This window comes from Panthera tigris, chromosome B4, assembly GCF_018350195.1.
Source record: "Panthera tigris isolate Pti1 chromosome B4, P.tigris_Pti1_mat1.1, whole genome shotgun sequence".
Taxonomy (NCBI): Eukaryota; Metazoa; Chordata; class Mammalia; order Carnivora; family Felidae; genus Panthera; species Panthera tigris.
Window position 1 is genome coordinate 89,136,332 of NC_056666.1, and position 288,358 is coordinate 89,424,689.

General features: G+C 41.6%; 2 protein-coding genes and 1 long non-coding RNA gene across 4 annotated transcripts; 1 reads left to right on the forward strand and 2 right to left on the reverse strand.

Annotated features, from left to right (window-relative positions):
• Positions 1 to 11,455: 11,455 nt before the first annotated feature.
• GNS (glucosamine (N-acetyl)-6-sulfatase) lies at positions 11,456 to 66,655 on the reverse strand. The gene is made up of 14 exons (XM_007082215.3): positions 66,274 to 66,655; positions 60,787 to 60,846; positions 58,056 to 58,262; positions 54,604 to 54,669; positions 54,042 to 54,140; positions 52,222 to 52,389; positions 50,289 to 50,371; positions 48,926 to 49,044; positions 46,941 to 47,044; positions 40,480 to 40,581; positions 19,897 to 20,004; positions 18,858 to 18,968; positions 16,913 to 17,073; positions 11,456 to 14,166 (listed from the first exon to the last, which is right to left on the reverse strand). Exons 1-14 carry the CDS (start codon positions 66,472 to 66,474, stop codon positions 14,088 to 14,090), a joined length of 1,668 nt encoding a protein of 555 aa, XP_007082277.1. The 5' UTR covers positions 66,475 to 66,655; the 3' UTR covers positions 11,456 to 14,087.
• Positions 66,656 to 80,067: 13,412 nt separating this feature from the next.
• Positions 80,068 to 164,722, forward strand: TBC1D30 (TBC1 domain family member 30). 2 transcript variants are annotated; one of them, XM_042992681.1, is made up of 14 exons: positions 80,068 to 80,154; positions 84,598 to 84,762; positions 127,173 to 127,234; positions 127,761 to 127,826; positions 130,113 to 130,238; positions 132,662 to 132,847; positions 138,253 to 138,421; positions 140,330 to 140,498; positions 144,576 to 144,681; positions 153,375 to 153,487; positions 154,972 to 155,111; positions 157,451 to 157,657; positions 157,822 to 157,881; positions 160,831 to 164,722. In XM_042992681.1, exons 1-14 carry the CDS (start codon positions 80,133 to 80,135, stop codon positions 161,601 to 161,603), a joined length of 2,364 nt encoding a protein of 787 aa, XP_042848615.1. In that variant the 5' UTR covers positions 80,068 to 80,132; the 3' UTR covers positions 161,604 to 164,722. The 2 variants fall into 2 exon arrangements, with proteins under 2 accessions (XP_042848615.1, XP_042848616.1); XM_042992682.1 differs by lacking the exons at positions 80,068 to 80,154; positions 84,598 to 84,762; positions 157,822 to 157,881 and adding an exon at positions 123,275 to 123,437.
• A 58,041-nt stretch (positions 164,723 to 222,763) lies between these two features.
• LOC122240111 lies at positions 222,764 to 236,711 on the reverse strand. The gene is made up of 4 exons (XR_006219448.1): positions 236,478 to 236,711; positions 231,744 to 231,829; positions 226,413 to 226,703; positions 222,764 to 222,975 (listed from the first exon to the last, which is right to left on the reverse strand). It is a non-coding gene; the product is annotated as an uncharacterized LOC122240111 (long non-coding RNA).
• Positions 236,712 to 288,358: the final 51,647 nt, after the last annotated feature.

Consider the following 288,358-nt stretch of genomic DNA (forward strand, 5'->3'; position numbering starts at 1 on the left):
GGGTGACTGAGTTGGTTAAGTGTGTGACTCTTGATTTCGGCTCCCGTCAGGATCTCATGATTTGTGAGTTCGAGCCTGGCATCAGAGCCTGCTTGGGACTCTCTCTCTCCGTCTCTCTCTGCCTCTTCTTGACTCATGTGCATGCGTTCTCGCTCTCTCACAAAAAAGACAACAAAACACAAACGCATATAAAGCATGTGAACAAAGAATTGACATAAGGTGGGCAGCCTGTGGCCACGACCAAATGGGAGGGCTATCATCAGTTCCTTAGAAATCCTCTCCCTTTACCCTCAATTCCTGCCTTTAGGTCTCCTGTCCTTGAAACAGACCACTGTTAACATTAAAGGTATTTGTGTTTTTTGGCCAGCATGACTGTCTTACACGGTATGGTGGGATGGTGAGTGGTTGGTGGTCAGCAATGGTGACCGGGTAATATGCTCTGTGTGCAGACCTCCATGCCCGCCGAGGCAAGTGTTTTTTTTCCTGCTACACTGCCCCCTAGAGGCGTTGGTGAAATAGCGAGGCTGCACCCATTGGTGAGGGGGAAACATTCCAAGTACCATAGCTTTTTTATAAGTGAAAATACTATAGTAGAAAATGATGGTGTGGGGCGCCTGTGGGTGGCTCAGTCAGTTGAGGGTCAGACTTGATTTCGGCTCAGGTCATGAACCCAGTGTTGTGGGCTTGAGGCCCGCGTGGGGCTCTGTGCTGAGCCTGCTTAAGATTCTTTCTCCCTCTGCCCCTCTCCCCTGCTCACGTTCTCTCTAAAATAAAAACAAAATGATGGCTTCAGATAAAGGTGTGTTTTGATGAACCATCCAAAGGAATTTAGGAGTTCAGCCTGGGTTACTACCCAAGGTGCAGGGGGAATTTTTTGGAACTTTTATCACTTAAAGGGAGTTAGCTGCCTGCCGTAGGCGCTTTTTTTTTTCTTCCCCTTTTCAGAATTAGTTACCAATTGATAACTTGTTTAAATTTTCTTATTTTGAAAAATCCCCAAGAACGGTGAATACTGCATTTTGTGTTTGAAAGAAGGGAGAGGGGTGCCTGGGTAGCTCAGTCGGTTAAGCATCTACCTCTTGGTTTCAGCTCAGGTCATGATCTCATGGTTTGTGAGTTTGAGCCCCTGCATCAGGCTCTGTGCTGACGGTGCAGAGCCTGCTTGGGATTCTCCATTTCTCTTCTGCCCCTCCCCTGTTGCACTCGCACGTGCGCGCTCGCTCTCTCTCTCTCTCAAAAATAAACATTAAAAAAACTAAAAAAAAAAAAGAAGAGGGAAAGTCTCTATACTATAATAGCAAATTCAGACAAAGTGTTGACGATGTGCCAGGCATTATCCCAAAACCTTAATACGTATTAACTCATTTTCTCCTCCGTGAGGTAGGTGCCATCAACACCCCCATTTTACAGATGAGGAAATGCGCTGAGGTCCCGCAACTTCCCCATGGTCTCTCCGAGGGTGGCAGAGCTGGCTCCCTGCAGCCGAGCTGCCCGGCCTCTCTGGTCTTCCTGTAAGTTCCATGCGGTCTTCCAGTTCAACTGCCAATGAAAACCCTCTTATGTTGCTTGTAACGGGCAGTTCGTCTGCTACCAGGCGTCTGGGTATAGCTGGGATTTGTGGGAAACGAAAGGACGGCCTTGATGTCAGAGTGCTTTATCCTCCTTTGTTGTTGTTGGGCATTTAGCAATTCCATTGAAGTGATTACAAGTTACCTAGAGTGAACCGTCTGCCTGTGTTTTCATTTGCAGGTTCTGTTGTGCTGGAGACTGACAGGGCAGGTAGCCAGGCCTGCGTTCTCACTGCAATTAGCACGGCAATTCCCTGGAACCACTGGAAGAATAGCGTCAGGGAGAATTCACTGTTCCCCTTGGAGAAGGCTGGAGCTTTACTCCCCCATCAAGGATGGATGAGTCTCTCCACAGGAACCCAGGGCACTAAGTATTATTCAAAGTCCTTAGAGCACACACTTGTGTGGTGTGAATCACCACATGTTCAAGTGTGCAGAGGAACAGCTCTGTACAGGGGTGAGGGGAGGAAATGGGGGAGGGGGAGGGGAGCGGGCAGCATTAAATAACAGCCTTCAGGTGAAATGTCACCTGCAGGGTTGTTTTTTGTTTTGTTTGGGGTTTTTGGGTGGCGCTTTTTGGTTTCATTTTGCTTTTTGGCAGACCTTTCCCTATAATTCTACAAGGTGAGAGAGAATGGCAGGGTAGAGGACAGGCCCTTTTGATCTTAAATAACGGTTTGCAAAGACACTTAGGACTCCTGTTTGGCTGAGGTCGCACTTGGCAGCAGCTGAACCCCACAAGCTCCTCTCCAAACAGAACCGTGAAGGTTGGAATTTTTAAACGTTTGCACACAAACAGCAGAACACCAGGGCTCTTTGTAACTTCAAAAGAAGTTGGGGTTTCGGCTTCGTTTTTGGACAGGAGTTATTTTAACCAGAGTAGTTCTTTTCAATCTTTCTAAATGAGTCTTACCTTGAATGCGGCTATAGTGGCACAGATTGGGGGTGTTTGCAGCCTCCCCTTGTTTTTGGCACCTTTACTGGCAAGAGAGATTAATGAAATCCTGTTGTGTGTTTCCTCTTCTCTGAAGTGGAGTTCAAGGGGCTTTGCTCTCCAGAGCTTTCTGATTTTCAAGTGCAGTTAAGATTTGCTTAAATTCTAGGAATTCTGGAGCATCAAACCATACATATAGTACAGTCCTTGAATTATTACTGTGGCAGCTGGAAGGCAACAGCTTAAACTCAGATGTTTGATTCTGAGCTACACATAAATGGGGTCTTCAGATTCTTTTCAAAATGGCAAACCTTTCAAATATTTTTTTCTTGCATGTGTAATCTCTCAAGAAAAATGTTCAGAGTCCATGATTTTTAGGTAAAATCAGGCATATCATCTAATGCCATATAAATAAAGGATGCAAGGGCAGCCACAGTGATTGGGGAACTCAGGTGTTGGCCTTCAGAAAAGTCCAAGCTCCACGGCCTTTCTTCCAGATAAATGTTCTGTGGGTTTGTGTTTTTTGATTTTGTTTTTTTTTTAATTTAAATGATTATTTAGAGAGAGGGAGAGAGAGAGAAAATCCCAAGCTGGGTTTGAACTCAAGATCATGACCTGAGCCAAAATCAAGAGTTGGACGCTTAACCCACTGAACCACCCAGGCGCCCCCACCAAAAAAACAACACTTAGTGTAGTTGACACAATGTTACGTTAGTTTCAGGTGTACAACATAGTGACTCAACAAGTCTATAGTTGTGCTATGCTCACCACAAATGTAGCACCATACAATACTATTGTAATACCAGGAACTATATTCCTTATGTTGTCTCTTCTCCCCAGACATACTCATTTCATACCTAGAAGCCTGTGTCTCCTGCCTCCCTTCACTCACTTTGCTCAATCCTCTGTCCACCTCCACTCTTGGCAGCCTTCAGTCCGTTGTATTTATGAGTCTGTTTCTGCTTTTTTGTTCATTTATTTTGTGTTTTAGATTCCACACAGACATGAAATCACATGGCATGTGTTTAAACAAACTGATTTTAAATTGAGAGTAATGGCTAGCCTGCGAGGAGGCTCCCTGACCTGGCCTTCCCTAGCCCTGGAAAGGACAGTTTTACATACAGTATGACCCTGGGATCCTGACTGTGGCTAGTTGGATCTTAGACCTCTGATACGGGCTGTTGATCAATTAAACTTTCTCAAAATCTTAAAGTAAACACAGGGATTCTAGTTAGTCAGTAGTGGGTACTCGGACCTCATGGACCTTGTGTCAGCAGGGGAGAGAGACTGCAGAGAAAGCAGGAGAACAGAGCAGAGGGAAGCAGAGGAGAGGCTCTGTGGTCTCTGTGAGATGGAGAGTAAATCCAGAAGCTACCCGGGATTTTTCAGCTATCCCTCTGCCTCCAGTAAAGAACCATGTTTGTTTATGTGAGCTCTGTACTAATGTGCCCATTTCTACAATGGGATCAAGAGTGGAAACAGCGAAATTTTTAGCACTAAATTCCTCCTAGAAAAGATGAAAGGGCTCAAATAGACCTCAGCTTCCACCCTAAGAACTAGAAGAAGGAAAGTAAACCCAAAGTAAGCAGGAAAAAGGAAGTACTAAAGAGTCGTAATTAGTGGAATAGAAAACAGAAAACCAATGAAACCAAAAGCCAGTTCTTTGAGAACATCAGCAGAGTTAATATCCCCTAACCAGACTGGTCAGGAAAAGAAAGATGCAAGTTACCAATATCAGGAATAAGAGGCGAATGTCACATCACTACAGATTGTACAGATCTACTTGAGATGTTCATGTTTTAGGTTCTTGTGTTGAAATGTTTCCTTAAAAATTGCTGTTTTTGTGGGGCACCTGGCTAGCTTGGTTGGTTGTGTCCACCTCTTGACTTCAGCTCAGGTCATGATCTCACAGTTTGTGAGTTTGAGCCCTGGACTGGGTTCTGCCCTGATGGTGTGTATCTTGCTTGGGATTCTCTTTATCTCCCCCTCTCTCTGTCCCTCTCCAACTCACGCTGTTTGTCTCTCAAAATAACTAAACATAAAAAAAATTGTGTGCAAAAAAAAGAGCTCTACATATTTTGCCTACAATTTTGCCTAGTTTCTGAAATGCTTGCCAAATGACAAGTGCAGATGATACTACTGCTACCAACATATTGGTTCCTTGGGAATTATCTGCAGTATGTAACTTTTATGCATGTGACCAATAATTTTTTTTCCTTTATTTATTTTGAGAGTGAGAGTAGAGGGGGGGAGGAGCAGAGACAGAGGGAGAGAGAATTCCAAGCAGGCTCTGCACTGTCAGGGTAGGGCCTGATGTGAGGCTCGAACTCATGAACTGTGAGATCATGACCTGAACCAAGATCGAGTTGGGCACTTAACTGAGCCGCCCAAGTTCCCCAGTAATTTTCTACTTTAACATTTAAACTTACTTTCATATTATTGGAAGTAATAGGGTTTATGCTTATTAAAATGAGAATTATGATTATGGTTGCTTCCTTCTCTCCATTCCTTCTACCCGCCCCCCTTCCCCATCCTTCCTCTCTTCCATTCTTCCTTCTTCCTCCTCTTCCTCCCTCCTTTTTTTCCTTTCTCAGTCAACAGCTTGGAATTAATTGTAATTATATTTGAAGTGAGTTAATCTGGTGCACCTGGCTGGCTCAGTCAGTGGAGTATGCGACTCTTGATCTTGGGGTTGTGAGTTCAAGCCCCACACTGGGTGTAGAGGTTACTTAAAAAAATAAAACAAGTTACAAAAAGAAAAATGACTTATTTATTTTTTAAAATCTGATTTACTGTTGGGTTCTGTGATATCTGTATTCTTATAATTACCTGTTGTTTTTTTTAACGCTTTATATATTCTGTTCTTTGCAGAAAAAGAAACTTGAATAGAACATGAAGTGTTTCAATTTCTTCTTCTTTTTTTTTTAAAGTTTCATTTATTTATTTTGGGAGAGAGAGCATGTGTGCATCCAAGTGGAGAAGGTACAGAGAGAGGGAGAGAGAATCCCAAGCAGGCTCCGTGCTATCAGCACAGAGCCCGATGTGGGGGATCGAACCCATGAACAGTGAGATCATGACCTGAGCTGAAATCGAGAGACGGATGCTTAACTGACTGACCCACCCAAGTGCCCCTGTTTTAATTTCTTTCATTCAACGTACCTGTATGGATCACCCTGAAGATGTTAGGTACTGGGTGGATTATGATGAGAAATAACCTCATGGCCCCTCCATGGAAACCGGAGTCCATGTGTAATACAGACTGGTAAGTGTTATGATGGTAAAGTACAGACTGTTATGAGTGTTTACACGGCTGGAGAAGGCCTCCTTGTGAGAGTGAGTTAGAGCTGAGATCTTAAGGATGAGGAGGGGTTGCCTCATAGATTCCGTAACTTACATGAATGTCTTCTACACGGTGGGGGCTGGTTTCTAAAGTCCTTTCGGCAGCATGTTCTGTCAGCATCAGTCTTGCTGTTTTTCCTTTATTCTGAGACAGGAACTTTAGGATTAAATAATTCTATTTGGCAAGGCCAGAGTTAAAATTTACAGTGGCAGTTGCTTTGGATCACACCTTTTTTCTTTTTCTATTTTTTTTTCCCTATGAAGTAGAGCATCACTTGTTTGCTCCTTGCCCCCTCACCCCCATGGCTGATGTGAAGACCAAATACAATGGTAACTGTGAAGGTAGTCTCTAGGCCATAAAGCCTAATGCCCTATAAGGTGGTATTATTTTTCCAAGTTCTTGGTCCTGCAGTGGTGTTAATAGCTGCTTTACCACTAGGCTAAGATGCTTACCTATGGCATTGACACTAAAATTCACCTAGAAGCGTCACCTAGGATGCTGTTTCCAAAAGGGACATTTTCCCAAGCAGAAACATTTGTTTTGTTTTGTTTTGTTTTTGAAACCCCTGCTTCGGAAAGATAACAGTTAAAGCAAAACTAAGCAAACCACCCAAGATTCTATGGCAATTGGTAGACCATGAAATCAACATTCATTGACTTCCCCTTGCGCTCCCCGTAGATACAGTGGCAGAATGTTGTCTTTCTTCCCTGACAAGTTAGAGCAACAATGCTCAGAGCAGCTAAGACGAGGGATACCTGTCACCATCATCGTGGGGCGAGTGATGCTGAGACACCCTGACCAGAGAGCCACATGCAGGTGCACTCTGGGGCCTCTCCTTCTTCCTGGTCAGCGTGGTCAAACATGTGAATGCTCTTCTACCCGCCCCTTCCATACAACTCTCCTTGGGGGCTGGACCATATCTTCAGCTTACTTTTTGTAGCTCTCTCAGCTGCAGGGCACAACATTTGGAAGACTCAACATTTCACAGTCTTGTCTGGAAACAGCCACTTGGGCAGCTTTGAGACAGGCAGGTGTTCGTATGCAGGCAGAACTGCAGTGTTCACCCTTGGCTGAACTTAGCTAGGGCCTCCGGCAGCACTACAGGAACAACAGGGCGGGATGACTGGGGCCCCCAGATTTTGTTCTCCTGTGCTGCATAGGGGACCAGACTTGACACCCCAGGCTTCATTTTCCCTGGGAGCATCCATAAAGGCATAGCCAAAGGCTGAAGGCTACCCGGCTAGGTGACAAAGTTTTTTAAAGGAATCCAGGCTGTCATGTTGATCTCAGGCCCAGTGAAGTTACGGCTCACCTAATCTGGGAGGTGCTAGGAGATGGGGGGACAGGGGAAGAAAAATACGCGAAGGAGCCGCTCTCTCAGAGACTTTAGCAGGAACAGAATGCATTTTGCTTCTGAGCTACTTTGCTAGCATTGGGATGAGCAAGGCAGTGGTGAGTGACGATCTGGTTTTGACAACAGGCGCTTCCCGCATCAAGTCGGAATGTGGGCTTGCTGCTGTAGCTGAGAGAGCCGCTCTGCCCCCCTGCAGGGCTCTCTCCCACGCCAGCTTCTGGAGGTTCCGGACACCTGCTGGAGAGAGGATTGGATTTGTGACTGGAGCCCGCCAGCCAAGAGCATCCATTAAAGTCTTTGACAACATGAGAGAACATTTAAGCGACCATTCCAACAGAGAAACTTCTACTTGGTTTTGGAATGATAGCTGGGAGCCAGTGTTGGTTTATGTTCTTCACGTATGTAACACACGTAAGACTTTTTCCCGCTGTGGAGACAAGGTGAACCTCTACCACTAGACAGCTTTCCCCGGGCCTGGGCTGAATAGATTTTGAATAGGTTTTGGCAAAAGGCTTGCCTCAGTTTCTGTCTTGATAACCAGCTTTTTTGGTCCTTATATTAGTCATACATTGCTGCACAACAGATTACTTCAAAATCAGCTTAAAACAACATTCAACACTTATTATGTTACCTGGTTTCTGTGCGTCAGGAGTTTGGGAGCAGCTTAGCTGGATGGTTCTTGCTTGGGCGTCTCTTCAGATCACACTTCGGATGACTGCCGCCAAGGTCAGTGGTGGGTCTTGACTGGGGCTGGAGGACAGGCTTCTGAGATGGCTCCCTCACATGGCTGGCTGGCAAGCTGGGGCTGGGCATTTGCAGGAGGCTTTAGATCCTCTCCACACAGACCTAACCATAGGACTGCTTGGGTGCCTTCATGATGTGGCAGCAGGCTTCCTCCAGAACCACTGGAGGGCAAGGGGAAGTGGTCACGTCTTTTATGATCCAGGTCCTGAAGTCACACAGTGTCACATACATCCCATCTCCCATCCTGCTGGTCACGTGGGCCAACCCCAATGCGTCGTGGAAAGATACTACACAAGGTCGTTAGGAACCATCTTGGCTGCTGGCTTACCACAGCCATTCTGCAATAGCTACGTGAGGTGTGAAGAGAGGAGCTCCGTTTTGACTTCTTTTCCAAAAGCCATGCTGTGGGATGGGATTAAGAAACCACCTGCACAGTAGCGACACCTCCTTGTCTTAGTCTGAAACTCGTTTCCCTGTAAATACAGGTATCAGGGACAAGTTTCCTCTTTTTTGCAGTCTGTTATTTGCTTTATGTATTTAGATGCTTCTATGTTGGGTGCATAAATGTAGAAATGTTTAGAAACACATCCTCTTGTTGGCTTGACCCTTTTATCATTATGTAATGCCCTATTTTGTTTATTAGACAAAATAGACTTGGAAACAAAGTATGCATATAGCTGCCCCTGCTTTTGTAGAGTTTGGGTAGGGGAGTTGGGGGGAGAAAGAGAGAGAGGGAGGGAGGGAGAGGGAGAGAGAATCCCAAGCAGGCGCCATGCTCAGCAAGGAGCCCAAAACCAGGCACTTTTGGTTGTGTTTGTATAGAGCATCTTTTTTCATCCATTCACTTTCAGTCTGTCTGTATCCTTACAGCTGAAGTGAGTCCCTTGTAGGCAGCATGTAGATGGGTCTTGTGTTTTATTTTTAATTGTTTAAATGTTTATATTTGAGAGAGCACAAGTGGAAGAGGGTTGGACAGGGAGACACAGAATCTGAAGGAGGCTCCAGGCTCTGGCAGCCCAGAGCCTGAAACGGGGCTCAAACCCACGATCTGTGAGGTCATGACCTGAGCCAAAGTCATGTTAACTGAGCCACCCAGGCATCCGTTTTGTTCTTTAAATCCACTTAGCTGTTGTGTGTCTTGTGAATGGAGAATTTAGTTCATATTTAAAGTAGTTATTGGTAGGTATGTACTTACTGCTATTAAAATCTTTTTTATCTTTATTATCATTTGTTAATTATTTTCTGGCTGTTTTATAGCTGTTTCTTTTTGCTTTCTTCCTTGGTTGTTTGATGACTTTCTGTAGTGGGATGTGTACATACTTTTGGTTTTTGCCTTGTGGTTACCATGAGGCTTATAAAGAACTTATACCAGTCTATTTTAAATTGATAGGTTGAACACATTTTTGCCCCCCCCCCAACTTTTTAATGTTTTTGAGGTCACATTTTATTTTGGTGCATCCCTTAATTGTACTTTTTTTTTTTTTTTTTACTACCTTTGCCTTTTAACCTTACACTAGCTTTATGAAATTAATCTACATTTACTATATATTTACTTTTGCCAATCTATATACTGTCCTAGAATAGACAGGACATAGAATATTCAGGAATAGAATAATTCCACTTCATAACCAAGCTCACTACCAGGCAGCGAGTAGGCACTCAGATGTAAAATGGAGGAGGGAAAAATCCTTCTTAGATCAGAGACAGCCAAGTTGGCTTTGAAGCCAGAACTTCTTTGAAATCCTGATTCTTTAATTAGCTATGTGACCTTGGATAAATTCAGCTGAAGGAAAAAAACTTACTCTGCAGATGTGCTTTATTATGATAAGTACTAATTATAAGCATCCTTTGTATCTATCCTGTCAGCATCAGTCAGACTTGCAGGTTATGGGAATATTTGTGGACCTCGGTTCTCCTGGGCAGAAGGTGGTCATGGAAGTTTCCTCTGAAAGATGAAGTGTTAGAATGCTTGTGCTCTATGCTAGTCTAGAAGCAGGCACCCATGTCCCACATCTAAAGCTCTTCTGTGGGAATTCCTAGCCCTTCTGTAGGGGCCTTAGCTTGGGGCCTTTGGGTTCTCTGAGTCTGCTGTTCCCACAGCAGACTTAAAGGTACACCCGTGACCAGCCTTTCAAGCCCATTGCTAATGGAGGAAGAAAATGAAACAAAGATGAATTCTGTAGGGAGTTTGGTTCTACAGGGCAGGGTAGTCTCCTTGGGAGGTGAGCTAAGGTAGAAAAATGATCTGGTATAGTCTGTACTTAGCCTTACTTTGTACCAATAAATGTTTTCTTTTTTGTTGGCCTCACCTTTTGATACAAATTACATTTTTATAATTTAGCCAAGCATTAGGAAAGCATATAGAAATACACTTTTATTTGGACATTTTTTTTTTTTTTTTAAGATTTTTAGTAATTGCTACATCCAACATGGGGCTCATACAACCCTGAGATCAAGAGTTGCATACTCCGTCAACGGAACCAGCCAGGCGCCCTTCAAACTACTTTCTGTATAGTGATCTGGCAAGTTTACGGATGTCCTCTAACATCTTTTCTACTTGGTTTTCATAATTTTTAAAAAATGTTTGAAAGCACATGCACAAATGGGGGAGGGGCAGAGAGAGAACACCAAATAGGCTCTGTGCTGTCAGCACAGAGCTCAACACGGGGCTTGATGTCACGAACCGTGAGATCATGACCTGAGCTTAAATCAAGTCAGAGGCTCCACCAACTGAGCCACCCAGGTGCCCCAGGTTTTTATGATTTGTAAGATAGGAGGCAACCTACTAGGTCTGGGGTTGGCAAATCCTGGCCAGTTTTGGGAAGTAAAATTTTCTCAGAACAGAGTCACTCATACATTTAAGTATTGAGTAGTTACTTTTTTGTGTTACAGCACTGGTTAAGTAGTTATGACAGAGACCTCCCTTTAAGTGAATGTTTGTCAACACCTGTATAAAGTCCTTAATGGGGCGCCTGGGTGGCACAATTAAGCATCTGACTTGGCTCAGGTCATGAGCTCACGGTTTGTGAGTTCGAGACCCTCGTGGGGCTCTGTGCTGATAGCTCAGAGGCTGGAGCCTGCAGCTTGCTTTGGAATCTGTGTCTCCCTCTCTCTGTCCCTCCCCGACGAGTGCTCTGTCTCTGTCAAAAATGAATGTAAAAAAAAAAAAAGTCCTTCTTTGTTTAGGGCAGTGGATCACATGACTGGACATCAAGGGAAAGTACCCTGGAAATTAAGCTTAGTTTTATCTAATTTAAAGCCTGCCAAGATTTTTTTTTCCTGCAAAGCCGTAAATGCACAAAGACTTTTTTCATTTAGGGGTGCTCGTTCAGGGGTACTGGTCAGCAGATCACATGTAAAAACAGCTTTCGAGGTAGAGACTACAGCACCTAGAGAGGAAACGGCTCATTCTCCAGTCCTAGGTGAGTGATGACAACATTAACCAGCATGACAAAGAAAAAAACTCTTGTCAAAATTACTTGTGGACTAAAACAAAGGACACATTTCCCACTAGAACAGAAATAAATTTTAATTCATTGAAAAGTGCAGCAGTGAACAGGGTCTTTGGAAGGGCACTTTCTAAGTCAGGTGACTCGAGATGACACAAAGCCACGGCAGAATAACTTCTGGGAACAGAAGATGCAAACGCAGGAATTCACAACACTCAGTGTGGGACCCAAGTGGTGGTGTAAGTAGAAAACCCAAATATTCCCACCTAGGTCACTGGTGGATCAGAAGTACCCTTTGCTTCCTCTTAATAAGGACCCTGGAGAAATCCTTCTTTAGTGCTTTAAAGTACTAATATTTAATTTAGATGGTAAAAATAAATTTAAGAATGTTTCTCACAGATGAGGCTATGACTTCCATGGCTACTGTTACGATTTTGTACAAAAACAGTATCGTGAATTAAAAACGTACTTTGTAACAGTACCATTGGTCAAATTCAGAGATACTCAAAAAGGGGTTCCCCACTTTGTATTTAAGGGAGACCTCTGTAATAGGAAATTTTGTAAGGCAGAATCTCGATTCATTCCTATGGCCTTGGATCCCTCCTAAGGGTTAGTTTTCTACTCTGAAGGGTACCAACCAGTCCAGACCTGGCCTTCTTTAAAAGAGAAAATAATCAAAATTCAAATTCATACAATTAAGAGAGAAACAAGCCAAACCTCTTGCAGTGGGTTCCTTGTACATATACATTCTGAAAAGTTCAGTGCATTTTGTTGTCTGCTAGGCTATATAAACTGAGGCCTCTTCACAAAAGATGATTTTAGCACAGATCCAGAATGAAGCCAGTCTAAGAGAAAGTGAAATTATAGGCCACTCCAAGGTTAGTGGGAAGTGTACCACATATAGGAGAGGTACACAGGGAGGGCACCTGATCCCCCCACCCAAACAGAAATCGCTGAATGTAAGAACAGTGTGGCAGGGACACTATGGGCAGCTGACTTGTGTTGCTCTTACAACTTTACCTGCTCTCAGGAACCAGCAACCTAAAATTGAATAACAGGACATCACAATATAAGACCTGGTAAGTATTGGTGTCTTTTTATTCGGGAATAACTATGGTCAACTTTCATTAAGGTAGAAGTTGACTGATTAATGTTAAGAATCAAAGTGTAGAATAAAGCTAATACCCATATTTAACAGTGTAGTTTGCTTTTAGTTACAAAATATTTAGAATTTCTTTCCCTAAAACATTCACAGCAGAGGTGTTCTTTCACTTGCCTCTTTCACCTCTAAATACCACCACAGTTACTGGGATTGCATGAGGTAAAGGAATAAACCCAATGGCTATTAACCCAACATGGCTCTCTAGAGTTGATAGAGAAGTTGTTTACAGCCATGTCTTACAAAGTGCTTAAAGCTCAACCTAAGACCTTACATAAAGCTAAAATCACTAATGCCTGAGTTGAACAGGTTATAAACCACAGCTCTTCCTCTTCCCCCTGCTGTCCCACCACAGATAACTTTCTTGTGAAGAAAACAGTAGAAACGGGATTGGTCTTTGAGCCCAGAAACATACAAATGTAGGTGTTCTATACAGGAAACCTCAACAAGGTCTGGCTTTGCCAGGGGGAACAGTGAATGCGGCTCAAATTATGCAAGACTCCAAACCCTCCAGAAGAACTTCTCTAAAAGGGAACAAGGTAGGGTAAAGCAATTGGAACTTTGTAAAAACTGTAACAAATGAACACAATGTCCACAAAATGCAGAGAGTCAAAATTGAAACCCAGGCTCCCTGCTAGACAGGCACTTACTAAATCCCAACAATAGCCCTTCAACCTGTCCACCCAAGAGCCCCGTCTATAGAAGGTAGAAGGCCCTCAGAAAATGCAACCTTCACCAACCCTTGGAAGTTCTTTTCCTCTACTGAGAAATATTAGGATAGGATACCTAAGCCATTTTGTTTTTGGGATCTCAGAGGAGTAATTATCAGGAGAAGAAACATTCCCTTGATACCTCTGTTGACTGGTACTCCATGTGGTTAGCAGCCACCAGGAAGTCCACGGCTTTCACTTTTAGAACTACCTCGAATTATTAGCCTGTACCAAAAACTGTTCTATTTAAGTGTAGCATCAGCCAGAATGCATAAAAAGTAACAACAACAAAAAAACCAAAACAACACGAACGTGCTTGGCTGACAGGTTTTGAACTTGTGACCTTATCACATTGTGATGGGTATTATACACACTGTATTTCTACTAATCTGAAAATGGCGGTACTTGTTCTTGCTCTGATGATTCAGCTCTGAGGGTTATTCTTCAAGCCATGTGATGTTGGTATTTTTGATAGTGAAGTGGTTAAGCTGTAAACCACCCCTCTGCCCCCAAGCAAGTAATTCAGACTATGACCACATGGGGAATAATCAAGAACTGTGACCCCAGGACAGAAAGGGTGTGGGTGAGGACAAAGACCTCAGGAGCATTGGTTATTAGGTGAATGAAGGGACAGCCATTCCTGACGTGTGGGCGGAGTTCACAGTTTAACACATTGCACAAGGAAGTCAGCTGATTGGGTTGCTTTTTCAAACAGGACTTAGAGCCAGTCCAGAAACTCTTCAAGGCGTGGTCTTGAGGACTAGCTACAGAAACCTACTACAATCACTTCATCAGACAGAGGTGTGCTGGGACCCAACTGCAGAGGTCGCTACAGAGGATGTTTTGAAAACCTTCGAGTCCTGACACTGCCATGATTGTTGAACATGAGACGAGGGTCAAACCTGTATCTGAGGAGGAAAAAAAGAAAAAGGATGTTACATCAACTCCAGTTAGCCGCCATGTTCCTCATTCAGAATGTTCGGTGGAAAGGATGGCAGGAAGGAAGATAAAAGGAACAATTAAGTCCCCAGAAAGGAATCTCGTGGCAAAGTATGTAGTACAAAACAGAAGAACTTACTAATTAAGAGCATTCCCATCACAAGCAAGCAAGCACAAAATGATGTAAAATAATCTTGAGAGGCATTAGGAGGAGACAAGATTTGAGCTGGTTTTTGAGGGGGAGGAGGACTCCCTAAGGTGTAAAGTAACTAATGGCAGAGGCTAGCCCCTGTCGGAGCCTGACCAGCAGCTTCAGAGCCCTTCCTTCTCTCACAGTTCACACAGACCAGCAGGCAAGAGCACAGGTGTGCACCTCAGACAGACGTTTCCGTCTGGCTCATTATGAACTCAGGTAAGTCGTTAACCTCTCTAGCTACCAATAAAATCGTAAGGGAATTCAATTCACGTAATATGTCTGGCACATAATATCAGTCGGCCCAGTGTCACGTTACCAGTCAGCATTTACTTTCCCCTGGGTGGTAAAACTAAAGAGGGTAGTTTGCAAAGACATTTTACACAGGCAGGCTAGAAATAATGTTATATTTTCCTTTTACCTGCAATCTTTAGGGATAAACTCATTCTTACTTAGCATTATTTTAGAACAAGGGCAGGCCATACAGTCCCTGTCCTAACTATGTCTCAACTCTGTTGCTGTATGTAAATGAATGTGGCTATTTGCAAAGGGTGGTGGCTGGATTGGGCCTGAGGACCTAGTCTGCTGACCTCCATTTTCAGAGAGTGTATAAGCCTAAATGTTTGGTGGGAAGGAATATGCTATTGATAAGGAATTTAAAAAGTTTAAATAGCTGGGGCTGACATTAGTAAAGCCAGCATCTAGAGTCTTGGTTATAAGCTTCTTAGAATGTGAACAAGACAATTAAATTACAGTTACAAAACAAAGCCTGCCTGGGAGTCAGATCTTGCCTATCAGTCCTAACAGGGTGACCCTTGGGCACATTTACCTCTGGGCTCTAAAGACTATATGGAAATTCTATGGTTAAGTCCTAACACTTACGGGCTGATGCTCAGAAGACCGAAGGAATCTGCCGTATTGGCCAACCAGCTGCCAGCACAGCAGGTCCACGCTCCAGAAGCAGCACGGTCAGGGACTGTTTGGCCAAACACCGTACTTCAAGAGGTGTTAAGTCCTGACTCTCCATTCAAGATTTAAATAGAGGATGGGACACCTGGGTGGTTCAGTCGGTTAAGCATCCGAGTTCGGCTCGGGTCATGATCTCATGGTTCGTGGGTTGGAGCCTGCTTCAGATGCTGTGTTTCCCTCTCTCTTTGCCCACCTCCCACTTGTGCTCGCTCTCAAAAATAAACATTAAAAGATAAAAGATTAAATCCATCATCTAAGTTCATAAGTCATCCAGAGACTGCTATAAACATCTGAAGTTATTTTTTACCAAGATTTTACTTTTTTTTTTTTTTCCAGTTATCTCTATACCCAACATGGGGCTTGAACTCATGACCCCAATATGAAGAGTTACATGCTCTACCTCCTAAGCCAGCCAGGTGCCCCTAGACATCTAATTTGATTTGATAAAACATTCTGAGCACAGTTGTTGGAAACTGCAAAATCAGCATGTGTCAACTAAAAGTTTTGTGCCTTTTACTTTAGAGACTGAACTTCCTTCCTGCTTCAAGGAACTGGTTGTAAGTGAGGATGCATTTCACTATCTTGCAGAAGAGCTCCTGACCGACATGGATTTAGAATTTACAAGTGTGTATACCGTATTTACAAGCAAAAGTATTACATTTCTTTCATCAGAAGTCTATTATCCAGTATCTCTACTCATTCACATATATTACTCTCTAATGTGTACTGAAAATATTTCACAGAAGGCTGGCTAAATAATTAAGTTACTACTCAAATTACTCCTTTCCATCAGCTTAGGACATCAATCTCCCATTTCTCCTACAATCAATGTAAGAACTAAAATAATCCTTTCCTGGTGAAAATTCAACTTTAAATTTCATAATCTTAAACCCAAAATGACAGGTTTCTTGCTACATGCAGCTGAAATGCATGGTGTGCTGAGACCCCACGTCACTGGTGAAGGGTAACTGTTCCAGAGGAATGAGTGGGAGGGACAGAGCCCGCTTAGTAGGTGATAACCTTTTCTGCCTTCATATTATATATTTAAACATTTGAAGTCTGTACCTTCTAATTTATTTTGTGTGTTCAGCCTACTAAGTTTACTGGCAAGCATTCAAGTTCCTCTAATCAGGGTTTCTGAGAAATGAAATGAAGGCATAACCTCTTGGAGGCGCTAGGGAGACAGGTAGCAGGTGGTCAGCTCACTTTAAAGAAACTCCATCTGTCACCAGTGCAATCAAGTGGGTACCATGAAAAGAGTCACAGGAGGAAGGGGAGGAAGAAGAGCCCCATGTGGCAGGGAGTAGGGCTAGGCCTCCAGCTAAAGCAGCTACTGGCACCACAGAGCAGAAGTTTCAAAGGGCTCATTTCCCCAGCACAACAGGCAAATGCACTAACACACAGTACTCCTACTACAAAGCAGAAGAACAAGAAACACAGCTTAGCTCAAAGCCAAAAGGACCCCTCAGGCTTCCTCTGCCTTCAAGCACACACGACTGCCACCGACAGCTTGACAAAGCCTGACAAAGCCATCGAAGAAAATGGGAACTTACCCCGGGTCAAAAACACCTGGAGTGCGACAGGTTGGTCCAGAACAGGACTGTAACATCATTAGCCGGTAGTTCATTTTCCCCAAAAGCTCTGGGTCTATACTTTTAGCAATGTTTGTGATTTGGTCTGGGTCTGCAGTCAGGTTGTAGACTTCCACAAACACCTACAAGAATGACGATGGAGGAAAGAGAAGAGCAAGCATTATATTTGAAATATTCCTCATGTGAGTTTTTTAAAAAATGTTTACTTTTCAGAGAGAGAGCGAGCGTGAGCGGGGGAGGGGCAGAGACAGAGGAACATACAGAATCCGAAGCAGGCTCCAGGCTCTGAGCTGTGAGCGCAGAGCCCGATGAGGGGGCCTGAACTCACTGAAAAGTGAGCTCTCAAACAGTGAGATCATGACCTGAGCTGAAGTTGGACGCTTAACTGACCGACCCACCCAGGTGCCCCTCGTGTGAATTATTTCTAAGTGGGAAGGGAAGAGCAGCGCCCAGGAGAACATTTTCTGGTCTCAAGATCCTAAAAGAGCCCATGGGTATACATGAGACTATGTTAAAATGCTTCAGGTCTGTGGCCCATGCTGGAGAGGAGCCTCTGGCACACCCTGGGGCTTCAAGCAGAGGCAGGAGGGGACATTTATGACCTTATGTAATAAAAGCAGAACAGAAGGGAGGACCCTCAAAGAGCGAGTCTCAGAAACTAGACTTAACAGTAATATTGTCATAGAAGTGAGAGTTGACATTTGAAGGTTTCTGCCTTAGAACTGTTAAGATTCAAATGAGAACAGATCTGAAAGTACAGTCACTCGTGCTGTACAGATGCTAAAGTTTCCTGTTTTAAAAGCAGTGTTGGATGTCTTCCCAAGTGGGGAAGGATCTAACCCTATTGTTTCTAACATTAGCTCTATTTAATATCACCATCCCCCCCACTCTGTACTGTGTTCTCCTAAGTGGAGTTAAGTGATAGGCTAGGAAGATGACAGATAAACATCATGGGGGAAGGAGAAACAAGAATGGGCTTTGGACAATAGGCAACAGAGCTTATTTCAAAGTGCTCGGGAGCTACAAATGGTGAGCAAGTCCATTTCTGAGAAACACAATGAGCCTCGGCTCCCCGTGGCAAGATGTGGGATGCCAGATGAGGCAGGTGAGCACAGGCAGATAGAGTGTGAAAGCACAAGGGACTGCAGTGCAGGAGATCCTCAGACAACCCACACTGATCTGTGCTGGCTAAAAACCACCTTGCCTTTTTTTTTTTAAATGTTTTTATTTTGAAAGAGAGACAGAGTGCAAGCAGGGGAGAGGCAGAGTGAGAGGGAGACACAGAATCTGAGGCAGGTCCCGGCTCTCAGCACAGAGCCTGAGTCAGGCGGGGCTCAAATCCACAAACTGCGAGGTCGTGACCGGACCAAAGTCAGACACTTAACTGACTGAGCTACCCAGGTGCCCCTAAAAGCCACCTTCTTATGAGGATGGAAACTCCTGGTCCTGCCCCCCACTGCTCATCTATTTAAATGAGCAGCTCTGGACTGTGCTGTTGTGGGGACAGAAGTTTCTGAACAAGCTGGCTGCCAGTAAGCCTTCTAGGAAATGTCCCAAACTCCTTACAGCTCCACAGAAGTCGAGGTGTCTTACTCTGACCCCAAACTATCAGAGAAACAAACAGACCAGGCATGCAACAATCTGAAAAAGTGGACTGTGCATTTAAAGGGTGTTTGGGTGGTGGTAGGCGTGGAGAGAATCCCATCCGGAAAGATCACAGTTACAGAGGCGCAGTATGGCCTCGTGGATTCCATGTTCTTCACTGAAGGAAGCCTGAATGGAAGTACAGATAAGAAACCTATCTTCCCCGGGGAACATCCTTGGACTTGCTCTTCTGCTACCAGGTCCAGCCAACAAAGCACTGGCACGAGACACAAGGGGGTGGGGGAAGTGGGGACCTTCTTACCTCCTGGTCGTCAAACTCACAATACTGTAAATTCCACTGTGTTGACATGGTCCTCACACAGGCATAGGTGTTATTGTAAGCATCTTCACAGACACAGTCTGGGAAGCATTGCTGTAGGGAGATTTAAAGAGTTAAACGAAAACAGTTCTTCTAATACGTAACACCAGCCTACAGGGGCAACCAAGTTGGCTCAAGCCAGACCTACAACTAGACCGAAATCAGGCAACCTTCCATGGAGAAGCAAATCAATAGATATGGGGCTTTGTTTCTTTTGGCCAACCTAAGGAACATGTGTTGGTGGTAGTTCTGTTCGTACTCTTGCCATCCCTGTCTGCTAATCTCCTGCCGAGAATTCGTGGTAGTGAGCGACTGGAAAATGGGTGGGACAGATGGTAAGGAGACAGAATCAATCTCCTGTGAGTCGTGTCTATGGTATATTAAAGAACGCTCGCCCTAAACACTTGGATAAAAAGGCTAAATGAGCTTTGTGGAACCAGTTGCAGGTAAGTTATTTTTTCATGTTTTCCTTACCAACTTCTGGTCGGTTCTTCACTACATCCTTACACGTTGGTATTAGGCTTCTATCTAGAGTTGACTCTCCTATTTCCCACTCTCCAAAGTGAAGCCAACGTGCTCTTACCACCTCCGTCACCAGCCTGACCGCCACCAATGCAAGACACTTATGATGGCAGTTACACAGAACTGTGGCAACCCCACTTCTCTACTGAGTGCCACTGATAGATAGCTTCCCTAATAAAAAAAATGGTACTGCTATTGGGAAGAGGTATAGATAAGAATATGGGCAGATACATGCACTTGTTATAAAAACGGCAAGAATTCAAGGAGCACATTCTGCCAATAGATCAGAAGCATCATTTTCAGGACTACTGAATTTACTTTTCATCTACTAATCTCCACAGCCAAGTGACAAAGTCCAGTGAAAGAGGAGCAAGACTCAGATTTGGGGTTTTAGTACCTGACATGTCTGAACCAATGCCTTGCTATGCTATTGGTAAGAAAACCATCTAAGCCAACTCACAGATACTCCGGGACTCAGGGAAGGACATGTTGGGTCGGTGACATTACGGCCTTCTCCTTGATACTCCACCAAGACATCAGACCGCCACGTCAGATTACTGGCACCTCTCTGGAAGGAAGAACAAAAATGGTTTCTGTGAGGCATACAGAATGTGATAAGGATCACAAAGTTTTATTCTATTACTTCAGGGGACACGGGAGTCAAAGCTGGTTGGACTGTGCGTTCGGCACCTAAAGAGAATGACAAAAACTAATGCAGATGAAGGCTTCTGAGTATCATGTTTGGTATTTACAGAGCCCTTCCAAGTGATGGTCAAATACTTTGAGCATTTAGTAGTTACTTCCCAAGACTACTTCTGAGAAGCAGGTCAGGAATGGAAACTATAAACGATATCTAAGAATTCTTAACTCATCTGAAGAAATTTACAGGCTAATACACACAAGGACAAAAATTAAACACAGCTTATGCGTTGAGGACTATAACAGGTTCAAAATTCTTCTTGGTTAGAATGTTGATACCATACGTAAATGAACTCATTTAGTCTTCACTGCACATCCGTGGAGTGAAAGGAAAGAAGCACCAGCATTTGAAGTAGGAGTGCTGAAGACAGGCTCACACATGGTGAAAGGAGGAAGGCGACAGAAGTAAAAAGTTCTGGATCAAAAGGATAACAGGAGTACTGGAAGGAAGAACATGGGGTAGTAAGGTTTCCCCAAATCCAGCTTTCAGACAAGGGTGGCAACCACATAGAAAACGGCATGGACAGAAAGCTGCCCACTTGTTCTGTAAACAGCAGCAGGTGGTGGGAAGCAGCGGGAGGCTCTTAAGCAGGGAAGTAACACAATCAAGGCTGTCCTTTAGAAAAGCCATCCCAGTAGCAGAGTCTAGAGATGGGGTGGAGAGATGGAGCTAGGGAGATCAGGTTAGAATGTGCTCTTAAGATGGTCTTCAGCCTTACTAATCAAAGTCTGCTTTGCGGTATTAAAGAGGAGACAGCAGGCCCAGAATGGAGTCACTTGTGCTAAACCCTACATCAACAAACCTAGACTTAATACTTACCCAAACCAGTTGAGTGTCAACCCTCCAGGAATGTAACCTTTATTTAACCAGTCAACTTGAAATTACTTGGTTAGTACTAGGAGGTAATCTGCCCGATGGGTCTTTCTGTTCTCCTCAGGAGGGTGACCACGCATGAAACGATGCATTCTTTGTTAATAATTTCCTTCAGCTGCCTTTCTGCCTTAAAAAAACCCTTTCCTTTTCTACACCTCTCCAGAGTGCCCTTCTATTGTAGAGAACTTGCTACGTGATTCATGAATCACTGAATAAATTTTTAACAGACTGGGTAGTAGGTGCCAGGAGCTGAAGCAAACTTCTGACAGCATTTAGGGACCATGAAAGCCACAGGCGTGATAATCACAAATCCATTTTTGAGTTCATGATCTTTTCGCCATTTCTGAGGGCTGAGGGTCTGACTTAAGCTCCTGGTCTAACTGGCTCTCTAGTCCAGGGCTCAGCTGGTCACCTTGAGACAGCAGAATGTTCCATTCAGAACCTAACTCCCCAGCCCTTGGTTCAATCTGCAGTTCCCCAGTTATCTGCAATCTCTTTCCAGTCCATAATCCCCATTTACTGGAGTTTACTGGTTGAGTCCATGCTGGGAATCGCTGGTGGTACATACGGCCTTCTCTTGGCCAGTCTGCAGTAAACATTTCGTGGTTCCTGCTGTTATGTTAAGGTGTGTGTTTGTCGTCTTTTGTGTAGATAAAAACTATTGCTAATGAGGATCTTTGAAGCCAAATAGCCTGAAAAATTGGTGGACACGAGTATTTTAGAGCGCTTGCCACCTCAAGAAGACTCCTGTGATAGGATAAACCGGTCATGGTATGGGTTGGATGGACAGGTGGTCACCCACCAACTTCTATCCAATGAGCTACATTGTAAAACACCAACCCCCAACCCAGTGGTACATCCCGTGTAGGTATTTAGACTGGCTCAGAGAAATCCAAAGCCTTAGCTAAGGGGCATCTTAAACTCTAAGTCAAGTGTACCACCTTCTGGCACATGTGCTTATTTTATATCTAACAACTATGGTACCTGAGGTAATATCTACAACAATAGCAAAATCTTCCTAAAAACAACCCAGAGCCCAGGCTTAAAATGGCCCTTATGTGGACAAGTAGAGAAGATCACTCATTTAAGAAACATACCTGACTCTGCCACACCTGGCTGGCAGCCTCAGCCAGCACCAGAACCTTTCCCCAGTGACCTCTTGCCACGCCACACCCAGTGGGCTGCCTTGTCTGGCACTCGAGCTCCCCATGAGCGCCCCTGCCCTAGTGCCCGCAACAGCTACAGCTGGACTTTGTAGACAGCAGCACCCGAAGGCTGCCCTGCCCACAGCCAGCTGCACCAGAGAACTGCCTTGCACACCAGTGAGTTAACATAAACTGCAGGCCAGTCATAACAGGAGGGTGCATGCAGCCCATGCAGGGGACATCCCCAGGGCACATGGCCTGGGTGACCAGGGGAGTTGGCACTACTGGGCCCCAGAGGATACCTCTGGCATAAAGCCACTTCTTCAAGACTGGGAGATATAACTGATCTACTTAATAGAACAAATACGTGGAAACAGAAAGGCAAAGTGAGACAAAGGAGTATGTTCCAAAGAAAAGAACAAGACAAAATCTTAGAAAAAGAAATAAAGAAGATGGAGGTAAACAATCTACCAGAGAAAGAGCTGATGGTCATAAAGATGCTCACCAAAGTAGGGAGAAGAATGGATGAACAATGAGAACTTCAGAACTTCAGACAGAAAATATAATCAAGAACCAATCAGAGCTGAAGAATACACTAAATGAAATGAAAAAAAAAATATATATATATACACTAGAGAAGATTAGATCAGGAACAAGACTATGATGCCTCCTGCCACTTTTATTCAACATAGGGTTGGAAGTCCTAGCCACATCAGATAAGCAAAAGGAAAGACATCCAAATTAGAAGAGAAGTAAAACTGTCTCTATTTACAGGCAACAGGATATAGAAAACTCTAAAGACTCCACCAAGAAAGTATTATAATAAATGAATTCATTCAAGTTGCTGGATACAAAATTAATACACGTTAATCTGTTCATTAATAATGAACTGTAAGAAAGAAAAATTAAGAAAATACCATTTACAATTGCATCAAAAAGAATTAAACACCTAGGAATAAATTTAACCAAGGAGGTGAAAGATCTATACTCTGAAAACTAAGACAATGATGAAAGAAATCGAAGATGACCCAAATAAATGCATTCCCAGAGGAATCCATAGATTCAGTGCAGTCCCTACCAAAATACCAACAGCATTTTACAAGAATAAATAGTCCTAAAATTGTATGGAACCACAAAAGACCCCAAATGGCCAAAGCAATGTTGAGAAAGAACAAAGCTAGAGGTATTACACTCCCTGATTTCCAACTATATTACAAAGCTACAGTAATCAATACAGCATTGTACTGGCACAAAAACAGACACATAGATCAATGGCACAGGACAGTCCAGAAATAAACCCATGCTTGTACAGTCAATATTTGACAAAGGAGGCAAGAATATACAATAAGAAAAAGATGGTCTCTTTAATATATGGTCTGGGAAACCTGGACACTACATGCCAAAGAATAAACTGGAGCACTTTCTTACACCATATATACAAAAATATACTCAAAATTGATCAAAGACTTAAATGTTAGACCAGAAGTCATAAAACAGCTACCAAAAAACATAGGAATATTTTTTTTGGATTGGTCTCCTTAGGTAAGGGCAAGAAGGCAAAAATAAAATTAAAAATTGGGCAGGGGAGCCTCGGTAGCTTAGTTAGTTTTAAATGTCCAACCCTTGGTTTCAGCTCGAGTCATGTCTGACAGTTCGTCAGAGCCCCTCTGCGCTGACAGCATGCAGCCTGCTTGGGATTCTCTTTCCCTCTGACTCTGCTCCTCCCTTGCTTGTGCTCGTGCTCTTTCAAAATAAATAAACTGAAAGAAATGGGCAGAGGGCTTGAACAGACACTTCTGCAAAGACAACAAACAGATGGCCAACAGATGCATGAAAGATGCTCACATCACTCATCATTGGAAAATTCAAGTGAAAACCACAATGAGATACCACACACTCATCAGAATGGCTAATATTCAAAAGATAAGAAGTAACAAGTATTGGTGAGGATGTGTAGAAAAGGGAACCTTCATGCACTGTCAGTGGAAATGTAAAATGGCACAGCTACTATGGAAAACAGAACTACTCTAGGACCCAGTAATCCCACTTCAGGGTATTTAGGTGAAGAAAATGAAAAGACCAATTTGAAAAGATATATGCACCCCTATGTTCACTGCAGTATTTGCAACAGCCAAGATATGAAAGCAACCTAACTGTTCATGGACAGATGAAGCTTATATACGTATATACATACATACATACATATATTTATATAAAATAAACTACGACTCAGCCACAAAAAAAGAATGAAATCTTGCCATTTAAGACAACACGGGAAGACCTAGAGGGTATTATGCCAAGTGAAATAAGTCAGAGAAAGACAAATACCATATAATTTCACTGATATGTAGAATCTAAAACAAAACAAAAACAAAACAAAAAAACCCAAATGAGCAAAACAGAAATGGACCCAAAGATACAGAGAACAGTTTGGTGGTTGTAAGAGGCGAGGAGATTAAAAGGTACCAACTACAGGCTATTAAATAAGACACAGAGTGCTCGCTTTGGCAGCACATGTACAAGACCCAGAAATGCAATGTACGGCATAGGAAATATAACTTAATAACTTTGGTGACAGAAGACAGCTAGATGAATTGTGGTGATCACTTTGTATTATATATAAATGTCGAACACCTAAAACTAATATAATATTGTACCTCAACTATACTTCAATTAAAAAAAAAAAAAAAGAGATGTACTTGAAAGGGTTCCTGAATTAAATGAAAATGGGATACCTATTTTAATTGATATGTAGGTTTCCAAAAGGCTTCAAAATTCCAAAACAGCCTCACTGAAAGATTCATTTCAAAAGGTCAAGGAAAAATTAAAGACAAAGGTACCTAAAATAAAAGACGTCACAAATGACCTGACTCCCACACTATCCTTCTTTACAATAGTACTCTTGTTTTACTAATTCTGTCAAAACTGCCTTTCCACTCTGAAGAGATTTAAAAGTTACCTTTTAAAATAAACCTACCTGCGGTTGCAAGTGATCCTTCTCAGATCTATTTCATTCCTTGGTCAAAGACCAGACTAAGTGCCATAGCTAAAGAATTTCCTAAAGCCAGGGAAGAGCCCAAAGTTTTTTTTTTGAAGAGTTTAGAATCCTTACCAGGGCCTATGACCCCAGGCTGCTATATTTATCAGCTTCCACGTATGTTGGCAGGACCTTGTGAAGGCCAAAAATGGATGCAGGAAGTAGAATGGCATAATCCCAAGGACGATGATATTCAGGGTCCTAGGTCACCAGCATAGCTCTCTTAAGGACCATAAAGAGCTGGAAATATACCAACTGATATTTTTTTAAATGCTTATTTATTTTGAGAGACAGAGTGCACATGCATGAGCAGGGGAGGGGCAGAGAGAGAGAGGGAGAGAGAGAATCCCAAGTAGGTCCCACACTGTCACCGCAGAGCCTGACTTGGGGTTCATTCTCACGAACTGTGAGATCATGACCTGAGCCGAAATCAATAGTCAGCTGCTAAACGGTCTGAACAACCCAGGTGCCCTCACCAACTGATATTTTAAAAGCCATTCCTAGAGTCTTCCCTGCCTGCACTAGTTGGTCTATTCATCAACTATGAAAATAAAAGATGAATCCATAGCAGAGTCGGAAGTCTGTTTGGAAATGTTCTTCTATGGCACTTCTGACTCCGTACAATCTGCTCAAGCTGCCCTATTTGTAAATGGATTATTTCCTGAGATTCGTGGGTTAATAAAAAGACAGGATGAGAGGCCACTGGCCTGACTGAACTTGTGACCATAGCCAAACACTTTGAGAGGACTTTGGACCAAAATCATAAACAGAAGTCTGCCAAACCAATGGCCTTTACTGGGTCTTCCATATCATACCCTCCTAGAAGTGCATCATCAAATGGCTGGTCCGGGGGCCATTATCTCACTTGTAATTAACTACGAAACTTTAGAGAAACTGTCCTGAAAGCTCCTACACAAATTCCTCAATGCTCCCAAGGGAGAGCTCCCATGTGGGGCCCTTCCCAAAACCGACAGGGAAACTCCTACCAGTAATACCCTTGAACATCCAAGGGGAAACTAAAATTAATGAAGTATACTTTGCTAAATTCTATAGCTACCGAGGCTATGCTATTTTTTAATTTTTAAAAAAAAATTTTAAATTTATTTTTTTTAATGTTTATTATTTTTTGAGAGACAGAGACAGAGGGTGAGTGGGGGAGGGGCAGAGAGAGAGGGAAACACAGAATCCCAAGCAGGCTCCAGGCTCTGAGCTGTCAGCACAAAGCCTGACACGGGCTCGAACCCACAAACCTCGAGATTATGACCTGAGCCAGTCAGATGCTCAACTGACTGAGCCACCCAGGTGCCCCTACACTTTCTACTTTAAACCCCACTCTCATAGGACATCAAATTCCTCAGAGTGAAAAGAAAGTTTATATACTAGGGGTATCTAATCAAGTTTAGACAGAATTTCTACCTCAAACCAGGACAAACGACTTTGCGACCTTTTACTAAAAAGCCTTCTTTTTGGCTCTGTGATATAGCCACAATGTATTAGGTAGAGACCTCCTTTCTAAATTTAAAGGGCCAATAAGTTTTGCTTCTAATAAGACCTCACCCTACAATTTCCTGACCAACCTGAACCTGATCTTCCATTGATATAAATGAGGAAGACTTCCAACAAAAATCCCCTATTTTAACTGAGATGCCTGAAAATCTGTGGGCCACTTCTAATTCTGACATTGGGAGGATAACAAGTGCAGAGCCTACAGAAATTCACAGATAGGACTAAACCTATTCTTATGTTGCCCCAATATCCATTAAAGCATTAGGCTATCCAAGGCCTCACACCTTGCCCAGGGGTTAATCATTCCCTGTTCCAGCCCCTGCAACAGGCAGATTTTGCCAGTCTGGAAACCCAACGGGAGAGGATGGTGACTTGTCCAGGACTTGAGAGCTATTAACAAGTTTTCCCCATTTCCCAGTTGTCCCAAATTCAAATACCTAAGTTTTACCAGACTCAAATGGTTTGCTGTTATACACCTGTTCAGCCTTTTCCAGCATCTCTGTGAACTCCAGCAGCCAATATCCATTTGCTTTTACTTGGAACAATCAATAATACACCTGGATAGTCAGGCCTCAAGGATTCATTGAGGTCCCTTATTTCCCCCATGTATTCCACCAAGATTTCATCCTCCACCAGTTCCTGGGAAATCGATCCTTTTACAATATGCAGACCATCTCTTTCTATGCTTGTTTACCAAAGAGGTCTCCATAAAGAGTTCCACGGACTTGCTGTAGCAGTTAGGTGAAAAGGGACATAAAGTCTCTGAGGAAAAAATCTCATTTCTAGACGTTGTTGATTACCCTAGGTCATAATCTAAGCACGAAAGGAATCCAGTTATCTCCAGAAAGGATTAAGCTAAGCATAGCTTTGTGGATTTCTAACCTAGCTGGCTACTACACATTACGGGTTCCTAATTTTTCTCTGTTGGCTTCCCCACTCTATGAATTTACCGAGACATCAGTCCCTGAACCCCTTGAATGGGAAGATAAACATGAACGGGCCTTTTTAAGACTAAAATAAGCACTAGAAGAACCGCCCACCCTAGAGATACCAAACCAACCAAACCAAAACCCTTACGTCTTATTTGTGTGTGAAAGAGATCATCAAGCACAAGAAATGCTGATGCAAGAAGAAGGCAATAAATACAGGCCTGTTACAGCATACAGCTCGACTCCCCTGCTAGAGCCTGTGCAGCCACCGTAAGGCTCCAGATCCAGCAGCAGTTAGAAGCCTTGGTGAATTTAACCTTAGGAAATGACATTTCTTTACACACCCCAAACACAGCTTAAAGCCTTTGTAATTCCAAAAGGATTCACACTTCCAACACTTTTCTGCAAGCAGACTAACTTCCTAGGAACTCTTTCGACTCCTACCCCCTCATCTGCATCGTAACTGTCAGGACATTCTTAATCCTGCTCCATTTACTGCCCCTGCCTGAGCAAGGGAGCCCGGGACTGTGGGGTAGTAATGTCCCATTCTGTGACACTGCGTCCTGATTTACAAGACATCCATCCCCCTTTTGACTAATCCTGAGTAGTTTTATTTATTGATGGGTCACACTATAAATACGAGAAAGGGAACTTCCAAGCAGGTTATGCTGTTAATCTCCCACAAGCTCACTCGGCCCAATAAGCAGAGCTCTATTCTATGCCCCCACCTCAGCATGCAAATTCCTGAAAGGTAGAATTGTTACACTGAGAGCCAGTAGGCCCATGATTTGGGGATGTTCTGGAGACATAGGGGTTTTCTTATGTCCACTGGGACCCCAATCAAAAATGGGCAAGTAAACTCCTTACTGCCATTCTTTTACCCTCTGAAACTGCTGTCATCAAAACTGAGGCTCTCACTAAAAAGATTGAACCTGAGTATCAGGGAAATACCCTAGCTGGCTTTCATGCAAAGGTAGCAGCAACAGAACTTGTACAGGTTGTGGCACATGTGGATCAAGTCTATTCTGCTTCTACAAAAAATGACATCTTGTTGCCAGAAGTTTGCCATGTGGGGCAAAGGGTGAGGTCTCATCCTTGCAACGTGGCAACATTCTGTTCCCGAGACAGAGAAATTAAGATTGGAAGACAATGGTTGTAAACTTAATAAACGACTGGGGTTACCGGAAAATCAAGACCTTTCTTCCTCGCTCCCTGGCAAATCCCATTTTGTGGCTTTTGCATTCCTTCACCAACCATGGTGCATTTAAGATGACGCAAATTATAAAAAACATCGGTGGTGAAACTTCTTTAAAGAACTATAAATGTCTGACCTATCAGGACCATAATCCTGAAAAAACTATTTTTGTTCTCAGAGAACTCAAACCTCCTCTTTCCAGACCCTCTGCAGAAATGCAACTGAATTTCATTCATTTTTCACCTAGCATGGGTTATATTTTCTTGTATGTATGTCTTCCAGATAGGTTGAAGCCTTGCCCTGCTGCAAAGCTGATGCCCTTATAGCAGCAGAAAGACTGTTAGAAAACTTGTTTTCCACTTCGAGTATACCTTCTGTAATCACCAGTGATTGAGTCACCCACTTCAATGGGCAAATCATACAAGCATTAATGAAAGCTTTGCAAACCTCTTGAAATGATCACTGTCCCAATCACCCTCGATTATATCAGGCAAGACTGAGAGAACGAATGGGATCCTCAAACTTACAAATCTCTAAACTTGCTGAAAAACTGGACTCCTTTGACCTAAGGCATCGCTTCTGGCCTTGACGACTATTCATAGCACCCACTTTGGGAAACGAACTCATTCTACTACATGAGACAGTTACTGGTAGACCAATGTCTATTGGTATACAACTTTCTGTTGATGCCTTGTTTCAAGCTAGCCTGACATGATATTGTAAGTCTTTAACATCTTTTGCTAAAGCCTATTATCAATAGGTTAATGAAGCTTTCCTGGATCCCAATTCAAGGATCCTGTCGGTCACAGTCTTAGAGCCTGGTGAATAAATGTCCTGGAAACATCATAAGAAAACAGCCTTCAAGCCCCACTGGAAAGGTCCTCCCCAAGTGGTTACTGATCACTAACACTGCTGCAAAACTAGAAGGCACTGAGCCTTGGGTATACACCTCACAGCTTAAGAAGGCTCCACCTGACATCTGGTCATATACAGACACTGGAAACCTCCAAATCAAACTGATGAGGAAGACAAGCAAATGACATCAAAGTAGACTGCTTCCCCCTGGACCAAGACTTCATACTTTTAACCGAACATGAAATTTTTTTACCTTCCCCTCTTTTCCTTTACTCTTGTCTTGGCCCATAAAAATAACATGCTTGATCCGTTATTTCTCAGGGAAGTGCTAAGGAAGGTAACCTTTCAGACTGCTGGATTTGTCATCAAAGATTCTGATCTACCCATGATGCTAGAGATCCTCTGGTGTCCCCTGTGACCAATTTCTCTTCTATTCCCAATGTTACTACAAACCATGATCGAGCCCCCCACCCCACCCCTTCAAGAAGCCTTTTACCAAGTTCGACTCTTAGAGCTAGAACATCCTCTGCCTTGTTTCACATTTCTCCATTTACGACTGTTATGTGCCGGATTCAGACCCAAGTATTTATGTAAATTTTAGTACACTTGCTCCCTCACGTTCTCATGATTATGTAGGTCAGACCTGTCCCTTTTCACGGAAATATCTCACCAGCAGCACCCACCTCTGCAAGGCATTTAGAATGACTATTTCAGGCTGGGAGATTTTCTTTCCCTATGTGCTAAAAACCTAACTGTCCCCTGTTTGAACAGGTACACACAGCAAATCCTGTGAATGATCCATTAACACTACCACTTAAACAGAGATGATCTGTGCCCTGATCCAGTCTGTCTTTGTGGTGGTTTTCACTCTCCTTGGGCCTATGAATGCTGAGAGAGCTGGCACACAGCCGGGCAATGTCTTAGATTATCTAACTGTGCCCTTGACTTTCCACAGTGAACTAAGACACCTCACTGGTTGACTCTCTTGGATTTATACATCAAGTTAGAAAGAAATTACCAGGAGACATTCATGACTCAGAAATCACCTCCTTTGGGGCGCCTGGGTGGCTCAGTCGGTTAAGCGTCTGACTTCAGTTCAGGTCACGATCTCATGGTCCGTGAGTTCGAGCCCTGCATCGGGCTCTGTGCTGACCGCTCAGAGCCTGGAGCCTGCTTCGGATTCTGTGTCTCCCCCTCTCTCTGCCCCTCCCCTGCTTGTGTTTGGTCTCTCTCTCTCTCAAAAAATAAACGTTTAAAAAAAAAAAAAGATTATGAACCTGAAGTTGTGGCTTGTGAATATCACAGAGATTAAGCAAAAGATGTCATGACCTATGAATACCACACAAAGGATGGACAAAAGCTGCGAGAACTATAGAGCAGTATCTGAGAACAACACTAATGCCTTAAATTCTTATCACTCTCAGTTAAGCTGACAGTCTGATCAAAAAGGGGTAACTGTTAAGAAGAAAAAAAAAAAAGAGAGACAACAGGACGCTTGGGTGGCTCAGTCGGTTAAGCGTCCAACTTTGGCTCAGGTCATGATCTCTCGGCTTGTGAGTTCGAGCCCCGCGTCAGGCTCTATGCTGACAGCTCAGAGCCTGGTGCCTGCTTCGGATTCTGTCTCCTTCTCTCTCTGTTCCTCCCCCGCTCACACTCTCTGTCTCAAAAATAAAGATTAAAATATATATACATATACATATATACACATATTTAAAAAGAGACAACAGTTCTCTCAAAAATAAAGATTAAAAAATTTTTAAAAAATTAAAAAAAAGAGACAACAGGCCCAAAATGGAGTCACTTGTGCTAAACTCCACGTCAGCAAACCAAGACTTAATACCTAATCACAGCCCCCCCTCCCCCCTACCTTGTACTTGTAACCAGTCAACCTGGAATTATCTGGTCAGTACTAGTGAGGTAATCTGCCCACTGGGCCCTTCCATTCCCCTTAGGAGGGCTACCATGCCTGAAATGATGCATTCTTCGCTAACGACTTTTTTCTGCCCTCTTTCTGCCTTTAAAAACCTTTGCTTTTTTATAGCTTGGTGGAGCTCCTTTCTATTACCAGATGAGCCACTGCCCAAGTAATAAATCACTGAATGAAGCCAATTTGATCTTTACCTTTACTCAGCTGAATTTTTAACAGCAGTCTATCAGTAACACCTGGGAGCTTGTTAGAAATGCACAATCTTGGGCCCTACTCTACCCTTAATGAGCCATGGTCTGTATTTCAGTAAGATCCACTGGTGATTCATATGCACAGTAAAACTTGAGAAGCACACTCTGAAACAGTGGTTCTCAGGGTGTGTTCCCCAGCAGCATTAGCATCAGGTGGGGACTTACTGCAAATGCAAGTTCTTCATTCCTAGTTGGGGCGGGAAACCATTCCCGATGAATGCAAGTGTGAAAACTGCTGCTCTAAGGACTTCAGCGCACCCACTTAACCTGCTGACCACAGTGGGAAGGACTGGTAGCCTGTTCAAGGCCTCGGAACGCCACAGCTGCCTGGAAAGGGGGATGCACAGACAGGAACGCGTCTACTAACCCACTATCCTATAATGAAGCCTGAACAATCCCACACAGGTTAAGGTCTCAGAAATCGTTAAGTCACAGGATTTCAGAAGCCATCAACTCCTCTGCAGGTACCCACTCTACCAACTCTCAGCTGTGGAAGCTGGGAGTCAGGGGAATACCTTATCTGTCAAACTCGAGTGGACTTTAAAACCCCACACTTGTGCATCATTAATATGCAGACGAGAAAAGAGTATCTGAGAAGTCTACATCAGTTGTCTCAAAATTTTGCTGAATATTAAAATCACAAGGAGAGCTTTAAAAATCCCAACAGCCAGGTTATATCACAGGTCAATCAACCATAATCTTGGGGATGGGACCCAAGCAAAAGTAAGTAGTGCCCCCCTCATCTGTGGAGGGTACATTCTAAGATCCTCCCCCATCATGGATGCCAGAAACTGTGGATAGTACCGGACCTTATAGATACTGTTTACTCCTATTACATACATACCTATGATAAAATATAATTTATAAAAAAGGCACAGTGAGACTAACAATAACAACAGAACAAATACAATATACTGTAATATGAGTTATGTGAATGTGGTGTCTCTCTCTTGAAATATCTATTGTACTGTACTTATCCTTCTTGGAATAAAATACCCACGTGATGAGATGAACTGAGGGGGATGACACAGGCATTGTGACATAACATTAGGCTACTACTGATCTTCTAATAACACATCAGGAGGAAGATCATTTGCTTCCAGACTGTGGCTGACCATGGGTAACTGAAACCGTGGAAGGTGAAACCACAGATAAGGGGTGACTACTGTATTTTAGTCTCCAGGTGATACTAATGGTCTGGAAGCGTCATTAAACATTTCTGTCAAAGGCCAGATACTATTTAGGGTCTGTGGTTATATAGTTTCTGCTGCAGCTACTTGATTTTGCTGTTGTACAGGAAAGCAGGCCTAGAAAATACATACATGGATGAACGTGGCTGTATTCTAATATAACACTATCTATGGAAGATGGGGGTGGGCTAAATTTGGCTCACAGGGGTGTGCCAACCTCCCATCTCTAGCAGCACCATCCAGAATTTTCTGACTGAAATGTACTGTATCTGTGCTGTTCAACAGTCTGGCTAGTGACACATAGGAACTGAATCCTCGCTTTATTCCTGTGACCTTAAATAGCCGCATGCAGCCAGCAGCTCCTGAATCGGGGCAGGCTAGGGCTGCGAGCTGCTCTGCGACCTTCATACACCAGCGGTCTCACCCGAGTAACTTCCAAAACAAAACAGGAACAAGGAGAAGGGTGGAATCCTAAGCAGTGCTTCCACAAGAATGCAGAGAAATTAACGACAGCGGACACTCCAACAACACAGGGGTTAAGGGCACTGACACCCTGCACAGTTGAAGATCTGCGTGTAACTGTTGGCTCTTTAAAAACTCAACTACTGATGGCCTACTATTGGCCGGAAGCCTTACTAACAACAAAGTCAATTAACATGCTTTATATACCTATTATATGATGTGTTCTTACAGTAAAGCTAGAGAAAAGAAAATATTAAAATCGCGAGGAAGAGAATATATACATTTATGGTACTGTATTTCTCGCATCGTAAGCTTGTCATCTGTTTACGAGATGATCTGTCAGCACCTTAAGGGATATAACACACTGTACACGTAACACATATTGGTAACACTAGACATGAAAAAAGAAAAAACGAGGGTCGCCTCCGTGCCTCAGTTGGTTAAGCGTCTGACTCGATATCAGCTTGGGTCATGATCTCCTGGTTCATGAGATGGAGCCCTGCATCAGGCTCTGCGCTGGCAGCACGGAGTCTGCTTGGGATTCTCTCTCTTCCTCTCTCCCTGCCCCTCCCCAGCTCGCTCTCTCTCAAAATAAACTTAGAAGTTTTAACAACAATGAAAAAATGTGAAAAAAAAAACCCTCCTATTTACGGGTATAACGATTCATGCATTGGCAACATGTAATGTGGCTGCTTTATGGTGACCTAGTATAGCTGACACGAACGCTTCACAGTAGCCTAGCTTAATGGAAGATTATATAACTTTTATGCCCAAAATTTATGGTACACAGTATTACAGGCATATTCATAACACAGCATTGAAAACATGGTTACATTAAAAAACTCTTACAGTGGTGACAGGCTGACACCCAGTTTCTCCAATTTTGAGAGAGGCACACGGCATGGTAACGTTATTCTTTGAAAGCACAAATGGCAAGAAAACACATTAATTTTACTTTAAATATCACTCACCTTATGCCTATGTAAGGATAGGCCATCCATGTCTGTAGAAGCCTTGTACACAACATTCCACACAGTAAATACTTAAGTGATGCTGTTGATACATTTCTTACTTACAGTTACTAGATTTTTACACAAAGACAAAAACCTACACAAGTTTAACATCTGGCATGATGACTATTTTAAGGACAGAGGATCATCATAAATGTCTTCATCCCAGCATCTTGTTGAGTAGGCTGAGGAGGAGGAAGGGAGAGGCCAGTCTTGCTGTCTCCACACTGGAGGAGGTAGAAGGGGAGGCAGGTGCACTCAGTATAACTTTATGAAATACAGTGTAATTTTTGTCTTTTTTGCCATTTCTCTAAAACCGTTTCCATATGGTACCAATCCTTCTTCCACTGTTTACGTTAGCTTCAGTGCCTATATCATGGAAGGGTCCATGGCACTGAAGACGTTAAAAGCAGTCTTGAATAATGGAAACCCTTCTGCCAGACTGTCCACTGTCAATCCTCCAAGATCCGTATCTTGAAACCCTTGACCCGCCCCCCCGCCCCTCCTTTTTGCCGTATAGACAATCTCTTTCACAATTTCCTCTACTGTAAATTTTGTGAAGTTAGGCACATGTGGACACAGTTTTCTCCAGTAGGAATTTATTGTTTTGGCCTTGGTGGCTTTTATAGCTTTTTCTACGACGATGACATCTTTGATGGTGTAATCCTTCCAGACTTTCATGATATTCTGGCAGGGTTCTCTTCCATAGTGTTGACAATCCTTTCCACAGAGTAATGTGTGTAATGAGCCCTGAAGATCAAGGTCCTATGACCCCCTGATCTAAAAGCTGAATTAGAGACACTGTGTTTGGGGGCAAGGAGACCATTTCGATGCCTTCAGTGTTGAGCTCATGGGGTTCTGGGTGGTCATCCTCATTGTCCAATATCAAAAGAACTTTAAAAGGCAGTCCCCTACTGGCAAGGTACTTTCTCCTGACTTCAGGAACAAACCATTGATGGAACCAATCCAGGAAAAGGTTCTCACTGTCCAGGCCTTCTTGTTGTACAACCAAAAAACTGGCAGCTGGTGTTTATCTTTTCCCTTCAAGGCTCAGGAGTCCTGATTATAAACCCAACTGCATTTGTACAAAACAGCAGGAGTTAGCCTGTCCCTTTCTGCCTTAAATCTTGGTGTTTCCTTCTCTTCCTTACTAATACATGTCCTTCATGGCATTTTTCTCCAGAATTGGGAACCTCTGTCTGCATTAAAATCCTGTGTAGGCAGATACTCTCAAGGATGTTCTTAATGGCATCGGGAGCTTGTCTGCTGCCTCTTGGTTGACAGAAGCAGCTTCTTCTGTTTCTGTTACATTGGCATTTTTAAGCCACATATCTTTCTAAAATTTTCAAACCACCCTTGGCTGACATTAAATTCTCCAGCTTTAGATCCTTCAACTTCCTTTTGCTTTAAGTTGTCACATAATAACTTTGCTTTCTCTTGAATCACTTTAAGAGTCTATAGGTATGTCTTCCGTATAGCAATCCTGTACCCACATAAAAGCTATTATTTTCAATACCAGATAAAAAGGTATTTTGCAGGGGCACCTGGGTGGCTCAGTCGGTTGAGCGGCCGACTTCGGCTCAGGTCACGGTCTCGCACTCTGTGAGTTCGAGCCCCGCGTCAGGCTCTGTGCTGACAGCTCGGAGCCTGGAGCCTGTTTCAGATTCTGTGTCTCCCTCTCTCTCTGGCCCTCCCCCGTTCATGCTCTGTCTCTCCCTGTCTCAAAAATAAATAAACGTTAAAAAAAAAAAAAAATTAAAAAAAAAAAAAAAAGGTATTTTGCAAAAGGTGTCAAGTTTTCATGCCTCCTGGCATGGCTGCAGTAATGGCCTCACGAATTTCCTTTTTTATTTTTTTTCCACAGTGGTGTTTACGCTAGATTAATTTATCTTGAAATGGTGAGCAACTATAGCGGCAGACCTGATCTACAGTACATATCCAGCAATTCGACTTTTTCTTATAATGTCATGACTTTTCTCAGCTTCTTGGGAGCATTTCTAGCATCCCAGGTGGCACTTTGTAAGAGTCCCATGGTGTTATTCAAGGCTTATGGTATTATATTAAAGGCAATGAAAAATACACGAGAACCAAAATCATTTACCACCATACCCAGTTTACTAGAGAGACAAACTGTTCATGCAGAGATGATTAGCACCACGTGGCATTTTAAGCAGATACTCATGACACTTGAGTTCACTGTAACAACAACTGGAGGTGGCTAGGAAATTATACAAAAATACAGTATGTACTGCAGTTAATTTTATGCACTTATGGTTTAATCCTGCCTTGTTAAATTTTTTTACACTTCTCTCAAATGGTGTCATGTATGTTCTGTGGAAGTTTTTTTTTTAATGTTTAATTTTGAGAGGCAGGGGGAGGGGGAGGGGGAGGGGGAGGGGGAGGGAGAATGCAAGCAGGGGAGGGGCAGAGAGAGGGAGACGCAGAATCTGAAGCAGGCTCCGGGCTCTGAGCTGTCAGCATAGAGCCCGAGGTGGGGCTCGAACTCATGAGCTGTGAGATCATGACCTGAGCTGAAGTTGGACGCCCAACTGACTGAGCCACCCAGGCGCCCCTGTGTAAGTTTTGATAAGTGTTAACTTTTTATGATAGATTTGTGTATATTTTATGGTAGTAAGAAATAAAATAGTATCTACATATAAATTATACATGTGTGACATATTTAACCTTTTCTTATTTTTTCAATACTTTTAGGCTACGTAGTTCATTTGCTAGTTTTTAAAAACTGTCACAAATCTCCAAAATATTTTCCAGTGTTTACTGGATAAAACCTGCATGTAAGTGGACCCACACAATTCATACTCATTCAAGGGTCAACTGCATAGTAATTTCATCCCCATAGTGAAATGGTTTTTTTCCTAACTAGAAAGGAGACAGATAGTATAAAGTTTGTATGGAGAACATTAAAAGATGTAAATTTTCCTTTTACTGATCTATAGATTCAGCATATCAACCAAAAATCCAATATGAATTTTTTCAGTTAATCTGAAAAGTGGTCTTTAAAGTTTGTATGAGAGGTGGCTAAGATCCTCACAAGGACAATGACAGAGGTGTGCCTTTACAGATTTAATTACACAGCTTTATAACAAGACAAAAATGATACTGGTACAAGGAAAGATACATGTGTGGAACAGAAAAAACAACGGAGTATTTATAGAGAAAAAAATGAAACTGAATTCCTCATACCATGCCAGAAAAACCAATTCTAGATACACCAAAGACTTCCGTGTAAGAGGGAGAAGTATGAAACTATTCTAAGAAAACCTAGGAAAATTGTTTTTGATCTCAAGGTTCAGAAGCCTTTTTATAAACAAGATACAAAGAACACCAACGATAAAAGAGAGGATTTATACATTTAACTCCTGTGTTCTCATATCTTAATGTAGAGCAAGGACAAGTCACAAACAGGGAGGACATCACGGGCAAAAAGATGCACTTCACAAGGGAAGCAACATAAAAAGCATAAATGAAAAAGGATTCACTGATCAAAAACTCAATTAAAAAATGGGCAAAAGATCTGAACAGACGTTTCTCCAAAGAAGACACAGATGTCCAATAAACACATGCCAAGATGGTCAACATCATCAGTCGTTAGGGAAGTGCACATCAAAACCACAAGGAGATACCATTTCACACCCGCTACGAAGTAATAAAAAGATAACAGCAAGTGTTGGCAAGGATATAGCAAATTTTGAAACCTTATACACCATTGGTGCAGTTGCTTAAGAAATAGTCTGGCAGTTCCTCAATAAGTTAAACATAAGTCACCATACGAAAGAGCAATTCTACTCCCAGGGGTATACTGGGAATACTGCGCTATTCACAGTAGCCAATAAGGGAAAACAACCTATCAATTGAGGAATGGATTAACAAATGTGACATATCCATACAATGGAATATTATTTGGTAATAAAAAGGAATGAAATACCGATACATGCTACGACATGATTTCTGAAAACATTATACTCAGGAAAAGAAACGAGTCACAGGGGCCACATATGATTCTATTTATGCAAAATGGCCACAACTGACAAATCTATAGCAATAGAAAGTAGATCAGTGCTTGCCTGGTGCTGGGAGAGGGAGCGAAGGTGGGGGGAGACTGCTAATATATCTGGGGTTTCTTTTTGGGAAGGTGAGAATGTTCTAAATTTAGATTATGGTACAGCTGTACAACTCTGAATATACCAAAAATTACTGAACTGTCAACTTCAGTAAACTGTACAAATTAAGTCAAGTAAGCTGTTAAAATGATTCATCTCATTAATAAAGAAAGAAATGCACACACAGTAGTAGGACCAAATAAAGTTTTGGTCTTTTTAAACCACTAGATTGGCAAGAATTAAGCTGTCTGACAGTTTCATATAGAACAAAGGGAAATCGCATACGTTGCTGCTGGGAAGGTAAATTGATGACCTCTTTATAAAAATAACTTGGTAATATCTGTAGAAGAGAACAATGTGCAGTTCCCATACCTTGGTATATACACACATGTTCACTGGAAGAAATATATAAAAATGCTCTAACAGCACTGTTCCTAAAACAAAACTAGCATAACAGAAAGGTTTATCCACTGACAAAACAGGTAATTAAGTTGTGATGCATTCATACAATGGAAATTAGGCATCTGTGAACAACATGTATCAGTTTGGAAACAATGCTGAGTTGAAAAAAGTCCCAGACTACATTCAGTAGGGTATAATTTTTAGAGTGCAAAACAATATCAAAACTAAGGTATTTCGTTTAGGAATATGTACATCATTACTAAAAAATTAAAATCCAGAGAATGGTAACCATGAAATTCAGGAAAAGGATCACTCCCACGGGGCATACAAAGGTAGGTAGGCAGGATGGGGAGAGGCATACGGGGGGGATGCACCAGCACTGGGAATACCTGCCTTCTTAAACAAGGTGATGAGTTCACGGGGATTTCTTCTATCTCGTAACTTATGTGAGTGACAGGAGTCCTCTCGTATGAAGCATATACTACCTAATAATATGTCGTAACAGGTTCAGACCAGTAAGAGTCACTTATAATGAGTCACCGTAAACCGCAGCACATTTTAATACTGATCCTCCCAACTTAATATTGATCCTTCCACAGATCCTTAGCTCTGTGCAGTGCCAGACAAACAGGAGGTGCCCAAATATTCTTGAGTTAAGTGTGTTTCCTTTAGAATAAATTCCCAGATGGAATTGCTTAATGTATTTCTTTTCCTTAAGATTTTATTTTCAAGTAATCTCTGTACACAATGTGGGGCTCGAACTCACAACCCCAAGATCAAGAGTCGCACACTCCACTGACTGAGCCAGCCAGGAGCCTCTTAATGTGTATATTCTGAAGTGAAAGGTCTTGTTAAAGACCTTTAGCCTCCTGACAGCTCATACTGATCACACTTCTGTGAACACAGTGTGAGTAGTTTTTATTTTCTCAGACTTCTGAAAATACTGGGTATAAATCTTTGTAATCTTTGCCAGTACTGTAGGCAATAAAGGCCTCCTTCGGTTAAGCATTTCTTGGATGAGCACTGGAGCAATGTTTTTGCATTTACTGTGGCCATTTCTCATTTCTCCATGAGTTGTTAAGTTACTTCTTTTGCCCACTTTTCTACTGGGATATTAATCTCTGCTTTCTAAGAACTCATCTATTAGGACCAAGTACCCTTTTTCATGTATGTTGCAACTATTTTCTCAGTTTGTCACCTGTCTTCACTTTGTTTATGATGGTTTCTTTTTGGGGCAGTGGGGAGGGAAGGGAGGATACAGAACTCTTTATATGTGGTCCAGTCTTTTAGAAAACTCTTTCCCACCATAGAGAAGAGAAAAATTCTATTTTGTTCCCCAAATTTAATAGTTTAAGATTTAAATTTTTAAGTCTAAATTTATACACCCTGGAATTTATTTCAGAGTCTTGGCTCAGGCCTGATTGAAGGCTTTATACTCACCAAAATGGGCAATAAAGACATCCCATCCATCTGTGTCTTATTTGGGTTATATCCAGCAATGTCCAAAATAGTAGGACCCAAATCAATGTTGGCAACGAGCATCTATGAGAATGAGGAAAAAAGAAGCAATCTAGAACACAGTTTGTCTGATTTTTCTTTTTTACCTGTAATATAGCTGTTCCCCACCCCATCCAGAAGACAAACAGCATTTACTATTATTATTTTTGTATAGCCTAGACTTACTGAGGTCTACTGACTCATTGATTCAAACATAACTACAATAATTAAAAAACAACAACAACACATAAAGGTTTAATAAGACTTGTAATATAAGCCCCTGGGAAGTTATGTATTTATTCAACCTATACTGTTATTGATCAAAACATTTTTCAAAACTTCTTTGGGACTGCCCGAAGTCTGATGAATTATGAGGAAAATGTTGGGCTAATTAATTTATAGAAAGTGTTTACAACTTGATTATTTCTATAGTTCACTAAATTTGATTTCAAATGAACTCCTGACATTTTTAAAAGTCTCAAATGTTAAATGCTTTTTAAATTTATTTTTTTATTTTTAGAAAAACAGAGCACGCAAGAGTGGGGAAGAGGGGCGGAAGGGGAGGGGGAGGAGGAGAGGGAGCAGGAATGGGGGTCCTGAGCCTGACATGGGACTCAATCTCACGACCCTGGAATCATGACCTGAACCGAAATCAAGAGTTGGGACACTCAACCGACTGGGCCAACCAGGTGTCCCAAAAGTTAAATACTTTTTACCAAGGAGGATATTAGCCCTTTTCATAGTTTCTCAAAGTGATTAACACATACTAAAAAATGTTTGCAATAGGCTGGAGACCACAGAAAACTTATTCCAACAGTGCACTGATAAAAGGTTCCTTAAAGAGCACAGAACTTAAATGTGCTACATAAACATTCTAGACATTAAAGTTATTGTCCTGCATTTATACCTTGCCTTATTCCTTTAGTTTATTAGACTATTTTCTTTCTGTACACAAATCCTCATTAGGACCTAAACCAGAAGAGTCTAATACAATGGGACCACATATGCAATTTAAAATTGTCTAGTGACCACATTAAAGTGAAAAAAAAAAGGGGGAAATTCATTGTATATATTTTATTTAACTTGACATTAACAGGTACGTGTGGCTGGTGGCTACTGTAGGGGACAGTGTAGGCCTATACAGGACCTAAGCATACACCTGAAGTCACTTCAGTCACAGGCTAGGAAAACCTTTGAGAATGGTGAAGACAATCCACCATGGAAATTAGGGGCACTAATGTTTACCGAGCACCTATTCTGTGCCAGTATTTACCGTTTATCCTCAATTAATCCTCACCACAACTGTAGGATGCAGTATATTTCCATTTTACAGATGAGAAAATGAAAGGGAAGTAACTGAAACAAAGCCAACAGCTCGTAACTGGAAAAGCTACCATTTACTCAAAGGAAATTAAGTCTTCAACATTGTTGAGAAAACTTAGAGCGTCTTAGGAAAGGCCAAACAGGGATCCCTACCAAGTCAGGAACTTTTAATTTAAAAACAAAACCAAAAGTACAGACATGAAGGGCAAGAAAGCATCTTCAGGGCAACATCCAGGGGCCAGCTCTCCTGTGGCTACGATGGCTCTTGTAGGGCAGACCAAAATGCTTATCTTGGCTGTGAATCATTTAGTGTAATGCTGCAGCTGTCAGAAATTACCATTCAGTGGCAAGCCACTCACGGGAAAGGCAATCCGTATGTTACTGGGGAAAAAACCCACAAAAATGACGTCTCTAGAGATTATACAAGACCCAGTGTAAGAAATATCTTGCCTAATTCCAAGACTCCCAGACAGACTGAACCGCTCTGAACACAGTCAAGAAGACTGGGTATGAATACAGAAAAGATCGTGGCAGGAAAGAGCAGCACATATGTTACCTTCGGAATCAGATCAAGGCAACAAGACCCTGACACGTGACTAAAAGATCTTCAGTCATGTCTAAAACATAAATGACGTAAAGCCAATTCCACAGGTATTAGTAATAGGACCAAGGCAGTTTCATAAGAAAACAAAAAAAAAGTAAACACCAAAATAATAAAGCCTGTAGAGATATAAAATAGTGACTGCCTGGGGGTGCCTGGGTGGCTTAGTCGGTTGGGAGTCCGACTTCGGCTGAGGTCATCATCTTGCAGTCTGTTGAGTTCCAGCCCCACGTCAGGCTCTGTGCTGACAGCTCAGAGCCTGGAGCCTGCTTCAGATTCTGTATCTCCCTCTGCCTGTGCCCCTCCCCACTCGTGCTCTGTCTCTAAGAAATAAACAAACATTAAACAAAATTTTTTTTTTAAATGGTGACTGCCTGTTTCACCAGCAATTGCCTCAAGAACCATCAGCTGTATGAACCGGGGGTGGGGGGCCTCTGTCGAGTGAGTCTGCTCTATGGGGAGACAGGTCTTTTAGGTTTCAGTACAAATCAAGAGTCCCTAAGATTCGGCCCAAGTGCCATAAACACCATCCCAGGACTCTCCGTTCCTAGCTATCTACAATAATCACATTTTTCATAAAAATAATGGACAAATTCTATTACCTTCTAGACTTTTATTTGACTAAGAGGTGAAGAGTCTCAAAATTAGCATACTATGTCAGGAGATGGTAGACTTTTAGTGGAAATGGGAGGAGTAAAGAATTCAACAGAATTACACCTAGCTCTGGTTTTTACAAATAAAAATTAGAATGGACACTATGGACCCATGATCATAATGACTTCTAGAAACATTAGCATTCAAGTTCCTAAAATGGTACTGCTTTTATAAGTATAAAGATTCATTTATGGATTGAAACCAAAAAAGCACTGACAAGACCAAAAATAAATTATTTCATAAATCACAGCCTCACTGTTTGGTAATGTTCTTAGGTTTGAAGTATACAGACATTCTGATCAAGTAAAAGCTCTGAGAAAATTCTGGGGCATGAAATCAAGGGATATCATGCCTTGCAGCTGCTTATTTTTTTTTAGCTCTAAAAAAATGACAGTGCTACAGAATTACTGAAAAAAATAAAATAAAATAAGAGGGTTCTCAGGAGGATACATCAGATTTCCAAACAGACATTTAAGCCCTGAGAATCAAGAATTCATGTAGAGTTATCAAGGGAAGACTCAAAGCATGCCAGAGAACACCCCAAATCCATGTGGAGGAAAGCAGTGGAACCATGTAAGAGAGCAGAGAACTCTCCCCATCTTGGGCTGCTTCATCTGGGTTGACGCCTCAACCCCAGCTTCCCTACAAGTATGAAGCTAGGGTGTCACTAAGTTACACCTGAGAATCTTTCACTTACCATCTTCCCGACTTCACGTAGGGAAACAAGGCTTATTCTGTCCAGTCTTAAAGCCATTATGTCGTCTTCTTGACTCCCAGTTCAGTTCTATTTCCCCTGGATCATGCTGGTCATTTTTTTCCTGCTAACCTTTTTCTTGCTTAAAACCCTTTTGAAGAATTTCTACCACCAAATCTAAAGCTAGATTAACTTCCATCCAGGGGAGAAAACCTCAATAAGCCAGTCTTTGGCATTCACACATACCACCTGCTTCTGATCTCCCAACAGCTAAGCCCCACTGGTCAAACGTGCCCTGTTTTGGCCATCAGCTTCTGGAGGCTCAGTTTATTATGCCCAACTCAAAACCCTGTGCCACTCACACGGGACAACTGGCACTGAGACAACTATGTTGTCAACACATGATGAACTACCCACCATCTCTGACATTCTTTGTGCACGGTGGAAGCTGAGCATTTCACACGTCTCCAACTACATCTGTCAGCACAGCAGTGCAAGACACACACACACACACACACGGATTTTAACCACACACTTAATTTTCAGTCCTGGTTCTGCCACTTACTATGTGACCTTGGTAATTAATTAACCATTCAAGCAACAAGGATGTCCCCCAGTGTGTGTAAGGGCTGGGTAGTCTAAGCTTAGACAGTGCTTCTCTTCTAGGAACTCCCCAGATAAAAGACAAACTCAGTAGGGTGTGGTAAGTGTGAGGCCAGCTAAGAACATGGGAAGAACACCTACCCCAAGTGGGGGCAGGGGTCTGTAGAGACTTTCCAGACAGGAGTCCAAAACCGAAGCTCTAAAGGACAATTAGTGAGGTGGAAGGGGCTCAAGAGGGGCATTCCAAACAGAAGGAGCAATCAGCCATACAAAGGTGAGGAGGGCAGAGAGATGGTTCACTTAGGAAGTGAAAATAATTCAGTACAACTGCCACATTCTGTCCCCTGAACAAGCCAAGCTCATTCTCATATCTGTGCCTTCGCACTTATTGTTCTGCTCAGAATGACCTCCCACAAATCTCTGCAGGACTATATCCTTCTCAACATTCAGGTCTCTGCTCAAATGCGTCAGAGGCTCTCACTAACAAGTGTAGCTAAAGTATCTGGTTCTCCTGCACACAGGGACTTAAGAACTGATCTTCCCTGACTGCTCAGTACTGTGTATCCAAGGCTGCTGGCACAAGAAGATACTTAAATATTTTCTGAGCTATACTGTAAAGGTTAAGCACAGACTCTGGAGCCAGACTGCGATACTTTTTAGCTACATTTTCTTGGGCAAACCATTTAACTTTGTACCTCAATTTCCTTATCTGTAAAAGGGGGATAGCTATCTATTTCTCATAAGGCCGTGATAGTTAAATGAGTCGGTACAGCTAATACACTTAGAATAAGAGCTGTCACATATGAAGCATTTAACAAATCATACTTATTATTGAAATGGTTTTCTAAGAACCAAGTTTCATTTAGACTGCTTAGAGAAGGTGAACTTTTCTCATTGCCACTGTTAACTTGAAGACAAAAGGAATGGTTTGTTCAATGGGCAGCTGGCTGTTACATTTCACTTTGTTCTCATTCAGCCTCCTTCCGCACACTGGTTAGAAGTGGCCCCAGTAGCCCTGCTCCTTACAAATGTACACAGCTGCAGACACGTCCCTGAATCAACTCCCAACATCGAGATCAATAAAATGCTTTTTAAGATTTAATGGTCCTCCAAACTCGCCTATCTCCTTTGAAAAAAGGCCCATGTATAGGGAACTGAATTTGTACTGGGAAGTAACTGGGTTTAGGATTACAGGTCTTAGGAGAAAAAGAAAACTCCCAAGGAAATTATGAAGGCCATTTTACCTTTCTGAAAGAATTTCAACAGAATTCCATCTGAGCATTACAAAAGGAAATAAGTGAATTACAGACATTTAAACAAAATAAACATTAAACCTCCAAATTAAACTAAAGTATCTAGTATACCCAGAAAGTCTGGCCCACTTTCCAAATTTAGCTTAAACGATGTATTTGCTCATTTCCTTTTGCCTCACAGAGCTGTTATCAGGAAACAAAAGACATAACTGGTAGAGCTTATCAATTCTTATCTCCCAAGCGTTAGACCAAAGTGTTTTGAATCAGGGTGCCTACAAAGTGTTTTGGATCTAGGAACAAAGTGCCTCAGTATGAGGTACCAAGTTTGGAAAAAGACAATGAAACCAAATGGAAATGGCAACGAAAGAAAGTGGTACATTATGACAGTTCTAGGAGAATCAGTAAAGCAGAAACACATTAGCAAGGAAAAGTCCCACAGAGAGAGGAACAAAATCCTCACAAGACAGGCTTTCTAGAATGTTCTACTCAAAGTGAGGACAGATCAGCAGCAGACATCGGCTGGGAAGTCTGAAATGCAGAGTCAGAACCTGCATTTTAACAAGGTCCCCAGGGGAAATCTGCCTGAGGAGTTCTGATCTACAGGGTAGTAGGTCTCAAACCGGGCTGCCTCTCGGAATCATCTGTGAACTGAAGAAAAAAAAACAGAGGCTGGGTCTCTATTCCATCCAAGTGAGTCCATTAGAACCATTGTGGATGTTGAACCTTTCACAATTTCAGAGAGTGATTTTGAGGAGCACTGCACGGGAGAGTCACTGTTCTAGGACAAGGTAGAGATTTACAGTCTTGCAGGGGTGCCTGGGTGGCTCAGTCGGTTAAACATGTGACTTCAGCTCAGGTCATGATTTCACGGTTCATGAGTTTGAGCCCTGCATCAGGCTCTGTGCTGACAGCTTGGAGCCTGGAGCCTGCTTTGGATTCTGTGTCTCTCTCTCTCTGCCCCTCCCCTGCTCTCTCTCTCTCAAAAATAAACATTAAAAAAAAAGATTTACGTCTTGAAGGACAAATAAAAGTTATTTATCCTGATATGATATGATATGATATGGGGGTGGGGGGAATACAGTTAATGGAAGGTGGCCAGAAAATAAAAAAAGAAATCACTATTTCCAAGGCTTATAAATACACTTAAAAGATCTTAAGCCAATCAGACATCCTCCTCATAGCGGGAGAAATCTAATTAGGCTCTTCTCCAGAGAAATAACCTTCTTTTCTTAGGCAAGTGCTACCTGTAAACACCACCATTTTTTCAGGCACCTACCTTGCTTGTCTGATTTGGTTTGATCCCAGGTCCTCGAACCAACAGTGGAACTTTGATGTCAAACTCATACAGCTGTCTTTTGTCTATTGGCAAAGAAAACTGTCCTGAAAACAAAATACATGGGGTAAAGATGGAGCCAGGATAGATGTGTCACTGATTCATTTAATTGATAGTAAGAATGAAAACAACTTTGTCCTACTATTTATGGCACTTTAATGGAAAGTTTACAATCGCTCAGGTCTCTTATTACTACAAGGCAGGAAATGAGTTCATCTTTAAACAAATGTCTCAGGGGACTCGTTGGTCTAACATAGGACATATTCAGCAAAAAGAATGCCTGGAAAGTACTGTAACAAATATAATTTATGTATGTTACTCAACCTGACCACAGCTGAACGAGGTTACTCTAAAAACTGTAAATAAAGGAACGAAAACGTTTATTCGGCCTTTCCTGAATCAATCAATTTCAAGATACCAAACAGCTGATGTGAGGAAGTTCTTCCCTAAGGAATTCCAAGTAATAAATGCAAAAAGGACAGAGTTAGGAAGTCAACACTTTGCAATTTTTGAGAGAATGGATTAAAGCAACAATCATCGATGGAAGCTTCGATCACAAAAGGTTCATAAGAGAGGCTCAGGCTGATACCACATGAGCCATCAATTAGGAGCCTTGCTAAAGTGGGCCAAGCAGACACCCTCATGAAGTGATGCAACAGGAAGTACGTGTCAGTATCACCAAAGAAAGCATTCTCACTGGAAACGTGAATTTCTATTAAGATCGTAGATCTAACTACCCATCTATGGAAAACGCTGACTAAAGATAAACAAGCATCACAAGACCGCAATCAGCCAAATCTAGAATGCGAGATGTTAAAGAACAAAAAACACTTTTCCCCAATGAATTTAGTGGCAATGACAACCTTAGGGCACACAAAAAATACAGGTAGCATGTGGACTTTGTCTAGATCCCAATACATAACAGACCAGTCAGATACACAATCAATTATTGATGTACGGAATCACAATGTCTGAAGTTTTTCCAAAGCCTTCCAAGCTAAAAAAAGAAAAACAAGGGGAAGTTAAGAAGAATTTAAAAAACTGGTCACATGTAGCTAAAAATTGAAGCTGGATAATGAGGGTTATTTTACTACTCTCTACTTTGAGTGCTTCAAAATATTCACTACAAAACATTAAATGCCTAGGGGCACCTGGGGGGCTCGGTCAATTAAGCATTCAACTCAGCTCAGGTCATGATCTCACGGTTAGTGGAATCAAGCCCAAGTAAGGGCTCTGTGCTGACAGCGAGGAGCATTCTCAGAATTCTCTCCACCCCCCGCACTTCTCCTGCTTTCTCTTCTCTCTCTCTCAAAATAAATAAACTTAAAAAAAAAAAATTAAATGCCTAATCAATCTGCTACTATGCAAGCAAGTCTCAGGTTAGCAGTTTGAAGTTTGTGAAATTTATATGTAGGGAAAGAAGCCATTGGTTTCTAAGAACATCCAAGTGGAGAAAAGGAAAGTCACAGATCTAGGGCTGACTCATATACACTTTTGAAAAGACAAGACAAAACAAAACCACACACACACAAAATCAGTAAAACTTCTTTCACAATTTCACAAGACAACCTTATCTTGGTCTTTCCTCGTAAAATTTCTTACCCCTGTATTCTCTAAGGTCTACTTGCCCTTTAAATCTAGTTCTGTTTCCTACCTCTTTCATAAAGCCTGCCTCTAACCCAGCAAGCTCACTCTCCTTTCCCAACTCCTAGAACATCAAGTAATTTAGCATATGAAATAGCAAATAATGAAACCTGGTCTTTCCATGCTAATGAGAAGAGCCTCTAAGCAGAGGAGTCCTGAGGACAACACCCTCCAGGCTTGGGCACCCCTATAACAGACCAGAGCTGCCTGCCAGTGCTGCTGACTGGGTGAAAGAGGAAAGGCACCTCATCAAGGTCACAGGAATACCCCAGCCTGCCCCTTACCTGTGTGATAGCCATTGTCTGAGGTATAAAAGATGTATGTGTTGTTAAGTTCCCCATTGAACTCCAATCTCTTGACTAGTTTCTCCACAAGGTCATCAACTGACAATAAAGTCTGCCACCTGGATGTAAACAGAAGGTGACAATGGGACTTCAGAAACAATGACTGAGGGAATATTATTTTGCCAAAAGAGCGGGAGCAAAGTCCAAAACAAAACAATACAAAGCCCCCAAACCACACCCCTAAAAAGCTCAAATCCCAAACTTCCTTTCCTCAAACCCCTCACTGGAAAAAACCAGAGATAATTTTCTAATTTCTAATTAGGAAATTCCAGAAGGGAAAAAAAAAATTCCAGAATGTAATTAGTTCATTACAAATTTAATGATTTCTAGAGAAATAAGTGGAGCTTTTAATAACCAGTTAGCTTTATCATCACTGGTTATGACAGCAGAAGCAACTGGAAGAGAAAACTGTCAATTCAGCACTGATGAATACAGATTAATTCAGACAGACCTATGCTACAATAAAGTTCAAGGGTCTAAACTAGGGGTTGGCAAACCATGGTGATGGGCCACAGTTTGCCCACTGTTTTTGTTTGCTTTTAAATTGTGGTAAAAAATACACGACATAAAATTTACCATCTTAACAAATTTTAAGGATACAATTAGTAGTATTAAGTATATTCACCCAGTGAAACAGATCTTCAGAACCTTTTCATCTTCTAAATCTGAAACTCTGTATCCATTAAACAACAAATTGTTTTTATATAAAGTTTTATTAGAACACAGTCATGCTCATTAATTCACATATTGCCTAGCTGGGCTCCAACAGCAAAGCTGGGCAACTGTGATAAAAACTGTATGGCCTGCCAGGCTACAATATTCACTATCTGGCTCTTCATAGAAAAAGTCTGTTATTCCCTGGTATAATCCAAATACATCTTAAGAGAGTATAATTGATTTTTAAGAATTGACTTAATGCAATTCCTTGAAATTCCAAATAGCAAAGAAAATACTTTGCTCTAGTCTAAGCCTTTGGGTCTTATACCAATATTGGGCCTGATTCTCACAAAGTGACCTTTTCTTCAAATGGATTTTTTTTTTTTTTTTTTTTAACCAAATGGCTCCAGTTTGCAATTATGTTAGTCCTGGGGTCCAAAGACCATCTCCTATACACCTGAATGTAAAGGAATCTCAGTCCGCTTCTGGGGCAGCGGACCCCCAACCAAAGTTTCTCCCATCAACCAGATAAAGTCTACCTTCTGACTTTATCTCAAAGATAACCATGTTGTGCAGTCCCCTGTTCATGGGCTGGTTTGGAAAGGTCCTCAAAGACCATCCAGACTGATAAAGTAGCAGCTCTTACCTTTTCCTAAAGGCACTATCTAAAAACTGTATTGAAGAATTAGTCATTGGGGTCTTGGCTTGCCTAATTAACCAGTGCTTGTTCTAAAATTTAAAAGAAAAAAAAAAAAAAACGTTAATACCAAGTTACTACAATCAAATAAACTACCAGAGTTGATAATGAAAAGGACCGTTTTATACTTCAGCAAAGAGGAACACTTAAGCAACTTCAGACTTCCTCTCCCCTGCCCCATGTGTTTGTAAAAACATGTCCTATAGATTATCACTTGTTCTTTAGCTTCTTCCTACTACCTCCCTAATGAGAGAAGGCCTGGACTCCTTGTTAGCAGCATTAAAATAGATTTGGTAAAAAAATACTGAGAAACTACTGGCTAAAAGGAGACTGAATTTGTAACTTTAAGTCTATGCTCTGGGTCTACTGCCCAAACTCCAAAAGGGTAAATATTAACTTTACCTTCCATTAAGTTTTGTCCTCATAAGCCATCATTCTATCACCCTCTATTTTCCTACCCAAGATGACCATCCTAGAGCCTTGGGAAAAATCTCATCATTGCAATTTCCTAAAACTTCAAACTCAAATCTAGAGGGTTCTTCTCATTTAAACAAAACACTCACAGTTCTAAAAAACAAAAACATTCCCATACATCATTAATTCTCTCCTCCCTCTTCATAAAGTCCCAAGCCACCATCTCCCAAACTACCATCCTCAAAAGGTTCTTAGTTAACGTGTTTGAGAAATGCTATACAGCGTATCGTCCTGCTGGGAATTCATGTTAGAACAGGAATATCTCTGAGAAATCCTATAAGAGTGACCTATTTAAAATTCCTCAACTTACTTGCTCATGGGAACTTCTATTAACTGCTTTTGAAAGTCTGAGAATGACTCTCTAGTTCAAAACTCTGTTCTCTCAGCTTTAAAAATCATACTTAAGCATTTGCCTACAATGTGCCAGACAACATGCTACTCATTTCTAGGTTCTTTAATCCATATAGCAGCTGCATGAGGAATGAGCATCTCCCACTTTAGACAGAAAAGCAGAAGTGAAGCATCTTGCTCATGTTCAGGTCACTTAGCTAGAAAACGGTAATGCTGAGTCTACTCTAAGACTCATTCTGTCTACTGGTTCACAAACAATGAAGATTTCTGGGTAACACACAGGAGGCAGTTGAGCACTTCTGTCTCTGAATCAGTGAACTGCCTATCCCCTGTGCCAAGGAAAGTATAAGTATCCTGCATGGAAGGCAAATATTTAGGTTGTGGTCCTTAATTATATTCCCTGCTCTGGCTCATTTCTCCATTTAACTTCCCCTTCCAATCATTCTGCACTAAGTCACCCCCTCCTTCCCATGCCTCAGGCCTAGTGAGGGCCACCCATAGGAGGCTGCTGCAGGCCTAGCTCAGCCCCAAGAGATGTGCCTCAGACACTGAGGAGAACCAGCACAGAAATCATCAGGAGAGTGGGTGCCCAGGTGGCTCGGTCGGTTAAGTGTCTGACTTCGGCTCAGGTCATGATCTCACAGTTGGGGAGTTCGAGCCCCACATCGGGCTCTGTACTGACAGCCCGGAGACTGGAGCCTGCTTCATATTCTGTGTCTCCCTCCCTCTCTCTGCTCCCCCACTGCTCATGTTCTAGCTCTGTCTCTCAAAAATAAATATTAAAAAAAAAAAAAATTAAAAAAAAATTATCAAGAGAGCCTGTAGTCAGGGAAGATGGCATTTCTTTAATATTCCCTGTGCACGCTCCAGCTGCTAACTACATATGCGGCAGGAAGCTTATCCGTACTTCAGAAGTAAGTTTACACTATCCATTGTACTTGAGACAGGTACAATTACCTTTAAAAGACCTGGAAGGAAAACTGACTACTGGCTCAATGGCTCCCTGACAAGTTACTTATATCGAGTATGGTTTAATTCAAGGATTGGGGGAAGCTACCGTTCCATGGATGTTGAAGTTCTTATTTCTTGGTGCAAAGACGTTCTGGAAGGTCTTCTGGTACTGAGGTGCGGCTGTCCAAGGCGAGTGTGGTGCTGGTGTGGAGATCATCATGAAGAATGGTTCAGAGTTGGATTTGTAGTCCAGGAAGCCCAAAGAGATATTAGCCTGAGATACATAAAATCCATCATCATCGACCCTATCCAACAGTTGAGGACCTGAGAGATGCTTGTTCTCAGGTAAACAGGAGGTATACGGTCATATTCACTTTTAAGCAATCTTAAGAATTTTAACAATCTTAATCGAAACATAACCTATGTCACAGTTACTTACAAGTGTGTTGTTAGAACAAATATTTGGGTTTCAGGCAATACTTATTCAAAAAATATAAAGATACACCATCCTAAGAAAGGAATGAAGATCCTAATGATTTTACATGATCTAAAGATTGTTATGCCTCCCATAAGAAAAGAAATAGTACTTTGGCCATTCAAGTATTAGCTTATATTAAAACAGCTTAGAGTGTTTCTTTGATACCTTGAAGAATGTAAAAAGAGTCAACCTAATTCACAACAGTGGGACGGGTGGATCAAGTTACCTTAATCTTATAAAAAATACACAGAGCGTAGACACGGTAAGTTATGCCAGTGAAAGCAGCTAAGCTGTATGAATAACATTAAATCCAAATACAAACACCAGGTTTTTAATTTATGTTGACTTATATTTTTCATTTGCTTATCTGGAGATACATCACGAAACTGAAAACATCTCACATACATGTTATGATTTTAATTGTTCTAGCTGAGGGGTGCCTGGCTTAGTCGGTTAGGCATCCAACTCTGGACTTCAGCTCAGGTCACGATCTCACGGTTCGTGAGTTTGAGCCCTGCATTGAGCTCTGCACTGACAGCACAGACCTTGCTTGCGATTCTCTCTCTCCTTCTCACTCTGCTCCTCCCCTGCTCACTCGCTCTCTCAAAATAAGTAAATAAACTTAAAAAAAAAATTGTTCTAGTTGTTATATTTTCATTTATCCCCATCACTAAAGTCAAAGGATACTTGACTGCATCGATTTCCTTTTACCATCCCACCCATCTGCTTGAGCCCTGTCAGAAGCCTGTGGTTTCTCCAACATGCCAAGCATACTCCTGCCTCAGGGCCCTCACACTTGTTGTTCCCTCTGTCTGCGGCAACCTCTCTCCTGATCTGCACAGCTCAATCTCACCTCTGTCAGTGTTATCTAAGTAACCCCCATACCCTGCCTTATTTCTCTAACCGATCACCAAGAGGGACTCTGCTTCATCTACTGAACACATGTTATGCTGGGGTCTCAAATATTTGCTGAATGAATACTCTATGGAGGGGTGTCATTAGAAACACCTTAGATAGGAAAGGAAAGTCCTAAATTCACCCAGTTTCAGTAATTTTGATATATAAATACACAATGCCTTAAGAACTCCCAATCCCTATCTCCCCACCCTCATGGTGAAGCTGCCATCTCACAGCTGGTGAATGAAACGGGGGTCAAGAGTAAAAACCTCTAAAATAAAACCTCTTCAAAGTAATCTCTATAGTCTTAGAGATTAGCCTTTGGAAAAGGGATTTGTTGCTGGAATTTCAAGAACATTAGCTTTGAGCCTGGCTTATATGCAAAGAAAAATACCCTCAGGAGTTTTTAATCAGTTGGAAATATTCCTTGGCAGTTAAAAGAAGTTATTATTCATTCACATACTCAATATGACCAAACCCAAAGGTTTCCTAGGCAGAGCCTTCACTCATTTGTAAAACAAACCTGCAAGGACAGAGCTTCAGTAACTCACCAGAACATCTGTCAGGTAGTCCACACTGTAGTTTTCACCATGCTTTCGTGCCTTCCCATTGATAGAGAGGGTATAATTATAGTATTTAGAATTCTTTTCCTATTAAGACAGGAAAGTAGAAGTTGTTATGAGGTCAGCACCCCAAACAAAAGTCAAAATCGTGCTGGGCTAACCTATACTGTTTAATTAGTGATAGGACCTCAAAAAAAAAAAAAAAAGGCAATTAAGTCAATACTGAATCGGATTTTACATTATCTCAATACTGAATCGGATTCTTTGAAGTTTTATGAACTACTAACATAGTTTCAATAACATGTCCTAGTTTAAAATGCCACAAGTAGGTCAGGTAGAACAGCAAAACGTAGTTAAACTCTGTGTGATGCAGGAAAAATATCCTGCAGGGAGTGACTTGTAAATCAACAGACTTTGTTTTAAGGAGATAAAATAGCTACTCATAAACACAAAGCAATTTATGTGAAAAATCAGAACTAAATTAGAGAGTAAATATATTTCATATCTGTAGGGCCGCATGTAATTGCCAATGACTTCAGTAATCACTCACCAAGGCGTACCAGTAACTCCAGCCCAGAGGAACATGCTCTAGTCCACCTGCATCTGGGGCTCCATACTGAAAAGCAAGACAAGTGGGGCATCAGAAATCCTTAGACATGACCAGATCAGAAAGAAAGGAAACTTTTAGAATCTTTTTACTCTATTTTAATTTTTTTAAAGATGGGCACATTTAATTTTATTAATTTTTTTTTTACATTTATTTATTTACTAGAGACAGAGCAAGCAAGCATGCACCAGTGGGAGAGGGACACAGAGAAAGAGGAAGACACAGAATCCAAAACAGGCTCCAGGCTCCGTGCTGTCAGTGCAGAGCCTGATACGGGGCTTGAATTCACGAACTGTGAGGTCATGACATGAGCCAAAGTCAGCCGCTTAACTGAGCCACCCAGGCGCCCCTAGAAATCTTTTTAGATCAGTGCCTGAAACATGATAGATGTGGGGTGCCTGGGTGGCTCAGTCAGTTAAGCATCCAACTTCAGCTCAGGTCATGATCTCACGGTTTGGGAGTTCGAGCCCCACATCAGGCTCAGGCTCTGTGCTCAGAGCCCGGAGCCTGTTTCAGATTCCATGTCTCCCTCTCTCTGCTGCTCCCCTGCCCGACTGTATCTCTCAAAAATGAATAAATATAAAAACTGAAACATGGTAGATGCTCAATTTTCCCAAACACATAAACCAGTCAAAAAGTAAAGAATATAATCCTAGGAATTTCTGAAGAAGGAGTTTGCAAACTAATGGCCACTAGGTCAAATCTAACCTGCCAACTGTTTTATATGATCAGCAAGCTGGGAGTTTTTTTCCAACCATTAAAAAATGCAAAAACAGGGGCACCTGAGTGGCTCAGCACGTTAAGTGTCCGACTTTGGCTTGGGTCACGATCTCATCGTTCATGAGTTCAAGCCCCATGCCAGGCTCCATGCTGACAGCTTGGAGCCTGATTTGGATTCTGTCTTCCTCTCTCTCTGCTCTGTCTCAAATATAAATAAACATTTAGGAAGAAAAAAAAAAAAACCTTTAAAATACAAAAACAGGGGCGCCTGCGTGGCTCAGTCGATTGAACGTCCGACTTCGGCTCAGGTCATGGTCTCGCGGTCTGTGAGTTCGAGCCCCACGTCGGGCTCTGTGCTGACAGCTCAGAGCCTGGAGCCTGTTTCAGATTCTGTCTCCCTCTCTCTCTGCCCCTCCCCCACTCATACTCTGTCAAAAATAAACAAACATTAAAAAAATACAAAAACAATAGAGGAGTATTTTGTGACATGTGACAGTTACATGAAATTGAAATGTCAGTGATAATGAACTTTTATTGGAACACAGCTGCACTCACTGTTGATTTTTATAATGTGTATGGTTGCTTTCATGCTACAACAGCAGAGTCAAATACAGAAGTCCCCCCTTACACTATGTCACAATGCCTACGTCATTCACCTCATTTCATCTCATCACGTAGTATTTCATCATCTCACATCATCCCAGAAGAGTAAGTACAGTGCAATAAGATATTTTGAGAGAGACCATATTCACATAACTTTTATTGCATTATATTGCTATAACTGTTCTTTTATTAGCCGTTATTAATCTGTTACTGTGCCTAATTTATAAACTACACTTTATCACAGGTACATATGTACAGGTAAAAACATAGTATATATAAGGTTCAGTACTATCCATAGTTTCAGGCATCCATCGGGGGTCTGGGAAAATATCCCCCATAGGTAAGGGGATGGGGAGTGGGGGCAGAGAATTCTGTCATCACAAAAAAGACATGGCCTGCAGAGCCTAAAATATTTACTTCTGGCCCTTTCCAGAAAAAGTCCACGTGGCTTACACCACAGGGTTCATTTCCTGAGGTATTGATGGCATAGACTGAATACTCCAACTAACCTTGTGGCTCACAAGGCCAAAATAATATTATGAGCTCTCAGCCTACAACTTGTTGTGCTGATGATGAAATCTACTTTCGGAGCTCAACTTATTTGAGGAGATGAATAAATAACCATAGAATCATCCCTTTTTTCCTTGACAAGGTTTACTACTGCCTTACATTTAAGGAAGAATCCTTGAGAAATCTTCATATTTTTTTTAAAAATGTTTATTTATTTATTTTGAGAGAGAGAGAATATCCCAAGCAGGCTCTGCACTGGGGACTCAATCCCACGACCTGTGAGATCATGACCTGAGCCAAAACCAAGAGTCAGACGCTTCACTGACTGAGCCACCCAGGCGCCCTAAGAGATCTTCATATTTTGATGAATTTCTCCTAATTTTATATACATTATATGATCTTTGATATGCAAAGTAGTACATGTTCTGTTTATGTTCCACATCCTTATCTCGATAACCTAGTATCTGTACTTATTTATCATGATTCTTTTTAAATAGACTCTTCTTCTTTCAAACTCACAAGGTTGCAGGTTCTCTAAATTAGTGTAGGGAGGGAAAGAATGAACAGAAAATTCAGATAAGATATTAGGATCTCCAGCAACCATGGATAAAGTGTATAAGAAAATACACATCTTTTCTTTGTGCTGCATCCCCTCTTCTAGTTTTACTAGAAGAGACAACCCAAACACTCAAATAAACTATATTTCCTTTAAATTTGAACTCTAAAAGCGAAGGCCAATGTGGTAAATGTGGGGGCCATGAAATCTGGCCTTGGCAGGCTATAAGGGGTATTTCTCCATCCAGGCACACGAGAGGCCAGCATATCAACCACATAGACATATGCTTTAACGGCCTGAATATCCCAGGCTCTGAGTGCTTTCCCTTCATTACTGATCTCTCCACATATTGTTCCCATTTTTTTCAGGTTAGGACATGGGTTGTCTTAAGTTGTTACGATGCAGAAAAGATGGTAGAAGGAAAAAATTCTTCACTTTGATCTTGATAAAGGGGGAAATGTAAACAAAAATGACAAACAGCCACATGACAACCAAAATTCTTAAAGAAAAAGGGGCAGATGCATCAGACAGCAGCAGTCATAGGACCATTTTTAAATAAATGCTATCAGGCTACTTAAAGGAAGAATTACTGGGGCACCTGGGTGACTCAGTTGGTTAAGCCTCCAACTCTTGATTTCATCTCAGGTCATGATCTCATGTTCATGGGTTCAAGCCCTGCATTGGGCTCTGCCCTGCCAGTGCAGATTCTCTCTCTCTCCCTTAGGATTCTCTCTCTCTCCCTCTCTCTGCCCCTCCCCTGCTCTCTCTCTGAAAATAAACTTAAAAAAAAAAAAAAAAGGAAGAATAACTATAGTACCCAAATCATGCAAATATGTTCATGTAAGTAAATTCTTGTTCAATGGGAAGATTAGGAGAAAACATCTACCAAAAACATTTTAACATGACTCAAATGGATACTAATTGAAAAACAACATGCATTACGTTAATTCACATTTGTAAGGCTTTTTTTTTTTTTTTTAAGGAATAACTAGATCATTTAACATACCTCATTTAAGTACTTCCCTGCGAAAAAGGTCTGATAACCACACACTGATCTGAGAATTGCTGGGAAAGTATTTGGTTCTTGGATCTTCTGCCAAGACTTACTACTGCAGTTTCCCTCTAAAGTGTTGTTAACAACGTGATGATTATGTGGATACTTCCCCGTCAAGATACTGGCTCTGCTTGGGCAGCAAAGAGCACTTGGCACATACTACAAAGGGAACAGAAGCAAAAAACCCAGTTACACAAGAAAGATGGATTTCTTATCATTTCTAAACAGAATAAAGAAAGCTGTTCAATACTCTAACTTTGAATTTCTAGTTTCCCATGGAATAGAGGTTTTTTGGTTTTTGTTTTTTTAAACACATGACACACTTCAGAGCTGCGCTAAGTCACATAATGGAGACAATAAATCAGACAAAACAAACCAAGAGAACAGATTTCTTTTGCAGTTGGATTCTTGCTTCAGAATAACAGTGATTCTAATCTCATCTGCCAAAGAAATATTTACATGGTAGGAACCGGGTCTTGAACCTAATGTAGCTGAGAGGCACAGGTTCAGTTTTCAGGATAATCTGTAGTTTTATACATTTCCCGTGTCACTTAAGACACTGGACATAGTTTTTCTGTTCTAATTGTATTTCTATTAGCACCTATCATCAATAAATTTAGCCCATTCTACCCGATATTTGTATAGGTCTTAGGACACACATCACCAAGCCACTTTACAGAGCGTAATACTAGCCTATACTCGCACCAGCAGGGAAGGAATGCTCATTCAAGCACACCCTTGCCAAAATTACATATTATCTCTTTTAAATACTCAGCATTTCTTTGGCGTTTCAAATTGGATTTGGCATTTTTAAGTACTGGTGAGGATGAACATTCTCCACATGCATACTGACCAATTATGTTTACGTGAATGATTTGTTCACGAGCTTTGCACATTTTTTTCCTCCTGGGGCATGAGCTTCTTGTTACATAAAATTTGAGGTGAGGAAGGATTCAGTCACATTACAAATACATACTTGCCATTTTTTACTTTTGCCTTTTAATTTTGTTAGATATTTGACTTCTGTAATCTTTACTTTGGCAACCCTTGGATTCCTTTCCCATTTTTGTTTGCTGACCTATTTTTTGGCCAATGTCACACTGTTTACTGTATCTTCATATTTCATTTTATTATCTGGAAGAGCAATTTCTTCCTTTAAGAAATTACCTTGATTGTTCTAACCTACTTATACTTCCAGATAAATCTGAAATCCCTTTATTCAGCCTAAAAAAAATCTTGTTGGGATTCTGATCAGAATAAATTAATCTTGCGTCTCCCCACAGAAAATGATGGGTGTATCTACATATTAAAGATTTTTATTATACCACTCATGAAGTTCTGTACCTTTATTTATATAGGTCTTAACTATTACAGGCCACCAACAGCTATTCCTAGAGTCTGCTATATGAATGGGATCTTTTCTCTCTCCTCCCCAGTACTTCTCTAACTGGTTATACAGAAGAAAGTTATTTTTGTTTTTTCATTTCTGTTTTACTAAACTCAATTAACTTAAAAAGTTTTCCAACAGTTCCATGTTTTCTAGGTAAAAAATCCAAAGAAGTGGAAATAATAATTTTGTCTCTTCCAGTCTTCCAATTAATTCCACAAGATACCAATGACCAGACAGTTCAGAAAAGCATTCAGTGACAAGTATTGTGCCCTTGTCTCGTTCCTAACAGCAATGCTCTGAGTCTTTCACCTCAGCTATAAGGCGTGGTATGCTATTTGTTTGAAATACTCATCACAGTAAGGATGCACTTTTATCAGCGTAATAAACTACCAGGAAAGGATGCTAAATTTCGGAGGACTCTCAAGCATCTATTAACATGAACATCACATTTTTCATTTTTCAACTACTGATCTTGTTGGTGGACAGTATAATAACGACCATTATGTAGTACTATGAGTCAAGTGCTTGTGTTACATGTACCAATTAATTTACCATCACAAAGACCTTGAGATAGGATTTAGTACTCCCACTTACAAGTGGGGAGACCAAGGGCCAGAAACCTGCCCAAGGCCACACAGGTAGAAAAGAGGTAGAGATGGCATTCAAACTAGGTGATCCAGCTCCAGACTCTGTGCTCTTAAGCACAACACTGTGCTGGTGTTTAATGGATTTCCTGCTAAGCTAGACTACTACTTACTCGGTTATGTGCATGGTTCCTGAATTTTGTTAGTATTTGATTACGGATTTTTACATCCGTCTTTATACACACGTATATATTCGTACCTCACGTACACACATACGTGAATATACATACACACACAGATGTCAGTTTTGTTTGGTTGCTATTATCTTTCTCAGGTTTGACTATCAGGGTTAACTGGAGTTTTGTAACATGGCCTGCAAGCATTTACCACAAGGCAATTTACATAGCATGAATGTTACATGACTCCTAACATCCATTTTCAAACCTCCAACAATGACGTTTTGAAACAAAATTCTCTAGTTCTGAGCTATAGAGCAAACTGGCTTAGACAATATCTACAATTAACGTTCAATTAGTAAAAAGTAATGCTTCAATTAAAAGAATTTAAATCACATTAAATAAGGTTCTTCCTTTAAATCAGGCATCTAACTAGGAAAAAAACCACATAGATTACACTAGATTACCCGAAAGAGAGGGTTTCTTCCTAGAACATGAACAGGAAGTCTCACAAAATTAAATTCAAAACTTACAGCACTGGAGAAGGTCATCCCCATTTCTCCAATGAGAGCCTTGGTTTTTTTTAGTGGTGTCTGCAAAGTAAATAATTATCTGTTAAACCGTTTCCTCCAATAAACGAAAACACACAGACCAAAACTCATGGTTTTTGCATCTTACTCGCAATTATCAGCTCCATCAGACACTAAGAAACCACCAAGAGTCCTGTGTGATTCTTGAGATGAACCAAACAGGTTTGGTTACAGTCAGTTATGTCCCGTGCAAAAGTTCAGAGGGGTCATAATGCTTGCAGGAAGGGAACGTTCACAGCTGACAGCATTGTTCCAGCAATGCTGATTTAAATGTGATGAAATTTTGGTGCTCTCATTCGTCACCAGCCCCCTTACAAGATAGATAGGGCAGATCGCCATTAATTCATCTTCAGAAGCAGGCTGTGGGATAGGATATGAAAGGAGCCTTCCACCCTTTAAAACAGAAATAACACTTAGATTCTAAAGGCCAGATAAAGCCCTGAGGCCCAGAAGAGGACTCAAATATCACACATTCAGTAGTGCAGCCTAAATCATGCTTTTCAGATATAAGCTCAAAACCCTGTGCACTAGACCAATCACCACCTCAGGTAAGGACTTGAACTAGGTGGCAAATAGTAGAACAATTAATCTCAAATCCTAGAGTGAGGATAAAAGTATGAAGGTCATTTAAATACAAATAAAAGGAACACTAACAATATTCAGATTCCAGACAAAAAGAGGCTCAGTTTAGTTGTATTATATGAATCAGTTCACAATGTTATTGAAGTACTTTTTAAATATGAGACCATATTCTGTGCAGTTCAAGCATATCTTATTGTGTAATAATTCCTTAAAAGTAATCTAAATATATGTTAACAAGGGTCTTGTTTACAATACTATATAAATCACTCTCTCCCACTGATTTCTATAGATAGTAAAAGATATAAGGGACCCATAAACTCGAAAGGATGAGAAGTCTAACTTATTCAAGAAGACCTTTCATAATTTCATGAGTAGATCCATAATAGGTTCCCAGGAAATGCTACAAATATACAAGGTCTTCACTAACCTTCAGAGGCAATGTCACTGGCTATGATCTCCCACAAAACATCACTGGGTGGTTATCTTTAGGTAAAGAATACTGGGCTGACTGAAACCCTGGTGTGATGAAAAATCTGAGTTATGACGACACAGGGAGGGGAAATGAGAATACACAGTGTAAGTGGGGAAAAGGACTACGTGAGTTGATTATATGGGACTTAATCCTCAAACTGTCTGGTCAACACACAAAGCTCCTGAAGAGTATCTGATTTATAGTAAGACTATACTGTGTGATTTTTTTTGTTTTTGAGAGAGTGTGTGTGGTGGAGAGGCAGAGATAGAGAGAGAATCCCAAGCAGGCTCCATGCCCAGCACAGAGCCCGACACGGGGCTCAACCTCACATTCCTAAGATCATAACCTGAGCTGAAATCGAACCAGATGCTTAACCAACTGAGCCACCCACATGCCCCTACACTGTGTGATTATAGCCAACACTTAATAATTCATCAGTGTGTCAGGCACTGATCTAGGCAATGATGGATCAAAGACAGAAAGTCCTTGCCCTCATGACCTTTGTATTCTTGGAGACTTAAACTAACAAGTAAATAATCATTTCAGGCAGTGAAAAGCGCTACGAGCAGAGTAAACCAGGATGATGTGCTTACAGCTGGTGGGAGGAAAGGGGGAAACTACTTTAGATGGGTGGTCAGGAGAAGCCTCTCTCAGCAGGTAACTTTGGTGCTTAGCATCACATAACAAGGAGGTCAGCCAGGCAAAAATCCAGGAGAAGGTGTTTTCAGGCTGAGTGAATAGGAAGTACGAGGGCTGCCAGAAAAGGAAAGAGGCACATGTGAGGAATAGAAAGAAGGCGAATATGGCAGAAGTAGCACAGCAAGTAAAGGAGACTGTGGTGTTAGACAAGGTCAAAGCATCAGGCAGGAGCCAGCAGATGATGCAAGGCTGCACAGGAACACAGATTCTATTGGAAGTAAGACATTTACATTAAGGACCATAATTTTTATACTGTTAACACCAGTGTGGTGATAACCATCATCTATGCTTCATCAAACAAATCCTTTTTTTTTTTTAAAGTTCACTTATTTATTTTTGAAAGAGACAGTGTGAGCAGGGGAGGAGCAGAGAGACTGAGAGAGAATCCCAAGCAGGCTCTGCACGGTCACCACAGAGCCCCATGCCGGGCTCAAACTCACAAACTGTGAGATCATGACCTGAGCTGAAATCAAGAGTTGGACGCTTAACCGACTAAGCCACCCAGATGCCCCAAATAAATCCTAGACAAGAAACCACACTGTATTGAAGATGCGTGTCCATGCTAATCTGAATACTAAAATGGAGCCTTAAGATGTAAGAAAAGACAGCTGCAAGGCTAGTCAGGTAAAGGATGTACAATACTGTTTAAGCAGCAGCCAATCTTATACCTGAATATAGGTAGATGTGTTATACTTTAACTCATCCAAAGCAAACCCCTTCCATAAAAATCCTAAGGAGTCATTTACTTTCTTGGTTCCTGTGTATAACTGCTCTGAAATCAAGTTTTAACAATTCTAAAAAAAATCTATGGCTAATTTTTCTTTTAACAACCACTTTTAAAGACCTCTTTGGTTTAAATAAAGCAGACACGTGATGCCGTCTTCTCCTACATTTCATCATGACTCCTTCCCTCGTTTTCTTGAAATTCCGACCAAGTGTCACTTTTTCCAGAGTGAATGATTTTACAAAAGAGCAACCTGTGCCTCTGTGAAGCACACTGGGTCCATCACACCATAACAACGTTCAAGCAAAATCAAGAAACAGGAACTGTTCCCAAAGCAAAACCCCCAAAGTCCCACAGATGACACCTGTAAACAAATACAGTGAAATGTTAAAGATGATGCAGAAAAGGCTATTTCAAAGACGACCAAAAGATTCTACATGAAACAACAATCACACAAATGCTATAATCCTTTGACCTGAGCTAGTCTGGTGGACTAGCTGTTTATTTTGCCAACTGTGGCCGCAATTCACAATCTTTTTTGAGTCAGAGACTTCACTATCTCCATAAAAGATAATACACAGACTTTTACGTGTAAATTAAGGATTTCCGTGACCCCACCGGTGCCCCTCAGTATCATCTAAAGAATCTCTGATCTGTGGTAGAAGTGTCTATGCTGATGTGGACATGTGGAATGGCATCTAGTAAGTCACTATTACCACACTGTTCTAGAATAGGAGAAAAATGGGGCTCTGAGATCGTAAGACACCAAATTTTGCCCCTTATTAGCTACGTGAACTTTGGCCAAGTTACTTAACCCCCTCTCAGTATTAGTTTCCTCTTATTTAAGGAAAGGATAATACCTACAGCAGAGGACTCCTGTAATGACTGAAGCACAAGTTTAATACTTCACACTCTTAACTGGCTCCAGTAGGTTTTCCAACAGTTATTGTCTTAGTGCTTTCCCTTCAAGTCCTCTTTAACAACTAGTGGTAGAATATTCTGAAAGAGGCTAAAAGAGAAGCCAGAATACTCCAGAGAGTTGGAAGCATTAAATTTGACTTGTGCCCTCCACTCCATTTTGGCTCGTCTCTCTAGTACAAACGCCTATAAAAAAGAATCTGCTACTGGTTTAGAGAAGCAAACACAACACGCTAGGGGAAAAAGAACTCAAATATATACAGACCACATCTGTGGTCCCTAAGAACTAAGACAATTCTGAACTCGTTACATTTTAGTGATAAAGTTTTGTTTTCACCAGAGATGTGAAAGCTTGACCTTTTAATTGTTTTAGTCACTATGCTATTACTAATTTTTTTATAGAGATGGCTTGCTTTTTCTAGACAAAACGTTAAAAAATTTTTTTAAATGTTTACTTACTTTGAGAGAGAAAATGCGTGCGCTCAAGAGTGAGCACAAGAAGGGCAGAGAGAGAGGGAGAAAGAGAATCCAAAGCAGGCTCGGCAATGATAGTGCAGAGCCCAATGTTGGGGCTGGATCTCAGGAAATGTGACATCATGACCTGACCCCAAATCAAGACTTGGACACTTAACCAACGGAGCCACCCAGGCGCCCCCTAGACAAAATACCTCAAGGGAATTTTGTGAGAAGACTAAGAGCAGTGGTTGAAATGGAAAGAACAAAGTAAATTCCAGGAGAGCATTTAAGTCAAGACTCTTCAATGTCAATGTGGCTGAGTGGAAACTAAAAAGGCAACGAGGCACATGTGGCAGGAAGAAGCATGGAGTCAAAATGCAAGCATCTTAAACATCAACTAGAAAAGAGTCTCATAGCTGTGGACACAGCCCCTGAGTAAGAAATAACATTTTAATCCATAACCCTTTAATATACATATAGATTGTATACTTTGCCCCATGTGCCACACCAACATTTTCTATTCTACTTTATTCCACAGGAAAGTAAAAAATGCTGGTAGCTACTCACTAAACTGATTTCACAACTCACTCATGGGTTGCAGTCAGCTGAAGGACAGTGAGGTAGGGAATTCCCACACAGTGCAAATTAGGAACCTCTTGCCTGAAGTGTTTTCATAGTCTCAACATTAAGCTGAAAGCAACAAGAGAACTGAAAGGAAGAAAAAAATAAAGCAGACCTTTAAAAAAAAAAAAAAAAAAAAAAGCCATACCCAGGATCAGAGCACTGAAGGTTTCAACTACTTAAGCGCCTTGGGAAAGCCACTCTCTGGGGCCTCCATGACTAGGGGGCTGGCTGAGTGCTCCTGAAGGTCGTAAATTCCAGATCTCTAAGATACAGAAGCAAAATGAACTCCGGGCAAGAACGAAGTCTCATGACAAAACATTTAAAATGGAACACGGACAGCAGTAGCCAATGCAGCAGCCAGGTGTTCAATCAGGCTAATTGAATTTTCTTGATTGTTGCGAGGCAAAAGGCTCCCTGAGTAGTTGACAACCTACCTACCGGATTAGTTCATCTCGGCATTGATTTTACAAATAAATATCAGGCACAGACATTGTACACAGGGACAAATTCAGAGGTGGCCTAGGTCCTTCACAGAGGAAGGACCTAGGGCTGGACTTGACCTCTGATCCTTCAAACCAAAAGAAGAGCAATAAAAGTTTGCGTGCTTTTAGCCAGCACCGGCTCCTCGGTGGCTCAGCCCATCCCTAACTGGCGTCCACATGTTCATCTTGAGCTGTAAACGCGAGCTCCGCAGCACTAAGGTCCAGACTAGAAGCTCCGTGCGGTGCGTGCAGGTGTCTACTCAAACAGACGCGAGACAGAGACGCGGGAGAAAGAGGAAATAGAGTCCTGCAAACCCTGAACTTCCGTAAGGGGTCCGGCGTGGCCAAAGCGAACCTCTCCCGGCGGGGAAAGCTGCCAGCTGAGGGAATTGGGGTGGGGACGGCGAAAGAGGGCAAGGAAACTGGGGGTCAGCCCGGGAGATGGAGGGGCGGGGCAGAAATAGAAGAGTTACCATGCCGCCGAGCACTTCGTCCTGGTCGTCGGTGAGGAGCAGCACCACATTGGGCCTCCGAGAACCCGCCGCCACCCCAGAGACCCCCAGGCAGCTGCCCAGCAGCAGCAGCAGCAGCAGCAGCAGCGCTGGGCTGCAGGAAGGCAGGTGACGGGGGTTGTCCCGCCGGGGCCCAGTTGGGGCCAGAGGCAGGAGCCACATGGCGGACACAGCGCCGGGGCAGCCCCGGGACCGAGTGGAGGGAGGCGCAGGTGTCTGAAAGGCTAGAGGAGAAGGACCTGCAGGAAGAAAGGGATTGCACGGGAAAGGCCCCGGGGCTGGGGTCAGGCGTTTTCTCCCCTAGCACGATCACGTGAGCCGGGGACTGGAGGCGGAGCACACCGAGCAATCACGTGAAGAGCGCTAGGGTGGGACTGCGGGCGGAAGGGGAGGGAGGACGGACCACCCGGCCGGAAACCGGAAGTGGGCGAAAAAAAGGTCCGAGAGCTGGACCTGGACTTGTTTCATTCTCAGGCTGGGGTTGGGTTCTCGGGGGACGTGAAGCTTAATGGTTGGTGTAAGGTTTAAAATGGAGAGAAGATAAGATGGAATGGAGGAGAGAATCAGCTCACAGTAAGCGATTAAGAGAAGGGAGAAATGTACCTACCGCATAGTAAGATCAGCTGGTGGGCGAAGTCGGCTCTGTCATATTTAATCTCCGAGTCCACACTCACTGATGGCCTTATAGTTAATCATTTCTAATTTTCTCTACCACCCACCTACTAAATTTGGAGCTGGATACCAGATTAGCATTCTTAATTTCAAGCCTCGGCTGATAACATGATTTCAAACAAGCAAACGATTTAGAGATATCCTGACAGCCTAATGTTCCTTGGTGAATTTTTTAATATTTACCCTAATAGTCTTCGGTGAATTTTTGAAAGCCGTCTTAGAGGTTGTTGGAGGATATGCATATTGAACAAAAACAAAACCCCTGAAACAGTCACCCAACCACATTAAGTAATGTTTGGGGGAACAAATTCCATGAAACTAGGACTATAAATATTTCTGTGGTAGCTCTAGAACAGTTTTATCTCAACTCTCTGTTGAAGTCTATAAAAACAGAATTATCCCTGGCAGGGTGAAGGGTCAAGGCTTATTTCCAATTCAGAACAACAACTAGTACCTCCTGGCTCCTAACAAAGTGTATTTTCTCTAAGTACTATCCTATTGTGAGGTAAAAATAATTGTGGAAATACATCGAAATGTCACATGTACAACTATAAGATTTATGCAAAAGGAAGTGTTGCCTTTTTTTGTTTTTTTTTTTTAAATAGATTTACAGAAGGCAAGAGAATCTTTACAAAGTGAAGTAAAGTTCCACTGCAAGAAAAATTATGCTGGGCATCTGGTCAGAGTAGTTCCCAGATGGCCATGGTACTGGGTAACAGCCTCAAGCTGGGCTCATTTTGCAAGCTGGTGGAATAACTCCTAGGAAATCAAAGACTTCCAGGAAGACTTCTGGCACAAAAAAAGAACCTGCTTCCATGCCCCAAATTGTAAGATTATATCACTGTTCTTATTTCAAGGCTAGATTATAAAGTATGATGGTAGACACTTTACAATTAGGTGCCAACTTTATTCCAAATGCTAGGCATCTGGAACTTGCAATCTAGTTGCAGAGAGATATACAATCTAATAATCACAGAAGTGTATTATTACAAATAAGGAGACGTTTTGTGAAGGAAAAGTAAAAAGTGCAATGAGCATTTAAGGAGGTAGGGGGCTGACCGAATTTATGATAGGCTAAGGAAGTAAACTTCCAGTGTCCATGTGAAGTTTAAATAGGAGATGACTTGTTAATGGAATGGTTCGGTGGTAGAATGTCTCCTAGGCACAGTACAGTATGTGCAAAGGTCCTGAGGTGGTGCATTCAAAGAACTAAAAGATGCCAGTGTAGTTGGAGCAGAGGGAGAGAAGGAGAGGGAGAGGTAGACAGGACCCAGATCCTATGTGAAGGATTTTGGTATTCATCTAAAGCTAATGGGAAATCACTGGAAGAATAGGGGAGAAAAAATATATATGAATTTTATAAGATCCTTTATGCTGTGGCATGGTGTACAGATTAGAAGAGGGCAAGAATGGATAAAGGTCAATTAGGTGGAGAGATGATGATAACAGGAACAAATCAGATTTTGTGGGGCATGAAGCTTATATGTATACAAGTTGGCAAGGGTGGCTTCTTAAAAAGAATAATAGTTACAAATACAAAATTAGGTACAAAGTGAATATTTTTTTAGGCTAAGAAAGAAATACCAGTATTATCAATTTTTAAAAGTTGAAAAATATTGCAAATTACAAATGCAAAATTTTAAAACAGTATTTTTTATTAAAATTTTTTGATGTTTCTTTATTTTTGAGAGAGAGAGACACGGACACTCAGAATCTGAAGCAGGCTCCAGGCTCTGAGCTGTCAGCACAGAGCCCGATGCAGGGCTCACACTCACAATAAAAAATATTTTTATTAGTGAACTGCCAGATACATCTCTCCATGTTTTTTTCCCCTACATTTTATGGCTATGTACACTTCAATCATCTTTTATATGACGGTGGCTTTGTAATACTCTATAGAGAGAATAGGAAGATAATTTAGTCTTTTCTCTGGTATAGTTGATCAGTATTTGATTTTTATTACTGATAGTTCAGAAGAATTTTTTTTTCATCCTCGCAGTTCATTGTTGGTTATACACACACATACACGATCACACACACTTACTATAATCATGTATTATGAGTTTATGTTGTCTTCATTTATGTCAACTTGAGGTCAAATCAGAAATTTAAATATTTTTAATGAGCTTATATGATTTTCTTCACAAATTGATTATCAAAAAAATTCACGGGCCTGTTTATTACTTTCATTTGCAATTTATCTCTTCATTTTAGACAATTACTGTCTTTGTTATCTGAAAAAAATTAGTACTATTTACTTCTCAATGTCAAGATAATTTCTTTTGATTTTCTCACTCATCTTTACCACTTTAATTTCATATTTATTAATTTTTTACCCTCAATTTTATATCAGTACTTTAGTAAAATAAATTTACGAATGACCTGAGAAGGTGCCCACTATGTACATCCACATCAGGAGTTTGTAATTTATTACATCTTTAATTGAAATGTTCCAAAGTGTCTTTCTAAATTGTAGTTAAAAATGTTATATTTGGGTTTTGTCAACTGTTGAATAAGTTCTTACATCTCATTTGTGTTTTGGTTTGTCTTTTGAGTCATTGAAAATATATTTTAGAGTCCTTAAATTTTCTTTGAGCCTGTGTTGCAAGGCTTGAACACTTTTATAATGGGCAGACCATTTCATTATAGTTAGATGCTTTAAGGAAAAATCCAACTTGGCATATATGTTTAAAAGATCAAGAAAAAAAGACTCCATATAGTAGTCGAACCTGAAAGTAAGATACACAACAGTCTCAGATTCTTGAAGTAGTTAACCTCAGATGCTTTGAGGCAGCCTTGCCTCTAACAAAATCAAGGTAGTGATTTGTGCATGGCTCATGTGCTGCAGTGGTTTTTAAAGAACACGCAGCCCTTTGTTCTAATCATCATAATAGCTGTGCTGACATGTGACTGTAAATGCCCAACTGCAGGTTGAAATGGCTCAAATCTTTTTTCACCTTGTTGAATAAAGTCAGACAAATGTTTTCAGTTGGGTGAAAAAGTTAAAAATTGCTAATAGGAGTTCCTATTAGAGGAGTAATCCACAATAATTGACAACTGATCAGTTTGTCACATCCAGAATAGAATGTATAATGTTATTATTTGGTGTCTGGTTATATATTTGACTTACCACTCTTTAAAACATTTCCCCATCATTTAAATTAATTTGTCATAAATTGTCTTGGTAAAATAAGTCACTTTTTATTTATTTTTTAATGTTTATTTTTGAAAGAGAGAGAGAGAGATGCACAGAATGTGAGCGGGGGAGGAACAGAGAGAGAGGAGACACAGAATCCGAAGCAGGCTTCAGGCTCTGAGCTGTCAGCACGGAGCCCGATGCGGAGCTTGAACTCACAGACCGTGAGATCATGACCTGAGCTGAAGTCAGACGCTTAACCGACGGAGCCACCAAGGTGCCCCAATAGGTCACTTTTTAAAATGTTATCATTTTTTCCTAGACCTTAAGCAAAAATGGATTACACCCAGCTATTATTTGAAAAGTTCCCATGAAACTTCCATTATGACAACACTACTTTTTATCATGACCTTTGAAGTAAAAATATCTTTCACTTACATATTTGACAACCTTAAGATCTCCATCTCAGACCATGATGGAGTAATAGGGCTGGACTAACGTTCTTGCTGTAAACCACCAGAAAACAGGACCAAGTGTATATTTTTGCACAACGGACAACAGGCAGTGCAGGACTCTGATCCCTGTGTGAAAAGGAATCAATTAACTGCTTTCAACTTGGAGGCACATTCTGAACCCGGGAGCCAGAGAGAGTGTTCCGTGTAGAAAGAAGATGAGTTGAGGGGACAGAGATGAAGTTTGGGGGAGGATGAGGTACTTGGAAGTTGCGGGGCAGAGTTCCAAAGAGAAGGAAAAGCTCCATCAATCTGCACAGATTTCCTTTTGAGGTTTTGTTGAATACTAAGATGTGAATGTGTAGGGTGGAAGGCATCATAAGATAAGGCAACGAATAACCAAAAACATGTAAGAATTCTCAGTGGAAATATCTGAGATTCAACTAGCCAGAAGAGTCTTCCTTGATCACTGGGGGTATTCAGTAGAGAACGCAAAAAAGTCATACCTTAGTAGTGGGGCTAAATTACCATGAGTGAAAAATATTGTACACCTGCAATGACAAAGTTTAAATACAAGTCTCAAAATATGAAGCTGATCTGCAAGAACCTTAACTTGCCTGCCAGAAGAAGGACACACACACTTGAAAAGAAAACTGCAAAATCCAGATACTCAACAATATGAAATTCATAATGTCCTGCATCCAGTAATAAAAAATTACTACACAGGATCCCAAATAGGAAAATGTGACTGATAACCAGGGAAAAATCAGTCAACGGAAACGTAATAAATGACACAGATGAAGTAATTAACAGGTCCGGGATTTTAAAACCCCTCTTATAACGATATGTCATAGTTGAAACAGATCTAGACCATCTGGGCACCCTGCAGAATATCATATCTGTCTGCTGCACCCATGACATACTGATCAGGCAGGGTGAACAAGAGGCAGCTAACAGGCTGCCATCTTTGATATGACGCATGTGCTCTCGGGAGTGGGTGACGGACCCTATGAAAATTCGGGGACTTGTCCCTTCGGTAAAGGATTGTAGGGGTCCAGGGGTGTATCAGGGTCATGGTCTCCGAGGCAAAAACAAATTGCTGCATCTTGCTTTTGTTATTACAAAGAAGGAAGCCCAGTGCTCATTCTACCTTTCTGTATTCTGTATGCAACCTATTCTACCTATGCATACTGCCTCAGCTGTATACTGCGTGACGCTGAGTGACGTGGAAGGCTGCCAGCTTTGAGTGGGGCCTGGAGCAGACAAGCACGCTACAGCAGACAGGGCTGGCTACGTTGTAATCTGTGGGGCCCAGGGTGAAGTAATGCAGAAAAAAAGTGCCACGAAATGTACTAAAGTATAAAGCCTTTCATTTTAAAAATACTGTATTACTGGGGCACCTGGGTGGCTCAGTTAGTGAAGTGCCTGACTCTTGATTTCAGTTCAGGTCATGATCTCATGGTTCGTGGGTTTGAGCCCCACGTTGGGCTCCCCATTGACAGCAAGAGGCCTCCTTGGGACTCTCTCTGTCTCTCTGTCTTGCTCTCTCTGCCCCTCTCCCGCTCACATGAGCACATGTTCTCTCTCTCTCTTAAATAAACTTTATAAAAAAAATCTTGTATTTACTAACAAGATGCAGTGGGGGTTCTAGTGATACTTGAGTAACACCATAATCTTACAAACTGCAATTAATATTTTTGGCATTATAATTTATATATCCTATAAATAACATTTTATTAACGTGATACCTTGACTGCTAATATGATTTTTCTGGCTTGCTTTCCTGCAAATTCATTTCTTAGGCCATCAAAATGTATACTTTTAGTAACTTCATTTTCATTTGATACAATTGAATGCAATGTCATTTGCTCTCAGCAAATGCATGATTGCAAATAATTGTTAATAATTTTTAATTTTTTTTAAACATTTTTATTTATTTTTGAGACAGGGAGAGACAGAGCATGAACAGGGGAGGGTCAGAGAGAGGGAGACACAGAATCTGAAACAGGCTCCAGGCTCTGAGCTGTCAGCACAGAGCCCGACGCGGGGCTCCCAACTCACGGACTGTGAGATCATGACCTGAGCCGAAGTCGGCCGCTTAACGGACTGAGCCACCCAGGCGCCCCAATAATTTTTAATTTTAAGGAGGCTCTTTCTTCCAACATAACTATTACTGAAGCTGTTAATGGTATTTTATAGGCTGCATAACAAAGGGATAAATTATTGATAGATTATTTCAAAATAGAAAGTTTGTCATGTGGAACTGACAATTCTTGTGGACTAATTTTTCTAAAACATTTAAATCTTATAGATCAGTTTTATTTAGATATTAATTTAATTGTAAATGTAAGCCAAAAATTATTGTGATTTTGCAGTTGTAAAATTGTTACTGGTATAATAGTTACACTGTAATGTTTCCTTTGATATTTCCTATAACTTGTGGAAGGTGTACAAGAAACCTCCAGCAGCTTCAAACTTTAAAATATTTTTTAACGTTTTATTATATATTTTTTGAGAGATAGAGCACGAGCAGGGGATGGGCAGAGAGAGAGGGAGACAAAGAATCAGAAGCAGGCTCCAGGCTCCAGGCTGTCAGCACAGAGCCTGATGTGGGGCTAGAACCCATGAACCATGAGATCATGACCTGAGCTGAAGTTAGATGCTCAACCGACTGAGCCAACCAGGTGCCCCAGCTTCAGACTTTTATATACAGCAATTCAAGGTGCCTGTCTATTCATTCTATCACAGCATCTTCAATTACAAGGCAAAATTACTTTTAAATTCTTTTCATCATTAATAATTGGTTCATCTGGACTTTCACACGAAAATGGTGTTATTTTCTATTTGTAAGCTTGTGGATATTTGTTTTGCCATGTTGCAGAAGTTTTCTAAAGTCTGAAGAATTCTAAACTCTTAATTCTAATAATTCAATGAATTCTCTGATTTGTTTTATTACGATGTTCACATGTGTGCTTTTATTTCATAATAATTTACTGGCAAAATGTATTGCCTGAAAGCAAGCAGTTCCCATCCTAGCTCTCAAATATTTGTGCAAATACCACAAAGATGGGATCTGGGGAGCAGATGGGGATCCCCACAACAGGTCCCAGCCTTGGCCTTGTGTAGAGCCTCTTTCCCTTCCTGCTGCTGTTGCCACCACTGCTGCTTCTCCACTGTTCTCTCTGCTGTTGCTGCCTCCAGTTTGGGCTGTGGTCTTTTTCTGACCCCTCTGGGGCCTGAGACTCCCTGGACCGCCCTGAGGCATTCCCTGTGACCATTGCTTTGTGCCTGGCTGCTGCTTGTGGCATTCTTTGTCCTGGTTTATCTCTTCTGCTTATGCATGTCCCATTGCACTTTATTTTCAAAACACAAGTTCAAAGATAAAATTGTTAGTAATTTCAAGGTGGTGACCACAAAGCATCAGGCCAGGTGTGGGTACCTTCTCAGAATGATGCTCTGTGCAACTACAGGGTTCACATCTTAAAGTCTGTCCTGGTGGCAGATCCAGCCTGTGACGCATGTAAGCCTTCTGCTTGGGCCATACACTCTGGCAGACCCTATGGTATTCCGGGTGCAGGGATGAGAAAAGATGCAATGTGGAACAAGCCCCAGTGGGAAAATGTTATCTGCAGCAGGATTACGCATCTTTTGAAAAATAACTCCCGGTGTACTGAGCCCTGATAGAGATGGAACTCTTGGCCATGAGACACGGAATGACCATGCGTCCTGTACTGTCCACGATGAGTTGGGTCCTCTTGGATCTACCAAGATGAAGTTGGTTAGGATCAGCAGTAATTTCACATAAGATGAAATATTACCTCTGGAACCAAGCATGAGCAAGACTGGAGGGAATAAACAAGTGCATGAGTAGGTAGCCCAGACTCTCAGATCGCTCAGCAGGGTTACTGGAGTACCCCTCTCTCAGCTCAGACCTCAGGTACTGTATGACCAGCCAAAGGAGGAGGAGAAAGTCAGAGCCTGGTTTATGGATAGAACAGCTTGGTACATTGATGCAAGGTGGAAATGGATGATGAGTTGCAGCCTCACTTGGGGCTGGCCTTGAACGACAGTGGTAAGAGAAAACCATCCTAAATGGGCACGGCTTTGGTGCACCTGACCATCCAGGTTGTGTGGCAAGGGAAGTGGTCTGACATTACAATAGTATATGCATTCATCGGTAGTGGTGAATGGCCTTGGCTGGTCCCGTCGTGGGTATGGAAGGAAAATGACTGGAAGATTGTAGATAGGGAGGTCTGAGGTAGAGGCAAAAGCATGGACATCCAGGAACAGGCACAAAGTGTGATCATCTTTGTGTGACATGTTTATGCCCACCAGAAAGCACTCACTATGGAAGAGGCACTAAACAACGAATTATACAAAATAGCTTGGTCATTTTAGGTTAACCACCCTTTGTCAGTGGCCACCTAAACGCTGGCATGGTAGGCACCTCACGCTCAAAGAATGTCACGTGATTACAGGTGGGCTAGCAGAAGTTTGGCTCCCAGCTGATACGCATTGAGCAATCACAGTTTTTTACTATTATGAAGAAAAAGTTATGTTCTGTCACTTGGAAATCTAGTGTAACAATCCTTAGTTAAACAGTAAGATGAGATCTCCAAAGTTCCTCTTAACACGAAATTTCATGACTTAAATGTCATTCATAATTAATAGCCCTTATTTTTAAATGTTTATTTCTGAGAGAGAGGGCGTGTGCACGCAGGGGAGGTGCAGAGAGAAGGGGACAGAGGATCTGAAGTGGGCTCTGTGCTGACAGCAGAGAGGCCAACACGGGGCTTGAACCCTTGAACGGTGAGATCATGACTTGAGCCAAACGAACGAAGTCTGACTTAACCAACTGAGCCACTCAGGCTCCCCTAATAGCCCTTGTTTATTGGCTAACTACTATGTATCACTATGTATTTCCTAAGGTCTATCTAAGGCTTGATGGTTTTTAAAAGTAATAAAATCTCTTTTTAACCTGGCATCCCAGCTTTTTGGATTGAAAACTATGAGTCTTCCGCATGTCTAGTTATTAAACTGAAAACGGAGATTATTGTAGTCCAAGCATATAAATAAATTGTAATCAGCAAAAATAAAGAGCAAAAATGAGCTTCCATGAGCAGAAGCTGAAACCAAGCCATGACTTTTTGAATTTCTCTTATGCCTGGGAATGAGAAATCCCGGAAGGATTAGAGTAAAAGATTCAATGCTAGATATTAGAAATCAGCCATTCTGAGCATAATCAAAGCTTTCATCATAGCAATTCATTATTTATGTGTGTGTCTTAACATGCTGAAAAAATTATCAAATTATCAAAAATGTTGAGAGTCTTGTTAAGGTAGTTTTTTTTTTTTTTTTAGTTACCTTTAATGTTTATTCATTTTTGGTGTAGAGGGACAGAGTGCAAACAGAGGAGAGGCAGAGAGAGGGAGACACAGAATCCAAAGCACACTCCAGGCTCTGAGTTGTCAGTACAAAGCCCTACTCGGGCTCAAACCCACAAACCATGAGATCATGACCTGAGCTGAAGTCGGACTCAACTGAGTGAGCCACCCAGGAGCCTCTTGTTAGGGTAGTTTTTTTTTTTTTTTAATTTTTTTTTTTTTAACGTTTATTTATTTTTGAGACAGAGAGAGACAGAGCATGAACGGGGGAGGGTCAGAGAGAGGGAGACACAGAATCTGAAACGGGCTCCAGGCTCTGGGCGGTCAGCACAGAGCCCGACGCAGGGCTCGAACTCACGGACCGTGAGATCATGACCTGAGCCGAAGTTGGCCGCTTAACCGACTGAGCCACCCAGGCGCCCCTTGTTAGGGTAGTTTTAAGTGACAGGTATCAGAAGGTTATTGGCAAGACCCCAGTGCCTGTTTGGAAATTGTAAACGTTCACAGCCTGTAGTTTGCACACTAGATTTCCGTAAATTGTATTCTATAAATTGTAGTAAATTGTACTCAATATAGGTGCTCTTAGATCCTTGTAAATATAATGTATCACTAGACCTTATATCTGGCATAAAGTAGTTAGTATAATTATTTAAATATTGAAACTAAGTTTCCAAATAAGTTAAAATACTGATTATCAGTAGCATGATTAACCATAGTAAACTTAATTTTAGCTATTACCTTTAGTCATGATCAGTTTGAAATCATATTCTGTGAGACCAATAGTTCTCTCTTACCTCCAATTAGAAGGCTTCAGAGCTTCAGGGAACTCACCTAGGGACTTCCAGTCACCAGGCAGCAGTAATATAAGGTCCAAAAATGGGCTGCTCTATGCTAACACCACTTCTAAGATTCTTTTTAATGAGACTCTCTTTTTTTTAGGAAAGCAGGTAATTTGTTGGTCTTCTGTCTAGTTTGATGAGCATACATCCATGAACAAAATTAGACAAAAATTCCTGCCTTCAGGAGCTTACATTTTCCTGGCAGAAGACAGATGACAAAATAAGTCATTAGGTGATATGGTAAGTCGGAAGATGGAGCATATTATGGAAAAAAGAGAACAAGGAGGGGGAATAAGGGAATGGTGGAGGGTGGGGAGCCACAGTTTCAAATAGAGTGGTTAGACCCACTGAGAAGATGATGTTTAAGCAGAGACTTGACCTTGGTGAGGTAAGAGTCCTGTGGGTATCTGGGGGGATGATCATTCTAACAAGTGCAAGGGACTTGAATCTATTTTCCTTGTTAGCTTTTATTTTGCCAATTTCCTCTCCTAGTGTGGTTTGGTACTGACAGGAAATGAGAAATAATTTTGAAGTTCTGAATAATTTAGAAATGTTGACTGTCAATGACCTATTGTGTTTACTGGTTTCTTTCCCCATCTCCTTCAAGCTCACTTTGAGTTTCTTCATCCGTAAGTCCTGATAGAGATACCTAACATGAGGTTCTGAAGACTGGTAACCACATTTCTTACTGGATGGAGATAGAGAAAGGGTTGGGGAGTCAAATAAGAAAAGAGATCCAATTTCATTGTTTCCCGTTACTGAAAGTCCTGCGTGTTGCAAACTTTGGCATATGAAAGAAGCTCCCAGCTAAGCGTCTGACTCTTGATTTCGGCTCAGAGGGTCATGATCTCACTGTTGGTGAGATTGAGCCCTTCGTCAGGCTCTGTGATGACAACTTGAAACCTGCTTGGGATTCTCTCTCTCTCTCTCTCTCTCTCTCTCTCTCTGTGCCCCTCCTCTGCTCACTCTGTCTCTCTCTCAAAAGTAAATAAACATTGGTTGATGGGGGGTGGGAGGGAGGGGAGGGTGGGTGATGGGTATTGAGGAGGGCACCTTTTGGGATGAGCACTGGGTGTTGTATGGAAACCAATTTGACAATTCCATATATTGAAAAAAAGTAAACATTAAAAACAAAATTTTAAAAAAAGCTCAAAAGACTAAACAACAAAGTAATAATTTCATTTTTCTATTTAATACATTTTATAATTCAATGGGCATAGTAGTAAATACAGTTGTAAAACCACAACATGATGTTTCTAGTCTTTTTAAAAATTCTGGATACCTAAGGAGAAAAGTCGTTAAAAGTTTGCTTTTCTTACAGTAACTCCAAATTTCAAAAAGGGCCCTATTGCCCTCACTCTGTGTTTACAAGCATTGTGGTGGTGGTGGTGACCAGAGGCCTCAGGTTTCTACCTGTAGGGTCAGACTCTATTATGAAAGTGCCATGAAAAGTAAAACGTGTGCTGAACAAACATGAAGCCCCACCATTGTTCACTAGGTGCATTGTGGCTGCTTTTAGAAATACGGCAAATATTTAATAGCTCTAGGGCTTACACAAATACATGTTTGTCCATTAATGAAAATCCATAATGGAGTCCATAATGGAATATGTATTCATCCATAATGAAAGCCAGACACTTTAAGCATTAAGGGAAGTTCACTTTATTCTTTGTGAATGGGCAGTTATTTAGTCCCTCTGTGCCTCAGCTCCTCACCTGAAAAGTGAGGCTATATATAGCACTTACCTTTTAAACTCTGTATGGTGAGGGATGTTAGTTCATTAGACTTATCCTTGTGGTCATTCTGAAATATACTCAAATATCAAAACCATATGTTGGACACCTGAAACTAACTTAATTTTAAGTCAATTATACCTCAAAAAAAAAAAAGTCCCACAATATTTACCTGCTTTATAGGGTTAAAGTGAGAATTAAATGGGATAGTTCGTGCAAAGAATTAAGAACAGGATTTGGCACACACAAAAAGCCGTCAAAAACGTTGAGAATTACTACTAAATTCACAAAAATACATGCCGTGGAGGGGCATCTCAGGGTTCTTCCACTGGGGTCTAATGTAAAGATACATCTCTCAGAATATTACCGTCAGCTTTTGATTTCACTGTCAGAATCAGCCATATCAATTCACTGGTGCGGTCATCTCACGGACATTTATTAAAGCCCTCATTCTCTGTTAGGTTTTGTGCCTGGGAATTAGTTGATCTTAATCTAGCACTTGACTTTTTCACTGAAGGATGAAAGTTCCCAGCGTTATTAAATCTCCAGCATAAGCCAAGTCTTCAGAAAGGTTATTGTCAGAAACTAAGAGCGCCTTGAAAGGCGCCCGGATCAGGTGGGACGGTGGGAAGGGCTGGGCACTGTGCCTTGAGTACGCGAAGAAGGGAGCTCCTGGCCTCGGCCTATTGACTGGCGTCGAGAACTCTCCCCCGCAGGATTTCTAGCAGGTGGCTGACTAGGAGGCAAGAATTGCCCCCTTTTTGAGTTAAATCACGTGCTTAAAAGTAAAGGTGGGGGCTGCCAGAGGGCCCTTCCCCCTCCGGCTGAAGGCTTCGTCCTGATGCGTTCTGGCCACATCCTCCTAGACGCGGATCAGATAGCGTTCCCAGGGGAAGTGGGGCCTCACCTGCTGCAGGTGTCCCCAGGTGGTTCAGAGGCGTGGCCGTATGCCCCCCAGCCCCCCGCCCCGCTCGTCCCGGTTCGGAGCTGCGGGGCGGCGGCTCGCGTGCCCGCCGAGGGGAGGTCAGGAGCCTCGGGGATCTGGGGCCCGCTGGCGCGGCGCCCGGCCCAGGGCACCCCCGGCGGCCGTGAGGCCGCGCCTCCTCCCGGAACTGGCCGGCGCGGCCGGGCGGGAGGAGAGGCGGGAGCCGGGCTTTCGCGCACCGCGGGCCATGGAGGTCCTTCCCACGGGCGGGGGCCGGACGGGGCGCCCGGAGCCCGAGGCAGGGCGGGAGGACGCGGCGGAGGAAGCGGTTGTCGGTGCTCCCCGGTCTGTGTGCCTGCGCGGGGCCCCCCCGGCGGAGCAGCCTCGAGGCTCCCGGGACTCCTGGGAGGCCGAGGAGGACCCGGAGCCCGGCGAGCCGCGGGGCGGCAGGACGAGCCGCACGGCGTCCCTGGTGAGCGGCCTGCTCACCGAGCTGTACAGCTGCACTGAGGAGGAGGAGGCGGCGGGCGGGAGCCGGGGGCTCGGGGGTCGCCCACGGCGCCGCGACAGCCTCGACAGCTCCACGGAGGCCTCCGGCTCCGACGTGTTCCTGGGCGGCCGCGGCGGCGACTCCCGGGTGCTGCAGGAGCTGCAGGAGCGGCCGAGCCAGCGGCACCAGATGCAGTACCTGCGGCAGAAAGGTGAGCTTCGGGGGCTTCGGGGGCTTCGGGGGCTTCGGGGACGGGCCGCAGGGCACCCCGCCGCGTCCGCCGGCGCTCCCGCGCTCACCTGGGCACCCCTGGCTGAGCCGCGCGGCGCTCCGATATTACGGTTGGGGCGGCTCCTTTGACCTGCGGCTAGTGGCCGCGGTGTCACTGGTTCGTGGCTAAACTCAGTTCTTACTGTGCCCCCGCCCGCATCCCTCTCGAGCTGCTCAGTGGAACCTCAGTTGTTGGGGTTGTAGCGGGTGGTACAGTTGTTGGGGGTGGTAGCGGCGGGTCTCCGCTCCTCTGCGCGCACCGTGTTTGCAGGAGCCCCGAAGGGACAGGCAGCCCACCTTCTAATTGCACCTGAACAGCTCTTTCGACTGTTGGGAGTTTCTGGTACGCGTAGCACAAGTTGCCTAGGGGGCGCCGAGAGAAGACCGGCGACTCCTGGGCCTGATTTTTTTTTTTTTTTTTTTTTTTTTTTAAATTTCTCCTAATCCGCCCTCCCTGGCCACACCACTAGGATAGTGTTTAACTAGTGAGGCAGAATAATTCGATAATGCAGTTTCTAAGCAGAGCGGATGAATTCCATTTCTGCCAGCCAGTCTGGTTTCAGGAAGCTCACTCGGCGGCGGATTAGTGGAGGGCCCTACGCTGTTGGCTTTAGCACAGGGTTTGACTGCTGGTACCTTCGATTTGAAAATGGACGTGGCTTTTGGGGAGTGGCGGGGGGGAGGCTAATTTGGTGTTTCTTTTGTTATCAGACCCTGATGCTCACGTCCTGAGGTTCCCCCCCACCCCCGCCTTAACTGTTCATAATAGCTTGCCTTTCAGGCACTGTTATTACAGATGTCTTTTTCATAGATGTATCAAGACCTCAATTTATATAATAAAGTGAGGTGTGGAAAACAGATGCTAAGCCGCCATAACATATCTTGAATTAGTGTCCTTGTGCTAAATTACCAGGAGAGGAAGGAAGGAGAGAATACTATTGAATGGTCTCCTGTCTCCTAATTGTAAGTCTAGCTGGTGCCAGGTGGGGGAAAAAAAATAAATAACAGAAAAGGAATAAATCTGTCTGCTTTCTCGAATCTGTGTTGAAAGTTGAAAGCTGTTTGCTTTCAACTTCCTCCTTTGGCTTCCTAGCAAAGGTTTTTTTCTCAGCTGATTGTTACAAATGGCTTCTGCCTTCCTCCCCCTGCCTGGGACTTTACCTGGAGTAGTGCCATTTAATTTTACACAGTTTTTTGGCTGTTCTCGGAGTGTTTATGCCAGAGAGTTCCGTGGGGGCAATAGGTCTTTCCGAATCCAACAAAATCAACTTTGAAGAATTATGATTTGCCTTTCTGTCTTTTACAAGGCCGTTCACTTTTCATTACTGAGCAAATTTGGGGGGTTGGCAATTTCCTCGTGGAAGAGGAAATTTGGCAAGCTAAAGTTTAAAGTTTAAAGAGCTTTGCCTGTGGATTTCAAACCAGTGACCACTCTACTAATTCACAAGATCTCCAAGATTCTGTTTTTCCCAAGTCTCAGCCTTATTGCATAGTTGCCTGCTAACCTTTTCTTTCCTTTGAATCGACTCTGTTAAGATGAACAAAAGTGCCATATTATAATAATCTTATACGCACCCACACGCACCCCCTTTATTGATGAGTATCATTAGAATATTAAGAATAAACAGGTGGAAGCACGTGGAAACAGCTGTCTGCATAAATAATTTTACAGCTTATTAGATTACTTGATTTTGTTTCAAGATCAAAAAATGTCCCTCCTATCATAATGCTTTGTAGATAACCTCTTACTCTATTAGGATTTTTGCTGTAGCACCTATTTAGGTGTTTGGCGTGTGTGGGTCCTTTACGTGAAGCATCAGAATGGTTTCTCAGGAAATCTTGGCTCCCTTCTTGGTATTTTCATAAAGGAGGTGAACTTTGGAGTCAGAGTGCTTGAATCGATATCCTGCCACTGTTCATTACTCGCTGTGTGACCTTGGGCAAGCTATTTAACCTTTCTGTGTCTTATTTTTCTCACTTACAAATATGGATAATAATAACACCTACCTCCCAGAGAGGACTGTGGTGATAATTACGTAAGTTAATGTGTGTGTAAAATGCTCAACAAAGTTTAGATACTATTTTTATCAACATACACACTGGAATTTCTTAGAGAGGAAATTGTCCGCTGCTTGTCAGTTGGTCTTTTCCTCATTTACTTAACAGCAAAAGTGGCTGATGCTGTGGGGCATGCAAAGATAAAGGAGACCTTATTATTCCTGTCTTCAGGATGCTTTATCAGCAGATATTGCTGTAGAAGACATTTCTAAACTCTGAAGATTTTTCCCATGTTGGATAATACACATAGTTCAGAGCATCACAGAGCTGTGGATACCTTAAGAGTCCCTGAAAATGACTCTTTGTTGGAAGGAAACTATAATGTAAAACAAAAAACAACTATAATGTAAATGCAAGATAATGATATTCCTACCCTTTCTGTTTCTGGAAGGAAAAATTTTAAACATTCAAAGAAAGGCTCTTTGCTCTGTGGAAGGGATCTAGGGACGAAGAGCCCCCTGGTCTCCTCTTTTAGCTTGTTTCCATATTTACTTTTCCTTAGAACACGAATGTTATCATTTAACCTAAATGTGTTCTTTTCCTTATGTGCCACCAAGTTTGAACTCAAGGTAAGAGAAATGGCCTTTGTTCTCTTCTTCAGAGTAACCCCTTATTCTTATTTTAGTGCTATTTATATTGATGTTTATAAAGACTGTTCACATTTCTTTCTCAAAATAGTCTTGTATGCTAAACATAATTTGAGCCTGGGAGTACTACCTTGCCTAAGATCACAAAGATGGTTGGTTGGTCCAAAGGGAGTTCTTTTCAAGGTCTAATACATTGTCCATGATGTGGCTAAACATGATTGCTGTTAAAGGTCCACCTTGTACTTCTGTTATACAGACCCCCAAAGTTCTTTTTCTTTGACCTCTGGATTTTTTTTTTTTTTTTTTTTTTTTTTTTTTTTTTTTTTTTTTTTAGCTTTTGAATACTTCTTTTGTTCTCTTTGGATCCTCTCTAGTTTCTCAAAGTCCCTTTAAAAATGAATAGACCCAAATCCCACACAGGATCTCTAATGAGGGCCTAGCCAATTCAGAGTTGCATGGAAGCAACTTGCCTGACTGGCAGACCACACTCCAGTGACTAATGATAATACCAAGTGTGACAGACGAAACTCCCAAATTGTAATGATTATTCATATAAAGATTGCTGATAGTTCCGATTCCCAAGTCTTTTTTCATTTGTGGAAAAACAGCTGTTGGGAATATTAATTTTATGAATGTAAAATTATCCTTAATTTATCTGTGTAAAGGAAATGTATCTTCTATCATATTTGAAAAACTACTGAGTTTCTAAAGTGAAATATTGTACCTAATAATCAAGCTATTGGAAGACTGTATATTTAAAACCAAACCAATATTGCTATATTCATCTACGTTAGAAAATGTGGTTATATTATTTGCTTTTAACGGATCATTTACAAAGGTGAGTGCTTTTAAAAACGTTTGTTATCAGGGGACGTCTGAGTGGCTCAGTTGGTTAAGCCTCCCACTTCTGGTTTCAGCCCCAGGCGTGATCTCAGTTTTGTGAGTTTGAGTCCCACCTCAGGCTCCATGCTGGCAGTGCGGACCTGCTTGGGATTCTCTGTCTCCCTCCCTCTCTCTGCCCCTCCCCAGCTCATTCTGTCTGTCTCTCCCTCTCTCTCCCCCAAAACAAATGAATAAACTTTAAAACAAAACCAAACGAAAACATTTGTTATCAAGGGCGCCTGGGTGACTCAGTTGGTTGAGTGTCCAGCTTCAGCTCAGGTCATCATCTCAAGGTTCATGAGTTTGAAACTCGAATTGTCGCTGCTGTCGGCTTGGAGCCCACTTCAGATCCTCTGTCCCCTTCTCTCTCTCTGCCCCTCCCCTCCCCCTACTCACACATTCTCTCTCAAAAATGAATAAACATTTATTTAAAAAAATTGTTATCAGCTGTTAGATTTACCATTGATGTAACAGATTCAAAAGGATTCTTTTCTTGTAAGCTTACCGTCTGAGCACTTTAATGATACAAAATATACATGCCAATTTTCAGGCAATGAAAGGTAAATCTGCAACCTGAGCTAAATGTGGCAAGAGTCTTTGCTTACATGTTGCAAGTAGCCTCAAAGATAAAACTTATCTTACAGTAATTATCTCACGGCCAGGGCAGGAAATGTTTGAGTGATTTATTTGATCAGAATATCTCAGCTGAACACGTGCATGTAATCCTGGGTGAGAAGCCAGAATTACTTGGTTTAAATGGATGTTCTAGATATTCGTCCTATGATTGGTGAGTGTTACATGGGAATTTGTATTCTTCTCAGGGTATTTATTTTCTTATTTTTCTTTTTCTTTGATAGACACTAATGAACTGAAGACAATTCTTCAAGAGCTAAAGCATAGAATTGGCGTACAATCTGCAAAGCTACTTCGGCAGCTGAAGCAAAAAGATAGGCTTCTGCATAAAGTACAGAGAAACTGCGATATCGTGACTGCGTGCCTGCAGGCTGTGTCCCAGAAGCGGAGTAAGTGCTGGAGTGGGGTTATCCCTTTGGCCACATGTGTCTGGAATGTTAGTGGAGCTGAGCCAATAGTTGTTGTGTTTTTGAATATATGGCAAAGTTTTAAATGGAAGCTTCTATCATCGAAACTGAGAGCTATGAACAACTCAGTTTCCTGGGATTTTTTGTTTTGTTTTTGTTTTTGTTTTTTGTTTTGTAAAAATGTATAGTACGTGTCTGATGTTACAAACTTCATTTTATTATTCTAGATTTGAAGTCGTACTTCATTTTGACCATGGTTATTTTTACCTGATGCTAAATAATGACTAAAATATTTTTAGAACTGCATCAAATAGACACAGCCTAAAAGGCCTTTGTTCTCTTCTTCTCTATGTCACTCTAAAAAGTGAATCAAACATCGGCTTTAAAAAAGGACCCTTTTATAACAGGAACTTACACTTGCTTTGAAATTTAAAAAAGACGAAATATTTTAATAAGTTAAATCTGTCTCATAGGTCATCCATTCACAGCTAAGAGCTGTGTGGTTTGTTAACTGAGTTAAAAATGTTAAATCATTGATCCTTGTTAGCTACGGGATGTAAAACCTTGTGAATTAATCTTTTAATTCTCCATGCAATAGTTTTATGTTTTATTCTGCTAACATTTCCCTATTTTTGTTTTGTATTCTTTATTAACATGCAGCACGGCAGAACAGTATATTCAGGTATGGCAAATTTAGGCACCAGTGATGTTTTGATCAAATGCCTGTGACAGGTTTTTGGGTGCATGTGAAAGTTGCTTTATTTTGTTTCTTTGTCCCACCGCATTTTATATATGAAGTGATACCTTCTAGAGTTTTGTTTTTTTTTTTTTTAATTCCAAATTAAGATGTGTTTGTTTTCATAAGACAATTTTCAGGGTTTGACTAGTTTCAGATAATAAAATTAATGGCTTAAACTTCATTCTTAGGTTTATGATAAAAAGTAAATACCATGTTTTCTTCCTCCTGTTTTATTATGTCACTGTTTGTTATCCCCAAGTTGTTATTCTTGCTGTCTCCTAAAGAAGGTTTCAACCTAATGTAAATTGAACAGAATGTTACGTAATTATCATAATGATATAATGGTCCATACAAGGAGCAGGATGTAATTGAATTGACTGATTTTGAATAGGGTTTTCTCCAGAGCTAGGCACTTGTCTGAAACAGCTAGAAAAGGACGATACGGATATAGATATACATACACATGTGTGTATATTTTATATGTGTATCTATCTACAAAAAGTTGGCATGTGTTATATTTGATATTTTTCCGTGGATTCTGATTGATTCACAAGTGTCTAGTAGAAATTCTGTTATTTTCCCTTTATTTTGAAATACCTTGATTTTTCTCTTTTCAACTGTGTTTTCATCTACCATTATTACTGTTGTACCAGACGTTAAAAGCATGAAGTGGTAAATGCATGGGGTTTGGATGTGGGAAAAAGTATAAGGGGGCGATGGAACCAGTGTTAGGAGACAGAGGGGAATGTCTGGCTGGCATAGGATCACGGGTTGATAATTACCAGGGACTGATAATCATTTAGAGTTTGAATTTACTTGACTGATAAAGGGACAGGCATTTGTGTCTTTTTAGAAAAACGTGTTCACGAGAACCTAATTCAATTGTGAATCTGAATGCAGCCTTCCTATGTATTTTAGGGTTTGTCTCTTTAAATCCAGCCACTGTTTCGTATTTCATAGAGTATGGGATTAATGCCTCTTAACCTTGGGAGTTACATTATCACCTTGGTAATAAGACTCTACTAAATGGGACAGAATGTTTTTTGTTGAATTAAGAAATGACAGTGGATCAGGGGTGCTGACTGAGCCACCCAGATGCTTAAGAGTTCTAAAGAATTTAGATCTCACTGTTTTGTAATGAATAACTGAGCTTTCATTTTAGCAGTGATTGGCAGTGATGCGTTCAAATACAACATGTATGTTGACTTTTTTGTATTTAATATACAGAAGTCCAGATAACCCTCATTTTCTCCACTATATATGGATTCAGTCCTTATAATTCTTTCCATAAGTGATGTTCTCCCTTTCATAACATGTTATAATGTAATATAAAACTTTTTAACCTTTTTAAAAAATGGGTCATTTCCTATTGATACACCAAAGAGGATATGATTTTATAAGTAAGTGTGGATTATGAACCAAAATGACTAGGTTGTGTTTATTTCAAACACATATGCTGTAACTGCTTGGATTTTATGGTTTCTTACACCAAGCCTTACAGTAGAATCCCTTTATTACTTATTTATTTAGTTTGTTTCAAGTTTTTATTTAAATTCCAGTTAGTTAACATATAGTGTAATATTAGTTTCAAGAATAGAATTTAGCAATTCATCACTTGCATATAACATCCAGTGCTCATCATAACAAGTACCCACTTTAGTACCTATCACCCAGTTAGCCCATCCCCCTGCCCACCTCCCTTTCAGCAGCCCTCAGTTTGTTCTCTATAGTTAAGAGTCTGTGTTATGGCTTGCCTTCCTCTTTTTTTTTTTTCCCTCTATGTTTTGCTTCTTAAATTCCACATATGAGTGAAATCATATGGTATTTGTCTTTCTCTGATTTATTTTGCTTAGTGTAATAGACTCTAATTACATCCACATCATTGCAAATGGCAAGATTTCATTCTTTTTGATGGCTGAGTAATATTCTATCGTATATATATGTGTATATATACATATATATGTGTATATATATGTGTATATATGTGTAATATTCTATCACATATATATGTATATGTATGTGTATATATATATATACACATACATATACATATATATACCACATCTTCTTTATTTATCAGTTGATGGACATTTGGGCTCTTTTCATAGTTAGGCTATTGTTGATAATATTACTATAAATATCAGGCACTGTGTGTCCCTTCAAATCAGTATTTTTATATTCTTTGGGGAAACATCTAGTAATGTAAATGCCAGATCATAGGGTAGCTCTATTTTTAACCTTTTGAGGAACTTCCATACTGTTTTACAGAGTGCACGAGTCTGCATTCCATGAGCAGTGTAAGAGGGTTCCTCTTTCTCCACATCCTTGCCTACTTCTGTTGTTTCCTGCATTGTTCATTTTAGCCATTCTGACAGGTATGAGGTGCTATCTCATTGTGGTTTTGATTTGTATTTCTCTGATGATGAGTGATGTTGAGCATCTTTTCATGTGTCTGTTAGCCATCTGGATGTCTTCTTTGGAGAAGCATCTATTCATGTGTTCTACCCATTTCTTAACCAGATTGTTTGTTATTTGGGGGTTGAGTTTGATAAGTCCTTTGTAGGTTTTGGATACTAGCCCTTTATCTGATATGTCATTTGCAAATATCTTCTCCCATTTTGAAGGTTGCCTTTTAGTTTTGTTGATTGTTTCTTGCTGTACAGAAGCTTTTTATCTTGATGAAGTCCCATAATTCATTTTTTGCTTTTGTTTCCCTTGCCTCTGGAGACCTATTTAGTGAGAGGTGACTGTGGCCGATGTCAAAGAGGTTGCTTTATTTTATTTTATTTTTTATTTTTTATTAAAATTTTTTTTAACGTTTATTTTTGAAAGAAAGAGACAGTGTGAGCAGGAGAGGGACAGAGAGAGACAGAGGCACAGAATCGAAGCAGGCTCCAGGCTCTGAGCTGTCAGCACAGAGCCCGAAGCGGGGCTCGAACTCACGAGTGATGAGATCACGACCTGAGCTGAAGTAGGGTGCTTAACTGACTGAGCCACCCAGGAGCCCCAAGGTTGCTTTATTTAAAAAAAATTTGGGGGGGCGCCTGGGTGGCTCAGTCGGTTGAGTGTCCAACTTTGGCTCAGGTCATGATCTTGAAGTTCGTGAGTTCGAGCCCCGCATTGGACTCTGTGCTGACAGCTCAGAGCCTGGAGCCTGCTTCAGATTCTGTGTCTCCCTCTTTCTCTGCCCCTTCCCCACTCATACTCTGTCTCTCTCTGTCTCTCAAAAATGAATAAACGTTAAAAAAAATTTTTTTTTTAACGTTTATTTTTGAGAGAGAACGAGAGAAAGAGAGAGAGAGGGAGAGAGGCAGAGTGCGAGTGGGGAATGGGCAGATAGAGAGAGGGAGACACAGAATCCAAAGCAGGCTCCAGGCTCCGAGCTGTCAGGACAGAGCCCAACATGGGGTTCCAACCCATGAGCCATGAGATCATGACCTGAGCCAAAGTTGGACGCTTAACTGGCTGAGTCACCCAGGTGACTGAGGTTGCTTTATTTTCGAACAGGATGGGATTAAGAGCAGGATCAATATTTGCCTTGTAGAAGAGCATATGTTCCCCCATATTTAACCATTTGTCTAAGGATAACCATGGTATAACCAATTTATTATTTTTATTTTATTAAAAATTTTTTTAATGTCTATTTATTTTTGAGAGACAGAGCATAAGCAGATAAGGGACAGAGAGAGAGGGAGACACAGAATCCGAAGTAGGCTCCAGGCTCTGAACTGTCATCACAGAGTCAGATGCAGGGCTTGAACTTATGAGCTGTGAGATAATGACCTGAACTGAAGTCTGACGCTTAATCGACTGAGCCACCCAGGCACCCTTGGTATAGCCAATTTAATATTAATAGTAAAATTAATAATAAGAATGGTAGTGGTGTCACTATTCATTACGTGCATGCAGGTGTTCAGGAAAATCACCCTCAAGGCTTTAAGACAATGGGATAATTAGATGAATATTTGGCCACGAGTTCATCTGTTGTCTTTTTGTTGTTGTTGTTGTTGTTGTTTTTCTGATGTTAAGGTTAAGTGGTTTGCTTGTGACTTGATTATTTTTCCTGAAGGCAGAAAGGAGGCTATCTTAACTATCAGCATTTCCTAATTTTATAATTTTTTGCATTGGTGTAGTAAATTTTTAAGTTATGCTGGCTGAGTTTGTGAAATGGTAGTATAAGCAAGTAATAAAATCTACCTGTCATTGAAAAACTGTGGTAAAGAGGGAAGGTGGAAAAAATGTGAACATTCATGAAAGTATTGTCTTTATTTTAGCCTTGTCAATAAGTACAGGAATTTTTTTTAATTTTTTTTAATTTTTATTTTTTTAATTATTTTTTTTAATTTTTTTAACGTTTATTTATTTTTGAGACAGAGAGAGACAGAGCATGAACGGGGGAGGGTCAGAGAGAGGGAGACACGGAACCCGAAACAGGCTCCAGGCTCTGAGCTGTCAGCACAGAGCCCGACGCGGGGCTTGAACTCACGGACTGCGAGATCATGACCTGAGCTGAAGTCGGCCGCTTAACCGACTGAGCCACCCATGCGCCCCAGGTACAGGAATTTTAAACAGCTTACTGCCTCATTTGATCAATGTGTCTGGCATCTTTAATACTGTGACTAAATCTTGCTGTCTATCATAAATACCTGGCAGACACACTTGCCAAATAGTGAATGGTAGTGGTCCTTATTCTTTTTTTTTCTATGGTTATCTTCTCTAAAGTAGCCTTCTCTGTGGCAGGAGAAGGAATTTGTGTGGCTTCAGGTTGGTGGCACCGACATTCAACATTTTCTGCTAAGAAACAGTTCTCTGTGTTTTTAGAACACATTATAAAAGTAAATGCACTCAACCCGCCATTCCCCTCCTAGGTATTTACCCAAGAGAATTGAAGACGTATGTCCCCACAAAAATGAGGACGTTCGTGTTGGTAGAAGCACTATTCATAATAGCCCCAAAGTGGAAACAACTCAAATGTCTATCAGTGGGTGAATGGATTAACAAAAGTGGTATATCCATATGATGGAATAGTATTCAGCCATAAACAGGAATGAAGCACTGATTCATGTTACACATGGACGACCCTTGAAAACATTATGCTAAGAGAAAGAAGCAAGACACAAAAGTCCACATATTGTATGCTTCTACTTGAAACGTCCAGAAGAGGTAAATCCATAATAATGGAAAGTCAATTCGTGGTTGCCAGGGGCCAGGGTAGGGAGAATGAAGAATGGCTGCTCATGGTATAGGTTTCTTATTAGGGTGACAAAAATGTTCTGCAATTAGATGGTGGTGATGGTTACACAATTTTGTGAATATACTAAGCATCACTAAATTGTAGAGTTTAAAAGGGTGAATTTTATGGTGTGTGGATTATATCTCAATAAAATAAATACAGTCAAACCTTGGTTTGTGAGCATAATTCATTCTGTAAACATGCTTGTAATCCAAAGCACTTGTATATCAAAGTGAATTTCCCCACAAGAAATAAGGGAAACTCAGATGATTCATTCTAGAACCCAAAAATATTCACATAAAAATGATTACAATACTGTAATATAATACAAAACAATGAATAAAATACAAAATACAAAGAAAAATAAATTAACCCGCCCTGACCTTTGAAAACCTTTGTGGCTGATGTGAGGGAGACAAGAGAGAGGAGGGTTATTCTGCAGGACGACTTTCACTATCACTAACGGAATCATTGCTGTCTATTGGCTCAATGGAATCTTTTTCTTTTTGCGCAACTTTAACAAGGAACCTATCCAATGACACTTGCTTTTGCCTCCTTTTGAGGTTTTTGTGGAAATGTGCTGTTGCATTGACAATCACCCACAATCCTGCAGAGACAGAAAGAGAGAGAGAGAAAGAAAGGGAGAACCATTGGCTCGGCTGTGATCATGTGACATTAGGTGCCATGTACTACTCGTATTGCAAGACATGGCACATTTATCAAGTAAAAATTAGAAATGTTTGCTCGTCTTGCAGAACACTTGCAGAACAAGTTACTCGCAATCCAAGGTTTTACTGTAGAATGTGTTATTGGTACAATAAAAGTAATAAATGTAATGTGTTAAAAATATAACCCACTCCTCATGGAAACTTCGGAAAATACAAAAGTATGAAAAGAGGAAAAATCGCTTTCGAAAGACATTTTTTCATAGTTTTGAATATTTATTCAAGTGTTTTTTTATGCAAAGTTTTTCCAAAGTCAGCGTACAACATAACATTTTTGTATCCAAAATTGTCAAACTTTCCATTATTATGGATTTACCTTTTTCATATAACATCATAAGCTGGCATAAATTATCCATAAATATAATTTTGAATGATTAATGCACTGTTTTTCAGTCCATCATTTTGTTTTGTTACAACATTGTAATAGTGAAAAACCTCCTTTCAGTCATAAGTACAGAAACACAACTTAAGCTGATTTAAGTGAAAAGGGAAATTGATTGGCTCACATAATTAAAATTCCAAGGATGTGGCTTCAGATGTAACTAAATCAGATACAGCTGCCTATATATAGTATCTTTAAGGGGCACCTGGTTGGCTCAGTTGGTTGAGTGTCCAACTTCGGCTCAGGTCACGATCTCACAGTTCAGACAGCTCAGAGCCTGAAGCCTGCTTCAGATTCTGTGTCTCCTTCTCTCTCTGCCCTTCCCAGCTCACACTCTGTCTCTTTCTCTCAAAAAAAAAAAAAAAAAAAAAAAAACCAACAAACCATCAACAAAAAAAACCCGCACCCCCCCAATATTAAGAATATGAAATCATATTAAGAATATGATTTCATCCCTTAGCAGTGCTTTCCTCTGCACCAAATAACACCAAAAGGGCCACTATGGCAGCTCCAATTAATCAACCTTACCTAAAAGCACAAAGTTCTTTCCACAGTTCCAGAAAGTTCCATAATTCACTTTCCTTGACCTAGCTGGGTCACCTGCTCACTAAGAATCAATAAATATTTATGTATGTAAGAAGGTGATAAAGTGATAAGTACTATGGGACATAAAAAAAAACAGGTTAGGGGGGCACCTGGGTGGCTCAGTTGGTTAAGCGTCTGACTTCCGCTCAGGTCGTGATCTCGCGATCCGTGAGTTTGAGCCCCACGTCGGGCTCTGTGCTGACAGCTCAGAACCTGGAGCCTGCTTCTGATTCTGTGTCTTCCTCTCTCTCTGACCCTCCCCCCATTCATGCTCTGTCTCTCTCTGTCTCAAAAATAAATAAACGTTAAAAAATTAAAAACAAAAACAGGTTAGGGCAGATTTGGAGTAGCCAACAATTACTCCTGGTGTTACCAGTCTTTTATTAGATTTATTCATAGGTAATTAAGGTTTCTTGATGCTATTTTAAATTGGTATCTTTTAGAAAATTCATTTTCTGTTTGTTTCTAGTACATAGAAATATGGTTGTTTTCTGCATATTGACCTTATATCTAGCAATCTTACTTTTTTTGTTGATTCTAATTATCTGTACATTCTTTTTAATTTTTATTTATTTTAATTTTTTTAAGATTTTATTTTTTTTAAGTAATCTCTATACCCAGTGTGGGGCTTGAATTTATAACCCCAAGATAAATTGTTGCAAGCTCCACTGACTGAGCCAACGAGGCATTCTGATAAATTATTTTGTGTTAAAAAATTTTTTTTAATGTTTATTTTTTTTTGAGAGCGATAGGTAGAGTGTGAGTGGAGGAGAGGCAGAGAGAGAGGGAGATACAGAATCTGAAGCAGGCTTCAGGCTCTGAGCTGTCAGCACGGAGCCTGACATGGAGCTTGAACCCACGAACCTTGAGATCATGACCTGAGCCAAAGTCAGATGCTTAACCGAATGAGCCACCCAGGTACCCCATTTTGTATTTTTTTAATGAACATAATCTTTATCACCTGTGATTACGGTTAAGACCTCCGTGATAATATTGAATAAAAGTAGTGATAATGGGGTGAAATTTTTTTCAGGTGCAATCTCAGATGGAAAGTTTTTTCCCCCATCATTTCCCTATTAAGTACAATGCTTGCTGAACATTTTCTATAGAAGTCCTTTATCAAATTAAGGAAATTCTCTTATCTAATTTGCTAAGATGTTGAACTTTATCATACGACTTTATTGCTGTATTGAGATAGTATGTTGAAAATTAAAACAACTTTGCATTCCTGGAAGTATCCTAATTAGGTCACGAGATGTATGTATTTATATATACATATATTTCTGACTTTGTTTTTCATGATATTTTATTGATGATTTTTATGGCTATGTTCATGAGTGACCAGCTTATGATTTTCCTTTCTTATAATGCTCTTGTCAGGTTTTGGGAGACTCATAAAAGAAGCTATAGAGTGTGCTCACTTTTTCCATTATTTGGAAGAAATTGTGTAAGACTGGAATTATTTCTTTCATTTTTGATAGAATTCACTGGTAAAATATTTGGGCCTGAAGCTTTCTTTGTAGGGAGGTTTTAAATTATGGATTCAATTTAAAAAATAATTATAGGATTATTTGTATTTTCTATTTCTTCTTATATCAGCTTTGGTAAATTTATAGGATTTGCCCATTTCCCATACCTTGTCACATTTATGGACAGAAAATTTTAAAGACTATTTTTTGGGTTCCTTTGGTGTTTCAAGATACTAAAACAGTTCTACTGATTTAAAGAGGAATTCACTTACCACTTAAAATTTGTTTTATTATAGAATGTATCATCATAAAGAACAGTATTTTAACAAATATGTATATTAGAAATATATTAAAAAAATAAAGTTCTATGTATGTGGATATCTACTTACCAGAATTGAGTAACAGTTACTAGAACATTAGAAAACGCTGAGTGCTCTTCCCTGATTGAAATTTCCTCTGTTCCTCACATTCTCTTACTTTTCTCTGTAGTTTTTCTCCCTGCTGTGTAAATTCCTAAATAATGTATAGTTTTGAGAAACTGAGTAGCAAGCCCAAGCCTAGTTGTACACAGAAAGGGTAATTAATGTTTGCCTCTGTTAGATAAAGGCTCCCAAGAGATAAACCAGGCTCTGGATCATAGTCTGGTGGTGGGTACCTCTGAGAATGCACAGGACCCCCTTCTGGGGGAGTCAGGGAGCAAGGTGAAAAATGAGGCTTGTGGCATCTGTCAGAGCTGAGGTTTAGGCTATTTGCTGCATGATCAGCTAAGTTGGGGGAATGGCCTGCTTTTTATGTTTGATTCAAAGCTTTCCATGACTTGCTCTTGCTTCCAGAAGTAGGTTAAAACACCACACTTTTGTGGGCATGGAGGGGAGGAGAGGGTGACCACTTCCTCAGCACATTGTGAGATAAACAAGTCCAGATGAGAATGTGGACCTGCTCTCCCAGGCATTCTGTCCTTGAGTTAGAAAGATGGTCCAGTAGCAGGAAGCATCTTGCATTGACTGCCATCAATACAACTGTCACTTGAGCCACACTGCTACAATCTGGACTGATTGTGCTCAATCTGGTGCAGAGCTGTTACCTTGGGGTTTCCCTTCCCTCTCTATGCCTCTCTCCTGTGTTGGATCTTTTGTTTCCCATATCCCACGTTTTCTTCTTTCCTGCTTATTCTTTTTATATCATTGCCTGTATCCCTTCGAGCAAGGGTGCCTGTGAGGTAGAAGTTTGGAAATTGTGCAGGAATGAAGATGTCTTTATTAGACCCTTCCTTTGACAATTTCATACTTCCTCTGTTGACTTCTTCCATTCTTGCTCTTCAGAAGTCTGGAGCCTTTCTGATTCCTTATCCTTCGTACTGGACTCCCCCCTCCCCCCACCTCCGAAAGCTTGTGGAATCTTCTCTTTGTTCTTGGTGTTCTGAAATTATCACATTCCTTATTTTCCTTGGTGTGGGTCTGTTTTCACCCATTGTGCCTGGCCTTGATAGACTCTGAGTCACGCAGCTTACATCCTTCAGTTCTGGAAAATTTATGTAAATGATTCCTTTGATGCTTTTCCTTCCTCCTTTTCTTTTTCCTCTTTCTGGAATTCTATTTTTTTGGCTGTTGGAACTTCTGGATTAGTTCTTGAATATTCTTTGTTTTCTTATTTTCCATCTCTCTTTTTTTGGTGTCTTTTTTTTGTTTGTTTGTTTTTGGTTTTTTTGTTTGTTTGTTTTACTTTCTTGCAGACTATCTCAACTTTATTTCCCATCCTGCTATTGAGACCTCTTTTTTGGGGGATTGTTATTTGATTGTTTGTTTTATATATAGTATCCTACTCTTGTTTTATAAATTTATATATTTTCTTATTGCTTCAAGGATATTAATGATAGAGACTAAAATGGACAAACAGAAAACAATTTGGAGGAAAGAGATTATACAAGGAGGAAAGAAACTTTCAAAACTTATTATATTTAGAGTCTTTTCTCAGATATCTAGTAGTCCTTGGCTGTCTGCTTGTAATTAAGTGTGGGGGTCTAAAATAGTGACTTGAACTCTGAACTGTCCAGTAAGGCTTCTTGATTTTGAGCTTTGCTCAAGAGTCACCTGGATGGGTCCCCAGGTAAGTACCTTCAGGTCTTTCCTTTGGGGCTGCTCAGCTTCCTCAGGGAAGAGCTTGCTGACCTCCTGCTTGGATCGTGAAGGTCTGTGGGCGTAAGCGCTGGGATCTCTGCCTTCAGCAGTCAGCATGCAGGTGGTCGCTGAGTCCCTTTGTGTTAGGTCAGGTACTCACCGTCAGCTGGCTGTCCAGCAACTCTTTGTTTTAACCCTTTTCAGAAAGGAAACCTTCAAACTTTTGGAAGGATGACAGAGGAGTAATTGCCCAACCTCATGAAATAGAGGGGAGGATGTAGGGATGCAGCCATTTCTCAACAGCTTCCTCCAGGTTCTCCTTAGTAAGCCTCCTCAAGAGCTGGCTGTCCATCTCTGAGTTTTGTGGAATATGTGATGTAATGAAGCTTTGCCTTGTCAATCTGAGATCTGGCTTTGTAGGCTCTAAGTCAGTTTCTACTTGTCCATATGCTTTTTGAGCTTCAACATTTTGTTGTTGTCTCTGCTGCTTTGTTTCCTGGTCCTTATAGGGTTACGGTAAAGATCCCTGTACTGTAATTTTAGTGTGGTTTTGGTGGGGGCCAGATTTACATGCAATTTTTTTCTGTCTGTCTTCTTCACTCAGATGTGCATATTCCTTTTTCATAAGTTCAGAAGGTAAAAAGAAATTAGCATTTTTTTCAGGTTTTACTGAGATATATTTGACATATAAAGAAGTTAGCATTTAAATTAAGGTAGATTTGGGAGCTCCTGGATGGCTCAGACGGCAGAGTGTGGAACTCTTGATCTCAGGGTTGTAAATTCAAGCCCCAGATTGGCATAGAGATTACTTAAAAATAAACTCTTTTAAAAAATCTTAAGGTAGTTTGCCTTAAATTTGGAACTTGGTGGCAGAACCGTGAGTTTTGGCACAATTTTGTTAATACGGATAACAGATTTAGGTATATTTTGATATATAATTAGCAGTTTGATCTGCCCTGAAGTAACTTAGTGAGAATATGACTAGATGAAAGCAACAGGATTGTAATTGCTTACAGTATTTTTAGCCATAGTTTCCTCTCATTTTTTAAAAAAAAACTCTTTAGTGTCTTACAGCTTAGGGTTATTTTTTCTGTTTTGTCCTAATTTGCTCATTCCTACGCATACTGCAAGTTTGTAGAATATTTGAAACAGTAACAGCTTTTGAACCTCCGACTTCCTAGAGATTGTTGGGGCTTTGAAAAAAGCAGAAGATGTTTGTTGTGGCTTTTAGAAAAAAAAAAAAAAATCTGGAGGCGCCTGGGTGGCTCAGTCGGTTAAGTGCCGAGTTCAGCTCAGGTCATGATCTTGCGGTTCATGAGTTTGAGCCCCGTGTCGGGTTCTGTGCTGACAGCTCGGAGCCTGGAGCCTGCTTTGGTTTTCGTGTCTGCCTCTCTCTCTGCCCTCTCCCACTCATGCTCTGTCTCTCTGTCTCTCAAGAATAAATAAACATTAAAAAAATTAAAAAGAAAAATCTGAATCTCAAAGTCATCATAATTTAGAACCAGAAGAGAATTTAAATCTGATTTCTACTTACTCCCAACCTAATGGTTGAGCAAAGTGAAGGGTAGAGGAGTTGAGAGCTTTGCTAATACTCAGCTGGTTGGTGACTGAGGACTTCCTGGTTGGTGTCCTTGCTATCAGTTATGACAAGAGAAAAATATACAGCCAGCAGGGGGAGTTCTCATTCTCTCTTAAGCTTTCTTAAAAACAGTATTAAATTTATGTTCTCTGTACAGTAGTCCTCCCTTATCTACGAGGGGTAGGTTCCAAGACCCCCAGTGGATGCCTACAACCGTGAATAGTGCTGAATCCTGTATATACTATGTTTTTTCCTATGCATACACACAACTATGATGAAGTTTAATTTATAAATTAGGCACAGTGAGAGATTAACAAGTAATAACAAAATAGAACAATCATAACCATATACTCTAATGAAGGTTGTGTGAATGTGGTCTCTCTCTCTCTCTCTCTCACTCAAATTATCTCACTGTACTGTACTCACCCTTCTTGTGATAATGTGAGATGATACAATGCCTACATGATGAGATGAGGTCAGGATATGATACATCAGGGGCATCATTTGCTTCTGAACTGTGGTTGACTGTGGGTGAGTGAAACCGCAGAAAGTGAAACCACAGACCCAGGGCGGGAGGACTTTTGTGTTGTCTGAACTTGAATCCCAGTTCTGCCACTCCCTGGATGTGCAATCTCATGCAAGTTAATTAACACCCCCGTGCTTCAGTTTTCTCATCAGTAAACAGAGGATGATGATAATACCTACTTCTCATTATGAGAATTATGTGAGTTAAAGTATGTGACGTGGTTAGAATAGTGTTGGCTGCATCATTTACTCTTATTGCCTTTATTCCTGCAGTAGGAAGGGTTGGAGGCTGCCTTTTCCATCAGCGTTTGGATACGTGCCTTTTTAAGGCAACTGTGAAGGTTGCTGAGGCTCCTCACATTTAAAAAATTGATGGGGTGGCGTTATTGGAGGAGGAGATACTGAATAATCATGATTAGGTGTTTTTACATCTTTAGCTTTTTGGGAAAGCGTAGCTTACTCTTCTCCAGTAGCATGCAAGGAGATGGCTCGTCTCTCATGTGTCACAGTTGGGAAGAGGATATGTATACATATTGTGGGGACACACATTATATCTGAAAGTAGGCACCTGCCTGTCTGCTCAAGGGGAGATAGGAGCAAAGATGAGAGTCCCCCAAATCCTCCTTGAGACATCTCAAAGAACCAGGATAGAGGAATGATAGACACATGTCATGTGGGTGAGGGTGGGAGGCGTTGGGAGACATTTCAGGCAGAGATAATGGTGCAGAGGCTGTGAGAGCATCAGATATTTGTGATACTTTCAGTAATCTAGTGTTACAAATTATATAAAACTGGAGGCTGGAGGGAAGGGGCAGAGCTTGAGGCGGGAGTTTACATTGTGTCCTATAGCATCACTGCTGAGCACTAGAGTGATGTGATTGGAGTTTTGTGTTTCAAGGGTCATTTTGGCCCCAGTGAGGAGGACAGGCTGCAGAGGGAGAGTGTACATGAGGAGTATCAGGAGGAGGCTGATGCAATAAATGAGTTGAATTGATGGGCTCTCGGAGAAGGAGCTGTGGGAATGGAGGAAAGGCAGTGAGACATTTAGGAAGGAGATTGGGTAGGGCCAGGAGGCTGGTGTGGGAAGAGGAGGAATCTGGGGGCCTGGGGGTCTGGGTAAGGTTTGGGAAGCATTAATAAATGCTTGCAGCTAAGATCCCTTAGGGGCACCTCGTGGGGCTGTTGGGGAGGAGTGTGTGGAATGGCCAGAGAACAGAGTCCTCAAAGGAGAGCTGTGCAGAAGAAGCTGTTGGAGGACAGAGACTGTTTCAAGGAGGTGCAGTTTTAGCTTCTATAGAACAGTTCTCAAGAACTTTTGTAAAGTACACATGGCTGTACATAAAATTACCGTAGAGGAGTCAAATAGGAAAATGAAAACCACATCGGATTTTTGCCTTTTTGTTTAAAGCTTATTCACTTATTTTGAGAGAGATGGGGAGTGGGAGAGGGGCACAGACAGAGGGAGAGAGAGAGAATCCCGGGCAGGCTTTGCACTGTCAGCATAGAGCCTGATGCGGGGCTCGAGCTCATGAACCATGAGATCATGACCTGAGCCAAAGTCAGACACTTAACCGACTGAGCCACCCAGGTGTCCTGGGATTTTTGCCTTTTTAAAATGATGGGAGTGCCTGGGTGGCTCAATCGGTTGAGCGTCCTACTCTTGATTTTGGCTCAGGTCATGATATCATGGTTCATGAGATTGAGCCCCATGTCGGGCTCCATGCTGAGCTTGGAACCTGCTTGGGATTTGTGTAGACTCTGGGTCTGGAGTTCTCTCTTGTCCAGCAAGAGAGCAGACACAGGATTAAAATGTGAGAGAGGCTAATGTCCGGGAGGAGACAAGAGCCCCGAGTAAGGGTCCTTGCTCTGTTTTTATTAGGATCAGAAGGCTTACAAGCATGATGGAGTACACAAAGAGACCATGAAACCGTGAACATTAACTCATGGGTATGAGGAAAAGAGGGTTTTGAAGACATGTGGTGTTAGGAGTTTGGGTCAATACAAAACAAATTCCTGGCACTGAGCAGATGGTTGTTTACAGCAGGCATGAGGTGCCTTGTCTATCTTTAGCTAGCCTAGGGGATAAGACAGACCTAGCATGCTACCTCAGGGTCAGCAAGGCACCTTTCTTTTGCTAATAAGCTCTGCTCTGGGCAACTTTGCCCTGGTGTGGTCGATAGCCCTTTTTACCTATACTGGTCCTTCCCTCCTGTGAAAGCAGCTTTCTGTTATTGTACTAAAGTGGGGGGTGCTTCCACCCTGAATACCTAATCTTGGATGCTTTCATCCTGAGGCTTCCTATATGCCTTCATTCCTATATGCCTTTTTTTTCTTTTATTATTTATTTTTTGAGAGACAGAATGTGATTGGGGGAGGGGCAGAGAGAGGGAGACACAGAATCCGAAGCAGGCTCCAGGCTCCGAGCTGTCAGCACAGAGTCTGATGGTGGGGCTCAAACTCGTGACCTGAGCTGAAGTCGGACGTTTAACCAACTAAGCCACCCAGGCACTCCTCCTATATGCCTTGTTAACCATGGGTGCAAGCTCAGGCAATTCCTAAGCTTATTCCCCACAGGGATTCTCTCTCTTCCTCTTTCTCTTCTCTTCCCTCACTCGTGTTCTCTCTCTCTCTCTCTCTCTCAAATAAATAAAAATTAAAAAAAAAAGTGATGGAGAGGAGTTTCTGTTTCAGTAGAATGCTGGAGACAGAAGCCACATTGATTTAAAAGGCAAGGGTGTTATAGTCTTTCCAAAGTCTTTTGGTGATGCAGTGAGATGGATTGAGAACTAGGCTTGTCCCGACTTCCTTGCATGGAGCCTTTTCTGTGTCCCCATTGGTTATTATTGACTAACCTTTTCCTCCTCTTAATTCCATCATTCCTTATCCTTAGTTCTATTATAGCACCAATAACATTTTACCATATATATATATATATATACATACGTATATATATATGTATGTATATATACATATACATATACATACGTATGTATATATACATATACATATACATACGTATGTATATGTATATATACATATATATACGTATGTATATATATATTATACACACACACACACATATGTATGTATATACATATATATAGTGGTAGTTTGTTTCTTTATACATCTATTTATTTCCTTCCCCTGGCCATTTGACCTAGATCTCCTGAGGGAGAGGCTATATCATTCACCTTTTTGTCCTCAGCATCTGTTACAATGCTTGGCATTGCGATGAGCTCATAGAAGGTCTGTTGGATGGATAGCTGGGTGGGTGGGTTGGTGGGATAAATTAAGAGGTTCGGTCAAAGTCACCGTGCATGTGTGAGGCAGGTGACTTGATGATGGAAGTGAGGGGGACAGGCGGAGTAGGCGCGGAGCTTGTGAACAACAGTGCAGATTTGGATTCATCACTCTGACATATGGGAAAGGGACTGATCAGGAAGGAGCAGTATCGGGATGGTTGAGATTGGAACTTTGTCATTAGTAAATGTGCAGGAATTTTGTGTAATTATAACATCTTAGAATTTTGGAGCTAGAGGGGACCTCATAATTAATCTAGTGTAACTGTTAACAGAACACAGGGCACTAGTTTATGTGAACTGCCTTCCTAGCTACATTGAAAGCTTATTTGAGAGTTTGGCTGTTTGGCCAGGACGTACTTATTAATTGATAATGTTAATACAGTCTTATTTCTATGCGAGGATGGAGTGAGTAGGGAAAAATTAGGTTCTATCAGCCTAGTTAGAAGGTCCAAAAAACTGTTTGAAAATTTATGTATCAGGCCGCAGAACAATAGCAAATACAGATAATTCAGCTGTATTGTCTTTATTTCCTCAACAGCATTGTAAAAGTTTACTTACCCAATTCTAAATATATATCTGACCCTATCTCCCTCCTCAGGATGTCAGAAGTCTTTTCCTACCTGCTGCTTGGGGTTTTTGTCATGATTTTTACTTTCAATGGATTATATATCATTGAATAGTAATGTAACATCATTTTTTTTTTTTTTTTCTGGTAAGGGCATGAACAGGTAGGTGTTAGTAATGGACTCTGTAGAAGTAATGTTTTGAGGGGCACCAGGTGGCTCAGTCAGTGAAGTGACCAGCTCTTGATATAAGCTCAGGTCATGATCTCACGGCCCTCAGACTGAGCCCCATGTCAGGCACCAAGCTGGGGGGTGGAGCCTGCTTAAGATTCTCTTGCTCTGTCTCTACCCCTCCCTGCTTGTGCGGGCACGTGGTCTCTCTCTCTCTCTCTTAAAAAGTTGTCTGTCTGTCTGTCTATCTATCTGTCTGTCTGTCTGTTGGGAAACAATAGCTTCTAATGAATGCACATCACAGCCCATGCCTAGCCTTTTAGACAGTGCTCTTTTTTGGTCTCACTCAGCATTTCCTTCTCAACACAGTTCCACTAAGGCAACATCAGAGTTTGCCATTTGGCCTGTGATCTCTCCCATAAAGTTTCTGATATGCATGAAACTTGTAGATAGGTGCCTTGGCTTTTTGTGTGTCTCAACCTCCAGCTAAAGGTGCAGACAGAAAGGGTCTCATTCTTGGGGCGCCTGGGTGGCTCAGTCCGGTAAGTGCGTTGGACTCTTGTTCTTGGCTCAGGTCTTGGTCTTAGGGTTGTGAATTCAAGCCCTGCCCCCCACCCCCTTGAAGCCTACTTTAAAAAAAAAAAAAAAAAAAAAAAAAAGTCTCATTTTTCAGGTCTTGCTGCCACTACTCAGGATGTCCACCAGAGGGCAGGCTTGCTCCTTTTCCTGATCCGGGGCTTGGACCCCCTCCTTCCTGCTCAGTCTTTCTCATATCCAGCAGTTTTCTGCTTTGTCAGATCACACAGTTTCCAGAATCAGTATGTGATATAATTAAAAACGAATGGAAAAGAAGGCACAAAAGTCATTTCCTTGTTTTCTCCATACATTGTGACTCTTTTGGGACAAACCTCTTTCAGCCCTTGTTGGTGGCCTTCTCTGAGCTTTTTCTGCCCTAATTGTCCCAAGATCAGCCACAGAAAGTATGAGATACTCCACCTTTAACCCTTGTGGTTTTCAGGTGTTGGGTGATGAGTCTTGATAGAACATTAAGGAGGCTTCTCATGTTTGGTTCCCACACCAGGTTCTCAATGTGCCAGTACTCCTACAAAAAGACCTAAACAATATGTACACAGCCATATTGATGGATTTTTGATTTTTGTTGTTCTTGGAAAGATGTAATGATAATAATAATCCTCCTTTTAGAGGAGGAGCTAAATTTGTGAGGCCTATTGGGCTGTGAGTTCAGGAGTCCTGGGTTCTGTTTGTGATATTACTGTTTTTTTCTACAGATTGTCCTTCTTGTCTTTGTTTACCTGTTTGTAAGCACAGTATTCTTCCCCAGGGACTTACTGGTGACTCTTTGAAGTGTCCCATTGAGAAAATATGTTTCCCCGTTCAGAGTTTTATTTGCTGTATTTGGGAAGGACTCACTCCACACCAGAGAACATAACAGATTTCTTGGAGGTAATGACCTCTTCTGTCTGCCATCCCAGCCTGGTCATTTTTTAATTTAGTTGCAGTTCTATCCCTTTATATAAGTGAATGTTGAGCAATGAGTTAGAATGTGTCTCTGTTATAGTCACTGTGAATAATCCCCCCCCACCTGCGTGTGGGGTGAACAGTGAAGTGTGCTCCAGGGGAGAGGGAGGAAGGGGGAATTATTGTTTAGTGGGTATAGAGTTTTAGTTTGGGAAAAAAAGTTCTGGAGATGGTTGTACAACAGTGTGAATATGTGGACCAATCAACTTCAGTATCCAGTGCCCTCCCCACGGATGGCTGGGACCAGGCTCTCTTAAATTGTCCCATTAAGTTAATACTCCTTGCACTTGAATTTCAGTCTGTGTTTAACTTGAAACCACATCCAGTGTGTCAGTGCTGTGAATATAGCTAGGGAATGTGAGTCTCAGAGTGATTAAATGACCTTGCTGAGTTTTCCCAGGAAATCAACCGAATTCTCATTTGAATTCATAGAATGAAATTTCAGATCCTTCAGGATCATTTAATCCAATGTGCTCATTTTACAGACGATGAAATTGAATGCTCAAACAAGATGTTTATAACCACCTTAAACCTATTAAGAAGGCTTCTATAAAAAAAGAAAAATCTGGAAAATAACAAGTGTTCACAAGAACGTGGAAAACATTGAAGCCCTTGTACGTTGTTAGTGGGAAGTTAAAGGGTGTTGCTGCTATGGAAAACAGTATGATGGTTCCTTAAAAAATTAAAAATAGAACTATCATATGATCCAGCAATTCTACTTCTGGGTATATGCCCAAAAGAATTGCAAGTAGGGTCTGGAAGGACATATTTGTATACCCATGTTCATTGCAACGTTATTTACCATAGCCAAAAGGTGGGAGCAACTTGAGTGTTCATCAGTGGAAGAACAGATAAACAAAAATGTGGTGTATATATACAGTAAAACATAGTTCAGTCTTAAAAAGGAAGGAAATTCTTTTTTTTTTTTTAATGTGTATTTATTTTTGAGAGGGAGAGACAGAACGCAAGCTGGGAAGGGGCAGAGAGAGGGGGAGACACAGAATCCAAAGCAGGCTCCAGACTCTGAGCTGTCAGCACAGAGCCCAATGCAGGGCTTGAACCCACAAACTGTGAGAGCATGACCTGAGCCGAAGTCAGACACTCAACCAACTGAGCCACCCAGGTGCCCCAAAAGGAAGGAAATTCTGACACATGCCACAACATGGACGAACCTTGAGGACATTATGCTAAATGAAATAACACTATCACAAAAAGGCAAATGCTATATGATTCCACTTACATGAGGCACCAGAGTAGCCAGAATTGTAGAGGTATAAAGTAGAATGGTGATTGCCAGGGCCTGGGGAGAGGGAGGAAGAGGGAGTTATTGTTTAATGGGTATAGAGTTTTAGTTTGGGAAAAAGAGTTCTGGAGACAGTCGTACAACAGTGTGAATGCACTTAACGCTACAGAACTGTAGACTGAGAATGGTTAACACGGTAAATTTAGGTGTATTTTAATGCACATGTGTGCGTGCGCGCACACACACACACACACACACACACACACACAGATGCTTATGGCCACATGGGTAATTGGTGCTGCGTTTCCTCTCAACTCCTATTCTGTTTTTGTCCTAATATACCATTCATGGCATTTTCCCCCCACAAAATTACTCGTGGATCAAAAGCTAAAGCATCCTTCCATCAACTGGTTTATCACTGTCCAGAAAAATCATTTTCATTGTTGATGTGTGGACGCTGTTTGACTCTCTACCTTCCTCTCCTTCAAATCACTTCCCATTCTGTGCTCCAAGCAGGAGGAGTTACATGAGGTGCTTAAAACTCACCACATTCTCAGGGTGATGGGGTGGCTCAGTTAGGTGTCTGACGTCAGCTCAGGTGATGATCGCACAGTTTGTGGGTTTGAGCTCCATGTCGGGCTCTGTGCTGACAGCTTGGAGCCTGGAGCCTGCTTCCGAGTCTATATCTCCCTCTCTCTCTCTCTCTGCCCCTCCACAGCTCATGCTCTGTCTCTCTCAAAAATAAAATAAACATTAAAAAAAAACAACAACTCACCATATTTTTTCCAGCCACAACTATTTCCCCTTGTCTGGTACTCTTTTCTTCACTACCTCTATGTGGTAACTTCTATTTTTAGGGTGCAGCTGAGGGATCATCTCTCCTGCCAAGTACTTTTTTTTTGAGAGAGAGAGAGAGAGAGAGAGAGGCAGAAGGAAATGGAGAAAATATTAAGCAGGCTCCAGTGCAGAGCCTGACGTGGGGCTCGATGTCACAACTGTTGAGATCATGACCTGAGCTGAAACCAAGAGTCGGACCCTTAACTGACTTAGCCACCCAGGTGCCCCTCCTGCCAAGTACTTTTGACTACATAGTCTGAATTAGATGCTCACTCTTTTCAGGGTCATCCTGGTCACATAGAATTGTCATACTTTATTTCCTGGTCTGTATATTACATTGGACTCTGCTTTACCAGTCTTGATGTTCCCAGTGTCTAACACATTGCTTGTATACGGTAGAGGCTCGAAAATTTTTATCAAAGACGTACTGTATCTCGGAAGATACTGCTATAAGGGGAATATATTCAAAACTGCTGGACACCAAGTGCTAATCTGCATCTGTGCATGTGTATGTTTTTAAAGGCATCTCTCTTCTTTTAAATACTTATTAAAAAAATTTTTTTTTACATTTATTTATTGTTGAGGGACAGAGAGATACAGAGCACGAGCAGGGGAGGGGCAGGGAGAGGGAGATCCAGAATCTGCAACAGGCTGCAGGCTCTGAACTGTCAGCACAGAGCCTGACACGGGGCTCGAACTCACAGACCATGAGATCATGACCTGGGCTGAAGTCGGATGCTTAACTGATTGAGCCACCCAGGTGTCCCTTATTTATTTATTTTTAATTTATTTTTAATGTTTATTTTTGAGAGAGAAAGAGACTGTGTGAGCGGGGGAGGGGCAGAGGGCGAGGGAGACACAGAATCCGAAGCAGGCTCCAGGCCCTGAGCTGTCACCACAGAGCCTGATGCGAGGTTCAAACTTGTGAACTGCAGGGTTTTGACCTGAGCTGAAGCCGGACGCTTAGCCAACTGAGCCACCTAGGCGACCCTCATTTTCTCTTTTTACTGTGCTAAATTACATATCACTTTACCATCTTAATTTTTAAGGATGTATTTCAGTGGTATTCATCTTGCAAAACCACATCCACTAAACAATAAGTTCCCATTTCTCCCTCTCCCCAGACCCTGTAAACCACCATTCATTATTTGCCTTTAAAAAAACCCACTTTTTTAAATGTTTATTTATCTTTGAGAGAGAGAGAGACAGAGCGTGAGCAGGGGACGGGCAGAGAGGGAGGGAGACACAGAGTCTGAAACAGGCTGCAGGCTCTGCACTGTCAGCACAGAACCCGACGCGGGGCTCAAACTCGCGAATCGTGAGATCATGACCTGAGCCCAAGTCGGACGCTTAACCAGCTGAGCTGCCCAGGTGTCCCTGTCTTTTGCTTTGTTTTGTTTATTAAAAAAATTTTTTTTTAAGTTTACTTATTTTGAGAGAAAGTGCAAGCAGGGGAGGGGCAGAGAGAGGGAGAGAGAATCTCAAGCAGGCTCCTCACTGTCCACGCAGAACCCAATGTGGGGTTTGATCTCACAAACTGTGAGATCATGACCTGAGCCAAAATCCAGAGTCGGACACTTAATCGACTGAGCCACTGAGGCACCCCAGAATTTCCTTCCTTTTAAAGGCTGAATAATGTTCCTCTGTACATATAGGCCACATTTTGTTTATTCATTCATCTGTGGATGGGCACTTGGATTGCTCTCGCCCCTTGGCTATTGCAAATAGTGCTGCTGCAAATATGGAGTAGCTCTGACTTCTTAAACATGGCAAGTCTTGGGGCACCTGGGTGGCTCAGTCGGTTAAGTGTCCGACTCTGGATTTTGGCTCAGGTCAGGATCTCACGATCAGGAAACGAGCTGCATGTTGGACTCTGAGCTGACAGCATGGAGCCTGCTTGGGACTCTCTCTGTCTCCCTCTCTCTCTGTCCTCCCCTATACTCTCTCTCTCTCTCTCTCTCTCTCTCTCTCTCTCTCTCTCTCAAAAATAAATAAATAAACTGTAAACATTGCAAGCCTGCCCTTGTGCCATTCATATAGCATTACATCAAAAAATACACCTTTAATGCCCTGAATTCTTTACAGTCTTCATCCTGAACCATTTTTCTCTATGCATCTGCTTTGTGTCCTTTTCTGGTCTCCTCAGCTTTGATCTTGTGACTTGTTTTTCCTCACTTAAAACTGCTTCTATGGCTTCCCTCTGCCTCTGTGAGTCATGATTCATACCCAGCCACTTGTTTGTGGTTTCTGATCAGTATTGCTACAGGTCCAGTCTGAAGGCTTGCTACTGTGCCTCGTGGAATGTGGGATCTCCCGATGGAATGTTGTCCTCTCCCTCTTCCTTGTGTTATTTCTCCTTCCCTCCAGGTCTTTATCTTCCACGTTCTCAGCTGTTGCGGTCAGAGAAAGGGGGATTCTCTGGCAGTCGCCCTCCCACATTCTGTTCAGTACAAAGCCCCCCTGCCTGACCGTTCATTCCTGCTCTTCCCCTCCACACACCTCCCACGGTTGCAAGGCCACGGAGAAATGAAGAGTGACCTCTGGGACTAGAGACAACCAATAGCAAAATGTGGCCCTGGCTCCCAACAGCCCTTGTTTGTAGGTCTGCGTTTCACATCCATTCTGATTCAGCCGTCGGGCTTCTCCATTGCTATGTGCTCTCCGCCCCCACAGTGCATCTTTCCTCCTCATTCCTTTCCTTCACTCTCCACCTGTTCCTCCTTTGTCATTCCCCAGTGTACCACGGGCATGTGGCACTGGTTGTCAGTGACACACTTACCGGAAGGTTTCAGGGTAACGTAGGAGAAAGCTACAACAGGGAAGGACACAAGAAACGGCTGACTATCGAATTAAGTCTTAGACAGCATTGTCCTCGAGTATTCTTTGGACTTCTTCCCCTGAAAATTGCTCTCTGACAGTCATTTCTGTTAGACCCTAGTAATCTGTTTTAGAGCTCAACTGTCCTTCCTATTAGGAAGCCATAAAGCTTCGGAGGTGGAAGGTAAACTCACATCACTGGCCTAATCTAATTTTTCCTTCCTGGGAGAGTCAGCCATAGATGAATTTGCTGCCCATAGCATCCCTCTGTGTGGTTCCAACTCACCTAGATGAGGACCAGGTGGGTTGGTGGAGTATCCTAAGCATTTCTCTTTGACTAAAGTTCATTTCAGATTAAATTGTACATCAAATTTTGTAACGCAAATGTTGGACATATGGCAAGGGAGCACCTGAGGGGTTGACTCACTGCGTCAAAGCTTCAACATTAGTAAGTAGTTAATGAGATTTTGCTACCGTGTGTGATATTGTGCAAGAGTTTTCAAACACGTTTTTAAAAGTCTGGGCAATTTGGTTTGAATCATCTCAAATGTCATCCTGACTCCGAGACGTAGTAATTACAACAGCTGCTCCTTGCACATGAGGGAACGCAACAATGGCCTGAACATCACTCAAGACTGATTATACCCTGAGTCCGCATCATTTACCATTTTTCTCTCTATGGAGAGGGTCTTTAATTTGTTGCTTTCTCAGCTAATTAACCAGCTTCCTGTTTCCTGTTTCACATTCGGCAAATTATTTTTAGAGATCAATCATATCTGCAGTTTCTCGGGAAACTTTAAGGTGGCCCACATTTTCCCTGGGTGAGTTGTGGGGTGACCTGATGCAGAAAGGCATGCCCCATGCGGTCTCCACCAAGCCCATCTCTCTGTGGGCACTAATTAACTCCTGCATGCCCCATCATGTGTCATAAAAGATACAGCTGGTTTTCTGTAATCCTAGCCTAAGAACCTCACTCGTTTGCTCTGGCATCATGTTTTTTGTTTGTTTGTTTGTTTGTTTGTTTGGGTTCACTGCTGTGCTGAGCTAACCTTGCTGAAGCAGATGCTTTGTTACCTGTACCAGTACTTTGTTTTAGTAGATTAATAGAAGAGGGGGAGTTTGGGGAAATGGTGGGTATCTTATTCAGTTTTGGTAACATAAATGGGGCTGTAAACAAGTCTTTCACAACTTCCAAAATGTTTTTGACCCTGCTTAGATAAAAATATATGGTTATATTTCATTGGCTTAGTGGATAGAGCATGACTTTAGAGTGAGACAGACCTGGGTTCAAATCCCAGCTCCGCCTTATTATTTGTATGACCTTTGGAAAGTTATTTCACCTCTTGGTTGGTTTGCTTGTTTATTCCTTCTTTCTTTCCTTCCTTGGTTCCTTCTTAGGGAATAAAAGTCAGAAAAGTACAAGGAAAAATATAGTAGGCTCCCATATTCTCACCACCCAGAATTAACTGTATTTGATTGTATTTTCTTTTTAAAATTTTTTTAAACGTTTATTCATCTTTGAGAGACAGAGCATGAGCGGGGAAGGGGTAGAGAGAAGGAGACACAGAATCCGAAGCAGGCTCCAGGCTCTGAGCTGTTAGCACAGAGCCCAACACGGGGCTCGAACTCAGGAACTGCGAGATCATGACCTGAGCCGAAGTCTGACGCCCAACTGGCTGAGCCATCCAGGTGCCCCTCTTTTTTCTTTTTTTAAAGTTTATTTATTTTGAGAGAAAGAGAGGGACAGCATTGAGTGGGGGAGGGGGAGAGAGAGAGAGGAAGAGAGAGAATCCCAAGCAGGCTCTGTACTGTCAGTGCAGAGCCTGATGCGGGGCTCAAACCCACAAACTGTGAGATCACGACCTGAGCTGAAACCAAGAGTTGAACGCTTAACTGACTGAGCCACCCAGGAGCCCCTGATTGTATTTTCTTTTAGTCATTTGTTTCTTATGCTTAGTAAAACAATTACCCTGATGATATATGCATACACTGCCCTTTTGCTCCCCATTTCTTGGAAGATAATTGCTACCTTTTTGGTAAAATGAGATAATTAGAGTACCTAGTTTAGTGATGATTCGTAGTAGACAATGGGTACATGGTAGTTCTTGCTATTAGTTGTCCCACTTTTATCCTTACTTCTTTCTTTGTGCAACTGCTTTAAAAAATATAGTCCTGGTAAATTGACAGACTTAGAAAAATGATTTTTTTGGACAAGGTATTTCTCCTTCCTGGATGTCTTTGCCACCTCCAGCTCGAGGAATTAGCATTAAAACATGTAAGAATGTAGAGCACACCATAAAACTTACTTACATTGCAAATCAAAATTTATTGAAAGACCAGAACTTTCTACCAAATGATGGGCTACATTTGGGAAAACTCTTTAAAATAAAATGATGGAGCCAAATTTCAGAAACTTGCATGCATTATTTAAAAAGTTATAGTATTGGAGGAATGGAAAGACTGAGAAGAAAATTGCTTACTTAAACTGTGCTGTGAAAGATTGATTTCCTGGTTGTAGTGATCTTGCAGGGCAAGTGGCTGTTGGGTAAATAATGCTGGGGCTTTATTAATTTATGAAGAGCAGGGAAGGATTAACTTGTCTGCATTGAAGAGACTTCTCCTCAAGTAACATGTTAAAAAAATCAAGATGATTAAAAATGTGAGCAATTTGTCAATTTAAATTAATGTTCTCTTTTATGGGCTTCCTAGACTAATTTTACACTAAAATCCATTCCAGAATGGGTGGTAACATAATTAAAGAGCAAAGAAGCTAGAGTGACCTGGCGGCATCATTTGTAATCTGTAGCAATATTGATGTAATAGTTTAAAATGCCTTTCCTTTAGGAAGGGGAAAAAATAGTTTCAAACAGAGAGGGAGGCAAACCCATAAGAGACTCTTAAATACAGAGAACAAACCGAGGGTTGATGGGGGGGCAGGGGAGAGGGGAAAATGGGTGATGGGCATTGAGGGGGGCACTTGTTGGGATGAGCACTGGGTGTTGTATATAAGTGATGAACCATGGGAATTCCAAAAACCAAGAGCACACTTTACACACTGTATGTTAGCTAACTTGACAATAAGTTCTATTAAAAAAATAAAAATAAATAAAATAGTAGGTCATATTTATATAGAGCTTACCGTGGGCCAGATGGTATAGTAAGTGCTTTACCTGCATCATTGGATTGTTAGAATAGCTCCTATTAAGTAGGTACTTTAATTGTCCCATTTTATGGATGAGGAAACTGAGACAATTAACTTACCCAAGTTACATTGCCCCTGAGTGGTAGAGCCAGGTTTCAAGTCCAGACAGCTGGTTCTAGAGTCTGTGCTTTTTGGCTACTATACTATGCTGACTGCCTTGATACCTAGTATTTTAAGAGCATCTTTCACCTGATAAGCAGAGCAAGTATGTGACATTTGAGCATTACATGTTTTGGAAACTTGTCAGGGAGACTAAGAATAGTGTTTGGGGATTTTTTTTTGTGCTTTGTACAAATGTCAGTCAAAATAACTGTTTATAAACACATCTGCTTATGTCTCTTGTAGTTGAATAAAAAGCTCTTTTTCAATGAGTGGGAAGGTATGGCTCTCTTCCTGACATGATGAATTTATGATGTTGTTTATTTTTAACATTCATGTACTGAGTACCAAATGTGTACAGAGTCCCATGCTAGCTGCGGGCAGTTGTGGGGGGGGACATACAACAATGAATAAGACTTAGTCCCTATGCTCAAAGGAGTTTATGATCTATTGAGAGGAGAAGATGTGCTTATAAATAATTCAAAGGCATAGCTGAATCAGCTGGGGGGGGGGTGGGAGAAGTGTGGCATATGGAATACAGGTGCTAAGGCAGGTACCAAGTGTAAAAAATTATTTTTAGAGAAAGAATTGACCTATAACACCGTATTAGTTTTAGGTGTATGACATAATGATTTGATATATGCATATATTGTAAAGTGATTACCACAATCTGCAGGCACCGTTTTTATTTTTTATTTTATTGTTTAAAGACGTTTTTTATTTGAGTATAGTTGGCACACGGTGTTTACAGCTTCAGGTGTACAACACAGTGATTCAACTTCTCTATACGTTATGCCATGCTCATCACAAGCGTAGCTACCGCCTGTCATCATGCAATGCTATTACAGTATCACTCACTGTATGCCCTATGCTGTGCCTTTTATCCGCAGGACTTACTTGTTCCATTATTGGAAGCCTGTATCTTTCACTCTCCTTCATGCATTCTGCCCATGTCCCCACCCCTTTCCCTTTGGCCACCCTTAGTTCTCTATAGTTTTGATTCTGCTTTTTGTGTGTTTATTCACTTATTTTGTTTTTTAGATCCCACATATGAGTGAAATCATACAGTATTTGTCTTTCCCTGTCTGACATATTTCATTTAGTATAATACCCTCTAGGTCCATCCATGTTGTCACAAAATGGCCTTTTTATGGCTGTGTAATATTCCATTGTATATTTAAATGCTACATCTTCCTTATTTACTTGTCTATCAGTGGGCACTTATGTTGCTTCTATATCTTGGCTGTTGTAAATAATGGTGCAATAAACGTAGGGGTGCCTATATCTTTTTGAATTAGTGTTTTTGTTTTCTTTAGGTAAATACCCAGTAGTGGAATTATTGGATTGTATGATATTGCTATTTTTGATTAAAAAGTTTTTTTTTAATGTTTATTTATTTTTGAGACAGAGACAGAACACAAGTGGGGGAGGAGCAGAGAGAGAGGGAGATACAGAATCCAAAGCAGGCTCCAGGCTCCGAGCTGTCCACACAGAGCCCAACACGGGGCTCGAACACACGAGCTATGAGATCATGACCTGAGCTGAAGTCAGATGGTCAACCGACTGAGCCACCCAGGCCCCGTATTTTTGATTTTTAAAGGAACCTCTATACTGTTTTCTACAGTGGCTGTACCAATTTACATTCCTATCAACAGTGCATGAGGGTTCCTTTTTCTCCACATCCCTGCCAACACTTGCTACTCCTTGTCTTTTTGATTTTAGCCATTCAGACAGGTGTAATGTGATATCTCATTGTGGTTTTGATTTGCATTTCCCTAATGATTAGTGATGTCGAGCATCTTTTCATGTGTTTGTGGGCCATCTGTATGTCTTTGGAAAATTTTTCTTTGGAAAAATTTCCATTCAGGTCCTCATGCAGGTACCATTTTTAAATGTTCAATCCAGGATCGTGATCTGATATCTTTTGTGTGTCATAGAGGCAATGAAAAAAAAAACCAAAAAACATTTACTGACTGCCTATGGTGTATCAAGCCCTATGCTGGAAAATTATTTAGAAGTTTTCTAAAATACTTTGTGGTACTTAGTTTTCAAGTATCGGGAAGGTTTAAAATTTAGAGAAACCAGAGGTTGCTTTTTTTTTTTTTTTTAAAGATATAATCTATTCCCTCCCTAGGAGCTGGCATATCTAATTGATTCTGGCATCAGGCCAGACTAACATACTGCCAAGTGAGACTCTGTGATAAGCTGGGACTAAAGACAATGGTAATTAAAGGTGCCAGCACTGCTCTATCAAGTACATGAGTATAATAGGCCATATTTGTATTGCTTCTAGAAGAGAAGAAACACATAGAAAGTGTACTTATTAAGCTGTCTGCTTCTTTAAGAGTTTTTCTCTGTTACCGGGGCACCTGGGTGGCTCAGTTGGTTAAGCGTCCCACTTCGGCTCAGGTCATGAACCCATGGTTCATGAATTCGAGCCCCGCGTCAGGCTCTGTGCTGACAGCTCAGAGCCTAGAGCCTGCTTTGGATTCTGTGTCTTCCTCTCTCTCTACCCCTCCCCCACTTGCACTCTGTCTGTGTCTCTCAAAAATAAATAAACATTAAAAAAAAAAATTAAAAAAAAAAAAGAGTTTTTCTCTATTACCCAAACTTTAGGTTGACTTTCAAAGACTAGAACACATACATAACCATTTCCAGGGATACACCGGTATATTCCTTTTTTAAAAATGTTACTTATATTTGAGAGAGAGAGACAGTACACGAGCAGGGGAGGGGCAGAAAGAGAGAGGGAGACAGAACCTGAAGCGGGCTCCAGGCTCTGAGCTGTCAGCACAGAGCCCAACGTCGGCTTGAACTCACAAGCTGTGAAATCATGACTGAGCCACCCTGGCGCCCCACACTGGTGTATTCCTAAATGTTTATGAAGGTAAAGGTAAAAATGAATAAGTCACCAGATATGCTACCCTTCAAAACACTGAGGACTGTGTTGATTGATACACCATAAACTTCCTCTTACCCCCAGGTACATGTAATTCAGGAGATATGCATTTTCCTTTTAATGTAGTTCCTAACATGATTTGGGATTCCTTTCCAGTAGTGTCTTGGATTCTCATATAATGAGAGTAATGATCTAAAGATAATGTAAGATTCTTAATAAATACATAAAAATTCAGTTTGTTCAGAATAGTCTTTTGAAGTCCAAGAAAGTGTAATAATATATCTTACAAGTATTCTTAATGAGGACGGAAGCCAAAAGGATCTTTTTGCTTAAATTGCAGCTTACCTGAAAATATAATAACTCCACCTGTATTCTCTGTGCATTACAGTTGGTAAACATTTATATTGGATTGAGGGATTCTTACAGAGTAATAGAATTTGAGTATCAGTTAAACTGAAGCTATTTCACTGTTATTAGTTGTTGAGCCATACCTCATTTTACACGTCCATTGAGGGTATTCCTGTCTGCTGGGTGTGTAGCTTTTGCCTGAGAACTCTGAAGGACAGGGCATTTAAGGCGTCCTGAGGCTCTGGGTTTTGTTACAGGTAGAGCATTCTTACATTTTGCTGGTATCTGACTCTCTGTAACTTCCATTTAGCAGTTCTGATACAGTCCTTTGGAGTAAACATGAAGCTAAGCTTAATATTCTTTTTTCTTTTTAATGTTTATTTATTTTTTGAGACAGAGAGAAAGCGAGAACGGGAGGAGCAGAGAGAAATGGGGAGAGAGAATCCCAAGCAGGCTCTGTACTGTCAGCACAGAGCCCGATGTGGGGCTCCATCTCAGGAACTGTGCTAAAATCAAGAGTTGGATGCTTACATGACTGAGCCACCCAGGCACCCTGCCAATCTTAATAGTCTTATCAAGTGAGTGAGGGCAGTAGGGTAAGAATGCAAAGGAAGAACACCTGGTCGGAACCTCGGTGAGGTATTCTGGCCAGTCACACTCTCCTGTGGGTCTGGTCCTGGGTCCTCTGCTGGGCAGATATTTGGGTAGACCGCCCTCCGGGCCATTTTAACTTTATCCTGTACAGTAACAACATACACTAAGGAAAAAAGGACGCCCAAATGTAAATGTATTGAGTGCCTACTTTGTACCACTATGTGCTAGACTCTGGACTTTTGCTATTATTTTGCCATTTAATTCCACACAGGACCTCAAATCAGTATCGTTGATTCTAAAGATGAGGAAACTGAAAGCTAGAAATTAAGCAACTTGCCCGCAGACATCGAGCTAGTGAGTGGAATTCTAACCTTGGTCTGCCTGCCTTCAGAGCCAGCACTTCCGTGACACATCACATTGTCCCCTGGAGGGCCGCACTAGGTGCCGTGACTGCTTTGACACGCTTCCTCATTAGCCTGCATATTCTACACCTTCTGAGTGATCTGAGGCTCCCAGACCAGCCACGCCAACATTAATGTTGACTCTAATCTCTCTTTCCAATACTTCTTTCTTCTCACCATCAAAATTAAGCACATTCTTCTTAAGGACATGACCCTTCTCCTCTCTATGAACATGTATTTGCAAGCCACGCTAATTTGCATCAATAGGTATCAGAAACCCTCTCCTTTCATATCCCTTGACTGGGTCAAAGGAACCATAGAATGGTTTGGTGTAAAAGGTTGGGAAGGCCAAGCTAAGTAGTTCCTCATGACTAGGGTGAACAATGACACTGTCTCCTGAAGCAATGGTCTGCGTCTTCCAGCTCTACTCCTGATGTGGAAGCAAAGAGCCGAATGGCCACAATTGTAAGAGCAGAAATCAGCTTTGTCCTTGGCTTGTTTTCAGTTGAAATCTAACGGTTTAATGAAATAAAGCCCTGGGGAAACATTGGAATACACAGTCCTTAGGGTAAGGTAAAGATAAGGCTATCCCTCCACATACTCACATGATATTTTAAATACTCACATAGTATTTTAAACCTTTCACACCGTCCTGTCACCACCCATTTTGTCCTTCCCTCAGTAAACCGTAAGTTCCTTGAGGGTAGAGAATGTACTGAATTCATACTTTTATTTCCCACAGACCATAGCATAAAGCCTTTCCAACTGCGGTTGACGAATGAATGTTTATTTCATGACTGCATAAATGAATAAAAGAAATACAAAGATGTCTTTCTGTAGTCAACATAAACCTACCTCAGGCAGTATTACATCACTTTCACTTATTTTGAGGCAAGAAAATACTTCATAGAAAATCAGAGGCCAAGAGGAATAATATGATGACTTCTAAAATTTTGGGTTAGCTGTGTATCTGAGGTTGTGTGGACTTGGCTGCAGGGTTTTAAGTACATTTTCATATGGTACCCAGAAGTGGGACTTCCACTCCCCTTGGGAATTAAATTCTCATATCATGGTCATAACTTAAAAATTTCTGATCTGTAGGGGCGCCTGGGTGGCTCAGTCAGGTAAGCTTCCGACTTGGGCTCAGGTCATGATCTCATGGTTGGTGAATTCAAGCCCTGCGTTGGGCTCTGTGCTGACAGCTCAGAGCCTGGAGCCTGCTTCGGATTGTGTCTCCCTTTGTCTCTGCCCCTCCCCTGCTCATTCTCTCTCTCTCTCTCAAAAATAAATAATAAACATTAAAATTTTTTTTTCTGATCTGTAGACAAAACTGGTTATTCTTAAAATACTTCATCCAAAATATTTGAACGTGTGTGTGTGTGGGGGGGGGGAATGTTAGGAGTGGTTTTGTTCTTGAAAATATCTGATGAAAGGGAGTAGTCCAGAGAAAGCATCAACAGTGACCCTCAGGAGGTAGAGTGGATTTGGTTTTGGAATTTAAAAGCTTCTCTGTTCCATGCTTGATAGGATCCTTTCTCTCAAATAAGATACAAAAGCCACACCTGATTGTCTGCAAGGATGACTGTATTTAAATAGAGAAATCAGTTTTATGACTGAGGGGAGAAAATCACACAAAAAATAAAATGTCCCATGTACATAACATGATATGTCAGATAATTGTAAGATTTTCTTCCCCCTCAGTTTCTTCCTGCTGCCCTGCCTCTATGCCTCTTTCATGACGGGAAAATGGTTATGATTGATGCTCATCACCATGAGCTCATAGTGTGTGGGCTTTGTCCCAGATAATGGGTTGAAGGAACTACCTATTAAGTCCTTACTTTTAAGTAGGTCTGAGGAGAGTGTTAACCTTTACAGTACTGGTCATAGTTACTGTCCCTTTAGGGGAGATGTGATTTTTACTATTCAGGAGTTGCTCACAGACTTTCTCAAGTCGTGGGGAGAGCAGAGAGGAAAATAGTGGCTTTATGCCACCAGACCCCCGCCCTTCTAGTTAGCAGGGGTGCAGAGATGTACCCATCTCCTGCTAGACCCACTAGACCTGCTATGTGGTAACCTCTCATCTGCCGTCAGAGACTTGGGTACTCACAAACGATGCGAGAAAACTCTGCAGCTATAAGGATGAGTTCCAGGCTGTTTCTCACCCCTCCCGCCCCCTGCCCCCCACTCCCAAGCAAGACAGCTCCCTGTAGGGTTTTTTTCCTCTCCTCAAAGCAGGCTTCCAGGGCTTTTTCTCTTGGTAATTGTCACTACTAGTTCTGTACAGTCCCTGTAGATAAGCACGTAGGCCCTTTTTATTTTAAGATTTTACTGTTAAAAATAGTAGCATGAGGAAATCACAAAAGTCCCAGACCCGATTTCTGTCTGGAAGCCCCTTGGGACAGAGCTTTTATTCCTTAAGTTGGGCTTTCTGTGCCTCCGAATAAAGGAATATTTTGCTCTCAAGAGAGCCTCACTCCCAGCTCAAGGACCTGAAGGTGCAGGGGTAGCCGAAGATCCCTGCTTCTTGTATCAGCCTGGGAACTTCCATCTCTGGGGATGTCCCGTGGGGATTGGACTCTGTATACCATTCAGGAGGCTCTCTCAAAACACTCATTTTCTTTAGCAATCCAAGTAAGTTTCAAATCCCAATCAGTTTTCATTGAGCCTTCTTTTTGCCAAATACAGCTTAAATTGTAATTGTTCAAGGCTGTGCCAAGGTATGATTTGCCCAAATGTGAATTCACTGATATTATTTGATTAGTAAAGATCACTCAATTAGTAAAGAGGGATGTTAAGTTGGCCTTGGCTGGGAATCTTACCACCTGAGGTCTTCAAGCAAAGTCCATGCTGGCATTGTTTCCTATGCAAGTTGACTTCAGGTGACATCTTTTGCTTCTAGAAAACAATATTGCAGACATGAATAAGAAACCATGAGTCATACAATAAGTATAATACTAGGCTTATGCCATGGCTGCTTTTAGACCATTGTATTTTACTGCTTGTTTAATTATCTGTTTGCTGTAAAAGTTGGCAATCCTGGCTTTCCTCTTCAATGTAAACAAAATAATAATATTTAATTCTGTCACTATTTATTGCTATAATAGTAGAAACTATTTTTTTTCTTTTTTTGCTGTTTTCAGTTTCTATGTAGTTTAGAATGGCAAGTTTTCAAGGAAACTTTTTTAAAAGAGTTTTCCTTGTAATAAATTGGAGATGAAACAGAATTTTTATCTTGAAAGTAAACAAACCCATTACTAATGGGAAAAAAAAAATTGTCTGGAGAAGAGTTATGGAGAGAGGGCTTTTTGTCAGCCATGACATGTCGAGGTGGGCTTGGCAATCTAGGGTCTAGATTCTCCTTTGGCAGTCCAGAAACTTGATTTCCTCAGCTCACTGAGAACTGGGCAAATTCGGGGGTATTGGCTGCTATTAACTGGCTGGTGCATTTTCTTCTTTGCAGCAAAATCTATGGGAAGTCAGATGACACTCAGCCTTTGTTTGGTGAGCATGGAGTCTGGGCCAGAGGGAGGGGGATGGTCTGAGAGGCACATGTCCACCAGCTGTGGGAGCTGGATGTCCCTTCCGCTCCAGAGGCAATGTTGTAGAGCCGAGCCCACTGCTCCTCTTCTTGGCTGCTGAGGCTGTCTTTCCTGCTGGCCCAGTGTTAGAAACTGAGTGTGAATAGCCTCTCTGGTTAAAAGAGAACACAGAACCCCCTAAGGTTTGAGCAGATGAGAGCTCTCTGGAAGATGAGACTGTGCATGCAGATACCGGCTTGTTTTCTTGGATTTTCCCTCTCCTTCCGGTTCTCTTCCTTTGATTCTGGCCATTCATCACCGTCTTCACAACCAGGGGCCTGTGGTGCCCTCTAAAAAATTGGCTAAAGCCAAACGTCAGTTCTCTTTCTGTTATTACTCTCAGCACAGCTGAGATAGGCTGGAACAGTCAATGGACATCTTATTAAAATTAAGAGAAAGCAAAAGGAAAATCAACATGTACTGAAACTATGAAAGTATCGGGCTGACGAAGGATAGATTTTGAGCTTGGTGTAAAGTGTTGGGAAATCTAAGCCAAACAGTCAATTATGACCAGGTTAAACAATGACTTCATCTTCTCAAGTGATGAGGCAGTACTTTTTCAAAGCATTTTTCCCCCAGTGGGGCAGGCATAACCGAGTAGCTTACGTGTCCCAAATGAGCCAGGTTTACTTTTGCAGATTAAGAATCTCATTTTAACAGATTCTATATGTATGAAATGTGTATTTCATGATTAGAGTTGTGTCATTTCTGACATTGTCCTCAGATTCTGGGGTACTTCATAAAGCCCAGAATGTACTGATTACCAAATAAGTGTGCCAGAGTCATAAGAATGACTTCTTTTCCAGCTCTTTCAGAATATCATTAGGACTGCATTTAAAAAATACTCAATACTTTTCAATCAATAGCAGTCATTGTTTTTGATGGTCAAAAATTTCCATCTTTGGCCAGTAGTAGCCTATTCATGTGACTCTTATGTCCTTTTGACATGCCCCTATTAGTCTTGGAGCACTTCCTTACTTCCTTAGCTCATCAAAATGGTTCAGGCTCATCTTGTACTTTTTTCTGGCTCAGATGTAGAATCAGTCACACTTCAAAGGAGTCTTGATTCTTTTTAGTGGGGAATGGTTTTTAGAGACCACAACTTGGGTGCTGCAGGTGTTCATTGCTGCTGGGTTGTCTTTAGTTCAAAACCCACTCAGTGTCTTTAGTTCTAAACAACATGGGTTTGAACTGCACAAGTCCATTTATAAGTGTTTTTTTTTTCAATACATATAGTACTGTAGATGCATTTTCTTTTCTGTATGATTTTTAAAAAATTTTTTTTCAATGTATGATTTTCTTAAGATTTTCTTTTCTCTAGCTTTATTGTAAGAATACATATATAATACATTTAACACACCAAATATGTGTTTTTTTTTTAAGTTTATTTTTAAGTAATCTCTATACCCAGTGTGTGGCTCAAACTCACAACCCCAAGACCAAGAGTCTCATGCTCTACTGATGGAGCCAGCCAGGTGCCCCCAAAATTTGCATAGGAATTAATTTTTTTTTTTTTAATTTAGAGAGGGCAAGTTGGGGACAGGGGCAGAGGGAGAAAGAGAATCCCAAGCAGACTCTGCTTAGTGCAGAGCCCAATGCAGGGCTCAATCCCATGACCCTGGGGTCATGACCTGAGCTGAAATCAAGTCTCAGATGCTCAACATACTGAGCCAGCCACGTGCCCCAGTAATTAATTTTTTTTAAGTAAGCTCTGTACCCAGTGTGGAATGCAGGACCCCCAAGACCAAAAGTCACATGCTCTACTAACTGAGCCAGCAAGGCACTCCATTCAAATATGTGTTGATTGACCATTTATGTTATTGGTAAGGGTTCTGGTCAGTAGTAGGCAATTAGTAAGGTTTTTGGAAGATCAAATTTATATGCAAATTTTCCACTATTGGGGGTGGGTGGGAAGGTTCACATCCTTTACTCCCCTGTTGTTCCTTGTTCAACTGTGTATGTATTTTTGAAAAAAAAAAAAAAAAAGACAAGTTCATACTAGTTCCAAAGTTCCAAATATAATATTGCAGAATTAAAAAACCCTTAATTTCTTTGTACACTTGAGTTTTCGGTTACACTGAGAACGTCTTGGTTTCTTGTGGCATTAACATTATTTGCTTTATCCCATAGTGTACATAAGGATTAAAAAAACATCAATATAGTAACAATAATGCTACTTACTGACATTTAAGGTTTTTTTTGCAGCTCTTTTTGCCCTTGGAATATATACCACCATTGATGTATAGTCACAATACTGTATTCTAAAGCAACTTAGTAATTTTTTCTGTATTCTTGTGCCAACAACAGGATATTCAGTTAGGTTCATTTATTTCCATTCATTTTCATTTTTTCTTTTTATTTATTAATATAACATGTTATCCCAGAGTCAAAACTATATAAGGCACATCCAGAGAAGTCTGTTTTCCATTCCTCTTTCTTCCACACTGTTCCCTCTCACATAAATACTTTTTTGTTGTTTTATCCATGTAGTATTCCTTTTCTAAATATTAGCAAATACAAATGTCTCTGTATTTCCTCCTATCTCCTTTCCTTCCTTATTCCTCATTCATTTTTATGATTAATATTCCACGGGTGACTGTCATAGTTTAAGAATGACTCCCTCCCCCCCCCCCCCCGCCTTTTTAAATAGTAATGATAGTTAATAGTTCTAAACTACTTAAGTCTATGGCTGGACAGAGGGGGCACTTAAAAAAACTGCTTTTAAATGTGAACAATTCTTTTTTCTTGAAGCCTGTTCTTCCAAGAGAAACAACCATTATTATTCGGTGTTACGCGCTTTCCATGCCTCTCTAAGCTGCCAGGAAACTGTGTAACACCATTTGGGATGAAGCTTGTGTTTCATCACCTGCCAGCTTCTCTGCCACGCTGCCAGATTCGTCCTGCGTTCGGCTGACTGTCCCTTCTGAAGCTGCCCGGATAGGTGGGCACTTGAATCTCTCTGGTGTTCTGCACCTGAGACTTGCTGTCTTTGGTGCCACCCTCCAGCCCCTCCCAGATCTTGGGAAAAGCGCGGAAGTCTCCCGCAGCTTCTGGTCCCGGGGCGCATTTGTTCACCTGGCCGCTCTCCAGTTCCCAGGCTCCCGGACTCTGGGGTTTCCAGGCTCCGCAGTCCTGCGGTTCCTGGGCGCAGGTGCCAGGAGCCCGCCGGGCGCTCAGGAGCTGAGGCCGCCCTGGAGCTAGGGCCGCCCGCCTGCGCATGGTGATGCCGGGATTGGGGGCGGGAGCGCCGCCTTCATCTCCCGCGCGCTCGCTCGCTCGCTCCCGCCCCCTTCCCCGCCCCAAGCCCTCTCCTGCCTCAGCCGTGCAGGCTCCGCACTGCAGATGCCTGCCGACCGCCCCGCGCTCGGTGGCTCCAGCGGTGCTTCGCAGGTCCCTTCGACCCCCGGGCTCCCGCCGCACTCTCGCTGCTCCCAAGGGCCCCTCGACTAAGGAGACTCGCTAAGTCCCGCGCGCGGAACCGCTACGCCGGCAGGGCGGCGGGGATCCAGGCGGACGGTGGCCGCGCCGGAGCCCCGGGCTCTCTCGAATGCGGCAGGACAAGCTGACCGGCTCCCTGAGGCGCGGAGGGAGATGCCTGAAGCGGCAGGGTGGCGGAGGCGGAGGCGTGGGCACCATTCTGAGCAATGTGCTCAAAAAGCGCAGCTGTATTTCTCGGACCGCGCCCCGGCTGCTCTGCACCCTGGAGCCGGGTGAGGTCCCGGGGCTGCAGATGGGGCACTGGAAAGTAGCGTGGCGCCCCGGACTGGTGCCTCTGCCTCAGTTGAACTCCGCCTAAACCGGGCAGCGCTCGCGGGCCGCCCGGTGCGGGGTACCGCGGCTCGGCGCGGGCGGGGCTGGGTCGGTCTGGGAGGGAAGAGCGCGGACGAAGGCCTGGGCGCGGGCAGCGGCCTCCCAAGGCTGGGAGGACTGGCTGCTCCCGGTGGTTGCCCGCGGGTCCCGACCCTGTGGCTTGTGCGCGGTCTAGCCCTGTTTGTACCCAGAGCTTAAGGCGAGCGGTGCGCTCGGCCTTGTCCGCGTGGTGGGGAAGTGCTGGCGGCTACCCGGGCTGCCAGAGGCCGCGCAACCAATTGTGCTTCGGGCTCACTGGAAGCCACGTCTTGAAAGAGGTGTGTGAGGCGAAGAAAGGAGAATGTTTGATTCTTGGGGTCGAAGGGGGAGGCAGCGGCTGCGAAGGAAAAATCGGGTGCATTTTCCTGAGTGTCCCCTCGGCGTGAGTGCTAGGGTCAGTTCGCCTGGAGCCTCTAATTTGTGTGTCCGTTTGGGGAGCGGGCAGGAAACCCTCCTGCAAGTAGAGATCCTTTCTTACAGCTAAAGTCCGGGAGCGCGCCTTGTGTGCTAGGCTAGGCCCTTTATGGTGGTAGCCTGTGTTTACACATCCTTGCTTCTCTAGGCTGCATAACTCCGCGTCTGCTCCACCACCCGGCATCCCTCCCCGGGGTTTTATGGGCCTGGCGCGGGTGCCTGGGCACAGAGCTTTCTGGCAAAGGGTGGCCGCAGAGGGAGCCGGCTGCACTCTCGCCGGTGCTTAGCGCTCACTTGTCCCCAGCGTGGCACCAGCGGGGTTCCAGGCGAGTTCGTCCTCCCCCAGCCCCTGCCCCCCCCCCTCACCCCGCGCCACCGGGGACCTGCTATCCTGAGGCTGCTGGAGAGAATCTGACGAGGCGCGGAGCCCCAAAGGGTGGAACGCGTGACTGCCTTTACGAACCTTGTGGTTTCTTTGTTTTTCTCCCCGTGGAAGTGTCTAATTGCAGAGACTGTAGTATTTATTCACCATCTGCCTTTACCCTTAAAAAAAAATTTCCTTTCCACGTTAAAAGTGTTTTATATTTCTGAATCCGGAACAGCCGTGACTATCAGATGAAACATAAGCCTTCTCCCCTGCTTTAGAAGAAAAGAGGAGAAAATGACCTGATTTCAGCTATCGCATGCAGGTGGTAAATGATCAATTCCAGTTAAATCCTGTGACTCATTCTAGATCATGAGAAAATAGTTGTGGTTTAGATTAACCCCAGCAGGTTTCAGCACCTGGTGCCCAGCAGGTGCTCTGAAAAAGCAAAGGGAGCATATTCGGTCATACATACAGGGAATCCAGAACTGTCAGGTCGGTTGAAATAAGTCAGCGCTGGACAGAATATCCTTGTCTTTGTTAAAGCAAAAGTCATGAGTATGTATGCTCCTCCGTTCAGCACCCCGCGTCTGGACAGCAACCTCACAAGGGAGTGTGTTTCATCCTGCCTTAAATCATTCGCTCCAGCTGGAGGCACTCTTGTGGCCATTGTATCATTGCTCTGCACTGAAGCAGGACTTCATTTAAACGATCTCAGAGAGATGAGAAATTGTGGGGGTACTTGATAGACCTTTGGAGAAGGAAATCTTATCTACTTAGGCAGAATATGCCTGTGGCCCCGAATCTTTGAAAAGAAGTATCAGGGCATTGATTGGATGCCTGGGATTCTTTATCACAGCTTGACTTCAGAAATCTAGGACCCAAATCATGTATTCACAGTACTCTTCCCAGAACTCCCAAGAAGGATATCTGCATACTGTCATGGGCTTGGGCAAAACATACATACCTCTTTCTAGTTTCTTGACTCCATATATATGTTGTTTTTTTTTAATTTTTAATGTTTATTTTATTTTTGAGAGAGAAAGAGGAGAGAGAGTGTGACTGGGGGAGGGGCGGAGAGAGAGAGAGAGAGAGAGAGAGAGAGAGAGAGAGAGAGAGAGAGAGAGAGAAAACACAGACTTGGAAGCAGGCTCCAGGCTCTGAGCTATCAGCACAGAGGCCAATGCTGGGCTTGAACCCACGAACCGTGAGATCATGACCTGAGTCAAAGTCAGATGCTCAACCGACTGAACCACCCAGGTGCCTATCCATATATATATGTATATATATATGTATATATATATATATGTGTATATATATATGTATATATATGTATATGTGTGTATATGTGTGTATATATGTATATGTGTGTATATATGTATATGTGTGTATATATATATATGTATATATGATTTTTTTTTAAGCCTACCTTATAGTAATTTTAAATTCTGAAAATTGTTTCTATCTACATACCAATTCCTAAGTACTGGAAGTTGTGGGGAAGTTTTCAGTATGCTTAATCTGCAATCAACATCTGAGAAAAAATATTGTCATAAATGACAATTATAAATTGTAAAACTGAATACTATTAATAATGTTTGGTATATCTTGATCCTTGAACTTTTAAGTAATAAGTCTAAAAAAGTGACTTGAAATATGATTTAATTCATTTTGAAGTTGTAGAAAAATCTAGCATTTTCAGAGTTAATTCTTTTTAATAAAATTTACATGGGAGGGATTGCCTGGGTGGCTCAGTTGGTTGAATGTCAGATTCCTGGTTTCAGCTCAGGTCATGATCTCGCAGTTCATGGGTTCAATCCCCAACCCCACCAAAATAAATAAAGTTAAAAAAATTAAGCTCATTAAAAAAATAATAAAATTTATGTGGGAATAAAAATTGTCATGTAATTTCATTTCAAGGACAATAACACATACTTCTCACATGGAATTCTGAATAAAAGCCTAGTATGAATATAGCATAAAGTCTTTATGTATTATAAATACCTTGTCTTGATATATTCTCCCATTTATTCTCTTCCATAGATTTGGATTTTAGTCAAAGAAGTTTGTTTAAAGTTGTAGATAACTTTAAATAATAGTTATGTTATCTATAGTTATATTTTTAGCTTGTAGTCTGTAATTAAACATACAAACTGTTTTATCTTCAGTGAGTAAATGTATCATAGAATTTTAAGGTACATGAAAATCTCCAAATAAGATTGTTAAAATGGATTATTCCACAAGTGAGAAAGCAATGACATTATTTTGATAACTTTTGATATTTCACTGAAGTTTCCTTCATAACTTAGTTCACGTAAATGTCTTTTCTAAGACAAATTCTGTAAGTAGAGAATTCTCTTCATAAGTTTCATAAATATTAATTATACTTTGCTGGGTGATTTATAGTTAATCATCATACTAATTTACTGAGGTAGATATTATTCCTCATTTTAAAGATAAAGTATTGAGACTGAGACAGGTTAAATAATTTGTTTGACACTAGGGACCAGAGTTGAGTGGTGGTCTGAATAACTCCAAGCCTGTGATGTCATGCTTTTGTTTTTGTTTTTACACGGCTCCAAACAACTGTGGAAGCCACCATTCTATGTGCTAAACTACATTCTAGTGGCCATAGGATATTTTTTATTTAAAAAAGTAATATTATTACCTTTTATCTTAACAAAATTGACTAAAATTTAGTAAAAACATGTTTTAAAAATTTTATAATGATTCAGTAGAATCAGGTTAATTTTTAATTTTATTTTTGATCTAGCATGTTATTTATTTCCAAAATAACAGATGTATATTTTTGTTTTAGGAGTTGACACAAAGTTGAAGTTCACTCTTGAGCCATCTTTAGGTCAGAATGGTTTTCAGCAGGTAACTTTGTTTTTTTTTTTTTTTAGTTTTGAAAATACTCTTATTTTGGGGTATCGGTAGGGCACACTGAGATATATTCTCAAAGTGGGAAAATTAGCCTATACTTTGACATGCATAAGATGAGTCAGTTTTTAAAATTATAAATAAACTTATGAGGCTACAAGTGGCCCGAGTTTATACTTGGCAATGAAAAATTTTGTACTTTCTCTTAATGGTGCAAGTGTGAAAAAAAATTAAAAAAGCCAAATATCTATTATTTTGAATCCGTAATACGTGTATTTGTTTCTGAACCAGAGCTTCCCAATCATTGTGTGTACTGCACAGGGGTCACAGGTGTGTTAAGAGTACCTAAGGTGGGGGGTGGGGGTAGGGCTTGGAGTAGTTATATGTGGCTGAAAGAAACTCTGTTTATCTTAGTGTGCTATATGAATTTTATCATACTCTGTGGATGTCAAAATAGGAAACAAGTTGAAAAATGCTTATCCAGGTCAGTATCACTTTGCCAATATTTCTTCTGTGCTCCTAGTGGTACGATGCTCTCAAGGCAGTTTGCAGACTATCAACAGGAATACCAAAGGAATGGAGGAGAAAGGTAAGGAGGATGCATAGGGCTCAAAACAAAAGGATCAGCCCTCCGTTCCTCTTTAAAATGTCTGAAATGTCCAAAAGAATATTCTAGGTTAGTAATTTGAAAGCTGTCTTTCTTCATTATCTATGCATTTAATAAGTATTTATTGATTATTCCGTGCCAGGTACTGTTCTGGGTACTGAGGATACAGGGAGTGGGGGTGGTGGTGGAAAACAACAGACCAAAATTTTTGGCCTCATGGAGCTTACAAGGAATGCAATATAAAGTATGTCAGATGGTGATGTGTCATGCATAAAAATAAGGCAGAGAAAGAAATAAGGAGAGTTGAGGGGAGAGGAATGGAAGTAAGGAGGTGGAATTTTAAATAGCAAGGTGACATTTGAATAGTTGGTGAGGCAGCTACCTGGGGAAGGGAACTCCAAAGAGAGGGAACACCCTTAGGCTAGAGTATCACAAAAGCGAATAACCAGGATGGCTGAAGCCCAGTGAACAAAGAGGAATGCAATTGGAGGGAGGGTCATAGAGATAAATGTGATGGGGTCAGAGGATGGTAGATCATGTAGGACCTTACAGGCCATAGTAGGACTTTTGCCCAGTCTGAGATGGGAAGCACTGGGAAGTTTTGAGATAGGGAGTAACAGCACACAACTTACATTGTGAGCAGACCTCTCTGGTTTGATGATATGGACAAGGGCAGAAACAGGGCAATCAATGGAAAACTTGTGATAATTCAGGCAAGACATAGATCAGGGTTACAGTAGTGGAGATGGAAAAAAGGATTAAATTCTAGATATATTTTGAAGGCCGAGTTGACAAGAATTCCTGTTAGGTTGAATATAAGGTATAAGAGGGATGTCAACAATGACTTCAAGGTTTTGACCTGAGCTTCTGGAAAGTTAGAGCTACTGTTTACTCAGATGGAAGGGGCAGATGTGTGTGTTCATATGCATGCATGTATCAGTTGACGCAGTGGTAGATTAGATGATTGGTTTGCTATCTGTTAAGGTTGAAATGCCTATTAGACATCTAAATTGAGGGTGTCAGGTGAACATTTGGATATATGATTGTGATGCTTAGAAGAAAAATCTGGCTGGAGATATTGATCAGTGTTATTTCTGCTAAATTGTGTTGAAATGCCAAAACTTGAAATGCTTTCTTAGTATGTTATTTTTCTTAGTATGTTAATTTATATACCTAGTCTTAATACCCCTAGAATTTGAAGGTGGGGATTCTTCATCTTCAAAATATACATTAAAAGTCTTTCAGAAACAGCTTTTCAGGAGAAAGTAATCAAAGGAGTAAAAATATCCAGTGACTCTTTTAAAAAAAGTTTTTCATGGGGCTCCTGGATGGCTCAGTCGGTTGAGCATCCGACTTCGGCTCAGGTCATGATCTCACGGTTCGTGAGTTCAAGCCCCGCATCGGGCTCTGGGCTGACGGCTCAGAGCCTGGAGCCTGCTTCAGATTCTGGGTCTCTCTCTCTCTCTCTCTCTGCCCCTCCCCCACTTGTGCTCTGTTTCTCTCTGTCTCTCAAAAATAAATAAATGTAAAAAAAAATTTAATTAAAAAAAAAAAGTTTTTCATTATAAGACCCTGTTGTCAGTTTTGTGTGTGTGTGTGTGTGAGAGAGAGATGGAGGGATAATTTAAAGGCAGAGACCCTGCCATGGTGAAAAAAGACCCATTCTCCATGAATGACCAGGTGGCTCGTGTCCATGTACAGAGAGCAATTCAGAGTCAAGTCTAACAAGTATATAACATAATATAGCTAGTCCAGTGAACTGAAATAAAAATGGAATTTTTTTTTGTTCTCTTAACAGTATCTGTAATGATCGGATCATTGCTTGCTGCGTAGCAGAAGCTCAACAAATAATAAAGAAAACAATAAATAAAAGGCTCTAATTGGTTCACTTCAGCACAGCAAACATTTCAATGAAAAGTTGATTTCTACAAGTGGGCTATATATGGTCTAGGATCAGTTCCCATTTTCTTGTTAGATACGATAACTATTTTTTTAAAGTTTATTTTGAGAGAGAGTGCGCGTATGTACGAGTGCATGTGAACAGGGGAGGGGCAGAGAGAGAGGGAGAGAGAACCCCAAACAGGCTCCCCACTGTCAGCACAGAGCCTGATCTCATGAACCATGAGATCATGACCTGAGCTGAAACCAGGAGTTGGTTGCTTAACCGGCTGAGCCACCCAGGCACCCCTGTGATAACTATTTTTTAACAAAGAAGGATGAAATTATATATTTTAGTGTAGCATTCTTTTTTATCTCTTAATATTTTAGGTTTGGTTGACCTTGGCAGATCATTATTTGCACAGTATAGCTATTGATTGGGACAAAACCATGCGCTTCACTTTCAATGAAAGGAGTAATCCTGATGATGACTCCATGGGAATTCAGATAGTCAAGGTAAGTCCCCTGAGTTTGGCCTACTGTCCTGACTTAAAAGGAAGATTCTAAGAGCCAGGTGTTTACTGGATAGAGGATCAAACCTTATGGTCTGAATGTCTATATATTTTCTGCTTTCTTATTTCATTAGTTAACAGCCTTTTAATGGGAACTTTGACAGTATCTTATCTTCATAAATTTGTATGTTGGCAGTAAGAAGAAAATGTTTCTGTTCATATTCTACTTGCTTATCTAACTTACTTGACAGGAGATTGAAATTTCTTTTACTTTCTTTAGCATGGGTCAGTGCTGTTAACTGGATTTTTACATGAAAGTCACAGATTGAGAAATTTAAAGTTAAGTATATTTCCTATTAAAATAATTGGGCTCTTATTAGGGCCTTTGATAATTCCTTAACTGTTAATTTATGAAGATAGATTGATGGGTCTACTTTGAACCAGATGGTCAAGGGTTCATGCCAGCTGTGGAGGCAGCTGTGGTTTGCCTACTGGGATTATTACAGTTGATTAGGGCCTGTTGCCAAAAGCCAAGGATGCTGATTCAATTTGATCCCACTACTGTTTTCTTACATAAACCTCCAGCACATGGCTTTTGATTTTATGAGTTCATTACAGTGTAATGCTAAGTTGGGTTATTTTTAATGCTTATTTATTTATTTTGAGTGAGTGAGAGAGAGCGAGAGAGCGAGCATGCACGTGAGTGCGTGTGTGAGTGGTGGAGGGATAGAGAGAGAGGGAGAGAATCCCAAGCAGACTCTGTGCTGTCAGCGTGGGGCTCGAACTTATGAACCATGACATCATGACTTGAGCTGAAAGCATGGGTCAGAGGCTTAACTAACTGAGCCACCCACGTACTCCTAAGCTAGGGTTTTAAAAGGGAAGTTGTCTCATAAATTTTGGCCACCGGAAGATGGCTAAGGTTTTGGCAGATTTGAAGATACTTTTCTCATGAGGAAGTACTAACTAAAAGAAGTTTCTATGTGATCTAACTTGGTCTGTTTCAGACAAATGTTGAAAACAATTATAAAATTTTATTTTGTATGTTTTAAAAGTGTCTGCAGTATCCATCTTTCAGCTCTTTATTTGGAATTTCAGAATGTTTCTCAGAAATGAAGTATTCCATATATTTTTAAAAAATGTTTTCATTTATTTTTGAGTGAGCGTGAACAAGCAGGTGGCGGAGGGGCATAAAGAGAGGGGGACAGAGGGTCAGAAGCAGGCTCAGCGCTGACAGCAGAGAGCCCGATGTGGGGCTTGAACCCCTGAACTGTGAGATCATGACTGAGCCGAAGTCAGATGCTTAACTGACTGAGCCACCCAGGTGCCTCAAAGTATTCCATATTTGAAATATTTTCTTTCTGTTTAAATTGTGAATTAAGGCAATGTACATTTTATAACAATCATGTTATTAAGAGAATGTTTCGTTTTTCTCATTGAAGTAAATGCTCTGTCAGTAAAATGACATTAGCTCATGAAAATCATAGTCTCTGCTTAGTTATTAAATGATATATATTGATCTCATTAAATATTAAAGTACAACAAATGTTTCTGTCCTTTTTATACAAATTTATAAACCAATTTAGATACAAAGATTTCTGTGTCTTGAACAGAATAATTTTTCTGTCTCTCTGCAATATAGATTGCATTCTTTGCTATTTTGATTTTTCTCCTTAATATTAGAGTTTTAATAGGTAAATATTACATTGTGTTTTCGAGAAAGGAATAATGTTAGCATCTATCATATGTGTATTGAAGTGACCGTTGTTTTATCTGAGACCTAGTATTAAAAGAAACTGTCAATTTATATAGAATTATAATGCAATTTTTGTTAATTCTGAATCACATTTGTATCACTTCTGGAAACAACTTAACTTTAATAGAAAATTAGAAAGAAATTTAGAAAAATTTGACTGAAATTCCCCTTGAAAATGTCCTTAGTCAACTATATCCGAATAAAACTGGAAAAAAATGTATCTTTGCATATTAGAAAATGTTAGGAGAAAGAAAATTTAAAAAATTGTTTTTGGCTTGTGTCTAGGGTACATATATAGTTTTAAAAACTAAAATCCATGTTGGGGCACCTGGGTGACTTAGTCGATTAAGCATCCAACTCTTGGTTTTGGCTCAGGTCATGATCTCAAATTTCATGAGTTTAAGCCCCATGATGGGTTCTGTGCTGACAGCTCGGAGCCTGCTTGGGATTCTTCCTCTCCCTCTCTCTTTGTCCCTCTCTACCCTCTCAGAATAAATAAACTTAGAAAAATAATCAAAAATAAAATAAAATAAAATAAAAATAATAAAAAACTAAAATACATATTCTATTTAGTGCTGAAGCAGAGATACAACTAAAGGCTTTTTTTTTTTTTTTTTTTTTGTAGAGAAAATAAGGAACCATTAGAAAAGATAATTGTTTCTCTTCTTTAGGATCTTCACCGCACAGGCTGCAGTTCTTACTGTGGCCAGGAGGCTGAGCAGGACAGGGTTGTGTTAAAACGGGTCCTTTTGGCCTATGCTCGATGGAACAAGAATGTTGGTTACTGCCAAGGCTTTAACATCCTGGCTGCTCTAATTCTGGAAGTGGTGGAAGGCAATGAAGGGGATGCACTGAAAGTGAGTATCAGGCTCTGGAGAGGGCAACTGAAACTGTCTGAGAGTCAAACGTTGGAACTGTAATATCTCTTCCTTTTCGACCCACCGCCTTCCGAGGGGTTTGCTGCGCATTTGTAATTACCCATAATAACATTTCCCCCACGTTAAAGCCAGGTCAAGTGATGGACTCATGTAACTGCCAAATGTGAGTAGAATCATTATGTTTTTAGTCTTGCTTATGAAACAGCATATCTTTAAAATTTTTTTTAATGTTTATTTTTGAGAGAGAGACAGAGAGACAGAGAGACAGAACATGAGTGGGGGAGGGGCAGAGAGAGATGAAGACACAGAATCCAAAGCAGCCTCCAGGCGCTGAGCCGTCAGCACAGAGCCTGACGCAGGACTGGAACTCACAAACTGTGAGATCATGACCTGAGCTAAGGTCAGACGCTCAACTGACTGAGCCACCCAGGTGCCCCTGAAACATCATATTTTTAAAGCAAGTTGAATACTAATTGTATTAATTATCCATTGCTGCATAACAAATTAGCTACTTAAAATAGCAAACATGATTTACCTCATAGTTTCTTGGAATCAGGAATCTGAGTGCAGCCTAGCTGGCTCAAAGTCATATTGTCGTGACATCAAAACTTTTGGCTGGGTCTGCAATCTCATCTGAAAGCTCACTTGGGGACAGCATTCACTTCCAAATTTGTTCATGTGGTTGTTGGCAAGATTTAATTTCTCACAGGTTGTTGGACTGAGGGCCTAAGTCTGGCTGGCTGTTGGCTGGAGGCCTTTTTTAGTTCTTTGCCATGTCTCCATTTCACAACAAGGCGGCCAGCATCCCTCAGAATAAGAGAGTAAAAGAGAATGGACAAGGTAGGAGAGATTCATTTGCGGATTTGTAGCCTATTATCAGTTACATTTTCATTTTTGTTACATCCTATTCATTAGGAGCCAGTCACTAGGGCTAGCTCTTACTCAAGGGGAAGGTCTTACACAAGGGTGTGACTACCAAGAGGTGGGACACGAAGGGTCTTGTTAGAAACTTCCTACTTTCCCACAATTATGCTTAATTCAGGTTGGGTCTTGTTACTGGATTGCTTTACTCTTTCACATATGGGGTGAGGTATGGAGGAGGTAGGCTGAGAGTGAGTGTGTATTATGGAAGGTATTTGCATGGAGAAAGGTTGTGGAGGTGAATTATATTTTATTATCTTTTAATCTTTGATGCCTGGAACCTTTGTTTGTTAAAAAAAAAAATTCTGGAAACACTTTGAGATGGGTCACAAGCAATTTAAGCTTATGTGTTGGAATGTGAGTCAGTGAATCACCAGAAATAATCTTTATGAGAAATGAAGCATTTCACATGTGCAGGATGACTACTCCCTTATTAGCTTGGGGCAATATGGGGTTGCTAATTCATGTTTGAACTCTCAATCTGCTATTGATTGCAATGCTTTGTGATGGGTGGAATAGATACTTAGTCTTTGTATTCAAGAGCCTCCCCCAAGCCTTGTGTTTGATTGTGGTAAATAATCTTAAGGATATTTCCAATCACTGACTAATGTCATACGGACAAACAAACAAATATTCCTTCTCGTTTTGTATGTATCATGGTGGAATTAATTATAAAGCCAGCCTGACATAGTCTAAATCCGTATTCACCCTTTCACTTTTTCCATTCGCATATTTAAGGAAACAGCTCTGAAGCTACATGTTCATCAAATAAGTGGGGGAGGGAGGAGCCAGAGACAAATAAATGTATGAATTTAAACGTTTAAAACGTTTTTTATCAAGAAGCAGTTTTGTTTACTCAGTCTATCAGCTTTAGTCAATTTTTTCTTTTCAGATGTAATTTCTATGCCTATAAAATGAGAACTGTTCTGTTGAAAAGTTAGAATAAGCAATTCGGTTTAGCAGGTGAGGTGGAGTAGTTTGGGGGAGGGGACATACATGCCAATCAAATCATGGAAAGGCTCAGTGATACTTGGGAAACTAAATGCACATAAAAAAGATGGATTAGATAAAGCTGAGGAGCTGCATATTTATATTTCTGCCTCTAAGAAAATGAACTCTGTGAAATGAAATGACATCATCATCATTTAGGAATCTTGTGGTTAGACATTGAATATGCAGAGGAAGATTAGATTCATGAAGAATCATTTCAGATGCAAAGGAAGATATTGGTATCCGTGTTTTTTAGCAGCTATTTTGGCCTCTGCAATATTTTTTTTTGCAAGTTTTAATTATTAGGCAGATATATAGTTTATTTTAGAAGGAGGTGAACCATTTCCTTGCTTTTCAGCACTTACTGTTTTTTCTTAGTAACTATTTTTAACTACTTGTTAAAATTTTGATACTCCTTCATTAGTTATTTTTTAAAAAATGCATAATTTTTTTAGAGCAGTTTCAGGTTCACAGCAAAACTGAGTGGAAGACACAGATGTTCCATATGCCCCCTGCCCCAACACATGTGTAGCCTCCCCCATTATCACCATCACTTCTCAAAGGTACATTTGTTACAATCCATGAACCTGTATCAATGGGTCATAATCACCTAAAGTCCATAGTTTCCATTAGGACTCACTCTTGGTGTTGTACATTCTGTGGGTTTGGACAAATGTTTAACGACGTGTATTCGTCATTAAAGTATTTGTAGAGAGGGTGTTCACTGCCCCAACAATGCTCTGTGCTCTGCCTATTCATTCCCCCTGCCCTCACCCCTGGCAACCAGTGATCTTTTAACTATCTCCACAGTCTTACCCTTTCCAGAAAGTCATATAGCTGGAATCAGAGTATGGAGCCTTTTCAGATTGGCTTCTTTCACTTAGTAATATGCATTTAAAGTTCCTCATGTCTTTTCATGGCTTGATGGCTCATTTATTTTTAGTGCTGAATATTATTCCTTTGTCTGGCTGTATGTAGTTTGTTTTTCCATTCACCTACTGAAGGACATCTCTGTTGCTTCCAAGTTTTGGCAGGTATGAATAAAGCTTCAATAAACATCCATGTGCAGGTTTTTGTGTAGATGTGAGTTTTCACTTCCTTTGGGTAACTACCAAGGAGTGTGATTGCTGGATCATATGGTAAGAGTATATTTGGTTTTGTAAAAAACTTCCAAACTGTCTTCCCAAAATTGTGACTATCCAATTTTGCGTTCCCGCCAGCGACGAATGAGAGTTCCTGTTGCTCCACATCCTGGTCAGCAGTTGGTGGTGTCAGCATTCCATATTTTTGCCATTCTAATAGGTGTGCAGTGGTATCTCATTTTAATTTGAATTTCCCTGATGACATATGATGTGAATCATCTTTTCATATGCTTATTTGCCATCCAAACACATCTTTGGTGAGGTATCTGTTAAAGTCTTTGGTCCATTTGATCCTACTGATTATTTTATTTTGAGCTTTCAGAGTTCTTTATGTATTTTGGGTAATAGTCTTTTATCATATGTGTCTTCTGCAAATATTTGCTCCCAGTCTGTGGCTTGTTTTCTTATCCTCTTGACATTGTCTTTCACAAAACAGAAGTTTTTATTTAAAGAAATCTAGCTTCCCAGTGACTTTTTTCATGGATTGTATCCTTTGCTGTTGTATCTAAAAAGTCATCACCGTACCCAAGATCATCTAGGCTATGCTGTCTTCTAGGAGTTTTATAGTTTTGCATTTTATGTTTAGGTCTGTGATCTATTTTGAGTCATTTTTTTGTGAAAGGTGTAATTTTTTGTGTCTAGATTCATTTTTTGGCATGTAGATGTCCACTTATTCCAACACCATTTGTTGAAGAAACTGTTTTGCTCTATTGCCATTATTTATCCTTTTTTTTCCCCAATGTGTGGTCTTTGAAATATAGTGATGGGTGGAGTGACATACTTAACAAAACGCACAGCTATCTCTTATGTCCTATGTCAGACTTAGAGATGCCTTTGGACAGATAATTTCATTGTGTCATAAGAATTACTATGATAATTGGAAATTTGTTTTTCTTGTTTTGTGTAATTTTGAGAGATCATAGTTTCTTTTTTATTTTTTAATTGCTAACTGCTATCTTCTTTTTTTAAGTTTATTTATTTTGAGAGAGAGAGCAAGGAGGGGAGGGGCAGAGAGGGGGAGAGAGAGAATCCTAAGCAGGCTCCGCATGGCCAGTGCAGGGCTCTGTGCAGGGTTTGAACTCACCAACCACAAGATCATGACCTGAGCCGAAACCAAAAGTCGAAGGCTCAACTGAGCCACCCAGACACCCCCATGATTTCTTTTTAAAGCTTAAGTGTCTCTCTTTCTATTATATCCTTAGATAGAAAGAGCAGTAATAGAGAGACTCTTACTTTTAAATTTTACCTTTGTGATCCTGTAAGTCCCCCTTCTCCTTAGAAGTAGAGTGCAAGGTCCCCACCAGGATACTCCGTTCTCTCGGACCTCTGCATTCCCCCTCAACTGGCCCCAGTCTCTCTAGGACTTCCTTCCTCCACAGATTGAATATGCTGTACTCCTTTTATTGCTAAGCTCTACCTGTCCACTCTTGGAATAAAGGTCTCCGAGGGACCTTCTCAAGAGTATGGCCCAGCCTTATTAGTCAAAACTATGACCCGAAAAAGTAGAAATTACAAGCCAGGGATGAGGGACAAATGGGCCCTTGTCAGGTCTGGGAGATAATTTTCTTGGAAAATAGAGTTTTGTGTTAGACAGAAAAATCAAAATGTGAGACAGCTACTTCTCTACCAACATATAGGGTTAGCTATGATTCTATTCTTAATCTTGTTTTTCCTGGGCTCTGGGGACTCAGTGGTTTTCTGGGGTGGGGGAAGACCTAGCAGAGTGTACAAGCTGATGGGGAAACAACCGGAGATTGACATATAGAACTCTTGTGTGTTCTGCTCGGTCAATCTAGTGGTTCTTGATATCTTAGAAAAGGTAATGCAAGTAGAAAAGTCAGAATGAAAAGAGTAATTTGAAGAACTTGTGAGACAATCTTATGAGAGAAATCCAGATTTTAGAAATACCGTGTATTCACATGAAACCTTGTTGCAGTCTCCTGGGAGAGGAAAGCCACTATCAGTTTCTGAGCTGATGCTAAGTGAATCCTGAGACTTGCTTTAGTTGTGGTGTTTTATGATGGTTCAGCTCTTGGTTTTCATATTAAGGTTGTAAAACTGTGCTGACATCACGGAGCCAGCATTGAGATTCCTGCTGGCTGCTGATGAAGTATGTGCTCCGTCACTTCTGAATGGGGCGGAAGGTTGTACAAGCACAGCTACTTTGGGGGTGAACTTAGGTCTAGTGGCCCATCTAGAAACTTTAGACTGACACATTTAAAGAATGGTGTACTTTGGCTAACCGCATTTTTGAATATGTTCCTTCTATTTAGGACATGTTAGGGATCCCAGGTTTTCAGAAGTAATCTTATTCTTTGTATTTTTCTTCAGATTATGATTTACCTTATTGATAAGGTACTTCCTGAAAGCTATTTTGTCAATAATCTCCGGGCATTGTCTGTGGATATGGCTGTCTTCAGAGATCTCTTGAGACTGAAGCTCCCTGAATTATCTCAGCACCTGGATACCCTTCAGAGAACTGCAAACAAGGAAAGCGGAGGTAGTGATGATTCAGTGCTCTTATATCTGTGAAAATATTTTACTTTGATTCCACTGTACCTCTGAGCCTAAACCTTGAACGGAAATACTTGTTTTCAGGTATTTCTGTTAGTGAGAGTACGGTGCAGTGAAATAGATTGCTAGAGAACAAGAATAGAACTGAAAAAATGATAGGGCCACATGCTGAACCTCTAACTGGTCATGGTTAGGAAGTCAGTCAAGAACCAAATACTTTCCCAGTATGAGATCAACAACTGAAATGATGTATTGCACTCTAGGTGAAGAATGGTGTCCATGTCTTACCATCTAGTTACACTGCTCTAAGCTGGCACCCATCTGATAGGAGTTCTTTAAAACAGAGTGACAGGTACAATTTCACACAGACTACGGTTTTGCCTGAACCACTGAGGCTATGGAGAGAGGAATATGTGTTTTCATTAAGTTTTAGGAGATACGTCAGTAGTCTTTTGGATTGAAACGTTTAATTGCTCCTTTTATCTATTCATGGTAAGGGTATTTAGATTTACCAGAGATGAGTGGGTCAGCTCATTCTGGAGAAGGGCTCTCCAGGACGGCCAGCTAGAATCTGCACCCTGAAGGAAGGCACTAGGTTGAGACCGGGATGGAAACTCGGGTCTGTAAGCAGCTCCGAGTCGCTGCTGTCTGGTGGGCATCTCCCAGCTTTCCGAAGCACCCCAGCTAACGGCTGTGAATGTACCCACTGCCTGCGCTTCCCTGGCTATGCTCAGGATACCAGGAAAACAGAGCTTTGCTGTGTTTCCTGTATATGGTTGCCAACCCCCTACCCACACGTTCAAATCTGGGAAAATTTGAAACGATCTGAAGACCTAATCTGTGATTACAGTACACTGGAAATTTTAGTGACACCTGGGAGTCTCTCAGCATTTCCTTCTAAACCATTTGAATAATCTCATTTAATTTGGCTGTGCAGTGTAATTGTGCACCTGTGTGGATTTCATAGTGCTTCCAGATAGACCACCTTGCCTGTCCCATGTCAGACGTGCTTTCCTCGGCCCTACGTTTTCCTCCATAAGTCCTGCACTTGCTTATAAGTGCTGCCCTTAGATTCTAAGTCTCTGAAAAAAGATGCTCCTTTGTTCTTTAAGAAGAGAGGAAATGAGAATAGAGCTTTTTTTTTGCTTATCCTTGGGTAAATGCACAGTCTGATTAACTTGGAGGGAGGATCAGTTTAAATATCTACATTTTTTATTTCATAAAACACATACTTAATGCCATTCCAGGAAGTAGGAGGGAGCTCTGTGTTTTTGGTGAATTCACAAACTTCATTGTGAGCTGTGTGTATAGTTTAGTTCAAAATATTTTAAAATTTCATGTTGTTTAATCTACAGATACTTTGGGATTTTCCAGCTTTCTTTCTGTTATTTATTTCTAGTTTAATTCCACTGTGGTCTGAGAGCTGTGCATAATTTAAGAAGTAGACAAGTAATTTCATAAGGAGCCTTGTTTTTATCAGTAGCATTTGAATAAAAGTGGGCTTTATGAGATTTTGAAAATTGAATTCAGGTTTTGAGAGGTGAAAAAATCCTTTCTTTTAATCCTGTTTTTGGTGGGGAAAACGTTCTCCTTAATTTTTAGCACCACAAAATAAATAGGTAGAGCCAAATAAAGTTTCAGGTTAACATTTCTGAAATATAAAGAATTTGTGAAGGTTATATTATTGAGATTTTTACCAGACACACTTATGTTCTTCCAAAAAAAAAAAAAAAAAAAAGAAGGAAAAAAGGAGGAAAGAACCAGAATTAGAGATATGAAGAAATCAGTCAGGAAATGTAACATGTTTAGTGGGCATGGAAGATTGAATGAGGGTATTTTTATATCTTGCAAAACATCAATTCTGAAGAAACATAGAGTATTTGATTCATTTCAGGTGGATATGAGCCCCCACTGACGAATGTCTTCACGATGCAGTGGTTTCTGACTCTTTTTGCTACGTGCCTCCCTAACCATACAGTCTTAAAGATTTGGGATTCAGTCTTCTTTGAAGGTTCGGAAATCATCCTGAGGGTGTCGCTGGCCATCTGGGCAAAATTGGGAGAGTAAGTGATTTCCCCCTTCTGTTCTCTGGTGTGGAGGGCCTTAAGAAGTTCTGTGCTCTTATATGGAAAGCATCTGTATTTAAGTGTGAGCAAAAGAGAAATTTGGGAACTTTGTTGAATTGCTTTAGCTTTCTGAAATCTTAGTTGGCTGATTCTTGATTGTTGGGGGGGGGGCGTGGCAAATAGAATCTATGTTGGGGAAGGGGGTAAGCTTTTTCAGGTCTGCAGATATCTTTCTCCTCTTCAGTGCTAGTATCCTGGCTGGCTTACTTTTGGCAGCTTCTCCCTGGACTCTAATTGGGAAGAGGGGGAGGGAGAGGAACTTAGAAGAGGAAGATCTGGAGAGGAGTAGGTGGGCTTGTTAGTTAACATTCATGATTTGGATTGTTTTTTGAATTTTTATTATTTGTTTAGTTCTGCCTTTCAGGATCACGATAGAATTAAATGAGATAATATGTATAAGGTATCTCTGTGGTGCTTAGTACATAGTCAATAGTAGAACACACAGGGGGCGCCCGGCTGCCTCAGTCGGTAAAGGATGTGACTCTTAATTTCAGGGTCGTGAGTTCTAGAACCCCTTTGAGTGGGGAGCCTATTTAAAAAAAGGTAGAACACATGGAACTTCTTTCCTTCTATCAAGAATTAATTCTATGATGAAACCTATTACTATTAAACATATTGCCACATAGATGTTATTTACATTTGTTACCAGTAGCAGAACTATAAAAAGGAGGGTATTTTCACCCATCTCTAATATATTATGACTATTACATTAAAGTTTTACCTTCTGGGTAATGGAGAGGACAACAGTTATGGTTATAGGACAATTGTTATAGTTAAGATTCAGAGAAGTTGTTAATGTTTCTTTCTTAGAGCTATAAATGACTTGAGTGGGTACTCATAGACAACATGTCAGAAAACTAATAAATCACTGACAGTGTTTTGTTTCAAAAACCTTTTAACTAGACTTTTTATTTATGATAAGTTGTTTCCTGGGAGACTTGTAGCATTTCATACTTTTTGCAAGAAAGATCCACCAACTATCAATTCAGGGATGTAGAAAGATCATTATTGTGTATAAGTATTTTTAAACATCACATAGCTATCTCATTTGCCTTTGTTTTATCGCGCACTGCTTTTCAGCTAGGCAAATAGATGAGTCTTCTGGGGATTTGGTGTGCTGTTTACTTATCTTTTCATTCCCCCCCAGTATCTATATTTTTCTGTAGTCATGTGTTTCCAACCTACTGTATGCCTGAAACTCTTTGCACTTTGATGGTTTCTGTGGGTCTGATAGTCCAGTTGCTGGGTAACTAGTTTATAGGATTAAAATACTGTAGCACTTAACTGTGTGCTGAGTTCTAGTAACCTTTGTGTTAGTTCTTAATTATGGGGCAGGAAGAAAAGAAGCGATTCTGTTTTTATCCCATCTATCCATTATCTGCAGGATCAGAATTTATCCCTATGGTCCTCCCAGGGATGTCACACTGTTGAAATAATAACAGATACACTTAATATCCAATATTCATGGAGTGCTTGCAATGGACAGGCATTGTTCTAAGCATGCTAGATGTGAAGCTAACTCGCTTAGTCCTTGCATTTCATAAGGCAAGGACTGTTATCATCCCCATTTTACAGATGTGGGAACTGAGCCCCAGATAAGTTAAGTAAATTGCCCAAAGACACTCAGTAAGTGGACAGCCTGATTTTGAGCCCAGGTATCCTGACTTTAGAATCTGTACTTTTTTTTTTTTTTTTAAAGATTTTATTTGTAAGTAGTCTCTATACCTAATGCAGGGCCTGAACCCACAACCCCAAGACCAAGAGTCGCATGATCCACTGACTGAACTAGCCAAGAACCCCTAGAATCTGCACTTTTAATTATGTGAATCTACGGATAATAAATAGCTATAATTTATGAAATTCAGGGGATATAGATTCAGACTGGTAGGACTTTAAATGTTTCAGAGTCTTTGCTCACTCCACTTCTACATTTTTTGAACCTGCAGCTTGTTCAGCGAAAGGAAGGGCAACCAGTATACATCACCAAGTGCCTACAGTGCCATCATTCTGTCAGGCGGCTTAAACACATTTTCTCATTCAGTTCTTTGCATAATCCTGTGAAGTAGGTAGGATTATTCTTCCTGCCTTTTCAACTGAGAAAGCTACCCCTGGAGGGTTAATTAACTAGTTCATGGTCACACAGCTCATGAGTAGCAGAGCTGGGACTCAATCCTGGATCTTTCTGACTCCAGGGCCTGTATTCTTCCCCACAAACTTTGCACTGGAAAAATCGTGAACAACATCTCCATGGGACCTCTCCATTCACTTTACTCCACCAGCTTGGCATTTCTTCCTCTCACTCACACCAGCGGTGCTTTTGGAATATGTAAGCCATGGACTGTCAGCTCACCTTCGCTGGCATCTCCTTAATGTAGCCTTTCTTCTCTGACCCTATGCTTTGGCCTCATGCCAGGCCTAGCGTGGTGTTTCCTTCCTTGTCCCCCTGTCATACTCTACACTTGCCATGCGACCTCCAGCCAACCTTGCCAAGGGCACATCTGCTCTCACATTCCCTGTTCAGCACCTTTCGGTGACTCTTGCCCTGAGGAGGCTCAGCCGGCATCTGAGGCCTTTGCCATCTGCTGTCTGCAGCTCTGTACCCTGAACACTTGCTCTCTCCCTCTGGCCACATAGGCCTTCTGGCCAACTTTGGTTGCATGGAGCTCCTTGCAGGGCCTGGAGAGGGCCTGCTGTTTCCTGCATCCATGTCTTTGGAGCGCTTTTTCTTTCTCGTCAACCTGGAGGATATTTTTCAGAACTCATCTGAAGCATTATTTCTCTTCCTCACCCTCTAGGGTAAACGTAACCACTTTTTCAGTTATGCCCACATGCCACTCTGTATCTTTGTAATAGCACTTCAATGGTCTATTTCATTTAGTGGCAGTGGGATTGAAGAACACTCCAGAACCTGAAGTTTTTCCATCATTATATATTTTTTGGATGGCTCCGTGGAAATTCCCCGACATTAGTGCATGTCAAAGAGAAGGTCTTATGTCGGTGGGCAAATAAAATTATCCTACTATCCAAAAAACATTGTAATAAATGAAACAAATACACAGTGCTCTTTGCTTTAGACTATTAAATTTTTTTCCCTTCTAGAAGAAGGTTGAAAGTATAACCTGCCTTATAGGTTGCCAAGCGACAGACTCTTTTTTTCTCTTTCTTTTTAATATTTATTTATTTTTGAGAGAGAGCACAAGCTGGGAAGGGACAGAGAGAGAGGAGACAGAGGATCCAAAGCAGGCTCTGCGCTGATAGCAGTGAGCCTGATGCAGGGCTCCAACTCACAAACTGTGAGATCATGACCTGAGCTGAAGTCAGACCTCACCTGACTGAGCCACCCAGGTGCCCCCACAGATTCTTATTTATGTACAGGAGCACATGCAGGAAGCAGGATGTAATCTCCAACTGGCAGCAGTGTCCTGAGAAGAAGTGAAAAATTTCTGCCTGTGAAAACATCCTGTGGATGATGAAATATACAGAGAAAGTTCTCGTATTTTTCACTTTCCTTTCTACTGTGGCTTGGTTTCAATTTTATCAGTGATCTCCTCATTTGCAGATTAAAAGCCCCAGATTCCCTCCAGGGGATAATTGTTCTTTAGTACCCAATTTTGTGGTCCTTAGATCTGATCGGTGGTAGGCATTCTGCTGTGTAGACAGTGTCAAATAAAAATAATAAAGATGCCACAGGTGGGGCTGTGAGGCTGGGGAGCAGGTAAGAAAGATGAGAGCTCACCCTGTAATAAGTACATCTACGTTGCCTTTGGTATTTTTTTATCTTTTCTCTGCATTCAGCAAAGATGGGTTTATTTGGGAATAGCAGAGAATTTCAAGCCAGGACATGCAAGCTACGACAAAGCCATAGACAAGTTCCCAGGAGTGTGGTTTTTGTTGATTGCTAACTTGATTAATTTAATGGCAAGAGGCACTGTATCCTGTTGCAACTGTAGTACATGCCTGATAAACAACACGGGTGTCCTAAATAATTCATTTTTCTGTTCTTTCTTTATCTAGGCAGATAGAATGCTGTGAAACAGCCGACGAATTCTACAGCACCATGGGACGCCTTACCCAGGAGATGCTAGAGAATGACCTTCTGGAAAGCCATGAACTCATGCAGGTGAGTGGGCAGCCTGGCCCCATTTTGGCTCTGGGAGTGCTGGGTGCTGTGGGAATAGGCAGTGTCACAGCAGCAATTTTGGGAAATATGTTTGGCCAGCCATCAGATTTAGTTTTTCATTTGACCAAGAGTCTATATATATAATTTGATAAGAATCTTACTGTGTCACAAGAGGAAGGAAGAAATGAATAATGGATATTTGTTATACTTCCATTCAAGCTGCGTTGCTTAAAAATCATAACGTGCAATCCAACCTCTAAACCCCACCCCCGCCCAAATTACCAGGTACTTCTTCTGAATCTGATTCTTAACCTTCATAAAGGGAGACTTGTGGGGCAACATATTATTTTGAGGGAGAAATTATTGAGGGTTGAAAAGGAAATTATTCTTTAAAAATTTTTTTAAATGTTTGTTTTTTTATATATAGAATAGTGGGGGGGGGGGGGGGGGACAGAGACATAGGGACAAAGAGAATCTCAAGAAGGCTCCATGCTCAGCACGGAGCCCGAATGGAGCTCGAGCCCATGACTGAGATCATGACCTGAGCCAAAATCAAGAGTCAGACGCTTAACCAACTGAGCCACCCAGGTGCCTCTCCACCAAAGGAGATTATTTTAATCAGTGTTTTGGTAATTTGTTTTACCCATATATTCTACTCATGTTGTTCTATATTAATCATAATATAAAAAGACTTGAAGGGTTTTGTTATTTTCTGGCATGTTATTATATCTCACTATCATATTCACCAAGGCATTAAAAGCGATAGTGAGTATAAAAAAGATAACAGATTTGTTAACATTCTCTCTTGCATTAGGTTCTGTAACATGATTTTATCCTTATTCTCCTCTGATGCTTCTGACTACTGCTTCTCTTCCTGGTTGTTCCTTTTGCCCACCGACCAAACTCTGGGTCTTGTCCAAGGTTGCCCTAGGGCCTTAGTTTCTTCTTTCTCTGTGATTTCTCTTTCTTTTTTCTGAGTTTCAACTTTTACCTTTATGTTGGGTTCCATGCATGGGGTTATGTTTGGAGGGTGCTGGGCCAAGTCAACAGATTGGAAAATGAAGACTCAGGCCCTGACTTCATGCTTGAGAAGCGAAGAGTTTCCATTCCTTTGCTCATTTCCTGGCACTTCCAGCTCCTTCTCAGAATCCCTTATGTTTGGAGAATGTTGACCACCTGATAGAACTGCCCCGAACATTCATATATTTTTTAAAATATATGTATTTTTTTCATTTATTTATTTTTGATATAGAGAGACAGAGCACAAGTCGGGGAAGGGCAGAGAGAGAGGGAGAGACAGAATCTGAAACAGGCTCCAGGCTCCGAGCTGTCAGCACAGAGCCCGACACGGGGCTTGAACTCACAAACCGCGAGATCATGACCTGAGGTGAAGTCTGACGCTCAACCGACTGAGCCATTCAGTCGGACTTCTCAAGCCCAAAGTCAGGGCCTGAGTCTTTGTTTTCCAATCTGTTGACTTGGCCCAGCACCCCCCAAACATAACCCCATGCATGGAACCCAACATAAAGGTAAAAGTTGAAACTCAGAAAAAAGAAAGAGAAATCACAGAGAAAGAAGAAACTAAGACCATTCAGCCATTCATATTTTTTTATTTCAACTTTTCTTTGCCTTCTCATCTCTTCTTTCTTCTTTCCTGTCTGTCTCAGAGGAAGAAGGGTTCTGTGTGATGCTGACGTTGGTGCTATGATCCCGACTCTTCTCACACATCTCAGGGCTATTGCTTCATCACTCATTCTCTCTCTGAGGGAAGTACCTCTTTTTGAACATGGCTCTGTGTATAAGGTCTGTGCTTGGCATTTTCCACATATGGGATCCTTTACGTCTCACAGAACTGCCTGATTCATCTGCCCAAGGCAGGACTCTAGGATATTATCCCTTCCCCCTCGCTCATGAAACATTGTTGGCTACTCACTGCCTACAAAATGAAGCATGGATTTCTCAACTTATCATCCAGTGCTCTCGACTGTCCTAGCTCCTCCCTTTCATACCCTTTTCTTATTCTGGTCAAGTCAAGCTGTGCTCCACACTCCCAGGAATCCCTGGGAATATGCCTCCTCTGTACCTGTGCCCCCTCTGTTCAGTCTTTCCCATCTACCTTCACATGATTAAGGCCTGCCTCCTCATGAAAAGTTCCAGTTCAGATGCCCTCTCCTTTGTGAAGCATTCTCTGATAGTCTCAACTAAAATCATCTCCCATTTCTCTGAATCACTGTGGCATTTTCTTTGTACCTCTCTTGTGAACATTCATCACATTCTACTTTGATTTAAGACTGTATCTTAAATCAGTGATTTATCTTAAATCAGTAATATCCTCAGTGATATTTAAAAAAATTTTTTTAAGTTTATTTATTTTTGAGGGGAGGTGCAGAGAGAGAGGGAGACACAGAATCCTAAGCAGGCTCCATGCTCTCAGCTGTCAGCACAGAGCCCGATGCAGGGCTTGAACTCATGGACCACAAGATCATGACCTGAGCCAAAGTTGGATGCTTAACTGACTGAGCCACCCAGGTGCCCCCTCAGTGATATTTTTAAGCTCCTTGAGGTCAGAACCTGTGCTTTGCTCATGAACACTTAGCACTTTGCCTTTTACTACAGCTGCTCAATAAATTTATTACTTCATTAAACAAACATCTGTTGAGAGTCTGAGATTAATTTCCTGCCTTCTCTTTTTCAATAAATGTTTGCTGAATTAAACAACACTTATATGGTGGCCCTCCTTCCAGATTCCCTCCGCTCTAATAGCATTGGCATTTTGCTGCCAGAGTGATTGTTCACACTGCTTTGGTCATTTCATTGTTCTTCATAATGCCTTCAGTGCTTCCTTGTTACTAACTGCAGTAAATAAAATGCTTCAGCCTAGTTTTCTAGGTCTTATATTAACTTCTCCAAACATTTTTGAGCATCTCTGTCAGAAGACTTCCTTGAGGAAATGATTATGTGGTTTTACCTTTTAAAGATGGAGTTGGTCAGGCTCTATATATGTGTGTGTATATGCGTGGGTGCATGCACATGTGAGGGGTGTGTGTGTGTGTGTGTGTGTGTGTGTGTATGTTGGAGGCAGTGGTGCAGAGCAGAAAGGGAAGTCATGGTTGAGGAAGGGGCACAAACAAAGACATGGCAGTGGAAAACTTTACAGTGTGTGAAGGAAACTATGAGCAGTTTGGTATTTGGTGTGGATATGGAGGACCACAACCTGTGGTAAGGATTGGACTTGACCTTTTAGGTCAGAGGTTGTGAAATTGTGCTTGCTGGAATTCTAGGGGTTCTGTGGAGCCTTTGGAAAGGGAAAAAGAAGACCTGAAACATTTTAAGGAGAGAAGGAAAATGGTCTGAGTTGTGGCTTCTGTCAGATACAGGGGCAGCTCAGCGAAGGGTGGACTTGAAAGGGTCAAGTCTGCTAGCAGGAGCCCGTGAGAGGCAGTGAAGGGTAGAAACAAGGATGGGATGGAACAGAGACAGTACTTAGAAGGCGAAATTGATGGGACTTGGCCACGGAAAATGGATATGGGGTGAGGGAGAAAGAAATGGGGAGACAACGGCAACCCACAGGTTTCTGGCTTAGGAGGAAGAGCATAAAAGTTTATCCGGGGCAGAAATAGGGTTTGTTTGGAGACAGATTGCATTGGAGGTGCATTCTTGCTGCCCTGTTCCTTACCTATCGAAGGTGTTCCCCGACTGGAACCTGTTGCACTGGGTGGAGGTCTGTTGCTACCCGGCCCTCTCTGTTCATGCCCGTTCCTGTGAGAGGGCTTGTGGTTCCCTCTGCCACTTTCTGTGAAAAATGGTCTGCCCACCAGGATCCTACTCAGTCTCTTCTCCTCCCTCCCACCCCACAGCCTCTCTTATCTCAGCCCTTATTGACGAGCCTTCCTCCATATTCTTTCAGTACTTAAGATTCTCAACAACTGATTTAATGCCAATTACAGATTATTTTATATTATTTGGTGTTTTTTTTCAAATGTGTTAATCATATTCTCTAATGAAGTAGTAAGTTCCTTAATGATAAGGGCCTCCTTTTACTCTGAATTCCCATAACACCTAGAGGAGTGGTTGGTTTTTTAGCTTTATTTACTTTTTTTTTTTAATATATATTTTTTTAACGTTTATTTATTTTTGAGACAGAGAGAGACAGAGCATGAACGGGGGAGGGGCAGAGAGAGAGGGAGACACAGAACCGGAAGCAGGCTCCAGGCTCTGAGCCATCAGCCGAGAGCCGGACGCGGGGCTTGAACTCACGGACCGTGAGATCGTGACCTGAGCTGAAGTCAGATGCTTAACTGACTGAGCCACCCAGGCGCCCCTAGCTTTATTTACTTTTGAGAGAGAGAAAGAGAGTGAGTGTGTGCGAGCAGGGGAGGGGCAGAGACAGGGAGAGAGAGAGAGGGACAGAGGATCTGAAGCGGGTTCTGCATTGACAGCAGCAAGCCCAATGAGGGGCTCGAACTCATGAACTGTGAGATCATGACCTGAGCCGAAGTCGGACACTCAACTGACTGAGCCACCTAGGCGCCCATAGAGTACTAAGAACCTATCCAGTTATGGGACGCCTGGGTGGCTCAGTCGGTTAAGTGTCTGATTCTTGATTTCGGCTCATGTCATGATCTCGTGGTTGTGGGATCAAGCCCCGAGTTGGGCTCTGTGCTAGACATGGAGCCAGCTTAAGATTCTCTCTCTCCCTCTCCTTCTGCCCTTCCCCTGCTTACACTCTCTCCCTCTGTCTTTAAAAAACAAAAACCAAAGAATACACCTGGTTGCTCACTGAATACACAGACTCCTAGAACATTAGAACTCGAGGCAGTGTTTTTCACACTTGACTATGTATGAGAAACTGCTCCAGAGTGTGTTAGAATGTGGACATTTAGTTCATCGGTGGTTCTGATGCACCATGGTTCTGATATGGTGTTTTGTTTTGTTTTAATTCTTTTTTTTTTTTTTTTAACATTTATTTTATTATTGAGAGAGGGAGAGACAGAGTATGAGCTGGGCAGAGAGAAGAGGAGACACAGAATCTGAAGCAGGCTCCAGGCTCCGAGCTGTCAGCACAGAGCTCGACGTGGGGCTCGAACTCACAAACTGTGAGATCATGACCCGAGCCGAAGTTGGACGCTTAACCAACTGAGCCACCCGGGCGCCCCTGTTTTGTTTTAATTCTTAAGTTAGTTAACATACGGTGTAGTCTTGGCTTCAGGAGTAGAAGCCAGTGATTCATCACTTACGTATAACACCCAGTGCTCATCCCAACAAGTGCCCTCCTTAATACCTGTCACCCATTTAACTCATTCTCTCACTCACTTTCCCCCTCATCAACCCTCAGGTTTTTGTGGGTGTTTTCTGTATTTAAGAGTCTCTTATGGTTTGCCTCCCTCTCTGTTTTGATCTTATTTTCCCTACCCTTCCCCTATGATCATCTGTTAAGTTTCTTAAATTCCACATATGAATGAAATCATGTATCTGTCTTTCTCTGACCTGATGTAGCTGGTTTTTAAACAACACTTAGGGAGGCACTGGTTTAAAAGAAGCTTAAAGATCAACTAACCTAATTCTGTCACTTGATAGAGTGTGAGCTTATGGCCAGTTTTTTAGATTGTCCAGTGGCAGACCCAGACTGGGAGCCAAGTCCCCCTCTCCTGGCCTACTTTTCCCCTACCACCAGCCCACCGCTTCCACGTTAGTCGAAACGTGTCTTTCCCAAAGCTGAAATCCCCTTTAGAAAAATAAGGCAGCATTTTGTTTCACTTAAACGTTGCCAGAGCGAATGAGAGGTACGTTGACACACGCCATCTTTGTCCTATAGAAATTTCCAGTCTTAGGTATTAGGAGAAAAGACAACCACCTCTTTACCTTGCTGTGAGAGAATCCTAGAGGGAAAAATACCTACCGGCTATGGTTTGATCAATTGGATGCCATTTTAGCGGCTTTTCTTCCGCAGAGGAAAACATCTGGATGGAGATGAACTGAGCCTAATTTTGTACAACTCATGTTTTCGTGTTTTTTGTGAAGCGTGTCAGTAATGAAAAATACAATTTTGTTTTCAGCGGTACCTAAATATAAACGTCTATTTAAGTGTACTTTGGTAGTTTGAATAGTAAGTTGACTTATTGGTTTTCCTTGGCATCATGGAGTGTTATGGAGAGAAATGGTGAATGTCATTTCAAGGCACTCTGTTTTCTTTATTCAATCTTTTTTAAAAAAAAATTAATTCAGTGGCTGGGATCCAATTATAGTGGGCCATAAATCTGTCAGCAAACCTGAAATGGCTCCAGATGAAAAATGTGGGCTGTGCATAAGGTCTTTATTTTTGAGCTGAAAGACAGGGAAGGATTCTCCCTGGTGGTCTTCCCAATTTCTTTCCATTCTAAGTGCCACACACAAAATCTGCTGGGCTTTTTCCTTCTGTAAATCATATCACTTTTTTTTTTTTTTTTTTTAAGTAGCAAGGGCTGTTTTTAAAAAATTGGTGGTGTCTGAAAAAGACATTGGGAGAATGCCAGTGAAATAGCGGGTGTGGATTTCAGTGAGACTTTGGACAAAATCTCTCATGACTTCCTTGAGGGCAATAGAGAGAAAAATCAGGTGCTGTTGTCAGAAGGGTTTGTAGGTGCTTGGGACAACCTACCTCAAAGTGTATATCAGTAATTATTGTTACCTGGGGGGAGCTCTCATGTGCTGTGAGGCAGGATCAGCCCTTGGAACGTTCACTTTTTTCCATCAGTGATGACATGGAAATTACAAGGATGTGGATGCTTGTCCCATAGAAGGATAATGTTTGCTTAATTAGCGCTGTCAAAAATTGAAACCGTCTGCCCTGCAAAAGAGTGTGTGCCCACCATTGGAAGGGTTTCAGTGCTGCCTTTGTGACCATCTGTTGGAGAGTCTCTAGAGGGAACTTCTGCTTGGGAAGGTGGCCGAACTAAATTATGTTTACATTCCATTCTAACCCGAAGATTCTGTTAGTTTACCATATTTGGCTCCAAAGTGATTAGTAAAATTCCTTTTTTGGAATCCATTGTAAATCTCTGATTTACAACGTTGGAAACCAGAGCTTCTCAGGTACCCCGAGGACTATGGTGATGTGTGGTGTATATTCATGGCATAAACTCGCCTTCAGACGTGAAACCTTTGACTAAGTGAGTGAATATATGTGAAGAGGTGCTATAAACACATTTTTTTTTCCCAGGAGCACTGATTTCTTCTTTGAAGGATTAACTAAAAGTAAAGGATAGAGGAAGATAGACCAAAAAATAGAAAATGAAAGCACCAGTGCAGCCAGGTTTTTGTTTTTGTTTTTGTTTTTGTTTTTTTTTGTCAGATGTCTGAAGCTGAGTGGCTCTTGAAGGAGCTTGCTAGGAGCCCAGGCCAATTACTCTGGGGCAGGACATACTTCCCATACTGTTCTTACCAGCTTCCTTCATGAGGCTGGACAAGGGAATATTTTAATGATTTTTTTATAAAACTGACAAAAATAAAACACAAGTGAATCTTCACCTGGTCACCCTACTAATTGTCTTCAATGAGACATCTTCATTCATAAGGAAATTTGAAATTCCTATCATTAATAATTTCATCTTAAAAAAATTTTTTTTAATGTTTATTTTTGAGATAGAGCACAAGCAGGGGAGGGACAGAAGGAGAGGGAGACACAGAATCTGAAGCAGGCTCCAGGCTCTGAGCTGTCAGCACAGAGCCTGACATGGGGCTCAAACCCATGGACTGCAAGATCATGACCTGAGCTGAAGTTGGATGCTTACTGACTGAGCCACCCAGGTGCCCCAATAATTTCATCTTTTAAACTTGAATCCCAATGGTATGGGTTTCTCTTTTTAAATAATTAAGGTGTAGTTGATATAGTAGTTTTAGGTGAATGGTTTCCTGGGAGAAGTGAAACTTAGGGTGATTAATATACATTTTCTGGAGAATAAGTACTTGAAGGATTGAAGGAAAGCATTTGGAACAATTAAGCTTTAATAAAATTAAGAGAGCAAACGTGATTACTTTCCTCCTGCTGGTAGAATGATATATAATTTTGAAATTCTGGAGGAAGCACAGGTGCTTTTCCCATTTTTATTTATAGATTTTTTAACAGCCTATGCTTTACACCCTGTCACTTTCTTTCTTTCTTTCTTTTCTTTTTTTGTTTTTAAATAACAGCTAACAATTTTCACCTCGAGCTCATTCACAGACATTTGAAAAGGTGGTATCTTTGGCAAAAGCTTGTGGCTGATCACACGATCACCCACTAGATTTAATGTTGTCCAGATGACGTTGAATGTCTATAAAAGTCATCAAGCAAAGCTTTGAAAAACAAGCACTGCATATGAGCATCACCGATGGGTTCTTTGTTAAAGAAATAATAGAGAGCTGTGAATTTCTGAGTTAACCCACCTGTCAGTTGAGCCCAGAGGAAGTCAGACTGCCCCCATCTGCCACCCATGTTCACCACTTGGAATACCCAGTCACGGCTGGATTGATTTGAGAAATGAGCATTGTGTTCCTCAGTATTCTTTTGTCTTTCTCTAAAGGGGATATTGAAGTAGAATCTCTCCACCTGCTGTGTGAGAAGCAGAATCTACCTCTTTACACCCAAATCATAGAACTTTAATATCTTTCCACGATTGAGAAGAGTTGTTTAAGGCCATCGTTTCAGACTTGACATTTTTGCTTGTGTTTTTCAGACTGTTTATTCTATGGCTCCATTCCCTTTCCCACAGTTGGCAGAGCTGAGGGAAAAATACACCTACAACATTACACCATTCCCAGCCACAGTTAAACCCACCTCAGTTTCTGGGTAAGGTCTTTTTCCCCCCCTTGTTGTTTTCATGATGGAAGACTTAATATCTTAATGTGTTGGTGTAACTTCATATTTGTTAAGCCCCAGATATATCTATTCAAAGTAGTTTGGTACTTAAAATCTGAGTGTTTCTTTCCCAAAGGTTTTGATTTAAATTCAAGACAGATTTTTAAAACCGTACTTTCCAAAGAAGATTGGAACATAAACTGAAGGAATATTTAGAGACCCCACAACTTATTTAAAAATGTCAAATATTAAAAATTTTAATAATTAAAATAGTATAGAACAGGTGCATGAAGAGGCAGATGGCCTAATTTAAAATGAGAAGACAAGAAATTGACAAATATATATTCCTGTATAGGAATTTAGTGTTTGAAAACTTAACATATCAAATCAATAGTGAAAAGTGTATTTAAATAGAAAAAATGAAATAATAAAACTAGCAGAAGAAAGTGTGGAAGAATGTCTTTAGTTCTTTGGAATTGGAAGGGCCTTAATAATGGACTCAGAAACACAAGGGAAAAAGTTAAGTAGTTTAGAAATAATTTTCTGCATGACTAAAAACCTTCATAAGCAGGCACAAAAATATTTTGTGAAAAAATATTTGTAATTGCGGTCTCTCATGTATAAAGTTCCTAGAAATCAGTAAGAAACTGGCTGCCCAACTGAGACACGATGAAAGGATGGGGATTGGTAGTTTATGTATAAAAGGCAGCATCAGTTGTATGAAGAGAAATGCAGCCTAGAACTAGATTGAGACTATGTTTTTATCTGTCAGATTGACAAAAATTCAGAAGGTGGATGTGCGCTCTGTTGGTGACGCTATAGGGGGACACTCTTGCACAGTACAGGCGTAGCGCATTGCTGCAAGATTTGTGGCAGGCAATTTGGCAATATTTCCCCAGATTACTAGTGCACATATCCTTTGACCCAGCAATTCTACCTTTATGACTTATCCCACAGATGTATTTGTACACCTGCAAAGCACAGTCTGTATGAGGTTATTTATTGCAACATTGCTTATAATGGTATAAGATTGGAAACCACTCAGGTGTGTATTGTCAGTGGCCTGGTTCCATTACATGGGCTACATGCACACAATACAGTGCAGCTGTACAAAAAGGATGAGAAAGCTCTGTGTGTGAACGTGGAGAAAGTTTTAGGTACATAGAAGCAAGGTGCGGAAGAATGTATACAGTATGCTAATAATTATGCAAAAGGAAGAGAAAAATAAGACCATAGTTATCTTTGCTTATCTATGCAATAAAGAAACTGAAGAACGCATAGAAATTAGTAGCAATGGTCACCTTTGGGAATTAAGTAGGGCAAAGGCAGAAGTTGGACAGGGATGGGAGAGAGACTTTTTATGTATGTTACATTCATAGTTATATATAAAAATTAAACCATGTGACTATATCATTTATTTTTCAAAAACACCACAATTTTCTTTGAATATTTCTTTTTCTTTTATGTTTCCCAAGACGACATGGTAAGGTCAGAGACAGTGATGAAGAGAATGACCCAGACGATGAAGATGCTGTCACTAATGCAGTGGGGTGCCTTGGACCTTTCAGCGGGCTCCTGGCACCCGAACTGCAGAAGTACCAAAAGCAAATGAAAGGTAAAGAGGTCGCTTTCTATTTAGATGATCTCAATGTGTTGGGTCACTATAGCAAAGGTATTATTATTGTGTCTGATCAATGACTACTGTTTCCTCACCTGGTTACCACTATTAAAGGTCTTTGTTAAAAGTGTCTTCTGTGCTACTCTATCATGTAGTAGGATCTCTCTGTTATGTGTTACACACATCATACCTATATCTTTTTCTTATGTGTTTTGCCTCCAGTTTATCTGATTCTACTTCGTATGCTCAGTTCCTTAGCCTGGAACCTGGCATATAATAGATGTTTAACACATTCTGTTTGAATTTAATTGATACAGAATGGCTTCTTTTCCACTATAGAGATACCCTCTAAATCTAAAACATTATGGTAGCCTCTCCTTGAATTTGAGTGATTAGAAACTCGTTATCTCATAGGATATTCTGCTGGATCCCTCTGCTTAGCCCATGGTTTCTAGTTGAGAAAAGATAATCTCCACCTACCAGTTCTTTTAATAGTTCTTTTGAACAAAAGACAGCAAGTCTACTCCCTCTTTTATTGGATGTCTCTTGAAATCTTGAGGACATCCATCATGTCCCCCAAATCCTTGTCTATGGTCCAAGATCAAAATTTTTCAGAAGGGATGACTTCCAGAACTTTTGATATTCTGTATATTCACCTTTTAATGTCCTGTAGTGTGCCTCTTAAAAAGTGGTGCTCTGAATTGGATGCTGTACTACATTTGTTTTTTTCTTGTAGAGAATGGACTTTTTGTGGTCTGGACACCATCGACGTAATGAACTTTTTTTTTTTAAGTTTTTTTTTTTTTTTGTAAATTTTTGAGACACACACACACACACACACACACAGCATGAGCAGGGAGGGGGAGAAAAAGAGGGAGACACAGAATTGGAAACAGGCTCCAGGCTCTGAACTGTCATTATAGAGCCCAGCGCAGGCCTTGAACTCCCTGACTGTGAGATCATGACCTAAGGCAGAAGTCAGACGCCCAACCAACTGAGCCACCCAGGTGCCACAATTCTTGTCAGGTTTAACTAAGTTCAGATTAGCAGGACTCCTTTTAATTTTCTTCTCCTTTTTTTTTTTTTAATGTTTATTTATTTTTAAGAGAGAGAGAGAGAGCATACGCAAGCAGGGAAGGTGCAGAGAGAGAGGGAGACACAGAATCCAAAGCAGGCTCCAGGCTCTGAGCTGTCAGCACAGAGCCCAGTGCGGGGCTCCAACTCATGAACTGTGAGATCATGACCTGAGCCAAAGTCGCACACTTAACCGAATGAGCCATCCAGGCACCCCTTAATTTTCTTCTCCTTAAAAATGTGTTTTCCATAAAAAAGGAAGTAAATTTGTCTGATGTTTAAGCTTTACCTGAATAACAGTTTCAGCAGATGCTACGATAGTTGAAATCCTCACTAATTATTTTTTTAAAAGCGGTTCCCAGGCCGTTTTATATACTGTGCTAGAAAAGCCTATGTAGTGTGTCTGCCCTCACACAGTGCTTATTTCTACTTCTCAGATGTAATCTCAATTTTATTTAAGGGACAAATCTGCTAGTTGTAGGTGTCACAGGAGCAGAAACCACATCAGACAAAACACACATAGGCAGGAAATGTGTATTAAATGAATAAAAACATTTCTAGTGATGCAGTGATTCAAAGTTTTGATATGTTTTTTTAAATGTTTATTTATTTGAGAGAGAGAGACAGAGCATGAGCAGGGGAGGGGCAGAGAGAGAGACACAGAATCCAAAGCAGGCTCCAGGCTCTGAGCTGTCAGCACAGAGTCTGATGCGGGGCTCAAATTCACAAGCCATGAGATCATCACCTCAGTTGAAGTCAGATGCTTAACTGACTGAGCCACCCAGATGCCCCGAAGTCTTGATAATTTTATAGAATGTGTTGCTATTTTTAACTTAGGAAAAACTCACTTTTAATGATGGTCTAAACTCTACGAACAGTCAATTCCTTATAAATCCTCATGCAGTTATATGCAAATCTGTCAACTGACTTTAGACACCTGGAGTTATATTTTCCAAAGGGAATTTTAGAAAAAGGCAGTGATATTTATGTGGAAACAGTTGTTCTTATGTCTACAGAATGAGCAAAGTGCTAATAAAATCAAACAGTGAACCCACACAGCTCATTTCAGACCTACAGTTAGGCTAATCAGAAAATGCGGAAATATTTTCAGGACCAAATGAAAACCAGCACAACAAACTGGAGCATGCATTTTTTTTTTTCTTTTTTTTTGTGGTTAGAATTCCCTGGAAGTTAAGATACCACACTGGGGCACAGTGTAATCTTTCTCCTCCATGTCCGTGTCTCTCTCCTCTGGAGTGTAGAACCAAATGAAGAGCAGAGTCTGCGGTCTAATAACATTGCAGAGCTGAGTCCAGGAGCGATCAACTCTTGTCGAAGTGAGTACCATGCAGCTTTCAACAGTATGATGATGGAGCGCATGACCACAGATATCAACGCGCTGAAGCGGCAGTATTCTCGGATTAAGAAGAAGCAGCAACAGCAGGTTCATCAGGTGTATATCCGGGCAGGTAATGTGATTCTTTGTTTGAATCAATTTCCCCTCTGTGTCTTGTGAAGGAAGGAACCATACTCCTAGGATCGCCTCGGTATTGCAACCCTGTAGCTCAGTATCCGCAAACACTGCTGGCATGAGGAAATGACCTATTTAGTATCCCTTTTCTTATTTTATTAGGCTCGACTGAAGAAAAAGACCATGGGTCCCTTTTAGGTACCAAGAACCAGGCACTTGATGGTATTAAACACGTCTGTACTACGTGTGCTTGTGGAGAGGGGTTTACAATTGATGAAACTGTTGCAAACGCCATGCAGTCCTTGGACTTGAGACATTTTTGAGCTCTTCCTAAATTTTAGGCATTTGAAAATGGTAAATTAAGCTATCCACTGGTCATTTAGGTAGTAATATAACAGAAGTTGTCATCAGAGAAAAAGGAAGAAACCATTCCTGTGCCTCACCGATGGGGTTAGCGGGGTCTTTCTTGGGGATCTGCCGAGAAGAGCAAAATTGGATTGAGGTTGGAAATGCTCTTTTCCAAGGACTGTCCAGCTGCTTTGTTTTCTTTTTAAATTCCACAAATGCCAGTGAACAGTCTGCTTTGTGATTTAATACATGCTGATTTGGGAAGTGGTTTGTCTTGTTCTAAGTGAAATCCTAATGAAAATGATGCCTGTTCTGTGTTAAAATGAAGTTGACTGGGGAGCACGTGACTGATCTTGCACGAAAACTGTACTTACCTTCCACTTACGGGGGAGGAGCGGGTTAACTTCCTGAATGTTTTTACTTTGACTTGAATCATTAAGAGGGCATTCACAAAAGAAACAACTCTAGCACTTTAATTTTAAAAACATTGGCTCAAACATATCCTCATTTTTGTCCTTAAAGAAATGAGGCAGGTAAGGATGTATATGCTTCTGTCCTTTTAAAAGATGAGGAAATGGTGACTCAGGAAAGCTTAGCAGCGTTGTATAGCGATGGTCGGTGGTCAGGCCAGGGCTAGACCCCCGTGTTCTGATTCTTTACATAGTCCCTTTTTCTCTTGCGCCCTACACATCTGTGGGTGTGATGGTGAACAGTTGCCGGTGGGTATTAAATCGGCCCAGTGTCTTGTGCTGTAGCTAGGGGGTCAGTAAACTGTGTTCCACAGGCCACATCCGGCTAGCTGCCTGTTTTTGTAACTAAAATTTTATTGGAATACAGGCATGCCCCCTTATTTACATATTGCCTATGACTGCTTTTGCACTACAAAAGTCTAAAATATTTACATATTGTCTATGGCTGCTTTTGTACTACAAAAGTCTAAAATATTTACAGTCAGGAAAAGTTCGCTGACCCTTATCGGGATCATGGTTTGTGTGGTTCCTTTTAGGGAGATTGTTGCTCAAAGACAAAGAGCATTGCTTTTGAAACTTCAGCGTGCATGTAAATCACTTGGGGATCTGTTAAAATGAAGAGTCTGTTTCAGCAGCTTTGGGGTGGGGCTGAGATGATGCATTTCCAACAAGCTCCTGGGTGGTGCCAGTGCTGCTGGGTGGGGATCACGCTTTGAGTAGCTTTTAGAAGAGATGGTATAAGAGGATTAGCAGTGCAGGTGGAGAGGGTGCGCTTGACTTCAGCTTCTGAGATGTGAAATAAGGTGGTGAGCATGGCGGTTGAGGTCCCAGCTTCCCAGGTTAAGGAGGACGGGAAGTTGGGGCCTTTTGGACCCGGTGGCTTCGGTTTTTGGGGAGAAATCGGAGGAAAAGTTGTTTGCTTTTGGAGGAGTAAGTTGGGGAAGTCAGGTAGGAGCGTAGAGAAAGCAATGAAGATTTGGGTAGGTCATCGAACGGAATGGAAGAAGGAAAGAAAAGGGTTGTTCAGTGGCTTTGAGGACCCAACAAAATAGGAAGTTATGAATCTGAAGGGCTTTCAGTCCACATGTCTGTGTGATTTTTTTTTTCCCCTCCCTTTTTGGAAAAGATAAAAATCCAGGTTTGGGATTTTGCCAGGCATAAAGAGATAGGGGTGTCAAGAATGTGGTCATTGGTGAGGCAGCATCCTGGTGATCAGCCATGCATCTAGCCGGGGGAGGAGTGCAAGTGACTCACACATAGACAAGGGGTTATGGGAAGTTTGAAAGACGAGAGAACCCAAGTCTCTGGTTCAGTACTATGTATAGTCATATCGAGAACCTGAGAGCCAGGAGAGCCAAAGAGAAGAATCAGAGACTTAAATATTTTTCAGGTAAGATAGATCTGGGTGATGAAGTTTCGGATGGAATTGGGGAGGCTGAGGAAGTATGAGGATGGGTCAGTCAGAGAAACAGTCATGCAACTGAGGGAAGTAGTAGGATATGGGATGGAGAGGAGACTGTAGTCAACATTTTCAGTAAAGACTGGAGTGTGACCCGAGGTACGTGAGAGCAATCGAGAAGCGTAGAGGTGAGCTCAGCCAGATGATAGGGATGTCAGGAGGAAGGTTGCTCACACAGAGACGGTAGGGCCTTCTCCCTACTGCTTCTGCCTGCTGTTGTCATCTCTGGGGCCATGTGTGTTTGAGCGTCATCTGAAATAGAGGCTTGGTCGTAGCCACTGGAGGAGGACGACAGGAATACTATCACCAGTGCCCTCCAGGAGAGCATGGCTTTGGTGCTCTCCAGTTTCAATTGGCTTTCGAAGTCCATTGAGGACACAGGAGTGGGATCAGGAATCAAGTAGCAGTGATCTCCCTACATTTTCACCACCTTCTATCACCTCTGTCATTCTGCCTGCTCTCACCTTTATAATATGCAGTGTGTTCTTTTCCTACCCCTCAGAAGCTAACAGCTGATAATCCATATGGTCGTAGTGTTTGACTTATTTTTAAAACAGTCTTCTAAAGTTTTCTAGGTACAGGACCTCTGAGGTTATTTCTCAGAGACAAAAACTCTCAGTAAGAAACAGTAGGGTGTCTGCACTTTAGTAATGAGGGGCCAGAGTCTGCTTCTTTTTGTATCCTCAGCCTCTCGTCTCCTCCTTTTGGAAGAGGAGGGAACAGGTACTCCAGGCTCTAGGGTTGAATTCAGTTTCTGTTACCTTCAGTCACATGACTCTGCAAAACCTGGCGGATACGTGGGTTGGGATGTGGGGACAACCTCTGTGATTCCTGTTCTGTGATGGATGGTTTCTCTGTGGTCCATTTCACACAACCTTTCAACGTTTCTTTCAGATAAAGGGCCAGTGACCAGCATTCTCCCATCTCAGGTAAACAACTCTCCGGTCATAAACCACCTTCTTTTAGGAAAGAAGGTGAAGATGTCAAACAGACCTGCCAAGAATGCGGTCATCCACATCCCCGGCCACACAGGAGGCAGAACGTCTCCTGTCCCTTATGAAGACCTCAAGACGAAGCTCAATTCTCCGTGGCGAACTCACATCCGAGTCCACAAGAAGAACATGACGAGGACCAAGAGTCAGCTGGGCTGCGGGGACACCGTTGGGCTGATAGAAGAGCAGAATGAGGGCTGCAAGACTAAGAGCCCGGGGGCAGCGGAGTTCCCCTCCAGCCGCGCAGCGGCAGCTGGAGGAGAAGGTGGTGGCTCGGAAGGCTGTGTGGGGAGGACAATCGAAGGGCAGTCTCCGGAGCCAGCGTTTGGGGATGCCGACGCTGACGTGTCTGCGGTCCAGGTGAAGTTAGAAGCCTTGGAACTGAACCGGAGGGATGCTGCTGCCGACCCTGAGCCGAAGGCACACGTGCCCTGCCAACGGCACTTCCCGGAGCTGCCTGATACGCCCGGGGAAACCAAACCTCCCCAGGGCGGCCACCTGAAAGCACCCATCTTTAGCCCTTTCCCCAGCGTCAAACCACTGCGCAAGTCAGCCACTGCCAGGAACTTGGGATTATATGGTCCTACAGAAAGAACCCCAACCGTGCACTTTCCTCACATGAGCAGGGGCTTCAGCAAATCCAGCAGTGGAAACAGTGGCACGAAGAAACGATGATGGCCTTCAGAAACTTCGACTGTAGATGCGCCTTCCCATGGTGGTAAAAGGGTTCCGGCTGAGGCTCCAAAAGAGTGTTAATTGTCCGGTGAAAATGAACAGATAGGTTCAGAGATGAGCACCAGTCTGTAAAGATGGGAAATGGAACTTTTCTAGTGGGAAGCCAGGACGGGGATGTTTTCCCACCCACCGCTAACCGATCCAGTGAATTCTTGTGGCAGCATAAATATTGTAGTTTTAAAGCGTGAAGTTTTCCCTATTTTTAATCGTGAGTTGTTTAGAAAAGACTGCGTATTTAGACTGTTAACCCCTCTTCCTTCTTCCTGTTCTGAAGGCTGTCAGGGTCCCTGCGACAACACTCCTCCAAACCTTCTGGTTCTCTGGGCGTTAGCGATACTCAAGCATGCACACACTAGCTCCTAGAACAGAAACTGTACAAAGGAAGTAAGTTTCTTAGTTACAAAAAACATCCTGATTTCCCTCTTCCTGCCCCACTGGGGGAATGTTTGTGTGTGTGCGTTTTTCTTCAGTAGTTTCTCTCAGCCAGTCTGAAGATTGTTTTTTCATTCTAGAGCTAAAGTGCAGGAGAAAAATGTAGATAGCCTTAGTTTCCCTTTCTTCCTGCAAAATGAAGAAAACCCTTTATCTGTTGAAATTTAGGTTAAGCCACCAATTTGAAGATCTTACCCAGAGAACACACACGGGACATGCATTAAGCAATCGCTCTGAACGGCTTGCTGATTCTGCTAAGCTTTCCCCAAGGTTCATTTTTTTCCCCTCTAAGAAGAATTATGGTCCTCAGTGTTGGGATGACTTGGTGGGCTCTCCATGGAGCGTGTCCCGTGTTGTCCGCCGTGCAGCTCACTTACCTACCAGCTCTTCATGGCAGACGTAGCGATGCTCGATCGTGGCTCGAGCCGTGTTCACGGCTGCTGCTCAGAAGCCAGAAACACAGCACCTGCAATTCTGTTACTTGAATTTTGTGCTTTTTTGATTGGAGCACTTTGTTGAGTACTTTTGTTACTTGAACACTGCCTTTCTTTGGAGAAGGCATTAGTGCTTTCTAGCTCTCTCTTACCCACTTCTCTCCTGGTCCCAGCGGGTCAGAGACAGCACCTGTTATCTCCACTATGCAGATGGGAACTCTGAGCCACACGGAGGTGAAGTAGCATTGCAGATACTCAAGGGGAATACTCCCAGTATTCCCTGTGACTTGGTCACATCTCCTCTGGCACGATAGGCGGATTTACTGCTCTTTGTACACAGATGCATTGGCTGTATAGGTTCTAAAAACCAAGACTGGGAAGCCACTCACTGTACTCCCTCTCGACTCAGAGGACCTTTCTCCAGATGGTACAGAGTCCCGTGATGGTGTTTCACAAAACCAGCTCTGTTTTTACCCAAAAGGTAGTTCATTTTAAAAATGCTTCGTGCAGCTGTCATTTGAACAAAGGCTCACTCCTCAATCCCCTTGTCTTACTGTTATCCGAAGAATAGCCTCAGCATCTTTATCCTCCTCTCTGATAGACCTTGACCATGCCTGCAGGCACATTGTCGATGCACTCAGTGTTCATTTGGGCTAATTGGATTGCCAATTCTGAAACCAAAGCTATAATTTTAGAGAGGGCTTCTACTGTGAGAGGTATTAATTTTCATAATAAAATAGAAAATGTGGTAGTGTGGGCTTTTTTTTGAGTAGAAGACACAAGAATGACATACAGTGAGAAAAGCCATGTTATCCCTTTTGTGGTATTTTTACCCCCAAAGGCACAGAAGGTGGAAAATATGACTACTGAGTTATTGCGGTGTTGGTCTTGAATTCTGTGCCACCTGAAGTTGGCATGCAGCTTCTTAAAAAGCAGCCACGCCCACCACCTCTGTCTTGGGAAGGGAGGAGGTGGGATGTTGGGCTCACCTCGTGTCCCGCTGCGGGGATGAGACCCGCTGCATTTTTCAAAGTTAAGCAAATGACACGATTTTCTTCCATCTGCTAAAACTTTACAGATAATGATTCCACCTTATATTCTTTTCTCCTCCCCCACCCCAATGAGTCAGAACAGACTCATCCCTTTGAGGGATGTCTGACTGGAATGGAGGAGTAGTCTCTCTTCTCTTGAGTCAGCCCCACGCTCCCTGAGGATCTAGGTCCAGGGAGGTGGATGCTGGGGCGGAGCCGCTTACCACAGTCCTTGGGATGGCGCTGTTGTGTCTGCTAAGTGTCTTAGTGTTGGTGACATAGGCCCCACCGGTTTCCCTCTGATGGTCTTTCTGGGAGAGGGACGGACGAGACGGGCGCATGCTTTGGAAGAAGTATTTTATCCCAAATGGAAGAATGAATAACTGAAAGGATCATAGTCCTCGGAGGTCAAAATGACCTTGTCAGGATTTTAAAAACCGAAGGATTTCTGTTGAAGCACTCTCTGTACCAATAACATGCATGCATTGTACCGTGTAATCGCAATGTGAATCGGTCAATTTTGGAGACTTGCCTACTTTAGGAAATAGAGAAATCTGCAGTAGCCTTCACCACACAGCATGTACAAAGACCAGTATGGACTCGTTCTCCCCCCTACGTATTGGACACTGTACTCAAGCACCAGAAGTACTTACCAAGTAGCGGTTTCTTGATTTCTAGATCTGTCTGTCCCCTGTCAGCACTTGTGCGGGGAGTCCCCTCCTTCCAGTGCTTCTGCACCTCAATACTCTTACAAAAGCCTCCAAATGGTTTAAACCTAGTTTGTAATGTTTGACCTATGGGCTGTCACTTTTTGAAACATTGTATTCCTTTTTCTTTTTTTTTTTGTCTCTGTTGTTCTGAAGAATTGTACTGATCACAAAGACATGCGCATAAAGATTCTTATTGTTGTAGCTGTTGTGCCATTTTCTGAGTGCATGCGTAGAATACCGTTGTGACACTGACATCCTCCTTCCCCTTCCGCTTCAACTTTTTCCCCTCCTTGGTCACGGAACTGGGGAAACAGCCCAGTAAGCTCCATCTCCCCCAATCTAATCACTGGGCTGCAGGGTGGCCCGTGACCTCTTGAGAACTTGGCAGAGGAGCGGGTTCCTAGGTATGAGTGAGTAGAGAGTTTACTTAAGAACGTGTGTGTGAATGTACGTGTGTGTATAAAATTAGCCATGAGGTTTGTCATTTTCCTTTGTTTCAATAAAATAGGACACTAGGAACGTAACTCAGCTTCCTGGTCTCATGGGTGGGATGTGAATGGACAGCTGTGGTCACAGGCACTGCATCAGCCTGCTCCCTTCATCAAGTCTCCCTTTACTCTTTCTGAGCCACTTTCTTTGCTGCCTCCAGCAATCATTTGAGGCAACGTTTAAAATACATTATTTTTTTCGGGGTGCCTGGGTGGCTCGGTTGAGCATCTGACTTCGGCTCAGGTCATGATCTCACAGTTTGTGAGTTCAAACCCCCTGTGTTGGGCTCTGTGCTGGCAGCGCGGAGCCTGGAGTCAGCTTCAGATTCTGTGTCTCCTTCTCTCTGCCTCTTCCCTGCTTGTGTTCTTTTTCAAATAAACGTTAAAAAATTTTTTAAAAACATATTATTTTTCCTAATGAAAGAAGTAGCATATATTTTAAGAAAATTTGCAAAACCGAGCATAAGGAATCCTCAGTGTTCTGGTATGGGCTTCTCCGGAACGTTCTTGTATGTGTGTGTGCATGTATACACACACACAAAGGTATATTTAGCTGTCTTTCCAGTAGACACTCGTATACAGCGTCATTTTCAGTGACTTTCCTTCACGTGTTCATGCCAGAATTCAGGACTGTTGTCAAACAGTTGGTTCCTGATTGTAGGTAGTATTTGAGAGCGTCTTAATACTTACATCTTTGTGTACAGACTTAACTACATTCTCAGGGTACATTCATTGAGGTGGTGTTACTGGATTAGAAAGTATGAACATTTTGGGGGCACCCGGGTGGTGCAGTCGGCTAAGCCTCTGACACTTGATCTCAGCTTAGGTCATGGTCTCACGATTTGTGAGATCGAGTCCCATGTCAGGCTCTGCACTGACAGTGCTAACAAGCCTGCTTGGGATTCTCTCTCTCTCCCTCTCTCCCTGCCCCTTCCCCATGTTCTCTTTCTCTCAAAATAAATGAACTTTAAAAATAGGAACATTTGTGGGGCGCCTGGGTGGCTTGGTCGGTTAAGCGTCCGACTTCGGCTCAGGTCATGATCTCATAATTTGTGAGTTCAAGCCCCATGTTGGGCTCTGTGCTGACCGCTCAGAGCCTGGAGCCTGTTTCGGATTCTGTGTCTCCCTGTCTCTCTGCCCCTCCCCTGTTCATGCTCTGTCTCTCTCTGTCTCAAAAATAAATAAATGTTAAACAAAATTTTTTTAAATAAAAAAAAAATAGGAAGATTTTTAAGTCATACGTATTGTCAAATTGCCACCATCAAAGGTTGAACTTCTCATTGCAAGCCATGAATAAGAATGCCTGTTTCTCTATGCCCTTGGATGAGGCAGCAGTTTTTTTTCTTTTTTTTTTTTTTCTCTTTTCTTTTTTTCTAGGACCTCCAGTATTGATAGAAGCAGTGATAATGGGCATGCATACCTCATTCCTGGCTTTTGAAGGAACCATTCAGTAAGATGTTTGCTGAGATTTCTGGTAGGTATCTTTTATCAGGTTAAGGAAATTACCTTTTATTCTTTGTTCACTAAGGTTTTAAAAAAAATCAGCAGGTACAGTTGACCCTCAAACAGCAGGAATTTGAACTGTGGAGGTCCACTTATATGTGGATTTGATAAATACAGTGCAGTACTATAAATACATTTTTCTTAGAATTTTCCTAACATTTTCTTTTGTCTGGCTTACTTTATGATAAGAATACGGTGTAATACATATAACATACAAAAAATGTGTTAATTGGAGGTTTATATTATTGGTAAAGCTTCTGGCTAACAGGCTGTTAGTAGTTAAGTTTTGGGGGAGTCAAAAGTTATACGTGGATTTTCAACTGTGCTTCTCACCCTCGTGTTGCTCAGTGGTTAATTGTATTGAACTTTGTCAAATGATCACGCATTGCATACTTTGAGAAGAAACTAGTGTGTGAGATTTGAACTCAAACTTGAGGAAATGACCACTACCAGGTTTCTTCTAAGAGTATTAGATATTTTAGAGTTGGAAGTGATAGGAGTAAAAGTTTTATGTGCAAATTGTCATTGCAGTAAATTTACTAGTAGAAATTTGGAAAGAATATCTGAGAACAGAGGAAATGGTTGGGGTGAATTATGGTTCATCCATAAGATGGCTTGGTCCATGAGTGTTTCCTCCATTGGAATGGCTGTTATCTATTACATAAGGCAGTTCAGGTGAAAGTCAGCAAAGTGTGGAGTCGTGGGGCCCCTGGGATACAGCCATAGATGGGAGGCCCTTACCGGACAGTAGCTAAAGTAGAACCAGGCAGCTTTTCTTTCACAAAGACAGCCTGCGCTCGATCGCATGGGGACTGAATGGGGACTGGGAGATTGTTGGGGTTGGATCAGCTCCCGAGAGGTTCCCTGTTGGCCAGCTCCTGAACCTGAGTCTGCATCTCTCCTGGAGCTCAGCTCAGGTCGGACCTACTGATGACTTGAAAAGTCATGCTCTGTCTCATCTTCTTCTCCTCGTCCAGCACACCCACTCCTTATCTGATTGCTCCACTCTGCACCCCAGAGGCCTCAAGAATCCTGGAGTTAAAAAAAAAAACAACAAGGAGTTGACTGTTCCTTAATTTTTGTATTCCTGCTACAATTCTAGTTTTCCTTTGGGCAATGCTGATCGTTGGGAAGGAGGTGGATCAGTTCCCTTCAGGAACCAACAGGGCCGGGCGGGAGCTAGCCGATACCTCAGCCCAGATGTCTCCCCACCCCTGAGGAGTCCACAAATCTGTATTCAACAAACAAACAAACACCCTAGTAAATTTGACACTGAGCTAGATTTGGCAACCACTGTCATTCTATTTTAGTGGTATCTTAACTAGTCCCCCTCCCTGCTGCCGTAAGTACACACTGTTGCCAGTGTGATCCTTCCAAAATGAAAATCTTACCAGGCCATCCCTCCAGTCAAAATCCTATCGTACCCCATTTTCTGGGGGATAAAATCTGAAATCCTTAGTTTAGCATGATCTGGCCCATGGATATTGTTTGAGCTTTTTTCCCTACCTCTTTCCCGTTCGTCACCTTCTACGTCCTGTCATCCCCACACCAACATCTACTGTTCGTTTCCATGTGCTAGGCATTGTCCTGGCTCCTTCATATATGTTATCTCGCTTATTCCTCCCAAGAACCCTGTGAAGCATATTATCCGTGTATTACACAGATGGTGGATATGAGGTGAGCGGTTATGTCCTTGTCCACGGCCACCTAGCTGATAAATAGCAGAGTCCTGATCCCTCTGACACCAGACTGAGCTCTTTTCTCTGCTGCACCGACAACTTTGCAAACAACTTGACATGCCCTGAGAGGTCCTCGCCCTCGCAGCATTCTTGTAACCGTGTATTCACAAACCTCTGCCTAGAGCACCCTGCTTGCTCCAGTCTGTCTGAGAAACACCCACTTGTCCTTTTAATCTTATCCAACACGTTAATGAGGTCAAATCCAATTTGTCACTTTCCCGTTCTTTGATTTTTGTGCAAATTACTTAATAGCTGGGAGCTTTGGTTTCCCCATCTGTACAGTGAGAATAGTAATTTCAACCTCATAAGGTTTCTTGTGGAGTCTGCTATTTTTGCTGCCTACAATTAACTCTCTCCCTTTGGCAGCAATGCTCTGATTTTGCTTGGGGGGTTGGCCCTCTTCCTTCTGTTGGAGTACTTCCGGGGAGGTTGATGCCTCTGGAGCACAGGGCCACAGCTAAGCCAGTCAGCATTCTCCCTCCTCCATCCCCGGTGTCTGGCCTATGGACATGCACACAGGCAAAGAAAGTCAGTTCCTGGGCTCTTGTTTTGAAATCTTGGGGAAGCTGACTTGCTCATTTCTACTGGGTTTGCACCTGGGTGGAAAATCCCATAAGTTGCTGCTGGGAGTGGTCTTGTAACCACGAGGGCAGAACCTGCTGGAGAAGAGAGTCAACAGGGAGCAAGTGGAGCTGAGAAACCACACCCTTTTCATATCAAGTGATCCTTGGATCAGGCCATGCCTGCAACTAAATACGTCTCTCTACGACACTTTGTTAGGTAAGCAGACGTTGGAATGCTAGCCCAGTTTGCGCAGGTTTTCTATTGTTCCTATTAAACGTCTCTTACTTGGAACAGGGATGTTATAAAGATTACAGAGATAAAGGCAAAGCAGTGGATGTATCACCAGTGAAAAATAGTTAATATTTTTTACTTTATAGTAATTCAAGCCTCTCCTGAGCTGCTTTCTCTTATTTTTGGCTTTGTCCTCCCTATCGTAATAATAGATAATGGGAAGCAGTGATGGAGTCAGGGAGCGTGGTTCTTGTTTTATGAAGAGGGCTCTTTCCTCAAGCTCTTGAGTCTTTTTTGGTCTTGTATCTCCTTGTCACAGAAGGAGAGGTGATTTTGAGTATGAAACCATCTTTGGTTAATTTTGCCTACTAGTCCAGCACCATCTGCATTCATGACTGAGCCCTGTGGAAAGCAGAGTGACTTGAAAACAAAACACAAAAGAGATATTTTAACCAAATTCCACAACGTTTGGGAGCCCAATGGCATACTTGTGGAACTCCTCTCGCAGAGTGCAATAGAAACAGAAGGCACATTGCCTCTGCCTTCCTTAGGTAGCCATGCCACCTGCTTACGGAGAAGGCTCCAGCATGTCTCAGGTGGTATCTGCTGGGAAGCTGCCGGCTGGATCTGGTCATGGGCCTCATGGGGACCCGTAGTGTTCAGCAGAGCCACGGAAGCACGCGCTGGGACCACACCTATTTGCGAACACATAAGAGGCATCCCCTGAGGATTTCAACATAGCCCAGTGTTAAGGGGATAAGAAGACTTCACAGATGCTGTTTCAAAACATATCTGTGACAGGGCACCTGGGTGGCTCAGTCAGTTGAGTGCCCGCCTCTTGATTTCAGCTCAGGTCGTGATCCCAGGGTCATGAGATCGAGCCCCATGTCGCCTCCGCATTTAGTATGGAGTCTGCTTAAGGTTCTCATTCCCTCCCTCCCTCTCTCCGTCCTTCCCTCTCTCTCTCTCCCTCTCTCTCTCTCTCCCTCTCTCTCTCTCTCTCTCTCTCCCTGCCCTCCATCCCCCTCTTTCTCTGCCCCTCTCCCCTACTTGTGTGAGCTCTCTCTTAAATAAAAAGAAACAAACACAAAAAAACCCCATAATATATCGTGAGAATAGTGATTTGAGTCATTGCTGTTACAGAGACCTCTTTTGGACCAGAAAGGTGCTGAGGTCTGGGGAAAATTGGGTTACATATGACTTTTACATAATAAATTCCACAAATGTATATATAGCCGAACTTAACAAATAGTGAAAAGCTTAAAGATTTTCATTGCATGTGGAGCTGTGGGCCAGAATTTCTAGTGTGTTTTTCAAGTGTGAAACACATGACAGAGTCATGGAATCCTTAATAAAAGTGTATTCGAATAATGAAATCATTAAATGTTAGATCGAGGGAGCCTGTCGCTCAGTAGTTTTCAATGGTTTTCAAGGCAGTGTGTTTGCACATGGTAAAAATTCAAACTGTAAAAAAAGCTCTTGGAGAAAACTAGGTCTCTCTCTACACCTCGATCCTTAGCCATCCAGTTTCCCTACCTACAGGAAACCACTATCAGCACTTCCTTGCAGATCCTCCCAGAAGAATTTTGTGCATATTCAAGCATGTTCATACACACATGTGTTTTTGTAAGTAGTAGCAAGATAATAAACTTCTGAATCTTTCTTTTTTTCCACTTAATGTATCAGGGAGATTGTTTCATAACAGTGCAGGCAGGGTGACCGCATTTCTTTTTACTGGGGCATTGGTTCCCATTTGAGGTCTGTGCACAATGAATTGATCCTCTTGTCCATTGTCAGGGAATGTTTTGGCTTCCGATTCCATACCTATGGAATATGCATGCCCTTGTGTATATGTTGTTATATTGCAAATAAGCAGGTTTAGCTACAGGATAAACTCTTAGCTATGGGATTACTCGTCAACAATGTTCATTTTATATTTTGACACATGTGGCTAAATTAGTCTCTGCAGATGTTCTATAATTCCTCCTCATGTTGCTCAATATCTTATCAAACTTTTTTGTTTTAATGTTTATTTTTGAGAGAGAGCGAGAGCACGAGCAGAGGAGGGGCAGAGAGAGAGGGAGACAGAATTCAGAGCAGGCTCCATGTGCAAAGCAGGACATGGGGCTCAAACCCACAAACCGTGAAGTCACGACCTGAGCCGAAGTTGGATGCTCAACCAACTGAGCCACCCAGGTGCCACCAAACTTTTTTGATCTTTTCTGACTGGACAGATATTAAGCTACATTTAAAAAATGGGCATGAAGTTAGCATATATCTAAACATTACTTATAGGTCCCTTGTTCATAGCCTATGCTCACTTTTGGTCCTTTTCTCTTATTGATGCAAGTTCTCTATGCATTAAGAAAAACGTCTTTGTAATATTGCAATATTCTCATTTTTCTGGTTATCTTCTGACCTGATGCTGATTTGTGAACATGTATGTAGACTTAAAAGCATTTTTATTCAAATTCATCAGTCTTTTCTAGCTTCAGGGTCTTGTGTAATATTTATTTTTTACAAAATTTTTTTAAATGTTTATTTTTGAGAGAAAGAGAACCCGTGAGTGAGTGGGGGAGGGGCAGAGAGAGAGAGAGACCCAGAATCCAAAGCAGGCTCCAGGCTGAGTTGTCATGAACTGTGAGATCATTACCTGAGCTGAAGTTGGACACCCAACCAACTAAGCCACCTAGGTGCCCCAATTCTTGTCAGTTTTAAGTAAATTCAGATTAGCAGCCCCTTTTTAATTTTATCCCCCCCCTTTTTAAAAATGTTTACGTTTTGAGGGAGAGAGGGAGGGTGGGAGGGAGTGCAAGTAGGGGAGAGACAGAGCAAGAAGGAGACACAGAATCTGAAGAGGGCTTCAGGTTCCAAGCTGTCAGCACAGAGCCCAGCACAGGGCTCGAACTCACAAACTGTGAGATTATGACCTGAGCCGAAGTCAGACTCGGATGTTTAACCGACTGACCCACCCAGGTGCCCCAGGTCTTGTGTGATATTTAGAAAGGCCTTCCCCAAATCTTTGGAATGGTTCAAAAATTATTTCTTTTTTTTCCCTTCTCTTTTCTTGGGTTTCATTTTCCATGGCTTAAATCTTTGATCCATCTGGAATTTACTTTTGTGTAATATGTGCATGATGGTTCCATCTTAACATTTTTCCAAATGGTTGCCTAGTGGTCCAAACACCATTTATTAAATAGCCCATCTTCTCATCATTGATGTGAAATGCCACCACCATGTGTATCCCATACTCAATACCTGTGTGTGTTTTAGGGTTTATTTCTGGACTTTCAGATCCACAGTTTGTGTTCAAACCAAATGTCCTGAGAGTATCACAGCTGCTCTGGTTGAGGCTGAGGTGGAAGGGCCAAAGCCCTCTCCACTCTGTTCCCTTCTTGTTGCCTGAGGTCACCCCCAAGCTGCTCTGTGCAGGTTTTGGGATCCTGGGGAGCATAGTTTCGCAAACTACAGTTTGATCTGGCCCATTCTCTTTCACTGATGACAACTGTAGTTTGGAGTAATTAAGTGACATCAAAGGATGTTCTGGTAGGGTGTGTGTGTGTGTGTGTGTGTGTGTGTGTGTGTGTGTGTTTTCCTTTCCTTCCTTTGTGTGTGGAGTGTATCATTGCTGTAGGAGCTACAAGGTGTGTGTGTGATGGGGGTGGGGGTGGGGAGGGTCACAGGAAGGTGGCCAGAGAGCAGAGTCAGGGACCACTACCATGGCACAGGTCCTCCTGTAGGTGTTTGGGGAGAGATGTTCCAGGCAGAGGGAAGAGCAAGCACAAAGTTACTGGGATACATACATATATAGTATAGAGATGTGGACATAAGGGTAGAGTAGGACAGGTGCAGTATCGCTGATGTAGAGAGAAGGAGGTCAATCTAGAGATTAGACTATACTTCACCTAGGAGTAGGAAAACTTTCACTTAGCATCCTGTTTATATTAATAAGAATAGGTTCCTATGTTATAATATTTCATAAGCCACGCTCTACACATTATATTGTTTATATTTTCATGGCACTCCTGGATTAAGTGGAATCATTGCAAGTTGTCTCCAAGAAACAAGCATTTCTTCCTCAAATCCTGCTCTGCACTACGGTGGTTTTGATTTGGGTTTTGGTGCCAGCAGCTCAGCGTTTTGACTGATAACAGTAACTTTTCAAGTTTCTAGAACTAGTGCGGTGAGGGAGAGAGAATCTGAGTTGTAGAGCCTTGTGGAGAGAAAAGTATAAACTCTGCACCCAAAGCAGTCAGCTCCAGAGAGCCCCGGTCCTACCCTCCTTTTGAAAACTGTCTTAGTGATCATGTCTGGAGCCTCCTTCAAGAGGAACCGTCTCCACTGGCTACCAAGAATGAACCACTGCTTGGGTTTGCCTCGTATGTGGTTTTGAGTGTCACGCAGGGACATAGTGACCATGATGTCACCTCATAGATTATACTTAAGTAGCCTGAAAGGTCCATAAAGAATAAATAAAACACTATTAAGAGGGTCTCAGCAACAATATGTGTCTGAAAGCTTGCCCACCTATAATGATGTAAAAATAATAATTAATGATTAAGTCACACAGAGCCATTGGATTTCCAGATTTTAAAAAGGTGATTTCTGGAAAAGGAATGACATCAAACGAACATTTTAGTTTCCTTGAATTAGCTCTCTTCCGAAACCGATTAAAAAAAAAAAACGACTAAAATAAGAAAAACAGAAAACAATTCAGCCCATCAGCCAGAAAAATGGATGGATTTCAGGAAGGGTATTATTAGTCATGACCAAGCTTCATCGTGCAGTAGAGAGGCAGGACTGTGGACTTCCATCTGGTCCGAGTCTGAGTTTCTGAACCACAGGGTATAGGCTAGGCTCAGGGTAAAGGGTTTTCCTGCCTCTTTCACCAGCTGCTGTGTGTATGTCCAGTTCCTTCGGCCCTTCTAGTCTGTGCGAATCCTCCCAGTTTTGACGGTGAGCTGACTTGGGGCCTGCCACTCTGCTGTGCTGATACACCAGGAAACACGGACAGGTGCTTCGGGCCACAGCTACAAACTGCAAACACACCCCCGTGTGTCCCTGAGGTCCTCTCGTGGAGCCCATGAGGCCAAAACTCTTTTCTTTTTTTCTTTTTTTTTAAATTATTAAAAAAAAAATTTAAATCCAAGTTAGTTAACATATAGTGTAATAATGATCTCAGGTATAGAATTTAGCGATTCATCACCCATTTAGCCCACCCCACCCCCCACCCAGTACCCTGCCAGCAACCCTCAGTTTGTTCTCTGTATTTGAGAGTCTCTTATGGTTTGCCTCCCTCTCTGTCTTTATCTTATTTCTGCTTCCTTTCCCCTATGTTTATGTTTTGTTTCTTAAATTCCACATATGAGTGAAATCATAGGATATTTGTCTTGCTCTGACTTACTTCCCTTAGCGTAATATACTCTAGTTCCACCTACTTTGTTGCAAATAGCAAGATTTCATCCTTTTTGATTGCCGAGTAAAACTATTTTCTTAATAACACTAAGACGTCATTTGCCTTTTCCACTCTCCTTTTCTCATGAGTGCACAAGGAGTTTTTCAGGGGCTGCATGATGTGTAACATTAGAATAAATTGAATGCAGGAGCAGATAGGAGAACCCAGCTATCTTCTTAATAGCCTGACATGAACGAGATTTGGAAAAGTATAAAGCAATGACACTCTCTTACCAAATATTCTTATTATGGAGAATGTAGTTATTTTTCCTAAAATGTTATTTATGTTAGGGGATTCATTATTGTCCTCTTAAAAAGAATTCGAATATTTTGGTTTGATTTCTAAAACAGTGAATGTCAAAAGGTGTGACCTATAAACTTAAGCTCTTAGGGTCCTTTTAATTTTAGAGAATTTATGTAAAGGGATCCTAAGACCAAAAAGTTTGAGAACTGCAGGTCTATGGGATAGCAGAAGAAGATAAACACAAAATACCAGTAATTATTGATTGAATGCTTCCCGCTTGTGAGGCCATGCACCAAGGGCCTTACATGGATTACCTCACTTAATTCTCATAATCACCCGAAGAGTAGGGTCTAGTTTCCTATGTTCCAGATAAGGATCCTGGGTTTAGAAAGAGGGTAAGCAACTTTCCCAAGATTATAGAGGGTAGAACTAAAGCCAGGGAGGATGGCTCCAGCTCTCACACCCTAAACCACCCGAAGCAGCCACCTCCTCCCAGTGAAAAACTTGATATAATGAAAGAAGCAGACCCAGGAGGCAGCTGGAGAGGGGAGCTGTGGATGCCTACAAGATCCTGTCACTGAGTCGGGGTTGGACTGGCTGCTGGCCTCCCGGGCTGTGGTAGACCCAACATGGGGAACTAGATCGCCAAATGCTGAAGCCCACACTGGTGTCATTCCCCTTTTAAGTTAGACTTGGAGCCAAAGGGGGCCATGATTATTAAAAAGCAGTGAGAGACAACAACGAGAAAAGGAAACCCTATAAAAACCAGTGGAGGAAATCTTATTTCACAAGTGTCTTAAGGTTCTCGCTTATTTCGATGAACAAAAGCTGACTGTTGTAGGTGATGTACGATGAACAAATGATGTATAGGTGATGTAGGTGATGTATAATGTTTGATTTATGCAACATATGCTAGCACCAATTCAGTGGGTCTGCATTCAGGAAAGAAATTTTGGCTGTATGTCAGTTGTTCACTGAATGCCTAGTTAGATATGTTAAGTGTTTAGTAAGCTCTGCATGCATCATTTTAAGGGTTCCCTGTTTTACTGACTTTTTCTGTTTCCCAGCCAACTTCTCATTGGGTCTGAGTAGATCAGAGGAACAAGGGGAGGTTGGGGAGAAGGATTAGGTCTTTATCCGTTTTTCTGTCATGAATGGAGCAAGCATGTGGTTAATGCATATCACCACTAGATGCCACTGTTGCTTCATGCAAACATCACCAGACAGCCAGGTTCTAGCAGTAAGGTGGCAGTTTTTACTCCAGTGTTTTCAGGGTATTTGTGTGAGGAAGGGAACAAGAAGGCTTCCTACTGTTGCACACACCTCCCCCAGTATTCTCATCTCATCAAGTTTTAAAAGTATGTAGAATTGGTTGTTGGATAAGGAGCACTTAGGTACAAAGTTCTCAGCCAACGATCTTTTTTTCTTTTCTAATTTTTTTTTTTTTACATTTATTTATTTTTTGAGAGACATAGAAAGACAGAACACAAGTTGGGGAGGGGCAGAGAAAGGAGACACAGAATCCGAAGCAGGCTCCAGGCTGTCAGCACAGAGCCTGACGCGGGACTCGAACTCACAAACCATGAGATCATGAGCTGAGCCAAAGTCGGACCCTTAACCGACTGAGCCATCCAGGCGCCCCTAACGATCTTTTTTTTTTTTTCTTGAAGAATGACTTAAAAAACAGCTTCCTTTCCAAACAAGTAGAGTGGGAAGCCTGGTAAGGGAAAGCTAGTGCTTTGGCTGGTTTAGGGCATAAGGCGCCCCACAGAGTGGCTGTCCGTGGCTGTGCAAATGGTAACATTGCAACCTGGAGCCCAATGGCATTCCCCTTTGAAGAATAGAATGCATGATAGGGGCTCCCTGGGGAGGTGAGTAGAACTAGCTGGACGGTGTTCTGAGCTAGCTATGGACATACCCTCTGTCGGCTGTGGCATCCATCCAGGTTGCTCAGACTGAAAGAGCTTTTGGAGGCCATCCATTTCAGTTTCCCACTTAGTAGTGTAAGCGATTCTTTGGTAACAACTCTGGTAGGTGAGCATTCATCTGATGAAATGTTAAGATTCCTACTTCATTGGGCATCTCATTTCATTGCGGGGCAGCTCTGTTAGGATGTGCATTCGGGGTTAAGCTATAATCCACCTCCTTTCATCTTCCCTTAATCATTTCTTTTATGATTCCCAGAGTCTTCCATATCAGCTCAGGGTAATTCAATACTTATTTATTGAACAGCTGTAGGTCCAAGGCTCTGTGCTAAGCAACCTGGACACATCCTCTGGGGAAAATTTGGATTGCTAATGTCCTTCTTATGATATTTTTCCTGGAAAAAAACATTACAGGTGAAGTCTAATTCATGCCAAGTGTAGGCACAATTACTGCACTTTATCTGGAAGCTTGCATCTAATAAGATTGTATTAACTTTTTATATATTATAACAATGCTGGTCCATTTGACCAAACTTTAGTTTGAGTTGAATTTCAATTCCCAGGGCTCTTTCTCAGGATCTGTGTCAAGCCAGTTTTTTGTTTTTTTTTTTTTCCATTCTGACCTTTTTAAACAAAAAATTTCACTATAAACCCAAGTCTTTATCTTTATTCATCCATTCATTCAATTAGTGGGTTTTGAGCACCGCACAGCCCTACATATCACTTAGATAAGGGATACAACAATTATTCTACCTTTTCTTTCATCTAGTGAAACAGACCCTCCCAGGACTGTATCAGTCACAGATTTGAAACGTATGCCTGTTCTGACTTCATCCTAATTGCTAAAACATGACTGCATGTGCTTATTTGTTCTACAGGAACTTTAAAAGGATCTGACAAATTTTTACAGAATCTGATTGCACAAGGAAAATGAATGAAACTTTGCTTGGGTTTGGGACTCTATTTATCATCGTGTTAAAAAGATGGTGTTTAAAAAATTTTTGAAATGGTTACTTAATTCCACATTTTTAGTAAAATTTGTATGTAGATATGTGATTATGTTCAAGGAGTTCATAGAACAATAGTGTATCTGAGGGAAGTCATATGGAAGCATATGCCCCCTTCCACGTGTGAAGCATTGCTTATACTTAGTTTCTGCAGCTCAATTATTATTTGTAGGAAATGTGATCTTGAAGGCATTTTTTTTTTTTAGTACAACTGCTCTGAGCTTCTGATTTAGAAGGATGATCAGGAGCAAAGATTAGGGAGCCTCGGTGCTCGGCTTACTGGGGGAGTAAATGTTGCTATGAAGCCATCTAGAAATACATCAGGCATCTTTTTTCTTACAAAGACATTGATCCAGAATTGGTCTGGTTTTGTTTGTGCCTTGCTTGCTATGGTAACCCATGAACATCATATTTACCAAATCTATACTCCTCTGTATCCCTGGAAGAAATAACCAAGGGAAGTGGTTCCAAATGCTAAGTAAGTGTTGGGCTAAACCCTTGAAATTAACTAATTAATATATTGTCTGAATAATATCAGATCAATTATTAAATATTAGCCATTTTGTGTTTAGAGGGTTTTGTTATGGTGAAGTTTAGAGTTAAGAAAAACTCTTTTTCCCAGTTTTGATTCTTAGGTACTTATTTTGGTAAATGACAAGATTAATAATGTCACAGATTAGATAATGTCACAATTACTACATTTCAGATATTAGTCATATGTGTTGATCTGGTATTTCTACCTCCATATGCTCATACAACACCTAAACTTTTGGTTTATTTAATTAAACTGTGATAGCATCATAAACAGATGGAAATTAAATGGAGACAGGACCCTGAACTGCAAGAACTATATCTGATAAATTAATGAGTAATTAAGCACAGCAATAAAAGAAATATTTACATTGCATTCTGCATTTTGCTACATAAGTAGATTGTACATTTCCTAGAGAAGTCACTATGATGGATCTAGGTTTAGAGATTTTAGTTTGTCACTAAATGATCCCTGATGGATTGTTTTCAGACTTAGCTTGTAGGATGCGACACTTTGTCTTTGTTTTCCCCCTAACTCTCTTTTTTAATCTCCTTTGCTGGTTCCTCCTTTTCTTTGAACTCATTTAATATTGGGGTATCCCAATGCTCAGCCCTTGGTCCTCTTTATCTTTACTCCCTTGGTGACCTGCTTCAGGGTTGTGTCTTTTGGACATAAAGGATCTGACAAAATATGCATCCTTTCTTGATAAAAACCCTTAAGGGATAGAAGAATCATACCTCAAGATTTTAAAAGCCATATATGAAAGACCCACCGCTACTATCGTCCTCAATGGGGAAAAACTGAGAGCTTTCTCCCCGCCCCAACATCAGGAACACGACAGGGATGTCCACTCTCGCCACTGTTACTCAAATAGTATTGGAAGTCTTAGCCTCAGCAATCAGACAACACAAAGGAATAAAAGGCATTCAAATCAGCCAGGAGGAAGTGAAACTTTCACTCTTTCAAGATGACTCTTTGCAGATATTCTATATGGAAAGCCCAAAAGATTCCACCAAAAAACTGCTAGGACTGATCCATGAATTCGGCATAGTCGCAGGATATAAAATCAATGTACATCATTTGCATTCCTATACACCAATAATGAAGCAATAGAAAGAGAAATCAAGGAATCAATCCCATTTACAATTGCACTAAAACCCATAAAATACCTAGGAATAAACCTAATCAAAGAGGTGAAAAATCTATACACTGAAAACTATAGAAAGCTTATGAAAGAAATTGAAGAAGATACAAAAAAATGGAAAACTATTCCATGCTCCTGGATTGGAAGAACAAATATTGTTAAAATGTCGATACTACCCAAAGCAATCTACATATTCAATGCAATCCCTATCAAAATAACACCAGCATTCTTCACAGAGCTAGAACAAACAATCCTAAAATTTTATGGACCCAGAAAAGACCCCAAATAGCCAAACCAATCTTGAAAAAGAAAACCAAAGCTGGAGGCATCACAATCCCAGACTTCAAGTTCTATTACAAAGCTGTAATCATCAAGACAGTATGGTACTGGCACAAAAAATAGACCCTTAGATCAATGCAACAGAACAGAGAACCCAGAAATGGACCCACAAACATATGGCCAACTAACCTTTGACAAAAGCAGGAAAGAATATCCAATGGAATAAAGACAGTCTCTTCAGCACATGGTGCTGGGAAAACTGGACAGCAACATGCAGAAGAATGAACCTGGACCACTTTCTTACACCATACACACCATACACAAAAATAAACTCAAAATGGATGAAAGAAACCATAACCAGCGAAGAAATTGAATCATTTATCAAAAATCTCCCAACAAATAAGAGTCCAGAACCAGATGGCTTCCCAGGGGAGTTCTACCAGATGTTTAAAGCAGAGATAATACCTATCCTTCTCAAGCTATTCCAAAAAATAGAAAGGGAAGGAAAACTTCCAGACTCATTCTATGAAGCCAGTATTACTTTGATTCCTAAACCAGACAGAGACCCAGTAAAAAAAGAGAACTACAGGCCAATATCCCTGATGAATATGGATGCAAAAATTCTCAATAAGATACTAGCAAATCGAATTCAACAGCATATAAAAAGAATTATTCACCATGATCAAGTGGGATTCATTCCTGGGATGCAGGGCTGGTTCAACATTCGCAAATCAATCAACGTGATACATCACATTAATAAAAGAAAAGATAAGAACCATGTGATCCTGTCAATCGATGCAGAAAAAGCATTTGACAAAATTCAGCATCGTTTCTTAATAAAAACCCTCGAGAAAGTCGGGATAGAAGGAACATACTTAAAGATCATAAAAGCCATTTATGAAAAGCCCACAGCTAACATCATCCTCAATGGGGAAAAACTGAGAGCTTTTTCCCTGAGATGAGGAACATGACAGGGATGTCCACTCTTACCGCTGTTGTTTAACATAGTGTTGGAAGTGCTAGCATCAGCAATCAGATAACAAAAGGAAATCAAAGGCATCAAAATTGACAAAGATGAAGTCAAGCTTTCACTTTTTGCAGATGACATGATATTATGCATGGAAAATCTGATAGACTCCACCAAAAATCTGCTAGAACTGATACATCAATTCAGCAAAGTTGTAGGATACAAAATCAATGTACAGAAATCAGTTGCATTCTTATACACTAATAATGAAGCAACAGAAAGACAAAGAAACTGATCCCATTCACAATTGTACCAAGAAGCATAAAATACTGAGGAATAAATCTAACCAAAGATGTAAAAGATTTGTATGCTGAAAACTATAGAAAGCTTATGAAGGAAATTGAAGAAGATATAAAAAAATGGAAAAACATTCTGTGCTCATGGGTTGCAAGAATAAATATTGTCAAAATGTCAATACTACCCAAAGCTATCTACACATTCAATGCAATCCCAATCAAAATTGCACCAGCATTCTTCTCAAAGCTAGAACAAGCAATCCTAAAATTCATATGGAACCACAAAAGGCCCCGAATAGCCAAAGTAATTTTGAAGAAGAAGACCAAAGCAGGAGGCATCACAATCCCAGACTTTAGCGTCTACTACAAAGTTGTAATCATCAAGATAGCATGGTATTGGCACAAAAACAGACACATAGACCAATAGAATAGAATAGAAACCCCAGAACTAGACCCACAAAAGTATGGCCAACTAATCTTTGACGAAGCAGGAAAGAATATCCAATGGAAAAAAGACAGTCTCTTTAACAAACGGTGCTGGGAGAACTGGACAGCAACATGCAGAAGATTGAAACTAGACCACTTTCTCACATCATTCACAAAAATAAACTCAAAATGGATAAAGGACCTGAATGTGAGACAGGAAACCATCAAAACCCTAGAGGAGAAAGCAGGAAAAGACCTCTCTGACCTCAGTCGTAGCAGTTTCTTACTTGACACATCCCCAAAGGCAAGGGAATTAAAAGCAAAAATGAACTATTGGGACCTCATGAAGATAAAAAGCTTCTACGCTGCAAAGGAAACAATCAACAAAACTAAAAGGCAACCAATGGAATGGAAAAAGATATTTGCAAATGACATATCGGACAAAGGGCTAGTATCCAAAATCTATAAAGAACTCACCAAACTCCACACCCGAAAAACAAATAACCCAGTGAAGAAATGGGCAGAAAACATGAATAGACACTTCTCTAAAGAAGACATCCAGATGGCCAACAGGCACATGAAAAGATGCTCAATGTCGCTCCTCATCAGGGAAATACAAATCAAAACCACATTCAGATACCACCTCATGCCAGTCAGAGTGGCCAAAATGAACAAATCAGGAGACTATAGATGCTGGCGAGGATGTGGAGAAACGGGAACCCTCTTGCACTGTTGGTGGGAATGCAAACTGGTGCAGCCACTCTGGAAAAGAGTGTGGAGGTTCCTCAAAAAATTAAAAGTAGAACTACCCTACGATCTAGCAATTGCACTACTAGGTATTTATCCAAAGGATACAGGTGTGCTGTTTCGAAGGGGCATATGCACCCCAATGTATACAGCAGTGCTATTGTCAATAGCCAAATATGGAAAGAGCCCAAATGTCCATTGATGGATGAATGGATAAAGATGTGATACACACACACACACACACACACACACACACACACACACACACACTGGAGTATTACTCGGCAATCAAAAAGAATGAAATCTTGCCATTTGCAACTATGTGGATGGAACTGGAGGGTATTATGCTGAGTGAAATTAGAGAAAGACAAAAATTATATGACTTCACTCATATGAGGAATTTAAGATACAAAACACGAACATAAGGGAAGGGAAGCAAAAGTAATATAAAAACGGGGGGGGGACAAAATATAACAGACTATTATATATAGAGAATAGAAAGTTGATGGAGGGGTTGTGGGAGGGGGGAAGAGGCATTAAGGAGGACACTTGGGATGAGCACTGGATGTTGTATGGGGATGAATCACTGGAATCTACTCCTGAAATCATTGTGGCGTGATAGGCTAACTTGGATGTAAATTAAGAAATAATTTAAAAAGAGAAAAAGAGTTGGACACTTAACTCACTGAGCCAACCAGGCGCCCCATGGACATTTTTTATTTTCACCACTGGGGGGAAGGGTTGCTATTGGCATCTAGTAGGTAAATGCCCACTATATATATATATATATATATATATATATATATATATATATATATATATATATTTATTTATTTATTTATTTATATATTTTCTACAATGTGTAGGACAGCCCCCTACAACAAAGAATTGTTTGGCCTCAAACTAGTGCTGAAGTTGAGAAACCATTGATAAGGTCAAGGACCCAGACTGGGATACCCAGCAACATGTAAGAGGTGAGGTTGAAGAGGAGGAACTGGCAAAGGAGACAGAAAAGGGACAATCAGGCAAGTAGGGCAAAACAAAACGTTGTGGATCCTGGAAGCCAAGTGGAGAAAGTTATCAAGGAGGAGATGTGTCAGATGGTTCTGATTTGTCACGTAAGACGAGAACTGAAAATTAATCATTGCATTTAGCAACATGCACATCTCTGGTGATATTGACAAAAATAGTTTCAGTGTATGTGGTGGATGGGTTTGGAGACACCTAGTGCTGGAAAGTCTTTGGAGAGGTTTTCATGCCAAGACAGCAAATAAATGGGGCAGTGGCTGGCCAGAGGTAAGTGTCAGAAATGGGACAGAAGATTTGGGTACTGACTATAAAATAATAACCAGCAAATGAGGCAAGGGCCCCAGAACCAAGAACAAGGCAGATCCAGATTGTAATGATTTAGGACACAGGTCAATAAGGAGGTAAAGGTCTAGGGATCAATAATTTTGGGTGTTGACTTTATGGGTTAGAGGTAGGCCTGATGACTGGGGCCAAGCTGGACTAGACTTATCTAACACATTATTTTTTTAAAAGATTTTATTTTTAAGTAATTTCTACACTCAACATGGAGCTCAGACTCACAACCCCAAGATCAAGGGCCGCATGCTCTACCAATTGAGCCAGCCAGGCACCTCAGACATTCTATTATTTATATCTGTCTGCCTGCCTATCTATCTATCTATCTATCTATCTATCTATCTATCTATCGGAAAGAGAGAGAGAACAAGTGGGGAAGTGGCAGACAGAAAGTGAGACACAGAGTGAGAGAGAGAGAGAAAATCTTAAACAGGCTCCAAGCTCAGTGCTGAGTCTGATGCTGGGCTTGATCTCACAACCCTCAGATCAATCATGACCTGAGCCAAAATCAAGAGTTGGACGCTTATAGCAAAGCTTATAACTGAGCCACCGAGGCGCCTTTATATCTATCCTTTAAAATAAAGACCTGGAGTTGGCTATATGGCTTGCTCACAGTTGCTGCCCACAAGATTTCCTGTCATCTTTAACTTCTAGGGGCAGACTTATTTTGTGTTGCTTTGAACACAAAGCAGGCAAATTTTGGGGTGATGGATGTCTGCGCTAGTGCAGCAGCCATTTATCTGACTCCAGCTTGTTTCCCTTCCCTGCCTTTTCTACTTCCAGGGGGATCTTTCTAAATACTAATCCAACTGTATCATTCCCCTGCCTGAAAACCTTATAGCTTCCCATTGTGGTCAAGATAAGAATTTAGGCTCCCTTGTGTGGCATATGATATTATCCTGGACTTAGTTCCTACATATGCATATCCTTTTTTTTTTTTTTTTTTTTTGCCTTGCAGTGTATTCTGGTCTTCTTGATATCTGCTGCAACACGCAGGCACACGCGCACACAAACACACACACACGATTTAGTTTCACACCTCCATGCCTATGCTCATGCTGTTTACCTTTCTAAACATCCTATGTACTTTTCTGTGCTTTGTTCAGGACTTCTTTGTTTTAGGAAGCTGAATAAATTAGAATTACATTTGGCATGTGACTAAAAATAACAGTGGCTTTGCTGCTCTTCTGGAGTGGGAACATGAGGAAGACAGGGCTATTTAGAGGTCCATGGAGAGGAATATCCGATGCTCCCACAATCTGTTCCCAGAATAACTATTGCCTAACTGGGAGTGGCAAGTCCTAGCCTGGTCTTTCTTAGATTCTGAGACTATGATATTGTTGCTGTTATCTGACCTCAGTTTTAGGGGGTCAAATAATCAAGTTTGTCCTGAGCCTTGTTTTAGATGCATCCATTAGTTCATTCATTCATCAATGACTTAATCATATGCTAGTTCACTGTAACTTATATATGAAAAGCCTGTTTCTTCTGGCTTAATCATCAGGGTTGAGGAGGTGTAAAACAGCGTACTATCCCTCTGTAAACTCTCACATTCTTGAGATCCCATATCCTTGGGGGTCAAGGAGACCCATATCCTTGATTCTTCTCTGCTCACTCACTGACTATTTGTTAAAAAATAATTATTGAGTACTTGTTTGCCAGATACAGTGCTTGGCGCTCAGGATACAGAGTGGAAGATATTTCTTGTGCTTGCGGTCTAGCATTAGGGTGGGTAAGGAAAAGGACAGAGTGGAGCATAGGAATTGCTTATGCCACTTTTTTACCAAAGCATTGCTGAAATGTTACGAGAGTCCAGAAGAGGCATATGATCAAGACTAGGATGTCTGGGCAGAATCTTGAGAAAGTGATGCTTGTACTGAGTGATGAGAAACACCTAGGAGTTAGCAGGAAGCTAAAGGGGGGGATCAACCAGAAAAAAATAAAGGGAGGGGGTTAACCAGGGGTAGCTTGATGAGAATAGAACTCCCCATAATTTCCATCAACCCTAACTCACACGCCCCCAGGTGAATAAACAATCAAAGTAAAAACAAAATGCTTAGTAGGCAAACGCTTTTACTACAATTCTCTTCATCTCCATCACCCCCATCTCAAGTTATCCCAAACTAATATACAACACAACTTCTGCAATTTCAGGTAGATTCCTACCTAAATCCCCTCCTAAAGACTCTTATGAAGATGTCACTGCCCCACATCCCTCACCACAACAACCCCTCAAACTCATTCTCATCCCTGATACTGGCAAATCAGATCATCCTGGGGCTCAGCCAAAGAGAAGGAAGAGGTATGGGTGGAGTTGAAGGACAAGGCAAGACTCAGGGGTGGAATGAAGCTTTGGTTTGAGTAAGGACCAGGAATGGGGTGGGGTGTTATGTGGTATTATATAGTATTATGTGATATGTGCTTTCTTCTTTATACTCCTGAAGAACTCTGTCTGGTGTGGAGGAGAAAGTGGAGTAGGTCTTATGCACTAGTTGGGCATTAATGAAATAGTCTATGTGAAACATAGGGTGTGTTGCTAAAGACTATGGTGAAGAAGGGACATATTTAGGAAGTGTTTTACATATACATCTATGACATATTTACATATATATCATATATACATTACATGTATGTTATATATTACATGTATATTTTTTACAGCATCCTTTGATTATAAAAGAAATACTAATACTCATTTTTATAAAATTTGGAAAACATTTGGAAATTATTAAAAAATTACCAGAAATTTCAATGTCTAGTGGTAAGAACTGTTTATATTGTAGAATTATTTCCCAGTGTATTTTCTATGTATATTCAGATGAATTACCTGTGATAACTATTCTGCATCGTCAGGATCTAACTTAATGACAGTTTTTCTGGCACTACTTTTTAAAAATATTGTGGTGGAATATACATAACAAAATTTGTAATTTTAACCATTTAAAAATACATAGTTCTGTAACACTAAGTACATTCGCATTGTTGTACTTTCCTGGTACTTCTTGAGTTCTTTCTACCTATAGACATTGGTTCTCTTTTAATTCAAGAAAATTCTTTGCTAGCATATATTGATTATTTGTTTGGTTCCTTTTGATGTGTGTGCGTGTGCGTGTGTGTGTGTGTGTGTGTGTGTGTTTTAACCAACCTTGAATGTACATTTGGAGGAGAGTGTAACAATTTGGGTTCTAGTGGTTTCTGCAGTTTTACTCTCTAGGGCTGCTTCAGAATTTAGGTCTTTGATAAGGATGAAGACCTTTATTTTGGAGACAGATCAGCAAAATGCTCTGCAGGTAAACCAAAGCCTTAGTATACAAAGGACTTTTGGTAACCTGCCTGAAGAATCAGAGCCATGTGGTGTGAGTGAATGCCCACAAGCAAGAATATCCTTGGTTTCCTAGGTCACCTGCAGGGGGAGAGATATTGTCTCTTAACAGGAAATGATTCCTCTGTTTGATGATGCGTGCATCTTGGCATCTGGAATTCAGTGGACTGTTCTCTGTCTTAGAGCCAAGAATCTGGAAAGTGAGTAGGAACATCAGATGTGATTCAGTCTTTCACAATGGCACTGAAGAGAACTTATCAACACTCAGTTAACAGGCAGCAGCTTACGGAGGGTGATGATGAAGGCTGGACATATGTGAGGATGTGAACGAGGAAGAGGCTGGGGCTGGGAATTTTAGGAAGTGATTTCCGTGCCTCACTCAGTGCTGGGCACATGCTTATTGCTTAACTCTAGGTTGGACATTTCCTTACTGAGAGTCCTTATGAACCCAAGCTTAAATTAACTGTGTATATTGTTTTTTTAATTGTTTTAATTTTGATAGGTTGTTAGTGAAATCAACTGAGTGTTGGTCAGATACATTGACTAACCACTTTATTGATAATGGAAGTAGAAACATTAAATATTCGTGTGTTCCAGAGATAATCGGTTATTGTTACAGTGTTTATACTAAAGGGATAGTTAAAAAAATTTTTTTAACGTTTATTTATTTTTAGAGAGTGGAGTGGGAGAGGGGTGGAGAGAGAGGAAGACACAGAATCTGAAGCAGGCTCCAGGCTCTGAGCTGTCAGCACAGAGCCTGGCATGGGGCTCGAACTCACAAACTGTGAGATCATGACCTGAGCCGAAGTTGGATTCGGATGCTTAACTGGCTGAGTCACCCGGTGCCCCACTAAAAGGATAGTTTAAGGCCAACAAGATGTTGGGAAGACAGTATTTGTCTTAACTGAGGAGTAAATTTGATATTCTGGAGGCAGCATGTTGTGAGGAGACAGATAAAGTTCTGGATTTAGACATTTTGAAATTATAAATGTGGGTTGAACAAGGTTAACTTGAAAGAGTCCTTTTCTCTCTAAAATTCTGGAAACCTTTTATTTTTCTTGTGTGAATCAGTGGCATCACCATCTGTCTAGGTCCTAACTAGAAAGTGTGGAGCCGTCTGTGAGTTGTCTCCCTTCCTCACTTTTGGGAAGACTGAGCAGGTAGAGAGGAAAGAACCGGGATTGGACTCCAGACAGCCTGGGGGAGGTCCTGTCATCCTGCAGATGTGGAAGGCTCTGTGGCCTTGATCACATCACATGTATCTCCAAGTCTGTTTCCTCATCTGCTAGAGAAAACAGGCTTAAAACCACTTGCCATCGAGAGTAGAAAGAATGCATGTAAGGCACGGAGCTCAGCACCAGACACAGAATAGGTCCTCAATACATGTTAGCTATTATTAAATAAGGGCTAAAACTTAATAAGCCATAGACTCTTCTTAGGTACTAGGCACTGTTTATAACACTGCAATATATTTAGTAGTTTAATTTTAATGACAATCCTTTTTTTTAAGTTTATTTATTTTGAGAGAGAGAGAGAGAGAGAGAGAGAGAGCGAGCATGTGTGTGAGCAAGGGAGAGGCAGAGAGAGGGACAGAGAGAATCCCAAGCAGGCTCCACAATGTCAGTGCAGAGCTGAATGTGGGGCTCGATCCCATAAAATGCAAGATCGTGACTGAGCTGAGACCAAGAGCCTGATTGAGCCATCCAGATGCCCCTCAAGACAATCTTTTAAAGTGGGTACTATTACTACCTATATATCTTTTCCAGATGAGGAAACTAAAGTAGAGAGAGGTTAGTTGCCCAAGACTGTACAGTCAGTAAGTGGTCAAACCAGGATTTGAACCTTAGGCTTCAAAGTCTGTGTTCAGCTACCAAGTTGATTCTGGTTCTGAAAGAATGTCATTTTTAAAAAAAAGTTTGTTTATTTTTAGAGTGTGGTGGGGGGAGGGGCGGAGAGAGGGGGAGAGAGAATCCTAAGCAGGCTCTGCCCTATCAATGTGTGGACCCTGATGCGGGGCTCGAAACCCACGAACCTGAGCCAAAGTTGGACGCTCAACTGACTGAGCCACCCAGGCACCCCTGAAGAAATGTCTTTTATAAGTAACGAGACTCCATTGGGATGGAATCAGACAATAAGGTCAAAACCGAAATCACACCAAAGCCCACTAGGCAGAGACAACCACTATGACTATTTTAGGATATTTATCTCCAGACCATGTCCTATGTATACATGAAAAGAGAGGTAGAGATTTTGTTCTAAATAAAAATGAGACCATGCAATGAGTTCTTTGTAAGATACTCTATTGGCTCAGTGTGTCATAGGGATCTTTCCGGGTGAACAAATACGGAATTGAACCATTACTTGTTTAACCAATCACCCTACACTGCATTTTTAGGTTATTTCTAATTTTACCCACTATAAAAAATACTGAGCTAAATATCTGTGTATATACACCTTTGTGCCCCTTTTCAGCTATATTTGCTTAATCACTCTTTAAAAAGATTTTAGGTTATTTCCAGTATTTTCCTACTACTCTAATAATACTTGGACATATATCTCTGTACACACGTTTGTCCCTTTTCCAATTATGTTTTCAGGATAGCTTCCTAAAAATAACCTTATTGGTTACCCGTTGGTCAAAGGGCATCTACTTTGTAAAGATTGGATATGTATTGCCAGATTACCCTACAGAAAGGTTGTGCCAATTTGTACAGCCAGTACCGGTGAGTGAAGGTTCCCCTTGTACCCCCCTCTTGCCTGTACTGGGGTTTATGAATATTTGAAAGCTTGATAAGGTATATTTTGTGGACCGGTATCAGACTTTAACCACAAACGTCCCGGTTTCTCTAGGGACGTATATCTTACCTAAATGGCCAATTTAGAAATTGCCTTCCTCCGTTAAATGGGAGGTGGTCTGTGAAAAATACCCTGGAATTTTTCTTTGACACCATCCATTAGAAAGCATACCAGGGTGTGGGGCATCCGGGTGGCTCAGTCAATGAAGTGTCTGACTCTTGATTTAGGCTCAGGTCCAGATCTCACGGTTCACGAGATTGAGCCCTGCACTGATTGAGCCCTGCACTGATAATGTGGAGCCAGCTTGGGATTCTCTCTCTCCTTCTCTCTCTGCCTCTCCCCTGCTCATACACACACACCCTCTCTCTCACACAAAATAAATAAGCATTAAAAGAAAACGCACCAGGGTGTAAGCTGGATCCCTCTGTGTTTGTTGGCTTAGCTGCTCTACCAAAACACCCCAAAGAAAAATAGCCTCCCTTTTAAAGAAGTCTTGTGACATGCAGCCTCGCGACACTATCGTGTTGTTCTAGGGGATATTTATTATGCATTAATGGGATAAAGGGTCAGTGGTATTTAGAACTATACCCAAGACCCCTCGAAAGTATGCAGGGCAGGAGATTAATTGGTGAGGACCCTCCAAATACGACCTTTAGTCCAGCAAATTACACATAGACACCCAGCACTAGAAGTACATAGACAAATTGGAGAGAGTTCAGAGAAGAACAGTAAAAATTAAGGGAATAGAGGGATTGATTTATGAGGAGAGATTAAAGAAACCAAAAACACAGAGCTGGGACCCAGAGGTGACTTCAGGGAACATGATTAACAGATGGCGAATCTTCGAATGATGTAAACCACCAGAGTGAGGATGTATTGAGCCTGGTACCAAAAACATAAGCAGCGGCAGTGAGGTGAAATGAAAGAGAAAAGGACTCACTGATCACTGATTTATTCGGCATTGTCTCCAGAGACAGGTTAGAATTTCTCTTGACTGGAAACGTTTAGCACCGGGCAGCACTCGGCCCCCACAAGGAGAGGATCCTGGACCGGAAAGCAAGAAAATAGACTCACAGGTTAGATCATGCCAAACTTTGGAGCCTTTCCAGTTGTTACCTCATGGTGACCGTATAAACACACTATCTGGGGTCCCGAAGGTAAAGTAATACGGCTCATCTCTTTTTCATTTCCTGCCTTTAATGCCTCTTTAAGTTAGCAGGTTGAATCATGTCTGAACACATGCTTCTTCAATCAGGTCTCTCCACATGCCTCTCAGTGGTAGGTGGGTTGCCGACGCTATTGTTCTGGGAGACAACGGACATCTCCCCCTGTGTTGCAGCGCCTGTTTGAACTGGTGAAGGGGGACAGAGGAAGCAGCTAGGCAGGCAGGGAGCCCACCCACCCCAAACCACAGAGGATGTCTCTCACCAGCTGGGCCTCATAATTTTTGTCCGAAAGCTCACCCCCATCACGGACATGCAGGGGCTCTGTGTCCTAAGAATCCACACAGGGCAACAGCAGGTCCCAGGGGAGGTGGATAAAGCGTGTGAGGGCCTACTTAGGGGATATGGTCCTGATTTTAGTCTCCTTGTTCTGCTGTCAATAATAGAAAGTTAATTTGCTTGGATGTATGCCAGGCAGTACTCAATTATCGTAAACTGGGGACCATAACAAGAAGGATCTCACTGAAATGAACCGTGGCGTGGGGCGCATACACACACCGTTTAAAGCATTTTGCTCCTCGGTGACAAGCCAACAAGTGTTTCCTGAGCGGTGATCAGATGCTCGATGCCGGCATCCGAGCTGTGAGGAATGCTGAAGCAGGCTTTTTGTGAAATGTCCAGAATCAGTGCAGAGGCAAGTGGAGGTGACAACAGGAGGTGGGAAGGACTAAGGCAAACGCTGCTGCCATCTCTCATTAGGTGTGTGTGGGCACGCCAGCCTCTCCTCCTAGACCACAGCCTCCGTGCTTGCTGACAGTGTGACCGTGGCCAAATGATTGCACCCAAGCCTCCATCGCTTCCTCAGCAAAAGAGATAAGAACAGTACTGAGCTCACAGAGGTTTGGGGAGGGGTTAAACAAATAAAACAGATCATACCCTCCGCCAGTCTTGTACAAAGTGAGCCCTCTATAAATGTTACAGTATCGCCTCCCTCTTTCCTGCACATACACACAGCAACTCTTTTTTTCTTAAAGCTTATTTGTTTTGAGAGACAAAGAGAGTGTGAGCAGGGGAGAGGCAGAGAAAAAGGGAGAGAGAGAATCCCAAACAGGCCCCTGAGCTGTCTGAGCAGAGCCCGACGTGGGGCTCGAACTCACGAACTGTGAGATCATCACCTGAGCTGAAACGAAGAGTCAGATGCTTAACCGATTGAGCCACCTGGGCACCTCGAACACAGCAACTCTTTTTTTATTTTTATTAAAAAAAATTTTTTTTTAACGTTTATTTATTTTTGAGAGACAGAGCATGAACAGGAGAGGGGCAGAGAGAGAGGGAGACACAGAATCCGAAATGGGCTCCAGGCTCTGAGCTGCCAGCACAGAGCCCGACACGGGGCTCGAACTCACGGACCGTTAGATCATGACCTGAGCCGAAGTCGGACACTTAACCGACTGAGCCACCCAGCTGCCCCTACACACAGCAACTCTTAATTCAAAGTCTGTGGGGATCTACTTGTGCCCTCCTTTGAGAAAGGGAAAGTGATCATCACCTCTAAAGATATTTTTTTTTTTTAAGATTTTATTTTTAAGTAATTTCTACACCCAGCCTGGGGCTTGAACTCACAACCCAAAGATCAAGAGTCCATGCTCTACCGACTGAGCCAGCCAGACATCCCTCTAAAAAGATTTCTTTTTTTTTTTTTTTTTTAATGTTTGAGAGAAAGAGAGTGAGGAGGGGCAGAGAGAGAGAGGGAGACATAGAATCCGAAGCAGGCTCCAGGCTCTGAGGTGTCAGCACAGAGCCCGATGCAGGGCTTGAACTCACGAACCGCGAGATCATGACCTGAGGTGAAGTTGGACGCTTAACCAACTGAGCCACCTGAGCACCCCTAAAAATATTTCTTAAGCTGTCAGCTATGAATTCCCAGAAGATCCATGAGTTCAGTGAGAAGTTTAAATTTTTTATTTTATTTTTAAAGTTTTATTTATTTAAGTAATCTCTGTACCCCAGCATGGGCCTTGAAATCATGACCCTGAGATCAAGAGTCGTGTGTTCTTCCAACTGAGCCAGCCAGGTGCCCCTAAATTTTTATTTTTTATGTCAATATTGTAATATTGAATACATTTAATGTTTCACTATTTAAAAAAATTTTTTTAATGTTTATTTTTGACAGAGAAGACAGAGCATGAGCGGGGGAGGGGCAGAGAGAGAGGGAGACACAGAACCTGAAGCAGGCTCCAGGCTCTGAGCTGTCAGCACAGAGCCCGACATGGGGCTCAAACTCACAGTCGTGGTGAGATCATGACCTGGGCCGAAGTCGGACGCTCAACCGACTGAGCCACCCGGGTGCCCCTTTAATGTTTCACTGTTAAAAAAGACAATCTGATTTTGGATCATATCATGATCACCTTCGATTCAAGCACTGTCATTTCATGTTAGTACCCACATTTGCATCTAGGTTCATAGCTAGGGGTCACAGAAAAGGACAGCTTTAAAGTTTCTCTTAAAGTGGGATGTGAGTCTGCCTCCCTCTCCCCCATTATTTTTGGTATGTTTCTCAAGTTTGAGAAGGACAGAGCTACAACGAACACCGTGCAGGTAAGGGTGGGGAGGATGGGGCAGCCATGTGGGAGAGTCATGGGAATACCTGAAGAGAGGAGAGATGGGGGGCAGCATCACGTAGGAGTTCAGTGTGAGGGGTGAATGAGGCTGATTAGGGTTCCAAGGTCAGCTTGCTGTGACCTTGAAGCCTGGGGTTTATGTGAAATCCCTTGTTCTGTCTACTTGTTGACATGCACTTATCTCAAACACCAATACCCCTCACTCATATAGCCCAACATATGTGCAAAAGGAGTGGATGTCCAGTCCCTCTGGAAGGTTCTAGGCAGTGCACGAATTGGAGCAGTGGAAGCGCTCCCAGGGTTACATGACCGTGGTGACAAAGATGTCACCCCACACTGCCGCCACGAAGGAGATATTGTGAAGAGGACTTCTGTATAATGAATACAGAATCACCTGGAAATGGCAGTGGCAGAGGGAGTTTCTCAGAGAAGGTGATAGGACAGTGCTCCATGTGAGACTGTCATAGGGAGGGGTGACATCAGTTCTATAAAACACCTAATATTGGGATTGCAACTGGAGCTTCGTGGAATTGGAATACCTGTCTGCCTTGGTGTATTGTGACGTGAGTTTTGATTTCACAAGCTTCCTCGCCTCTCCTCCAACCCCGGGGGCAGAAACACTCCAGATACTCTAGGCTCAGCTTCATGGACTTACTGTCCTGCGGGGTCCTAAGAGCTTCTCCTCCACTCTCGGAGAGACTACACAGATGCTCACACTCCTGGCTGGCTGAAGCATGGCCCCGGCGGGGCATCGGCAGATTTTGGCAGGAGGCCAATGGGTTAACCTAGTTGAGTCTCCATTTCCTCATCAGAACAATGAGGATAATTGCGAGGCTGTAGGAAAACTACCTAGTCCAGGTGCTGCTACCCAACAAATTATAGCCATCATCATCATTTAAATTCAGCAGTGGCTAGAACTCAGCAGTGGCTAGAAGGAAAGCCCTGCTTTCAGCCCAGAGAACATAACTAGAAGAAAACACACATGCTCTGCCATTGGGGCTGTTTTATTTCAGCTGCCACCCTGAGGATCTCTAGCTCCGCTGTCTATTTAGCTAATTGTCTGTCTCCTTAAATAATTATTTATTTAGATAATGGCCTCTTGTATCAGTCACGTATGCAACTGATGACTTTGCTTGCAGGCATGACAGTGTTGGGGAGAATGGGTCCCATACTTAGTTTCTTGGGACTGACTGTGCCAACTTCTCCATCTTACTTCTGGGGCTTTGAACAGGAACCTATCTGTCTGTCTGAAGGGTCCCTTTTCATTTCCAGTCTCTAGCCGATTAAGGTGAACTTAAAGTCTGTAGGTGGTAGATTTTAAATATGTGCACAGGGACGATTATCTGTTTATAATGAACATGCCTATTGCCTTGGGAAGCGTCGGGGCATTCAGGGTCCAGCTCATCCTGACTAGATGACACAGGCCTGGCCCCTTCACTGTTTGGGGTCTTCCACTCTTTATCGACAAATTCCTCAGGAGACTGAATTAAATGCCATCTAAAGGGCCCTTCAGCATTTTCAGCTGATCTATGAATGAGTTACTGGGGTGTCTGGCTGGTTTCTGATTTTCTTAAAGGTCTCAGAGCTGACCACCATATTCTTAGGAAGGTACGTTTGAGAGAATCTCTTCTGTGAACCCTCCCTTATAAGGAACAAGTATTAATTTGAGGATCACGGCACTTGGGTGGCTTAGTTGGTTAAACCTCCAACGCTTGGTTTCAGTTCAGGTCATGATCTTACAGTTCCATGGGTTCAAGCCCTGGCTCCATGCCGACAGTGTGGAGGCTGCTTGGGATTCTTTCTCTCTCCCTCTCTCTTTGGCCCTCCCCTGCTCACGCTGTCTCTGTCTTTCTCAAATAAACTTAAAAAAATAAGTAAATAAATTGAGGATCATCCCAGCCTTTAAATTCACCTTTTTCACTTCTACTCTCTACCTTTGGGTACTCTCTGTTGGTATCTTCATGATACAATGGGAATAAGAGAAGGTGAGCACCCTGTTTATAGTGGTAAGGAAAATCTTTGCTGCCTTTGGGTAAATTATAGTCAGGGTGAGTGATTTTGCTGGAATTTAAGCCTGCCTAGGAATGTTCAGAGAAGGGACTATAGTGACCTCAGAAGCAGTAAGAGGAGAGAGAACATGGGAATAAGGAATTCCTCTTTACAAAGCTGCATCCCCAGACCAAGGCTCAAGAGCCTTGGAGTGATCTTTCGTGCCTGGAGAAAAATGGGAACACTCGCAGGGGAGCTCCCCAGCACTGCTGTGACTTTTGCTAGGATGGCCAGCTCTGAGCGCAAGAGCCTCTCTCCTCTTCTTCAATCCCACGAAGTCAGACACAAGAGAGGAAAGAAGTAGTTTCTGATGAAATCAAGAGTCCTGGGGCCCCTGGGTGGCTCAGCTGGTTAAGCGTCCAACTTTGGCTCAGGTCATGATCTCCCGGTTTGCGAGTTCCAGCCCTGCATCGGCTCTCTGCTGTCAGCACGGAGCTCTACCGTCAGCACAGAGCATGCTTCGCACTTCGGATCCTCTGTCCCCCTCTCTCTCTGCCCCTCCCCCACTTGCACATGAGCCCTCTCCCTCTCTCTCTCAAAAATAAATAAACATTAAAAAAAAAAAAAGGGTCCCAAAAGGGATACTGAAGTGTACTCCCATGATCCACCTTAGGTCCAAGAAGCAAGGATGGAATTTTATTTGGACACAGCTTGTTCTAAAGTCTGAGGCAGAGAAGCAGGAGCTAGATTTTCTGAAGCCTGAGTACTCCTAACTTTTAAGGGTTTTTGTACAGCTTGAGGGATCAGAAAAGCATGAAGTTAATGCACTTAGTGCTCTTACCTGCTCCTTATCAGCAGGCAGGCACGTTTCCAGGAAGGACCAACGACAGAGGGACAGGGGAGGGGAGCGAGCATATGGGAACTCCGTACCTTCTGATCAATTTATCTGTAAACCTAAAACTGCCCTAAAAAAAAATCTATCCGTTAAAAGAAAATTAAAAACTAGAATTGGTACTGATTAGTTCACTTTAACAACTACCAATCACTTCCCTGTATTTGCTCCCTTTTTCATTGTTTATGAGTCAAAAATCACTTCATAATATTAATAATAGAAAACTAATTTGTATGAAAAAGAAGAGTAGAAGGATGGGTCATTGATGGTGTGGGTCCTACTGGGGTCACCAACAGCATAGAGCAGACTGAAACATGACACGTAATAGATATTCACTATGTATTTAATTAATTATTAAATGGATGAAAGGATAATTGAATAGATGAGTGCACTAGGTTCGGTTGGGAACTTGGGTCTATCTAACGGTATGCCCTGGGGCAACACTTAGGTGCAGCCTACCTCTGTGGACCAGGCTTGTCCCCTCCCCCAGGCACAGAAGCTGCCAGCACCCACTCTATTCCTAGATTCCTTAAAACACCTCTTTCCTCTTTCTCATCATCCCTGAAGGCAAATGATCAGACTTCTTTTTTTTTAATGTTTTGTGTATATATATATATATATATGTATTTTTTAAATTTTTTTAAGTTTTTTTTGAGACAGAGACAGTATGAATGGGGGAGGGGCAGAGAGAGGGACAGAGAATCCCAAGCAGCACCCCCACCCCACCCCAGCCACCAGTGCAGAGCCCCATGTGGGGCTCTAACTCACATAATGGGTGAGATCATGTCATGAGCCAAAACCAAGGCTGGATGTTCAACTGACTGAGTCATCCAGGCACCCCTATTTATTTATTTATTTTGAGAGATAGAATGGGGGAGGGGCAGAGAGAGAGGGAGACAGTGAATCCCAAGCAGTTTCTCTGCTAGCAGCACAGAGCCCCATGTGGGGCTTGATCTCACGAACCAGTGAGATCATGACCTGAGCCGAAATCAGGAGTCAGAGGCTTAACCGACTGAGCCACCCAGGCATTCCCAGACTTCTTTTTGACTTAAGAGTTTTGCTGTCAATTTCAAGGGAATAGAAACAAATGAGAATTTCTTTCTGTGAGTTGCTAGAATATTACAAAATTCTCAGTACCCTGGGCCCTGAATGTAGCTCTTACTTTGCATCTGCGGTGGTAACTGGATGACCCTTTGGTTTCCAGTGATTGGCTTTTATTTACTGTCATGTCACCCTTCTTACTAGCTAACAGTATTTGTCTTCTTGATTATGATCTGCCTCATTTTCTCTGGATGTAAATTCCTTGAGAGAAGGATGCTGCCTCTTATTCACCTCTCTGTCCTCAGGACTTAGAAGAGGGCCTCTGCCAGAGTGGGTGCTCTGGTTGGAGAATGAATAAATGGAACCCAAGAGTCAAAGCCAGTTGGAGAAGAAATTTGAACCTGAATTTGACAGAGCTCAGACACTTTTGGTAGGCAATTGGAAATATGGATATCCAACTTAATCCGTTCATTCAAAAGTTATGACCTGAGCACCTACTATGTGCCAGCTACCATGCGAGGCCTTTAAATATCGGTTTGGCTTTCAGCCTTAGATGTCCAAACCCAGAAATAGAACCTCCAGACCAAGTTCTCAACTTCTGCTGCCAATTTGCTGTGTGGTTACACTCAGTCACTTAACTTCTCTGTTTCCCAAGTAGGCGAGCTGATATTCTGTCACCTTGCAGGTCATTTGCAAGGATTAATTGGCATTTACAGTGTGCTTTGGGATCCAAGATGAAAGGACTATTGCTTGTGCCAAATCACATGATTACAGTAATGTGTTAAGGATGAATGCTTTAGAGCTTGTGACAGACTTTGAAGGTGAAGAGAGATTTAGTCTTATGATGTCTTTTAGCTCCCGCTCAGTAGGGACCTGGAGGTTTATGTGCCCCCGAGCCTTCCTGGCACCACTGGGATTCTCTCTCCCTTTTTTGTCCCAAGAAGTTACATTGGCACCCAAAATTTTTATTTTTCATGGTTTGCAAAAGAAAAATCAAAGGTAGCATGGTGTATTATAGAAGGTCAACTTCAGCGAGCCTAGAGCTAGGGGATGAGTAGGAGGGCACAGAATACATTTTTCTCTGACATTTTCATCCCTGGATTCATATCCAGTTGTTCACTGAGTTCAGGTGCCAGTGAATTCTACTGGGGACTCCCTCAAAAAAATAAAGGTAAGTAGTAACCAACCCAAAAGATGGCTTGAAGCATCAATTTGTTCGATGTTAGATTCAGAAATATATTCCAAATCTAAATCTAAATCAAATCTCTCAGAACGTATTAAAATTGCTTCACATGAAAGACAAAATACCTATGTTCTGAGAAACTCCAGAGTTTCTCTCCCTCTTGAGGACGCACGAGACCCATTCCTAGAGGTGCAAAGATTCCTCCTGGTACTGCAGAGCCTCCCATGACATCCTTCCAGGTTCCCAGCACTTCGGAGGGGGCCACCACTGGAAGGTAAACTGAAGCAGGGTCATACCTTGGAGGAGGGTTCTGGGCCTGAGGTAACAAAACCAGGTGGGGTCCAACCTAGATAATCTCACTTGAAAGGACTCTGCTCTGTCCAAGTTTTTTATTTTTATTTTATTTTATTTTATTTTTTTAGTTTTTTTTTTAACGTTTATTTATTTTTGAGACAGGGAGAGACAGAGCATGAACAGGGGAGGGTCAGAGAGAGGGAGACACAGAATATGAAGCAGGCTCCAGGCTCTGAGCTGTCAGCACAGAGCCCGAAGCGGGGCTAGAACTCCCGGACCGCAAGATCATGACCTGAGCCGAAGTCGGCCGCCCAACCGACTGAGCCACCCAGGCGCCCCTGTCCAAGTTTTTTAAAGCCTACTTGGGACTGAAAATTTGAAATAGCCATTAAGGGTGTCCCAGGGAGGATACGGTCCAGTACCCTAGGGCTTCCTGCCACCCCTACCTTAAATGTGGGGTCCAGAGTCACTGTCCAACTTGTCCTGAGAGACAGGCCAACACAGGAGGATGTAGGGTTCGGGTGGTGGGTGCCTCCTGACTTCCACCTGCTTGGGATGCTTTGCTGCAGACATTTAGATGCTGCTCCTGATATAGAAGAATGTGATCCTGGAGGCAGTGCACACCCAGATGGGAGCTGAATCATGGTTAAATGCATAACTTTGTTCAAAAGAAACCTACAAGACCAGACAGAGTTTTCAATTTCTTAATTCCAGAAGGGAGGTGAAAATTGTCTATTAGCTCTTTTCAAAACCTCACCGGGGGACAGAGATAGTTGTCTGGCCTTGGTCCTTTCCTGCAACCCCATATCTCCTACCACTTCATTTGCTCAGTCTGAGGGTCTCTTTTTATCATACTCTTTTTTTTAAATTGTTTTTTTTAACGTTTATTTATTTTGAGACAGAGAGAGACAGAGCATGAACGGGGGAGGGGCAGAGAGAGAGGGAGACACAGAACCGGAAGCAGGCTCCAGGCTCTGAGCCATCAGCACAGAGCCCGATGCGGGGCTCGAACTCATGGAACGTGAGATCGTGACCTGAGCTGAAGTCGGACGCTTAACCGACTGAGCCACCCAGGCGCCCCCATGCCCTTTTTTTAAAATATATTTTTTAATGTTTATTTATTTTTGAGAGAAACAGAGCATGAGTGGGGGAGGGGTAGAGAGAGAGGGAGACACCGAATCCAAAGCAGGTTCCAGGCTCTGAGCTGTCAGCACAGAGCCGACATGGGGCTCGAACTCACGGTCCACGAGATCATGACCTGAGCTGAAGTCCGATGCTTAACCGACTGAGCCACTCAGGCTCCCCTCTTTTTTATCATATTCTTTCAGAATGTACGCTAGTTAGTATCAGCCAGGAGTGGAGTGTGATTTCAGTGATATGTCACCCCGCTTCTAGTATATATACAGGTAAATGAGGGTTTTGAAAAGCACAAAGGGTGTGTGACGTAAGTCAACAACTACAAAAATAAGTCTCACTGAGGCCTATTTCTGGGACTTCTTTAATATTTCTTTATTTTGAGAGAGAGAGAGGGCATGAGCGGGGGGAGGGGCAGAGAGAGGCGGGTACAGAGGATCGGGATCAGGTTCCGCACCCACGGCAGAGAACCCCATGGGAGGCTTGAACTCAGGCTCGAAATCATGACCTGAGCCAAGGTCGAATGCCTAACCAACTGAGCCACCCAGAGGCCTCGGGAATTCTTATCACTATACAGAAATCACTGTCGCTAAGCTTAAAGCAATAGCTGTAATCCTATGCCTTGCCAACATGCACAGACATTCCTGGACAGCACGACTTGCATCTGAAGGACTTGTATCTGAATGCCAAGTGGAGAGAGCACCACATCTGACTGCTAGTGGGTCCGGGAGGAAGCGTTCATCTATTCTTTCAAAGCTTTGCAGTAATTCACCGACAGGCAGTCCATTCAGTGGCATAATTGGGTTTTCCATTTCTAAACAGTGATATTATAAATACCATAGTAGCTTGATCCAAAATTCTGTCCCAGAATGTCCCATTTCTTGGCAGTGATTTTCAGTGGCACAAAAGAGCTTTACTGGATTTGGGGAATATTTCCCATTTTCTAGCCCAGAGCTTTCTGAAGTTGTATGATTACTTGATGAAAGGTGCTTTGTGAAAAACTGCCTTGTTTTAAGAAAGTATTCTTCAACTTTTATGCTATATATTTTCCCAGTTTTTGCATTAATACTGCCATAGGTATATATAGAAGTGCATGGTTTTTAAGCACAGTTTCTATATACATTCATTATTATATTATGTGTCATTGTCTCTGAAGATTGCCCCCAGTAGTCTTCTATATTGTTTTTGTTATGTCTGATTCTAAATTTATCCAGAGACGACTGTGGTTTGATGAGTTTAAATCACAGGAAGGACAAGTGCCAAATTAAAGGCTTGTTGGTAATTTTTTTTTTTATGCTAGGTATTTTTAACCCTCCCCTCTTGCTGAGGGGAAATAGATTTTTATAAGACTGTATATTTAAATATATATTTTTGATGCATGACTTCTGAAGCCAAAGAGTGCTTCAATGCCAGAATGGGCTGGGGAATCATTTGCAAGAAAAACATAAAAAGGAGAGATTAATACGTTGAGGCACTGGCTTCAAGGAGTTTGTTCTCCAGAAAATAAAAGCTGCCACATTTCATTTCTTTAAGCCCGTTGTCAAACATAGTTGGTATGTCTGTCTTTCTTATTTAATTGTAGCCCTAAGGAGTCACTGCAGAGAGAAGGCATTTGGTCTTTCAGTTGCTTTTATTTATTGGTTGTGGTCAGGTTGGAGATCTCTGGGAAACAGGAAGTTTCCAAGAATAGCAGGTTTTAGTTGTTACTTAGTCACCCTAGTCAAAGGACAGGTATTTAACCAGAGCAGAGCTTGGAAGCTGCCTGATTGTCCACAAGTGTAGCACACTGAATGTCATTATCCCTTAAGGGGAATATCTAGGTGCTCATGGAAAAATCTCCCAAATTGGAATTGGGGTAGGAAGTGTGGTTTGTCTAACCAGCTGGACTTGATATCATTAAAGTTAGAATCTTAATTTTGAGAAGAGTGATAGGACACAAGGGTCCTGTACCTATTGAAATTATAAGCAATACTTAGTGTGGCTGAGCATTTTTCTGGAGATAGAGTGAATAGGTTTTATGAGATTCGCCCAAAGAGCCACAACCCTGAAAAGCTGAGGACTCTTTCCTGATGGCTTGCTCAGTCTTCTGCTCTGTGGACTGGCCCCTACAGCCTCCCACATGTGGTTCCTGCCACGGGGGAATGCCAGCCCCTATGAGGACTGCTCTGATTTATTGAGAGCTGGGTGGGAAGGAGCGCAGAAGCCACACTCGGCTCCCTCAAGGCCCTGTGGATGGCAGAAGTGGGTAAAGCAGGACCAGGAGTATGGTGGTGACCAGGGAGGCTACACCTCCTTTTGAGAGGGGGTCGTTTTACCCTCTCCAGGATAAGCTTTTGTTGAGCAACCATACAGCTCAGTGTTGCTGGATGTTTATATATAAACCTGGGGTCTGAACTTGGGGCTTGAACTTATCCCGAGATTAAGAGTCGTGTGCTCTACCAACTGAGCCAGCTAGGTGCCTTTGGATGTTTATATATTTAAACATCAGCAACTAACTCAAAATTTTGAAGAATATTGAAGGAAACCCCACAAAAATGCTTGCAAGGGCAGAGTTGGCCATATCCTTTCGTTTGTCACCTTTCTGGCAGAGCAGTGCTTGACATTAAGAACAAACTCAAGGCTCCATTTTCATAACATATATATATATATATATATATATATATATATATATATATACAGTAAAACCTTGGATTGCAAGTATCTTGTTCTGCAAGTGTTCGGCAAGACGAGCAAACATTTCTAATTTTATTTTTATTTATTTATTTTTAATATGAAATTTATTGTCAAATTGGTTTCCATACAACACCCAGTGCTCATCCCAACAGGTGCCCTCCTCAATGCCCATCACCCACCCTCCACTCCCTCCCACCCCCCTCCCCCCCACCAACCCTCAGTTTGTTTTCAGTTTTTAAGAGTCTCTTATGTTTTGGTTCCCTCCCTCTCTAAACTTTCTTTCTTTTTTTTTTTTTCCTTCCCCTCCCCCATGGTCTTCTGGTAAGTTTCTCAGGATCCACATAAGAGTGAAAACATACGGTATCTGCCTTTCTCTGTATGATTTATTTCACTTAGCATCACACTCTCCAGTTCCATCCATGTTGTTACAAAGGGCCATATTTCATTCTTTCTCATTGCCATGTAGTACTCCATTGTGTATATAAACCACAATTTCTTTATCCATTCGTCAGTTGATGGACATTTAGGCTCTTTCCACAATTTAGCTATTGTTGAGAGTGCTGCTATAAACACTGGGGTACAAGTGGCCCTATGCATCAGCACTCCTGTATCCCTTGGGTCAATTCCTAGCAGTGCTATTGCTGGGTCATAGAGTAGATCTATGTTTAATTTTTTGAGGAACCTCCATACTGTTTTCCAGAGTGGCTGCACCAGTTTGCATTCCCACCAATAGTGCAAGAGGGTTCCCGTTTCTACACATCCTCGTCAGCATCTAGAATCTCCTGATTTGCTTATTTTAGCCACTCTGACTGGCGTGAGGTGGTATCTGAGTGTGGTTTTGATTTGTATTTCCCTGATGAGGAGCGACCTTGAGCATCTTTTCATGTGGCTGTTGGCCATCTGGATGTCTTTAGAGAAGTGTCTATTCATGTTTTCTGCCCATTTCTTCACTGGGTTATTTGTTTTTCGGGTGTGGAGTTTGGTGAGTTCTTTATAGATTTTGGATACTAGCCCTTTGTCCGATATGTCATTTGCAAATATCTTTTCCCATTCTGTTGGTTGCCTTTTAGTTTCATTGATTGTTTTCTTTGCTGTGCAGAAGCTTTTTATCTTCATGAGGTTCCAATAGTTCATTTTTGCTTTTAATTCCCTTGCCTTTGGGGATGTGTCAAGTAAGAAATTGCTATGACTGAGGTCAGAGAGGTCTTTTCCTGCTTTCTCCTCTAGGGTTTTGATGGTTTCCTGTCTCACATTCTGGTGCTTTATCCATTTTGAGTTTATTTTTGTGAATGGTGCAAGAAAGTGGTCTAGTTTCATTCTTCTGCATGTTGCTGTCCAGTTCTCCCAGCACCGTTTGTTAAAGAGACTGTCTTTTTTCCATTGGATATTCTTTCTTGCTTTGTCAAGATTAGTTGGCCATACTTTTGGGGGTAAATGAATGATGTCTTGCAATATGAGTAGTATGTGATGCCCAATGTCTCATGATCACAACTGAGCCAGTGTTTCTTCTCTCTCTCTCTCTTTCTCTCTCAGGATTGTGGTTGATCGTCCCTCATGCTTGGATGCTCTGTCTCAGGCTGTAGTGTTTGGCAGAAATTCATGATTTTTCAAAACGTTGGAAGGTGCCCACAACTGGCACTAGTGTATTTTTTGTCACTTTAAAGCACCTATGGACGGTCCTTTGCTTTTCCATACAAGAGTAAGCTTAAGAATGCTTTGCTTCATTCTAGGTCATTGGATAGGTTCCTTGTTAAAGTTGCACAAAAAGAAAAAGATTCAATTGATTGTAGTGATTCTGTTAGTAACAGTGAAAGTCATCCCACAAAATAACCTTCTTCTCTCTTGTCTCCCTCGCACCAGCCACGAAGGTTTTCAAAGCTAAGTGCAGGTTAATTAATTAATTTTTTAAATATTTTGTATTTTCTTTATTATTTTGCATTGTATTACAATATTGCAATCACTTTTTTTGGGGGGGCACAAGTGAGTGAGGCGGCAGAAAGGGGGGGGGAGAGAAGCAGGGCTCACCCAAAGTGGGGCTAATGCTCACCTGCAGCAGGGCTTGAACTCACAAATCATGAGATCATGACCTGAGCCAAAGTCAGGTGTTTAACCAACTGAGCCACCCAGGTACCCTTGTAATTACTTTTATATGAATATTTTTGGGTTGTGAAATGACTCATCTTAGTTTCCATTATTTCTTACGGGGAAATTTGTTGCTTTGATATACAAGTGCTTTGGATTACAAGCATGTTTCCAGAACGAATTATGCTCACAACCCAAGGTTTAGTTGTTTGTTTATTTTAATGTTTTATTTATTTATTTTTGAGGGGGAGAGAGAAAAAGAGTACGTACATGTGAGTGGAGGCAGAGCAGAGAGAGAGGGATACAGAGAATCCCAAACAGGCTCCGCGCTATCAGCACAGAGCCCAATGCGGGGCTTGAACTCGCGAACCATGAAATCATGACCTGAGCCAAAATCAAGAGTTGGCTTAACGGACTATGCCACCCAGGTGCCCCCATAACATATATTTGACATCACCTTCTTTTCTATTGAACAATGAAATCCATAGATGATGTAACTAACAAGCACAGTTTTTTTTTAAAAAATGAGTATTTTGCCTTAACTGTAATACATAGGGAGAGATAACAGGAAAGAAACTTATCATGAAAATGTGTGTTTTAGCATGTAAATGCTCAGCCGTGACTCTATTTTAGGTGGAAAAAAATTGCTACACATTTCCAAAATGTTTCCTGGGGGGGAAAGATCAGCACCATTGAAAGCCACATTGCCAGAGGCTTCTGATTCCTATGAATCCTATCTTGCTTCCTCCAACTTTTCACTCATCTGTCTGAGGTGGGCCCTCTAATGTCACACTTGAGGGACAACTTGTTGCCTTTATGGGACTTTTAAATGACAGGAAGAGTTTGTTTCTCTTCCTTCACACTGTCCACCCTCTCCTATGCAGGTCTTCTCTGCCCAGGTGTTTCCAGTTCTTTCAACCATTCCTGACATAGATGCCCTTCCAACCACCTCCTTCCAGAGCCCTCCTTCTGTCCTTCTCGTTTTTCTGTGTCTTCACCCCACCCCAGTCCTGCAGCTGTCCTGCATAGTAGGATGTGTCTGAACCGCTGTCCCCTTCCTCTCCTCACTGCCCCCCTCCCCGAGGCAGCCACCCAGGTAGATGGGACTTGGACTGTTGTGTTCCAGGTGGGAGCCACGGCCATCTTGTGTCACAGTGACTTAGGAGATGAAGAGCTGGTTATGAGTGCTGGGCCACCCCCTGGCCATGAAAGCACATCAAAGCATCTGAATGGCCAGATTTGGCTATATTTGACCTATAAAATAAGTATAAACCTACTCGTTTTGCTAGTGCCGTCAAGTGCAGCCCCATCTCCTTTGTCGGTTCATTTTAGCAGGTTCCACTTCCGTCACCTTCCGAGTGTCGGCGTTGTCCATGCTGCAGGTCAGCACTTCATTCCATGCTCTGCTTTGCAGATGAGGCCTTCACAGGAAGCATGGGAGCTGATGAAATCACTATTTTTTGCTCTTTTGTCCTAATGGGCTATCTCCATCTTACTCCACATCAACTCCAATGTGAAACTCAGTCTTGTATTTAAATCTACAGGATGTTAAAATCACTTAGATTAAGAACACATCAGTTTTTAAAGTTTAGAGGGTCAACAGGAATTACCATGTTGCATAGTACGGAGACTGTCATCACATCAATGACTTCCTCTCTTGTCTATTCCTCACTCCCTCCTCCTGGATTGTCTGTGAATCTTCAAACAGGCATCCTTCTTGGATGCAGAATAATTTAATTTTCATCTCAGAATCTTTGGTCCTAGCCAATGTAGAGGACCTAACCAGGTATCTTGAGCTGCTATAACAAAATATCATAGACTGGGTGGCTTATAAACAACAAACATTTATTTCTCACAGTTCTGGAGGTTGGGAAATTCAAGATCAAGTGTCATCAGATTCAGTGTCTGAGAGGCCACTTCCTGGTTCATAGAGAGCTGGATTTTTGCTATAACCTCACATGGCAGAAGGGTTGAGGGACCTCTCGTGGGTCTTTTTTATAAGGACTCTAATCCTGGTCACAATGGCTCCACCCTTGCAACCTAATGTCCCACCTCCAAATACCATCACATTGAGGGGATGGGTTTCAACATATGAATTTGGGGGTGGGGTGGGGACATAAATATTCAGTCCATTGCACCAAGGGAGAGGGATAAAAGGGTGTGAGAGGAGAGGGTCTCACTGTGCACTCCAGTCTTTGTTAAAATTATTTTTCAGACCAAATTGTTTCCCTTTCTAAGAGATTCTCATGCCAGCTGTGAACATTTAACATTATAATATTATTTTCTCTGTTCTAATGCATTTCTAAGCGTTATTCCATCCTATGTGGAAGGAGTACCCATTTATCATATACTTGGGTATCGAGGGCCTGCCATGTGCTAGAGATGGACAAAGCACTGGAACACACAGGCCTCACCTCAAGGAATTGGCATTTTGTGGTGACAGGAAGAAAAGTGAACAGACACGTCAACCTCGTGTGCTTTGATATGGTGTCATTGCATATTACAGATACATAAGAGAGGACTATGTAATCTGCTCTTCGGAGATCAGAGAGGTGCAGGTAGACTGAATGATGAACAAATCTTGAAAGACCAGCAGGAGTTTGCCAGATAAAGGAGGAGGCAAAGGGAGTTCCAAGTAGATTGAGGAGCATGTGGGGATGGAGTGAGTGAGACCTGAAGCATATTTCAGAGAAAATGAGTCCTAGCCATGCGAGAGTAGCCTGCCAGGGGGTTCCTTCCTGTGGAAGGAAGGCTCTCCCTGTGAGTGTTTAGTGCCTCTCATTGGACTTTTATCCTAAAAGTAAAAGCCCGTGTAATTTGCTTGCCACATTGGTTCAGCGAAGCCTTTAACCCTGGTATCAAGAGCTTTATTTTTCTCATTTTCCCACTGAATCGTTCTTCTTCCCCTTCCTGCTATCTTGGCAGCACGTACGGAAATGGACATATGTGAATATCTTCTCAGATCTGTTCCCAATGTTCATAAAAATCAGGATCCTGGATTGTGGGTTTACTCAAGGGAGAGCTCCTCTTTCTCATTCTCTTTTCTGACGACTCGAAGTTGGGGAGAGCCCAGTGCATATTCCAGTTCCACCGTTTCCAGCTGCCAGACATTGGGCAGGTTATGGAACCCCTTTGAGTCTCAGCTTCTTTATCTAGAAAATGGGAGTAGAAGAATATATGCATCACAGAGTTGTGGCAACATGAGGTAATGCCTAGGGTAGCAAAAGCTTTCAACAAATGGTTGCCTTTGTCTGAATTCACATTAACTTAAAGTCCCACTCACTGAATGGGAAGATGGTGGCCATAGAACTTTGTGCCTCTATGGAAAAAATGGTTGAGAACTGAGTAAACATGAGAAGGGATAAAGGAAATCCCCTAAGAAATGCTGGTCTTACTGTCACTCTTTGTCACCAAAATAAGAAAAAAATGAAGCCGTTCCAAGGAAGTTGCCAGGCCTCGGTGTCCCCCTCTGCAAAATAAGGGTCGGTTTACATGCATGTTCCTTTCAAACCATAACACTTCATTCTTCTTGGTTTCTAGAATAATTGCATAAATATAATAATAATTATGTATAATAACAATTGCATAATTATAAAGGTTCAGGTCTTCTAAATGATGGTTGCATATTTGAGGCCCTAGGAAGCTTTGAACAACGGCTGATGTCCAGGTCCTATGCAGATGTATAAAATCAGAATCCCTAACAGGGTGGGTATGCTATGGGGCAGCCAGGATTGAGGTCACAGTAAGAGTCTTGTCTGTAATTTCTAGCTTACAGCATCCTTTATACTCAATCACCTCCATAGGAGAATTAGATGTCAAAAGTCAATATCACAAATTGCTTTTGTTGTTGTTTGTTATAAATTTTTTGTTTTTATCCTCAAAGTGAATAATTAGGCTTCTTAGAGATGTGTGTAATTGCTCGTCCTTGAGTTTCCTTTACCAAAACATTCATAGCATAAAGACGTATGTTACCAATCATGTTTTTAATTAGAATGGAAATGTGTGTAAAGTTCTTTCATAGAAATGCACACTAAATCTGTTTTAGAGAAACTTACTTGTAAGACTTTTTTTTCTTTTCACTCGGTTCCAATTCAGGCTTTGGCCTTCATTCAAGAGAAGCCACTACAATGAAATATTTTCTGACACTGTGTGGAAATAGCTGTCCTTGATGTGTGTGTCTTTATTTATGTCAGGGTTCCTAACGAATCCCACAAATAAAACCTTTTTTTCAATGAGAAACATTTCAAAATGGAAGAAGGATGTATGTCATATTGACCCAAAATAGCATGAGCATAATGAGCCCAACATGGAAGAGGCTTTAAAGGCTCAAATCTTCATGGGAAATACTTGTTGATTTTACCTCACTGTATAGTTGGAGGAAAAAAATATAATGGCATTTTAGCATGATAATTTCTTAATGCGTACTTATTGAACTTCAGTATGTGTGGTCTATTAAAAAGAATTTCATAGAAAAAATTTCATAAGTCATATATATATGTGTGTGTGTGTGTGTGTGTGTGTGTGTATAACTTGGGGGGAGATAACAAGTATACACTTGCTTTTTGTAACTTCTTTTTTAGCTTAATATAAGTGGACGTTCTTCCTGGTCAAAACCTTTGGTCTCCGTTATTATTTTAATGACTGCATAGTATTCCTAATTATCAACATATCAGAATTTATTTAACCAACCTCACTGTTGGACATTAGGTTGTTTTAAGTTTTTCCTATGAATAAGAATATGAATAAGAATATCTTTATTCATAAGGATGTCTTTGTACAGTTACATTCATTACTGTCTTGGTACAGTTATTTCCTTAGGGTCAATTCATAGAAATGGAGTCACTGGGTCAAATAGGGTTCATAATTTTAAGGATTTTGCTACGTATTGCCAAATTGTAGTGAAGCCTATACCAATTTGTTCTCCTACTGGCCCGTTTGTTCAGCATAGTCTTTTCAGCAATAGAGTAATTTGAAGTCCAAAGTGAAACTCTCCCTGACTATCTCAGCAAATAACTTCCAAACTCCCCAAACTCATTCTGCAAGGGTGAAATGCTGAAGACAGCTGCACACTTATTGAAAGCAACAAGAGTGGAGTCCGGGGGACTGCAAAGAAGAAAGAGGTTGTCAACAGTGCACTTAGAAGAAATGAATATCTTTTCACTTGCCAGGGTCTGACCCGACCTGTGGGACAAGGAGCTTTCTCCCAAAGAAGAGTTGAGGTTAGAAAGAAAGAAAAACTAGAAATTCCAACTGAAATTCCACCGGGTCTCGTATTTGAGATTGGCAGCACTGAGGCATTCCAGATGGCTTTGTCTGTTCTTTTGAACCTACCTTTTGATCTTATTTAAATTTCCTCCTCATTTCACCTGTTCTGGGTTTATTGCCTGGAAAGCAAGCAGGTGAACATATTAGGTCCTCCTCAAGGCACCCCGAGACCACAGGAAACTCACGTTCAGGTCAGGAATCATATAACATGAGTCCATGCTCCACATTTATGGGCAAGTTAAACAACAGGGAATTTTATGCTGGGATTTATGACACAAACGTGTAGCAGGCACACTGTGAGGTGGGAGGGAAATTTAAACAAGGAAAATCTCTGCCCATAATATTGATTCAAGTTCTCCAATTGATGGAAAAAACATGTAAGGATTTTATTCTGGAAATTGCCTGTGAGTTAGACAAGAGGCAGGAGAACATAAATATTATAAACACATCACTCCTTCTTCCCTCAAATATTGGTTCCCCTCTTCCAAATGAGGTCATTTAGTTTTCTAGTCAGTCTGTGTACAGGCCAGAATGATCTGAAAGCATGTAATTAGCTGCTTTAGCAAACTTTATCCCTATTAATTCCAGTAGGGAGGAGGGAAGAAAAGAGGAGCATGTGTTGGGTTGAGGGGGCAAGACTTCTACCTTCTCTAAAAAACTGACCTACACCTTATGTATCCGTCCTTACAACCCATAAAAGCCAGCACAAAAGAGAGCACCAGCTGGAATCATTCAGGGAAGGCAATGGCTTTGAAAGACCTGGCTAGCAGCAGGTGGAATATGCATTAGGGGTCCTTTTATTCTCCAAATAGTACCTATTTTCAGTGGGAAACAATATGGTTCTTATATAGTCAATAAAGAGCAAATTCAGGGTGGTTGCCCTTTAGCTAGAGTAGTTGATGATTTGTGATGACTCCAGCATCACACCATCACCCATGAAACTCAGAAAACATTGGACTAAAATACTGAAAGACATGGGTCCTGGCTTGGCAGATCTGATTTTCAGGTCCACGCTGAAGTCCATAGGCACGCAGCCTAATGGCCAGAATAAAAAGTCTTGGACTGCTGGTGTAGGGGTTGCTTGGAAAGCTGTTTCACTGAACTTGAGTGGCTTTTCTTGGATCTTTGTTCATTTGTTTAGCTACACTCCCTTGCGTGTGGTCCATGAGGGCTTGAGTAAATTATCTGGTTTCTCCCAGTAACATCTTTGCTTAGGAGTGACAGGTATTCTCATTCTAAATATAGATGGGCACTGGTGGATGGATGGAGGAAGAGGAGGGAACCCCTAACTTGTCCATTTGCCTTGGGAGTTCAAGGATTCTAGGAAAGGTCAACGATGCCCAATGCTGGGAGAAATAAGATCATATACTCCTTGAGGGGAGGCTTTGCTGGTTTTGTTCTCCACTGTTCTCTCAGTGTCTGGCATACAGCAGGACCCTAATAAGTATATCATGTTGCCTGGGACCAAGTGGCATAATGGGGAGTGAAACCACCAGTTTTGACAACACCAAGAAGGGAAGCACTTATTTCCTTCTAAGAGAGATGCTCCAGAGGCTTAAGAATATGAAACATGGTTCCCATGATTAATTTCTACTTCCTTACCTATAGGCATTGTGGGCTGGAAGGGGACAAGAAGTGGCATGTTACTTGAGTTACTCAACTCATCATTGCTGAGGAGTTGGAGTAAACCCAAATCCAGGGCCCAAGGGTTTTTTTTTTTTCTATGCTCTTTGTAAAATACAGAATAAGGAGTAGGATCTTAACTAAAGAGGAGATGCATGGCTTAGAGCAGGGGTTCTTGGAGGGCTCAGAATTGCTTGGAGGGCTTGTTGAAACACAGACGACTAGGTCCTGGAGTTTTCTGACTCAGTGGGTTTGGAGAGGGGCTGAAAGTGTGCATTTCTGACAAGTTCCCAGATGATGCTGATACCACTCCCCTGAAAACAAACTTTGAGAGCCAATGGCTTAGAGGAAAAAGCACTCACATCGAAGTCAGGTAAAGCTAGACTCCTATCTTGCTTACTGTGTGACCTTGGTCTGATGAAATTTGCTTAGCCTCAGTTTCCTTATTTGCAAAATGGTGACAATATCCACTGCACAGGACTGTAGTGAGGACTAAATAAGACAAAAGGAGTGAGACGGCTGGTCCATGGCAGTCACTTACTCCAATAATCAAGAACTTCTTCCCTAACTCCCCTTATGGGAGTCCTCATACAAAGCAACATCTGTTTGTGGGTTTATGTGTGTGTGAACTGGGTTTCTGCTGTATTAATTTCATATTACTACTTATATATCCTGAGAAGTGCACTATTACTGAACATTTACTATGTGAATGGCACGGTGTGACATGATTTTTCCATTATATATAACATTGAAAATATTTCTCTTTAACAGATGAGGTTAAGTAGCTTGCATACAAACCCACAGCAAGAAAGTGGCAGGCTATGTCCACACCAGCCTCTTGACTCCTGTGTTAGTGTTTCCCACGACTCTCTGTGGGCAGAAGACGCCAAGATTATTAGGTCCTTTTCTCTACTTACTCACTCACAGGTGTCTCTATCTATATAGGTAACATATGTGAGAGGATTAAGCGATTATCCTGAGAATGTCAGTGAAAGGGGTAGGGTTTTTTGGGTTTCTTTTAAGCCAGGCACTGTCTTACTCATCCCACCATAGTGCATGGAGGAGCTCAGCAAATGTTTGTGGCATTAACAAATGAATTAAATGTTCAGATCGAATGACAAACTCACCTGCCTTAATAATTACTGGGTTTCCTCCTTAAATGATCAATATGACTTGCCTCATTATCATTCATACACAACCAATTTGATACTGATTCCTGAACAACTGAATATTCTCTCAGGTCTTGGATTTGAAACTTTTGATGAAAATGAGAAGCAGTTGTTATTAACTTCCCTTGCCTGGGTAACTTGCAGTCATAGTTTGATTTACCAGAATAATTTGAAAAAGCAAATCAGGGACCCCTGCCATGACAGGACCCGATTTGAATACTCACAGGTAAAGTTTCAGTTCCACTTTGCCAAGATTACCTGAGTCCTTTGATATTTGCGTCTTGTGCCCTAGAGAGGTAGTTCTCAAACTTCTTCAAAAAATCAATCACCTACTTCCTGATCCTTTTTTTCTTCCATAACAACCTCCAGCAAATCAGAATAGAAAATCGCTCTGAACAACAAAGGCCACAGGGATGGACCCTCAGGGTTGCAAGGCTGTAAACAGAGGGCTTGGGGTAGGGCTGTGGAATGGCAGTCATCCAAAGATGCGCGGCAAATTGCCGACTCCTGCTAGCTGGCATTCCTGAGGGCAGTGGTGACTTCCCCACGGAGATGTCTGCAAGTAGCCATTGGGGACATAGTGGGGGCACATGGTGATCCGAGAAAGTGCTGGTCCTTATGCTATTTTTAATCACAGGCACTGTAGTTCGCTGCTTCCTACTTTGAAGCAGACTCCATCTCACGATTTTGTCAACACAAGCATTCCAAGGATAAGTTTTAGTTATGTCACAGGCATCTGGGAAAAATAAGAATTTCCCATATGTGACTTTCAGTCAGAAGGTACCAGTTAATTACTTCAGGTGTCTGTTCTGCATGGTCAGCGCCTGTAACTTACTTATAATTAAATATTTTGAATATCGCATAACTGTAATGGAAGCCATGAAAGCAATTTTATTTCTACATTTTGCAAGACCAGTAGGCTGATGGCATGGCATGCTTTCCTAAAACTATGTCAGCGCTGTATTTTTGTTTGACATTGGGCCAGTGACAATAGGTTGCATGGTGATTATACTTCAGCTGCTGGACTCAGACAATGTCCGATGGTGTGACACAGGCCATGAGAAGCACAAAAGGAAAAACCGATTTTAGCTCAGACTCCAATCAGAAAACTCTCCTGCCATGCACACTTCCCCTATTCTTTTCTTCCACTTCCAGGTCACAGGCAGCAGAGTAAAGAGCCGGAATACTCAGTTTAGAGAGAGAATCCATTCATGCTAACACATAAGATGTGCTAACACGTAAGGCAGGCAGCTCGCCCACATTTTATGGGGGATGTTAGAGAAAAATCATTTTCTATAGACCTCAGTGGCAACGAGATTCTTCAATTGAACTTTGGTCAATTGCATGGCATATGAAGAGACCAAGAATTATTTTCAAATGAAAATAATTGAAAGAGCCTTGATTCAAGGCTTGGTAGCACAGACTGACATAGAGCGAATGCATTGTATGGCACAGTATCAGGTCAATGGAACCAGGGAGAAGAGGAATCGATCCAGTCCAGGCCCACCCACACGCTTGCTTGTCATGTCCAAGAACTGCTTTTCGGGACAGTCGCTACAAAACCAGTTCCATGCCCCGTGCAATCTGCCGGCCTGGCAGCGGTTACCAGAGACAATTCATTGGACGAGGTATTTACACTACTGAAACAAGCGAGATACCTTTTCTGCTTTTGATAGAACTGAATGAAAAATGGAAATCAGCATCACTGACACGTAAATAAAAAGTAAATACATTCATTTCTCTAAGTATACAAGAGAAGAAAGTGGCATTTCCGATGCATACATTTATATCTAAGGTTTGGACTCACATATATAAGGCAGTTAATGTCTTACGGATTATCTACTTGGAGGGTCTACTTGGAGGGTCAAATTGTACCATGGCTTCAATTCCTAAGAGATATTTGGAAGCAAAGCACAAAATCATAGTATGTCAAGTAATTTTTTTATTAAGAAAAGTGAACAGATTAAAAGTTCTCTGCTCTGTCATTTTTTTTCCCTGATAACCTTTACACAGATGGAATTTTTGCAGTTTCATTCAACAGGCATTTGTTGTGTGTGTAAATGCTGTATACCTAGAATCATGTTAGCTGCTAGCAAATGAAGATGATTGAGAAAAACCCACATACCAGAACCCTTTGCATTACCAAGACAATTAAGGCGTGTCATAATCTCAGGTCATGATCTCATAGTTCATGGGATGAAGCCTCACATCAGGCTCTGTGCTGACAGCGTGGATCCTGCTTGGGATTCTCTCTCTCTGCCCCTCCCTGTTGTGTGCACTCTGTCTCTCTCTCAAAATAAGTAAATATTAAAAAAAAAACAAACTTCTGAATGACATTGGTGGAATTTTCTTCCAGGATAAGTAGAAGTCACAAAGGACCTCCCAAACCCATCCCACTCCTGTGCTGTCCCTTCTCATGCGCCCCAGGACATGACAGTCTCCTTGGGGGGAGTACAGGCTTCCCTCTGGCCTAACATAGGTGCTTCCCATATTGGAGTCACTCAGCCAGTCCTAGTGGAATCCACTCGGCCTCAGGAAGACTGGATGGAGTGTCTTCAGAGAGTTAGTGTTCTCTTTTCTCTCTTCCTTCCTCTTACCCACCAATCAAAGTGAGTCTGAAGTAATTATAAAGGGAAAGGGAATGAAACCTATCACATTCTAGAAAGGAAAGGATTTAAAAAGGGAAAGAAAGGAAGGCAATGTTGGAAACCATACCCATCTGACAAAGTACAAACGAAACAGTAAATAGAAGGCTATCAGCCGATAGTGTGTATAGTTGTTTTCTCAGAGTCCATTCAGTCTTGTAGTTATAAAAATCTGAGCATTTGGGGGTGAACAGAGTCAATAGAAGATTATCTCTTCAATCTGACGGTTGCTTTACAGCCCGTCCCTGTCTGCCACTTGGGGGCAGCGTGTGACTCCTAGGCCTTAAACTTCAGTATCACCTGGTCTCCCTGTCTCCACAAGGTCTGATAGACCACCCAGTCCTCGGGGAGCATGTGTCCGTGTGTATGAGATCTTTCTTTTCTGCTACCAAAGCTGAATACAAATTCCACAAGAGTCCTCTGTGAGCATTTGGGTGTTCATCTCATATGCATGTTTACCAACAGGCCTCATCTCATCTCTCCTGATTGGACTGATGCGTCATGACACAATCTCATTTACAACATTTGGTGGTCAGATTGTGAAATCATAACTCCTCAAAGGAAGTCTTTTGGGTCAGAGTTATAGCATCCATTGAGAATTACCAAGAACTATTAGGAGATCTGAGTTCTGTTCCTAATTGTTCCAAAGGCCTGCCCTGTGACCAGGGCAGATTTCAGTGTTCCCTGGTGAACATTTTGTTGGCTTAGAAACGTAAAAATTCCTGTGGAGTGAAAGAGAGTGGCTACACACGTATTGCCCCCGTCACCACCACCGTCACCACCAAAGGATCCCAAGGCCCCCGGCCTGATGGCAACAACATCCTGATCTAAACCCCATCAGAGGATGTCTGGAAACCCAAGTACCCTAATGGTTCCCATTTATTCGACATGCATTACAGAATGTATACTGGATGTTAGTCCCTTTGTGGGCTCCAGGGTGGGTGGGAGTAGGGATTAAAAAGTAAAAATGTGTTTCCTGCTTTTCTATAGGAGAGAACAACATAAATCTTGAAAAGCTTTAGATCTACAGATGTTCTCAGCACGTAGAGCAGGGCTTGGTCCACAGTGATGATCAGTAATGTTAAATTGAATGAGGCTCTGACTCCAGGGTGCACCTAAGTATTGGTGATACCAGTTCTCTCTAGCATATGTAAATTTTTTTAAACATCTTGGAATTTTTAGAATTCCTGAAGTTCTGGGGAACAAAGAGTCGATTGTGAAGCTGGAGAGATTCTACTCCGTGGCTCTGTAGATAATTTGTAGAGTGAATGGCTCTGTGGTTGACCAAACCACAGATGAGTTCCTTAGGGACCAACGTGGAATGCGTATCTAAGGCTTGCTGGTGATTAGGCATATTCCAAAATAAGTCACGTGTTAAGCACTGTGCTAAAAACATAGTATTCTAAAAGTCCATCTTGGAGCCTCTCTTCATATAATGGACTATAAACTGCTTTGCAGTGAGGAAGTGAACATTCTTAATAAAGAATCCATGTGAGTAAGGGATGGCCTTGGAATAACTCTCAGGGAGGCCAGGAATGACCCAAGCTCTTAGGTCCTTGTTGCATCCTCTTAGAGTTCATGTTCCTTTCCTCCAGAGCACAGGCCGTGGTGTGTAAGTAACATTTATTCCTGTGATTGTTTGATAACTGTCTACCATCCTGCCCTAGGCTCCATTAGTACAGGGACTGGGTATGCTCTTAGTCACTATTGAGTCCCTAGAACTTAGTACAGTATCTGGCACAAAGTGAACACTAAACAAATAAACCAAAATTTCTGTGAATGAACTTATACTCTATTTAAGAGCCATCATGTCACTGGGTCAGTAAGCATACCTGTTATTAGCTCTGTCAACTTGCAATCCTGCCCACTCCCTAACACTATTGCAAAAAATATATATAGTATATATGTAATATGGATATATATTATATGCACATGTATACATATAGACACATATTACATATATATATGTATATATACGTAGATACCTGTATGTGCATATGTGTTTGTGTCTCTGGCAAAATCATAAAGAGCAAACTGAGACAAATATATGCAGTACCTATGATAACATATTAATACCCTTATTGTACAGTGGGAACATCAGTTAAATAAAATTAAAAGAGAGAATCTGGCTATTTCAAAGTTGCCAGGAGCCTCTTTGTGTCCAACGTGGCTGCACACTGGGATCATCTTGAGAACTTGAACAAACCCTGAGGCCTGGGTCTCACCTCCAGAGATTCTGACTTAATTGGTGGCATGTAGCCTGGGCATCAGTTCCAAGAACAACTCAAGTGATGCCAATATGGAGCTAAGGTTGTAAAGCACTGGTTGAAATGCCGACAGCAAGTCATTCTGGAGCAGATTCTGTTACGTTTGTGAGGAATCACTCTCAATCTAAGGCAGGTTGTTACCCCTTGCTCCGGAGGAAGTGCTTCAGGGAAGAGAGCCTTTCCTGTGGCTTGACAAAGAGGACAGGTTTGACCAAGAGGCACTCAGGATCCTTTCAGAAGAGAAGCAATCGAGATTTTGACCCTTACTTTTTTGAGATTCAACTTTCTAGTGGGTCAAGATTGTTTTGATGAAGTTCCACCAGCAGGAAAAGATCCCACAGTATCCCAAGAAGAGCTTTTCATGACAGAAGGGGGAGTCTGATAATCGGTGCTCAATAGGAGGCCACACTTATAACAGTAATGATCAAAACAGTGACAGATTGTTTCAGTACTCTTTTACCCGAAGTGATTTTGTTGACCTGGTTCAGTGGGTTTGACTTAAATTAGGTGACATGCAGCAGTTGACAGTCCTATCAGGGTGGCACAGGCTGGGAGAGTGTCAGTTCTCTAATGGAAAAATGGACAGTAGGTTGGTAAAAAACCAGCAGATGTGCATCCTTTTTCCAGCTAGTTCGTGAACTCCATGAGGGAGCCAATTCTGCTGGGCTCTGCAGACTCAACCTTCTTTGAAGATATTGAAAGTGTGGTTAATTATCAGCTTGCTCCATTTTTGTTGTTGTTGTTGTTGTTGTTGTTTTTCAGCTGAGGCTTAGCCTCAGATGCTCAGTTTCCTTGCCTCTAAATAATTTTCTTGGACTTGTGAGTGGTACCTCGTTGGAATGAGGAAAAGCCTTTTCCCACCAGTACCTCCTACGTGTGGAACGAGAAAGGTTAGAATTACCTCAGCCATGGCGCTCAGCCTCTGGGACCCTTTGAGCAATGGGGACAGAGGCTCCTGGCACCACCGCTGGAAGACAATTCAATTCAAGTCTCAACAATCCTTGGAGTCCTTTGCATGTTCTTAGTGAGTCCGAATGAGTGTCACTTCAGATGTGGTGAGAAGCTGAAATGGAAACTATTACATCAAACATTTCATTTGGTGGGGGGCGGGGGGGGGGACTGTTTGGAAAAACTTTTAATTTTTTTAAGGAACAAAGAAAAGTTGATGAAAGGATTTGAGGTTATAATGACCAAAGTCTCCACTGCCTCCCTTCCCTCCCCCACCCTTCTTCCAAAATGGAGAAAAGAAATGAAGCCAGGGAAATGTCCTAAATATTGTAAGTCTGGCAGGCCTAGCTTTAGTTAGGATAGCGTGTAGTGATAATACCTTTTAATTACAGTTGTATAATTATAAATAGGAAAGAAATTAAAAGATGAAGATGCGGTTTGTAATGAAATTACCATAAATACCATGGCAAGCTTTAAAGTTGTCATGAAAATTCATAACACAAAAACATGAATGTGGAGGTTAACTTCTACCAAGACTAGAATTAAAATTTTGTGGATTCGTGGTCTTCCTTGTTAGCTTGGTATTTCCTCCTAAGTACACATAGGCACCGTTAGTCATGCAGACACAAACAGGCCTTTAAAAAGTCAGAGCCCTTGTTGGCAGCTCTTATGTTCTCTAAGCTACTTGGGCACGGTGACATAGAAATGACTGGGTTCCAAAGATAAATGGAAGAACCACTAAAAGAAATCTCATCCAACTGCTGCACATTTTAAATTACTTTTCCTGTTGGAATAAGGCATGTATTTCGCTTGTGATGCACAAGTTTACCTTGCAATCTTCATTTAAAGACCCATTTTACTTCCCACTGAACTGACAAATTTTTATGATTGAGGGGAGAGAATTATAATTGCAAACTGCTGCAGTGGTCCTTTGGCCAATAACCTGAGCTATTAGACCAGGGCACTTAGGTTACATCATCTTTTGGTGCCTTTGCTTTCCTTGCAGGTTAGCTCCTGTTTGTTAAAATACTGCTAATGAGATTGACATCATGAGGTCAGTTTCCATAAGCCTGTTCCATAGCTGCAAACTACTAAGACATCTTGCAAACATGAAACCTTGATCAGAGGAGAGATCAAATAAGTGAGTTTGGCTCACTCTTTTGCCAACCCTTCTCCAACATTGTGAAAATGCTTAACACATGTCTTAGTGATGGTAGACTGTGTCCTCCCTTTGTACCCAGCAAGAGGGATTTTTCTTTTTCTAAAGAAAGAACAAATATTTTTCCACTTCTTTACTACTATTAGCTTACAAGCTAGCACAATCAATTAAGAGGTATATTTTTATGTCTCTGCTGTGGATAAGAAATTATGCTGTGATGGCTATGTATGATTAAATATAGGATAGCAAAGTCAATTAGAAGATGCCAGAGGAAAGTATTGGGAAAAAAAAAAAACATTAGAGGAGGCCTTGTTTGCTGGACTTTTTTTTAATCCAATGGATCATGAAGAATCATTGAAGGTCCTTGAGTGTGAAAGTGACATAATGAAAGTGGCATTTGGGGATACGTTGAAAGAGGGATAAAATAGGAAGATGGTCACTGCCTGTCCTAAAGATACTATGAAGCAGGAATAAAGGGACACTTTTCCTTAACTTGAAGCTGTGGGAAAGCTAGAGCCCAGCTACTAATACCAAAGGTGGGTGGAAGGTTTGGCTCCCGATAATTCCCTCTTCCTTCTTCCCACTGTCCCCACCCAGTGAGCTAGGTGATTCAAGGGAGGGATGCTATTCTCTAAGAATTGCAGCTTCCTCCTGGAAGTAGAAGGAGGTTCTTAGAGAGCAGGGCCACCTGATTGGGAATGTGGATAGTTGTGTGTGGTAGTGGTGGTAGAGTTTGGAGTGGCCAAAGAGAAGTGGTCTCAGTCCTCACTATCCCTTTCTAAACTCTCAGGAAAGGATCAGCAATACATAAGACCTGGATGACTTTGGTTAGCCCCTCCATCTGGTGCCACATTACTACCCAATTGATAAGGTGAACTCACTTGGAGAAAAAGGGAGAGATTGGAGGAGTTGGATTTCTATAAAAGACAGCCAACAATCTATAATAAAGGAAGTTGGAATTAATGGCTCTAAGAGTGCAAGAATATAAAATAAATATATGTCCTCAAAGGAAAAAATATCAGAGATAGAAAGCAGAAATGAACAGTGTAAAGAAGACCCAACCAGATATAGTGGGTAAGAGGAAAGCAATAGATGAACTGAGAATCCCAACAGATGAATTGAACAGCAGAACAGATACCTTGGATAAACTAATGAATGACCTGGAAGACCAAGCCCTTAGGTATCAGAAAGAGATCATGAAGAGAACAACTAGATAAAAGAAAAGTTAAAAGATAAGAATATAAAGAGAGAAGTGCCAATATAATAGGGATCCTAGTATGAGAAAGTAGGTGAAGAAATATTTCAAGAATTATGACTACATAATGCAAATAATAGTCTTTAGATCAAAAGGGCTTTTAGAGTGTCATACAGTGGAGATTAAAAAAAAACACCAGCCATATTATAAAGATATTAGAAGACAAGTAAAACATTCTAGATTTTTTTAAAATTCTAGATGATTCTTGACAGAAAGAGCAGATGACCTCAAAAGGAACAAGAAGAAGCTATCATCACAATTTTCAGCAGCAACACTGGATGCAGGAAGGCAGTGGAATAATACATTCAGCACAAGAATGTTGCTTTTGGGGTTTTATACCCTGATGAATTATCATTGAAATACAAGGAGTGAAATGAAGATATTCTTAGATATACAAAGTTTGAGAATGTTTACCTCCCAAAGACCTGCTTTGAAATGCTGGTGGAGGATAAAGAATCATTCCAGGAGGATGCTAAGAATATGGAAAGTGTATTAGTCAGTGCCCAGTCAGGAAAACAAATCATTTTACATTGTTCGAACTGAGAGGGATTTAAAGCAGGGAGGCAATTATAAAGCTGTTGCTCGAGGAGCAAAGAGGAAAGGGTGTCCTACTGCGAGCTCAGGGGGTTGTTCCTGTACCTGGGAGCATATGAGCCTCCCCCTTGCTGTGACCAATGCTGGAGCAGCACAGTCAGCGCTGCTGGAACCGCAGAGTCACTGATGCTACTGGAACCACAGGGCTGACGCTACACAGGAGCCGCCACTGCTGCTAAAGCCAGGGTGCTGTCAGAAAGAAACAGGATAGTTCTGACCTTCTTTCCAGTGCTGATCAGGTGCAGGCACCTCCCATTGGCTAATGAGGATTTAGCTGTAAGGAACTCTGGGAATTTTCAGGCTTCCTGCTTGCACTTCTTCCACAGAATAGAATAGTGAGTGTGGGGCTAAGAGCCAAAGACAAATATCTGGCCTGGGAACTAAGAGTGTGTAAATAAACCAGAAAAGTTAATTCCTGTTTAAATAAGGAGAACAATGAGAGAAGACACGACAGGCACATCTATACCGGTCTAAAACAAAAGCAAATACCGATATTTCAAGGAGGTGACAGTGTGCTAAGGTGCCTGACTGTTCTGCATAAATTCATAGATACTGGAGAATGTAAGAAATTGATAGTATTCTATTTCATATCTTACCATGTCCTTTGAAATCTAGAAGGATGACATATTTTCTATTTTGGGGTTTTCCCTTTTTTGTGCTTATTATTATATATTTTAATGTTTTTTTTTTGAGAGAGAGAGAGAATAAGAAGACAAGTTGGGGAAGGGCAAAGGGAGGGAGACAGAGGGAGACAAGAGGATCCTTAAAGTGTATCACTTGGCCCTGAGAGCAGAGAGCCAGATGTGTGGGGCCAAACTCATGAACCCTGAGATCATGACCTGAGCTGGAGTAGGACGCTTAACCAACTGAACCACCCAGGAACCCCTTGGGGTTTTTACTTTTAAAGAATGATCTGGTCATGGGCTATATATTTATCTATAAGATTTAATTGTTTTTCTAATAATTTGGATAAGCCTTTCATAATATATATTAGCTAGAGATATATTAGCAAACATATCAGCTATAAATATGTTATATAGGATATATTGACTGAAAATATATGGTTGGAAATCTGTTGCTTAACTTTTGAATTTGGTTTATTTTTTGACCTACAGAGGTTTGGGATTTTTTTACCTAGTCAAATCTGAGCAGAGTACTCTATATGTTTACCTGTACCATAAGGTAAACCTCAGGAAAGCCCACTTTCTTCACACATTGGTATACTCGTGTGTATACATTTGATCTATAAATCACAGAAAAGAAATTAAGCAGAGAAAGAAGTGGTTGGTCTTGATTTGAAATTCTCCCTAGTAAAATTTCTACAGCAAATATTAGACCTAATATTTGGCATAGATGATGCTCATTCCATTTGGTATGTTTCTTTTTTTTTTTTTTTTCATTCATTCATAGCCTTTAATAAAAGGTGAATTTGAGAGCTTCTCTGGGAACAGCTCTTGATGTTGACAGGATAATGAATAGGGAAACAGGCAATGATGGTTCATCATCTTCAGCTTGAACAATGGCGAGAATTCAAATATGGGTTCCCTGGAACATGAATTTTTGCTGGTTTGCTATTGTTCCTTCCTGCAATCCTGTTTGGCTCCAGGAATTGATCCTCTTTACTTCTTGCTGTTCTTTGACAATTTCCTGATGGTCTCTGCACTAGTTTCCTGTGGCTGCTGCAACAAATTACCAGAAATTTAGTGGCTTAAAGCAACACAGATTTACTATTGTGTTACGGTTCTGGAGTTCGAGAGCTCCAAAATCAGTTTCACTATGCTAACACTAGGGTGTTGGCAGGGCTGGTTCCTTCTGGAGACTCTGAGGAGAGAATGGGTTTTCTTACCTTTTTTCAGCTTGTGGCTGCCTGTGATCCTTGGCCTGTGACCCCTTCTCCACCCTCAAAGGGTATCACTCCAAACTCTGCTATCATCACATTGCCTTCTCTGACTCTGAGCCTTCCTGCCTCCCTCTTATAAGGACGCTTGTGATTACACTGGGCCCACCTGGATAATGCAGGATTATTCTCCCCATCTCAGAGGAGATGTTCTTTCAGCCATATAAGGACATAACATTCACAGGTTGCAGGGACTAGGACGTAGACATATTTGGGGGCCATGATTCAGCCTACCACTGCAAGGAGCACAGTCTGAACCTCCTTCCATCCCATAGTGCTGTGGGGCCTCAAACTTGCCCTGTTGCTGTAAGCGCGCATCTCGTATGCCTGGGGTGAGAGCTGGTCCTCTGGTACCCCTACAAACTGCAGGTTTCATTATAATCCTTTATTTGGGGCCAGACTATACAGTTCATGTTCTTCCTCGGTTTCTTTTCTTGTTTATGACCCCAGGTCAACATTTGGACAAGCCGGGGCAGCCTCCTACACTGTAGCGGACTGCATATTGTCCTCTCGTTATCAGCCAAAGCGAAGAGAACATCTCCCATTGAACTCATCCTCAGCGTCACAATGATGCCACTCCTGTCACTGGATTAGACATGCCTACGTGTGGGCGCCAGCCCAAGTTCTCTTCACCTAACCTGGGTCACATTATACTCCATGTTACTAATTCCTGGTCACTCCTTCTTGAGGATGAGGGCCACAGCACGCCCAGCCCTGCTTTGTCCCAGCCACAACCTCTTCCCTCACTGGGTTGTCAGAGTGCCATCTTTCCCTAGGCCAGGTCCCTGGGCCAGGTCCATCTGAGTTGTGTCAGTTTGCAACCACGCTGAATGCTCCTCCCTTGGAAAATATCTCGGAAGCAGGCTGAACTTTTTTGTGTTTGTTTTTTTTTTTTAATTTAAATTCAAGTTACTTAACATATCGTGTAGTATTGGTTTCAGGAGTAGAAATCAGAGATTCATCACTTACACATAACACCCAGTGCTCATCCCAACAAGTACCCTCCTTAATGCAGGCTGAGCTTTTAACATTTACTTTATAGATTTCTAGAGCTGTAACATGAGGTTACTGTTGGTTCACCAGGGGCCTACAAGGATTAGTTAGCAGGAGCAGGCAGCTGCCTTGGTTCTTCCTGTGCACCAGCTCCCCTTTCTCTTTATTACTTTTTTTTTTATTTTCTTAAAAGATATTAAAAATTGTTTAAGTTTATTTATTTATTTTGAGAGAGAGAAGGAGAGAGAGAGGGAGCGCATGCAAGCAAGGGAGTGGCAGAAAGAGGGAGAGGGAGAGAATACGGAGCAGGCTCTGTATTGTCAGTGCAGAGCCCGATGTGGGAAACAACAAACATTTATTATCTCACAGCTTCTATGGGTTCAGAACCTGCAGGGTGAGGCTTATCTGGGTGCCTCTGACTTCCTGTCTCTTGGGAGGCTACGGTCAAGGTGCTGGTCGGGGCCGGAGTCAACTCAAGGCTCAGAGGGAGCAGGATCCACTTTTAAGCTCACTCACCCAGCTGTAGACAGGTTTCAGGCCCTCACTAGCCAGAGACGTCAGTCCCTTGACCCGTGGGCTTCACGGGACTTTTCACAGCATGATAGCTTGTTTCTGGAAGAGTGAGGGATGAAAGAGAGAGATAGAGAGAGGCCAAGACAGAAGCCATGATCTTTCATAACCTGGTCTTGGAAGTAACATCCCATCGCTTCTCTATTCTACACCTGGAAGGGAGTCACTGAATCCAGCCCCCACTCGAAGGGGCAGGATTACACAAGGAGTGGGTACCAGGGGGCAGGGGTCACTGGAGGTCATCTTAGAGGTTGCCTGAGACCCCCTCAAGAAGAGTTAGAGAAACAGGGTGCTATCTCCCAGTAGGGAGCAGGGTGTGCACAAGCTGAGAGGGGTCATAGGAGCGCTTCAGAGAAAACGAGCTGTGAGCAGAGTTGTGCATTTACTCATACCACAACTCGGGCCACTCCCTTTCTCCCGGCCTTCTCTCTGGGTTCTGTTTTATTAACCAAACTAACTGAACAAAAACCAAGAAGCTAACTCCCATGCTGGTCACTTCTCCGAGTTTCAAGTTCTCCGTCCACAACCTGCCTACCAGTGTTTACTTTCTGAAATCCACAGTAGTCATTTTTTTTTTCTTTCTATTTTGTCCAGAGTTCATCACAGTTCACAGTGGGAAGGGTGTTCTGTAAGCCGTGTATACTGCCTCTCGTACTGGAAGTGGAGCTCTGCATTATTTGGAATACATCAGATTAGTGTTGGACAATATGTTACCCCGGTAATAGTGGGAGGGAAAAGGATTAAAAAGCCCAGGAATTGCCGGGTCAGAACAACTCATTTGGGCTTCCATAAAAGACTATAATGATTCTAGGGCGCCAGAGTGGCTCAGTCGGTTAAGCATCTGACTCTTGATCTTGGCTCAGGTCATGGATCTCCGGGTTCATGAGTTCGAGCCCCGCATTGGGCTTTGTGCTGCCAGCGTGGAGCCTGCTGGGGATTCTCCCTCTCTCTCTCTCTGCCCCTCCCTTGCTTGTGTGCACACGCATGACTATGCACTCTCTTTCTCTCTCAAAAGTAAATAAATAAACATTTTTTAAAAAACTATAATGATTTTAAATTTAATTCTTTTTTTTTTTTTTTTTTGCTCCTGGAGTAGAAGGAACATGGAGTATTGACATTCATGGATCTGATTTAAATTCCAGTTCTAACATTTACTAGCAGGGTGACCTCCCGCAAACGAATTAATCTATGCTTTAGTTTCTTCGTCTGTAAAGTCGGATAATGATACATAACTCTGGATTGTACAGGGTTATCTGAAACAATGTCTATGAAATGCATACAGTACACTGCCTGGTACACAGGCAGCCTTCCACAGAGCTTTTTACCTTTCTCTTTCCTTCATAATTCAGCTACCCAGTAAGTTCATGGCGCCGACGTAGTTTGGCATTTGCTAGACCATTATCCAGAGTATCCCAGTGTGCATGGAAAGAAAACAGCTAGGCCAGAATGGCTGTCTTTGTAGGGAGAGTGTCGGTGTGCGTGTAGGGCTGGCTCTCTGCCCGGGATGCAGGGGTCAGTGGGGCTGCCGCCAGCCGTCTGCAGTGTTAGCCAGGGAAATCAACTCACAGCCCTCCTGGCACCTACTGCTGGACTTGGGTAAACATAATTACAGCCTTTAAAAAGAAAAAAGGGAAAGCAACCAAGATCCCCGCTCACCATGTAAACAGGATGTCCACTGAATGGCAGCCGTGGAGATGTTTATTTTCTGTTCAGGGGGCAATTGACAAAAGGCCTCGGGGAGCCTTTATTGCTGCCTGGGGCAATGGCCTGCCTGCGGCGGCGGCGGTGGTGGTGGTGGTGGTGGTGGTGATGATGATGGTGGCTGGGTTTCTCCCAGCTCTGTCTGCATTGCCAACGCTGAGCTTCAGCTGGGAGCTCCGGGGCTGTGCTCTTTGGAACCACCATGCCGTCCTTAGAGATGCTGGGTCTGGTGTTCTGCTCGAGGCCCTTTATACACAGATAAATATACACTGATACATACGCATATAAATATACATAGATACATATACACTGATGTCCAGTGTTCAGTTTCCAGTGTGTGACCTAGAGGCTGGCTGCTTCAGCCTCTATGTAATCATCATCTTAATGATAGCTACCATTTACTCAGAGCAAGGCAGCTGGCCAAATACTTCACATGGGTGATCTCATTTAACCCTCGTGATAACCCTTTGTGTTGGTTTTATTGTCTTCACTCTACACCTGAAGAGCCTCAGCAAGGATAAGCAATTGGATTTGAAGTCAGATTGGTTAAATTCTCAAACCGGTGCTTAAATAGTAAGCTAGGTGAAGGCAGGGACCATCTGTCAAGTTCACAACTATCTCTACGGCCCAGCACAATGACTGAGAAACATCCGTTGGGTGAATGATTTAAAAAAAAAAAAATTCCACCTGAATGCTCTTCTCCGCTGACTTTCTGGGGAGCACATCTGCCCCCAGTACTGAGAGTGCGTTGCACGACTTAGTCCACATGTTTCTGTTCTGCCCTGGGCAACTTGGGGCACTCACTGGTCAGTGCTGACTGCAGTTGGGTCTTGGGTATGGGCTGAGGCACCGCGGCAGTGACTAATTGGCCAGTGTCTAACCAAGAAGACAACTCTGCTTTAGTCCAGGCTTCTCTGGCATTGTAGGCAAGGAAGGCATCTCTTGAGCCTGCTCCTGGGGCAGTGGAAACAGTGAAAGCAGGTGCTTATCTCAGCTGGTATGTAATCTCTGGAGAGGGGTTTTGCTGTCCCTCTTCCAGGACACAGGTGGGTTGGGATGGAGTTGTGAAGATAGTCTGAGCAGATTTCTCAGGAATGCCAGGACGTGGTCCCTCTACCTTTATAATCCCAAATGTAACTGGCAGAGACCCAAGAGCCCTTTGGTCTTCTAATTCCTTTATTTTCTTTTAAAATTATTTATTATTATTATTATTATTATTATTATTATCAAAGCATAATTAACATACAGTGTTATATTAATTTCAGGCGTACAATATAATGATTCAACAATTCAATACATTGCTCAGTGTTCATCGTGATAAATGTACTCTTAATCCCCTTTAATTCACCCATCTCCTCACCCACCTCCCCACTGGCATCCACTTATTTGTTCTCTGTATTTAAGAGTGTTTTGTTTATTTGTTTGTCCATCTTTGTTCATTTTTTAAAATTGCTTAAATTTCACATATGAGTGAAATCATATGGTATTTGTCCTTCTTTGATTTATTTCTCCTATTTCACTTAGCATTTGACCCTCTAGGCCCATCTAGTTCTCGAATAGAAGGAAAGGGACGTGTTTGTTCTGCAGGATAGATTAGGACATCAAAATACTCCGTTCCAGAAGAGGACTTTATCCTACATCCGAACCTTTAGGTTAGAGAGAGATGAAACCTTCTTCATTTCTATTCAGGTGTCCTTCGGGGGAGGCATGTGGGTGGTAGCAGGGACTCTCCCTGAAACTGATCATTTCCCTGCCTGGAGCTGAGGCCATCATTACCTCAGTATTGTTTGCAAATTACTGCCAAGGGCAGGTAGTTGCTTTAAAATGGCCTAAGGGGCGCCTGGGTGGCGCAGTCGGTTAAGCATCCGACTTCAGCCAGGTCACGATCTCGCGGTCCGTGAGTTCGAGCCCCGCGTCAGGCTCTGGGCTGATGGCTCGGAGCCTGGAGCCTGTTTCCGATTCTGTGTCTCCCTCTCTCTCTGCCCCTCCCCCGTTCATGCTCTGTCTCTCTCTGTCCCAAAAATAAATAAAAAACGTTGAAAAAAAAAATTAAAAAAAAAAAATAAAATGGCCTAAGTTGTCAGGAAATCTCTGGAAAAGAAATGTATGTCAAAGATTGCCCAAACTGGTATCGTTTGGGTGTTGGTAAAATGCTGGAAATTATAAAGTCTTGTGCTGTATGTGTGTGTGTGTGTGTGTGTGTGTGTGTGTGTGTTCATTGTTGGTGGCAGAATTTTTTTCCTTTCTAATGTTTTAGGCATTATACTCTGATTTATGGAAGCCAATGTCACAGGTCCTAGACCCATCAGTTGATGATGTGTCCTGTTGGGATGCACCAGACCTACAGGTAGACCTGGGATTTCTGGGAGCAGTCTGGGATCAAAGGTATCATTCAATGTCCTTCTCAGTGGTCTCTTTTCCTTATGTTCATTCTTTTCCGCCAAGCATGGCCTCCCACCCTCCTGCTGCCTCTCATCATTCAGTCCCCTGTGTCCATTCTAGGCTTCTATCACACTGGTTCCGACATAGGGCATAGCAGCATGGAGCAGGGCATTCTGTCCATCTCTCCTGGCTTCCCAGTGTCTAACACTTCATTTATCTTGTTTTATGAAGAGAGATTCTATACTTGTTCCTATCACAATATTTGGAATAGGCTGGAAGGAAATATTCTGGACCTCTAAACACTTCTTTTGCCTACATTTCTGATACAGACCTCATTCATTGACCTTCCTACATCCAATATGCTTGAGTCGATGGCAAATTTGGGGCTTTATGCTCTGCATGTGTACATACTCCCTGGTCTCATGCCTGGTTCTACAATGTATACACACACACACACACACACACACGCACACAAGCACATATCGCCTACCCTCTACCCTCTCTATGCTTAAAGGATGTCCATTTGCAGATCTAACAATCAAGTACCCAGGGAAAAGGATGGGTCATTATCTTTGGATCAGCTCTTGTTAGTTTAATAGAAATATCCAAGGGATGTGAAGATAATGGTCCGTGTTCGGAGAACTCTTCTTTCTTACTCTCAATAATTCCCCCATTAGTTGCTATTGGATGCTTATATCCCATCATATTTCAGAGCTGGTTCCAACTTTCCAGGTGTGGGTTTGACTGAGCTTCTGCTAAATGTCACACTGGTCAGGCAGTAGGCATCACAGAAGTCTCGGCTGAATCGGTAGGATTTAAGCAATAGGCTTAGAATTAGAGATGCGGAAAACATCAGTACCTCTTTTTGGTGCCAGTGGCCGTCCTGCTCTGGAAAATTTTATTAGAAGCAAAGTGATTTAGAATAATTTCCCATCAAATAAACCTTTTTTTGCACAGATCACAACAGCCCCGTCACACGTGGAACCCAACCTGCCACTGCCATTTTATTATTGCAACTAGGAATTGTGACCCCACCCACTGCACCAGCCCGCTCTTTCCTGCCTTCTTGGACTATTGCAACCTACCCATGTGTGTGGCCAGGAAAAGCTATGCTCCTTCCCTCTGCTTTCCCTCTTTCCCACAGTCTCCATATGGCTAATGCTGCTGCTGTGTCCACCCAGGTAGCTATGCTCTGGCTCTAATGCCCTTCTCTGTGATGGGGCTGCTGCATCTGCAGGGCTCCTGTCATGCTGGGTGGATCCAGAAAGCACCATGCTCCTCCCACTGAGATTGACCATGAATGACAGTTCTTTCCAAAGCAAAGTGGCAATCAAAGTGTCTCCCAAAGTGACAGGTCTTTCAACCAAACTTGGAGCCACAATATTACCTTGCTAATTTGTGGGACCCAAGGAATTTAACAAAAATCCCCTACCCCTGGACAAGCAGAGCAAGACTAACTCCATTTTGTGCTACACCTACCATCTCATGTATAACCCCCACATGACCTACTTTTGCTTAAGACACTCCCCCACCCTAGTCAAGCCGCTGAGCACACCCTTACTGGAAACCGGCTCATATAGGAATACGGAACCCCTAACCGCCAAAGAATGTAAACCCCGCCTTTTGCCTGCCAAACTTGCGCGCCAATTCTGACCAGAGTGATAGGCTAGTTCAAACAGTTACTATAGGGTAAATTGTAATTCAATTGGCCACCTGCGTGTGGACTGACATGAATGTGCAACTTTCTGTGTGTGTTACAATCTCATTGGCCACTGGCCCATATAAAACTGCTACCCCTCTTAACCTAGGGGTCCAAGTCCCTGCTCCACTGTGTCGGGTATACTTGGGCCCAAGCTCGAGCTTGCAAATAAACCCTTGTGCATTTGCATCGGTATTGGCTCCTTGGTGGTCTCTCAGATTCGCAATCGGGGGCATTACAAATTCAGTTTTATAACTAGCTTGCTAGAGGCCTAGAGGAAGAACCCGTAAACACAGAATAAATTGAGGTTCAGGAAATGAAGCAGGATTGTTCAAGTGTCTGGGGTCTGGGGCTCTTTGATTGTCAGCCCCAGAGTTTGCTTTTCCTTGCTCTCTGGGGGCCTGGGGCCCTTGTGCAGTAGGAACTTTCCTTGGTGGTCTTCCTGGGCACTCTGTGTGCCCGACACATGTATACAGAATGCCCATGAGCAGCATTTTCATTCACATGAAGACATGTGGGGCCTACGCAGGGTTTTTCCAGGCTAGACTGAATTATCGTATTTTTTTTTTTTGAAAAATAAAGATATTTATATTATATCTTTATTTATATTTATTTATTTATTTACTTATTTATTTATATTTATATTAAAGATATTTATATTATAAAGGCTGTAACTGCAGCTAATGTTTAAGAGGTAGGAATTGTTTATTTTTTTAATGCTTTTCTGTGTTTTCTAACTTAAAAACCAAGGACAAAGTGAGAGGCCAAGAACACAGCAGATGTTTACTGTTAAACCTAAAAACATTTCTCAATCCCATTTACTGTCACTTTTCTCACTTAACAGTCTGTATAGTAAGAGTCATGTTTTCCAAGGCCCTAACATGTCTTACAATTTTCCCTTTTGGTTATTGCTTAAATAAACACCCAGATGTGCTATTTTACAGATCATAAGACATATCAAATGTGGTCCTTTCATTGTCTTTATCACACATGGTGCCTTGGCCCCTGGCTTTCGGAGCTGAGCTCAAGTTCTTTGTCAAGCTGAGCTGTGGCAGACATCACTGTCCGTCTGCCTCAGCTGGAAGGAGTGACAATTGTGTTTCACCTCTGGGAGACTATGTGGGCAGAGCTGGCCTCTCCTGGGCCTGCTATAGAGGGGGAAACCGCCATGACAGCAAACTGGCAAGACTGTGGGTTCTGCTCACCTTCATTTGGCTCAGTCAATGAAGGAACAAACATGATCATCAAATAGATGCTTTTGACCGATACGTATTGTTAAGCGTCTTGAAGGCTGTAGGAAGCAAGGGAAAAAGGGCTAAAGATGTAGAAAGAGCTTGGAAATGGATTCAAATTCATTAGGGTTGCTGGTAGACACTATTAATGATTCCAAGTATTTCTTTGAATTAGAGAGTCATGGGGCTCTTTTAAATTGAGTGTTTCTTTGCAAAAGAAAAAAGGGTGTGTGGAGGGGAATTAGCAGATTCCCAAAAAATATAAATTGGGTTTTGGCAGAAAACCTATTTCTTCTTGCCTTCAGAGAGTCATGCAAGTCTCAGGAATGGCAAACATCTGTTTGAAGGGCATCCGACCTTGGCGTGGCAGGCAGCTCAGAAGAAAGGGCGATGGGATTTGGTGTATAGTTTTCATTCAAGATAGCAGGTGGCCAGGTATTAAGAATGGAGCAGGGGTGCCTGGGTGACTCAGTCAGTTGAGCATCCTGCTCTTGATTTCAGCTCAGGTCATGATCCCAGGGTTGTGGGACCGAGCCCTGTGTCAAGATTAAGATTGTCTCTCTCTCCCTCTGCTCCTCTTCCCTGCTGGAGCGCTCGCTCTCTCTCTCTCTCTCTCTCTCTCTCTCTCTCTCTCAGATAAAAACAAACAAAAGCAGAGCAACTATTCCACAAGTATTTACTGAGTATCCACCGCGTGCTGGGGATGCAAAGTTACTAGGACGCACCAAGACCCAAATAGTTTATTCCATCACACAGATGTTAGGATAAAGGTTCACTGTGCATTGTCATGAATATACTGTGCCTTTACTGTGGTTCTTTCTTGTGCAGCTTAGAATTCAGTGGGCAATTACCATGCACGTAATACAGACCAGTAGAAGAGGCTAAGCCTAGTTCACTTTCATGCATATGAACTGAATAGCTGGTCATTTTTTCCTTTCGACCACTTTTTAAAACATTGGCAGGTTATATTGATATTAAAATGATAAAAATAGTCTGAGATTCATGAGTGCAAGTTTGCTCTTGCAAGCTTTGTGCCAGATACATATTTTTAAATTTTTTTAATGTTTATTTATTTTTGAGAGAGAGAGAGAAAGAGACTGAGAGAACACGAGTAGGGGAGGTGCAGAGAGAGAGAGAGAGAGAGAGAGAGAGACAGACAGACACTGAATCCGAAGCAGGCTCCAGGCTCTGAGCTGTCAGCACAGAGCCCGACACGGGGCTTGAACTCACAAACTGTAAGATCATGACCTGAACTGAAGTCGACGTTTAACCAACTGGGCCACCCAGTCACCCCAAGTGCCAGATATTTTTTAGAATTCCTAATTTTTCTTACTTTATGTAGGTAAAATGGTATGTAGATTATGTTATACTGCTAGTGGGTATAGAGCAATATCTGCTATTAAATATATTAAATGATAAACATTTTAATATCTCTGCCATTAAATGAATACATATGAGTATAGACATTAAGTGTGATAAATAAAGATCTTAAGTAAACTCACATCATTTTAGGTCAGGCATTCCTGCCAACTAAGTTATGAGAAAGATTCAGTTTTCAAAGACTTTAAAAATTTCACCAAGGGGGCGCCAGGGTGGCTCAGTCGGTTGAACGTCCGACTTTGGCTCAAGTCATGATCTCACCGTCTGTGAGTTTGAGCCCTGCGTCAGGCTCTGTGCTGACAGCTCAGAGCCTGGAGCCTGTTTTGGATTCTGTGTCTCCCTCTCTCTGACCCTCCCCCATTCGTGCTCTGTCTCTCTCTGTCTCAAAAAAATAAATAAAGGTTAAAAAAAATTTCACCAAGATATGGTGGACTTATAGTGTTGATGAAGATCATTCACTACGACCCAAATAGTTTATTTCTTCATACAGACACGGGAATAAAAGTTCACACAGTTTGTTGCCATGAATATACGATGCCTTTGCTGTGATGATTTCATCAGATTTACCTAGGAAACAATTTTGACTTTTCCCTACAAACAAGTTTAATTGTAGGAAAAACACTGCTACCACCCACTGAAGATCTTTTGCTGTTCGTGTTTGGAGTTTTTCCTCCAGGCTTCAAGGCTGACATTCTATTAGAATCACTTTGCTAGTTGACCTCTTGTGAACTATAATGCGAAGTAGGAAACGGGATTTCACCAGAGCCACACTAAAGCTTCTGAATTAGAGCCAGGAAGTATTTTATTTGATGCATCACAGATCATAAAGCCAACATCCTGTCTGATGGCCCTAGTGGCATCAGCATGGATGGCTGGATGGAAAACAGGGGCAGGAAGGATGTAAGCATGGGTTGGTGAATATAAAACCACATTGGCCTTGATTCTGTATCTTGAGCTCTCCAAACTTCTTCCCAGCCTATGACCTTTGTACTTTCTGTTTCCTCCTGGAACACACTACCTTGTGATTTTGAAGAAACTAGCTACTTCCCATCATTTAGGCATTGCTTTCAGTGGCGTCTCCTTTGGAGATGACCTTGACCACCCTGTTTAATGTTATGCACCTCCAGTCTCTTTTTATAACATTACCCTAGTTTATTTTCCTCAAAGCACATCTATGAAATGACCTTGTTGGGGTGCCTGGGTGGCTCAGTCGGTTAAGCGTCCGACTTCAGCTCAGGTCACGATCTCGCGGTCCATGAGTTCGAGCCCCGTGTCGGGCTCTGGGCTGATGGCTCAGAGCCTGGAGCCTGCTTCCGATTCTGTGTCTCCCTCTCTCTCTGCCCCTCCCCCATTCATGCTCTGTCTCTCTCTGTCTCAAAAATAAATAAACGTTTAAAAAAATTTTTTTTAATTAAAAAAAAAAGAAATGACCTTGTTATGTGTTTTCTTATTTACTTGTTCATTATTTTTCTCTTTCACAAAGTAAAGACCTCTCTGACTTGTTGATAAAATCCTCAGTCCCTAGAGCAGTGCCTGGCATAGGAAGGGACTCAGTAAATATTTGTTGGAAGCATGAATGCCCCCTGCAATAGTACCAGCTCCCCTATTTTAGAATGTCTCCAACCTCTTCCATCCCAATACCCCAGGGTTCTTTGTGTGACAACTCTCCCAGAAAAAAAAATATTGCAAATGTGGGAAACGTGATAGAGCATGAAGTGTGGTAGAATATTAAATTAGTCTCATAAATTGTGAATCATAAATCATGGTTCCATCTGTTCTGTGACAGAGTGTAAACAGCAAAATTTTCCACAAGATAGGAACTGAAAACAAAGGGAAGCCATGAGTTTCAACTCATGGAGAGGCTGTTACTATTATGTTGGATCATGTCCTCTCTCTCCTCCTCACTAACCACTTTAGTCATGCTATGCCTTTCTGGAATAGGCCCAGGAATCTTATTCATAGCAGACATTGGTTTCTTCCAATCTAGAAGTTTCTGCCCAATAGCTCTGTGCTCTGGCACCTGGAAGCCACATAACAAATATTTATTGACTATCAGTGGTAAACTCCACTCTTACACACTTATTCTTCTGAGTCAACTATGTTATTTTTTTCTAAAATGGAGATATCCTTTAGAAAAGGTGACCTATAAAAGAAAACTCTTCCATTCAAATCCAGTATTGTGCAACGCATTGAAAGACTTGATGAGGTATAGGATTTTTTGAGTGTGGGTCAGTATTTGGGCAGGAGTGGTCTGAGTGAGGCATAGTGAGGGGCAACACAAGGTCACAGGTTGTCCTGAGAAGGGATGGGACATTTGGAGAGGACAAAGGAATGAAGCGTTTCTAAGACAACTGGTTCACATCACAATTTTGCCTAAGGCAAATATGGTGGGGGAAACTATTCTGGGAGAATTGGTGCCTTCAGATAATGTCCTATTGGCTAAATGCACAGTGGAGGTCCATTTCAAGACCAACCAAACTACAGTTTTATCCAGAGGAAATTAGGTTAAAATGAACATCAGTACACAGATGACATTTCTGAAGGCTTCCCAGGAAACTATAGCAGCAAGTAACTCTGGGGAATGGAAATGAGGGGTAGTAGGGGAGTGGATGGGTCTGCAGAGTTTTGCTTTCCTCTTTATAACCTATTGTAAAGTTTTAGTTTTTCCATGACAAGGTATTGGTTCCACAATTATAAATTTTAAAAATCAATAAAAACCACTATCTTTTAAAGATTTCACCATTTAAATCTCGCATTTAAAATGCCAGCTGAATTAAAATGAATACCGCGGCAATTGTAATAATCGTAGGGGGATGTCATGACAGGGTTCAAATCAATACAGATGGTTCCCAGCTTACAATGGTTCTACTTGTGAGTTTTTGACTTTATGATAGTACAAAAGCCATAAGCATTCAGGAGAAACTGTACTTCAAATTTTGAATTTTGATCTTTTTCTGGGCTAGTGAGATGTGGTACAACAGTCTCTTGTGATGCTGGACAGTGCAGCTAGCTGAGGCTCCCCAGTGGTCAGCAATCATGAGCGTAAACAACCAATTCTGTTTTTCAATAATTACATAAGATATTCAACACTTTGTTACAAAATAGGCTGTGTGTTGGATGATTTTGCCCAAATGTAGGCTAATGTAAGTGTTTTGAACATGTTTAAAGTAGGCCAGACTAAGCTGTGATGTTTGGTAGGTTATTTGTATTAAATGCATTTTTGACTTAACAATACTTTCAATTTATGGTGGACTCATTGGGACCTAATCCCATTGTAAGTTGAGGAAGATCTGTATATTGACATAAACAGAAAAACCTTGAACTTACAAACACTGTTATTCATATATATTTTCTAGTCTTCTGGGTAGATATTGTTCAACCCTCTCAAGATGTGAAAGCAGCTCCAGAAGCTGACCCAGCAATGGTTCTAGAATGCAGACCCTCAGACTTAAGCTTCTCTGACATACCGCCCCCCTACTGTATACATTCTACTCTCCTCGCGACTCATAATCCTTTTTTCTCCTTCTCTCATTACCAATGTAGACTGCTGCCTCTCTTGAGGGTTTCAAATCCCACAAGAGAATTGATTGTCACTGTAGAGTACTCAGGGTAGAAAGGTTTCCCAGGTTTCTTTATTATTCTTGTATCTTTACTGTTAAATGCAATCACCCGAGGGCATGTACAAATGTACCTGATATTTTCAACCTGAAAGTTTTTAACACCTTCTGCACTTAAAATCCGAATTACTTCCTTACGCTGAGAGCACATTGAATAGATTTTCAGACTCTCATGAAGTCCCAGTTTGTCTTCTGCAGAGAGAGAGGGACTTTGATGTGACATTCCTTTCCTATGATGAAGTCATAATTACACATAGGAAAAGACGGTTTGCACCATAGAGATGAAGGTATTACGATCCATAGCTATTGGGGAGTGTAAGTTTTTGCAACTATCATCCGCTTCTGAAATAGCATATCTTGTTGAATCTAGAAGATGCCAAGCAGGCAGGGCACCAGGATTTTACATAAGCATTAGTTAAACACTTGATAATTGTAGTTTGTGTAAGAGAAAAATTGTGTAGAGCTGCAGGGATATTAGAGTTGCATCAAACAGTTTTGGGGATTTCCTTTTCCTTTTTTTTTTTTTTTTAACATTTTTATTTATTTATTTTTGGGAGAGCGCAAGTGGAGGAGGGGCACAGAGAGGGGGACAGAGGATCCGAAGTGCGCTCTGCGCTGGCCATCTGACCGTAGTGAGCCCGATGTGGGGCCCCAACTCACACACTGCAAGATCATAACCTGAGCCAAAGTTGGATGCTCAACCTCAACGGACTGAGCCACCCAGGCACCCCTCCTTTTCATTTTCTACTGTCTTCATTTAGAAAGCGTGGGAGACTCTCAGTTGGGAGGACTGTAGGTGTGACCTAATTTGGAGCAGTGAGGAAGATCACAGAGATTGTTGAGGCATCTTCTGGCTCTGTGGTTTCCTTCAGCATGGATGCAAGTTAACATTTGTCTGATTTCTCCATAATTTCAGTAAATTACAGCCCCACCCCTGGCCTTACGATAGTAAGTTGTTTCTGAAAAACTCCTTGCAGTCACACCTCTTATAGGTAAAAAATGGAATGTTCATTGAAATTATTAATGCATAGTTACTTAAAAATTGTACAAAGTCTATGTATGTATGTATGTCATTGAAGCCTGGGAAAGAAAGCCATCTGTCTACCAAACACATGTTGGCCCCTTTTACAGCAGAGGCCTGTTCTCTGACATGCAATGTAGAAAGGAATGTGTTCAGAGAGCCCAGGCAGAAGCCACCTTCCCCAGCCCCTCTGCCCCATGTGTGCCCACATGACTGCTTCTTGCAAATAATAGTGAGCCAGTGTTCCAGTCATGGAATGAATAAGTCACGGGGATAAAAAGTACAGCATAGGGAATATGTCAATGGTATCATAATAGCGTATGGTGACAGATGGTAGATACATTTGCGGTGAGCGCAGCATAACATATAGAGTTATCAAGTCACTATGTTGTACATCTGAAACTAATGCAATATTGTATGTCGACTATACTTCAATAAAATAAATAAGTACATAAAAAATTGATACTCCCACTAACACAAAGCAAAACGATAAAAATCCCACACAACATAACAGTGTAAACGGCACATGAAATATTACTACTATTAGCCAGCAAACCGTGAAGAGGAGAGAAGACCATTAGGCCACCTGGGCTAACCTTTGCACTATGAGGGTGACTACATGTGGCTCTCTTGTTGTGGCACCCAGGTGCTCCCAAGGCACACAAAATCCCACTTGTTCTCATAAGTGCAAAGAATGCCTCCAGAGCTAAAGTTGGTGCGGTACATCAAAGTACTAAAAAAGTTAAAATCTTATAACTCGTATTGGCGATCGCCAGGATATGACAGTGTTGTGGCTTCCCCACCCACCTTCTCCCTTCGTCAGCACATGGCACTTTTTACACTACTCTTGGTACCTGGTTCACAGCTAGATCCAACTGGAGTCTTCAAACACAGATCAAGACCAACTAGCACATCTTGAAGCTCCACACGCTAAGATCCCAAGATGGCTTCTCCATTTCCCTGCACCCTCACACTCAAAGCCCTTCCTGTAGTTGCCAGGACTCCCAGTCGGGAAGGTGGCGCTGCCAGTCCCCATGCCTTCCATTCCACCCACGCCCTCAACCTGGTCTGCACAGAACCCAAGACCACTCAAACCCTCAAGGAAAGTCATCGCCCAACACCAGGATGAATCAATCCATGACAGACTCATCTGCGGCAACTACAATGAAGATTTCAAAGAATTTATAATGGTGTGAGAAAAGCTTGTGAGCGAATATTAGAAGAGAATGGAAAATTATGTATTCAATAGGATCCCAATTGTCTAAAAACAAAGACGTGAAGGAAATACACCAATTAACATTGGGGTTCCTGGTTGGTGGATTATGAGTGATTGAAAATATGTTCTGGGGTGCTTGGGTGGCTCAGTCGGTTAAGCCCTGACTCTTGATCTCAACTCAGGTCATGATCTGGTGGTGGTTGAGATCCAGCCCTGGTTGGGCTCTGTGCTGATAGTACAGAGACTACTTGGGGTTCTCTCTCACTCCCTCTCTCTGCCCCTCCTGTGATCTCTCTCAAAACAAATAAATAAACTTAAAAAAATTTCTGTTCTCTGCTTTTTGAAAATATGTAAAATGAGCCTGTGTTGTTTTTTAAATGACCGAGAAAATTAAATGTGGTCCCGTCTACAAAATCTTTGAAGAGCTCTGCTGTACTGAGTTCCCAGCCTGAGTCCTGTGCTCTGAGAGTTTCCACTTGGAAAGCCTCTTCGGGGACCCTACAGAACATGCCCAGAATAGGAGCAGGAAAGGAAAAGAGAGCAAAGGGCGTAGTTCTGAATATGAGTCAACATCAGGTTTGAATCAGGGGCAATCTGGAGAGCCACAGCAGATGGTGGGCTCCATTGCTTTCTTGCCTGCAGGTATTCAACTTGTTTCAGACCCCAGTGTCTTCTTTCAGTAGCCCTTGTGCACTCTGGGTGTTCTCCGTTACCCCCTTTACTTCCTGAGCCCTGGCAGTGGGAGCAGAGCAAGCAAGAAAGGCTTTCTGGCCAAGGCTGTGCCTTCGCTCATTCTCTCCCTTCCCTGCGGGGGTCAGATCAGAAGCCTCCCATGCTCTGGTCTTGCGCCTTCACCCCTGCCGTCCAGACCCTTCCTGCTGCCTCTCATCTTTCTCACGTGATCACTCTGGACCTATGCGGCAACTATCCTCCACATGTCATCATTTCCTTTGTCGTGCACATGCGCGCACACATACCCATATGCTCTCTAGAACATGCATTGGCATTGCTGGCACATGGTTAGGCATAGCATGCGTTCATTCAGCCAGCGAGCGAATTGCCCTCTGCTTAGTGCCAGGCGTTATTCTAGGTGCTGGGGTACACGAAAAACCAGATAGAAAAGGTCCCTGCTCTTGGAGCAGACTTTCCACTGGGGAGATGGACAGTAAGCAAATACATATACCCTGTAACGTAGAGTAGTGGTAAGTGCTATAAAGAAAAATGAGGCCGAGGAAGGGGCTAGTGACCTGGGGTAGAAGGTGACCTCAGATAGACTGGTCAGAGGTGGCTGGTTTGTGGAAGCTCCGTTTTGGCAGAGGTTTTGATGAAGTGAAGAAAAGGGCTGTGTCAAGTGTGGGAACAAGGGTTCTGGCTGAGGGGCCAGTAAGTGCAAAGGCCCTGAATCAGCAGCAAGCTTGATTCCTGCCCTCAAGTTGCTCCCATTCTAGTGAAAGAGGAGCAATAATCAGGCGATAGCAATATTGCCTGATAGACATTTGTCACTTAGTATCTATAGCTGCCTTGTCTTTATGGCATTTAAAAAATGTATGTTATCTATTGTCCATGTCCTCCAGTAGCAAACAAGCTCCAGGAGGCAGAGCTGTTTGCATTGTTCATTACAGTATGTCCAGGATGTAAACAGCTACAGGCCCATAGTAGATGTTCAATACTGTTTAAATGGAGGAAAGGATCCCACACTGGTCCCTGTGCTCCCGGTTCTCCTTCCTAGAGGTGACCACTGTTATTTGGCCCTGGGAGAAGCTGTTATTTCAACAGACCACCATTGAGCATCCACTTGGGGCCTTAGAGGCGAGACTCTGAGTGTGTCGAGGTAGAGGGAGCCGCTTGCTGACTGTCGTGTGGACTGCAATGGACACTCGTCTTCTGAGGCCCGGAAGACCTGGCTGGCCTTCCTGATCATGGAGCAAAGGGAGGATGAGGAGACTCTGGCTAACCCTGGGTCCACATTCAGGCTTTCATGGGGACTTGGTGCTTGGGAAAATACCCGCCTGCCTCCCGATACACTGAGGCCCCTTCATACAGCTCATTGCTGTATCTTGACACAGGAGATCTGGCAGCAAATATTCTTTCTGTGTGTGACTGTGTAAAGCCAGATCTGCACAGTCGTGGGTACTGCAACTGTTAGGAGCCTTTGCTCTTGCAGTGAACTTGATGTATGACCCCTGAGCAGGACCCTGCCTGGGGGTCCCGGGTTGGGTGACAGGGACTTAGTTCCCATCTCAGAAGAGACTTCTCAGAAAGTACCAGATCCACATAGAGTACCTGGGAAGTCAAAATGAATGTTTTCATCATTATTTCCTTCATAGCCAAGGTAAGACTATCCCTAAAATTTATAGTTGGGGCAACTTACAACTTATAGGTATTAGGGAGGGAAGAAATTAATAATTACTGAATACCCATTATCCTTGATAGATTAATTGGAAAACTATCATCGAGAATGTGCTCAAGACCACACAGCTAGTAAGAGGGTGGTCACTTAATTAGTTTTAGAAAATTAGAGCAGGATTCCTTGCCTCACAGCAAACCTCCTAAAAAGCAGTCTTATTCTGATGCCAAGTCACCAGTCAGGTTTCATTCTGTCTCTTTGAATATCTTGGGTCAAGTCACTGCATCGTTAGATTCTGCATACCTACATAAAGCTTCACACATCATAGATGCAATAAATTCTGGTTAAGAAACAGAGGAAAAAACTTAGTCACTCATACTTTGTATGAATTGGAATTATTCTATTGATTATTTTTCCTTCATATGCTATTAGTGAATAGCACATTCATTAATTATAACAGTAACACCGACTTTTCCATCTAAATTAGTGGCCACTGAATTCTTCCACTTGCTTGGTCCCAAATCCTTGGAGTTACCTGCGACCCTTCTTCTCTCACATGGTACATCCAAAATGCCATTAAATCCTGTTGGTTCTCCTTTCAAGAGATGTCCCACTATGACTAACTCTCACCATCTCCCCTGCTACCACCCCGGTACAAGCCACCTGTCTGGATCACTGCCCTAGCTTCCTAACTGGCCTCTGGGTTTCTGCCCTTGCTCCCTCTAGTGTATTCCCCAAACATCAGAGTGAATCCTATAAAAACATGTCCCCAGATCACATGACTTCCACATGATCTGTGAAAAAGAAAAATGAAGGGCATCAAAAAGCCAAAAGTGGGTTCATTGAAACAATTGATACAATTTATAAACCTTTAACAATACTGATCAAAACAAAAGAGAGAACACACAAATTACCAGTATGAGGAGGGGCAGAGGGGCCATTATTAGAGATCCTACAGGCATTAAATAGTAAGGGGATATCATGGTCAATGTATATGCCAATAAATTCAAGGACTTAGATGAAGTGAACCAACTCCTTGAAAAACATGCATTAACAAATATGACAAAGAAGAAATAGAACATTTCTAAGCCCTCTATTTGTTAAAGAAATTATATTCAAAATAAAAAACCTTCCACTAAGAAAATCCTAGGCCCAGATGACTTCACAGGTGAATTCTCCCAGACATTTAAGGAAGAAATAATGCTGACTTTACACAAACCTGATCAATATTAGCTGTTGTTATTATTACCATCAGTAGGTTTTTCCTGTCTCCTGCCTCATTTTTTGCATCTATATTAAAGAGGACACAACTTTTCGTGGTCTTTTAGAAAGATTCTCAATTCAATGGGAGGTTACTCTGCAATGCCTTTCTCTTCCTCTTCCTTTGCAACCTGTGTTCCTTTGACCCAGAATGGTATGTAGTGTTCACAAAATGCTCTATGTTGTTATTGCCTCTGACTTAAATAGTTTTTAACCTTTTAAACAAAACTAGTTATTTCTCTAGGACTTGAGAAGATCTGCCAAGCAGTGTGATAAAAAAATTTTCAGGATTCTATCACACCTGGTTTTCTGTTGATCTCTCTGTCTTTAAAAATGTTTTTATTTATTTTTGAGAGAGGGTGAGTGGGGGAGGGACAGAGAGAGAGGGAGACAGAGGATCTGAAGCAGGCTCTGATGTGGGGCTTGAACTCACAAAAAGTGAGATCATGACCTGAGCTGAAGTCAGATGCTTAACCCACTGAGCCACCCAGGCACCCCTATGTTGGTCTCTTCTTAATAACAACTAAAGTTTTGTTTAGTTGTTTCTTCCATTCCTTTGTATAATCCCTTTCTTGAGAATGACGAAGAATTGTTCAGATCTTAATTTGGTTTCACATGACGGGGCCGAGATTAAAATTTGTCTAGTAAATGGAAAGGTTGGGGCAATCACAATAATGGCGGGAGGAAGCTCTCCTTTTTTTCTTGTCCTTCTTCTGAGATACTAAGGGCCAGTTAGACTAAATCCTTAAGAGGCATTCTTTATCACTTTTGTTTGATGTAGTTCCAGCCACATCAAACACGGGAGGAATCCGAACTTCTCTGAGTTAAAATGACTGAGGTGGCATTTTTCCGAGACCCAGGGAAACTGGTAGTGTGAATTGAAGAGAAGTAATGGTGAGAGTGTCTGAGTGAGGAGCAGTCATTGCTGCCTAAGGGCTGAGGGCCCTGCGCTCTGGATACCTCTTCTCCCCACCATCCTGGTTTCTTTACTCACCTTCCTCAGCAGCAGAAAACTGCATGTTTTAGACTTCAAAATATCTGGCCTCAGCAAAGGACAGTTTGCTGATGGATTATGATATTTCACTCTATTAGAGTGCAGACTAAGCAGCTGTAACAGAGAGTCTCTAAAATACAGTAGCTTTAATGAGATAGAAGTTGATTTTTCTCTCCTGTAACAGTCAAGAGGTAGCTTGGCAATGGGGCGCCTGGGTGGCTCAGTGGGATAAGTGACCGACTTCGGCTCAGGTCATGATCTCATGGTTTGTGGGTTTGAGCCCCGCGTCGGGTTCTGTGCTGACAGCTCAGGGCCTGGAGCCTGTTTCAGATTCTGTGTCTCCCTCTCTGCCCCTCCCTTGCTCGTGCTCTCTCTCTCTCCCAAAAATAAATAAATAAAATGTAAAAAAAAAAAAAAAGAGGTAGCTTGGCAATCCATGGCAAGTAGGTGGCTCTGCTCCTTGGGATCATCCTTTAGCTTCTTTCTCCACTATTTCCCAGAGCATGGGTCTTGACCTTAAGTCCATGGGCCCTTGGGAGGCCATGGATAGAAGTTTCCTTTCACTTTTGAATGCAGGTAACAAACAACCATGATATCAGCAGTACCTATGACTTTGCTACCAACAGAAATAACAGGTAATTTTTGTATCATATTCATTTGTTGCATGTATTTTTTTTTAATTTTTTTAACGTTTATTTATTTTTGAGACAGAGAGAGACAGAGCATGAACGGGGGAGGGGCAGAGAGAGAGGGAGACACAGAATCGGAAGCAGGCTCCAGGCTCTGAGCCATCAGCCCAGAGCCCGATGCGGGGCTCGAACTCACGGACCGCGAGATTGTGACCTGAGCTGAAGTCGGACGCCCAACCGACTGAGCCACCCAGGCACCCCTGTTTCACGTATCTTTTAATAATACTACACTGGATCACTGCTAATGGCACACCTGCCTCTAGGGGTTGGTATTTGATGGGTTAACAAACACATACTTATTATATTAAAACTTTTAAACACAATTTTGAAAAGCATATTTTGGTATATTTTCCTTTTTTAACCTTGTGTATTTTATTTTACGCACTTATAAACATCATTCCAAGAAGGGCTACATAGGTTTTACCAGACTGCCTACAAGGTCCACGACACAAAACAGATTAGAATCTCTATTCTGGGACGTTTCCCTTGTCCTCAAGGTAGAAGCTTGCTTCTCTGCTCCGTATCATTCCATTCTGGTTAGAAGGAAGGGAGAAAGAAGGAGTAGTTTCCTTGTAAGTGTCTTCTTTATAAGAAGATGACCCAGAAGTTGCAAACATCCCTTCTGTTAATCTTATGCTGTTGATGATATGGTCAAATGATCACACCTAGCTGCAAGAAATACTGAGACTGTAGTGTCCAACTTGGAACCCAGAGCCTTGCTGAATAGGCTAGAGCACCTACCACTCTAGCACTGAAAGGAACAGAGGAGAATATATACAGGATGACAGACAGAAGTCTCCACCACTCCCACGTAGTTCTACCTGGATTCTGGAATCTGTTCCATCAGTGGTTTATAAAACGTACGATTTCTCTAAATCTGGGGAGGGGGGTGTCAAGTACATTTACAATCCTATTTGGAGCGTCTATACTGTCTTTCTCTCAAAAGTTCAGATCACATTATAGACACTTTCACAAAGAATGGGTCTACAAGATTTTTCAGACTGACCATTGTGTTTGTGGGCTTGAAATGCATTGTGAATATAGAAGATGCGTTTCTTGCCTACAAATACAGGTAATTACATTCAACGTGAATGAAAACAGCATGCTCGAGGTCAATCCATCTGGTTCTGGAAGTCCTTTTTTACAGAATTGAAAGTTTCATTCAAGTTCTGTTTTTTCATATTTTTGAGTAAACATACATTGAATGTCTCCTGTGTTATAGGCAAGCAGGGGACTGGGTACATCAAAATTAATAAGAGTTTTGTCACCCTCAAGAAGCTCAGAACCACTTTGTGAGTGTGAGTGTGCACGCGTGCATGTGTATGTGTATGGGGAGGAGAATAGCACACATAAATAAATAAGTTATCTTTAAGTGCGATTGTTGCTAAAATAGAGAATAAATGTGTTGTGGATATAGAAAGAAGATAGAAGGAAATGAATGTCAAGTAAGAAATGGAAGATTAATCTCCAAAGCAGTGAAAGTTACTATTTTTATTATTACCCATCTAAGCAATAAGTCACCTGTCCCCAATTTGTAATCTCTTTTTGCCCTCTTCTGACTTGGAAGCTGGTATTGACACTTATTTGCCATCATCTTAGAGAATTTTCTACAATCAAAACACAAGCCAGCAATATAAATTTTCCTGCATGTTTTGTAAGGGGTGAGGATAATTGACATTGCACAATTCATGTTATCTCACTTGAAGGTATCTCACTTTAATATTATTCTACTTCAAAAAGTCCCTTTAGACCTTCCTCTCTTTCAATCTCTGCAATGCTGAGGTCAAAGAGGGTTTTTTTCTGCTTTTCCTTCTGGCCTCATCTAGTTTTTCTACTCTGGTTTCCCTTACACTGGAATCCATAGCCTCCTCTCCCTGCTCTATAGCCGCCCTTTCTTCTGCAGAGCAGCTTAGTTCTACCCAGCAACTACAGACCTGTTCACCTATATTCACAGTTCAGTAGTGTCCTTTAATCATAGAAAAGGCTATTCTTTCACATTGTCCTAAGGTGATTAATTTTTTAAAATTTATGGCTATACCCAGAACTGTTTGGAATCTTACTTGCTTTAGTTAGGCAAGTGAAGCAAGATGCTGTAACACAGTGATGCCAGAATGGGGTTGGGTGATAAAGTGGCTCATTTTAATGACTTTGTTAGTTGTGATTGCCTACATTTGTATAGATCAGTAACTCAGAATGCTATAACCCTCCAAAGGGACTCTTAAAATTCTGTTTATTCCCTACTCCTTAATGCAATGCACTTTTTAGGTTCATCTTTTCAGTTGTCCTGGAGAAATGAAATATATACACAATTTGGAAGTAGAGGAAGAACATGAGAAGAGAGGAGCCAAGAAAACATAGGCTAGAAAAAAATGGCAGAAGTAATGCTGGGAGATTGGGGTGGTGATGGAGGTGGGAACAGAGCCCAGTATGTCTTCATCTCATATCATGCTTTCGGCTCCCTAAAGTTAATATAGCCAAACATTAACGTGGCCCATTTCTGGTTAGGAATGGTAGGATAGGTGTGCCTTCTCAGCAGCTATCTCTTGAAAGATGAAGGTCCTGTAATACCTTTGACCCCCAGCAGTCACCTCAGAGCCATGATCCCTTCCAGGCTGCATGCTAAGAGAGGATGGTCAGACCAAGGGGTACAATACATGTGTAAGCTTTGAGCAGGACGTACTGGGGTCAAAGTGGGACAGTACTTGGTGTGTGTGTGTGTGTGTGTGTGTGTGTGTGTGTGTGAATTCAAAAATGGCAAATGAACTGGAGTCAAAGAGAGAAGTAAGGATGGAGAGAGCAGGTATGACAGGGGTCCTAGATACTAAATAATTCTTTAGGTGTGGTGAGTGGAGAAGGGAAAGAGAGATTGGGTATGCCATTAGTAGATCTCCATCACTTAGTTCATTTAATGTTGCGAGGATGAGCAAATTTAAGTCAAGCTTTCTTAAACAATAGGGTTTTCATTAGAACATGGTTAAGAGAGTTAGCTTTGGGGAAAGATTGGCTGGGTTTTAAGTCTGGCTTTGGTACTTGTGATCTTGAGTAAATCACTTAATCCTGGTGTCTCAGTTTCTTCATTTCAATGAAATAAATCCATTTAAGTGAAATTTAATAATTGTAAAAAGCACATCGAAGAGTGCTTGGCTTCTGGCAAGCTTTCAATAAGTTAACTATTATTTGTTATTATGATGTTGGTAAAACCAACCTCCCAAACCTATAAAGTCAGTTTACAGAAATCCATCAGGCAAAAGGAAATAATATTTTTTGCTTTGCTGTAGTTTGATATACATAGTATTTTAAATCATTATATTCACAGTGTTAGCCGTGCTATTCTCCTCATAAAATTATGTGTGTGCATATGAATTACAGGGTTCTAATTTAAAACTCTGAACTAATTGCATGTGTAGTCACTTTAATTGTACAACAAACCTACAAAATGTGTAAGTGTAAATTATCATGATGACTAAACACAGAAAATCTGCATTTACCAAAACCTGCACCAAAATTGACTATATTGGATGGATAATTGGATAGTCATGTAAAGAATCCTCATGAGGACCAGGCTACTGCTAACTGGATCTTCTACACTATTTAAATGTTCTCTCAGCTGGAATGCCCAGAAGGCAGTTGGAGATCAGCCTTGTGGCTTCTGAGGGTTGCTTACAGTTTGTCAGCACAGGGGTGGGGTGAGTACCATGGGACCTTTCCCAGGCTGCTAGTTAACATACTCTAGTTCTAATACCTTAAACCAATACATGGAGGAGAGAAAAAGAAGCCAAGACTGTAACTGGAGGAAATGAGAGAAAGAAAGGGAAAATGGAAGGAAGAATAATATTCATGAAATGTCTTCTTTGGGTCACTTTCTAGGGACTTTCAAATATTATTCTTGCATCAGTCCTGTGGGAAAGATTCTTATCCCTATTTATAACAGTGTTGGCTGCCTGTATAACAACTCTTTCTCTCTCTTTTCTTGCTGATAGAGCTTCGATTTCTCTTTGAGTGTTTACCTTTCCCCTATGACGTAAGTCCTTCACATGTCCCCCTCTCTCAGCAACTGGAGTAATCATAAGTCATTGTTTTCCCATTATCCTTGATAGGGATTGTTTAGACATGAACAAGAGATAACATTCTAGTCAATGAAAGGTGATGAGAAGGCAGCTGGGAAGATTCTGGGAAAGATTTTTTATTCTCTAAAAGAGGCACGGCTTCTTCTACTGCGGTATGTGGTTGTGTCTGCACAGGATTGAAAGTGTGGAAGCTATCTTGTGATTATAAGGGGAGCTAGCTTGAGGGCAAAACAGACATGCTGACATAACTCCTATTTGGACTTCTGTGCATGATTATAAATATTCTCATCATTAAATCCTCTTAAGGGATGGGGTTCTATTGTAGACAAAAGCATCCTTTTTTTCCTTTGTTTCAAGTTTTTATTTAAATTCCAGTTAGTTAATATGTAGTGTAACATTACTTTCAGGTATAGAATTTAAATGAAAAAAAATTTTTTTTATGTTTATTTATTTTTGAGAGAGATTGAGCATGAGGGGCAGAGAGAGAGGGAGATACAGAATCCAAAGCAGGCTCCAGGCTCTGAGCTGTCAGCACAGAGCCTAATGTGGGGCTCGAACCTACAAGCTATTGAGATCATGACCTGAGCCAAAGTCGACGCTTAACTGACTGAGCCATCCAGGCACCCCACAAGTGTAGAATTTAGTAATTCATCACCCACATAAAACACGCCGTGCTGATCATAACAAATGCATTCCTTAATACCCATCACCCATTTAACCCATCCCCAACCCACCTCCTTCCATCAACCCTCAGTTTGTTCTCTATAGTTAATAGTCCGTTTGATGGTTTGTCTCCCTCTGTCTTTTCTTCCTCTAGTGTTCATCTGTTTCATTTCTTAAATTCCACATATGAGTGAAATCATGTGGTATTTGTCTCTGTCTGACTTATTTTGCTTAGCATAATACACTCTATCTCCATCCATGTTGTTGCAAATGGCAGAATTTCGCTCTTTTTTATGGCTGAGTAGTATTCCATTGTGTGTGAGTCTGTGTGTGTGTGTGTGTGTGTGTGTGTGTGTGTGTGTGTGTATACCACAACTTCTTTATCATTCATTCATCAGTCTATGGGCATTTATTTGGGCACTTTCTGTAATTTGACTATTGCTGATAATGCTGCTATAAACATTAGGGAGTATGTGTCCCTTTGAATCAATATTTTTGTATTGTTGGGTAAATACCTAGTAGTGCAATTGCTAGGCTGAAGGGTAGTTCTATTTTTAACTTTTGAGGAAGCTCCTTACTGTTTTCCAGCACAGTTGCAGCAGTTTGCATTCCCACCAACAGTGTAAGAGGGTTCCTCTTTCTCCACATCCTTACCAACATCTGTTGTTGCCTGTGTTGCTAAGCTTAGCCATTGTGACAGGTGTGAGGTGGTATCTCATTGTGGTTTTGATTTGCATTTCCCTAATGATGAGTGATGTTGAACATCTTTTCATGTGTCTGTTAGCCATCTGTATGTCTTCCTTGGAAAAATGTCTATTCATGTGTTCTACCCATTTCTTAACTGGATTGTTTGATTTTTGGATGTTGATTTGATAAATTCTTTATAGATTTTGGATACTAACCCTTTAACTGATATGTCATTTGAAAATATCTTCTCCCATTTTGAAAGTTGCCTTTTAGTCTTGTTGATTGTTTCCTTTGTTGTGCAGAAGCTTTTTATCTTGATGAAGTCCAAGTAGTTTAATTTTGCTTTTGTTTCCCTTGCCGCTGGAAACATGTCTTAAGAAGTTGCTATGGCCGAGGTCAAAGAGGTTGCTGCCTGTGTTCTCCTCTAGGATTTTGATAGTTTCCTGGTTATTTGTCATTTTGAATTTATTTTTTTGCAAGGTATTTCTTTGCAGTTTCTTTTACATGTTGCAGTCCAGTTTTCCCAATGCCATCAGTTGAAGAGACTGTTTTTGTTTTTGTTGTTGTTGTTGTTGTTGTTTTTGCATTGGATATTCTTTCATGCTTTGTTGGAGATTAGTTGATCTTATAGTTGTGGGTTCATTCTGGGTTTTCTATTTTGTTCTATTGATCTATGTGTCTGTTTTTGTGTCAGTACCATACTGTCTTGATCACTACAGCTTTGTAATATAACTTCAAGTGCAGAATTGTCACGCCTCCAGCTTTGCTTTTCTTTTTCAAGATTGCTTTGGTTGTTCGAGGTCTTTTCTTGTTCCATACAAATTTTAGGATTGTTTGTTCCAGCTCTGTGAAAAATGTTGATGGTATTTTTTTGTTGTTGTTGGGGTTTTTTTTGTTTTTTTTTAACGTTTTATTTATTTTTGAGACAGAGAGAGACAGAGCATGAACGGGGGAGGGGCAGAGAGAGAGGGAGACACAGAATCGGAAGCAGGCTCCAGGCTCTGAGCCATCAGCCCAGAGCCTGACGCGGGGCCCGAACTCACGGACCGCGAGATCGTGACCTGAGCTGAAGTCGGATGCTTAACCGACTGAGCCACCCAGGCGCCCCATGTTGATGGTATTTTGATAGGGATTGCATTCAATGTATAGATTGTTTTGGGTAGTATTGACATTTAAACAATATTTGTTCTTCTAATCCATGAGCATGGGATGTTTTCCTGTTTATTTGTGTCATCTTCAATTTCTTTCATAAGTGTTTTATAGTTTTCAGAATATAGATCTTTTATCTGTTTGGTTAGGTTTATTCCTCGGTATCTTATGGTGCGATTGTAAATTAAGTTGACTCCTTGATTTCTCTTTTTGCTGCTTCATTATTGGTGTATAGACATGCAATAGATTTCTGTACATTGGTCTTGTATTCTGTTACTTTACTGAATCTGTGTATCAGTTCTAGCAAGTTTTTGGTGGAGTCTTTCAGGGCTTCTACAGAGTATCATGTTGTCTGCATAAAGTGAAAGTTTTACTTCTTCCTTAGCAATTTGGATACCTTTTATTTCTTTCTGTTGTCTGATTGCTGAGGCTATGACTTCCAGTACTATGTTGAATAACGATGAGAGTGGACATCTCTGTCTTGTTTCTGACTGTAGAGGGAAAGCTCTCAGTTTTTTCCATTGAGGTTGATATTAGCTGTAGATCTTTCATATATTGCCTTTATGATGTTGAGGTATGTTCTTTCTATCTCTGCTTTGTTGAGAAATTTTTTTTTATCAAGAACAGATGTTGTACTTTAGACAAAGATACCCTAACTGATACACCTAACTGATATATTCCATATTATGAGAAAACTGAGGTACAGAAAGGTGAAGAGACTTGCTTACCATACATGCATAATAAGGAGTAGAGAGAGCAGATTATGCCTCCAAAGTATGGAGATAAGATGTGTTTCTTCTACACACACACTCCAATCTGACGATTTCTAACTTTGAGCTGGTAATTTAGTCCATTTACACTTACTATAATTACTGATATATTGGGTCTGTATTTATTGCTTTATTATTTCCATTTGTTCCACTTTTTCTGTTTCTTTTTAATGCTTTTTAGTTAAGAAAATAGACATCTATAAATTCCCCAGCAAGATGAAAAGGCTGCATATGCTTGTACTCTTAAAACCCTCTTCCTGCCTTTCTCCAGCCTAATCTCAACATTTTGATATTATCTGGAAACTTAATTAGGGGTTATTATATATATTTTTTCTTTTTTTCTTCAAATGTAACTTTTAAATAACAAAATCTAGTAAGATATTTATTCATTTATCTTGCTATAAATGTATCTTATAGTTAAAATTCATAATATTTACTTATTCTGAGATCAATCAATGGCCTGATGAGTGGTCTAATGCTGGTCTCCAGTATATTGAAATTTGGGATATAACACTTTGCAGTGTGTTTGGTGGTTGTTTCATTGAAAAATTTAAATTCCTTTTAAAAATTGTGAAATTCAAATCAAGTATTTGTGTAGCCTTTGAACTTCTCAGCAGAATATCTTTTTTCTTCCTTAACTAAGATTTTAAAATAACTTTGTTGCATATATCTCATATATTTCTTAATTTTTTTCTCTTTTTAAGTATTTCATTGATAACCTTTCTTCAATGTGAGTCTTAGTGTGACCATTTTTCTGAGACCTTGAATGACCCAGGATATTTTTTATATTATCTGAGTAACAGTAAGTGCTAGGATATTTTTTTTTCCCAGTATTTAAAAAAAAAATGTTTTCTCATTATATCTATTTGTTTTAATCTGTTTTTCATCTTTTCTATCTCTTTCTCTTTAGCCTGAATTTTAGAGCATTTCTTCATTTCTGTTTTCCAATGTGTTAATTCCTTCTGTGGCTATGTCTTATATGCTGTTGAAACCATTTATTGAATTTCTAATTTCAATTAGTGCATTTTTCACCTCCAGAAGTTCTGTTTTACTCTATTAAACATTTACTTATTGCTTAATCACATTATCCAGACTCTCCTCTATTTATTGAAATATATCAAACATACTTATTTCATATTGTGGATGTTATGATTCCAGTATCTGAAGTCACTGAGGATCTGATTCTGCTGTTTGTGGTTTCTTTTGGCTCTTGCTAATAGTTCCTTTTTTGTGATTTGTTTTGTTTGGGTTTGTTTTTTTTTTTGTTTGTTTGTTTTTTTTTTTTGCCTGAGAGCTGCCCATTTTTCTATATTGGAATTCTCTGAGGCTCTTCCAATGTGAATTTGCATTTGTTTCTACCACATACTTGAGGGCACTAAGAGTCTGGTCTCTTGTCAACTAAATTCTTACTTTGAGGTTCTTCAGACCATTCAGTTGGTATAAATTTACACTCAATTATACACAAGGCCTTGTTTATGGGGATGATTTCTCAAGGAGGATTTCTTTTTCCCCTGCCCCCCTACCTCTATTTCACACCAATGTTGGAAGGCAATTTTCTCTTCAGTGCTTTGACATGAGGCTTATTGTTTATATTTTGTCCTTACACTGAGAGAGCAGACCTTTGGAAATTTTCACTTTGTGAATAACATCTCCCATTATATGACCTGCCTTGGGAAGGTTCTAGGACTTATTTCCTGTATCGTAAGCTGTATGGGTTTTGACAATGAATGCTCAAGATCAGCTGATTTGGTAAATGTTTTCAAGGAAAAGATGTCTGTTGTGCTCTCCTTAACTCTGTTTCCCACTTCACTTTGTTTTGGTCTAAGTATGACTTACTTTCTTACTAATTCATGGGTACTTTTAAGAAGATGTTTCTGTTTTTGTGGTTTTTTCCCCCAGTTTTTTTTGAGTAACAGCAATGGAAGTTTGGGCAAGATGTTAACATTTCTACTGGTAATATTGTTTGAATGTGTTTGTAGAGGGACCCAGAAGATTAGATAATTTACCTCTAAACTTGGATTTAAGCTGTCCTATTCCTGAAAATTGTTGATTACACATAGGACATGCATGTCTTTTGGTTCAAGCATCTGCTTATGTAGAGGCCTGATTTTTTCATTAAAGTAAACTGATAGAAATGAAAAGATTTTAGTTGATCTTAGTATAGAGCTGACTAGATCATTTTGTTGGTGCTCTATACATAGTATATTAATCAGGGTTCTCTGGAAAACAGAACCAGTAGGATATGTACACACATATATATTATAGGAAATTGGCTCACACATTTATGGAGGCTAAGAAGTCTCATGATCTGTGTCTGCAAGCTGGAGACCTAGGAAGCCATTGTTATAATTCAGTCTGAGTCTGAAGGCTTAAAAACCAGGGTAGCCCATGGTGTAGATCTTAGTCTGTAATGAGATATCCCAACTCAATCAGCGAGGCTGGAAAAATGGAGCAAATGAGGCAAATTCCTCCTTCTTCCACATTTTGTTCTATTCAGGTCCTCATGGGTTGGATAATGCCCACCCCTGGGGAGGGCAATCTGCCTTACTGAGTCTACTGATTCAAATGCCCATCTCTTTCCAAAACACCCTCATAGCACACCCAGAAATATGTTTAGTTTGGGCACACTATGGCCAGCCAAGGCGACACATAAAATTAATCATCACACATGCTGATGTTTAGAACAGGTAGCCCAGACTTCACAAACTGTACCATGGTCTGTTGTGAAAGTCCTTTCCTGGACATGAGAAAGAGATGATATCCTGGTGTGTTGGAGGCAATAATTTAGCTAAAAGGGATCAATGTTCCTGTTCATTCCTCTTGGAACAGAAGAGGAGGTGAATGTTTGATTTGAAGGGGGAAGATCTTCTCCAATTGTACCCCAATCTGATAAGGAAAGATAAGATTTAGTAGGCAGAAAGAGAGAGACTAGGGCTTGAAGGTCCCTGGGTGGGGAAAAAACACATATTTTAAAACATTTCTGGGGATGTCTGACCTAGAGCAAACTCTCTCAGGTGTAAAGTTCCTCTTGAGAATGTGACAGATACCACCTACCCCCCCCCCCCCCCCCGCCACTCCTGCAGGTTTCCCTCAGGAAGCTGACAAACAAAAGACCTGACTAAAAATAAGTAGGCCATTAAATGTATGGCCCACAAGGAATGGTATGGCCCTATGCCACCCCTCATACAATGGAAACAAGCCAATCAAAATGGAATGACTAGGCATTTAGGGTTACCCAGCCAGAGTAGAACCTGAGAAGGAACAAGGGGACCCAAACCCTACAAAACCCTATAGTCATGGGCATTCACTTTTGAATGCCTGCTCTCTGTAGAGAGAGCTTTTACACTTTTCTTACTTTCTGATCTTGTCCTCTAAGAAACTTTTGCCTTGTCCTCTAAGAAACTTTTGTGTTCATTCTTCAAAGTGATGAGATAACGAATCCTGGGTTTTGAGGTAAAAACAAAAATCCTGCAATACCATCGGTATTCAGAAGGAGTAGGAATGAGAATAATTGGAGCTTAAACACAGAGAAAAGTAGTAACAGATTTTTAATGCTCAGGGTTTTTGTATTTGCTTTTCTTTTTAATGTGGACAGCAATAGCCACAATTATTTATACTTTGTTTAATGCTCAATTTATTTAACTTACATGTCTAATAAAAATTTAAAAACATATACAATAATTTTTAAAAATTTATGAATAAACTTAAATCTACTACAAAATATCAACAACATAGTTTTAATTAGTTTTTTGTTGATGTCATACTGTTATTTCATCTCTTTTAGGATTATTGTTATACGTATTTTTATATCTTTCTCAGACTTCAGTAATATTATTTTGGGGCCATTCTGGAATCTCAGTTATTTTAGCAGAGCCTGAAAGTTAAGCTGTGGGTACCCTGTGTGCTTTAGAAGTGTTTGTGAATTTGAGTTAGAAAGCACTGCACATTTATGTTTATTAACCTCTAAAAATTACACATGATCTAACTGAAATTTAGCATTTCTTTAAATTATGAATATAGTGTATCAGTCAGCTATTGCTGTATAACAATCACAAAAAAAACTCAATGGCATACATCAACAAACATTTATTTTTCATGCATTAATAGGTCATCTGGAATAGCTCTTCTGAACATAGATCCTACCCATGTATTAGTGGTTGTCTAATCTAGAGTGATCTTAGCTGGTTGATTCAGCCTTTTGTTGCAGTTTTGTAGGTTGACTAGGCAGTTCTATGGCAAGTGTCCTTTTTTTAATGTTTATTTATTTTGAGAGATAAAAAGAACATGAGCAGGGGAGGGGCAGAGAGAAAGAGAGAGAGAGAATCCCAAGCAGGCTCTGTGCTGTCAGAGGCCGACACAGGGGTCCATCCCATGAACCATGAGATCATGACCTGAGCTGATATCAAGAGTCAGACGCTTAACTGACTGAGCCACTCAGGCGCCCCATGCCAAGTGTCTTTTATTCTCCTTAGATACTGGGTTAGTCTGGGCCTTCCCATGGTTTTGGAGAGTGTGCTAAGGGCAATGAAAACACATGAGATTTCTTAAGACATAGGCTCAGAATTGGTATACAATCACTTCTGCCATATTACTTTGGCCAAAGTAAGTCACATGGCTGAGTCCAAAGCCTAGAGTGAGAAAGTACATTCTGCATTTTGTGAGAGTAATTGCAGAGTCACAAAGAAAAAGTGGGAATACAGAAGGGATGCAATGTTTAGGTCTACTAATTCACCACCACAGCAACAAACCTCAGAAGTTTGGGCTCTATCCTTGGCTTTTTCAGCAGTAAAAATCAGGTATTTTAATATCACATTATTGTTTCAGACATCTCTAAATGTTAAAAAAATTTTTTTTAATGTTTTTATCTATTTTTGAGAGAGAGACAGAGTGTGAGCAGGGGAGGGGCAGAGAGAGGGAGACACAGAACCTGAAGCAGGATCCAGGCTCCAAGCCATCAGCACAGAATGTGACATAGGGCCCAAATCCACAAACTGAGAGATCATGACCCAAGCTGAAGTCGGACACTCAACCGACTGAGCCACCCAGGAGCCGCTCTAAATATTTTTTATGCTCATCACTACTTTGAAGTTGTGATTGTTATTAAACTTGCTGGTAGATTGCACAAGTTCAAAGTCTTCCTATCTATAGATGTTCAGTTGATGTAGATGGCCAACAACTGGGAGGCTTTCTGCCTAGTGATCCTTCACCCACCAAATGCTGAGGGTTGTGTACTCATGCTGGTTACCCAGACATCTATGTTGCTTTCTCATATTTCTTCTGAATATGTGTGAGGAGGTAAGATAAGGGCCACCTCAAAGTTTAATGTTCCAAGTCAACTAAGACCAATAGCTTTCACACTGCAATGCCATTAAAAAATAAAATTTAATTTTTTTAGTTAAAAAATTTTAATTAAATTAAAATGTTTAATGTTAATGGTTAATTTTTTTTATTTTTGAGAGAGAGACAGAGTGCAAGCAGGGAAGGGGCAAAGAGAGAGAGAGAGACGCACACACACACAGAATCTGAATCAGGGTCTAGCCTCTGAGCTGTTAGCACAGAGCCTGGTGGAAGTGGGGATGGGGTGGGGTGGGGCTCAAACTCAGGAGCTATGAGATCATAACTTGAGCCGAAGTCAGATGCTCAACTGACTGAGCCACCCAGGCACCTCAAAATTTAATTATAACTTGCCTATACTTTAAATGTATTGTCTTATTATTTAATAAAGTAATAAAGAAGCCCATATATTACCAGATCTCATTTTTATGTTAATATTTTGCTGCCTATATTTCAATATTACAGGTTTCCTTTTAATCCTTCATTTTACCCATTTGAAAACATTATTCTGAACCAACATGGATAAACGTAGTGGGTATTATGCTACGTGAAATAAGTCAGACTGAGAAAGACAAGTACCATATGATTTTACTCATACGTGGAATCTAAAACACAAGACAAATGAATAAACAAATAAATAAAAAGCAGAATCAGACCTATAAATATGAAGACCAAACTGATGGTTGCCAGAGGGAAGGGGGTTGGGGGTTGGGTGAAATGGATGAAGGAGTGTAGGAGATACAGGCTTCCAGTCATGGAATGAATAAGTCATGGGAATAAAAGGTACAGCATAGGGAATATAATAATGGTATGGTAATAGCATTCTATGCTGACAGATGGTAGCTACATTTGTGGTGAGCGTAGCATAATGCATAGAGATGTACAATCACTATGTTGTACGTGTAACATTAGAGTAACATCGTATGTCAACTATACGGAAAAGATCAATTAATTTAAAACCACCCCCAAACCAGAAAGCACTCTTCAGACAAGGAGTTCCACATTCTTCACCGAAGTGCCAGAGGGTTCCAGGACATAAAAAGGTTTAAGAAGTCTCTGCTCTATAGACTTATTTTCATCCAGCTCCTCTCAGAGATGCCTTCTTTGAATAAACCAACTATTTCAGCCATGCTATGGGCTGTTGAGGGAAGGGTCACATGTCTACAAACGAGCCAGAGTATTTGTTAAGTGAACGGGAGCATGGCCTGACTTCTCATTGGCCACCATGGTATGAGATCTCTCTAATGTGGAAGTGAATCTGGAAGGAGTGAATAGTAGAGGCTTTCTGGTCTTCTGTCCCCCTCCGCAACCCCCCCCCCCCGCCACGCCCCGCCACTAAGAGATTCTCTTATAGATGTAAACTTGGAAGATTTGGGGTTTTAGTGAGAGATGGGACAGTTTTCACTTTATACCTCTACTTCTCTCAGTGGCTTAGCAAGGCAGGTTTTCTTAGCAGGATGCTGTGTCTCTTCACTATCAAGCCTCCAGCAAGGTAGATATCACTAAGCAATTGCAATTCTTTTTCCTACAGAGCTTAGACTCTTTGCCTCCAGGCTCCTTCACAAAACAGAGCTCTGGGAGGCAGCCAACATTAATTGTGGAGGGCTGGCATACTAGATAAAACCTACTCGCCCTCCCATTCCAGGCTTTTCCAAAGTTCCTTCCAAAAGGAAATATACTCGTGCCCTGCTCATTCTCTGAAATGCTGCCTTTGCTAATGTGTGATGCTTGTTAATGTTGACGTGTTTTCCTTCCAGGTAATAATATATTTCTATTTGAAGTGTAGAGGATATTTTAATATGGAAGAATGACTGTAAAGCTAGAAGTTTAAGTAAATCAAGGGAACAGGAAGGCAGCATAACATAACAAAAAGAGCATGAGTTTGTGGTGTACAACCGATTTAAATTTTAGAAAGAAGAGGACAGCCAGCCATCTACGGTGTTGTCTACACAACCTCAAACCAGCAGCTGAGTTTTTTCACTGAACTCTTTTAGGTCCTGGAAGGCAGAGTAAATACTTTGCTTGCTGCGCAGCAACTTGAAGATGGAAAACACATCTTCTGATTAATTAAAAGCAAAAGGTTGGAACTACTTACCTTTCCATTCTTTAATTAACGAAGCCCACAGGCCACATGAGGAAGTAATAACACTCATTATGTTGTGATGAAGGACTGTGATGATGAGTTAAGTCAGACGGGACTCCAGGCACGATCCCCTTGAAGGCTTCCCTAAGATGTTGCCCCGAATGTAGACAGATCCTTACTTGTTGAAGAATCCTCTCTCACCAGTTCTGGCATATGCTTCTTCAGAGAGTGCATTTCCTTTTGCAAGGGAAAGAAGAGCCCTTGAAACAAAGGGTTATATTTTAATTAAGCCTAGGCATCCTCTCTGGAATTTCCTTTATTGAAAGAACACCTCCTTTGATTTGTATCTGTTTGTGTTGGTCTTTGGAACAAAAAAAGATGGATCCCTTCCAGGCAGAACTGTCCCATCTGAATGATCAAAAAGCCATGTCAGCTGATTTAGAAACCAGCAAATTATTTTCTTACTGTCCCTTACATCTCCCAGGAAGCACTTTTTGAAGACAGTCTCCATTCCTCAGGCTTTGTTCACCATCCTTCATGCCTGTGGGTGGTCTCAAGAAATTCGAGGAAATGACAAACACCTATTCTACCTGCTGGTGGAGGCCCCCACCCCACCCTCCAACTTCCTCCAGAGACCTCGCTCCAGTTCTCAGTCTGTTTTCCTTGTCGTCAAGGCACGACTGAAACTTTTAATCAAATGGCTTGCCATCCATGGGGAAAGTGAGCTTTAAAATATAGTTGCTGCATATTCAGCTATAGCAATATCAGTTAAGACATTGCCTCTACATGAACATGAAAGAATGAGACAGACTCTCTTTTTTTAAGTCCACTCACTGATCGGAATAAGAAATAACTCAATGACATTAGTATGGGACATTGGGTATCAAGATTTTTGCCTTCATTTCCCTTGTTTTTGTTTTTTTCTTTGTTTTGGAGATCGGTTCAGCATTGCCATAATCTTTAAGAATTAGAGATGGTGATGGCTTTTTCAAAGCCTTTTTCCCCAGAAAGAAAATAAAGGTCTGTATAAAAGTCTCCTCCTCCTAATGATCTCAATGAAACCCTCGAATTGAGCAGCAATTGGATCATCTAGAAGTGCAACAAATGTACATTTTTAGTGACTCTCTGATGGAATACCCATAGAAAACCCTTGCTTCTCCACATGAAGATTTTCATTCACCAAGCTTGATAGTATAAGTCACTGTTAAAAATTAAGTGAATTCTTTTAAAAAAAATATATTTTTTAATGTTTATTGTTGAGATAGAGAGACAGAGACAGAGTGTGAGTGGGGGAAGGGTGGAGAGAGAGGGAGACACAGAATCCCAAGCAGGCTCCAGGCTCCCAGCTGTCAGCACAATCTGACACAGGGCTCAAGTTTATGAGATTATGAGAACCGTGAGATTATGACCTGAGCCAAAGTCAGCTGCTTAACCAACTGAGCCGCCCAGGCGCCCCTATATTAAGTGAATTCTAAACTAACTTTTACTTATATTTCTATTCTTGCTTTTTAAGAATGGAGTGATGGAGTCTTTGTGGGAAATGTAGAAAATTTTTGTAGCTAATTACGTGTGCCATGTTTCAGCAAGTTGTAAAGTTTATGGCTCTGGAAACATAGTGTTAGCAATGGAAATTCTGACCCCTTTCTGATCATAGTGGCACAAATATCAATGGTATTATCCCTGTCATTGAAAAATCTCATAATGCTTGAAACTTGAATATGGCCTGAATCATAGAATAGTCTATAAAACTAGTTGAGGGAAACCATCCCAGATTCCATGGGGTCAGTGCCTGTTTTTACCAAACTGGTTTAGCTGTGGGTACAGAGGCCCTCCAAATACACTTTCTCCTTCTTTTAGATACAGCCTGAGATACTCTGGTAGTATATGAGGAGCCCTATCTCCAGAAATAGACTGATAGGAGATGAAACTTGAAATCCCTCATAAAATCTGGTATCTGTTGTGCTTAATGTGAACCTGAGCTGACATTACCCTGGTAAAAGCCACCACTAACTCTTGCCTGGCTTATTGATATTACCTCTTATCTGGTCTTTCCATATCCTCTGACACTCCTCCAGTCCATTCTCCCAGAGCCTCCAGAGTGATATTTCCAAGATAGCAATCTATTTTATCTTTGAGTTATGTAGTTTGCATTCTCTGAGAAGCATATGCCAAAGCATGGATGAGATATAAAAGGAATTTCCTGTGAGAACAGGGGAGGAGGTTGAAAGAGATGGGAGAAAGAGATGGGAGGTTGAAAGAGATGGGAGAGATACTGGCCTGATCTATCTAAAGGAGAGGGATGGAAGGAAGGTTGGATAGGAAGAATCTCAGTCTGCAGTTCTAAGAAAGTTTCTACCTGGCTGATGAGGAGTCTGAGTCAAAACTGCCATCATGTCCCATGTCTTTCAGGAATGGGTCTGCATTAGTATCCTTGCTATACTCTGTCATTGTCTGGGAGCAACCATGGGAAGCATGGCCTTAGCGTGAACAGAGCACGGCACTCAGTGTGAACATATCACAGCACTTGGGGCTATGTGTCAATTACTCTCCCATAGCAAACAGTTTGGGAGTGCATTTTCATAACAATCACCATGGATATATTCTGGAGACCTCTAGCTCCTTCTAAATATCATCCCCAGAGCTGTATCACACACAAAAATCTTAATAAGCAGAGTGCTTGCTCTGCAGATTGAGCTCAAAGACTGGTCTTCCTCTTGAATCAGGTTGTCACCACTAGCTACTTCCAAAGAGAAATTCTGAAACCATCTTTGGTTGTCTCCCTCATTGTGATGGTTCATTTTATGTGCCAACTTGACAGGGCCACAGGGCGCCCATATATTTGGTTAAATACTATATTCTGGGTACATCTGTGTGGATGTGTTGGATGAGATCAAATTTGAATTAGACTGAGTAAGTGGAGCGCCCTCCCCAGTGTGGGTGAGCCTCATCCAGTACAAAGAGGGTCTGAATAGAACAAAAAGTCTGAGTAAGAGATAATTTGCTCTCTTTGCCTGAGTGCTGAACTGGGATATCAGTCTTCTCCTACCCTTGGACTAGGACTCAGAACATTGGTGCTCCTGGTTCTTAGGCCTTCAGATTCAGATTGGACCTACACACAAGCTTCTTGGGTCTCTAGTTTATAGATGGCAGATTGTCAGATGTTGGGACTTCTTAGCTTCCTTCATTGCATGAGCCAGTTCCTTATAATAACTTCTTTATCTATCTGTCTATCTATCTATCTCTCATTTATCTATCTCCTATTGGTTCTCTGGAGAACCCTGACTAATACAGTCATGCTTAAAACTATTTAGTGGTTTTATGGTTTTCTTCAGCTAAAGCTTAGCATTCTTTTTAATACCCATAAAGTCTTCATATTTCTGCCTCTAGTTAATCATCTTGGGTCTCCCCCTCACTCCTGTAAGGCATGGAGAGACCTCAACACTTTTTGAATTGCTGAAGATTTGTCAGTTAAGATTTTTTATCATAAGTAACAGAACCAATTGTTGTTAACCTAAAAAGGTAGGGGGAAGATTGAAAGGATGTGGGGTGACCCCCACCATCAATAAGAAAGGAGAAAAACCAGGTGTCAAAGGACTAAAATGAATCAGAGAAGAATGAATCAGGCAGAATCAGAAAGAGCTACTGGACAGAAATCACTAAATAGTCTTGTCAGGCTATTACCACTGAGATAAGCTGGCTTTCAGATTTTTCAGTAAACTGAGTCTTTGTAAACCAGGAGCTATAATTGAAAAAGTAACCTACCAGCTATGTGTCCTTGGTCAAGTTATTTAACTACTGTGTTTCATAAATGACTAAATGCTTTAATCTTATGTTGACTCTCAAACTTAGATCTTCATTCTCCCTCTCTTTCACACAAAACTCTCATTTCAAAGGAATATATAAGCATTTCCCTTCCAAGGAGTCAGCTTCCAAGGGTACTAGATCAAAAGATGCTTATAACCAGAGTCTTGGTCCGTTTTGTTCACTGCTATAGCCCCAGCACCTAGAAGAGTGACTGTCTAATAGAAGGTGTGACCAATAAATATTTATTGAACAACCAAGTGAATGAACAGCCCATGTCCTGGGTGGAAACACTTTCTCTCTTGATTCTGTGATAAATTATTTGACTAAATGTGATGATTGGCAATAATAGCCAACATATGTTGGTTGTTTACCAGGCACTGTTCTATGCTCTGAACTGGTATCACCTCACTGAATCCTCACATCAACCCTCTAAAGTGAGGAAATTAATTGAGACACAAAGTAGTTAGGTAGCTTGCTCATCATCATAGCTGATGGGAGGCAGAGCCAAGGTTTGAGCCAAGACGCCTGACTTCTGAGCTTAGCTCTGTCTCCTGATGATGAAGGTCAATGCATTACAATGTCAGCCACATAGGAGGTGTTCACAAATGGTTTCTTTTTTTTTTTTTCTTCTGTTCCTTCCCTCTCCATTTTTCTCTTCCTTCTATTTTCAGTGTCTTCCTAAGGAGGTCTCCACTCTGCACCTTTCAGGATTAAGTGTTCAGGAAACCTCATTTCCTGTATCTCTGTTGGGAAAAGTTTGTGAGATCTGATCCTCTTCCTACCATTCTCCCTGGCTGTATCATGAGTGTATGTCTAGGGACCATGTGGAGGGGTCACATGAGAGGAGTATATTCTGTAGTCTACATTACAAATCAGACTGAACTAAATGTTTACTACCCCTGTCCTAAATTGAAATAAAGCTTAGTGGTCTCTCAGTGATTCGCTTGTCTACTTTCAAGCATTTCCTATGAACGTTAGAGAGACTTCTACTGCAGGAGAGCCACCATCTTTAGCTTGTTAGATTTTGGAAGCAAAGACTGGAAGTTGAGGGGTGGAGGCAGTATAGAAAAGATATAAAAAGTTTAAATAGGTCACAAAATTTTGATCCAGGAAATTTACAAATCTTAAACAAGTTATGTAAATCAAAAGAAAGGAAATATTGTTTTAGCACATAATAGACTGTTTGAGAGAAAAAGCCAAACCAATTGAGTGTCAAGGCATTTTATAAAACTTGTCTTCACCGAGGCCTCTCTAAAGGGAAAGTCTGTGGCTCCCTCATTCTCTAGGTAGCAAAGTTGTGCCAACAAGCTGTCACTGTGTCCAGAACCCTGAGCCCAGTTCAGCTTCCTGCCGTCTAACAACCATTGGATTTCACACTCCATTGGAATGGAATCTAGAAAGGAGAAACCATAAAATTCTGTATCCTCCAGTGTAATGGTAGTGTTTTGAGTCCATAGCAATGAAATCATTGCCTTGGGTTATCTGTTAATTCCCCTGGCTAAACATTAAGGCTGGAAAGTCATCAATTACAAAAGAGAAGGGGTTTGAGTAAGACATAAAAATAAATAGAAAAGGAGCAGCTGGACAGGCATGAGGCAAAGCTCTCCAGAGCCCAGGATGATGGCTTCTATGTAGTAGCCAACTCTGGTCTGTAAAATCCAGTAATCAATTGTATGAGACTTGGAGGCAAGGCCAGGCCAAGGATTCATCAATGCCATGTGTATATTGCCACGCAACAGTCAATGGTTTGGGAACTGTGTGAGACTGTTTTCTGGCTGGACCAATTTGTGGATTTAAAAACTCTTTTTGTTCAAGTTGGAATATCTGAGGAAGAAAAGACCACCTTTTAGACTTCCCCTTTAATATTGGACTCAGAGAGGCTGTGAAATTGGTGGATATGGTACATGGGATTTTTACCCTTCATGTCTTTCCAACAGCTACCCTCAAGATAAACTACGTCACAATCTGAGCAGTAGAATCAGGGAGACACAAACACTTTCTGGCAGGATAACTTCCAGGCTTTTTCAGAGTTGCCAAAGATCATGGGAAGAAGGGAACACGAGAGATTAGTGGAACCATCCAAGAATGTGTTAAAGGAGCCACAGAGTTCAGCATGAAAGAAAATAATCATTAGAGATGACAATTAACTAAAGGGGAAAATGAGTTCCAGAATCCCTGTGCTACTCATTGAATTGAAACTGGTTTGCTGTCTTGGAGCTAATGAATAGAGGGTGATCTAGGAAGTCAGGCCAGCTTATGACTTTAGGTCCACTGCTGATAGAAATATTATATAGAATTTGAGCTTGAATTCTCTTATATTACTTTCTATACAGTTAGTTGATGCAGCTGTGATAGGGAGCAATGAGGTAAGTATAAAACTGTAGTTCTCTAGAAGCTGTTTTGTTTATTGAAGCCATGAAACATGTGTGTGGGAAGGGATGTTAGACATTTCTAGCACACTATTCCTATGACTGAGATCCAGAGAGAATAAAAGACTTGACTGCAGTCACACACTTAAAGACTAATGACAGAGGACTTCTGGATTCTGTGTAGGATGTAGGAAGCTGGAAATAACATCATTCTCACTCTAACAACCACAAAAATACCAATATAAAAATTCACAGCTTTTCTTGAACCCATCAGAGCAGTAAAGTCACAGAGCAATCAACTAACCTGAAATCTGAAGAAAGTTAGGTGCTTCCCAAAAGCAATGAGAGTCAAGCACTTGTTTACAGGGGCAGATCCACTGGTATGTAAAATGTGGCTAAGATTTTTAACAAATTGCTAAAGGCTGAATGTGGGCCAGTTAGAGAATATATAACCTCAGGGGCCATAGACACAAGAGGAATTCACTTCAGGGCCCTTCTCCATGGACCTCAGCAAGTGCTTATAAAAGAGATCTCCATGGACCTCAGCAAGTGCTTATAAAAGAGATTGGGGGCAGGATGAGAATCCCAAGAAAGCCTCTATCATGGTGCACACCTGGGGAGGGGAGCAGGTGCTCCTGTCAGAAAGGCACAAAATCCTCCCCTATATCTCAGATGGAACAAAGCCTTAAGTCACTACACTGTTTTTCTTAGGGTACTGGATAGCCCAATGTACCTATGGAAGAGGGCTACAAAGATGTCCATTCCTATGGGAGATGTAGGAACATGAGCTGGTCTCAACTCCACAACTGAGGATGGGGTAGGATCATTGAATGGCCCTGCCCTGGAAATCCGGGGGACAGGGTGCCTAACTAAGATTGAAGATTGAGCGAAACAACTGACAAATTCTCCCCCTGGCTCCAAAACTAGGCAGAAAAACCCACAATCGTATAATTAAATAAAATTGTACTTGTGCAATTAACAAGTAACAGTATGGAGGTGCCACGAAAAGGATAGATCTAAAGCTGTGTGGAACAGACATTCAGGAAAAAAACCTATTATAATCTAGCACCCACCCTTACACCAGATAATGTGGGAGGAATTGGAAGCTCGTGGTACACTGAAGATAACTGTAGCAACAATGAATCACAAACTCAGCTCAAATCCTGACTAGATTGAGTCAGCTCCCTCACACTAAATACCTTGCAGAAAGAAATGCATGCCCCTATGTAGGCCTAAAAACTCATAGCCTTAGAGTCTAGTGACCTACACAAGATGTCTAGCTTTCAACAAAAAGTTATAAGGCAAAGAAAGAGGAACACACACACACACACACACACACACACACACACACCCCAGTCAGGAGTCAAAGTGTTTAACAGAACCAGACTCCTGTAAGACACAGAGGTTTGGACTATGACATCAAACAGGGAATTTAAAATATCTGTGATTAATATGTTAAGGACTGTAATGAAAAAAAGTGCACAGCATGCATCAAAAGATGGCTAAATTCAGCTTAGACATCGAAAAGAATTGGTGGAAATACATAAATGGAAGACAGTAACAGAGGTGAAGAATTCCTTTGGCGGGCTCATCCGTAAACTCAAAACAGCTCGGGAAAAAATTCGTGAATTTTAAGAGAGGCCAATAGAAATTACTCAAAGTGAAACAGAAAGAGAAAAAAGTGAATAACTAGAACAGGGCATTCAAGAGCTATAGGACAATATCAAGGGTATACTTAGGTTGATAATGATCTGAACATTGACTTCCAGTAGCATTTCATGTAGTAGCTTCTTCTTTCCCTTGACAAACTTTTTTTGTTTCTTTTCAAGGACCCAGTACTCTCTTCATCTTCTTTGTACTTCACTGGCAGCTGCCTCTCAGTCTCTTTTGCAGGTTCCTCCTTTCCTTCTAACCCTTCATGTGGGAGTGATCTAGGGCCCATCCCTTGCTCTCCTCTCTTCTGCAGTCCCTCCATTGCTGACCTTACCGAGTCTCATGGCTTTAAATATCACTTATGCTCTGATGTTTCTTACATTTACTTCTCAAACACAGACCTTCTTCCTGAACTCTAGACTTATATAGCCTATCGGCATCTCCTCTCAAATGTCCAGTAGACATTGCAGACTTTATATGCTTCTGAAAGGCAAACTTATGCTGTTATGTCTTTCTTCACAAGGCTATTCCTCTTGTAGCCTTACTGATGCCAGTTACAGCAGTTCCATTCTTCCAGTCGCTTGGGCCAAAAGTCGTGGCGCCATGTATGATGCCACCTCTCTCTCTCATTCCATATCCCAATCACCAGGAAATCCCATTTACTACCTGAGAAATGTATTCTGAATCTGTCTCTTATCACCTCTACTGCTAGTCACCATCTGGACCAAGTCACCATCACATTCTACTTGAATTATTGAAATATCCTCTTAATCAACTCAGCTTCCAGTCTTATATTCATTCCACTTCAGCCTAAGCTCCAAACAGCAGCCAGAGTGGCCATTTGAAACATAAATCAAATTATGCCGCTCATCTGTTTGAAACCGTCCAGTGGCTCCCCATATTCAGAATAAAAGCCTGTTGTCGGCTGAATTATGTCCCTCCAAATTCCTATGTTGAAGTATCTCAGAGTATTTCTGCATTTGGAATTAAGGCCTTTAAAGTGGTAAAGCAAAATCAGATGATATGGCTGGGTCCTAATCCAGTATGACTGGTTTCCTTATAAGAAGAGGAGATTAGGACACAGATAACACACAGATCAAAGGATGACCTGCGTACACACAGTGAGAAGGCAGCCATCTGCAAGTCAAGGAGGGGGCTTCGGAAGAAACCAACTCTTGCTGATACCTTGATCTTGGTGAACTGTGAAAAAATACATTTCTGTTGTTGAAACCAACCAGCGTGTGGTACTTTGTTATGGCAGCCCTAGCAAATTTATACAAAGTCCAGCTCTTTTCCATGACCTACATGATTTGGTTCCCAATTCCATCTGTTATGTCATTTCCTACTCCTTTCCTCCTCTCTCATGCTTTTCCAGCCACACTGTTTTTGAGCATGCCAGGCATATTCTTGCTGTAGGGACTTCGCCCAAGCTGTTTCTGCTGCCTGGACCACTTTTCACTTAATATGAATGGCCAATTCACTCTCCTCTCTTAAGTCTTTGTTCAAATGTGACTCTTGATGAAGCCTACTCTGAAAACCCTATTTGAAACTTCAATTCCGCCCCCCTCCCCCTTTGCCCAATACTCACAATCTCACTTTCTCTGTTCTGTTACCTTCTGACTATATAATTTACTTGTTATGTTTGTTATTATGCTGGAAATTGCCTTTGCTCCTTTAGATCCACTTTTCATCCATATCCACCTTACTCTGTCACTTGAGAAGCAACCATCTGTGGGTAGTTTCAACAAATCTTTCTCACTTTCTGGCTTTTAGTGGAGTTTAGCTAAGAAGACACTGTCAAAAGATTAAGTGTGGGGAAGAGAGAGAGAGTTCAGGGTGTGTGTGTCCCCAGTTCTTCTGTCAAAGGACACTAGACTGGTCAGCACGGTGCCTTCAAACCAAGCAGACTTGTGACCTTACATAGGGTTTTGGAGAAACAAGGAGTTGAGGGATTGGTGGTCTCTCAGAGGCTCTGGTGGGTTGCCTTCATCTGTATTGTGACTCAGCAAGACTGTTGTTGATTGGTCGACTCTTGGAGCTGTGTTCACTAGAGTGAGTCTGTCCCTGTTTGGCTGACTTTTAGAATGGTTATCTGATGGTGGTTATCTTGCAAAAGCATGTTCACTGAATTGAGTTTTTGGTGATAATTTGAATTGGGTTAAAACTGGTTCTTATGGCTACTTATTGCCATGGCTATAACAGTCTTTTTCTAAGTTTGAGGGAATTTCTGAATTCTCACCTCTGTACCATACTGTGGTTTGTTCTTTTTAAGTCCCTGGTAATAACTTCTTTCTGTTGCTAGCCTTGGGGCGCTTTATCATGCACTATAAAGAGTTATTGAACTATGTGCACTGACTCCTTTTGAATGTGCAATCTTTTTCCTGGAGGGATCCTGATACACTGGTCTTCTTCCCCCTGCTAGAATGAAGCTCCATGAGGGCAGGGATTTTTCCCCCCATGTTTTGTTCACTGGCGTAACCAAGTGCCTTTGTTCTTTTTATGGTTATTATAACTTCTTTTATCTCTTTGGAGACCATAAACAGAGATTTTCCTTGACTTTTGATGGGGTTCTGTCTGGATGAATCCATGGTAAGTTGAAAATATCAAAAGTCAAAAATGCATTAAATGCACATTATTTTTTTTAAGTTGATTTATTTTGAGAGAAACAGAGACAGTGTGAGTGGGGGAAAGATGGAGAGAGATAGAGAGGAACACAAACAGGCCATAGCATCCAGGCTTAAGACTCTAAACAGGATATTGGAGGGAAATTTGACCTGTCCATGGAAAGGAATTTACACATATGACCGGGTCCTACCCCATGACCTTCAACAAAATCTGCAAGTGGACAAGCTCTGTCTCCACACACAGAGGGCTTCTAACCCGTGTTCAAACACAAACGTTCAGTCAAGGGCCATCAGTTATGTGAGGGAAGTCTTTTGTGTGAAACCAGAGTCCAAAACAAATAAATGGAACAAAGCAACACAGACAAAACAGAGAATATAAAGGGAGCAGAAGAAAACTTAAGAAAAAAAATAACAAAATTAATATCTCAGGGAGATGAGAAGATATTGTACCCCTGGTACAAGACATGGGCACTATTTAAAAAGGAATAAGCAGAGAATAGGAATAAGCTTTTGGAAACAAAGTGTTTGATAGTAGAAATAAAAAATTTAATAGGAGAGTTAGAAGGTGAAGTCAAGGAAATCTTCCCAAAAGCGGAACAAAAAGACAGAGATGAGGTAATGAGAAAAAAAAAAAAAAAAAGGTAGAAGGCTTAAAATAGCATTCCATAGCATCACAATTTATTTAATCAGCATATTCATGGCTTACTGTTAAAACTGTTTCCGATTTTTGCAATTATTAAGTTCTTGCAGTGAACATCTTTTGAAGCTAAATTTTGGTTTCTGCCATGATTATTTCCTTGGGATGAAATTATAGAATGGAATTGCTAGATTAAAATTTATAAACATATTAAAGCCTTTTGATATGTATTGCTAACCAGAAAGATTGTTTCAATTTCTAATGGCAGAATAAGACAACAATAGTTTGTGACTTTTTTGTGAAATCCATCATCCTTGTCTCAGTCTATCTGGTAATGGGTTCCCATTTTATCAATGATACGTATGGGGATTGGCAATTGCAGTTTACTCTCATTTCCCAATGAGATTAAGCCGGTTATCACTGTATAAAATCCTGAATTGTCTCTGTGCATGCTGCTTTGTTCTATAGATCAAAAATTCTGAATGAGAGTTAAGAAAAACCCAATTCTGCTTGGGAAAAAGGTCTGTGATATCCATCTTGCTTAATTTCATCATTGCTGATACAGTGTTTATTTTTGTATTTCGCTAGAAAGGATCTACTTTGGACTTCTCTTCTTATCATGTTCATGCCAGAAGTATCTAAGTTCACACGAAAGTGATTGCCCTCTGACCACTCAATTAGGCAAAAGAAAAAGATGATTTAGTAAAGAGAAAGAGCCTCCCTGAATTTCCAGGTATTTAGTTTCATTTGGGGGAAAAACAAACAAACAAAAAACAGTAAAACTAGACATGAAAGATGCAGCCTTTGTGACTGCAATCTTTGTGACCAACCAATCAGAAACTTTTAACTGAGTAAATCTAGTGAGGGTTAGAACTGAAAGAGCCAATAGTGATGGCCTTGTCCAGATGAGAAAATTGAAGGCACCCCAACCCCAGAGATAAAGTGACTTTTGTTACTGGTTCACAGATACAGAGAAGAGTTGCTGTGCAAATCCACGTTGATTCCCATGTTTGAGCTCTAAAACAAATCTCCATAATGCTGGCTTTTTCCAGGAAATTTCCCAGGAAAGAGGGATAGGGTATAGATTGCATAAGATGCTATACTCCATGGCTCAGTGGACAACCTCAAACATAACTTCCTGTCACTGTTAGACCAGATGGTGACTTTAAGGCATCCACATACACCAAAAAAAAAAAAAAAAAGGAAAAAAAATCTACAAACAACACACATACAACACAAAGCAAATAAAAGTCTCATAAACACAATATCGCCAACAACACCATCAAACCATTCTTCCTGCTCCTGAACATACTATTCATGTGAGACTTTGTACTTTTAGGCACACTGTTCCTTCTTAACATTCTTTCCAGTGTACTTCAGTCTGCCTTCCATTTCCACCATTCTGCCATCAGTCACTCTTATCAAGATCATCATTGATTTCTGTGTTGCTGAATGCTACATATTCCTTTCTCAACTTACTGTTGAATGAATGGGCTACTTTTTGTTAATTTTTCTTTTATTACAGCTCGTTTAAAATAGTACAGGTTAATTGTGTGTACTAATGAATTTCTTCAAGCTTGTGGGATGTGGTTTTGGTTGTTTATAAGTGATGACATTTTGTCCTCTAACTTAGTCTCAGTGACTTAGATAAAAACTTTCTTTCCTTCCCTATCCCCTTCCTCTCTCCTCCCTCCCTCCACTTCCTTCTTTTCTTCTTCAAACATTTATAGCAAAAAAATCGATTTTCACTATCACTCCTATTATCCTTAGCACTGCTAAGATGTAGTCATAGATGGGCTAGACCATGAGTAGACTCTAAAATTAGAACAGCTTCATCCTGGTTCAATCTCTTGATCTCTTTAGATCAAGACTGAAGCACATGTATGGAGCTGTAAAACAAACAAACAAACAAACAAAAAAGTAACATTTTTAATCTACCATTGTCAATTGGCACCTTATCTTTATACCTGGTTCACTTAGGCTAAGGCAAAACTGTTAAATCATTTTATTTTATTTTTTTAGTTTATTTATTTGTTTATTTAGAGAGAGAGAGTGTGCACAAGTGAGGGGGAGGGGCGGAGAGAGAAGGAGAGGGAGGATTCCATGCTGCGTGGAGCCTGACTCTTGACTCTGGGCTCAATCCCACGAATTGTGAGATTATGACATGAAGTGAAATCAAGAGTCAGATGCTTCACCAACTGAGCCACCCAGGCGCCCCAAAGCCATTAAATCATTTTAAATACTCAAATCTGTGATGTAGATAATAAGACAAGCAGTTAAATAATTGAATATTTAAAATTCAATTGTAGAATTGTAAAAATTATAGAAAGCACATTGCGTTTGGGCCATCTGGTTTGGGAAATAGCTCTGACCCGTACTGGATATGTAATTGTGGGCAAGTCGTTTGAACTTTTTGAAATTTAGGTTCCTCTTCCTAAAGTTCAGGCCGTGACTTCCTCTGGCTTAGTGACCTTTGAATAAAATGGAAGCATTTAGGAGGTGGTGTATAATTCTCTAATCTTCTGCTAGACTGACTGTTGATGTTCCAAATGGCTGAGCTGCCATCGATCTGTGACCCTGAGGGAGGATGCTGCTATAGAAATGTGAAAGAAGCCTATGTAGGAAGTTAACTTTTTTGTATCTTCATATTAGGTCACTGAATTTTGGGGGCTGTTACTGCAATATAATCTATCCTGTTTTAACTAATATAGAGGGAAGAAAAAAAAGAGTCAAAAGGTAGAAGAAAAATGTATGATTTCGTTGGGTGATTTTAGGATGGAAGAAACTTGAAGCCGCTTACAGGCTAAAGAGAAGGAGTTAATAGAGAAGGGCCGGTCGAGGAGAGAGGACGGCAGGTCACTGAAGAATCAAGATCCAGCAGCAAACTGGCCTTAAACACAAGAAAAGAGATTTCGTGTCTGAGGGTGAATGAAAAGAAATAAAGATGAGTAAGGGAAGGGATGCTTATAGATTGTGGGGTGAGATATTAAGGGAATTATATCTCTGATCACTCGTTTTCTTTGGTTAAGTGTGAAGTAAGGCTATTTGCTGAGAGGGAGGAAGGTGGGAGTTGGAGAAGAAGGTCTTGAGAAGGTTGGTTGGTGGAGATTTGGAATGGTTGCCAATGAGAAGGAGAAAGGGAGCTGACCAACAACTGACAAAGGACTTACCTATCTCTTCTACTCAACTATGAGCTTCTTGAAGGCAAAGGCAGTAACTTTATTCCTCTATATTATCAGTATCAAGCCCAGTACCTGACATTTTGGAAGTGCTCAAGAAATTCTTGCCAAAAACCTGGATACCAGTCAGTGTTACTTGCCCCATAGCTTTGACACTGAATGCCTGGGATATTTCCCGTTCCCTTAAAATATCAGCTTGTCCTACACCCATCCTTATTAGCTCCCTATAAAAATTGTTACTAAAAGAAACAAAAACAAAATCCAGTTCCTAATTGAAACACTAAATCCCAACACACCCTGTCAGCAAAGGAACAGACACAGTTAAGACTTTGATTAGACGTATTTCTCCTGCTGTTATCTGAGGCTCTTTCATTGGTAGTGGCAACTTTCCAAAAAACATTTTTTAACAGAAAGTTTCAGCATGTTTGGTTCTCATCCCAAGCAAGCAGCACTGCAATACATTTGCAGCGTGAATTACTGTTAACATGCTAAAGCGCTATGTAAATTTTTGGATGCCTTGTGTGGCAGTTAAGCTCTGGAGGAGTTAACAACATGACTGCATTTTTCATAAAGTACATGCATTTTTTTAAAAACTTAAAAAAATTTTTAACTTTAAAAAACTATTTTTAAAAAAAACTTTAAAAAATTACCAAAATAATGCTTACCCACTGCAACCAGTAAAACAATGCAAAACTTATAAAGAATATATGAAAAATTTCCATCTTTTCAATGCCCATCCACTGGAGATGATATTAACAGCTTGCTGTGTATTTCTGGTTTGCTTTTCCCTATGTTCATGCAAATATATGGGGCCCTATAGAGTACCCTTTTGTTATTGTTTTACATTTCACTAAAACTCTGGCACATATACTTGTATAATGTCTCATGTACGCTCCCCAGATTAATGGCTAGAGATTGAATTGTATAACCCAATGTATTGAAATTTCCCCCTATTCATGAATATTCAGGTTTACTAGTTTTCTGCCTTTGAAAAAAACCTGTAATAAACGTCCTTAGGTGTCCCATTATGTTTTTAGTTTATTTATTTTTCATAGCATCCCCAGAAATGCTCTTATGGGGCTTGTAATGAGAAAGCCCCTTCTAGATATCAGGGGAAATGTGCCCAACAAAATGCATCCAAAAGTGTGGAATAGTGTACCAGCCGGGGAACAGAGGCATAGGGGACCTCAAGTAGATACTACGTTTCTTCTGGGTTTGCTGTGTGTTGAGAAAACCTCTATGATTTCAATCCTTTCCTTGAAATAGAATTATTAATGCTTTCCTTGTCATTAAAATAGCCCCTTGTTATCTCCATCACACATCCTTTGAAGTTCACTGGGGAAAGTGCTGCTTATGTATTATATATACATGTATGAGTATTATTTGTATAATACAAATGACTGCTGGCTCAAGAGCTCCCACTCACATTTCCCCCAGACCATTTACTTTTTGGGATGTCCAAAGGGATGCTTCTCTGCTGCCCCAAAAGTCATTTGGAGAAGCTTTATGCTCACTTGCCCCCTTTACGGGGTGACAATATTTTTGCCAAGGGACTGGCTCCAAAGACTCCATGCTTCCAATCCTGTCTGTCCCCAAGAGGTCCCAGGCTCTGCCACCTGCCATTAGAACCCCCAAACAACTCTGCTATTGGCAGTCACACGAGGTTTTTCTTGAACTGCCCCATCGCTTCCTGGCCCTTTTCTTTCCCTAACCACTGGCCCTCAAATTCAGTCCATGAGGCTGGATGGGAAGCAGAAGCAAAGCCACCTTCTCCATTGTCCGCTTTTTCTTTTGGGAGCTGTTATCTTTCGGATGGTCTTCTGCTGACCCTTTCCCAAACTCCAGTTTCAAGGCAAGTCTTGGAACAAAAGTTCACATGCATCTGAAAGGAAACCATTACTTTCACTGCACTTATACAGGTGAAGGCCTTGTTCTCATATTTGGTGGCATTTCATATGCAAACGTACATACTGTGAGGAAGGTATAGAATGTATAGAAGTAAAGAATAAGTATCTGTAAGGAGGGATTTTTTTAAGGAGGTATTTTTTGATGGCTACATTCAATTTTTTGTATTAAGATTTTATTTTTTAGAGGAGTTTTAGGTTCACGGCAAAATTAAGGCGAAGACACAGAGATCTTCTATACATCCCTGCCTGTACACAAATGTAGCCTCCTCCATAAACAACATCTCCCGCTTGAATGGTACATTTGTTATCATTGGTGGACCTGCACCGATACATCATAAGCACCCAAAGTCCAGAGTTTACAGGAGAGTTCATTCTTGGTGTTGTACATTCCATGAGTTTGGCCGAATGTATAATGATATGTATCTATCATTTTAGTATCGTGGAAAGTATATTCATTGCCTCAAATTTCTCTGTCTATTCATCCCTCTCCTCTACTCCCACCCTGCCGGTCCCTGGCAACCACCGATCTTTTTACTGTCTCTATAGTTTTGCCTTTTCCAGAATGTCATATAGTTGGAATCATACACTGTGTAGCCTTTTCAGATTGGCTTCTTTCATTTAGTAATATGCATTTAAGTTTTCTCCATATCTTCTTATGGCTTGATATTTTATCTCTGTTTAGTGCTGAATAATATTACATTGTCTGGTGTACCACAGTTTTTTTTATCCATTCACCTACTGAAGGACATCTTCGTTGCTTTTAAATTTTGGCAGTTATGAATAAAGCTACCATAAACATCTGTGTGTAGGTTTTGTGGGATGTAAATTTTGAACTCCTTTGCTTAAAAACCAAGGAGTGCAATTACTGGATCATGTGGTAAGAGTATGTTTGGTTTTGTAAGAAACCAACAAAACTGTCTTCCAAAGTAGCTGCACCACTTTGCATTCCTACTAGTAATGAATGGGAGTTTCTGTTTCTCCACTTCCTTGCCAACATTTAGTGGTGTCAGTGTTCCAGATCTTGCCCTTTTTAATAGATACACAGTGGTATCTAATTGTGGTTTTCATTTGCATTTCTTTGATGGCATTCGATATGGAGCTCTTTTCATGTGCTTATTTGCTCTCTGTTTTGTCTCATTTTTATTAATTTTCTTAAATGTTTATTTATTTATTTTGAAAGAGAGCACACATGAGCTAGCAGGGGAGGGACAGAGAGAGAGAGAGAGAGAGGGAGAGAGAGAATCCCAAGCAGGCTCTGTGCTGATAGCACAGAGCCCAACATGGGGCTCAGTCTCATGAACCACGAGATCCTGACCTGAGCTGAAATCAAGAGTCAGAGGCTTAACAGACTGAGCCACCCAGGCGCCCCTCTGGTAATTATCAATTAAAGGGAAAAGAAACATATTTTTAAGGTTTTGTCTTAAGCCAAGTATAAAGCACTTATTAAATTAAAAAAAAAATTCTTCATGCCCATTTGAGTCCTGGGAAGAGGGGAAAATTCATTTCTATGTAGAGAATGAGTTTAAAAAAAATAATGCAATTTTTAGTTAAACTCTAAAACTTAGCTTTGTGGGGGTATGATTATAGGATTTAGGCTTTAAGTCTGAAAAAAAAATAAATGTTGAAGGAAACTGTAAAGAATGGAAAATGCCTTCCCAAGCTCTTTGGAGAAGCAGAACTATTGAGAAGCATTCGTGTTACCAATAGAGTCTCCACCCGAGGAACCCAAACCGCAGCTCATCAAATTCCTAGACGTTGACCATAGATGCCTAGAGGAGCACTCCTGACACTTTATGAACTCTGGTCAGATTTCTCCCAGGAGTATGTTGTGCTGGCTTTAGAAAGAGGCTAAGTTCAATTCAGTGTCCCCTTTATCCAACTTCTAACAGACATTTAGAATTCCTCATGAAGAAGTTTCTTGGAGGAAATTTGGGGTCACTATGTTTCCAGAATTGTAAGTTTTTTATTTTTTATTTTTTTAATGTTTATTTATTTTTGAGAGAGAGAGAGAGAGAGAGAGAGAGAGAGAGTGCAAGGGGGGAAGGGGAAAGAGAGAAAGGGAGACATAGAATCTGATGCATGCTCCAGACTCTGTGCTGTCAGCACAGAGCCCGACACGGGGTCGAACCCACGAGCCGCAAGATCATGACCTGAGCTGAAGTCAGACACTTAACTGACTGAGCCACCCGGGTGCCCCCAGAATTATTTTAAAAATAATAGTGTCATTATGTGAATCCTTGTCCATAAATGTGAGTATGAAAAGAGGTCGCTTGTCTTTGTTTTCTTTACATCAAATAGAATCTGACTCTAAAGCAACCCCCTTCCCCTGCACCCATGCTGTGACAGCAGGAAATTTATGCTCAATAAAGTTGGCCTACAGATCTTACTCAGGGTTGTACAAACATCTTATGTGGTTCTTAGAAAATGGAAAATGTTCCCCTAATCTTCAGTCTGTTACTGCTACTGATATCTTCACCTCCAGGTCCTCATGGTCCTTGAAGATGGCTGGTTACTGGGCCATGTAGTTCATTCCTTCTCTGAGAACTTGCCATCTCCTTGGCATCACCAAGGTGGAGGATGCATCCTTATCACTAGCCAGGCTGGCTGGCTTACCCTTTAACCTCTCTGTTTTTCAGCATAAACCTCCCTGGAGGCTCAGAGTCATGAAAGTATAGGATAGGGGAAAATATGATGACAACAAAATACAAATTAGTATCTCAATAAATGATTCTGCCACAACGGGATGAAGACATGACCATTCCACACTGTCCCTACTGTTCCTGGTAGAGCAAGGGTTTTGAAATCAGGCAGTTTGACCCCAGAGCACATATGGAATGAATTTATTGCTTCATTCTTATAAACCACTGATCCAGTCAGCCGACAGTATTTATCATCTACGACCTTGAAGGTACTATGCTAGATACTAGGAATACAGCCGTGAACAAAACAGATATGGGGCCTTTCTTCCTGATGCTTAATGTCTAGCCATAGAGAGACATAAGCAAATGCAGCAGGGTTGAGTTTACTCCTCACAACTCAGATGTGCCAAAAATTAGTTTTCTTTCTTTCTTTCTTTCTTTCTTTCTTTCTTTCTTTCTTTCTTTCTTTCTTTTCTTTTCTTTTCTTTTCTTTTCTTTTCTTTTCTTTTCTTTCTTTTGTATTCTTTCATTTTTATGATAGGCCTCCTTCCTATGGATGGTGAGAAAAACATTTAAAACTATAAATCCATCAAAATAATTCATTTTTAAAGACAGTTTAAAATAGTCATTTGGGTCTAACTCAGTGTCTTTTGGGTACTTGTATTTTTTCCCCCAAGGTTTTCACTCCTTCCTTTTCTCCTCCCTTGCTTCACAGGGGGGCCTAAGAAGCATGGGGGCAGGGAGGGTACTTTCCTGAGCTATGCCCTGAGAATTGTACCAGGATGTCTTTGCCAGTTCTTCATGGGGGTGCCTACAGCTATGCAGTTCTTTTCTCCCACTGGGTTTCAGCCCAGAGGGTGAGCCAGGGCCCTGCAGTCTGATCTCCTTGGATTACTCCCTTTCTTTCCCTCCAAATCCACCCAGCAAGGAGGAACTTGTACTTCTTGCTGGATGCCTTTATGATTGTCTTTGATATGGTCTTCATTCAACAAATACTTGTTTGTTTGTCTGCTTGCTTATTTATTTTGAGAGAGAGAGCATGTGGGAGGGGCAGAGAGAGGGCTCTGCACTGTTAGCATGGAGGCTGATGTGGGGCTCAAACTCATGAATCATGAGATCATGACTTGAGCCGAAACCAAGAGCTGGCTGCTTAACCCTCTGAGCCACCCGGGTGCCCCTCAACAAATATTATGGGACACCTGTAATACACCAGGTCCTAGTCTACATACTCAGGATATACCCACGATCAAAACAAAGGCTCCTGTCTTTATTGAGTTTACATTCTAGTGTGGGGAGAGGGGAGAGAATCAATAGACATAGAAAATAAGTTAATTATATAGTATATTAGAAGGTCATAAAAGTTACTGAAAAGGAATAAGAAGGGCAAGTAGGATGGAGAGTGTGGGGCTGGAGGGCAGGATGCACTTTTCAATGGAATGGTCAGGGTTGGCCCCAATCAGAAGGAGGGATGCAGCAAAGGTTTGAGGGAGATGCCTGCATTGACCATTTGGACATCTGGGGAATAAGTGCTCTGGGCAGAGGGAATAGCAACTGCTCTAAGGTGGGGGTTTGACTTGCACACAGAAAGGAGACCACGACCGGGGCCAATCAAGACATCATGGCGGCAGTGGTGGGGGGGGAGAAGGAGGTGGGGAGGGCGGAGGAGGAACAGCAGTGACTACAGTAAGGAAGCTTATGAACATGGGGTGGGATCATGCGATTGTCTGAAATTGTACAGCTCATTTTGCCGTGATATTTTTAACTCCTTTTGCAAAGGTGTGTTTGATACTTCTTTTCTTGCCAGCACGAGAGGCGCTCAATATTTACTGATTCGTTTTAAAAACATTTATAAACTTTTTAGGGATTATTTGAGCATGGGTCGAGAGTGACAAGATGATGGGCTAAATTCCCTTCTGTAGTTCCATCTATCTCTAAATTCTGGACAAGGGTTACAGCTGCACTTAGTCCTGAGTTAGGGTGAAATATTTCCAGTTTCCGTGCAGATCTATTCTGGTTCTGGTGGCAGAGCCTCAATGAGTCAGGTTGGAGTAAGAAGATTCTCATTAACATTCTGCCTTGATTCAATGAGACACTCAGAGATCACAGTCCAGGACAGAGAAAGGTTAACAGTGGCAGCAGACTAACAATGGCACTTAGCTCAAAAGCACAGGGGCTTGCTGGTAACAGATGCCTTTGCCTAAAAAAGTGGCATTCTTACCTAATATTTATGTAACGGAGACAACTATAAATGGTTGGGGAGGGAGAGACAACTATAAATGGTTCCTGAAGCCCAGGAAATTCATTGCAGGGATTTGGCTAGCTTACCCTGCAGAGACAGTTCAACTCAGTGAGATATATATATATATCTTTGAAAATGAAATTTATAGAGCAAATCTACCAAAGAGAAATTAACAAGTTCCATTTCTGCCCAATCAGTGAATTTGATGTAATGTCTGGCTCATAATCCTTTTTTTGGTAAGCTTTATGTAAACCGAATTTACTTGTTTTCTGAAGGGGATCTGGATAAGAAGCCAGTAGCCAAGCATCCAACAAGTTACTTTTCGGTGTTTGAACAACTCAGCTACAGAAATGTGAGGAGCATGTTGGAAAAAGAGGGACTGCCCTTCAGTGTCTGTTAAGAATTTACTGTGTGTCTTTGTACTGTGTACAAGAGCAATCTGTGAAGTATCACATTCCTAGAAGGAGGATTAATGAAATTCTGAAACCATCTAAATATGATACACCTCTTGGGTATCCTCACATGTGTTAAAACTGTTACAGACATTTTCCTGTCACCGCAATTACAATTTTTTTTTGTGTTGGGGGGTGCAGGGAAAGAAAGGAAAAGGATTCATGAAATCAAAGTAAGTCTTTGACATGTGGCGAATCTATCAGATACGTGATAAATCTTTTTGAGAGACGCACTCTGTACGGTGAGAGAGCCTGTTCTCCTTCACCACGGCCTGGCCTTCAGTAACTCGGGACTGCAGTTAATTGCATTTTGCCTGAGAACAAAGTTCCAGAGGCCTCCAGTGGATAGTTTGCTGTATTTTTTTTGTACATTTTAAGGTTGTATTTTCAGTTGTTTGTCTTTCCCCTCCTTGAATGCCATGCAGTTTACTACAGTAGAATTACTTTTATGTTTCCTTTCTCTTTCATGTCCATTTCTGGCTGGCTCTTCAATGCTGTGGCCATTGGCATGGGCCATAATGCTTTGGTAACTGGGCGAGCCATTAGTAGAACCAGACAGATCTGCCTTCTTCAGCAAGGCTTTCCTGGCTTCTCCAAACACAGCTGGCCAGAAAAGGACCATGAGAAGAAACCAGTCAGTCATTTCTTTCTTTAAAAGAAATGAACTCAAAATTGTATTATTAGGTGTCGTTTTGTAGTTGAAGACAAGATGTTTCAGGCACCAATGCTGCAAGGAAAATGTTGGAGGGTGCTTAGGCTTTTGTGGCTCTCTTCCTCCGTTGTAGCACAGAACTTGGGGTAAAACATTCAGATTTCAGGTCAACACATGGCTAATGGAAGAAGCTTCTGGAAATCTCCACTGACATTCTGAGAAGCCAGCTTGAAGGGGAAGAACTCAGTGAGACACCTCTTCAAACATCTTGGAAACAAATGATAGATTAGTGCTGAGGCTGTAATTAGAGCCTGAGATGAGAATTCTTCTATCCTGGAAACTAAACAAACCAGAGGGGAAAGAAATCCAAATATAATTTATAGACACAAAAGGAACAATTGAATTAGTAAGACTAGGCAAGAGCTCAAAGGTAAATTGGAGCATGAATTCTGTAGGCACAAGATCACATGAAATATATTTTTAAAAGCTTTTCAAAAACTTCTGAATCCCGTTGCTCTTGAAATGCAGTCGAAGAAATGGAAAAAGCATGGCTGGAAGCTCTGGTGAAGCCAGGGGAGTAGAAACTGTTGGATCTACCAGGCTGAGCTCACCTTGGGGACTGGGAAGGAAGAGAAAAGGAGTTGTGTCCCCACATGGTCCCTGTGGAGGATACAAGCACAGTGGCCTCACCCCTCACATTTTTTTTTGTGTTTGTTTTTTGAGAGAGAGAGAGAGCGCGTGAGTGTGGAGGGGCAGAGAAAGAGGGAGACAGAGAATCCGAAGCAGGCTCCAGGCTCTGAGCTGTCAGCACAGAGCCCGACATGGGGCTCGGACTCATGAACTGAGAGGTCATGACCAGAGCAGAAGTAAGGATGCTTAACCGACCCAGGTGCCCCTCACCCCTCATCTTTGTAGATGTCATGTGGGATCAGTCTTGATGATGATGATAAGTCCTTGGTGACTGTGATATCCCACTATCAGATCCTTCACATTTGACCTAGGACTGGGATGGAGTGGAAGAGTGAAGAAGAGGGAGGGAGAGAAAGGGATCACAGGGGATGGAAGAGAGTCATGAATTTCAAACCAACCACAGGATGACACAAAGATAGGACTCCTCAGAAAAGTTGCAAGACTTCCTAAACAAGTAAATTAGGAAAACAACACTAATCGTGCTGCCCGTTAAAGGTAGTAAGCAAGAGGATTCCTTTCTATTGTCTTTTCTGAAGGCTGGAATAAGTTCTGTTGGATGCTTTTGCAAATAATATTGTAATTTTTAACTTTTCAAGTTGCTGGAGCTCACCACTTAAGCTGGACACCTAGGAGGAAGTTGTTTTGTGCGGTTTTACAACTTACAAGAATAATCTCCAAGGAAAGAGCACTGTCCTGGGACATTTCAGATGTGGCTTCCTGCCACTGGCTACTTGTGTGACCTTAAACAGATCAGCATCTCTGGACCTGCCTCCTAATCTGAAAAATGAAGGCTTTGGGTCGAATGACCTTTCACAACTCTCTAAGTTCTGGAAATGCCCCCCAATTTAATATTCTATAGATTTAAGTTTATCTTATTCCTTGCCATGGACTGGCAACTTCCTTAAAATTCTCTTTAAAAGGAAAACTTCATGTAAAATATTTCCTATATAGTGAAAGAGTTTAGAAGACACCACCCTAAAATGAGCTGCTCTGGCATATTGATTATTTTGAGTTAAAGGCACTTGAGAACAGCAGATGCATGGAAGACACCATTCCTTTTTCTTCCTGAAAGGAGGAGATAAGGTGCCCATGTGGAAGATGTCCTGTCTGTACCAGAAGAAAAGAAACATTCTTATCACCAGGGATGAGGAGTGGAGACCAGGAGAAATTTACACAAACAAACCTATTAAATGAATTCTATCTTCCTAGTCGACTTTCTGTAATTAACTACCCCAGCCTAAGCCCCTTTGCCTTGTCACGTGCTTACCATTTAGCGCTTGTTGTCCAACTTCATGTGGAAGTGTTTGACTCTAGCAGCTTCTTTGCTTCCTCATTTTTCTTGTAAGGACTCCAATGTACAAGTATAAAGAAAATAATTAAAACTTGTATGCTTTTCCCCCTGCTAATCTATGTCATGTCAGTTTAATTCTTAGGCCGGAGGAAACCCAAATGTAGAGGAGAAATTGTTCCTTCCCTACAATAGCAATATGTGTCTCTCATTTTTATATGCTAAGCGCATGTGATGAACATTGCCATCTATAGGAGCGTTCTCCTCCTTCTTACTCTTCTTCTGCGGAACAGTTGTCTTCCTTTCTCTCTGCTCTTCATACGATTGCAAATGATGAGACCCAAGTAGAAGCCTTAAAAACAATAATAGAGTGAGAGGAAAAAGATAGGAAGGAAAGGAAAAGGAAAGTGAAAAAATAGAACAGGTCATAATGAGAGGAAAAAGAAAAGGATGTGAGGAAGGGATTGGTGAGGGAGAAAACAGCAACCCCCATGAGGAATGGCCTCTGTCTCTGGGCAGCCCTCAGGATGAGAGGGGTTCAACAGCCCTACAATTGCTCAACATTTCTTTAAAAACTAGAGATGCTTTAACTGGCCTACCTGAGAATATACACCTACTTACTCTTCAGTTCTATGGGGCTTTTTGTAACACAAATATAAGGGCACTTGAGTTTAACAGCCCCTGAGACAGAGTTGGGATCTACTGACATAGAAGTGAGCAGCCCGAAGGGGGCAGCACCACCACGGGAAATTGGGGAGGTATCCCTTAAGGCCTCCTATTAAACAAACAAGGGCTGGGTTCTTTTTGGGGGATGCCTGAGAATCATGCAAGCCCATGGATTGCCATTGGATCCACGGATAAAGGTCACTATGCCTCTCCACTCACTTTCCCAACCCAAACCACTCACACACCTAGGGTTGCTGCCAGGTCTTTGTGTGAGGTGGATGCTTGCGGTCACCTGCCACGTTGCATCTAGTCTGACACAGGGGACCCTCTGCTGGCAACCCAAATCAGCAGTGCTGCTCAACCTTTTTCATACAGGAATTATCATCCAGGTCCATACCAGGCTCAAATTGTCAGCCACTAATCAGCAACTCTCAGCACTCTGGAGAAGCAGAATCAAGTCACTGCTCAAGGAGATGGTGTTAGCGCTGCGTGATCCTGGTCCCCAGGAGGGGACCTAAGTACTGGTCCCCTTAGGTGTCCTCCTTTAAGTCTCTTTTAAAAGTGAAGAGCTGCCAGCCAAACTAGGCTTTGCTGAAAGTCAGTAGGAGAGGGAGAAGCGGTAGTATTTGGAAAGAGCAACAGGGCTTCTAGGTGCTGGTAGTGTTGTCTTTCTTGATTGGGATGCTCATTACACAGCTGTGTTTGGTTCATGAAAATTCACCGAGCAGGACAATTATGATTTGTGTACTTTTGTGTGTATATATTACCATTCAACTTAGAAAATGTAGTCTTTAGAAAGCGCCCTAGGTTGTACTCTCCTTGAGAAAAAAGAAAGATTGGATTTTTATTCCCAGGCCTATCCCCCTCTTTGAGCACAGTGTCTAGCTCAAATTAACTACTTGATAAATAATTGTTCAATGAAAAAAAAAGAAGAAGAAGAAGGAATGACATTTTCCCAGTGTCCCAGCACCAACCATTTGTTGTGCTTCAGAAATTTTGGTTTCCAACCTGACCAGTGAGCCACTGTCCACACATAATTAACAGATGTCAGCTAGTGGCAACATTTCTGTGCTACGTTGGCAAGGAAACTCAATGGACAGGTGCCTGGCTTTTTGGGTTTTAAGTTCTCTTAAGCACAGGATGGCCCTTTAAGCCTGCAGAAGCTGTGCTAATCACAAATGTAAATCATCTGGGACAAGAGCTCCATGGTGGAGAGAAAAACCAGGCTTCAAAGATAAAGAAAGGCCCAGCTGCCCTTGGAGGAACCCAAAGAACTGCTCCAGGAGGGTCTATCTTACCCCCAGGGGATGGAACAGCCAGGCACCCTGACATATGAGCGCCTTGCCGTCAGGTATTTTGTTGTCACCATAGGACATATTTGTCCTGGTATAAACAAAGTACTTAAAATTTATTTTAAACAATCACAAACTTACAGAAAGTTTGCAACTGTAGTATAAAAAACATGTTTTCTGGCTGAAATGGTTAAGCGTCCGACGCTTGATTTCGGCTCAGGTCAGGATCTTACAGTTCATGGGATGAGCCCCACATGGGGGATCCTCTCTCTCCTCTCTCTGCCCCTCCCCCATGCTCGCTCGCGCTCTCTCTCTCAAAATAAATAAATAAACTTAAAAGGGGTTTTCAAAACACGTTTTCTGAGCTAGGTGAGAGTCGGTTGCCGACCTGATGCCCCTCATCTCTAAATACTCTAGTGTGCATTGCACGCAGCCAACACGGGCTTATGGCCACAGTGCAACCATCCCCGTCAGGAAATTAACAGACATACGTCACTACCGCCTCAACTTTAGTTTCCACTACAGTTCCACCAACTGCCTCAATAATCTCTTTATGGTGAAGGGATCCAGTTCAGAAAATGCATGCCCTCTCGTTCTCATGCCTCTTTGGTTTCCTTACCCAGCGGCGATTTTTCAGTCTTTCCTTGACTTTCATGCTTTACAAGAGTATAGACCAGTTGTTTAGTAGACTGTCCTCCAGTTTGGGTTTCTGGGCTGTTTCCTTGTGATTAGATTTCAGTTCTTCGTTTTTGGCAGGGAAGTCACAGAAGCAAGCCTGTGTTCTCTCGATGCATCCTCTCAGATGCACAGGATTTTAATTTGTCCGGGGACTGGTAATGTTGACTTTGACGATTTGATGAAGGTGGTGTGCGTGTGGTTTCTCCACCGTATAGTTACATACAGGTATTCTGGGGGAGGTGATCTGAAACTGTAGAAACATCCCATTCACCATCAAACTTTCAATGTATTCATTTATTAATTAAGTCTGCATGGACTCAGGGTTTCTTTCCTATTTATTTAGATGCTCTAATGTAATTGTCCCTCAATTTGGGCAGTGGACCCCCTTCAAACTGGATTCTGTGTCCCTTGACATGACTTCCTCATTCTTTGAGTGCTTTATTTCCCGCCAGAAGATGCTCCAGGCTTGTCTTGTCCTTTCCTTGCTATTTCCTTTGGCCAGCCAGGGAATGAGCCATTTTTCCAAGTAGTGATGCACGCATACATACACACCCACCCACACGCACTCACACACACAATCTTTGTTTCTATAATTAGCTTTTGTATGGAAAACTACAAGTTCATATCCCTATCTCCGATTCTTGTTCAATACCAATATGGCAGGGTTCCTATTTGTAGCTTCCTTCTCTGTCCATGAGAGACTTGGCTCCCATTATCCTTAATATATTTGCTTATTTGATCTGTTTCCTTGAACATAACTGATAGCTCTTCTGCACTACCATCTCCTTCTCTGCATGGTCACCCTCGGCACGCTTATGCCCTGCTGGGGCTCTGCACCCTCTGCTGGGACGCCCCTCCATGTGGTCTGTCCTCACTCTCTGACATCCTCTCTGAATCACCTCACATTGGGCACCCTCCGCACCTGCTTTGTCTCTGGCCGTCAGTGCTGCCCACCCTTCGCACAGGCTCTGACCCTTGGTGCCGGACTGCCCCCACATGTGAATACCCTCTTTACCCGATCTGGACTCCGACTCCCTGGTGTGGCTGCCTCTGCAGCCTCTGGGATCTCTTCCCATCCCACCTGCACCCTGACACTCTGCTCTGGGCCCTGTGGCTTCCAACCCTCTCCCACTTGCCAGTGTAGAAGCCCACTGAAGGCTGCCCCACTGCTGGCTCTAGGTGTGAATCCTTCAGGAAAGGAAGGAAAGAGAGAGGAGGGGGAAGGGGGCTAGGGGGGAGGAGAGCTTTCTCCGAGATTTTGGCCCAGAAAAATGTATTCAGTATAGTTGTTTCAAACGTGAATTATATTCTACTATTTAGATGGTTCACTCATATATTTTGACTTATCACAGAGAGTTATCCTTTCAGACAGTAAGGAGGAATATCTGATTGTTTTTATCATAGTTTTCAGAAAAATGTATACCATCAAAGTCTTATGATTTCTAGTTACCCTGGTCAATCTGTCTTGGTCAAGGAGGATCCAAGATGCAGGTAACAGCTTCAGAGAGGAGAAGATTAATCTGCCTTTATTTTGTAGCTCTCAGGAGAATCAATGCTACTCTCCTTCTTTCAGAGGGACCCTGGTCACACCGGAGAACCTGTCTACACTGTTGCTGTGGAGAGGGCTGGGGGGAGGAAGGGGCAGGATTCTATTCCCATTCCCCCTTGGCCCTGGCCTGGTGGGGCTTCTCATCACACCTACGTATCTCTCCTGCATTTTCCAGGGTCCTTCATCATTTTCTACCTCAGAAAGACCCTACCTACCTGAAGGCACTCCTCAGCCATTTGAGGCCAGGTTTTGGGCCTCTTTTCCTATTTGAGATGCTTAATCTGGGGTCCTAGCACAAAACATTAGTTGCAATGCTGTTATCAACATTTCTTCCACAGGTGACTTTGCCTGAAACAGTCCATGCTTTGCTAGAATGACTTCCTTGCTGCCTGTAAAAGTCTTCCATTTCTTATAGCTCTTGGGAGCTCTTTTCTCCTTGCCAGATGGGATGCTGCCTGATTCCTGAATCATTGAGTAAAGCCAATTCGATCTTCAAATTTACTCGGTTGAATTTTTTTTAACAAGCCCTTTGGAGTGTAAGACTTATCATCTCAAACTAGTGAAATACAAGAATTTCATGCATTGTCATAGACTCTAAGTCTAAAGTTCTCTTTTGGCCAGCAAGAGAGCGGACACAGGATTGAAAGTCAGAGATGGCTAATGTCTGGGAAAAGACAAGAGCCCCGAATAAGGGTCCTTGCCCAGTTTTATTAGGATCAGAAGGCTTACAAACATGGCGATGGATGTGCACAAAGGGACAATGAATCTGTGAACATTAACTTGTGGATGTGAGGGAAAGGGGGTCTTGAAGATATTCGTGGTTAGGGGTTTGGGTTAATACAAAACAAAATCCGGGCACCAGGCAGTCAGGAGGAAGGTTGTTTACAGCAGACAGGAGGCAGCAGCTCTGTTTATCTTAACTAGCTTAAGGATGAGACAGATAGGGGGAGTAACCTCAGTGTTGACAAGGCACCTTTCCTTTTGTTAACCATC

What these genes read in the sequence shown, in the direction of transcription:
- GNS (XM_007082215.3), bottom strand. Translation starts at nt 66,474, where the DNA reads ATGTGGCTCCTGCCTCTGGCCCCAACTGGGCCCCGGCGGGACAACCCC. An exon ending in AGACAATGGCTATCACACAG is followed by an intron (nt 47,045 to 48,925) that starts GTAAGGGGCAGG and finishes TTTTGTTTTCAG; the next exon opens with GACAGTTTTCTTTGCCAATA. An exon ending in TGTCTTTATTGCCCATTTTG is followed by an intron (nt 20,005 to 40,479) that starts GTGAGTATAAAG and finishes TCTTCCTTCCAG; the next exon opens with AGAGGTGCCAGTAATCTGAC.
- TBC1D30 (XM_042992681.1), top strand. Translation starts at nt 80,133, where the DNA reads ATGCAGTACCTGCGGCAGAAAG. An exon ending in ATCTGGGCAAAATTGGGAGA is followed by an intron (nt 140,499 to 144,575) that starts GTAAGTGATTTC and finishes TTCTTTATCTAG; the next exon opens with GCAGATAGAATGCTGTGAAA. An exon ending in TCAGGTGTATATCCGGGCAG is followed by an intron (nt 157,658 to 157,821) that starts GTAATGTGATTC and finishes TTATTTTATTAG; the next exon opens with GCTCGACTGAAGAAAAAGAC.